This window comes from Apodemus sylvaticus, chromosome 5, assembly GCF_947179515.1.
Source record: "Apodemus sylvaticus chromosome 5, mApoSyl1.1, whole genome shotgun sequence".
In the NCBI taxonomy this organism is placed as follows: Eukaryota; Metazoa; Chordata; class Mammalia; order Rodentia; family Muridae; genus Apodemus; species Apodemus sylvaticus.
Window position 1 is genome coordinate 149,505,690 of NC_067476.1, and position 285,819 is coordinate 149,791,508.

General features: G+C 45.4%; 10 protein-coding genes, 1 long non-coding RNA gene and 1 pseudogene across 12 annotated transcripts; 4 read left to right on the top strand and 8 right to left on the bottom strand.

Moving 5' to 3' along the window:
- Positions 1 to 11,931: 11,931 nt before the first annotated feature.
- On the bottom strand, positions 11,932 to 30,624 carry LOC127686222 (uncharacterized). Its single transcript, XR_007978058.1, has 3 exons — positions 30,545 to 30,624; positions 16,350 to 16,501; positions 11,932 to 12,065 (listed from the first exon to the last, which is right to left on the bottom strand). It is a non-coding gene; the product is annotated as an uncharacterized LOC127686222 (long non-coding RNA).
- A 5-nt stretch (positions 30,625 to 30,629) lies between these two features.
- On the top strand, positions 30,630 to 52,379 carry Ywhab (tyrosine 3-monooxygenase/tryptophan 5-monooxygenase activation protein beta). The gene is made up of 6 exons (XM_052184228.1): positions 30,630 to 30,806; positions 45,148 to 45,450; positions 47,492 to 47,615; positions 48,955 to 49,118; positions 49,928 to 50,023; positions 50,494 to 52,379. Exons 2-6 carry the CDS (start codon positions 45,151 to 45,153, stop codon positions 50,548 to 50,550), a joined length of 741 nt encoding a protein of 246 aa, XP_052040188.1. The 5' UTR covers positions 30,630 to 30,806; positions 45,148 to 45,150; the 3' UTR covers positions 50,551 to 52,379.
- Positions 52,380 to 58,423: 6,044 nt separating this feature from the next.
- On the top strand, positions 58,424 to 85,557 carry Pabpc1l (poly(A) binding protein cytoplasmic 1 like). Its single transcript, XM_052184229.1, has 14 exons — positions 58,424 to 58,631; positions 60,479 to 60,672; positions 62,742 to 62,857; positions 65,165 to 65,304; positions 65,474 to 65,568; positions 68,471 to 68,608; positions 70,625 to 70,720; positions 76,763 to 77,011; positions 77,692 to 77,782; positions 78,759 to 78,872; positions 80,737 to 80,843; positions 82,117 to 82,210; positions 84,577 to 84,707; positions 85,059 to 85,557. The coding sequence occupies exons 1-14, from the start codon at positions 58,439 to 58,441 to the stop codon at positions 85,125 to 85,127; spliced, it is 1,827 nt and encodes a 608-aa protein (XP_052040189.1). The 5' UTR covers positions 58,424 to 58,438; the 3' UTR covers positions 85,128 to 85,557.
- Positions 85,558 to 88,467: 2,910 nt separating this feature from the next.
- On the bottom strand, positions 88,468 to 104,266 carry Tomm34 (translocase of outer mitochondrial membrane 34). Of its 2 annotated transcripts, XM_052184232.1 has the most exons (8): positions 104,022 to 104,097; positions 103,580 to 103,852; positions 99,876 to 99,975; positions 98,565 to 98,717; positions 94,993 to 95,162; positions 93,299 to 93,446; positions 89,673 to 89,799; positions 88,468 to 89,468 (listed from the first exon to the last, which is right to left on the bottom strand). In XM_052184232.1, the coding sequence occupies exons 2-8, from the start codon at positions 103,704 to 103,706 to the stop codon at positions 89,364 to 89,366; spliced, it is 930 nt and encodes a 309-aa protein (XP_052040192.1). In that variant the 5' UTR covers positions 103,707 to 103,852; positions 104,022 to 104,097; the 3' UTR covers positions 88,468 to 89,363. The 2 variants fall into 2 exon arrangements, with proteins under 2 accessions (XP_052040192.1, XP_052040191.1); XM_052184231.1 differs by lacking the exon at positions 103,580 to 103,852 and having other exon boundaries at positions 104,022 to 104,266.
- A 2,428-nt stretch (positions 104,267 to 106,694) lies between these two features.
- On the top strand, positions 106,695 to 188,532 carry Stk4 (serine/threonine kinase 4). The gene is made up of 11 exons (XM_052184233.1): positions 106,695 to 106,809; positions 112,375 to 112,455; positions 116,771 to 116,899; positions 120,030 to 120,144; positions 121,903 to 122,067; positions 129,975 to 130,142; positions 131,191 to 131,328; positions 132,687 to 132,815; positions 133,393 to 133,579; positions 154,425 to 154,582; positions 184,683 to 188,532. The coding sequence occupies exons 1-11, from the start codon at positions 106,775 to 106,777 to the stop codon at positions 184,839 to 184,841; spliced, it is 1,464 nt and encodes a 487-aa protein (XP_052040193.1). The 5' UTR covers positions 106,695 to 106,774; the 3' UTR covers positions 184,842 to 188,532.
- A 9,540-nt stretch (positions 188,533 to 198,072) lies between these two features.
- Kcns1 (potassium voltage-gated channel modifier subfamily S member 1) lies at positions 198,073 to 202,591 on the bottom strand. The gene is made up of 2 exons (XM_052181558.1): positions 201,566 to 202,591; positions 198,073 to 198,540 (listed from the first exon to the last, which is right to left on the bottom strand). The coding sequence occupies exons 1-2, from the start codon at positions 202,589 to 202,591 to the stop codon at positions 198,073 to 198,075; spliced, it is 1,494 nt and encodes a 497-aa protein (XP_052037518.1).
- Positions 202,592 to 203,719: 1,128 nt separating this feature from the next.
- Wfdc5 (WAP four-disulfide core domain 5) lies at positions 203,720 to 217,280 on the bottom strand. The gene is made up of 6 exons (XM_052181728.1): positions 217,196 to 217,280; positions 213,341 to 213,481; positions 213,075 to 213,249; positions 211,345 to 211,484; positions 204,786 to 205,001; positions 203,720 to 203,727 (listed from the first exon to the last, which is right to left on the bottom strand). Exons 1-6 carry the CDS (start codon positions 217,278 to 217,280, stop codon positions 203,720 to 203,722), a joined length of 765 nt encoding a protein of 254 aa, XP_052037688.1.
- A 6,907-nt stretch (positions 217,281 to 224,187) lies between these two features.
- Positions 224,188 to 224,979, bottom strand: Wfdc12 (WAP four-disulfide core domain 12). Its single transcript, XM_052181729.1, has 3 exons — positions 224,901 to 224,979; positions 224,652 to 224,807; positions 224,188 to 224,213 (listed from the first exon to the last, which is right to left on the bottom strand). The coding sequence occupies exons 1-3, from the start codon at positions 224,977 to 224,979 to the stop codon at positions 224,188 to 224,190; spliced, it is 261 nt and encodes an 86-aa protein (XP_052037689.1).
- Positions 224,980 to 234,440: 9,461 nt separating this feature from the next.
- On the bottom strand, positions 234,441 to 234,814 carry LOC127684686 (WAP four-disulfide core domain protein 15A). The gene is made up of 2 exons (XM_052181559.1): positions 234,739 to 234,814; positions 234,441 to 234,598 (listed from the first exon to the last, which is right to left on the bottom strand). Exons 1-2 carry the CDS (start codon positions 234,812 to 234,814, stop codon positions 234,441 to 234,443), a joined length of 234 nt encoding a protein of 77 aa, XP_052037519.1.
- Positions 234,815 to 242,328: 7,514 nt separating this feature from the next.
- On the top strand, positions 242,329 to 247,484 carry LOC127684984 (uncharacterized; annotated as a pseudogene).
- A 5,685-nt stretch (positions 247,485 to 253,169) lies between these two features.
- On the bottom strand, positions 253,170 to 253,550 carry LOC127684687 (WAP four-disulfide core domain protein 15B-like). The gene is made up of 2 exons (XM_052181561.1): positions 253,469 to 253,550; positions 253,170 to 253,327 (listed from the first exon to the last, which is right to left on the bottom strand). The coding sequence occupies exons 1-2, from the start codon at positions 253,548 to 253,550 to the stop codon at positions 253,170 to 253,172; spliced, it is 240 nt and encodes a 79-aa protein (XP_052037521.1).
- Positions 253,551 to 280,620: 27,070 nt separating this feature from the next.
- On the bottom strand, positions 280,621 to 282,122 carry LOC127684688 (seminal vesicle secretory protein 2-like). The gene is made up of 3 exons (XM_052181562.1): positions 282,050 to 282,122; positions 281,298 to 281,825; positions 280,621 to 281,123 (listed from the first exon to the last, which is right to left on the bottom strand). Exons 1-3 carry the CDS (start codon positions 282,120 to 282,122, stop codon positions 280,621 to 280,623), a joined length of 1,104 nt encoding a protein of 367 aa, XP_052037522.1.
- Between the last annotated feature and the right edge of the window lie 3,697 nt (positions 282,123 to 285,819).

Consider the following 285,819-nt stretch of genomic DNA (forward strand, 5'->3'; position numbering starts at 1 on the left):
GAAATTCCAGGAGAGAGTAACATCCAGTCTGTAGAATGGTCATTGCTTATTGTTCTTAGTTGTACCTGCAGTGAGAGTAGAAATGTTTAAAATGTGTGATTTGTATCCAGAGCACTATAGAAGGGGCTCCCCACTTGAAATCAATGCTATTTGAAAACAAGTATTTTCCCAGGTTCAGCCAGTGCAGCACCTGCGACGGTAGTGGCAGAAGGGAACCAAATCTTCTTTGGAGCTGACAGAGCTTGCATTGTCCATGTGGTATTAGTTTTGTAGGCATGTTGGATATAGCAACAATGCAGTCACAGAGGTCTTGGAAAGCCGCTGAGGCTACGCAATGTGTAGCTGGAGTATATCCCCTGAGCAAAGTCCCTGGGAGGCCACTGCATGAAGCTGTGAGGGTGAAGGCTAAGAGGCTCTGGCGTTTCCAGGATGGTGTAGCTGAAAGGACCATAGGATAGCCACTGAGGTAAGGTAGGCACAAAAAGGAGCCAACCCAGGAGAGAGGTAAAGCTACAGGCAGTGGAACTAAGGAGTACAGCTGTTTGTCTTAGTTACTTCTCTGTTGCTCTGGTAAGACACCATGACTGTCATGGCAGGGAGCATGGCAGAAGGCAGACATGGTGCTAGAGCATTAGCTGAGAGCTCACATCTTGAGATACAACCATAAGGCAGGAAGAGTTCATGAGAATGGTATGAACATCTGAAAGTCCACCCTCAGTGATGCACCGCCTCCAACAAGGCCACACCCACTTTAACAAGGCCACACCTTCTAATCCTTCCTGAATAGTTCCAATTGGGAGCCAAGCCTTCAAACTACCATACTATCCAGTTCTCATTCAAACCCTCCTGCCATCCAAGTCCTCTTAAGGCCAGAGGATGCTACCAAGAGCCTACAAGAGCTGAGAGTCTGTTGCTCTTGATTCATCTGATTTTCCTTGCTGGCTTCCGGCTTCTGCCTCTTAGAATTGGAATGTTTTCTCTGCGCCAGCCATGGTGGAAGCATGCAGCCTGTTTGTTATTGTATTAAGGCTCACAGATTGCCTTCAGTCCCAGGAGAGACGCTGGACATCTGAACAGTACTGGGACCACTTAAGGTGATGGACACTTTTAGAGCTGTCCTAAATGCATTTTGCATCACCAGATGAACAGAGAATTGTAGAGCTGAGGTCGAATGTTATGATTAAATGATATGTTTATTTCTCAAGTCAACAAAGGGGTAAACTGACATTTCACTTTGATTGTTGATTGGATGGGATTTAAATCACTTAGGAGACAAATGTCCCAGCTTATCTGTGGGGGTATTGACAGGTTTAACGGACGTGAGATGACCCATCCTGACTGTGGCTGGGGGAGCGGAATGGTGGTGGGGGGGCAGACAGGTGGGGGTGTGGGACACAGTAACGTTCCATGTGCTGGAGTCCTGACTGAATAGAAGTGAGGACGTGAGTAGAAGCGAGGCGTTTGCTCGTTCCTCTCTGCCCTCTTGGACTCTTCCCTTCCCTCTTCCCTTCCCCCTCTCTCTCCATGTGGTCATGGTCTGCCTCTACTTCTCTATCCTTCTCTCTGCCTTTCTCTGCCTCTACTGCCCCCTTAACTTCCCTCCCCATGCCCTAAATAAACTCTATTCAGTACTTAAAAAAAAAAAAAAGAACCGCATGTGACGGGAGCCCAGCACCATGACCCGCCCAGGGCAAGTGCTGGCGGGAGAGGGCTGGCCCGAGTCACGCTGTACAGCAGTGACCTTAGGTACTTGGAGCCCATCCGACCTTCTGCCTATGTGACAGCTGAGCTTGTGTGGCCTGGGCTTATGCCTGGCTGCAGGAGGGCTCGGCCTCCTGGGCTAGGCTTGGACTGGATTCCTGACTTCTAACCCAGGCCCTGCTGGCTGCTCCTGTCATCTCTGAGTCATCTCGAGTGTTTGGCTCAGGACAGGGAGTGGGGGGGGGGGGACGGGGCACATTCCCTCCTGCGCAAATTGCCTCTCTTTGTGCCTATAAGTGTGAGGTATTCAGATAAAGGTCAAGAGAGTGTTTTCTTTAGTATCCCTGGGAATGAAATGGGAGAAACCCAGGGTGGACTGAAGGAGGAAGGACTAGAGGGGAGAAAGACCCTAGGGAGTGGAGCGTTGTCAAGCTTCATGGCTGAAAGGCCTTCTGATTACAGGAAGTGGTCTGCGGAGGGCATAAATACAGCCTCTGCTTTTCTATCAAACCCAGCAGAAGTTATAATCAGGAAGAGTGAGAGTTGCAGGGCGGGCGGGCGGGTCAGGCACTCAAGGCCATGCTCTGTCTCTTCCTTCTTCTTCCTCATCTGAGCCTTGCCAGCCCCCTCCCTCCGGCCGTCCCCACTCACTGGCCTCTCTGCACCTCGCTTTGTGGCCTCCTGTAGGCTGCCTCTTGTTCTCTGGCAAGTCACATCATGTCTTCCTGAATTGCATTTAATGAACTGTGTCAGGATTGCTCTTTAGAGCCATCTGTTGGTCCCAGTAAGACTGAAGGTCATATCCTGGGCCTCTGGCTCAGGTCAAGAATTCATTAAAAATTATGCTTTTTTTTCTTTGCCTATGTGATTTTTTTTTTAATCGTCTTATAGTTACTGCCCCAAAGTAAGAGCAGGAGCTTTTGTATAAAAACCCCAATGTCTGGTTTTCCTGGACAAATTGAAAAACCAAGAAACATGGGCTCTTTTCTCTGCCCTTGGAGTAGTGCCCCCTTTGAAAAGGGTGTGGGTTTTTCACTTGTTCACAGACCCCGCCACACCCTACTGTCTCCCTGGCAAGAGACCCTTGTGTCAAAGACTGTGTGTGGCCACATGGGCACTAGTGGTTTCTCTCGCTCTGGTCCCTTTACCTGTTCAACTCTCTCACTATCTCACTTCTTAGATGTCAGTCACATCACCAGACTAAATCCTGCTGCCTGGGCTCCGCCCCCACAGCCCTGTTCTGGAAGCCAGAGTTTGGGCTTTATTCACATCTGGAAGTTCAGCCGCCTGCAGTGACCGCAGAAAGCATGGAGGCAACTGGCCACTGTCCCATCAGCTCTTTCTGGAGTCTCTCCTCCCCTTTCAACAAACTTATTCACTTGACAGGTATTTGCAAGACTGTGCAGTATCTCTGGTGAAGAGCCTACCTAGCTTGCCGAGGCCCTGGGTGCCACCCCTAAACTGAAGGGGGTGGGGGAAGAATCGCTGGACTGTGGACCCACTTCCAACCCAGGGTGCTCTGCTGTCTTTGGTATCCCAGATCCTCTGATGGGCCCCAAATGATGGAACCCCCATCTCTAGAAGCTATTCCAGGCACTTCTAACAAACCTGTCTCTTAGCAGTTTTGTGGGAGACCACGGAAAGAATCATTGACGAATCACTGCTGGTGTTAACAATAGCAATAGGTGGTTCCTGGAACCTGGGGTCTTATGGACCCGTACATCTCATTTCCCAGTCATGAAGCACCACCCACCCCAGCGGTGGCCATGGCTGTCAGTCCATGGCTGTCAGTCCCAAGTAGGAAAACCAACAGGATAACAGGGGGCTTCCCAATGGCTGAAGGGTATGAGCTTATGTAACTAAAAGCTGCAGGGGCCAACACAACCCTAAGGCTGTGCAGGTGTTCTTTTCTTTAGTCTTCCAGGCTGGGTTTTAAGAGAGGAAGCAACACCGATTCCATTTTGCAGAGAGGAAAACTTGAGTGCCAGGATTGCAACAATGTTACTGTCTTAGTCAGAGTTTCTATTCCTGCACAAACAGCATGACCAAGAAGCAAGTTGGGGAGGAAAGGGTTTATTCAGCTTACACTTCCACACTGCTGTTCATCACCAAAGGAAGTCAGGACTGGAACTCAAGCAGGTCAGGAAGCAGGAGCTGATGCAGAGGTCATGGAGGGATGTTCCTTACTGGCTTGCTTCCCCTGGCTTGCTCAGCTTGCTTTCTTATAGAGCCCAAGAATACCAGTACAGGGATGGCACCACCCACAATGGGCCCTCCTATCCTTGATCACTAATTGAGAAAATGCCTTACAGCTGGATCTCATGGAGGCATGTCCTCAAGGGAGGCTCCTTTCTCTGTGAGAACTCCAGCCTGTGTCAAGTTGACACATAAAACCAGCCAGTACAGTTACTGAGAGGGCCCAGCTAAATTGATGCTCTAAACTTCCTCACACCTCCACCCCTCTGCTGTACTGAAGAGAACTATCAACCTCACTGGATTCCTCAGGCCAAGAGCCCAGTTACCACCAAGCATGACAAAAAAATACTGTATGCCCAAAAAAATACTATATGCCCAGTGTGCCAGCATCCCGGCTTCCAGAATATGCACAGAGGACAGGCTCTGCTAACCTGCTGCATCAACCTCAGACTTGGATTTGAAAACCAAAGAGGGCCAGGCAGTGGTGGCACACGCCTTTAATCCCAGCACTTGGGAGGCAGAGGCAGGTGGATTTCTGAGTTCCAGGCCAGCCTGGTCTACAGAGTGAGTTCCAGGACAGCCTGGTCTACAGAGTGAGTTCCAGGACAGCCTGGTCTACAGAGTGAGTTCCAGGACAGCCAGGGCTACACAGAGAAACCCTGTCTCGAGGAGAAGAAAAGAAAAAGAAAAAGAAAAAGAAAAAGAAAAAGAAAGGAAAAAAAACCAAAGAGGAGGATGTTATCTGGCAGTTTCATCAGAGGCAGTGAAGGCTGGTTCTTATAATTTAGTGGCAGTCAGGTTTGGGGTAACGTGTCATCTGCAGCTGAGGGGTACCTGTATGACAGGGCTGGTGTAACTAAGGGTACCATTCTTGGTACCCTTACTTTAAAAGTAATTTTCCATACTTTTAAAACATTTGTATGGCTATTTTGTCTGTGCATATACTTGTGCACTGCACATATCTGTACACGCCTGGTCCCCACGGAGGCCAGGAAAGGGCACTGGAGCCTCTGGATTTGGAGTTACCAGTGGTTGTGAGTCATCACGTGGTTGCTGAGAATTGAACCGAGGGCCTCTGGAAGAGCAGCAAGCACTGTTAACTGTGGGGCCGTCTATGCAGCCTCAGCTCTCAAACCTACTCCACTTCTTATGACTCAAGATGACCCAATGTTGACAACTGAGGTACGTATGTGAAGGTTTGTCTCCACACCCCACACATAGACATCTATACATAAATTCTTCTCTTAATTCCTTCAATATTGCTGGACAGTGGTGGCACACACCTTTAATCCCAGCACTTGGGAGGCAGTGGTGGCAGGTGGATTTCTGAGTTCGAGGCCAGCCTGGTCTACAGAGTGAGTTCCAGGATACCCAGGGCTATACAGAGAAACCCTGTCTCGGAAAAAAAAAAAAATCCTTCAATATCTTATTTTTTCACATTTATTTATTTATTTTAACTTTTGTGTGAGCATGCATGTGTCCCTGTGCACATGCATATGTGTGTGTGCACACACATGTGCCATGGCATGCTTATGAAAATCAGGGGACAACCTTCAGGAATTGGTCCTCTCCTTCCACCACATAAGGCTTAGGGACAGAACTCAGGTCAGCAGGCCTAGTGGCAAGTGCCATGACTCACTGAGCCACCTCAATCCACATTTATTTATTTACTGGGGTTTTTGGGGTTTTTTTTGTTTGTTTTGTTTTGTTTTTTTCGAGACAGGGTTTCTCTGTACAGCCCTGGCTATACTGGAACTCACTCTGTAGACCAGGCTGGCCTCGAACTCAGAGATCCTGCCTGCCCAGAGTGCTAGGATTACAGGCATGTACTACTACCGCCCGGCCCATATTTATTTAATTGGGTTTTTTTTTTTTTTTGAGGCAGGGTCTTGCTATGTAACCCAGACTGGACGTGAACTCATGATCTCCCTAGTTCAGCCTCCCCAGTGCTGGGATCAGAGGTGTGTGTGACCATGCCCACTTACTGTAGTATTCATTTTAAAGGACATTAACAGCGGACATTAACACAGAAGAAAGGAAATTAACAGTGGGAGTTGGAGTTTCTAAAAGGGGGACCCTCATTCAGACAGGGAGTCTCTCTCTCTCTCTCTCTCTCTCTCTCTCTCTCTCTCTCTCTCTCTCTCTCTCTCTTTCTCTCTTCCAAACAGGATTTCATGTGGCCCAGGATACCTTTTAATTCACTGTGTAGAAAGCAAATCCTTAGACTTTTAAGCCTCCTGCCTCTACCTCCTCCTCAGTTCTGGGACTGTAGGCACGCAATACCACACCTGGTTTATATGAAGCTGGGGATTAAATCTGGGCCCCATGCGTGCTAAACAAGAACTCCACCACACCAGCTACAACCCTCTCCCCTGTGCCCCTGTGATGGTCCTAAACTGCTCTGTGCAGGTGACCTTCAGGCAAGCTCGTCCCACAGTGTTTGGGGTCGGGTGAGGGTAGGCACTTGTCCCCATCCAGGCCCCCCTGGCATTCGGGTGGGCATGCCGGCCTGTGTGCAGAAGTCAAGGACCTACAACGTTAATTCTTCAGCTGCAGAACTCGGGTCCCCTCCCCATCCCCCCACTCAGCCCCTCAGCTCCTCCTCTCCTTCCATTTATAGATTTTCTTCTTCTTTCTCCTAGTAGGCAATTTTATTAAGTCTCAGATCGATGGCCCTTAGGAGAAGCTGCAGATAGTCATCGGGATGTCCCCTCAGTGATTCCTGCAAAGGAATCGTTTGCTCTCTGACTCAGTTTCAACAGCCCAACTGGCTGCCAGGGGCTTTTTGATTTATGTTTTCCCTTTTGTTTTCTAGTCACCATGACACTTTAGATGGGATTTAAAGCTACTCTTTGGCTGCAGTCAATACTAGGTAAGCATTTGTCGAAGGAAAAGATGGAAGAATGAATGATGGGATAATCTGCGTTTGATGGATGGATGCCGGAGGAGAGGGGGGTGTGATAATGCGCCCCAAGAGCGAGAACTGTGGCCTAATGTGCAGGCGCCACCTGCTGGACATAAGTTAGTATAACAGGTCCATTTCTGCCGAAGGGATGGAAAAGGCAGGCCAATGAGTACAAAGAGAAAGAACAAAATTCATCAAAATCACCCCATCTCCTCCACTCCGGACCTCTTAGTTATACTGCCAATTTTATCAGTTATATCAAGCATGTCATTTTTTATCAAAATAGACATGTTATTGCTCATTCATAGCATCTGACATATTTAAGATACTGAGTTAAATAAAGTAACTGCAAAAGGCAGATACTGTAATTAGTGCGGCTTCCGATCAAAGTCCTGAGGTTCACGGTGCCTTATAATATTGAAGGTCTGTTTGGGAAATGAAAAGCTAGTTCCACCTCACTTCAGAAGATGATGGCGACGGGATTCCAGGAAGTCAGGCTCCAAGACCGGGCTCTCCAAGCAGGAAGCCTGCAGCCTCAGCAGGTGCCAGGTGACACTGGGCGTCATAGTTAGGGTTTCACTGCTGTGAACAGACACCATGACTAAGGCAACTTTTCTAAGGACAACATTTAATTGGGGCTGGCTTACAGCTTCAGAGGTTCTGTCCATTATCATCAAGGCGGGAGCATGGCAGCATCCAGGCAGGCATGGTGCAGGAGGAGCTGAGAGTTCTACATCTTCATCTGAAGGCCGTTAGGAGAAGACTGGCTTCCAGGCAGCTAGAGTGAGGGTCGTAAAGCCCACCCCCACAGAGACACACCTACTCCAACAAGGCCACACCTCCTAATGGTACCACTCCCTGAACCAAGCATGTACAAACCTTCACACCAGGTGTGGTGCAAACTGGGATGGCAAAGAGGCAGGACCTTGACTCGTACAATATTATCTGCCTCAGGAGAGCAGTGTGAATTTGGACCAGGTAGCTCTCCTCGTCGGTGACACAGTTCCACAGACAGACTCGGCTAAGAGCTGCCATCAGCCAAAGCCCCTGAGTCCTGGAGTAGGAGACTGGGTCAGTGTACCAGAGTGACCACGCTCCCAGCCTACCAACCTCACTGCATGGCTCCGTGTGACTTGGGTGGCCTGAGGGTCAAGACGACAGAGGTAGCTTTGGACTGTGGTTTTAAAGAATGAAAGTGGAGTTAGTAAGGTGGCTCAGTGGGGAAGGCACCTGCCAGGAAAATGTGAGGATCTGAGTTCAGTCCCGGGAACCCACTATGGAGGGAGAGAACACTGACTCCTGCAAGTTGTCCTCTGATTGCCACATAAGTAGGATGCACACATGCGCACACCACAAATAAAATAATGTTAATAAAATAATGAGTAACTTGTTAAAAACAGCCATGTTGTGGTTGTTGTTGTTGTTTTTTTTTTTCCTTTTCTTGAGACAGGGTCTCGTGTAATCCAGAATGGCCTTGGACTCCTAATCCTCGGGGATACACCTGCCACCTGCTGGGATTACAGGCATGTGCCGCCTGCTAAACTGTTTGAGAACATTTCACTCCACCCTGTCTTCTCGTTGCCAGCCGTCATCTTAGGGCCAAGCCCTGCCAAGCCTGTGAGGATTGGTCAGCTGGACCATATGTGAGAATCCATGGCTGTTAGTGCATGACCACTTGATGTGAGGTGACCTGTTACACAGCAGTAGCTGACGGGTATGGTTTATAAGATGTTAGAGGGCCACATAAGGCTGCATCAAAATATAACTGTGTTTGAATAGTTGTTTGTAAATATTACCTTTAGAATTTCATCTTCTGCCGGGCAGTGGTGGCGCATACCTTTAATCCCAGCACTCGGGAGGCAGAGTCGGGCAGATCTCTCTGAGTTCAAGGCCAGCCTGGTCTACAGTGCAAGTTCCAGGACAGTCACTGCTACACAGAGAAACCCTGTCTCTAAATAAATAAATAAATAAATAAATAAATAAATAACTTCTTCTGAACTGGAGAGATGCCTCAGTGGTTAAAAACACTGACTGCTCTTCCAGAGGTTCTGAGTTCAAATACCAGCAACTACTTGGTGGCTCACAACCATCTATAAAGAGATCTGATGTCTTCTTCTGGTATGCAGGTATACATGCAGACAGAGCACCCCTACATATACATGTGTGTGTGTGTGTGTGTGTGTGTGTATATATGAGAGAGAGAGAGAGAGAGAGAGAAAGAGAGAGAGAGAGAGGGAACTACTATATATGACGCCTATGCTTTTATGTAGCAAAAAAAGTGAGCCAGGAACGTTCCTTTCCTTTCTTAAAAAAAAATTAAGAATCTTTTTATTTGTTCTTTTATTATTTCATACATGTATACAATATATCTTAATCATAGTCACCTCCAACTCTCCTCTCTCACTGCCCCCAGACCCCTCACCTCCTCCTCCCCAACCTTCATACCCTCTGCCTTTGTGTTTGATAGCCCACTGAGTCTGGTGCGGCCTGAATGTGGGTGTATGTTGCACCAGCCACCAGAGCATGGGAGCCTACCAGCAGTCACACTCCTAAATAAAAACGACTCCTTCACATCTATTCTGTAGCCTCCTCTGCTGGGAATGGGGCCTTATGTGGACCTTTCTCCAACTCACGCCATGATATGGACTGACCTGTCTTCTGCAGGTCTTGTGCAGGTTAACCACCAGTGCATGAATACACAAATCCTGTCATGCCCAGAAGGTGACATCTCACAGCACTGGCATGGCCTTCCCACTCTCCCATTCTGTCTATCCCCTCTTACACCATGTCACCTGAGCCTTGGGACACTGATGTCCCTTTAAGGCTGAACACCCAGCCAGGCACTTTTCTTATATCTGTGGCAGACACTACAAAGTGTCCCCTAAGAAAGCTCTCCCTTTCTCCTTCACAAAGTGATGAGAAATCTACAGTTCCCCAAACCATTGAACAATGGAGCTGGGGCTGGAGAGTTGACTCAGCCATTTAGAGTACTTGTTGCTCTCCCAGAGGACCCCAGTTTGATTCCCAGTATCCACACAATGGCTCACACTAACCATAATTTTAGTTCCAGGGTATCTGGTATCCTCCTCTTTCCTCTATGGTTACCAGACATGAATATAGTGCGCGCACACAGACACAGACACACACAGACACACACACACACACACACACACACAGGCAAAGCATTCATATGGATTAAAAAGAGTTTAAGATATAAAAGGGAAGAAAGAAAAGAAAAGAAAGAAGGATGGCCCTGAGGATGCTGGGTAAAGAAGGGACTCCCAGAGGGTAGAGTCAAGATCACAGGGAACGGAGGGCAAGGGCTTCCCTCCTAGATAGCCAGACTAACTGCCAGAGAAGTATGTCTGTACAATCCCAAGCTTGGACAACTATTGATAAATCCTCTCTTGTATCTAGGAATGTGGGCCACACCTAAGAATGCATGGCAGATCTCCGAAATCCTCTATAGGCCACATATGCGGTATGAGACTGTCTTGTCCAACCAGGTGTAAATCAAATAGTCACATAGCAAGTTCTAGAACCTTCCTAGGAACATCAGGACAGCACACAGTACTCCCACCTTTGGTCCTTCTTTACATCTTGGGTACAGAGATAATGGCAGAAGCTGAAAGAACCATCTCAGCCACAGGAGGAGCAGAGAAAGGGCATCTATACGCAGCGAAGCGGCGGGACTAAAGGAGATTGCAGGAAATAAGCCACCAACTCGATTCTGAGCTTCCTGCCTCCAGCTCAGATGTGTGACTGTTACTGATTACTTTCCTTACTCACAGACACCCTAGCTCTAATGCAGTGCCTGAGTGGTGACGAGTCACAGTCCTCATGTCATGTAGAAAGGAAGAGGGCTCTTTCTGCGCGTTGCTGTAGGCGATCAATGGTGCTCGAGACTGCACGGTGGTGGCAGCATTCACGAGTTCCTCTCTACCTGCCCCAGAGTTCTGGATTCTTGAATGAAACACACACACACACATACACACACACACACACACACACACACACACACACACACACAGACACACACACAGAGCCTTATATTTAATATGCCTTAATCAGCTCAAAGACTGGGGCATTCCTAAACTTCCACATGGCTAACACCTCCCCTCCGATACTCCTGAGTTATTACTAAAATCTGCATTCCATCTTTGTTGCACTAGACCCAATGTGTGTGGGGGGATGGGGGCCATTCTTCCCTGACTCTTACATGTTGGCTGTCTTACATGTTCCCTCGGCGTAGCGGTTCTGTCCTTCTTCTTCTCTCTGTCCTCTTGCCTGCAAAACCTGAAGTCCCACCTCTGTCTTCTTGCCCAGCCATTGGTCGCTGGCAACTTTACCAATGGAAACCAAGTGAGGGCAGGGACCCTCAGTGTCTTACGCGTGGGATTCTCATTCTATTTAGGGAACCCAAATAATGTTAACACAAACTTTAGGCCAAATCCACAATGCTGCTGCTGTTGCTATTAACAGAAAAAGCACACACGTGAGTTCTAAACACAGTCCTCAGGAAAATATCACTTTGACCATCCACTCCTGGATGAGATAATGTTAGGAGTGAATGGTGGGACTCCTGCCCAAACCAACACTCTTCATCTACCACCAGTGCCAGAAAAATCTAACTCTCCACACATTGCTGCTTCTTGACACCACTCACCTCTCTAGCTATGTCTTGAGTGGAAACAACAACAACAACAACAACAACAAAAACAGATGAGTAGCAGATCACATACCTTAGCTGCAAGGGAGTCAGGAGAAATTAATTTTTTTCATTCTAACAAAAGCAAAATATAAAGAGTCAACATTAAAGTATCACTAAAAGATTTAAACTATTTGAGGGCTAAAACGTGAGAACTTTATTTTCTCACAGTTCTGGAGACTTGATGTCAGAGGTCAAAGGTCAGAGAACTAGTGAGGGCTCTCCTCCTCACTTCCAGACAGACGCATTCCTACTGCATCCTCACATGACAGGGGGGGGGGGGGGCAAGCGGGCATGCAAAAAAAAAAAAAAAAAAAAAAACCCACCAACAACAACACTGAAACCCATGCTAGTCAACTAATCACCGTGAACAGAGAGATACCAGCAGTTTGAACAAACACACTGTATTAGTTACCTTATACATTGCTGGGATAAAATGGCTGATGAAAACGACTTTGGAAAGGGCAAGTTTCCTTAGGCTCAAGTCTCAGAGGAGAGTCACTGTGGCAGGGAAGTCCCAGCTGCAAAGCCTTGGGGCAGCTGATTGCTCGCATCCTGCATCCAGTCAGGGAGAAGAAAGCAACGAATGCTAGTGCTCACTTTGCTTTCTCTCGTCCATGCAGCCCAGGACCCCCTCCCCCGCGGAACAATGCCACCCACACCCAGGGTCAATCTTCCTGCCTCAATGAACCTACCCAAGAGAATCCTCACAGGCATGGCCAGAGATTTGTGTCTAAGATGACTCTGGATGTTGTTAACAATCCGTATGACCCATCTCGTGTACAACAACCTAGATTGAGGATGTGTATGTGGTACACACCTGCAACCTTATCACAAAAGGCTAAGCAGGAGGGTGTCACAAGTTTGAGGCCAGCCTGGGCTACATAACTAGTGCCAGTGCAGCCAAGGATACACAGCAAGACCATCTCAAGACAAACAAATAAGCATTTTTAAGTCGTGGAACAGAATGTACCATTTTAAGTACCCACAAAATGGTGAAATGCCTAGGGACTTTAAAATGTGCCAGATCTTTAAAAACAAACACAAGTCTTTCCTGTGAGACCTCACCAGATGGTCTATATGATTATTACCTTCTGGATGCCAAAAAAATAGTACCAAAAGGCCATTGATTTCCTCACAGTGAATCTAGATATACAAAGCAATTCCAAGAAAATCCTCTAATATCGTTCAGACTACCTGGAGATCTGACTCAAAACCTGTGAAACAATAAATGTTCAGGCTGAGCAAAAGCAACTTTGAAAAACAGAAAAATAACAGTGAGATCTTGCCAGATATCACAGCTCATAAAACACTTTCAGGAATTAAACCAGTACCCAACTTTACAGACGCTTCCATAGACTGGAACCCAGAGTGCACACATGGGTTTTAGTTTATGCTACCCATTACTTCTGTTGAGGAAACAAAGGACTGTTCAACCAGTGTTGCTGTGACAAATAGACAGCTATTTGGAGGGAGAAAATTAATTTGATTATATCCCATACGGTTTCCAAATGTAAATCCAAAATATTTGATCAAAGCCCTAATTGTGTTAGAAGAAGAAATAAGGGAATGTATCGATCCTTTGTGAGCAGGAAGGACATGATGCAAGGCAACTATAAAGAAAGTATTAATTAGATTACTTCATGGGAGCTGCGGCTGCCCAGATACGATCTGTACAAGAACAAGCCAGTCAGTGGTCCTCATGCGTGGGAGAGGCACTCGTGAGGCTTCCACTCCTAGCACTTGATGGCTGATGGAGGAGGGAGAGCCAGTTTTCTCCAGGGTATGGCCTCTGGTAAGTCGACCACACCTCAGTAGTGGTCCTATACCTGAGTGTCAATGGACCACACTGATTAGATTTAGTGGGTTACTTTGAAAAATTAAAAATCAGCACTAAAGAACACTGACTATTCTTCCAGAAGTCCCGAGTTTAATTCCCAGCAACCACATGGTGGTTCACAACCATCTGTAATGGGATCTGATGCCCTCTTCTGGTAGGCAGGTGTACATGCAGATACAGCACTCATACACATTAAAATGAATAAATTAAGAACACATAGAATTGGGAAGGAGACCCTGGAGGAAATGGGAAGAGTCGAGGATGGACAGGGTCAAAATATATTGGATACAAGTATGACATTCCCAAACAGCCCATAAAAATATACTTTAAATTTAAATAAACAGATTTCTATTTAAATGTTTTAAGTGTTTCTATGCCAAAGCAAAAGTAAAATACATCTCACAGGATGATGTGAGACAGCCGGTCTGTACATGATTTCCATCCATCTTGTCATCAGAAGACAAAGTGTGTGCCCAGAAATCAGAGCAAGTACAGACTGCCAGCACAACAGGAAATTGCTAATAAATGTGAGAGGGTAATAGTTGCGTAAGAACAAGAGAATGCAACATGATGACAGACAGAACAACACATACTGGACTTTCAACGAACCTCCATTTTTCACCTATGATATTGACAAATGGTGGAACCCTTCCTCTGGAGGGTGGGAGAGGGCATGGGGTGCATACCTCCCAGCTGCCTCTCTGTATTTACTCTTGGTCTTCCTCATGCTCCCCTGTGTCCCATGAGACAGGCTTGCAATGACTACATCAACACATTCTGCTGCCATCTGGTTGAGGTCAGCCCAGTAGGAGACAGAGGAACAAGAGTGACCCAAGACATATATTCCCATAGCTCCGTAGCTCTTTCCCTGTGGGACCACACTGGACTGGTTTCTCCTCTCTCCCCCCCCCCTCTTTCTCTCTCTCTCTCTCTCTCTCTCTCTCTCTCATGTATTGGATTCTACTCTCTCCTCACCCCTGAAGCTTTGGGGGTGTAATAATGAACCCACTCTTACCTGCCCCCTCTCACGCTACCTTCAATGTTCTCCTAATGAAAGTATAATATTTGGTTTGGAGATAAGTGGGCCCAGAGCCAATGGGTACCTGTCCGTCAGCAATTCCACATCTCCTTACCCACATCAGAGACACATACCAACACTGCACAAAGGGCGAGTGGAAGGCTGTTTGCAACACCCTTGTTTACAAGAGTCAAAAATTAGAAATTGCTTAAATGCCTTAAAATAGAAAAACAGCTAAGCAAAGCTTTATATATGGAGTTAACTATACGGCGTACTCTATGAATATGGCTTGCTGATTAAAAGGGGGCTGGATCTATTGGTATGACATGAACTCAAACATGTTATTGTAGGAAGACACACCAGGGGCATAATAGATTACATGAGTGCTATAGTCTCCATAGCTTCATCTGTTCCACAAAAATATGGGAATCTTTCCTCCACTTCTCCACAAGGAAGGATTATACACCCCCACCCCACCCAAGGCAGGCAGGCATGGATATAGGGTTTGCTTTGGCCAAGGGATTGTGTATGGCAGTGACATGGAGAAGCTTACAGAGGCCACAGTGTTCTTCCTTTTCCCTGTGTCATGAAACCAGAGAGTACCAGCTGCTTCTCCACCCTGTGTCCAGAAACACAGCTGGAGCTAACTCATACGAACATGTGAAGAACACAGTGTAGATGGTCTGGGAGATTGCTCAGTGGATAACGCACTCCCTGTCCACGTCTGATGGCTGGAGTCCTGATCTCTGGCATCCACATAAATGCTGCACTGGTGCTGCAGCTGCCCGTTACCCCTGCCCTCTGGGGTAAGTGTCAGGGGAACCTGGGGAGAGTTAGCTACAGTAGCCAAATCAACCAGCTCTGGCTTTAAGTGAGGGACCCTGCCTCGGTGAATAGAATGGAAATCAATGAAGAGAGACATGACATCGACCTCTGGCCTCCACATGCACAGGCACCCTGTACAGATACACACCCTCCCCTGACACGCCGAGTTATAAATCTGTATCATTATGAAACACTGAGGTCTTGGAGATGTTTACTTCAGTGCAGTCTCACCTACAGTGGTTAAAAGGTCTGCTATACAAGAGATCTGCAGTTACTTCTGGGGGTTGGGGGGGTAAATAATATGGGAGGGGGAATCATATGGGGGGATGATGATCACAGGCGGCTTTTATGCTCAATTTTGATTTTCTTAAACTGAAAATATATTCATGCGTCACCATATAATAAAAATACATCACTTAAAAAGAATATAGCAGGTGTTTTCTTACTTAAAATGAAATGCTAAAAAATATCAGCCTTAAAATACACACATAAACACCCTATAAATTAATGGTTCTTCCTGCCCAGCTGGTGCTCTGAAGGTGGAGACTTGAGGCAGAGAGCTGGGGAAGTGCCAGGGCATGTCAGTGTCTCTTGTCAGTCTCTCTGCAGGTAGAAATCTACAGAGCCTACACTGGGAATCTTATTTCTAGTTTAGCTATCATGAAATTGAAACATGGAGTAGAATGCCTTTTTTAAAATGTGTTTTTAATTATGTATATGGGGGAGTGGTGCATTTGAGTGTAGGTGTAATGGAGACCAGGAGAGGGTGTTAGATCCTCTAGAGCTAGAGTTACAGGCAGCTGTGAGCCACCCAACATGGGAGCTGGGAACCAAACTTGGGCCCTCTGAAAGAACTGCAGGTGCAGCCGGGCGGTGGTGGCACACGCCTGTAATCCCAGCACTCTGGGAGGCAGAGGCAGGCGGATTTCTGAGTTTGAGGCCAGCCTGGTCTACAGAGTGAGTTCCAGGACAGCCAGGGCTATACAGAGAAACCCTGTCTCCAAAACAACAACAACAACAAAAAAAAAAAAAAAAGAAGAAGAAGAACTGCAGGTGCTTTCAACTATTGAGTCATCTTTTCAACAGAATGTGTGGTGGGTTTTTTTTGTTTTTGTTTTTTTGTTGGTTGGTTAGTTTTTACATTCATAATGCCTACCTTTCCAGTGACCTCATTTTTATGACCAGTTTACTTCAGGCAGTCTAGGAGAACACAAGTCTCTTTGGCACCGCATCCTCTTGTAATGTCAGTCAGAACTACAAAGCTGTCTCTGATGTCTCTTGTAGACTTTTCTGAATCAGACAGGATAGCTAAAAAAGATGGCATATAAATTGTTGTGACACGGGTTTGAAATGTTGGCTTTTCTCTCAAGCAAAGTCAAACTTCAGAGAGATCCTTGATCTGTTGTGCACCTCCATCCTCAGGTGTCAGGCAGTTACGGTGGCAGCCTCAGAAGAAGCAGAAGCAGCCTGACTGAGCAAAGGTTGGAGAAGAACGTCTAGAAGGCAAACCCAAAGATGAGAAGATAAAGCAGTAAGAGGGAAAGAAAATGATTAGAAAACTGTCCCATGGTGCCAGATAGCTCAACAGTTTGAGCCCCAGGAAGTGAAAATATGGAAACTAGAGAGGCAAAAAATAATTTCACAGCAGTGGTGGTATATGCCTTTAATCCCAGCACTTGGGAGGCAGAGGCAGGCAGATTTCTGAGTTTGAGGCCAGTCTTGTCTACAGAGTGAGTTCCAGGACAGCAAAGGCTACACAGGGAAACCTGTGTCATAAAACCAAAAAAGTAAAAAATTATAATATATATATATATTCTATATATAATATTATATTTTTTTCACACATGCAATCACAGAAGATGGATTTTCTCACTGGGCAAGCTCACTGGGGACCAATAGACCACACCATGCCTGTGATGGTGCAGTAAGAAGTCCGTGGTCCCACCCACGAGAGCATCTCAAACAGGGCTGGACTCTATCTAACTGGGTCTAGCGCTAGACTTATCCACTTACAACACAGTCAACAGTTGCTGCCATATTTTCCAATGTGTTGAGGACCTGAGGACTCAGCAGTCAGATCCAGATTGTACTTCAACAGTAAATCACAGGGAGAGGAGGCAGGACCTCGACTTAAGCAATCAGTGGGAAAGCCGTTTCTGAGATAAGCAGAGGAACTACGCCCAGCTTGTGTACAAACTATTGCTAGTTCCTTATGCGTTGCAGTGGGATAAATGGCTGCCTGCTTTTTTAAGTTGTTACCTGTACAGTGTATGAAAATTGCTATAAAATACTGCTAACTCGCCAGAAAAATAAAATGAAGCACGGAAACACATGGGTTTATTGTATTGGTGTTTACTTAGTTGTTTGGTGTTTACTTAGAATTACCATAATTTTTAAATGAAACCTGATGAAGTATGTGAGCCAAAAGGAGGCAGGTCCAGCTTGGCCCAGTGGTGTAGTGTTTATCTCTGCATAAGACCCTTAGTTCAGGCTGAGGGGGTGGCTGAGGACCTGAGATTGAATCCCCAGATCCCACCTAAAGCCAAATATGGTAGTGCATGTCTGTTATCCCAGCATTTCCACAGCAAGATAGGACACAGAGAAAAAAACTTCCTTGACATTCACCGATCCAATAGCCTGGCTTAAATGATGTGGTACAAGACATACTGACTTGCTCAGGCAAGGTGAAAGTTAAGGAACAACACCCAAGGCTGACCTCTGACCCCCCAAGGTGTGCGTGTGCGCACGCACAAACACACACACACATGTGCATATATGCATACACACATATACCATCCCTTGGTTTTAACCCAAACATATATGCACAAACACACACATACAGATGCACACACACAATACAGATGTATAAAACATACATACACATGCATACACGTACACACTTACATATACGCAGACCCTTCATCCTAATCTATACACATACACACAGATGCATGCATACACACACATACACATGCATGCACATACACATACACAAACATGCATACACACATACATACACATGCATTCACATACACACATACATATACCCAGACCCTTGGTTCTAATCTATACACATACACACATATGCACACACACACATACACACATGCATGCACACACACATTCACAAACATGCATATACACACACACATACACACACAGACCTTTGGTTCTAGTTCATGCATACACATACATGCACATACATAAATGTACATATACACATATATATACACATGTGCACACACATGCATACATACACACACACAAAATATGAAAACATCTTTAAAAGAATCATCAAGGTATCATAATTTGCCACAGCATACAGACTTAGAAAAGTAAGAACAGGGGCTGGAGAGATGGCTCAGAGGTTAAGAGCACCGACTGTTCTTCTGAAGGTCCTGAGTTCAAATCCCAGCAACCACATGGTGGCTCACAACCATCTGTAACAAGATCTGACACCCTCTTCTGGTGTGTGTAAAGACAGCTACAGTGTACTTACATATAATAAATAAATAAATCTTTAAAAAAAAAAAAAGAAAAGAAAAGTAAGAACAATGTCATCCCAGCGGGGTGTGGTGGCCCCACCCTTGTAATCCCAGCATTTGAGAAGGAGAGGACTGCAAGCCGAAGGCCAGCCTTGTCTACGTAGAGGCTTCCAGGGCAGCCTGAGCTATATAGCAAGACCTTGGCTCAAACCAACAACAACAACAAAAACCAACTAAACGAAAACCCCAAAACAAGCATGGCAGTGCTCCCTGTCATTCCAGCAAGGAGCAGGAGGACCCACAGTTACAGGTCATTAGCTACATAGGTCAGGTGGGCCTAAGGAATCTGTGAGACCTTGTCGTAAAATAAAAAGTAAACGTGGGCTGAGAACAGGGTAGAGTTCACCAGAAGACTTCATGCTCCAGGTTCTCACTGTCAGTGTACTACACTTGAAGGAAGGAAGGGAGGAAGGAAGAGGAGAAAAAGGAACAGAGGGGTAATAAATCTCCATTGAGTGGATTAATGTGGCAGAGAGAAAGCAGACAGTATGCAGGACAGGCCCTCAAAGATGCTCACGCCCCAGACTGCAATCTGTGAGTGTACCATGCCGCACGATAAAGGGTCTTTGTAGATGCTATTGAGGTGCAGGCCTTAAGGTAGGGAAACCACCCTAGATTAACTGAATGAGTGAAGTGGCATCAGAAGAGCAGTCTCCTGCAGGGAACTTTAAAGCTGGAAGGAGAGAGGTGGCAGGAGAGGAAAGCAGAAAGACGCAGAAAGTGAAGAGTGCAGATTCCTGGCGGCCATTGTTAGGGTGAGGTGAGCTGTGTGGAGGAGCAGATACAAAGGAAATCCAGGAGCAGAGAGCCTAGAGGGACATGGCTACCAGAATTAGCATTTCAGCCATAATCTCCTGACCCTGGAAATGGATTCAAATCCAAGGTCTAAATCAGCCTGGCTTGTCCCTCAGCTGACACACTTACTGGACAAGCCTCCAAGCTGGGGAGGGAGGAAATCTGTCTCATACTGGACTCATTCTTACTAAGCCATGAGAGAAGAGTCAAATGGCTTGGGAACTAAATATGTCAGTCAATGATACAGCACTTGTCTAGAATGCACAAGACCTTGTATTCAAATTCCTGAGACTTCCAAAAAACATAGGGAGAAGCAGGCGGATAAATAGGTGTTTCAGCATAGGAACCAAAGTTGTAAGCAATTATTGAAGCAGCCATAAGAAATGTCTTAGTTTCCTTTCCTGTGTCTGTGATAAAACATTCTGACAAAAGCAACTTAAGGGAGAAAGGTTTCATTCTGACTCACAATCAAGGTACAGTGAGGGCATCATGGTAGGGAAGTGAACAGTAGCTTAGGCAACTGACATCCACTGTCAGGAAGCAGAGAGCACACTGATGGCTCAGTTTTCCTCTGTGTGTACAGTCTAGGACCACACAGCAAGGGAATGGTGCTACCCACAGTGGGCATGTCCTCACACCTTGTGGTGGTTTGAATAGGTATGGCCCCCATAGACTCATGTGTTTAAATGCTTGGCCCATGGGGAGTGGCACTATTAGGATGGGTGGCCTTGTTGGAGTAGGAGTGGCCATGTTGGAGTAGGAGTGGCCATGTTAGAGGAAATGTACCAGTGTGGGGGCGCACTTTGAGGTCTCCTATGTTCAAGCACTGCCGGGAACACAGTCTCCATCTGCTACCTGAAGACCAAAATGCAGAACTCTCAGCTCCTTCTCCAGCACCGTGTATGTTTGCCTGATGCTGCCATGCTTCCAACAGGATATTAATGGACTAAACCTCTGAAACTGTAAGACGGCTCCAAATAAAATGTTTTCCTTTACAAGAGTTGCCTTGGTCATGGTGTCTCTTCACAGCAATGAAATCCTAACTAAGACACTCCTCAACTGACTTAATGGAGCTAACCCCACGGGCATGGCCAGAGGCTCATCTCCCAGGTCATTCTGGATTCTGTCAAGTTGAATATTAACAGTAACCATCACAGGACAGTAAAAAACAGGAAGTGACAAGTGAGGAGAGGGTGGAAAACTGAGAGATGAAACAAAGTTTTGCTTTTCTCTAGGACAAGGGGAATTTGAACAACAAGGAGAAGGCTCCTGAAGAAACACGGCTAGGCAACGTGCAGCAGGCTTGTTTTTCAGTTAAAAGAAAAATGTATAAACACTGAATATGGAGTTGACTAAAATTATGACAATTATTTTGAAAGGAAACGTGGAGGGGCAGAAATAGGTAATTTGGAAGATTTGGGGATTTTGGGGGGTTGTTGTTGCTGCTGCTGCTGGTGGTGCTGGTTTTTTGCCCCCCCCCCCATTTTCTTTTGTTTGTTTGTTTTTTCAAGACAGGGTTTCTCTGTGTAGTGCTGGCTTCCTGGAGGCCTCTCTTTGGAGGCCAATCTGGTCTTGAACTCACAGAGATCCACCTGCCTCTGCCTCCTGAGGCTGGGACTAAGGAAGTATACCACTTCTGGCTTGATTTTGTTTTTGTTTTTACGATTTATTTATTTATTTATTTTATGTATATGAGTACACTGCCGCTGTCTTCAGACACACCAGGAGAGGGCATCAGATCCCATTATAGATGGCTGTGAACCACCATGTGAATGCTAGGAATTGAACTCAGGACCTCTGGAAGAGCAGTCAGTGTTCTTAACTACTGAGCCATCTCTCCAGCCCATGATTTTGTTTGTTTGGTTGGTTTTTTAACCTGGGAAAATTGAAAGAATATTATGTGGGGCATACAGGAAAAATATTGAGCATTTATTTAACAAGAAGTACTCAATAGAAATTTCTAAAAATGTGAGTCATTGAGCTTGCACACAAAATGGATAGTTTTAGAATAGACTGCAGAAGGTCTATTGCTCCGAGAAGCAATATAAGGGTAGTAGTGACTTTTAAAAACACACATCATGAATCAGAATGCTATATGTATGTATATATATACATACATATATGTATATGCATATGTATATATACATCAGATGTAATAATAGTTCAATAGAATTGTTTTTCCTTGGGAGCCGGGGATATAGCTCAGTTGGTAGCACAAACTTTGAGTTGATTCCCAGAATGGCTTAGATCAGGCATGGTAGTATTTGCAATCCCAGTATTCAGGAGAGGGGCGGGCAAGAGGATCCGAAGCAAGGTCATTCTTGGCTAGATAACAAAATCCAAACCAGCCTGAAGGAGAGACCTTGCCTTGGAAACAGATTTAATAATCAATGTTTTAAAAGGGGTTGGAGTTGTGGGTGGTAGTGATGGTTTGTCAATTTGGGGTTTTTTGGTGATGAGGGCGGGTTTTGTTGCTGCCGTGGCCTACTAACCACATGGTTAGCTTTAACCATTTAGAGTGGTAAGATAGCTCAGCGGGTAGATATGCCCTCTGCCCAGACTGACAGACAACAGGGCAGAAAGAAAAGCAATTCCTGCAAGTTGTTCTCTGACAATCCCACGCCCCCCCCCCACACACACACACACGGAGTACCTCACATAAATGATTGTGATTAAAAAAAATTTAAAAATAAAAAAATATTTCATTGTTACAGAAGTTTGTTAAGGGGTTGGAAAGACGGCTTGGTGGTTAAAAGCAATGTCTGCCCTTATAGAGGATCCAGGTTCAATTCCTAGAACTCCTAGGCAACAACTGTCTATGACTACAGCTTTGGGGGATCTTATCCCCACTGCATGCACATGGTACATAGACATACATGCAGACAAAACATCCATATGTGTAGCATAAAAATAAATATTTAAAAATATACAAAGCAAATTGTTAACCCAGGGTAGGGGTATTCCAAGTTATATGATATAGACACAAAATGGAAAAAGGCACAGCTGTGGGTGCCTTAGAGTGGGGTGCACTAGAAGCCAGTGAAAATTATACAAGTTGAAGCTTCAGGAAACATTCAGGTATCTGGAAATTTGGGGCAAAGTAGCAGAACAAACAACTCCATAAGTTGCACATCACTGCTTCTGAGAAGTTATTAAAAGATCAGTAGACGATTGACTGCAACCACACTAGCTTTCAAAAGTATGTGTTACTTTGATAAAAATAAAATTTATTGCATTTCTACTTGACAGACTGCCAGCCAGCCTGAACTGCATAATGAGGCCCCACGACTTTGTCAGGGTTTCTGTTGTTGAGGTAAACACCATGACCAAAAGCAAGCTGAGGAAGAAGGGGTTTATTTCATCTTATAGTGCAGGTGACAACAGTTCATCACTAAGGGAACTTGGGGAGGGCCTCATCCTGGAGGCAGGAGCTGATGCAGAGGCCATGGACGGACAGGTCTGCTCACTGGCTTGTTCCTCGTGGGTTGTTCAGCCTGCTTTCTTATAGAACCCAGGACCACCAGCTCTGAATGGCACCACCCACGGTGAGCCGGGCCCTTCCACACTAGTTATCAATCAAGAAAATGTCCTAAAAGCTTGCCTGCAGGCCAATCTGGTGGGTTATTTTCTCAGTTTAGGTTCCTTCTTCTCAATGACCCTAGTTTGTGTCAAATTGACATAAAACTAGTCAGCACAGGCCCTAACCAATGTGTGTGTGTGTGTGTGTGTGTGTGTGTGTAAAATTAAAAGAACAAAACAAAACAGGAGACTAGAGAGATGGCTCAGCAGCTCAGAAGCTGATCTTAGAGGCCAGATTTTGATTCCCAGCACTCACATCGCATCTTACCACCTTCGCTGTAACTCTGGCCTCCAAAGGCACCACGCACACATGTGATACACAAACACAGGTGCAAGCCAACCCTCATATACATAAAGTAAAAATTATTAAATATCTTTAAAAAATAAAATAAGCTGGACATGGTGGTGCACACCTTTAACCCCAGCACTCAGGAGGCAGAGGCAGGAGGATCTCTTAGTCCGAGACCAGCTTGGTCTACAGAGTGAATTCCAGGATAGTCGGAGCTACACAAAGAAACCATGTCTCAAAACAAACAAACAAACAAAACAATAAAATAACATCAAAAACTATTGTTAGCTTTATAATTAAAATTGTAAAGTCAGGAAACTACACATACTTTAGAATCTATGAAAGATAGTAATGTAATCATACTGTCATAAAGCCACGTTTGGACACAGGTAAAGATAATGTTTCTGAACCTACTGTGTGAGGTTTAGAGCCTGTTGTTGGATACCAGCTGTGGGATGGAAGACAATGGGTAAAATAGCTGTGGTCCTTTGGCTGAAGCCTCCCCTGGGGTAGCCTTAGTTCCTGCTTTCTCCCAAATCCTTAGAATGTCACCTGATCAAATTTCTCAGGAAGTAAGGGGACGGCCTTGGAAGGTCTAGTTCTGATAGCCATTCCACAGTGAGACAGGGGCTCCTGCACCTGATTTCATTCACTAGGAGGCAGGCTCAGCATCCTCGGTAACCCGCATTGGCTCAGATGTGGAAATCGGTTCTGTTCTCAGAGAAGCCCCAGGCTACTTAATTACTTACAAACCCTAATTTGCAAAATCTAATGTGTAGCTATAGACAAACAGTTGTGCTTTTTTCCCTTTTTCATTCTCCTCTACATTAATGAAAAATTCACTAGGATGACTTTGCATTTCTGCTGAAATTATGTGCCAAGCTCAAAAGGCACGAACCCACTTCACCAGGGAAGCAGGAAACGAGGCGGCAGCTCTTCTCAGAGCCCTTAGAGAACAAGGGTTATGGGGAAATGGCAGAGGTTAGAGAGGGAGCAGAAACACAGCTCAGCAGGGCAGCCTCGGCTGGGCACAGCAACGTGTTTAAACACTGGGAACCACTAGGGGCGGGGTGCAGACTTCCCATTTCTGGACTACACTGAGCGCAAAGATCTAGGCAAGAGAAGAAATTTTTTTCTTCCTTTTCAGAGCACTGTGTTCTCTGTGGCAGAGGCCTCCCTTCAAAGGAAACTACATTTATCAGAACCTTATCTACCCAGGGGAAAGCCAATTAGACATCTTCAGGCTCCTTCAGTTTTGTGTCTCACAAAAGAGAAGGGGAAGAAGCTAAAATACATCTTGAAGGTTACAGTCTAGGGACTCGGGCCTACTAAAATATACACCCTAATACTACACAGAAGAGACTTAATTACAAGATTAACGAAAGCTTCTCATCACCAGAAGCTTACTGTAGCATCAACATGGCTTCTGTATAAAAACAGAGTATTACAAATGAGAAAGCTATAAGCTTTCATTCAAACGGGTTTCAAGGGAAACTTAGACAAGGGAAGCAACTTAAAGAGGGAACTGAAGCCTTTGACACAGTTACACTGTGTAAATGGTAGACACTGCCTAACTCCAGGCAGATACATACAGAATCACCACAGGATCACAGGCCTGTCTCCCTCAGTTTCTATTAGACAGCACATCATGCCTAACTACTAGAAATTATAGGGGCTTGGCTAAAGCAAGAAGAAAAAAAACCTGAAGACTGGGACCATGCAAAGCTCGATGGTAGAATCTTGCCTAGTATGTGTGAGGCCCTGAGTTAGTTTTTGGTTTTGGCCCTGAGTTTTATACATAGAACTGCACTCTGTGTGTGTGTGTGTGTGTGTGTGTGAGAGAGAGAGAGAGAGAGAGAGAGAGAGAGAGAGAGAGAGAATCATAACCACTTTCAGACATGGCAAAGCTGGCACTACTGAACTAGGAATTTAACACTACTGGGATGAGTATTCTAAGTGTTCTGGTGGGAAGAGGCGGCTACACAGAACCCCAGGGCTAGGGATGTCTGGAGAAGATGGTTGGCCCTTGAGTCTCACTGGTCAGCTAAGCTAGCTGACCAGTAAGCTCTAGATCAGCTAAGAGATCCTGTCTCAAAGACAAAGATGAAGATAGAGGAGACACATAACAATGACCTCTGACCTTCATTCACATGTGTAAACACATACACATACACCTGCACAAGCCTGTATACATGCATGCATACATTACACGGAGTCACACAAACACAAACACACACACACACACACACACACACATACACACTCCTTGTGTGGCTCACAACCATCTGTAATGGGATCTGATGCCCTCATCTGTTCATCTGTTATGTCTCACATACATTATACATATATACAGTGTATATATACTGTATACATATATACAGTGTACTCACATACATTAAATAAATGAATAAATCAATCAATCTTTAAAAAAGTCAGACATGACTTGGGGGCTAGGGAGCTGGCTTCATCTGTCAAGTGTCTGTAGTGTAGGCATGGTGACTTGAGTTCAGATAACCTAGGCACAGCAGTACACATCTTTCACCTATTGGTCAGCCAGCCTAGCTGAATCAGTGAGCAGAAGGTTCAGTGAGAGACTATGTCTCAAAAAATAAAACAAGATGAAGGGTTAAAAAGCCATGCAGGGGCTGGAGAGATGGCTCCACAGTCAGGAGCACAGGCCCCTTCTCCAGAGGACCCAGGTTTAATTCCTAGCACCCACAACTGTCTGTAATTCCAGTCCCAAGGGAGCCAACATCCTCTTCTGGCCTCAGAGGGCACAGATATATGTGCAGATCAAACACCTGTATGTACAAAATTTTTTAAAAAAATACTCTTTTATTTTAAAAAAAAGGAAGACACCCAATGTCAACCTACAGCCTGAGTGCATACATGCACACACATGTGTGTGCTTGTGCTCACATACATTAGACACATTTTAATATCAATCTAACAATCTTGCTCCTACATACTCACTTTCATAAACCAGAAACTGATGTCCACACCAAACCTGCATTTAAGCGTCCACAGCAGGGTTAGTCATCATTGTCCCATGCTGGATCAAGAGCTCCCTTGAAGCTTCCGTTAGTTCCCAGGGCTCTACAACCAAATGTTCTCAACAAGATGGCTTTGAAACACAAACATGTATTATCTCACAACTCACTGACTTCAGTCTAGAAGTCCAAAATAAGGTATCTATCGGTCATATTCTCGCTCAGACACTGGGCAGACTCTTCCAAGGTCTCTCTTTAGTTTCTAGTGTTGCTAATCCTCCTGGGTGCTTCCTGGCTTGTAGCTACATCACTCTAGCCCTTGCCTCTGTTGTCAAGAGTATTCTTTGTGTGTTTCTGTCTGTGTGGCATGCTCCTTTTTTTACAGAATCCTGTCCTGAATCAGGACCTACTCTAATGACCTCATCTCATTTGATTATATCTACAAAGAGCTTTTTCTAATGAGGTGGTGTTCACAGGTATCTAAGGTCTCAATTTCAACATACCTTTATGGAAGACACAAGTCATTCTTTAAGACTGGAAGCTGAGTGGGATGTTTCACACCTGTAATCTCTGCATGTGGAAAAACTGGGGCAGGAGAATGGCTGTGAGTTCAAAACCACTCTGGGCTGAAGGGTGAGAGACCCTGTCTGTTTTTTTTTAAGGTTTGTTTATTTATTAATATGAGTGTTCTTTCTGCATGTACCCCTGTATGCCAGAAAAGGGCATCAGATCCCATTACAGATAGTTGTGAGCCACCAAGTGGTTGCTGAGAATTAAACTCAGGACCTCTGGAAGAGCAGACAGAGCTCTTGACCTCTAAACCATCTCTCCAGCCCAAGAGACCCTATCTTAAAAAAAAAATAGGTTAACTAATAAATAATCTGTGGAATATTCATTTAATGGAATATTATTCAATGATGAAAAGAAATGAGATAACTAGCTATAAAAAGACATGAAGGAACTGTAGTGAGAATCTTGGTTTCTTTAAAAAAAAATACAGAAATAAGAAAGTGCCTTTGTTTCAGTTCTAGGTTGTGGGATACGGGGTTGCTTCACACTGTCCACAGCAGCTGACTATGATTTGCCTCATGCTCTAGCAGGGGCATGATTTTGCCTGCTGCAGATAGTTTCTGCAGTCATGTAACATTTAGAATTCTGGGGACTTTTCAGAGAGTATATACTAGGGCCCCTAGAGAGGGTGTGGGTTGTTGGTTGGTTGCTGCTGTTTGTTAAGTAGTTGTGGGCAAAGAAGGAATTAGATATCCTGATAGCAAAGATCAAACTTGCCCCAAGTAACTCAATACTTCCAAATTATCAAGAAGTAGTCTAACATTAACTTTGCCCCTGTTTCCCCTCTCTCATTCTTTAAAATCTCCTATCTAGTGTTAGGGTGTTGACAGGATTTGGGAGAAAAGGGGTGAATAAGGGTGGAAGAAAGATGAACACACAAAATAGCAAAAATACAGGTACAAGGAGCTTTAAACCATATTGCTAATTAGAAAATGCTACCTACTGCATGATCCGACTCTCTAGAAAAGGCAAAACTACAGTGTCAAATGTCAGCAGTTGCCAAAGGTTGAGGGTATGGAAGTAGAGGATGAATGAATGAAGCATAGGGGAATCTTGGGACAGTAAAACTTTTAGAAGACAGTGGTGGATACATTATCTGTAGTGGTTGTTAAGGTCTGTGGGAGTTTAAAATACAAAGAATGCAGTCCAATGTGAAACCCTTGCTGGCTAATGATAATGTATCAATACGGCTCATCAAATGTAACAAATGTATCACAGTAATGTAAATGTGTTATCAGCAAGAGAAATGCACAGTCAGGAATAGGGAGGTATTAGAATGATGTACTGGCCAGTCAGTCCATTCTTTCTTGTCCCAAGACTGGCCATGTGTCTGTCTTCCACACTACCATAATCGCTGGCTCATTAGGTTAGTCCTGAATCCACACTGTGCTGTTCAGTTTTTGTCAATTTGACATACACTAGAGTCACCTAGAAGAGAAAACCTCAACTGAAGAATCGCCTGCATCAGATTATCCTGTAAGCACATCTGGGGGCCATATTCTTGATTAATGATTAATGTGGAAGACCCCAGTCCACCATGGGCAGTGCCAACCCTCGGCAGGCGGTGCGTTGCTGAACAAGTGGTGGAAAGGAAGTCAATAAGCAGTGTTCCTCCCTCCAGCTTCCTGCCTTGGCTTTCTTTAGTGATGGGCTCTAGTGTGGAAATATAAGACCAATAAACCCTTTCCTCCCCAAATCGGTTTTTTTTTTTAATCTCAGCAACAGAGAAGCAAACTGGAATACACCTTTGAATCTGTCAGTTGATAGTTGAGGCTTGCTGACCCCTGGCCTGGAATGCAGAGAGGGTGAAAGGATTTAATCCATGCAACCCTGCAGCAGGCACCAGGGGAGGCCTGACAAAGAGCAATTCTGTCCACTCCATGTTCTGATGATGTAACTTGTGGTGTAATCATTATAAGCCTCTAACCCATTAGGCCGCTTTCTAGATGGGGGCAAAAGACTGTCCTGTCGTGTTAGAGCTACGCACTCTGAACAGACTCTGGATTTGTAACTGGTCTTTGGTCTACCAAAGACAAATCCCCATGAGGTACTTGTGGTATTAAGAAACCCATCCAGTGTTCTAGTTCAGTGGTTTTGATTAAAAATACATGTTTTTTTTTTAATATTACACAACACACTCTTAATCTCATTCAAGTTAAAAGTTGTTGTACTTAGTTCAGGACTGGTGTAGTCTCAAATGTCTGTACAACAGACAATATAAATGAAAAAGGCCCGTAGGCTTGAAAAGCACCTTTATACCCTAGAAAGTCTGTGCATACACACCCAGTCTGAAGTAAACAGCCACTCTAGGTCTCAGCTGCCATACAGAAGTGTAGGCAACATTACAAAACAAGGCAGAGACAGTTTTCAGTCCATAAAAATCTGATTTTTTTTTTAAGGCCGGTAACTGGACTGGGGCTATACCTTAATTGGTAGGGTCCAATTGCCCTACCGCTCCCTTACATATAAATATGCACACTATACACACGAGAAAGAAAAGATGTCAGCAACTGTTCTGGATAGCTTTATGTCAACTTCACACAAGCTCCAGTGGGGTGCTGATGATGGATAAGGACAGAGCTCTGATTGTCTCACTCTGGGAACTAATAAGTCTGAGCCATCGACAATGGACTTTAAGGTAATGGACACAGAACGACATTGAAAAGACCATTTGGTACTTGATGGGGGCAGGGCCAGAGAGTCCAGTGGTGAATTTGAAGTCTATCATTAAGCTAAGTGAGGGTAAAGGAGAAATGACAAAGGCCTATTACTTTGTTCTTTCTCTAAAGACTATAAGCTTCAAGACACAAGTCTTGCTGTATTCCCCAGCATTCAGAAAGCTGCTACACAGAATTTGTGGAAAATGAAGGAGTGGAATTTTGGTAGAGGTATTTTGAAGGACTAGGCTTAAGGGTCAACAGGTTTGAGTAAGTATTAATAAAATTTAGGTAATACTGAAAGCCATTTGGGAATCCCAGGGTTCTGTCTGACGATTTCCCTTTGAAGGACACTTGGGGTCCAGGGAATCTCAACGAAGACCTGATGTACACAGGTTGGTTTTGTTTTAAGACCTTGGGGATATTCTGTTCCTGACACTTCATGAAGCTTCCTTAGTCTAGGAAAAGAACAGTAAGTACCTTTTAGGACTGAATGGTGAATTAACTGAAAATGGAGGGCTGAGCCCTGTCTGTTCTCCTTTAGTTACAAGCATTCCCTTAACGCACAGCTAATAGGACTGGTAGGCTCTCCGACCCCGTGAGAATTATTTTCAAGGTTTGGTAGGGACAGATAAATGATCCTAGACTGGACCAAGACTGCTCCAAGCTTACGAATCCTCCCCTCCCGGAGCACGCCCTGTTCTCACACATCCCAGCCCCCGGTAGGCTACTGGCCCCGCCCTCTCTCCTTCCTCCTTTTCCTGCTCCCCCGCCCCACTTCCTTTCCCTGCGTCCGCCCCCTCCTCGTTCCCACCCAGGCCCTGCGCCCTCCCACGACCGCTCCCTCTTGGCCCTCCCCGACTTCCCCTCCTCCTGGCTGACACCGCCCTTTTCAGGAGGACGGAGCGACCCCGTGCCTCACTCACCCAATGAGGAGTCGACTCAGGGAGGGGCGGGACTTGGACTAGAGCGGAAGTGGTGGCCGGAGCGGAAGTGCAGCTGCCGCCGCCACCGCCGCCGCCGCGGATTCCGGAGCCGGGTAGCTGCCGCCGTCGCCGCCGCCGCTGCACCTACCGTCGCTGCCACCGCCGCTGCCGCCAGCACCGCCTGAGGAGTGAGCCCGGGAAGGACGCAGTCGCTGCCCTCCGATCTTCCCGGAAGCGCCTTTGCTCCCTACAGTCCTCCGCGGTGAGTGCGGCGTGGCTCCCAGGGGCCCCAGCGCGAAGCCCCTTCTCGGGCGGCGACTGCGGCCAGTCTCACTGCCGCCCCTCCCCGCTTCCGGCCCGGCCTGCGCCTCCGCGGGAAGCCCGGGTTTCTCTCGGCGCGCTGTTCGGGGTGCGGCCGGGCCTGCGCGGCTGGGCCGCGGGCTCCCCTCGGCACCACCTCTGCTCGGCGCCGCCCCTGCCTGCTCCCTTCGGGCCCTGAGCCATCCTTCTGGGCCTGTCAACCTCGCTCATTCTTTGTGGCTTTCAAAAATTGAAATGTAGTCGGAAGGCGGGCGAGTTCCCGAGCCGGGACGCCCCTGCCGCACTCCCCTGGATGAGTAAGGGTTTAACCTTGGCGACAGCTGGGGCGAATCCCTCTCCCACTTTGCAGTAAAACTGTTTCATCATCGCTGGTGTGGGAAACCCAGCTGGACCCGAGATTCCCTGACAGCAGGGTCGAGGTTTGAATTAAGAAATGGATTTGTCTGAACCTTTCACTGACTCAAACCGGATTCCCAATGGGGTGGGGGAAGACCAGGCTGAGAATTGATTCTTTTCTCTTATTTGTCGACATTTACTGCCAGAGTCTCGTGTGTCCGCGCCCCAAATTCATCCTTATACTTTTTGTGGCGTATATATTTTATATATTATATATTTTAAATTTGACTAGTAACCTCGGTGTTTAAGGAAGGAGTAGGCGAGATATGGACCCTTTTTTGCAAGATGAGCGAATCTGGGTCTGTTGCAAATGGAGAATGTGCGTGCATCGAGGATTTCAAAGGTGGCAGCGTTGGTGAGAATTTGCCAACCTCTGTAAAAATGCATGGCTCGTGTCCTTGCCTTCAGTACATTTTCTCTGGTGAGACTAGATAGCATTCGACTCTTGATTTTACTTGCCTGGTGTGGGAGGTGAATCTGGCAAGATGTTGCAAATCTGTAAAATCATGGGAGCCGGTGCAGAAAGGTGCAGCACTTAAGAGAATATGAAAATTACATTTCTCACTGTATCTTAGGTGTTCCTGTGAAACCATACCTACATATAGTTTATGGGACTGAACACATTCAGCATCTCATATCTAGCTGCTGGAAATTTATAAGAATGTTACTGGGTTCTTGGTGGATTTCTCTTGACTGCCTCCAATGCATTCCTTTGGGGGAGTCTTTTTTTTTTTTTTTAACTTATATTCTTAGCGTTATATAGCTGGAGAATACTGGTTTTTTTTTTCCCTTTCCCACCCAAGTTAAAATTTTAAGCATGAAATTTAGAAATGAAAGGCTGAAGATCCAGTACCAAATGCTAAATCGTTTTCTTAGCCTCTGCCTTCTAACTTTAAGAAACCATTCACCCATCTTACAGATGAAGTCTTTATAAGAAATGAGGTGAATTGGCCTAAACCACACACCTTTTTGCAAATTGAATGTCCTCTTTCACCGGTGGCAAGTATTATGGACTGTCAGCCCCTGGAGTATGGCTCCTACCCTGTTATCTTCCATTTCCCATCATGCAGTGCTTGGGTTATATTGAAGCCATTTTAGACTTGGAGCTGTATGAATCAGGGAGGCAGCCTGTGTGGAAAGCAGGCCGAGCATTTTCCCTTGATGCTCGTTCCCTAGGCAGAGTCCCCAGAGATTTGTGCTGCTGCAAAAAGGGCATTTTTCCCATTTGGCTGTGGATCTAAAAACAGCACTGGTTAGGTGAGTTTGATTCAGTTTTCCCTCTATTGTTTTCTAGCTGTGATCTTCAGGAGTTAATTCATCTTTGCTTCTTAGCCTCCCTGTCTCCACCATTGTCTGAGACCTTTTGTAAACTGTGTTAAGTACAAGCTTTTGGTTTTGTTGTATTTAAATCCTTGACTTCAGTCTCTTCTTTCTCCCTTTCTGATAAGATTCAATCTTTATTTTTTTTCCACTTGCTATGAAAAATGATATATAATGTTCCATGTAGCATATCCAGTATTTCTCATCTGGTCTGTACAAATGATAACTATTTTCCTCTTCCCCAACTCTTTTGTTGTGTAGCCTTGCCTAGGCTCAGACTCATTACCCCAGTCTTCTCCCCTCTGCCTCTTGGATGGTGTGCACCTCCGTGCTGGGCTAGTAATACAGTTTTTAATATATGCTGGCAGAAAATGTAATTAAACTTCTGGGATACCGATATTCTTAATACAAATAAAGTTAAACAAATTGAACATGCATGGATATACCCTGTGTGAAGTTTAAATATATGTCTATATTGTGTAATGCTTAAACAGCCTATCTCAGGCTCGATCTTTTTTCATGGTGAAAATAAAGTCTATTCTTCTAGCCCACTAAGAAATATAGAACAATGTTAGGTATAGTCAGGGTGAAGTACATAGCACTATTGAATTTGTAACTCCTTTGTAACTGTAACTTACATCCATTGATCAGCCTTCATTTTGTTTTTTACTACATGTACATGAGCTCACATTCTGATTAGGTCTAGCCTATGTGCCTATAGCATAGAAACATACAGAAGCTACCTGTGTGACTTAGTCATTAGCTAACGGGGTATTGTCAGGTCCTAGCCTGTGACCACACTACTCAGCACTTGAGGCACTTGGTATGTGCTACACTTCCTTGTAAGCACTGCAAGCATCAGTTCAGTCTGCAGCCAATGAAAGGTAAGTGCTGTTGGCCTCATCGCATAGATGAGGAAACTGAGGTGCCGAAATGAGAATTTTTCTAAAGATACACATCTATGTAACACAGAATTAAATGCTGAAATCAGGAGTCACACCCAGGTCATTTACTCTGGGTAATGATAGCTTTGACTTGTGGTTGAACATGTATTCCATGACTGCAATTACTTTCTTGTACATGCACCCTATGAATGTGTTCAGATTCCAATTTTAGCTGTTCTCAGAGTATACAGTGCTGTTCATTTGTAGGGTGATGTTACTGGTATATATCAGATAAAAACTGCTGAAAAGGCCAGGTTTTGTAGCACTTGCTTTATACTAGGAAGAAAGTCCATCAGGAAACTGCAGAACACCACCCTAGGTTATTGTTTACTATATTTTAGAGTAATCATCATTTGTGGTTGCTAACCATACTACTTTCTAGTATTTTAGGTTCCTGATTTTGTATGGGAGAAGGAAACAAGGGAGCTAATTCCCTCTATAAGTAGAGAAGTTACTACATCCTGTAAGAACTGTGCTCCTGCTTTGTCAGTGGCATCAGGCAAAAGCAGGTGTGTAAATGAGGGACTCTGGGAACGATAACTTCATTGTAAGTTGATGTTTAAAGATCCTTGGTTGTCTTTAATACCAGCACTTGAGGCAGAGACAGGCTAATCCTTGTGACAGCATTCTTCCTAGTTCCAGGAGAGCCAGAGCTACACAGTGAGACTCTGACTCAAAGACAAACAAAGCAGAAAAACCACTTGGTTTATACATTTACCTAAGGAGATAAGAATTCAGACTAGTTAGGGGCCAGGAGCATATAGTTACATAATGACTTTTTAACTTTAGATCTATCTTCATTACAGGAATAGGATTTTAATAGATCTGCATTTCGTAACAAGAAACAGTTGGAGCTGGACTCTGAAGAGGTTTTTCTAAGGAGAATGTTTTTCTATTCTGCGATATGTCTACTAAAAAACAACTTAGAGGCTGCTTTCAAGAGGCAGTTACATGTTTCTAATACTTGTAATGAGATGAAAGTGATCAGTGCCCTCACAAAAACAAGCTATTCTGGCAGATAGTAGGTAAACTTTTGCTTCAAGTTCTGCCCGGTTCTTGATTATGTAAGTTTCCTGTTCTGGTTGTTTATTTCATTGTTTTCCTTAAAGACTCAACTAAAAGAATTATTTCTGAATGGCCTTGACACACAGATGAAGAGCCAAATTAAAGTAGATGTGAGCCTGGGCTGTCATTGTTTGTCCTCATGGGAAGAGCCTTAAATTAAAGCTTGTGTAAGTATCGGGAGTCGTGGCTGATCTTAAAAGGATTGCTACATTGGGAAAAGAATTAATGCTGAGGGGCAGGTGAAGTGGCTTAGCTGGTAAAGGTGCTTGCCAACAACCCTGATATTTTAGATTCAGTTCCTGTTACCCACGGATGAAGGAGAGAACCAACTCCCTCAATTGTCTTCTGACTTCCATGTGCACCCAAAATTAATGTCAACTTTTTAAAATAAATACTGGGAGAATAGGAGATAGCTTCATGGTAAAATGCTTACTATATAAGCACAAGGACCTGTGTTTTATCTCTAGCAACCACATGGAAAAGCCAGGTGATATGTGCATATCTAATCTCAGTTCTGGGGATGTGGAGATGGGAAAATGCCTGGCGAGCTCTGGGTGGTCTCTGTAAAAGATCGGTCTCAAATTAAACAAAACAAAACCCAAGGACATTCCTGAGGAATGACACTCAAAAGCTGACCTGTGGTCTGAGTGTGCGTTCACTCTATCTCTTGAAATGGATTCCAGGTATCTGAATCAATACAAATTCCTAAGTGCTTTGCCCATTTCGGTAGACCATAAATGATAATAGTGTTGTTACTTATTAGCCTTTTAGCTGGGTTTTGTATGGGTACCTGATATATTTGGTATGGAGGATATTATTTGAAAATATTTAAACAGTTAAAATTTATAAATGACTACTATAGGCTAAAGAGTTTCTGAGTTCTCATGTGTAAGTCAACTGCTTGAACACAGTACAAAGTTCTACTAGTATCATACTGTGGTCTGATAAGGAGATTTCCCCCTCCCCACGGATGCGTGGATCATAAGATGACTTAACCAGTAGCTATGCCCCTGAAGCAAAATGAATCCCCACAGTAGCTAGGGGCGGGACCTCTAGAATGTTAGCCTGCTCCGTTTTGTGCAGGTAATCGTGGCTGAGTCACAAGTACAAAAGCAACAGCCACATGATGTCAGGACGACAGCCTTTCACAGTACTTGCGTCCTCTGACATCCTTTAGGTCTGTCTACAGCGTTCCCTGAGCTTTGGGCATGTGTCCCGGGCAAGCAGTAGTCACTTAACTTTCAGCACTTCAGCCAGTTGGAGTCTTTGCACTATCTACTCACTGCCCAAGAAGCATCTCTGATCAAGGTTGAGATGAATACTGATCTGTTGGAATAAGCCTAGAAATTTAAAAGGTGGCTTGACAACACGTTTGTTTAGTAAAACAACTGTAGTAGCTTTCCCCCAGGGCCTAGAATCTCTCTAGCAATGGGCTTTGATCAGGTTTACAGTTAGTTGCCTGTCACGAATTCATTCCTTCAGAGTGGGCTTCACCTCTAATCTCCTTGGTGTTCTGTTGTAGTTTTGTGGCTGTGATAAAGTACATGACATAAGTGATTTAGAGGAGGAGGAGGAAGTTTATTCAGCTGACAGTTCCCTCCCCATTCCTCCTAAACTTTTCTGCCCTGAGTAGTTCCTCCTTTATTTCCATATTGTCCCTTCCTCCCTTAGGGTCTCTTCCTCTCATGGGCCCTTTCTAAGCTTTCTGACCTCTACAGACACTTAAAAACACAAATCCAAAACTTCAAAACTAATATCTGGACCTGGATTACCTTACTTAGAATAGTATTTTCCTGTTTCATCCACCTTCGTGTGAATTTTGTAACTTTATTTTTCTTACAACAGAATAAAATTCATTTCAAGTATATATGCTCAATAGATGGACACCTAGTAGTGAATTTAGAGGTGTAGGTATCTCTGTAGTAAGATAAGATGGGTTGGGTGGCTTCATTATAATCTGGCCATCGGGTCAGTCTCTTGGGCTGCCTTTGTGGATCAGAATTAGCATATGTCTTTGGATTGATCACTTAGAACCAGCGGATCAGTTTATTGTGGTACATGTTATTTGTTCACACCTTAGACATACCACTTAATCCTGGTTTTACCTGTTGGTTCATCAGGCATAATCAGTCCTGATGCCCAAGACACTGATGTGAATGATGGGCAGGGCGTGTTTGACATCCCAGCAATCAGGAAGAGGAGGAGGGGGATCAGGAGTTCAATTCCAGGCCAGCCTGGGCTACATGAAACTGACTCAAAACATGGAATTCCACATCTGCTGTGGAAGAAGGAAAGGACTTGGGGTTTTCTTTATAATTTAGTGTTTGCTGGACATAGAACCATTGTAGTTCAGATACACTCTTTCTGTTTCCAGCAAAGAATCTATACATGTTGAATGAAATTGAAGTTTTACAAGGCTACATTTTGTGTGTGGAATGGTACTGAGTCAGTTTTAGAGTAGGTGTTTTTCAGTGAGTAGTTTTCTGAGAGCCAGGAGTGCTTCACTTGTTCAGGATAACACCCACCAACCAACTGGTCCCACTGCCTTTGCATTAGGAGGTGGGTAGCTTGGCTACTGTCTTCCTTCAGCTCCGATCTGCTGTGTGCTGCTGAAGATGCTCAGTGAGTGTGGTCAGCCCGCACCCATTTACACTTGGGAGCCTGCATTTATTGTCTGCCACTATAGCTTATTTCTCTCTTACCCTCTTACAAAGAAGCTGGGACACCTACCATCTTTCTTTTTTACATGTGTGTGAAACCAGAGGAGTCCCCTGGGTTGGACTAACGGGCAGAATTGTGAGCTCCAGAGCTGGGTTCTGGGAACCAGACTCTGGTTGTTTAGAGCAGTGTGTGCTTGTAACTGTGGAGCACTCAAGCGTCCCCAGAGCGCACATCCCGTAACCTCCCCTCTAAGTGTAGTTGGTGCTTTTCCAAGGAGACTTGTATAGCTTTAAATATGTGCTGCCTTCTTGTTTCCACACGAGAGAGAGAGAGAGAGAGAGAGAGAGAGAGAGAGAGAGAGAGAGAGAGAGAGTGAGAGAGTGAGAGAGTGAGAGTGTGTGTGTGTAGGGGGGGGCGTACACTGCTGGTAGTTCTTTTCAGCTCCTTCAAGTGAATAATCCTAAGAATTCTTGGACATATTTGTCATTTCTGCAGTTGTTTGAATGTTGGATTGAACGAGCATTTCCTTTTTGTGAAGTTCCTCAAGAGTCAGAATTCCTTGCCTGTGAGCCTTTCCTCGGAGCACTGAGCATTGGTGTGTGTTGTCTCACTCCACTGTTGTTTATGCTGCCTTTAACACCGCAGGCACAGGTGGTTATAATATAAGTGGGGGTGATGGCTTAATTGCATTATATGGTTTCCTGTTGATTCCTGAAAAGAGCACCATGTTTTCTGTGAAGTTGAGGGATTCTTGACATGTGTAGTTAATAGTACAACAAGTTACTGCACTCCAGCTTTCTCTTTCACAATTGAAAGTGGTCTTTTTCTTGGAAATACATAGTTCATGATTCTAAAAGCTAAAGTTATTCTCTTTCTCTCTCTAAAAGATTGACTTATTTATTTTATGTGTGTGCACTGTAGCAGTCTTCACACACACCAGAAGAGGGCATCTGATCTCATTACAGGTGGTTGTGAGCCACCATGTGGTTGCTGGGAATTGAACTCGGGACCTCTAGAAGAGCAGACAGTGCTCTTAACCGCTGAGCCATCTCTCCAGCTCACTTTGTTTATTTGCATTCCAAGTGGTGCACCCTTCCTAGTTCCCCCCTCCCTTCACGTTTTCTTCCGCACCATCCCCTCTGTCCTTTGCTTCTGAGAGGGTGCTCCCCCACCCACCTCCCACCTCACCCTGCTAGCGGCTCCCTTTCTTGGGCCATCAAGTTTCTACAGGATTAAGCACATCCTTTCCCACTGAAGCCAGAGAAGGCATCCTAAGTGGATCTGGACCCAAAAGGACACTCATGGTGTGGACTCACTGATAAGTGGATATTAGCCAAAAAATTCAGAATACCTATGATGCAACTCACATGAAGCTTAACACAAACCATATGAAGCTTAACAGGAAGGAAGGCCTAAGGGTGGATACTTCAATCCCACTTAGAATGGAGAACAAAATAATCTTAGGAGGCAGAGGGAAGGATAGATCTGGGTGGGAGAGAGGTGGGGAAAGGGGGGGACAGGATCAAGTGTGGAGAAGCCCAGAGGGCCAGGAGAATGAATAGAAATATGCAGCAATGTGGGGAGGGAGGTGGGGAGGAACCTGTAGAAAGTACAGGCAGCAGGGATGTGAGAGGCTCCCAGAACTTCATGGGGATAACCTTACAGAAATGCCCAACAGTGGGGAGATGGAACGATAAGAGACCACCTTCAGCAGATAGCTATGGCCCCCATTTGAGACATGGGCCACCTGCCCATTTCCAAAATTTTTGACCCAGAATTGTTCTTGTCTAAAGGAAGCGCAGTGACAAAAATGGAGCAGAGCCTGAAGGAAAGACCATCCAGAAACTGGCCCAACTTGGGAACCAACCCTTGCAGAGGCATCAAACCCAACACTTATTAATGCCATGTTGTGCTTGCAGATAGGAGCCTAGCATAGCTGGCTGTCCTGAGAGGCTCTACCAGCAGCTGACTGAGACAGATGCAGATATGTACAGTCAACCATCGGACTGAGCCTAGGGTCCCCTATGGAAGAGTTAGGGGAAGAACTGAAGGAGCTGAAGGGGACTGCAGCCCCATAGGAAGAACAACAGTATAGACTAACTCAGACTCCTCAGAGTTCCCAGAGACTAAGACCAACCAAAGAGCATACATGGGCTGATCTGTAGCCCCTGCTACACATGTAGCAGAGGACTGCCTTGTAAAGTTATCATTTTCAAATTTTCTTAATTTGAAATAAATTTTTAAAAGAATAGATAGAATATATAGATGAGTGGTAGTGATCTTCCGTTTGCTTGTCTACTCTGAAATGACTTCTCCAAATTTTGACTGCCCTCTAACTAGAGAATGAGGATGAAGTTGACTCACATTGTTTGGTTGAGTTAACACTACATTTGTAGTTGCTTTTAGGATTGTATTTTGAAATATTCTTGTGACCCCAGCACTGGGAAGATGAACAGGAGAAGGAAGAGTTTGAGGCTATCCTGGGGTTACATGTTGAGAGCCTGTCTCAAAACACCAGGGGCTGCAAATGTAGCTCAGTGGTAAAGCACTTAGCCAGAATGCCAAATCTCTGGTGGCGGGCTCCCCAGCACAGCTTCTTCCTCAGAGTCGGGGGCTTGCTTGTAGAGTTTAGAAGACAGGCTCTGATCCCCTGGGGCTGGAGTTCAAGGCAGTTGTGAGCTAGATTTGGGTGACCAAGCCTGGGTCCTCTGCAAGAGCAGCCAGTCTGTCAAACCATTAGCTTTCCCACTGCTATCACTCCCCTCTGCCCCCTGGCTGATTTCTAAAAAGCTTTTTTATTATGAGACTAAATAGTCTGTTCCTCTGGTGCTCGTCACGGGCTGTGTTCTTACACTGACTGTAGAAAGCAAACTCGCCCATATGCACCTCAGCACTGGGGAATGCACACGGCATTAGAGGTCCAGGCCCTGGGCTAAGATGATTTTAGAAGTAGTGGATTGTCAGGATTGTTTGTATACATTTGTAATTTGAGCACCTATGAGGGTTCCAGACCAGCCTGAACTACATAATGAGTGAGATCTTGTCTTCCAAATAGAAAAGTTATCTTTAAAAATAAGGATTATAAAAATATTAGATAACACTGAGATTCCTACCCTTACACATTTTGTATTGATGTCTAACCATGTTTGTATGCGCTTTAGGAACATCTTAGGAACACTGTGTATCCCTTTGTGCATAGCCCTGTACATCTTAAATGGATTTTTTGTTGTTGCAGTTGTTTTTCTTCGAGACAGGGTTTCTCTGTATAGCCCTGGCTGTCCTGGAACTCACTCTGTAGACCAGGCTGGCCTCGAACTCAGAAATCTGCCTGCCTCTGCCTCCCAGAGTGCTGGCATTACAGGCATGCGCCACCACCGCCTCGCTGAGTTCTGTAATTTCTACTGGCTGGACTCTAGGTATTAGAATTGTGTCCAGTACTTGACTAAGCATTTATTAGCAAATGTCTCCCAGTTCTGTGGCTTGCTGCTTCCAGTGGCTTAGAACAAACAGATTGATTGACAGCCATCATTACCATGTGGGTGCACATGAGAACTCTTGCTCTCAGACACATTGGTGCCTTTCTCCAGGCTCAGTGCTAGGCTAGTCTGTGTCCTCTGAGGAGTTCATCTGCCCTGGTAGAAAGCAAATAAGCTGTTTGGCGACTTTTTCTTGGTGGGACTCTCATTCTAAGTCTCAGAAGAAATGCATGCCGTTCTGTTAAATTGCCTACAAATGCCAGAAAAATCTGATTGGCAACTGCTAAAATGTCACTATTAACATGTATGTTCATGTTGAGTTCAGTGAGAAAATGAGTCTTGTGTTAACATATAACTAGGTCCTGTGTAAAGATCAATCTAGGCTCACCTCTCCTTACTGTTTTTTGTTGTTGTTGTTGTTTATTGTTCTGATACTGGGGATTGAACCCAAGGCTTTGCACACACAAAACAGGTGCTCCTTCAGTGAGCTGACATTTTTTGAAATTGTATATTTTTAAAAAGCTGACACTTTGGGTTAAAATAATAATATATAGGCACTTGGGGAGAACTAATGGTCTTCAGATTGTGTATTTTTAAGAAAGATTTTATTGGGGGCAGGGATTTGCAAGGGTGGAGAAGGGGGCTGCACTTGGGATGTCCTGTGAATAGAAAAATACATTATGAGAAAAAGGGATGGATGAGCTAAGCTGGGCGGTGGTGGCGCACGCCTTTAATCCCAGCACTCACTTGGGGGACAGAGATAGGCGGATTTCTGAGTTCGAAGCCAGCCTGGTCTACAGAGTGAGTTCCAGGACAGCCAGGGCTACACAGAGAAACTCTGTCTCGAAAAACCAGAGGGGGGGGGGGGGGGATGGATGGGTGGGTGGGTGGGTGGATGAATTAGTCAGTCCTGGGGTGCAGCCTGTGGGGAATCCTTTGCCAGGCCTGTCAGAGTGAAAGATCTTTAGTGGCCAAAGTGTTAGAGCCCTGTGAGTCTCTGAGGGGAAGCTTGAGCAGGGCAGGCTGCCGGGCCTCCTTTGCGGCCACTGCTGCCCTGGAGTCAAGTGGCAAGGAGCCTAAACAGGAAGTGGCTGTGGTCAGGCACCTGCGCCTGGCTATTTGGGCTGGGTCAAGGTTCAGTGACAAAAGCTTGGGGAGAGAATACTCTTCCTAGGAGTGTTAGATAGAGCTCAGTACAACAGATATTCTCAGACAATTCGTGCACTTTATTCCGTGTGGATAGGACCTTATAAACTTTTGGGGTTGGGGTGGGATCTAGAGGCAGATGTTTTTTATTGACTTGGTGTGAGATGTTAGGGATGCCTCATCTGCACGTGGAAGGACTTCAGGTGTTATCCCTAAGTGACTGATTGTCACAGTTCTTTCACTAGGGTGTTGTGGTCATGTGTTCAGGACAGGCAACCAGTTGGGAGTAGATTTAAATGCCTTCTGTCCTCAATTATGAGAATTGCTGGGGTTCCTGAATCTGCTCAACCTTACCATTTTTCTGTCTGGTCCACTGTCCCACAGATGGATGGATAAATGGATGGACGGAAGGACGGACGGATGGATGGATGACTGATTGATTTTATAACTGTTGTTCTTTAAGGCCCTGTTCCTGGTGGTCACAGCTACTCTGCTGAGGGAGATGCTGTTGTCTGCATTTGTAAACTGAAAATGTTGAGTTTAATGGGTTCCTTTCTGTGTAGTAGCAGATTGTGCTTTGACACATGGTGCTGTTGCCTTTCTGTGTGTTCTTTGTTCTCCCAGTCATGCGTGTTCAGAAACTTGACAGATGCTTATTTGAGCAGTTTGCAGCATTATGTCTCCTTCCTTTCAGAGGAGTGTGTTGGAAACTAGGTGGTAGAGCTTTCTCCGCTACCATAGACCAGCGAGAAGAAGCCCTAGACGGTGGTGCAGGTTTGTGAGTCCTGGATTGCAGATGGCTCTAGGCAGGTGGATACAGTTTGTATAGGCATGAAATAAAATATCCAGGAGAGCGTTCTAGATGAGGAGATCTGCATGTTTGTGGTATGAATGGGGCAAGTGGGAGTGTGTACCTGAGAAACTCACAGACTGAAGGGCTTTGAAAGCAACCCAGTATGGTTTCTTAAGTGACAAGCTAGTCCAGAGGGGGTGGCTTGAGGTTACTGAATATGGCTAAAGTAAAGTGGTCGTACGTCTGTTCAGTACAGGGACAGCATTTGAGGTGCAGGAGCTTTGGATTACAGCAGTTGAAGAAGGAGGAAATACTGCCAAATTGTGGGGGTAGGATGATTTGTTTTAGGACCTCATTTAGGAGCTGCTTGCTCGGACCAAGTAATGTATGGGATACTGGGAGAGAGTAAAATAGAATAAAAAAATTTGGTTGATTCATTACAAAAAAAACAAACAAACAAAAAGACAAAGTCCAGGGCTGTTACACAATGCTAGAGTGTAATATACATGAGGCCCTTAAAAAGTTGGTGGCGCATGCCTTTAATCCTAGCACTTGGGAGGCAGAGGCAGGTGGATTTCTGAGTTCAAGGCCAGCGTGGTCTACAGAGTGAGTTTCAGGACAATCAGGGCTATACAGAGAAACCCTGTCTTGAAAAACAAACAAACAAAAAGCAAAAAAAAAAAAAAAAAAAAAAAAAAAAAAAAAAAAAAAACAAAGAAGAAAGATACCACAATCAAAGACAAGCTAAATGAACATTTTTAAATATCCAAAATATTGTGGTTCAAAAGGTGGCATTAGTGACATTTTCTAGTGAATAGCCACATGTAGCTAGTGACTGTTGGTGTAGGGGTCATGTGAGGAAGAGCCATTGCCTAGTGAGTCAAGACAGAAAGTGGACTTGTGTGCAGACAGGTGTTTGGACAGCAGCTGTGAAAAGGGTTTGCTGTCTGTTGCTGTCTCCACAGTCTCTGAAGGCACTGTGGGAACTTAATCAGGTAGAGATGTGAGGTACTCAGGATGATGACCTGAAGCACCCGTTGGGTGTTACGTAGGTGAAGAAAGAGGAACTGTTTCATTTTTTTCCTTGTCTGTGCCTTCTTCCAAACTACTAGATGTTGTGTAACCCATTTCCTGTTGAAATTGGCCTAGCTGCTCCAAAATCCATGTTATATAAGTCTTAAGTTATGTAAGTAGTAGATATCAGAACCTTTAGTTAATGTTTTCTTGTTTCTTTGTGTGTGTGCGCGTGCCTACATACATACACACATTTATGTCTACAGTAACATGGTTTTTAATCTTCAAGAACTCTGTGACAATGTCAAACAATTTTGAAATAGTTATTTTGGATTTATTATTTATTTTGGTTTTTTTGAGAGAGAGTTTCTCTGTGTAGCTCTGGCTTACCTGGAATTCTCTCTAGACCAGACTGGCCTTGGAACTCACAGAGATCCACTTGCCTCTGCCTCCCAAGTGTTGGGATGAATTTATTTTTTATGTATATAGGTGTGTATATGTGTGTGCTTGTTGCTCACACAAGCCAAAAGAGAGCATTGTATCATTGGCTCTAGAGTCCTAGGTGGTTGTAAAACCATTCTTGAGCATGAAGGGATTTGAACCCAAGTCTTTTTGAAAGAGCAGCTCTTAGCTGCTGAGCCACCTCTCCAGCCCCTGAAGTTTCTCTTTTGGTGCTGCATGTCTAGTGTAGCATAGTCCCTCAGGAACTTGGGCTAGTTGAAGGTCACCATTGGAGGGATGCGCACATAGAATGCATGGACTCAGCTGCTGTGGGATGCTGTGAACTAGATAGTGAGAAAGGGCTTCTGTATGGGCAGGGTGTTGAGCTAAGGTGACTTTAAAAAAGAAACAACATTGTATGTGTGTTGTTATGGTGTCCACATGTATATCTGTGTACCACATGCATGCCTACTGGCTGCACTCAGAGGCCAAAAGTGTCAGAACCCCTGGAACCAGAGTTATGAACCTCCCTGTAGGTTTTTTAATCAAATGCAAATATCCTTGGAATAGCAGGCAGCATAAACTTAAAACAAGTTATTGGGTGGTTGTCAAGAGGGCTTAGCAGGAAAGGCAGATTGGAGCCAAACTTGATGACCCAAGTTCAATCCCTGGGACCCACATGGTGCAGGGTGAGAAGCAGCTCCCACACTTAGCCTCCTTTCCCCACACATGGTTATGTGTGTACTCTCCCTTGGGCATACACACATAAATGAATCACGTAAATCAAGTGTTTCTGAAAGCAGATTCTGTGTATTGGGAGGGAAGGATAGGGTAGTGGAACAAAAACACTCTAGAAGAAATAGGCAAGTTTAAAGGCCTTGTATTAAATAATAAGGTGCAAAAACATCCATATAATGTTTAAAGCCTTGGCTCTGTAGACATTCAGTAAATGATTCACATTCTTGATTTCATCCTGAGAATGTTGGAAGCCTGACATCTACTTTCTCTGTGCTCTTGCTGTTCTAGAAAATGACCATGGACAAAAGTGAGCTGGTACAGAAAGCCAAGCTCGCCGAGCAGGCCGAGCGCTATGATGACATGGCTGCAGCTATGAAGGCCGTGACAGAGCAGGGACACGAACTCTCCAATGAAGAGAGGAATCTGCTCTCTGTTGCCTACAAGAATGTGGTAGGTGCCCGTCGTTCTTCCTGGCGTGTCATCTCCAGCATCGAACAGAAAACAGAGAGAAATGAGAAGAAGCAGCAGATGGGCAAAGAGTACCGGGAGAAGATAGAGGCGGAGCTGCAGGACATCTGCAATGACGTGCTGGTGAGGGCGGCGCCTCTGCTGTAAACACCCTTGTCTAGGGGTCTCAGGTCCAGATGTAAGCTCTCAGACAGCTTAGGGAGAGTGGGGGTGCTCCACTGTCCGCAAGCTCAGAGCCACCTGGAACTTGTTCTAAAGCGTGGGATTTGGGTTTTGTCACTCTTTTTTGATCAGTTCATCTTCTCTAGGGTGGTTTCCTTCCCTCAAAAAGATCTGCAGCAAACAGGAACATTTCATTAACATTCCTCCAGTTTTCTTTAGAAATTGAAGCCAAATAAAGAGGATATTTAGGAAGATGTAGTCATTAGCAGACAGTTCTAGCAGTCTCAGTAGTGATTCGACCCTGGAGAGGAAGGAATGTAAAGGCCATCCAGCCTTTCCTTGGCCATGCCCTCACAAAGTGCAGAAATCTGATGGTGAAGCTTGGCATGTCTGTCAAGTGCAGTGTAGCTTTAAAAGCCAAGCAGAGGGGGAGTGGGGCTTCTCGCGGTAAGTACACTGTGGTCAGGTGGTAGATCCTCCTAGCTACATTTCAGGTTGGTTGAGAAGGTTACCTACCCTAGAACACTTCATGATTATATTCTTTTCCTCATACCTGGAGCCCACTAGGAAATTTTATTTTCTACGTGAAAGCAGGTAAAAAGTAACTATGAGGCTGCTTTAAAGGGAAAGGGACTTCTTTCCCCTGCAGTACCATCTGTCTCTCTAAAGTACTTCCCTTGACGGCTTCTTTTGAAAACCAGTCTAAAGCTTGTTGGGTCTAAGGCAGTGCTCCTCCCCCAACCCACAGAGTTATATCCCTCTCTGTGTACACAATACTTACAAACAACTATTGCCTCAAGCCTCTCTTTATCCGCTTCTTGATGTAGATAAGTTTCATGGCTAAACATGTTGCCTCTCGGTTGTTGGGGGTTTGTTAATGGTGCACTAATTCCTGAATGCTAGGTGCATCTGGTATGGCACGCATTCCAAAGGCAAGAGAGTTCCATAGTTCCTGAAGTGTAGACCAGCTTTTAAGAGCCTCTGAGGAGTGTGAAGAAGAGCATGGTACTTACTGCCTCTTACCCAGTGTCTCAGGATGCCACATCCTAAAACAGCTCTCCGAAAATAGTGCTCTGTATACGAAGCTTGGACTCCTTCAGAACTACTTTTGTTGTAAGCATAAATGTTTAAAGGAATTTATTACTAATAGTTCTAGACTGAGTGCTTACTGCGTATCAAGCAATGTGTTAAGCACTAGATAAAAATTCCCTTGCTTGTCCTTAGAACTGCCTTAGATGGTGGTCATGCTGGCCCCCTTCCCCAGTACAGCCAAGGGATCTGAGGATTAGGGTTCCAAGGCAGTCTCTCCAGGGTCATGTGGAAACACACAGTAAGCATCAGAAGAAGGTTTTCTTCCCAGGTCTCATGGAAGTCTAAACTTCTTGGCTGTTTTCTGTTGCTGCTTTTTTCCCCCACAATGGAAAGGCCCCACACACTCACAATTACAGAAGCAATACAAGTGTCATGGCCAGGGGGTGAGGGGGGTTGTTTGTTTTTAAGAGATGGACATAAGGGTTACAAAGTAAAAGTCACTTCTAAGCATTGTTAATATCAATCCTCAAAGGCTTTCCCCCATGTTTATGCAGGTCCCCACACTTCAATAGTAAAGTGAGATTCTCGTTGGTGGCCTTTTCCATTTGGATTTGTTTAACAGTGTAGTTCTGAGCCATCTTTTTTCCATTACATTCCACTGTGGTGGCTACAGTGTAAGGAGCCCTGTGGTGGTCTGAGGGACCTAGAACTACAGACACCTACCTGCTCTTAGAACTTGGCCAAACGGGATTTAGCACTTTGAATGGAAATTGGTTGGTTGGTTGGTATGGGGGTAGGGAGTTGGGGGGGTGTTGGGTTTGGGGGAGGTTGTTGTTTGGTGTCTGGGTTTTAGTCTTCAGAAAAATCAGTAGTAGTAGTAGTAGTAGAAGTAGTAGTAGATAACTTAAATCTCAAATGTAATTTTAACATCTCAAGCAATTCAAAATTCTTAATGTGAATCACTTTTTAGGAGCTGTTGGACAAATATCTCATTCTCAATGCTACACAGGCAGAAAGCAAAGTGTTCTACTTAAAAATGAAAGGAGACTATTTTAGGTATCTTTCTGAAGTTGCGTCTGGAGATAATAAACAAAGTAAGTAATGTTTGAAAAAAATCCGTCAATGGGATAGTTAATACTTCATAATGAAATCTGTTCTTTGTTTACTATAGACACTAAGTTCATGGTAATGAGAATTTCAGAGATCACAGCCTTGTCATGTGTGGGGTCATGGAATTAATAACTCTTTATCTAATGGATAAACTTGAAGGGTGTTAGAAGTTTGGTATATAATGTGTTTGGCAAACTCTTATCTAGGAATTGATAGTTCTTTTTTTTTTTTCTTTTGTTTTAAGATTTATTATTTTATGTGAGTACACTGTTGTGCTCTTCAGACACACCAGAAGAGAGCATTAGATCTTATTACAGATGGTTGTAAGCCACCATGTGGTTGCTGGGAATTGAACTCAGGACCTCTGGATGAGTAGTCAGTGCTCTTAACTGCTGAGCCATCTCTCCAGCCCCAGATAGGTCTTTTTTGCAGGTACAACTATAAAACAATAATTCACCTTAGCTATGATTTTACTTTACCCACTTTTACTTACTGCATCTGTAGTCTGAAATCTAAATGGAAAATTCCAGAGGTAAATGACTCTAAATTTTGACCCAAGTAATCCTGTATGCACTAGTCACCAGGTCATTACCTAGTTGCCATCCATATTGGTTACTTGATTGACTATTGGAGTATGGCACTCCTTGTGTTCAAGTGACTTGCTGGTTTCTGAAGTGCAAATCACATTACCGTATGTTGTTAAAGTGGTTGTGTTGGTTTCCTATAGTAAGCTACCTGAGCATGTGTGCTAGGCGTCAGTACTGTCTAGCTTCAGGCATCTGCAGATGAGAGACCCGTGTGAGACCACCACAGGGGAGAGCGCCTTTCTTTCAGCACATGGCTTACTGTGATGGGATCGTAGTTGTTTTATTCTGTGTTCACTGTGTGCTAAGTAATTGGGCTCACATTATCCTGTTAGCACTTGGAATTTAGGTGAGATTCATGGTTTCCAATAAAAGAAACCAGAGTTGGCATTCAGACGTTTTTACTTGCTCCAGGACACATGCAACTGAGTTGAGAATTTGAATTTGTTTATGCAGATCTTAAACCCCATCACTTTTTTTCACTAGATTATCCACATTTGTTCTTATGAGGGGCTGTCTGTATTTCTTGGATGCTTTAACAGACGTCATTATAATGGTCTGTTTTCTTCCAAAGCGTTTATACAGTACTTAGCATAAACATGTAGCAGATGTTTAGGTTGAATGTTGAAGACCTTTGTTTTGATGGCTTGCTCGATTTATAGCCTCTAAAGTGTCCTGATAACGATGCTCTGTGGAATGCAGCCTGTAGGAGACGCTAATGTTTGCATCTTCCTTCCAGCCACGGTGTCTAACTCCCAGCAGGCTTACCAAGAAGCATTTGAAATCAGCAAGAAAGAGATGCAGCCGACACACCCGATTCGCCTCGGCCTGGCACTGAATTTCTCAGTCTTTTACTATGAGATTCTAAACTCTCCCGAAAAGGCCTGCAGCCTGGCCAAAACGGTGAGGAGAGACCCTTTGCTAGTTCCAAGAACTTCCTTCTGTTTATGAGTAGTCCTCGCTGTCTTAGACTTGCAAGCATTTTCTAGGTAGTGGGATTTTAGAAAATCAATGCAGACCTGTTACTTGGTACTTTGCTCTGAATATATGCTGACTTTTTGCTTTGTTTGGTTGCTGTTGGAGTCCTTGGTAGAAACTTGCAGGTAAAAATTAGGAGTTCTCATCAGGCTTTGGACATTGGGTATTGTCATCTTTGTTCCAAGATAGGACTCCGTGAAAGAAGGAGCCCACACTCTGTCTGTGCTCTATTGCACCCTGTGTTCTTTGAGAAGCTTTTTTTCCCTGGTGTATACTGTTATTTGAAACTTTAATTTGAAATGAGTGCTTGAAGTTGATTCTACAACATGAACCCTCTGAAACAAATCAGGGTTAGTAAGGTGAGCTTTGCTGCTCTCCCCTTTGACCTGTGTCCAGACCTTTTTAGTTTAAACAAAAAATAGGAACCACTTTGATAATTAAAAACTTGAATGAATGGATTTTTAGACTAATAAATGTGCTACAGTTAACAGTAACACTGTTAATTCGGGATTTATCATTGCTGGTTGGTGTGGTGTGTGTGTGTGTGTGTGTGTGTGTGTGTGTGTGTGTGTGTGTGTGTGTGTGTGAGAGAGAGAGAGGGGGGGGGCGGTCATACATCTGACACAGGTGGCAGATAGTCAAGAGCAGACCAGTTCCCATCCTCTTACCAGCGGGATGGATAGAGCTAACACAGGGACCGTCGAGATCTTTGCTAATTTAGCCCTTTGTTTTAGGCATTTGATGAAGCGATTGCTGAGCTGGATACCCTGAATGAAGAGTCTTACAAAGACAGCACCCTGATCATGCAGCTGCTCAGGGACAATCTCACCGTAAGTACCTCCGGAGAGCGGACCCCTACTTAGTACACTGTTATCCAAGATTGAAGACGGCTCTGTGCTCTACCTAAAGTACGGTTACCTATAGCTTACTGCTGAACTGTGCCTTTTTAGTCATCATTATCTGTGGTAAGAGGGAGTTTTGAATAGCTGAGTGAGGGGCCTGGGAACACAGCTCAGTAGCTCTCAGCCTGCTCTTCCCCGGGGAGCCACACCCTCACATCATTGGCAACTTCAGTTCTAGGGGACATGGTGCCCTCTTAGGGCTCCTAGGACACTAGGCATGCAAAAGGCACACAAACAGGCGTGCAGGCACAATACTCATACATGAAAAACATTTTTGTTTTTTTCAAAATGGTAGTTAAGTGAGGTAAAATATACTGATTTATACTAGAATGCCTCTTGAAGAAAACTTTGAATGACTTTAATTTTATTACAACTTTTTGTTTCTTTTTTCTTTGCAGCTGTGGACGTCAGAAAATCAGGGGGATGAAGGAGATGCTGGAGAGGGAGAGAACTAATGTCTGGTGCGCTGTGCTCTGTGTGGTGTCACCTTGTACCCTCCACATTATGTCCCTCTGTGCGATAAACAAAAACAAAAAGATCGAATGCAGACTTTCGATTTTTCACAGCCTAAGCCTTGCAAAAATGGTCCCTGGGATGAACAGCTGGTATTTGTATCTAAAAACTCAGACTGGTCCCTTAAATGCCATGGTATTTTGAAGTCTTGATTTTGATCAACATTGACAAGGATTACTGTGTGTTTAATTTTTACAAACTGAACACTGTGATTATGGGGTTTTATAACTTAGCAGAACTCTTTCTGGTAGGAAAAATAGACCTGAATTATGTGTAACTTTTTGGAAAGTTTAATCTGATATCAAAATGGTCACTAAAATACAATTCTGTTGTAAAGTTATACAGAAAGTTTTAGAGATTCTGTTGTGATGCTGGGACTTGGGTGAGATGTTTACCATTGGCACCCTGAGTTTGGTAACTCACAGTAATTCTGCCCTGGTTGAGGGCTTACTGACCTTTGACCGTTTGGGGCTGTTGCCACTCAAAAGTTCATGACCACAAATATCTGCAGTGTCTTCTGAGGAAACTCAAAACCTGAAAGTGAACTTCTTTGGCTAATCATTGGGCTGTGTCACCACAAAAAACGGTCCCGTGCTCATACCACACGTGTGACTAAACCCCTTTTCTATAGCAGTGTGTTCCTGATTAGCAGTGCCTGAGAACAGGGCTGTTACCCCTAGCTAAAGGAGGGGGAGGAAGTAGTGTATCTTATAAATGGCCATACCAGTTTTCTGGATGATACTTTAAGAATAATGTGGTGTGGAGGCAGCCTCTCCCTCACCTGAGGAGCACCCATAGTCTGGGGTTCTTCCCGGCTTGGAGGGAGGAAGCTTTGAACTTTAACATTCTTTCGGCCCTGTCCTTCTGACTGTTGACTTCTTCCTCTTTAAATTTACAGCTTTCTGCTTCCTTGGTGGTTTTCTTTGGAAGCCTTTGTTAGTCAATACTGTGTGGACGGGGCGGGGTGTTGAGCACATGGTGAGCAAGCTTTGCTTTAAGGTGTTGAGGAAGAAGACCTTCCAGCACCACCCTACCTTCCTCCAGTTCTTAGCACAGTTGTTCTTCATAGTGTGACCCAAATCAAAAAAAAAAAAAAGAAAGAAAAGTATTTTTAAGTCTCCATGATTTCCCCCTATTGCACCCAGCCCTGATGATGCTTGTTAGTGCCTGTCACCAGACCCTCCAGTTACTCATCCAGCTTCGTTCTCAGACATGTTCAACAAGACCTTCTAACACAGGGAAGTTGCATGGACACTACAGTAGAGAGAACCAAGAACAGCCAGGCCTTCAGTCTCACAGGATCACCCTCTACCTTCACATTCCATGTAGCCGTAGCCACAGTCCATCTGTTTGTCCATCTGCTGAAATACGAAAAGAATTCATGCACTGATTTAAACCAAAAAAAAAAAAAAAAAACCCACAAAAAAAAAATCTCTTCTTTCTTGCTGAACAAAAAAAAATGTGCAGTTAATACTTGGCGCTTGACAAGGCAGTAGTGAGTGTGGAACAAGCCTGTCTGTATATCTGGTAGCTCTTTGCTCTGTTTTTTTCCCTTACCAGTATTCTGCCTAACGTTTGCTTCTGTGGTGGTTTATATTTGCCTAGCAAGCACACCCGTGATTGTGAAAATAGTGTAGCAAAAAGAAAAAGAAACCCCAGTTACTGATGTGCTAGATCCGTGTATGTCTTTTAAACATTCTAGTTTCACCTTACACAGAGTAATCAGGAAAATGTAAAAACTCAAAAGTGAAATAAAACATTTTATCAGTTAGTTGCCTGTGGATTGATGTGTCACCACCATCTCTCTCGCTCTCAGGACCATTCCAATCCCATCTAATTTGGGCTTTTTCTTTAAAGAGTAGTTTTACTTCACCCTTTAGAACCAGCCGTAGAGATGTCTCTGTTAAGTTGGAAGTGATCACTGCTGACTTGAACCAAAGCAGCCGCAAGATGCTCGCCTTTCTTTTAAAGGGGGTGGGGCGTATTCCACAAGATCACATGAGCACTTTGGCTGGATGGGCACAGATGGCGGCAGAGACCGCAGCATGCTGGGGGCGTATCCACTCTTAAGGTGCAGGGGACCTGACAGTGATGCAGCTGCCTTAGAACCGCCATGCTCCCTCCTATCAGTAACCCAATAAAACTCAACTGGTTTGCCAAACTGGCTGTGGATGAAATCCTGTCTTCAGTCTCTTAGTATCTTCCCTGTCTGGAGTGAGTAGATGTATCTGTATATCTCCCTAGAAAAGGCCCTGTGATGCTCCATTCACCAAAACGAGGAGGAGTCTGGAAGGAACAGTTAATGGCCCCAGCTCTGGGTGATAAGACATGAGCCAAGTGTCAGGGAATCCCCAAAGTGGCTGTTTGCCTCTGTAATAGGGTCTTCCAGGTAAGTGATATACTCCCTTACCCCAAGCGGCTGGTGGACAAGAAAGTATGTTAACAGTCTCTGAAGGTAGTTGTGGGTCGGGATTGTAAGGTAGTAGCGACAGTTGCATGGCCCATGCTGTAGGTAAAAAGACATGCGGCTGAGGCCACGCTGCCAGCCCAGAATTTCCCTTCCTAAAGGAGGAATTACAGCGGGAGGAATGGGTGTTACCTGCTGTTTGCATCTGTGTGTTAAGTGGGAGAAAGGGAGGGATGAGGTGGAGGGATTGGTTTGTACAGCTGATGGGGTAAGTACACTGAATGTGTTCTGGGATCCGAAACCATGGGAACCTGTGGAAAGAGCTGGTAGGACAGAGGAAGGGAAGGTCTGTGGCTCAGCATGCAGAGGTGGCCTTAGTGATGAAGGCCCTGACAGGAAACCGATAATCAGATCATTGTGCCTCTGAACGAACAACTTGAGTGGAGAGAGCCTTAGATGGCTGCATGGCCAAACCAAAATTACCTGCTGCTGCGTCAGAGGACCTGAGTTTGGTTCCCAGGACCCACATGGTAGGAGGAAAGAAGGGAAGATGTCCTCTGACCATACATGCATCCTGATGTGCATATACCCCAGCCCCCCCCCCCCAAAATGGGGATTATTATCTCTTCTTTCTTGAGAAAAAGGCTGTTGCCTGAGATAATGGGGAAATTAGTCCCTTTTGGACCATCGTCTCATGTGGACTATCAAGGACACTTGGTTATTTCTTGGGATTGCCACAAATATTTGGAACTGGAAGGCACTGAAAAGGGCAGTCATTGGGGCTGCAGAGTTGACTCAGTGGATAAGGGTTACTGCCTGCTCTTAGAGGACCCGCGTTGAATCTCCTTATTGCGACTGCCTGTAGAGGGGATCTGTTGCCCTCTTCTGGAGTCTACAGACCAGGCATGCACATGATTCACAGACATACATACAGGCAAAACACACATAAAGGAAGAAAAAGAAAAATCTTGCCTTAGGGGCTGGAGAGAGCTCAGGGGTCAAGAGCACTTCCTGATCTTGAAGATCCAGGTTCGATTCCCAGCACCCACATAGCAGCTCACAACTGTAAATCCAATTCCAAAGGATCTAACACACTCACACTAATGCATACAAGATTAAAATGAAAATGTTTTTCCTTGAGAAAGGATGTTACTGAGGACTTGTAGCAAAGGAATTGATTGGTGCATAATTCCCCACCTAGATCAGACAGCTGACAGAAGTTAACTTAGCAGTGACCCCCAGGACTGGCATGGGCCTTTAATGTGTTTGCTGGTACAAGAAGGGGGACATGACCTGTATAAGACAGAAGAGGCTAGCAGGTCTGAATGATGAGTAGCATTACTTACAGTAAGTGTTAAGGCGCCTGAGAGAGTCTGGGGGTGGGGGGAGGAAAGTCCAGGCATGGCTTTTGGTGGTTACTTAATAGGCAAATGTATTTGTATTGAGCTAGGGTGACGGGAAACTAAATTTGGTGCTTTTGAGCTTCTAAAACAGTGTTCTTAACCTGTAAGTCTGAGGGTTGAATGACCCTTTCACAGGAGTGGCATTTCAGATATTTATGTTATGATTTATAACAGTAATAACTACATTTATGAATAGCAATGAAGTAATTTTGTATGGTTGGGGGTCAGCACTACATGAGGAACTGCTTAAAGGGACACTTAGGAAGGCTGAGAGCCATTGCTCTGGAGGGAAGGCTTTCAAACCATTTCAAGTTCATTCAAGGGGTAAATAAATGGTGGCGGTGAGAGGGTTGGTGTAGCAGTGAAAGAGGTTTCAGGAATTTCTGACTACACCCGATTTTGGAAGAAGATCTGGACCACCTCAGCCCTTCCTCGGAAGTAGCCAAGATTTAAATGAGGAACATAACAGAATTGCACATTTATCTGCCCCCTATTAATGTGGTAGGTTCTGAAGCTAAATGGACCTTGGCAACCCTCAAAGGTGCCAAGAACAGTGAGCAGCGGTGGATGGGTGGGTGGGGGGGAGGGAGGGAGGGGTGGGTGGGTGGGTGGATGGATGGATGGATGGATGGTCGGTCCAGGTATTAAGTTGTTTGTGTGGGTGCCTACTCATCTGCCCTGGGCTTCTGTACACTTTTCCCCCGTATAACAGACAGGCTGCTGAGGCACACTCCACACATCACTTGGGAAAGCTGCCATTGGGTGTGAGTTTAAGGCAGGCTTGCCTGCTTGGGTGAGAGGAGAGCTGTATAATTTAATTCCCTGCCAAGGGTAAGAGATACCAAACAACGGGCTGTCCAGGGATGCGGGACAAAGCTACAAGACACAATGAAGAATTTTTTTTTTGTTTTGTTTTTTGGCTTTAGTTTTTTCAAGACAGGGTTTCTCTATATAGCCCTGGCTGTCCTGGAACTTACTCTGTAGACCAGGCTGGCCTAGAACTCAGAAATCGCCTGCCTCTGCCTCCCAGAGTGCTGGGATTACAGGTGTGCGCCACCACCCCACCCCACCCCACCCCCCCCCCCCCCCCCGGCTGAAGAATTTTTTAAAGGATTGATTTGTTCACCTGGCCCCAAACCCTTTCAAGAGCCCAGTAAAACCAGATGGAAGCCAGGCATGGTGGCACATCCTTTAATCCCCACCACTGGGAAGGTAGATACCTATATATTTGAAACCATGGTTGTCTACATAGTGAGCTCTGGAACTACATAGACTCTGGGAGGGACAGACGGGAGGAGGCAGGGAGGCGGGCAGTGGCAGCAGTAGCTATATGCAGCCATTGAGGTGGCTTTGTTGGTGGGGGCTCTTGCTGCCAGGCCTGAGGATCTGAGTTTGATCTACAAGGGTCACATGCCAGAAATCAGAACCAACTTCCATGTCCTTTGACCCGTACATCCATACCATTGTGCACACATACGTGTACGGGTGTGCACAGACACAGAATGAATAAATTAACAATAAGTAAATGTATATGTTACAAAGAACGAGCTCAACAGTTGGTGGAGAATGGCTGTATTATAGAGAGCTAAGTAGAACAGTGCTGCCCTCTCCAAGCTGTCCCCAACACTGCTCTTCTGCCAGTGCAGATGATGAGATCTGCCCTCCCCAGTGCTTGCACAACTACTTTCCCAACTGCAGGAACAATCTCTGAAGTGCTTCCTCAAGGTTTCCTCTATAGCCCCACTGTCATGGATTGTTAGCCAATAAGCAAGGCAGGAACCTTCAGGTCCCCCATTACTGTAACCTGAAGATGTTTATGGCCCGTTAAAATTTTATAGTGCAGGTTGACTATGCCCAGAGGCATTCCTGTCCATTGCTTTAATCTTTTTCTTTTTTCTTTTTTTAATGTATATGAGTACACCATTGCTCTCTTCAGACACACCAGAAGAGGGCATCAGATCCATTACAGATAGTTTCAAACCACCACGTGGTTGCTGGGAATTGGACTCAGGACCTCTGGAAGAGCAATCGGTGCTCTTAACTGCTGAGCCATCTCTCTAGCCCCCATTGTTTTAATCTTCAACATGCATCTTAAACTGAGTGTTCTAAGGAAAATACTCTACCTGAGTATACTTAGGAGGGAGCTACCAAGTCCAGTATATGTATAGTCTTGTATAAAATCCCCATACTTCCTTCATCCAAGGAGGGTACTGCTTTGAAACAAATCACTCTGCTACAGGCAGCCAAATTATTATTATTATTATTGGCTTTTCTCATCAGGATGCAAACCCATCCTGTTTAGTTACTTAATGATAGTCTGGGACCTTGCTGTACTGTAACAGTTTCATTAGACAGATGATATGATCACCTCAGGGTTTTAGATTTAGAGATACACCTTGAAGATATGCAAACCAAGTGTAAATAAAGGAAAGAACGGGAAGTTATTCCACAGGGTGCCAGACCCAGCTGAGAAATTCTTGAGTTTAGGTTGGGAAAGACGTGTATGACTTCTGACACAGGTATGGATCAAAGTTTGCAGTGTGACTGCTACGCTCATGAACTCCCAGCAGCTGTGGTTGCCTGCACAATTAACTAATGGCTGCGGAGAGGCAAGTCAGTGTTCTTTAGGGGTGTGGCCCTGGAAAGTTGACCATGGCTCCACACCCATGCATATATGGGTACCGCTATTGAACTCAGTGGACTATTAAAAAAAAAAAAGACACGGAGTCGGGGTGGGGGGAACAGGGAGGAGGTATTTGGAGGACGATGGAGAAGGGAGTGAGGGCAGACATGATTAACACACACTAGATCAGTATAGGAAATCCTCAATGAATTAAAACAAAAAGCTGGGAAGCTAGCTCAGTGGTTGAGTATATATTGCTCCTGGAGGGTGCCCAAGTTTGGTTCCCAGAATCTACATTTGGTGGTTCACAACCTCCTGTAACAACCCCAGTTCCGAGGGGGACCAACACCTCTGACCTCCATGGCTGTATGCACTCGTGCAAATATCCACACACATATACATAATTTTAAAAATCTTAAATGTGGTAGCACACACTTTTAATCCCAGCACGCTGGAGGGAGAGGCAGGAGGCTTTCCGTGAGTTCAGGGCCAGCCTGATCTTCAGAGTGAGTTCCAGGACAGACGGGGCTACATAAAGAAACCCTGTCTTGGGGGGAAAAAAAAAACAAAAAACAAAACAAAACAAAATCATAAAAAATAAAACAATAAAAAAATAGTTTAAAAAAAATTCTAAAAAAACAATAAAAAAAATTCTATAATATCCTGTGCTTAAGAATGCAAAACAGATGTAGGTGTTAGGAAGCTCCCGGGTAATGGTGCATTTTAATTTTATTTGTATTCATTAAGATTTCTTTTTATTTCAAGTGTATGAATGCTTTGCCGGCATGTATGGATTACATCATGGGCACTGTGAGCCCATGTCTCCATCTTCTCAGGGCTTACAGCCACAGGTGCCCTTACCATCATACTTAGCTTACACATGGGCGTTGGCGTCCTCACGCTTGCATGGAGGCCTTTTACCCATTGGGTCATCTTCCCAGTCTCAAAGCTCTTTAAAAACCTCGAGACAGGGTTTGGGCGAATTCTCTCGTTTGCACTAAACCACAAAAAGCCTTCTCCTTTAATCGTTCCTAAGAGGGAGCTGTCCCCATTTTCCGCAGAGAGAAAATGAGTGACCTGATGTTCCAACCTGCACTCTGCCTCTTCTAAAGGACTCCACCCCGATCTGCCTTGGTCCGCTGTGCCCCAGACCTCTGGCCTTCCTCCTAGGCACGGTGGGAGATGCCGGCCACCTGCGCCTTTCTCAGCCTGAGGACTCCCAGGTGGGCGGGGCTGGGCACCGGGATTGGCTTGCAAGGGTGGTAAAGGCAAGGGGTCAGCGCAGGCAAACAAGACGACTGGCAGAGCCCTGCTACAGCCACCACCACGATTGCCAGGCCCTGGCACCCTGTGAGCTGGGGCTGCTTGCGGGCCTGCTTCTGGGTGCCCTGCACACGATGGACACCGGTGCCCAGGGCTGCTCACTCTCCTCACTCTATGTGGGCGATCTGCACCCCGACGTGACCGAAGCTATGCTCTATGAGATGTTCTCCCCGATTGGTACTATTCTCTCCATCCGTGTGTGTCGGGACGTGGCCACCCGGCGCTCTCTGGGCTATGCCTACATCAATTTCCAGCAGCCTGCTGACGGTGAGCCCTAGAGAAGAGAAAACTTTGCTCTTAACATTCTTGGGCCAAATACTTTCCTTTAGATAACTACCGTCCTGAACTGGAAAGTTTTCTTTCAAATGAACTTCTATTAGCTCAGTAATAGTGATTTTCTATCTTATCTTTTAGGTAGAAATGGGCCTGTGGGTATTTTATATTACAGATCATAGCCAGGGAAGATTGGGCAGCCTGGGTTTCCATCATCTGTATCATAGTTAGGGAAAATGAGGCCCAGACACAGGAAGTTGGAAGGCAGGCATTCAGTCACTAAAGGGAGACTTGGCAGTTAGTGCCGGGCCTGCTTGGTTGTCGCTGAGTGGCGTTGGGATGAAGCAGAGCTGGGTTAGGAATCTGGAATCTGTGTGACATCAGGCAAGTGGCTCAACCACTCTGAGCTCAGTTGGCTGTGTAGAAGGAAACCAGGGTTCTGCCTCCCTTCAAGAGTGGTTCTGTATGAGATTGACAGCACCTGGGAGGAAGCTGCCCGAAGCCTTGCAGGTGGGGAGTGGGGAGGAGGCCTTGGGTTCCTGCCCTCCAGGGGAGCCTGACATGAGGTCTGCACCAGGTGCCTCACCTTTCTGATTCCGGAAGAGCTGCCTCCTGTAGGCTTTGCCAGCCACTGTCAGGGTGAAATCATTGATTAGCAATTGTCAGCCAAGCATGTCTGCTCCTCTGCTGGAAGTGGAGGACAAAGGTTAAGAACCCTGATTCCTGATTTGCCAAGGCTATGCCACTGGGCAGGATCACCCTTGGTGAGAGGTCAAGGCTTGTTTCTCTGCACTATGAAGAATGGGAAACCAGAGTGTGACGGACCATTAGGGACACTGGACGCACTCTCAAGTGACAGTGTATGAACCACTCCAGAAATGTAACTAAAGACTGTCCTCCCCCAGCTACTGGGAAAGCCATGGCAAGAACATGAATTTGAGGCCAGCATGGGCTACGTATTGAGATCCTGCCTCAAGGTGAAGTTGTTCAGGCCTCCTGTGTGACACAGGGGGTTCCCTGAATCCAGGATGTTCTTGCCCTCCACCACACCCCACTTCTGCTTATGCCTGTCTGCAAAGCTCCCGACTGAAACAGGGCCTCTCCATCAGGGCCCAGTCCATAGATGGGAGATCGGATCAGAACTGTGGAGATCCTGACTGGATCTGTTAGCAATGGATGGAAAGGACAGACTTCTGTAGCCTACGCCACTGCATTCTGCTTGCCTCTTCTGTGCCTCTGAAGCTAGCAGGGTCCCTGAAGCAGGCAGCCCATTATCTGCAGGGAATAGGTGGTCCAATAGAAGGGTGCTGAGCAGAGACCTCTGGTGGTGCTCGTGCCGCCATTTACCAAACACCTATCCCCTGCGTCGTGCAGAAACCAAGTACCGTTCATTGCATGGTTTTTTACTTATCCACATGCTTGCCGGCCTGGCAGTAGGGGATGTTGCTTCATTTAGGTGTGGGGAGGAAGGTTCCGTCGCCATGTCCTCACTTCACAGGTGGGGATGAGGGACTGGCAAAGGGGGTTCATTTCTTTTTCAGGATCATCCACTCTATGTGCATCCAAGGCTGGGCTAGCCTGGCTCTGCCTTTGTGAGCGTCAGCCTCCCCTTGTGTATGATGGGAATCCGTCCTCCTTGCTGAGAGCTGGTCTTTCTGCAATGTGTCAGGGGTACCATGTACAATCCCCTCAGCTTAATCCACCAGTCTCTCAGGCTTGTACCTCAAGAGAGACCCAGACGATGGCTTTCCTTTCCTTGATCCTAGAAGGACTTGAAGATTCAGGGTCACAGATGTCACCTAACTTGCCCCCCCTTCCCCGCTTCCTTGCCTCCCCTCCAGCGGAACGGGCCCTGGACACAATGAACTTTGAGATGATCAAAGGCCAACCCATCCGAATCATGTGGTCCCACCGAGACCCAGGCCTTCGAAAGTCTGGTATGGGCAACATCTTCATCAAAAACTTGGAGAATTCCATCGACAACAAGGCTCTGTATGACACCTTCTCCACCTTTGGAAGCATCCTCTCTTCTAAGGTGGGCACACCCTCTCTGGGGAAATCACTTGGTGTCAAATGCCTTTGTAAGGTAGAGGGATGTTAACCAGCCTCACAGCACAGGCTTTGGCACTTAGCCAGGAGCTAGTCATGGTTTTATCTTCTCAGAGCTGTTAGAGGTCACCCCTGCATCCAATAACCAGCTCATGGTGTGTCATCTCCCTACCTCGTGGCTGTCAGCAATACTGTTTGTTTTAGTTTGATTCTGAAATGGTGATTTGGGTTGAACTCAGTTGGACAGCATTTCTGGCCTTGACTGGGTTCCCTTGCATGCTACCTGAGCCTGGTGGGAACTCTCAGGAGGTCCAAGTGGGTCTGACCAGCTGTCAGTTAAAACATTTGGAATTTCCTCCGTGTGGTCTTCCATGCTCCTGCAGGATAGCCCAGGCTAGCTCAGGTCTTTCTTGCAGCTGTGGCAGGTCATCTTCCCTGCGGATAGGGCCTGTCTGTGCCACCCAAAGGAGTCCAGTGATACCTGAGGTGTATACTGAAACAGGCAGCGCCTTGCTTTGAGGGCCAGTGAAGGGAAGAAGCTTAGTTGTGGAATATGTTCTTTTTGTTTTTGTTTTTGTTTTGGGGGGTTTTGTTTGTTTGTTTTTTGAGATAGGGTTTCTCTGTATATCCCTGGCTGTCCTGGAACTCACTCTGTAGACCAGGCTGGCCTTGAACTAAGAAATACACCTGCCTCTGCCTCCCAAGTGCTGGGATTAAAGGTGTGCGCCACCACCGCCCGGCATGGAATACATTCTTACATGCTGTTAACACATGTTGTCTATGTCTTGAAGGGACCTAGTCACAATCACAGTTTCAGGAAGGGCATCTCAGCAATTGGCATGGGAATGGAGTGGTAGATAAGGCCACTGGGCAGAGCCAGGTGGTGGTTCTGTGATAACTGGGGTCAGAGCCACCTTAGAAATGGGGTTAAAAGCCTTCATTCAAGTTCACCAAGAGCCGAAAACTGAGGTATTTTTTTGTTCTCCACTTCTGACCTTTCAACTTGAGTCAGACCCATTACAGAACAGACGTGGAGTGTTCTGTATCAAAATTGAAGTGCATTTGTTGTTGGAATAATACATAAGATTGGCAAAATATAAGGAATATAGAAGAGAAGAAACTAAAAAACAAGGTTCTGTCCCTTCCAGCCCTGATCCCCAGGAATACTCATTGTCAGTAGTTCTGTGCAGTGGCTACAGGTGCACGCACTTGTCATCTTAGCATTTGTGAGACTGACGTAGGAGGATTTCAAGTTTGAAGCCAGTCTGGGCTACAGAGCAAGATCCTGTCTCAAAAATCCCCCAAACAAAAGCCAACTAAAACAGGTGTGTGTGTGTGTGCGTGAGTGTGCGTGCATGTGTGTGTGTGTATTTCAAAATTTTCTATGTGTAGATCCCCCTTTTTATTTTGGATTTTTTTTTTTTTTTTTTGAGACAGGGTTTCTCTGTATAGCCCTGGCTGTTCTGGAGCTCACGCTGTAGACCAGGCTGGCCTCGAACTCAGAAATCCACCTGCCTCTGCCTCCCAGAGTGCTGGGATTACAGGCGTACGCCACCACTGCCCGGCTTGTAGATCCTACTTTAATCCAAATGGGCATGATTTGGGCCTGCCCCTTAGTTATCCAATTCAAATAACTGGAAGCCACATTCTCTACCACACGCTTTTGTAAACCAGGCAATGGCACGACAGCTTCTATAACCAGTCTTCCCTGCGATGTTTACAGTATCACAGTATCTTCAGTTTGCTGTCAGAATCAGGAGACAGCTATGGGACTGAAATCCCAAGTCCATTCTTACATAGGCTGTCACCTCAAGCAAAGTGCTTTGGTCTTTTTAAACTTCCATTTCCCAGTTCTAAACTGGGGCTGTTGTGAGATTTGGGTCTCAGTCTCCCCCCAACCCACCAGATGAGACCCCAGGGTCTGAGCTCCATCCCTCCCCAGCCTCCACATATCCGTGCATATCCGTGACCATTCACGTCATTACCCCTTTGTCCTCCTTCTCCCCCTGAAGTCCCTGCTGGGTGGTGTCTCTGTCCTTCCTCCCTGTGACCCAGGTAGTATATAATGAGCATGGATCACGGGGTTTCGGCTTTGTGCATTTTGAGACCCACGAGGCTGCCCAGAAGGCCATCAACACCATGAATGGGATGTTGCTGAATGACCGGAAAGTGTGAGTTGGGGGGGGGGGGAGGGGCTGGGGGAGGGGAGAGGCTAAGGGGGTGGAGCCGTGAAATCAGGACTGTTGCTTCTGTGACTGTCTAGCGGGCACCAGGTGCTGCGCAGAGATCATCCTTGGCGTGTAACCTCAGGTGAGTCGCTCAGTCTCTCAAGGACTCTTTCCTTGGGTAAAATTGGAATTGATAGCTGTCTAAGAACTATTCTGAGCGAGGGCTGAGAATTCTAGAGGGAATAGCCAATGGCCCAATCGTGGATGGGCTGTCCTGTCCTCATTGTTATTCAGACTGCACAGCTGCAGCTCTTTCCTTGGCCTTGTGTGCTGCTATTCCGTGGGACCTGGGGGCGGATGGGAGAGCAGGCACATGTCTTGTCTGCCCAGGTTGGGAATCACCCCATTTCACAGATGGGAAAATTGTGCTGCAGATCTGGAAAGTACCTGTTGCAGGCTGGTCCTTTCCACATTTGGAATCTGCCTATCTGATGGTTCAGCCACATGCCCCCCTCCTCCCTGCACTGTGGGAGGGAAGGCAACATTTTTGTTCTGTGGGTTCCTTTTTGAGACAGGAGTAATAAGAATTATGAATTCTATCCAGCCTGTATAAAAGACACACAATCCAGGTATTTTATTTACAAGTTGTAAGCCTAGATTGGGCAGGATTTGAAGCTATTCCAACTCACATGCCAGGCATATGTCCCTAGTTACCTCCTGTTTCTCCTGGGCACATGCTCATGGTCCATCTCTTCTCATAGCTATTTCCTCCTTTCCCTCTCTTCCTCTTCTTTTTCTCTACCTAAGGCCCTCAGTCAGGTAACTGAAAACCTGCCCACCTCTATCTACTGCTCAATCACAGGCTTTAACCTTTTATTTAGCAATTCACTCGTGGAAACAAGGTTACATAGCATCACTTGGTATATGTGAGGATCTCCTTGTTAGGAGCAACCAGGTCTTGGGGACTATTATTTAGCATCTGAATACCTAGCAGATCAGACCAACCAACCCTTGGCTGATAGGGTCCCATACTACACAACTGGGATGATCTTGAATGCCCCATCCACCTGCCTCCACCTCCCAAGTAATAAAATTACACACGTGAGCTACTTGCCCGGCCTGAGTTGCCAGTGGCACTGAGTTCTTTGATCTGGATTTTCTCTGGGTCCTGTCTACTGCTCAGATTACTTGACTCTGAGGTTTCCCAGATTCACGGATATCACTAGCAAGCACTTCTCTGTGTTGTCTGCTGATGCTTGGTGTTCAACTCTTGGTGTCTGCTCCAACTTCCTTATGGTTTTTGTTTTTTGTTTTTTTGTTGTTTTTTCGAGACAGGGTTTCTCTGTGTAGCCCTGGCTGTCCTGGAACTCACTCTGTAGACCAGGCTGGTCTTGAACTCAGAAATCTGCCTGCCTCTGCCTCCCAAGTGCTGGGACTAAAGGAGTGTACCACCTTCGCCTGGCTCTTCAACTTCCTTATAACACATGCATTCCATAAACCATAAATTCCATAAAAAGTTGAAGCAGAACAATGAGTTGTGTTCAGGAGTTTCAGGGACTCCTGGACAACATAATAAGAGTCTTCTCTTTTCACACTCCCTCCTGAATGATTCTTAGATGTGTTTAACTTGAAAATTCTAGGTTTTTCCTTTCCTTTTTAGCTGTGCTTGGGATTGAACATGCTAGACAAGCAATTTACTACTGAGCTATAGCCATAGCCTAGAAGCCCCGGATTTTATAATAAATATTATATTTAAATGATGGTAGTCTACTCTCCTTTACCACCAGTGACCCTGACACTGACCTTGTCTGAAAAGCTCACCTCGCTTCCCTGGAACTCTCCATACTTATTAAATGGATAAACAAAGACCCATGGTGTGACCTGGACCCCACATTTCCAGGAATAAACCCTAAGGCTTGGAGAGCTTCAGTAACTGGGTTAGGATCCCACAGCCAGGCAGCTGTTAGTGAGGATCCAGCCTTGTGTTTGATTCCAAATCCACGCTCTCCTTTCTTGTGCCCTCAGGTACCTAATAGGAGCATTTATTCTGTGTGATTGTGTCACTAGAATGAAGTCCTTGTAACCTCATGTAAGGGTTAAGGTCCGGAATATAGCTTCTTGCCCATTGAAAACAACTGGGCTTTGGATACATTCAGTCCATGGAGTGTGGCCCTGCCAGGGTTCCCAACAGGAGACAGGAAGCTGAAAGACAGCAATTGGTCCAAGTGACCTAGGGGTGCCGGGGTCAGCCCAGACTGGGATAGAGGGACAATGAACCTGGTGGTTTCTACTCTGTTGATGTGTCCACAGCTTCGTAGGCCATTTCAAGTCCCGACAGAAGAGGGAGGCAGAGCTGGGGGCTCGGGCCCTAGGGTTCACCAACATCTATGTGAAGAACCTGCACGTGGACATGGATGAGCAGGGCCTCCAGGACCTCTTCTCCCAGTTTGGTGGGCTTGCTCCCCAAAGGAGGAGGGGGAACACTATTGCTCTGCTTCCATGCCCAGGTCTGGTGGGAGGAGGGCTTCCCCGGGGAATTCCTGGGGACTTACATAAGAAGGAAGGGACCATGCTGGTCCCTTCCCTAAGTCCCTGCTAAGCCGGTTTGGTCCTTCCTAGGAAAGATGCAGAGCGTGAAGGTGATGAAAGACAGCAATGGGCAGTCCCGGGGCTTTGGCTTCGTCAACTTTGAGAAGCATGAGGAAGCCCAAAAGGTAGGTGCCTCCGTGGTCCTGCTCCAGAAAGGCTCCCCAAAGCCAGGCGTAGGAAGTCAGAAGATCAGGGGCAGTGCAAAGGGCAAGAAAGCCCCGCCCCTGCCCAGCCCCAACTCTCCCCCTGTCCCGCACCCACGCTCCCCTCCCCACCCCACCCCCCACACCCCACACCCCTACACCCTGCCCAGAATGCTAGGATTTGACCTTATCCTTCCTTGTTGGTTTCTTTTTTTTCTTTTTTTTTTTCTTTTTTTTTTTCTTTTGATTTTTTGAATTTGGTTTTTTCGAGGCAGGGTTTCTCTGTATAGCCCTGGCTGTCCTGGAACTCACTCTGTAGACCAGGCTGGCCTCAAACTCAGAAATCCGCCTGCCTCTGCCTCCCAGAGTGCTGGGATTACAGGCGTGCGCCACTACCGCTCGGCTCCTTGTTGGTTTTTAAGCCTAGAAGTTCAAAGAATTGACCATTTAGGCACGGAAGCATTCCTCACTGTGTGCAAAAACTTACTAAAAATTGATCTCTTGGGTAGCCAGAGAACCCCCTTAAATATTTCTCCTACACCAGTAAAATATCCTAATCATGGAGTATCAGTGTACGCTTGGGTCTGTCTACCACGGTTTTCTGTGGATAAACCGATGGGAAATCAATTCTTCAAGTAGATGTTCTCTGGCAGAAGGGACAGGATTGTATGCTGTGTAACCTGGTCAGTGTTGCTTAAGAAAGGAAAACTCTACAGAGATGGCTCAGCGGTTAAGAACTCGCCACCGGAGTTTCCAGCACCAACATCAGTGGTCTCACAACTGGCTGTAACTCCAGGTCCAGGGATCTGCTGCCCTCTTCTGGCCCCTCCAACACCTGCCCACAGGCAGTATACTCAATACACATTCCTCCTCCTCCTCCTCTTCTTCTTCTTCTTCTTCTTCTTCTTCTTCTTCTTCTTCTTCTTCTTCTTCTTAAACATGAATTGTCATGTAATGTAAAAGATTGAGGTAGCTGGGAGATGGCAGAGTGGTTAAGAGCACTGACTGTTCTTACAGAGGACCCAGGTTCAATCCCCAGCTCTCCCACGGTGGTTCACGACCATCTGCAACTCCATGTCTGGAGAATCTGACTTCCTCTTTTGGCCTCCATGGAGAGAAAGAGGGGGAGAGGGAGGGAAGGAGAGAGGGAGGAAGAGGGAGGGAGGGAGGGAGGGAGGGAGGGATAGGGAGAGACAGGGAGAGACAGGGAGAAACAGGGAGAGAGAAAGAAAAAGAGAGAAAAGAAAAAGAGAGAAAGAAAGAGAGAGAGAGAAAGGGAAGGAGGAAAGGAAGAAGGAAAGGGAAGGAAAGGAAAAGAAAGAAAGCCAGGCAGTGACAGCACACGCCTATAATCCCAGCACTTGGGAGGCAGAGGCAGGCAGATTTCTGAGTTCGAGGCCAGCCTGGTCTACAGAGTGAGTTCCAGGACAGCCAGGGCTACACAGAGAAACCCTGTTCTGAAAAAACCAAACCAACAAGGAAGGAAGGAAGGAAAGAAAGAAAGAAAGAAAGAAAGAAAGAAAGAAAGAAAGAAAGAAAGAAAGAAAGAAAGAAAGAAAGAAAGAGGGGAGGAAGAGGGGAGAGGAAGGGAAGGAAGGGGAAGGAGGAAGGAAGAATAAAATCAGGACTGAAGTGCAATGTTTCTACAACTACTTATGAAAGCTCTCATGGTTAGCAAAAGGAATTGTTTTATGTTGTAAACTGTACCATGAAGGACTGTGATTAGACACTGAGTCATCTTGGAAGAAAGATGCTTGTTGCTTTGTTCTAATGAGCCCTAGGTGGGGGCAACAGAATACAAGTTTAACTTATTTTCTAGTAGATCTTCTAGAGCAGTGTAAAGTTCCTGGAAAAACTGGGTAGATTGCATAGGTGTCCCACAAGCCTCTACCACGCACAGCCTCTGCCATTCTCAGCATCACTAGCAGAGTGGCACATTTGTCACACTGGCGAATCTACTTTTGACACACACCCCATCATCAACTGGGGGGTCTCTGGTTTACTCTGGGGTTCATCCTTCGTGTTGTTCACTCTCTGGGTTTGGACAAACATCGAAGTGTATGCATCCACTGTGACCGTAGGATGGAGTGGTTTTAGCTCTCTGAAGCCTGTGCTCCGTCACTCCTTTCCGGTACACCAGCCTCCTGACACCCACCGAGCTTTACATCGGCCTCACAGCCCTGCCTTCTCCAGAATGTCATCTGGAGAGAGTCCGCTGTTAGTTAGAGTGAGAGTTAGTTGCATCCTTTACTGACTGGCTTCTTTCAATGAAATGCTCATTTAAATATTTGGGGCTAGAGAGGTGGCTCAGCAGTAAAGAGCACATCTTGTTCCCAGCACTCGCAGTAGGAGGCTCACAACCCCCTGTAGCTCCAACTCTCAGGGATCCGGGATTCTCTTCCGGCCTCTCTGGGCACTTGCACACAGGTGTTCACACCAACGAAGATATACATACTTATGCATACATACATTAAAGGTCTTTACATTTAAATATGGAAAACTTAACATTAATTTTGAGTTTTGTTTTTCTTTTTGTTTTGAGACAGGTCCTCAGCTTGTAGCCCCAGCTGGCCTGGTCAGAGAGGAGACCCTGTATTTATCACAATTCTATGTCCCACCTCCTGGATGCCACATTGTCGCCCCTCAGGCTTCTATTCCGTTTATTAAAATAAAACCTACATCAAAACATTTAAATCCATAATATACTCTAGAAGCTTTTTAAAAGTGGTTGTCCTGTAAGAGACCTTTCCATGGTATTAATTATTCTCAGCTAGGAAGGCTGGCCTAGTTGTAGGTGGCCTCCTCTGGCCCAGGAGTCGGGATTGGAGATGGCCACATCCCAATGGTTCACTGTGGGCTCTCCTCTCCTTCTCTTCCTCTCCAGGCTGTGGACCACATGAACGGGAAGGAGGTAAGGGGGCAGGTGCTGTACGTGGGCCGGGCCCAGAAGCGGGCTGAGCGGCAGAACGAGCTGAAGCGCAGGTTTGAACAAATGAAGCAGGAAAGGCAAAATCGCTATCAGGTGAGGCCAGGCTTCAGTGGAGGCTGCAAGGTGTGGGGGTGGGGGTGGGGGGCAGGGCTGTGCCGAGGGGATGCCCACTGTGATTTCTTCCTGTCACCACCCTGCTTCTAGAAACTTGGGTCAGGGCAGGGTTGCATGAGCACTAGGTTTGGCTTCCCTGCCTGGCTTGTGACAGAGGAGAAGTGATATTTAACTGGACCACAAAGGGCTGCTTGGAATGCTGTCAACGTCAAGCAGAGTAGTCCTTTGTGTGTCCAAAGGACACGCACTGTTTCCTCCAGTGAGGGACAGCAAGAATGCCCTACATATTCCCAATCACCTCCGGAGGACACCCTGCTCGAAGCTGAGAATAATTAGGCCAAACGTGATACGTCTAGAAGTTGGAATGTTGCTTAGCCATCAAGGTTACTTTAAGTTGGGGGCTCGGTCAGCAAAGTGCTTGCTGGGTAAACGTGAGAACTTGAGTTTGAGCCCCCTACCCCCCAGTATCCAGGTAAGAGCTGGGTATGTCAGTACACAACTTAGTACAAGCACTCGGAGAGATGGGTGGGTTCCAGGGACTTGCTGACCCACCAGCTTAGCCTAACGGGGGATTCTCAACTCACAGAGATCTAGGGTCAACAACCAAGGAATGACTGAGGGAGACACCCAAGGTCAACTATGGCCTCTGCGTATGCGCACACACATGCACACACAATTACAGTGATTTAACTGCTGTTTTTAATATTTATTGATTTTTATGAGTATGTTTGCATGAGTGGATGTATATCACTGTACATATGCCTGCTACCTGTAGAGGTCAGGAGAGGGCATCAGATCCTCTGGAACCAGAGTTCTAGATGGTTGTCGTCCATCATGTGGGCTCCAGAAACTGAATGTAGGTTCTCTTCTAGAGCAGCCGGCACTCTCACCTGCTGCTGTTTCTGAGACGGATTCTCACTATAAAGTTCTGGTTGGCCTGGAGCTCCCTACGTAGACCAGGCTGGCCACGTTCCTCCTGTGTCTCTCTCTCCCATGTGCTGGGATTATGATCAAAAACCACCATACCCTACAAAGTTAGCTAATTAAATTAGCTAACTACAACTAACTAATTAAAATTAGTTAATTAAAAAAATCAGTGTCGATCAATAACTAACTTCTTGGAGATGATAACCCCCCTACATTTTTTAATAGAAGTTTTAGGGTTTTGTTTGTTTGTTTGTTTGTTTTGTTTTGTTTTTTTCCAGATAGTGTTACTCTGTGTAGCCCTGGCTATCCAGGAACTCACTCTGTAGACCAGGCTGGCCTCGAATTCAGATATCCGCCTGCCTCTGCCTCCCAAGTGCTGGGATTAAAGGCGTTCGCCACCACCGCCCAGATTGAAGTTTTAGATTTTTATGGAGAATGTACATGGTTTATATCATGTGTACATACTTGTGTGTACACATTAGACAGCTTCATCCCCACTGCAGGGACCCTTGAGAATGTCTAGAACCTGCAGGTGTCACATTTGGGTGGTAGGGAACACCGGAGCACATCCTGTGGTGGGCAACACAGTCCATACAACACAGAGCTGGCACCAAAGATAGCGCTGCAGTTTTGACATCTCTAAGATGGGGATTAAAGTCTCCTCATCTTACGGTTCACGTGCAAAGGGCTGAGTGGTGTCCTGCACCATGTAAGATGATATGTCAAGCTGCCAGGTGGTGACTAAAGCAGAGGCGGCCTACCAGGAGGTCTGCAGACAGCTGTTCCATTCAGTTGTCCGGAGAGCCTCAACCTGCTTAGGTCTGAGACCTCCTTACATGGTCCTCCCATGTGAAAGGGGAGCCTAGGAATTGTGCAGGTGTGTGGGAGCAGATGTGAGCCTTAAAAGTCATGTGACCTGAAGCACCTGGGGACAGGCAGAGACCGAGTGGCTGCATGAGGCTGGGCTCTGCACGTATGTCCCTTGTGAGCTGGCCAGACACTGACCCACCACTTCCGGCAGACTGGGGCTCAAGGGGAAGGAGCACTGAGCAGTATCCCCTCTTTCAGGGTGTGAACCTTTATGTGAAGAACCTGGACGACTCCATTAACGATGAGAGGCTGAGGGAAGTGTTTTCTACCTATGGAGTGATCACCAGCGCTAAGGTGAGGGTTGCTGCACTCTTAGAGGACTCCTTGCCTTTGTGCCTCCCCCACCCGCCCAGCCTTTCACCCCTGCAGCCTCCCACTTCTACCCACCACACCCCCAGCTTCTGACCCCTACACACCCCAGCTTCTGACCCCTGCACACCCCCAGCTTCTGACCCCTGCACACCCCCAGCTTCTGACCCCTGCATACCCCCAGCTTCTGACCCCTGCACACCCCAGCTTCTGACCCCTGCACACCCCCAGCTTCTGACCCCTGCACAACCCCAGCTTCTGACCCCCCCACACACCCTCAGCTTTTGACCCCTGCACACCCCCAGCTTCTGACCCCCGCATACCCCAGCTTCTGACCCCTGCACACCCCCAGCTTCTGACCCCCGCACACCACCCAGTTTCTGACCCCCGCACACCACCCAGCTTCTGACTCCCGCACACCCCCAGCTTCTGACTCCCGCACACCCCCAGCTTCTGACCCCCGCACACCCCCAGCTTCTGACTCCCGCACACCCCCAGCTTCTGACCCCCGCACACCCCCAGCTTCTGACCCCCGCACACCCCAGTTTCTGACCCCACACACCCCCAGCTTCTGACCCCCGCACACCCCCAGCTTCTGACCACTGCACACCCCAGCTTCTGACCTCTGCACACCCCCAGCTTCTGACCTCTGTACACCCCAGCTTCTGACCCCTGCACACCCCCAGCTTCTGACCCCTGCACACCCCCAGCTTCTGACCCTTGTACACCCCCAGCTTCTGACCCCTGCACACCCCCAGCTGCTGACCCCTGCACACCCCCAGCTTCTGACCCCTGTATACCCACAGCCTCTTGGTTAGCTACCAGAGACTTTGAGCAGGGTCCCTCTTTCTGTTTCTGGCTAACACCTTTGGAGATCCATTGGCAGCTTTCTCTGGACTGGATGGGGAAAAAAATAAACATATAATGTAGGCATAGCACTGGGCTTGAAGTACTGTAACATTTGATTCAATAATCGCTCACAGATACCTACTCTATGCCAGATTCCAGAAATGTGTCCTCTGTCTGGACCTCAGTTTAGTCATCTAGAAAATGGGACAGCTTTACTCTTTCTAACCCATTTGTTGAGTACCAGCTGTGGGCCCAATCTTGTGACAAACTGCCATCTTCATTAGCAGTTCCATGACTATGAAGGAGGCTTAGGGCCCAGGTCTCTCTTGTAAGATGAAAGTGTGGCATGGGCTGTGTGGGCCTCAGCCCTGGCTTCTCATCTAGGTCAGACAGGCTGCATGTGGAATTCTGAGGGCATGACCTGAACATTTGACTTTTTATTTTAATTAAAGTTGTATTACATCTTGTGTATGTGTGTGCACACACACACACCTAGAGCTTAGAGGTCAACTTGTGTGTGTGTGTGGGGGGGGGGAGTCATTCTCTCTTTCCACTGTATGGGTCCCTAGGGATCTAACTCAAGTCATTGGGCTTGGCAACAGGTGTCTTTACCTGATGAGCCCCAAGCAGGCGTCTTTATCTGCTGATCTCCCTCTCCCACCCCAGGGATATTTGACTTTATAGAGCAGCCCAGATGGTTGTAAAATGACCCAAGACTTGTTCATTTCATACCAGGGTCTGCAGGAAGTATGTGCAAATGAGTAAGACACAGCCCATGCCTCTGAGGGCTTCATGATCTAGTGATATGGTCAGATGCATCACTATTGTGAGACGGGAGGTGGGGGCTGGGGAGAGCTCAGTTGGGAATGTGCTTGCCTTGCTAGCATGAGGACCTGAATTCTAGCCTAAGAAGGTGGGTAAAACTAAGAGCCAAGTCTGGTGATGTGTTCTGTGTGAAGTATGTGGTGGTATTTGAGGTGGTGCAGTGCTGTGTATTGTGTGTGGTGTTGTATAGTGCTATGTGCAATGGTGTAGTATTGTGTGCAGTGGTAGAACGCTGTGTGCTGTGTGTGGTGCTATATGCAGTGGTGCAGTGCTGTGTGCAGTGGTATAGTAAGTACTATGTGCAGTGGTACAGTGCTGTGTGCAGTGGTGCAATACTGTGTACAGTGGTACAAAACAAAGGTGGACGCTACTTAAAGAGTGATACCCATGGCCTCTGTAAACACATGTATGTTAACCTGCAGACACATGAATATGTGTCCTGCACATTAGCACATGCACACACATGAACATGCACATTAGTGCATACACACAGGCTGGGAGGCAGTGTTGGATACAGAGATGCCGGAGCTCAATGGGGCAGTAGGGGCTTCCTGGAAGAAATAGAAATGGCCTTTGACTTGGCTATGAAGAGATAGGGACCAGAGGCAGGAGTAGGTTATATGATAAGGATTTATCTAATTATATACTTTTTCTATTTTATGCAAAATGTGATAAAAATAAGTCATAAAGCCAGGCGGTGGTGGCAGTGCACGCTTTTAATCCCAGCACTTGGGAGGCAGAGGCATGTGGATTTCTGAGTTCGAGGCCAGCCTAGTCTACAGAGTGAGTTCCAGGACAGCCAGGGCTATACAGAGAAACCCTGTCTCAAAAAACCAAACCAAACAAACAAACAAAAAAACCAACCAAACAAAACAAAACAAAAGTGTATAAATTGCCTACTGGAAATAAGCCATTGCCAAGGTAACTGTAAATTCCACTTAAGTTTTAGCTTTAGTAACATTATTGTTCCCTTTTGTTATTTGTTTATTTATTTACTTATTTATTTAAGGTTTTTTTTTTGAGACAAGGTTTCTCTGTGCAGCCTTGGCTGTCCTAGAACTTACTCTGTAGACCAGACTGGCCACGAATTCTTAGAGATCCACCTGGCAGGCAGATAATTTTTTAAAAAAGAACAATAAAGTTGGGCAGTGGTAGCACACACCCAGCACTCAGGAGGCAGAGGCCTGTGGATCTCTGAGTTTGAGGGCAGCCTGGTCTAGAGAGTGAGTTCTAGGTCAGACAGGGCTACACAGAGAAACCCTGTTTTAAAAAACAAAACCAAAACAAACTAAAACAAAACAAAACAAAAACTACCTGCTAACCGAAACTCTTAACAATATCTCTGCATGGAGATATCTGGTCTCTGGGTTTGAGAGATGAGGCAGTGGTTAAGAAACCTAGCTCTTCTCATGCATGAGCTTGTAACCCCAGTGCTATGTTGGGTAGAGACAGGAGGATGCCATGGCCTTGCTGGCTGCCAGCCTGACTTCAGATACCGTGAGACTGTTTTCAGGGAATAAAGTGGTAGGTGATAGAAAAGGATGTCCAGCATCATACACACACACACATACACACACACACATACACACACTCACACACCACATACACACATCACACACACACTCAATGTACACACATCATACACATACACCACATATCACACACATTATACACATACAACACACTCATTCACACATCACACACATATACACACACATAGATACATCATACACACCACATATACACACACACATCACACATACACTCATACATATACATATATCACACATACACACACACCACACCAAACGCCACAAACCACAAATATACACACCACACATATACACATCACACACACACACACACACCACATATCATATATACATACATCATACACATACACACACACCATATGTCACACACACACTGTACACATCAATACACACACCACACATCATACATACATATATCATATGCATACACACACACCATATGTCACACACACACACCGTACACATCACACACACACACACTCACACATTACACACATCACATACATACACCACATATGACACATATCACACACATACAACACACACATTCACACATCACACACATACACCACATATGACACATATCACACACATACAACACACTCACACATTCACACATCACACACATACACCACATATGACACATATCACACACATACAACACACTCACACATTCACACATCACACACATACACCACATATGACACATATAACACACATACAACACACTCACACATCACACACATACACCACATATGACACATATCACACACATACAACACTCACACATTCACACATCACACACATACACCACATATGACACATATAACACACATACAACACACTCACACATCACACACATACACCACATATGACACATATCACACACATACAACACTCACACATTCACACATCACACACATACACCACATATGACACATATCACACACATACAACACACTCACACATTCACACATCACACATTTATACACACTCACACATACATACATCACACACATATACACACATTCACACATACATACATCACATACATATACACACACTCACACATACATCATACACACCACATATATACACACATCACACATACACTCACATGTATACTCATATGACACATACACACCATACCAAACACCACACACCACAAATATATACACCACACACATACACATCACACACACACATACCATATATCATACACATCATACACACACCACACATCACACACATACACACACATGCCATACATCACACACACATGCCATACATCTCACACACACACATACACCACACACCACACATCACACATACATTACACACACACACACACACACACACACACACAGGCCATATATCACATACACACACAATGACATCTGCTCTGATGAGCTTGTGGATCTCTTCTAAGAATATTTTTAAATGTAAAAAATAAAATTCATAGAATCATCAGGAAGCCAGTTGTATTAAAATCCAATTACCAAAATACAAAGGCAACAGGCTGTGTGCTGTGTTGTTAATGCAGTAAAGCTAAGGGTCACCACAATGATGGTAAAAATAGCTAGCACGTTGAGGTCACCATTAGGATGACATAAAAATATTTGATTTCACAAGCACGTCCCAGGCATGGCCAATACTGCTATGCTTCCTTTTTGTAGCTCATTTCTGTAATTGAAATAAATAAAGACACTTTCACACAGTTCCATCAGTGCCCCTCCCTTCGGGCCTACAGTCCAGAGGTGTGGCAGTTTGAGAGTCACTGTCACAGCATGAGCTCTGCTGGAGTGGTGCTTTAAGGGGCTCTGGCCTCTCGGGCCTGAAAGGGTTAAGAATGTCCCCGGCCTCTCACCTGTGGAAAGATGAGGATGATTACTTCAAAAGCTCAGATCCCAGCAAAGCCTGGAAGAGGACCAGCAGCTGGTTGGCAAGAACTAACAGTAACTCAGTCAACAGCCATGAGGGAACTCTGGGTCTCAGACACACAGCAATCTCTGGCTTGCTTCTTTTCTTTTCTTTTCTTTTCTTTTCTTTTCTTTTCTTTTCTTTTCTTTTCTTTTCTTTTCTTTTCTTTTCTTTTCTTTTCTTCCTTCCTTTTCTTTCTTTTCTTCTCTTTGTTTCTTTGTTTCTTTCTTTCTTTCTTTCTTCCTTCCTTCCTTCTTTCCTTCTTTTCTTTTTTTTTTATTGGGGGCTGTTGGGTTGGAGACAAGGTCTCATTGTGTAACTAGGATGTCTTTGAACTAACTAGGTAGCGCAGGCTGGCTTTGAACTCTCAACGATCCTCTTGCTTTGGCCTCCTCAGTGCTGGAGTAACAGGTGGGCACCACCACACATTGCTCTCTGTAATGCTCTTTAAGCTTTTCTGGAAGTCTAAAGTGATAAAGTCTAAAGTCCAAAAGTATAAGGTAAGAAGGCAGCTGAGAAAGTCTGTTGCAAACTTCTGAAGAACCCAGCCTCATGCCTTGAGGAAGAGTAGAAACCACCAGAGTGTCTTGAGTCCTGGTTGGACTTGAACCACCAGGTTGGTGGCCTTGGACAAGTCACTCTTGAGTCACCAGGGAAGCCATGGCAACTCCATCATCAGGAGGCTGGGTGTGAGCCACCAAGGCTTGTGACGTGTGTGGCACAGGGTAGGCCTCAGTAAATGAGGGGTGTGTGGTTCGTCCCATCCTCACAGTATGTCTCAGGGTCTGCTGAGTGGCGGATGTGTTCCCAGGGAAGAAGCGTGTATCCCAGGAGTCTTGCTTCCCTGTGCCCAGCAACCCTTGTCTCGTCTTGCTTTTAGGTGATGACAGAAAGTAGCCACAGCAAGGGCTTTGGCTTTGTGTGCTTTTCCTCTCCAGAAGAGGCAACGAAGGCCGTGACAGAGATGAATGGGCGCATTGTGGGTACGAAACCACTGTATGTGGCCCTGGCACAGCGCAAGGAGGAGCGGAAGGCCATCTTGACCAGCCAGTATAGGCGACGCCTCTCTCGTCCTGTCTTCAGTTCCTTCCAGCAGCCTACCAGCTACCTGCTACCGGCTGTACCCCAGGTGACAGCAGCTGGGGACAGAACTCCACAGACAGAGGCTCTGTCGAAAAGACCTTGGACAGCTGCTCCAACCCCTTAACGCCTCAGTCGCTCCATCTTTAAAGGGGCCTCCGTGAGATCTTGTCTTCCAGTCTGTGTGAGATTCCTGAATATTGCCCTGCAGGGATTCTGTGGTTAAATGAGTTTTGGAGATCTTGAATTAAGTAGCAAAGCCTGAATGTCTTTATTGTATCTATTCTCTTCCCAGTTATGTCGGCATCCATCGGCCCTCCCTAAGCAGCCACAGTGCCTGTAGTGTTTTCCCCACTCAGGCGGTCACACAGCTCAGCTGCCCTGGCTGTTCCCCTTCTGAGGATCATGGCTAGGGAAATGATGTCATAGAACTCAGAGCAGTAGAAAGATATGACTGAGGACCAGTTGCTAACATCCTTTAGCAATTGCTTGAGCTGGGACAAATTGGAGTGACATACTTTATCTAGGTCACTGGGCCAGAGTATGGAACAACGGTTGACATAAATCTGAGCTCTTGCTCTGAGGGGTTCAGGGATAAGGGGAGATGAGGTGAGAGGGTGGAACCACCTTGGAGGCCTGAGCTGTTTCCTGCGGGGGATAGTGTGGTTCTCACAGTGGTATCCTGGAGAAGATGCGAAGCCCTTCACCTCCGATCCTCTCCTTCCACAGTCTACAGCCCAGGCTATGTACTACAGTTCTGGCTCCATAGCTCCAGTGCAGCCTGACCCCAGGTGGACAGCCCAGCCACATGGACCTCCGTGTAAGTGACCCAGCCCTTTCCTTCTTCCGCCTGGCTTATGAATGTGAGCCTCAGGAGAAGAGACAGTTTAAAACTATGGGATCGAGCGTGGCTTTGTATTACTCAGAACTAGTTACCTTACCCCCCCCTGCCCCGAGCCTCAGTTTCCCCTCCCAGACTTGGGACTAAATGTTCATGAAGCAGCAAGCACTATGGATGGCAACCCTGGCAAAGACACATAGTGTGCCCATTATCACTTCTCTCCAAAGGCTACTCTGATTTGGAGCTGAAAATTCTTGCAAAGCAGAGAATAGAAAAATGAAACTCTTTTGGCTAAATTGCTAACGAATGACTTTTCTAAGAGCCAAGCTTACACGCAGTTCTCTTGGAACTAAAATGAATGAAGAAGGTACTTGAGAAATTCAGGGCCTGGGGAGATATGAGCTGGTTTTTTCATTGCAAATCTGAAAATCTCTGTACACTCCATAGAGTTCATGGTCTAGGTAAATCTCTCTCTCTCTCTCTCTCTCTCTCTCTCTCTCTCTCTCTCCCTCTCTCCCCTCCCCCTCCCTTTCCCCCTCCCTTCCCCCTTCCCCCTTCCCCTCACTTTCCCTTTCCCCTCTTCTCCCCCTCTATTCCCTCTCCTTCTCCCCCCTCTCCCCCTCCCCTCCTTCCCCTTCTTCTCCCCCTCTCTCCCCCTTCCCCTCTCTCCCCCTTCCCCTCCTTCCCCCTTCCCTCCTCCTCCCCCTTCTTCTCTCTCTCTCCCCCTTCCCCTCCCTCCCCCTTCCCTCCTCCTCCCCCTTCTTCTCTCTCTCCCCCTTCCCCTCCCTCCCCCTTCCCTCCTCCTCCCCCTTCTTCTCTCTCTCTCCCCCTTTCCCTCCCCCCCCTCTCTCTCTCTCTCTGAATTTCTAGCTCCTCTCCAGCCCTGGGAACTTAGGGCACAGTGTGGTACTTTGATGATCACCCCAAACCTCTCTCTCTTTTTCTCTGTTATAAGCTTCGTGCCCTCCAGCTGCCTCAGTGGTCCAGCCTCTAAGCACGACACAGCACCCCTGTATCCACCTCCAGGCCAGCCAGGCCTCCAGCCAGGTGCCTCACACACAGAGAGTAGGTGAGTGTGTGTGAGCGAAGTCAGGATTCAGAACGGAAGGGTATCAAGGAGTGAGAAACCTGAGGGTTGGCAGTGGAGGTAAGTTTTGACCAGGATCCATAGAGACCTTGCTTCCATGGTGAGCCAGGCCGGCTTTGAAGTGTATCCATAATATAAATGTTAGCATGGCATCCAGCCCTTGAGTATCACGTTGGGACCCTTGCTGATTGCTGTCTCTGCCAACTTAATCTTTAAAATAGGGATAAAAATAGTGTGCCCAAGCTGGGCAGTGGTGGCGCATGCCTTTAATCCCAGCACTTGGGAGGCAGAGGCAGGAGGATTTCTGAGTTCGAGGCCAGCCTGGTCTACAAAGTGAGTTCCAGGACAGCCAGGGCTACACAGAGAAACCCTATCTCGAAAAAAACAAAAAACAAACAAACAAACACAAATAATGTGCCCATTTTGTTGGGAGGATTGGTGAGTTCACAAACGGAAGGACTTACATCTTAGCAAGTATGGAAAGTGCTATGGCTTGGAGACAGGTGTGTCTGTTGGCTAATAGCCTCATATCTCTGTGCTGACTCTGTGCTCAGCACGGGGGTCAGGTGTTCTTTGGGGATTCTGCATAATGAGTCAAATGAAATCCCATGGTCTTCTGTCACTGCCAGGTTCCAACACCCATGGTCGTTGCCATAGTCTTCATTTGAGACACAATGTATAGTTGACTGCTTTACTATTTTTTAAAGGTTTATTTATTTTCATTTTATGTGCATGAATGTTAGCCTCCACAAATGTATGTAGCACTGCAGTGCCCGTGGAGGTCAGAGGAGGGTGTTGGATACCATGGAACTAGAGTCACGGACAGTTGTGCATTGCTGTATGGGTGCTGGGAAGTGAACTGTGGTACCACTCAAGAACAGTGAGACCTCGATTATTTCTAAGCCTGCAGTTTAGTGGCAGCCAGTAAGTTCACGGTGCTAAGTACAAACTGCAGCCATGGCCACCACTGTCGTGAAAACAAAACTTTCCATCAGCCACAGTCCTTCATTCATAATTCTTTCTAGCCTCTGAAAATCAAACCCATCCTCCTTTTTGCTTCTTTGAGTTTGCACTTGATCTTAGCCAAAAGGCTGAAAAGCAATTGCCCCTCTCACTGAGTGTGGTTACTTTATGTAAATGGCATTGGCCCCGCAGTGCTTCATGACTAGCTGTCACCTTAGCTCGCAGTCCTCAAGATTCAGTGGTGTTCCCGCAAGATGCAATGTCCTGCACATGACGATTCTGTGTCTTTTGGCTATGCGTTCATTCACCTGTTGAATTCCCCTGTGGGTTCTGGTACATAGATATTGCTACCATGTACACAGGCTTGCAGATTATCTTCTTGAGACTTTGCTTCCAATCCTTTTTTTTGTTTTGTTTTGTTTTTTTTGTTTTGTTGTTGTTGTTGTTTTTGTTTTTTTTTTTGGATTTGTTTTTTTCGAGACAGGGTTTCTCTGTATAGCCCTGGCTGTCCTGGAACTCACTCTGAAGACCAGGCTGGTCTCGAACTCAGAAATCTGCCTGCCTCTGCCTCCCAGAATGGTGGGATTACAGGCGTGAGCCACCACTGTCCGGCTGCTTCCAATCCTTTTGAGTACACATCCAGAGCTGAGATTGCTGGATGTGTTGATCCTGTGTTTAATTCTTTGATAAACCCCTGAATTATATTTCTATAGTTGCTGAATACCCAATGCTCCTGACAACAGTGCCCGTCTGCCTGCATATCCCAATTTCTTTACTGATTCACCAAAATTTGCTATGTATTTTTTCTAAATGGCCATTTGAAACCTGCTTTTTTCTCTTTTTTTTCTTTCTTTCTTTCTTTCTTTTTTTTTTTTTTTTACAGTCAATATTGGTACCCAGACTACAGGACCAGGTGGGGAGGGATCCTCTATCCCAGGCCAGCCTCTCATGCCACATAGAGGATCCTCAGCTGCACACAGTGCCCATGGGGTAAGGCTGTCTGCTCACTGTGGGCTCTGGGTACCCTGGCTCATAAGTTTGGCTAAGGCATTTTCCCTCTCTCTGGTCCTTGCTTTTCTTCATTTACACAATTTCATTTACTAATGTGTGCAAATCAGTCAACGATCATTCCTACTAACAGGGGAAAGAGAGGACCATGGTCATGTTCCGTTTACTGGTTACAAACTTTTTGTCTACGTTATTACCAAAATGAATTTGAACTTGCTGTTGAGTGCAGGAGAAAGATTCTAAGACCATGTTGAGCCCTGAAGGAATAAGATTAACCTTCAAAATGGGACTAAAAATTTTTTTTATTATAATTAAAAGGCTATGTATCTTCTGCCACCACAAAGGTTTTAAATTTAGTATTACTGAAATATGTCTAGAATTTCAATGTCTTGTTTGGATGACTTCAAAAAGTTGAAAAAAAATGGTAAAAAGAACAATTATCTTTAAATAGCAACAGTACTTTTAAAATTAGCACAATATAAGGGGGCGGTGGATGGGCTGTAGAGATGGCTCAGTGGTTAAGAGCACTGACTGTTTTTCCAGAGGTCCTGAGTTCAGTTCCCTGAGTTCAATTGTGGTGGCTCACAAACCATCTATAATGAGATCCGGTGCCTTCTTCTGGCACACAGATATACAAGTAGATATAGCACTCATATACATAAAATAAATACATGAATCTTGTTTTTTTTTTAAAAAAGCAAGCCTAAAAAAATTCAAGGGAAATCAAGAATAGCCCACTTAACACATGCACACACCTCATTAAGATGTTTGCTGTTGCTGTGTTCATAAAACTTGCTGAGAAAAGTGCTTTATCAGATGCAAAGTGATTATTAAGTGTGACTTTCATGTGATACATGTGCATGAGTGTTAGCCCCCACATATGTATGTAGCATGTGTGCAGTGCCCACAGAGGTCAGAGGAAGGTGCTGGATACTGTGGAACAGGAGTCACAGGAAGTTGTGTGTTACTGTATGGGTGCTGGGAAGTGAACTGTGAGAACTTGACTGTTTTTAAGCCTTCTTGTGACACATGGATTTTGAAGGGCCTTCATTGCTTCACCACATCTCTGGGAATAACTTTGTCTTCCAGTCCACACTCTTCTTAGGGACTCTCTGTGCCCCCACCCCTGACTGTGTAGACCTTGCTTCCCTCTTCCAGAGCCTTTCCTGGCTGCTTGTGTTTATCCAATAGGGTAAGTGTATGAGGCCTTTCCTATCCATGTGGTTAAGGGATGTGTTCCTGGCACCATGTGCAGGTCCAGGAATCGGCCGTGTATGTCCCTGGCCACCAGCCTCTGACTGTGTCCATGCTGGCTGCTGCACCTCTCCACGAGCAAAAGCAGATGATTGGTGAGTTGCTGTCTCTCCCGCACTGGGGCAGGTAGGAGGGCTGTGAGCTGGCTAGCCTGCCGAGAGCACCTTGAGTGAGGAGGATGTGGGAACAAGGTCTCCTTCCATCACTGTGAGACAAGGTAGCTTCACCCAAGCTGCCTCTTTCTAAGCCTCTGTCCTTGTGTCTTGAAAAGCCAGTGGGATGATGCTCCCAAGGCTTTTTCCTGCTTGCTATCTGGTCCTGACTTTAGGTGGGAAATATCTGGACATGGATGGGATCCGGGCCAAGAAGCAGGATAGGAGAATACCCTTGGGTTTCTACTGGTCCAGGATGGTCATTAGATGTGTCTTCATGTCTCTTCCAAAGTGCAGGAGTTCTGGCCAAAATTTACCTGTCTCTTGGTACTCACTGTGGGAGGCAGGAAATTCCTGTGTGCTGGGAAAATACGGGATTCCCTCTGGACTCTCAGCTCCAAGAATACTTCCTCTCTAGCTAGTTTCTGACAAGCTCTAATAAAAGACAACTTTAGTGGAGGCAGGGGGATGTCTTAGCAGGTAAGAGGGCTTCCTGTGTAACCTCGAGGACTTGAGTTTGAATCCCTAGCATCTGTCCACATAAAAGCTGGCCACAGCTATGTGTGCCCTAACTTCAGAGTTGGGGGACAGAGATGGGAAGAGAGCAGGAACTTGTGGGCTAGCCATCTAGCTGAACAGCCAGCTTCAGGGTCAGTGAGAGAAACTCTCTTCAGGGGATAAGGTGGAAGCTGATAGAGGACACCTCATGTCCTCCTCTGGCCTCTCTGTGCACACACACCTGCGCGCACACCCCCCTGCACACATACATACACCTGTACGCACATACACCTGCATGCACACGTACCTGCATACACACACCTGCACACACCCACACCCTGCACACACCCACGCCTGTACACACACCCACACCCACACTGCACACACACACACACACACACACACACACACACACACAGACACCTGCACACACATAGCTGTACACACACCTGCACACATACACACCTGCGCACACACCTGCACACATACACACCTGCGCACACACCTGCACACACACACACACACACACACACACACACACACACACCTGCACACACAGGTGTGTACACACACACACACACACACACACACAGATGCTATTAATGTTGGAATTAATGAGCAGCTCGTTGCTGGTCGGCACGATCTTCATCCCCACAGATCTCAAGTCCCTTCACTGCAGGCCTCATTGCTCTGTTGCCTCCTTAGCTTGCTTACTAGGGTTTGCTGCTTCATGCCCTCCTCACCCCCACACAGAAGAAAATTACAAATGCCTAATATAGGTTCCATTGGCCATTGTCTGTAAACTGTCACTGCTTTATGGGAAGACCTTTCTAACCCCACTCAAGTCTCCCCACCCTGTAGCATTCCTTCATGCCTTGTCAAGATGGCCAGACACCAAAACTAGGTTGTACAGCATGGAAGTACCAGGTGGTGGAAGGTAAATTTATGCTGTGTGTTTGCCTCCCACACCTCAAAGTCCCAAGTTGAGCATTACATCCTGTCTGGAATCTCAATGTCTCCGGTCAGAAACGCTTCTCATAAAACAAACAAATGGAGTCTTGAAACTCAACTGACTTAGCTGTAGATTCCTTTATATAGTATTGTTTATATTTATATATTATTATTGTTTATATTATCTATATCACTATATTTATCACTATATATTTAAAATATATTAAATGTATATACTTATATATAATATTCAACCTGACCCATCAGATTGTCCATTAAGGTGGTGTTGCTGTGTGTTGCTACTTTGTTTCCAACCCAGTTCCCGGTAAAAGACAGCTCAACTCAATCAGTTAACAAAACAAGCTATAAGTCTAGACTGGGCAGATCTCCCACTATACTACTCTATTCCATCTATATTATCCTATCAAACTTGCGGTTTCTCCAGGCTTCTCTCTCCCTGCCACCTCTCTGCGCCCCGCCCCCCTTCCCCTCCTGTTTATTCCCATAGCTCCTCCCCTAGACTCTCAGCTCCTCCCACTTCCTCCTGCCCAATCATTGGCTCAAGCCTTTATTTGAAAAGTTAAGGTAGGGAGAAGGTTCACAAGGCAACTCCTCTTCTGCAGCCCCTCTGAGGAGTGGAATTAGCATCAAAATACAAGCCCAGGGCTATCCACAACAGCTGTGTCCACTTTATAAAGTTGGAAAGAAGAGTTTCCAGTAATGTTACATGCTATAGCTTGGGGGGACAGGTTCTAGGGCAAGACCCCAGACACCCTCATTGCTCCACTCCATGATGCCTCTCATGGAATACTGGGCTCGGAGGCAGGTGTGTGTATAAGCTATCAGGTTGTTCTACACAGGGGAGCGTCTCTACTCCCTCATCCATGATGCCTGCGCCCCACTGACTGGCAAGATCACGGGCATGCTGCTGGAGATGGACAACCTGGAGCTTCTGTTATTGCTGGAGTCCCCAGAGTCCCTCCATGCCAAGGCAGGTGGAGACTGGGTGGCCACACAGCGAAGACCAAGGGCTGTCCTAGAGGAGTTAGGGCAGCTGACATCTATCTGCTGGGTCTTAGTTGAGGGTTCACAACTTCAGTCCCTCCACGGATGAGCTCTGTGGAGGTTCCTGGTAAAGCTTCAGTGCTATGTTCTGACAGTACAGAGTCATGTCCAGCAGTGTTACCTCTTATTTTAAGAAGGTGGCAGTGGGCTGGGATCCTGTGAGCAGCCGGGTATGAGAGCTCCATGCATCCTTTATTATACAAGTGAAGTCATGGCCCCTCTGGGGCCAGGTGTACGGGGGCAGCTGCACTAAGTTTCTCTGTCTTCTGTCCCATAGATAGAAGAGGCGGTGGCAGTACTGCAGGCGCATCGGGAAATGGAGGCAGCAGAAGGCTCCAGGAACTGAACTCTGTGGGTCCCTGGGGATGGAAGGACCGACAGAGCAGCTGAGCTGCTCTCTAGAGACTCTGGAGAGAACCCAGCAGACTTGACAATCAAAAAAGTCACTGTGATGTGTTGGTGGCTTTGTCTGAAGCATCAGGGAGTTTGGTAAAGTTCAAGGAGTCACAGGAGCCATGCCCAGTGGCTGGACATTCTCATGCCAGCTGCTAGACCTGTTTCCTGCCAGGCTCCAGTTGCCTGTTGGAGGCCTGGTCTGCTGGAGGCCATTCTACCTTCTTGACTGAAGATCAGACATCTTCCATATTCTGGGAATATTTTTTCCTTCCACTCCCCACCCCCCACCGAAAGTGGAATCCTCACCCCCTTGACTACTGATAACTGCCTTTCTGCTCTTGGTTCTAAGGCTGTGTGAACTCTAACTTCTTTCCTGATGGTCTCTCTGTTCTTGAGCTTTGGATATGTAATGAAGGCTGGACACACACAGTCCACTGCTGATCTTTTTGCTTTATATATTAAAAAATGCTGCAAAAGTCTGTCTTGCCACCCAGGAGGCTTTCTTGTGTTGGAAGGAGGGTGAGGTAGACTTCACTGTAGTGGGACTTTGGCTCTAAGGAGCAGAACCAGATCGCCAAACAGGTGGTGAAGTACACAGAAAGTGTGCATGTGACAGGGACGGTAACAGGGTGAGAGCTGAACTTAGGTATGAAACAGCTCCAAACTACAAACTGGCCATCAACAGCAGATGGTTAAATGGGTCCCATCATGCAATGAACTGAGAAAACAGACTAAAGCTCAAGGCAGCCACATAGGAAGTACGTGGTATTTCTGCAGGTCAGGTGAGTACCACAGAGGGCAGCAATTGTATGTGGGTCCCAGTGGACCAAATGTTGTTTAACACAGTTAAGAGCTCTGTAGAAATATACTGGAGTAGCTTCCCTGGTAAGGGTCTCTCTCCATCCCTAAATAGGGAGCTCGCAAGGTTCTTCGCGTAGTCAGTGTTCACCTCAAGGAGTACAGACCTCAGCTCCTTGCCTACCCCATACCCATGTGACCAAAGAACAGTGAAGATACACTTGCACACTGTCACTGTCACAAGTCCATTGGAACAAATCCAACAGGGTCCCATCATTCTGTCTCATGGTCCACCCCCAGCCCCCATGAAGGCCATTTTGAATTCCCCTTATCTTCCAGCCTCCAAGTCTCTTCCCCTAGATGTCCTCTAGATGCTCAATGCTGGGCACCTCTTTAGGCCTGAGCCTCGTTCCTCTTTTTTCTCTCCACGCTCTGCTCCTCCACGTTGTCACAATCCCATTTTCAGCTGTGCTTCCTTGTAGACTGGTTTCCCTGTTCTTCAGCTCTGTCCATTGTGGAGGCTCCACAGACCTTACACACCCTACTTACCCTGAGTTCTTGGACTATCAGTACCAAGTCCAATCCACAACACAAGATAAGTTTATGGCTCAGAGCTCCCTGCCCCTCTGGTTTTGTCTTGAGTATTCTCAGGAAAGTCTCCTACCCACATTCTATCCCAAGGCCAAGGTCTCCCCTCGTGTGTTCCCTTCACTTCCCCTCATCTTCCACAAGCAATCTATCAATTGTTTGACTCTGCAAATCCTCCATTGCCATCCTGGCCTGAGCTCAGCTGGACTCTGGCAATGGCTTCACTGTATTAGTATTTCTTTCCTCCGAGAAATCAGAAGGAAAATAATCTGCTCTTACATAAGACTGCTACCCCACTTTTTCCTTAAGGTTTAAACAATGTAACTTGAAGCCTTATCCAGTGTTGTTGAGAACTGTACACATCTTCATTAGTCCTCCCTTAGTGAATACTGCCAGCTAGGGAGCGCATGGCCTGCTCGTCCGACCTCCCACCTTTCACCTATTAATATTACCTTTAGATTATTTTTCTCAGCCTGGCAGTGGTGGCACATGTCTTTAATCCCAGCACTTGGGAGGCAGAGGCAGGAGGATTTCTGAGTTTGAGGCCAGCCTGGTCTATAGAGTGAGTTCCAGGACAGCAAGGGCTACACAGAGAAACCCTGTCTCGAAAAACAAAAACAAAAAAATCTCGTTATTATATGTATTTATCATGCAAAATGTCTCATTGTATTTTTGTACAGCATGCACTTTGCTCTAACTTGTTACCCTTATTATGCCCTTCTGCCTCTTTCTCTTCCCAAATGTTCTCAAGACATACATACATACATACATACATACATACATACACACACACACACACAAATCTAGATTCTACATATAAGAAAATATGAAGTCTGTGAATCTGGCTTAATTGCTTAACACCACCTCTAGTTCCATCAATTTTCCTGCAAAGAACTTCATTCTTTATGGCTGAATAAAACTCATCTACTGTATGGGCCAGAGATAATCTACCAAGTGATGTTGTTTACCACAGAAACCTGGTGACCTGAATTTGATCCTTGGAATTCATGTAAAGATGGAGAGAAACAATTCCACAACAGTGTTCTCTCCCACCCACTCGAGTACTATAGTGCATACATGCTACTAAAAGAGACTCACTGTATGTATACATCTTTGCCATCAGATTACTGATGGTTATTTATGCCGACTCCTGACCTTGGCTTAGGAATGCTGCCTGAATAAGTCTCTAGCACATGCTTCCTGGAGAGCCTCCCGGTTAGGTAGCTAAGGAGAGGTAACTCATGGTTACCAGATGGATATGGGTTTTGAGACAGTTTCTATGTAGCTCAAGAACTATGGGTACCTTTGGACCCTCTATACTGATTGCATAGTTGGCAGCTTTTGCCGTTATATTTTTGTGGTGCAGGGGCTTGAACCCAGGGCCTTGTGCATGCTAGGCAAATGCTCTACCAGTGAGCTACATCTCAAGCTCTTAGGTTTCCTCTTCTGAATTCAGTTCAACCTCTCCCTTCCATTGTGCAAACTTCACGGAGGCAGACATCTGACTGCTGACTATTCCTTCACTATGCCTAAACCAGCTACTGTACACTGAATTATCTGACTGACCTCTTGTCTTCTCATAGGGCCACTTCTCAGAGAGCAGGGACTGTAGTTATCCCGCTTCCCTTGAACTATACACAATGCTTGGGCTGTTCAAAAAGTTCATTTAATAAATAGATCAATGTCTAAGAACCAGTAGCTTTTTCTTTCATAGATCATTCCTTTTCTTATTCAGGAAATATTTAAAATTTTAACATTTCTTTTACAGGGATGAAATTCAGTAGTACAAAAATGTGTAAGATCTAACTTGCCTTTGCTTTCTGTCTTGTGTGTTACAGTCAGTTGTTACCAGGATCAAGTTACAGGTGCAAACCCAAGAAAAATAAATGCACAAGAGCCAGCTGTACAGAAGAAAACCTTTTAATGCAACAGCAATGCACACTTGAATAAAATCAGTTTAATTAACTTCAACATATTAACAAAACAAAGAAGCCTGAGGGGCTACTATTGGAGGGAAAGGCTAAGTTCCTGCTCAGACTGGAGGGACACTAATCTCAAGGAGGCCTCTCTCCCCATCCCAGGAGGAACATGGGCTCTGTGAACCTCATAGGTAGCTCATACATACAGAAGGCAACAGGACAGAGCCCCCGAGGGTTAGGCTCTGCCTTCCCACAAAGGGCCTGGACTAAAGGCACTGGGGCTCAACACAGGACACTGTGCCAAGGACAGGGTGCAGATAGCAGCTGTACCCTCCGGGAGATGGCAGCCTTGGAGAACCAGCTCAACAGGCCGCTGTGGGTGTAGATAAGCAAGCACTTTTAGCCTGTCAACGCTACTCTGTCAGTTCAGGGGAACTGCAGAGGCATGGTGTCTGAGGAAGCCGCAGGGCACCCAGTCTGTGCGTATCTGGGTCAGGGACGGTCGCCAAGTACTTTGTTGACAAGGGCCAGGCAGAAGCAAGCGGATGAGGCCAGGGCTGTGGCTTCACACTTAAAAAAAAAAAAAACAAAAAAACAAAACAAAAAAAAAACCAAAACCAAACCAAACCAAAAAACTCTAGTGGGGACCTTTCTGAGAAAAAAAAAGGAAAAGGAAAATAAAAAGAGTCCTGTGCTTGTCTGTAATGGACTTAATCTGAATAAGCAAAACTTCTCAGGTGAAAGGCTACTACCTCTCCAAGGGGTCAAAGTGGGGTTGATTTTACACTCCCTTGGCGGCATGCTGGGAACTGGGGCAGATGCAGGGAGGCCCTAGCTCTCTGGGAAGGTCAAGTACAGGGTTCCTGTTGCCCTATTCTGGTTTAGTTCATGTTCTGGTTAACTTCCTGCCGTAACTTCTGTGCAGGGCCATTCCTGGGTTCAATTTGTAGGAGGCTGCTAATATCCGCAAGGCTGGATTTATAGTCCTAGAAAAGAAAAAAAAGAGTTGGGGAGGGGACCTAGAGGACAGGAGAATCAGGTGGGTGGGTGACAGCTGCCGACACAGGAGATCCCGGCTTTCCCAGGGCTTGGGAGAAGGAATACAGAAGCGCTGCTTCACTTCCTAAACCAAGAGCCAGCACCCGCATAAAGCTCTAGCTAGGCCTGGGTGTCATGGTGGGAATCTTTACCTTGAGTGCCTTGTAGGCTTGAGCCCTTCTGTAATACGCCTTTACATTCTTCCCATCCAGCTTGAGGGCTTCTGTGCAGTCCTTTACTGCCTCCTTGTACTGCTTCAGGACCAGATGACAGAGCGCTCTGATGCAGAAAGACCATCACAGAAGTTCAGTCACTTGTGGGTCACCCCCTCCACCCCCACAAGCTGGAGGCGGCTGGGGAATGACCTGATTTGCTGAACACCTGCTCTGTGCTGCAGCTCTCTACCTTCAATCAGGAGTTCCAGCCTCGCCTCTCAACAATACGCTTGTGCGCATGTGACACTATGTGTTCTGGCGGTCATGGAGGACAGAAGGCGTTGGAGCCTCTGGAGCGGGAGGTGGCTGGCCACCGTGTCAGTATGGAGAACTGGAAGCTAGGAGAAGCTTTCCACAGCTGGCTCTGGAGTAGAGGGACTGGCCCCAGGCAATGGTACCAGCGAGGGGCAGTCTGCACAGACCTAGACCTAACCCTGCACGAAACTGCCACTTGCCATTCTGCATCAGGTTCCTAAAACCTTCCCCTCAACAGATGGAAAAAAATGCACGAATATTAAATACTAATTAGCACTGTTGCCATTTCAGGGGCAGAGTGCAAAGATGTAAGCAATTCCTTTGGAACATATCAACAATAAGATGGAGGCCTATGCTAAGCACTGGATAGGGTCTCCAGCATCATCCCGGCGAATTTAGATGGTGGATGGATGGGTGTTCAACGTACTTTGAAATTCCTTATAATAAAATGTGGAAAATACCCTGTGTATTTATATCATTCAAGTCTGAAGACCAGAGGGAAGCCTTTCAGCTCTGCCCACTCATCTGCTTTCACTGCTGAGTGGATGAGAAAAGAGAGAGCACCGCTGGCTGGACACGGCATTGTTTTAGCAATTCTCACCCTGCATGTATTTTCAGTTTCCAGCAAGTGAGCGAGTGCAGTACAGGCGCTGCAGTGAGGATCAAGCGATCCTGACAGCTCAAATTCTGACAGGTATTGCCAGGCACGCTGAAGAACTCACCAAGAGTTTCTAATCCTGGATCTCAAATTTTAATTTTGGTTAAGATGGAAGAAAATGGTAGCTAGTGTACTTTAGGTTTTTCCTCTGGTCCTTAGTTTCCAAAAACATGAAAAGCTGAACATCTTTCACAAGGCCTTTCAATATTATAAAAGCAAAATTATCCAGTTTATCCTTAATAACTTCTGTAGGGTTCTCCTTCCACTGTATGGCAATCAGCTCACATGTTCTGCAATTGTTTTGGTTTTTACATTTGAAATTGTACTCTTCTAAGAGTTTATTTTAGAATAGAGAGAGGAAGAATTTGTATTTAACTTTCACCCCACAACTCAATGTTATCTATTGAATGATATCTTTTCTCCCCATACTTTATTATAAATTAAATGCTGTGCTGTCTTAATGTTTTTCCTGACAAACTCTGGAATCATCATAGTGACTTAAAAACAAACACAAGGCACAAATCTAAGTCAGGCTGGGTGTGTGTGCACACGAGGCCCTCAGAGTAACACCCAATACGGCACCTCCCCAATGCCCCCATGCCGCCCCAGGGGAAGGGATGTTTAAACAAGCAGTAAGGGAGGGTAAATGAGCAAGGGAGAATAGCCCTGTGTGGCCCAGATATATCTGCTTAAAAACAGTTTAGACAAAAACTCTTTCAAGATAAGGTAAAATTCTTAGCAGTGGGGTAGTGGGTGCAGCACCAAGGTCAAGGAGCTTAAGGACAGGAGGGGGTGGGCCACAGGCTTCCTTTACAAGTTAGCCTAACAAAAGGAGGTATCCGGGTCCAATTAGCTCGGAAAACCACAGTTCCAAGTTCTCTCTCTCTTGGTTTTTCGAGACAGGGTTTCTCTGTGTAGCCCTGGCTGTCCTGGAACTCACTCTGTAGACCAGGCTGGCCTCAAACTCAGAAATCCTCCTGCCTCTGCCTCCCAAGTGCTGGGATTAAAGGCGTGCGCCACCACCACCTGCCAAATTCTCTTAACTTTTAAGAAGCAAAACCAAACCCATGTGAGCAGAATGTCCTTGTACCACCGCCTGTGAACAGGGCTCCTGGGGCTCTCTGAAGGGCGTCGCCTTAGGCCCCGCAAGAGGACTTCCATCTCAGTACATTGGAGGAAACAGGCTTTACTTTTACAATTTCTTCAATTAAAAAAAAAATACTATGTGTGTGCATGATAATGTTCATGTGTCTATGTGTGTGCATGAAATATTCATGTGTCTATGTGTGTGTATGACATTTTCATGTGGGTGCATGTGCCACTGCACACAGGTGAAGGCAAGTGGATAGCCTGTGCAGTCAGGTTTTTCTTCCCACCTTTATTAAATGTGGGCTCTGGGAATCAGAACTCAGGTTGCCAGACTTGAGTGGCCAGCAACTTTCCCTGGTAAGCCACCCCGCTGGTAAGCCACCCCGCTGGTAAGCCACCCCGCTGGTAAGCCACCCCGCTGGTAAGCCACCCCGCTGGTAAGCCACCCCGCTGGTAAGCCACCCCGCTGGTAAGCCACCCTGCTGGCCTGAAGCACATCGTATCTGAAAAGTTTTTATGAAGGAACAATGAACTTCTTCTATCAGATCAAAGAGTTTTTGAAAAGATTTATTGTTTACGTGTGCCTGTGTGTGTTTACATGTACTACGTGTGTACAGGCAGGTGTCTGGAGAGACCAGAAGAGGGCACTGGATCCTCAGGAATGGAAGATACAGGTGTGAACTGCTTAATACAGTGCTGGGAATCGAACCTGGGTTCTCACATGAGTGGCAAATGCTCTTCACTTCTCAGTCCTCTCTGTAGCTCCCAGAGCAGAGCCGTCCTAAGCAGGGAGCTAAGCGCATGTGGGTAGCAAGTGTGTGGATTGGACACAGTCTCTTGTTGACTAGATCAAGCTTCTGACAATAAATAACTTGATTTCACAGGAACAGATCCTAGTTGTTAGCACCATTTTAATGGCTGGTCAGAGCTCAGACAGTACTTTGATTTTCTCAACTTGAAGAACCAATAATGCCCGCTCTCTGTCACCCACACTTCTGAGAGTCACTGTAGAGCAGAGGGTTCCCCACACCAGGGATGGTGCCCTGGCTCCTGAGCCTTTCTCCTCAGAGCTTCCCAACAGCAGTTCCTGATGCAGAGCTGGTTGCAGGCCCACAGGTCTGTGCTCAGACAGACTGCATTCTTCCCTCCCGTTCCAGTCTGACAGCCAGACCTGTTCCTAACCTTAACTCTACTCACTGGCTAGAAATGTCAGAAACAGGGGCGGTAAAGCAGCCACAGGATGGACAAAGTTTATGCTGACCCTGCAAGCTTAAACTTCTGGGATAAAATTCTAGGACAGCAAAAGACTATCCTTTAGCATCTCTCTAAGTCCCTATACCTTTAAACCTTGTTTGTTTGCAGATCTGAGGTAGGAGGGAATACACACGACTACCTGGAAAGGACCGAACCCCTTGATAATCTGGAGTCTGTGTAGGCAAGGATGCACACTGCGCTCCACCCCAGCCCCAGGGCCGTGGCAGTGAGTTTCCCACTGAGCTCCATCCCAGCCTTCAGAGCCAACCGTTCTGAAGTCCCCAAGCCAGCAGCTGTGCAGAGGTACCTGTTGCTGTATGTGGCAGACTCCAGGCTACTACACAGGAGGCTCTCACTGTACTTCTCAATGGCTTTCTTATGGTTACCCTTCTTTACAAGCTCATTGCCTTCCTCCTTCAGAACCTTGGCTCTCTCCGCATCCCCAGCAGAAGGCACTAGACACAAATTCAAAAGAGGAAAAAGCCATGCGTCAGGTGCTCACACGAGATCAGTCAGGGACTGCCCGGGGGGGCTGTGGGCATTCTTCCTGCTACGGAGTCCCCTCATTAATGGCTTCTAGTCAACTAAAATTTTTCATTAGCAGAGGATGAAACACTCACACATGCATATTACATACATGATAAAAAGCAAGCCAGGTTTCCTCATGGTACTGCCACCGGATAGCTGGAATGACCTAATTAACTTCAGTAACTTGGTTTTCTCCCCAGTGCAAAGGGTTAAGTTAGGGTCAGAGTTGAGAGAAATACACAAATGGAGAGAGAGCGGCCTACAAACTTCCTGAGGAGAGGCTTAGTACAGAAGGCTTAGCTTCTGGGTTTCAGGAAAGGGCTGAAGAGGGCTTGCTCTGTTTTGTGCTTAGCCTGTGAGTATCTACTGTTACCTGCCACATGCAGTGCCACTCCAGCCCTTAAGGGGAGAGAGCAGAGAAGAAGGGGAACCAAGCTGCCTCACCAAAGCACTTTACAAAGGTCCTTCAATGTGGGGCTCCAATTAACTGCCCCATCTTGGTGCCGCAGCACCACTTTCTAATCTTTAAAAACCATCATGGTAAAACACTCAATGTTTACAGCCAGGGTAAGGTTGCAGGAATAAACTCATGCCAGCTTAGGATCCTCCCTAGCCTAGCCCACCCACTCTTGAAAGAAACTAGACTTTCTCAATCTGTGTTTCCCTGTCCTTAAGTTAGCTCCCTCACTCGGTCTACCTAATCTATGGATACAAGAGCATCTATAAGCCACTTGCCATGGAGTCTCAGTTAAAGAAACAGGTTCTGATCTCGACTTTCATAGCTTCGTTACTTTCCCCTCAATGCTCTGCTTCTGAGATTTGTCTGTGTGGTTATGTGGAGCTGTAGTGATTCATTTTCACTTCCATAATCCCAGGAAAGATTTGTCTCATCCTGTTCGTGGTGCCCTGGGTAATTTCTAGTTTGGTTTTGCTATTATACAACACTCTGCAGCAAGCACTCCTGCGCTGAACACAAGAGTCCTTGGAAGCGGCCCAGTAGGTGATGCCTGCACTCGGCTCTCCCTGGCTCTGTCCCTCTCTGTAGGCCTCTTTACCCATGCAGCTCCTGCTCCAGAGCATTCCTACTGTCTCTGCCTCCGATTTCCCTCCCTAATGACCTCATCCTTTATGGTCCAGTCACGACATCACCTTTATCACCTGCCCCGTGTTTATACTTCCCAAACACTAACCAGTCCGTGGCACCTGCTTTTCCTCCATACACTTTACTCTAAACCACTGTCTCCATGATCCAGTTGCTCACTAGGCCAGGAACTCCCTCAGTGTCCAGTTCTTTTGTCTGTGCTCTACTGGTCAGCACAGAGCCTGTTAACACACGGCTCAGTGACTTCAAAGAAAAAAAGAAAAGTCAGGTACCTTGATTCATCTAGTTTATTAGCATGCTGCAATCTCCTTCTAAGGAAGAATGGAAAATGACAACCAGGCTCACACAAAAGGGACCCAGCCCCAGCTCACCTCTGTTCTTTGTAGCTGTGGTTTCTTTGGCTTTAGTTTTAGCTGTCTCTTTGTGGTTCTCTGAAGGCAAGGAATTCCATCTCTTCTGGGCTGAAACAGGCACCACAGGGATAGGGGGCAGCTTCTGGCGCCACTCAGGTCCAAGGGAGTCCATGAGAGCTCTGGTTATTCTAGAAGGCAAGGATGAACTACAGGTGTCTGGCTAGGTCAAGCTGTTCCTCTTTCCCATCCAAGGAGTGGAGAGGAGGCCCTTTTACAAGGTCAGAACACCCCCCACCCCAAGCCCCAAGCTCTAACAGAGGCACGTGAAGGAATCTGCTGTCTCTCAATTCTTTCTCAGATCCAAGATCATGGGGCACTCTCTCTTACCATGGTTGCTACATGTGAATTTTAAGGTGTTCTGCTACTAGTTAAGGATAAACTTTGCACCCTCAAGAAGAAATCCCATTTTCAAAAATGTATTTTCTCAATAAAACTAGTACAAAGCATGCAAATGCTTGTCACTTGCTTACTGTTCATTTTAAGTGCCAATCTTAGCCCATTTAGCAATCTTTAACACCTTAGTAGCTCTAACTTGCAGGCTAAAGTAGCCTGTGATTTCTGGTAGTCTCCCTCCTCTGCATTTTAATTTATTTCATGCCACATCCACTTCTGATCCTTGGAGTGGCTGTGTGGCTCAGTGATGGTGTTTGCCTAGCACGTGCAGTGCGTTGATGGTTTGATGGAAATCAATGGTTTGATTCCCCAGCATTGCAACAACAGAGCAAGCACGCTCCTTCCCTGCCAACCCTTACGTCCGCATCCTTCCTCCGTGTTACTCCATGGCTTCCATTTTCCATTCCTGCCCTGTAGATCCCGCCTACTCTTCTTTATTCTCTTCTCAGCTTAAACTGCTCTCAGACCGTGGGGCCATGCTGTTAACGGCATTCCGACACCTAGCTCATCACCTGGCGCCGACAGGCAGGCATGTGCTACGCAGGTGAATGAGGCTCCTACTGCTACACTCCTACGTTACAAGAATAAAAACCACGAGACAGAAACCACAACACATTCACAGCCTTTCACTCGGCTTTGGAGAGGCTTGCCTGCATGGCCCAGCTATTCCAATTCTCCTTAAACCAAATCCCTAATGTTCTTTTAAAGCATTCTTCCTTATACCCCAAAGAAAAACTCACCTGTCTGTGTGCTTGATGATTAAACTTAATGACTGGGCTTGGGAGATAGTGTCTAAGAAGACCTTGTTATTCCTTCAGGGGACATGGGTTTGGTTCCCAGTATGCACATGGTGGCTCTAAACCATCTCCGTTGACCTCTAAGGGCACCAGGAATGCATATAGCACACATGCACACAGGCAGACAAAACACTCATAAAATCCCAAACAAACCCCTTAACTGTTGACTTGATGAGATGCAGAACTACCAAAGAAACAGTGGTCTGAGGAAGCCATGAGGGATTATCTTGATGGGTTAAGTGGGGCAGGAAGACCCATTCACTCCCTGAGCTTAGGTCCTGGACCACATACAATGGAGAAATCACTGAGCATCAGCACTGACCCTCCTGATTCCTGAATGCAGATGTGATGTAGACAGCTGCTCAAGCTCCTGGTGCCTGCCATGACAGACTGCATCCTGTAACCATGGGCCCACACAAACCCGTGTCCTTTAAGCTGTGCCCTGTCATCCCTGCATCTCTCCCGTCAGAGAACACAGAGCTCTGCAGCCTAGCTCTTTCAGGGGCCTCACCTGAGCAGTCTTTTTCCTAAGTGACTCAGACTGAAATCCCTTCAACTCTGCTCACTTATTAAACGCCCATGGGTACCCCTTACCTCATGGCAGCTACACTCCTGCCTCCCTTCCTAACCACAGAACTAGTTTTTGAACTGCCACTTGCTTCTGACCTCACTGAATTGCTTTTCAGCTTCCCCTGTGACTTCACGAAGAAACACTGTATGACCCCCGTCCCCCCAGCCAGGCAGGCGAGCGCCTTTTCTATCCTGGAACAACTTGTGCTGGCCTCTCCCGTGTAATACTTAACACGCACTGACCACCCTGAACCTGTGAACACTGACTACGCCTCCCCCCCAGCTGAGAGTGGTGCAGGGACAGAGCTAACCTCACTCTTCAGCCCAGGTCCTTGGATAAAGCCTGGCACACAACTGATGGCTGTTGGTGAACGACAAAAAGACTCAAAGAGAAAACTGGATATTAAAAGTCAACCAAGAAGCTAAACCCAGGCCATGTTACGCTATTAGCTAGGCTATTCCCTTTTAGCAGCTCGCATGAAAAGGAATCAAGATCAATTACCCAAAGGGGGGTTATTTATGAGAGAAAAACCAGCTGTGGCTCAAGAGACCAGACAGGTGTTTTTACACTTGAGTGTGTCCACCTGCGTGCAGTGCCTATGGATGAATGAGATCACTTTAGAGCTAGAGTTACAGGTGGTTGAGCTGCCCGATGGAGACTGGGAATCCTGAACTCAGGTTCCTGCAACAGCTGTAAGCGTTCCTAACTGCTGCACCGTCTCTTCTGCTCTAGGAACATATTACACAATCTGCCAAACACAGCAGCAGATTCTCCTTATACTCTGTTGAACATATTCTTTGCGAGTTTCCAAGTGGACCCATGATCTTTGTCCCACTGACTGTGAAGAGCAAGGTGGCTACTTCTGCTGTGCTATCAGTGACCGCACAGTTGAGGGAGACAAAAGGCTTCTGTGACAACTCCTACCCACCTCCCCAAAAAGAGCTCTTAAAAAGCGTGATAAGAATGCGGAAGTGTAGCTCTGGGAGGGGCGTGGGAGGAGGAGGACTCAGTTCCATCCCAGGGACAGGCCACCAGACTCTGACCACGCTCCAGTGAGTATATAGATAACACAAACTGGATTTTCTTTTTTCTATTTTTTTTTTAAATTCTTACTTTCACTTGCTTTTTTGGGTGGGGTGGTCACAGAGGTAGGGGACACACAGGAAGGCCGAGGAAGCAAGTGTGATCTGGGTGCATGATGTAAAATTCTCAGAAAATCAAAAAAAAGAAAAATGTTAGGTTGGAAAAAATAAAAGTCTTCCAAATCTCTGTGGCCGGCCTGCTCTACAGAGTGAGTTCCAGGACAGCCAGAGATACATAGTGAGAGCCTGGTCACAAACAAAAAAACAAACAAACCTTTCCCAAGTCAACAGAGCCAAGAGATGCTTGCCATGTAAGTATCAGGGGCCGATTCTGAATATCAAACACTTGGCTAAAAAGCCGAGCATGGTTACACGCTGACAGTAATGTGCGCCTGTGATAACCTGGAAAGGCAGACGGGAGGGTCTCTGGAGGTTGCTGGCCAGTTAGTTTAGCCAAACTAATGTACTTTGTGTTCAAAGAGAGATGGTCAAAAAATGAGGCTGGGAGTGACAAAGGAAGATACCTAACGTCAGCCTATGGCTTCTGCGTGTGTACAGGAACTCACACACACAGAGATTTTCAAGAACAGTCAAAGGGACTACATTTGGAAAATAACCAAAGCAATGGGCCAACGACAATCAACAGTACTGGTGCCATGAGGGAGTTCTGCAGCACACTGGGTTTACCTGTTGATGCCTTCCAGGGCTGATGCCACACTGTTATCAATCTGCAGCACAGTCTTATAGTCGACATAGGCCAGGGAGTACTTCTCCAGGGCTTCATATGCAGATGCTCTTCGAAGCAAGGGCTTGATACTGAAGGGAACTAAGGCCAGTGCTCTAGAACAGGAGGTTAAAAAAAAATGTCATCTGTCTGCTAAGCCAACAGACTTCCCCAACAGTACAGTGATTCAGTCATCTGGAGTAGTCAGCATATCAGAATTACTTTCTGGTAAAAAGACAGCACCTCTAGAACAGTTGGAAATTCTCAACTTAGACTAAACTGGGAAAGAAAGAAGACAGAGAGGACCACTAATGAAATGTCTATGCCTGTGTATCTATTTTTATACCCTCTACCCCTGCCCAAGCGAGGACCAGGTGCCTCCCAGTTTCATGGTCTACGTGTCCACACTGTGGTCTAGCAGAAGCAAGAACCAAGCCCAGGGCTGAGTCTGCATCCTATCCATGTTACCACCAGCCACGGGACCCCAGGCAGACACTTTTATCATCCCAGTCCTTGTCACCTCAGTTCTGTCCTGGGAAGAAGGGTAAACTTACCACCATAGTAAGCACCCTGTGAAAGAGAAAAGGAAGCAGAACAGGCTCCATGACCATGCCTGTCTCCCTGCTCCTCCCATGCATGTAAAACAGCATCAGATTTACCATTAGCCAAAAGAACCCTGGTAGCAGCTGTGGCTAGCTTAGCCACGATGAGCAAAGGCTGGCCGGAAGGACGAGACAGGAGAGACCACTCAATGCCCTGCACAACTCATTACTGACAGACTGTGGTTTTTCCTTTCCTGTTGCCCCTGACCCCCTTTTTTTGAGACAGGGTCTCATGATGTAGCGCTGGCTGGTCTGGAACTCACTATACAGCACAGGCTAGCCTTGATCTCACAAGGATCTGCCTGCCTCTGGGATTAAAGGTGCGCCCCACCATCTCTTTACTTCTTCAGGCAACCTCAACATCTATTATCCCTTTTGCTTTTCTTTATCCTCACTTCTCACACCATCCCAGGAAAACACCCGAGCATGTCAGTCACCATGACTGTCTCACCTCATGTGCCAAGTCACAGAGATGTTACAGTCTAGTTCTAACTCTCATCATACACCATTACAACAGCAGGGAGCCCAGATTCCAAAGACAAGGACCCAGTAGAGCCTGCCATTCTAGGTGACCTATCTGTAAAAAGAGAGAAAGGAGGGATTCTCCCAGGAGAAACCTGGCTTGCTCCTCGGTAATCCTCGGGTATTCCAGAGACTCCCTGGGCCACTTACGAAGTGCAATCTTTGATGCAGTCTGTGCAGTTCCCATCCTTCAAGTAGCACGCTGCACGGTTGGAGTACAGAACACTTTCTTCTTCTGGGTCTGCAGAACCTGCCCAGACGGAGGCAGGAAGAGCAAGATCATGAGTTGGGAAACAGACGCCAGAGGCGCAGGGATGCACCTCATACTTGGACCTTTCTAGGCTTTGGGAAAAGGCAGCAGAGTCTTGTAGCCTAACCAGGCGGATATATCATGTAGGATATATCATGTAGGATACATAAGCACAGTTACTATTTACCATTCTTATCAGGACAGTGGGGAAATCCAGATTTCTGCCATTCACAGGAAGTAAGCATTCATCCTCACTTACTCATTTTAGCACTGAACACCGTACCAGATAAAAAGGATATACATAAGGCACTGCCTTCTGCCTGAGAGAGAACCATGTCTAATTACTTGGGTGTGCAGCTAACTTATTACAGAAAGCTTGGGGACTCAATGGGGAAAGGAAAAGGACAAAAATAAATGCCTCAACGAGGGGGTAACTCAGAGTTGGAGGGAAATGCAAGCTAGAGAGCTGTTAAGTCAGAAAAGCCTTTACCAGAAAAGTGTAACCGAGCCAGGTCTGCCAGGACAGGACTATGGGCACCTCAATCGAGAAATGCGAACAACCCCAAAAGGTACTTTTGCTCATTTCTCTGAAGTCAGTGCTCTTACCCAGTCACAGAAGCTCACACCTCTCACTGTTACAGTAATCACTTTCATTTCTTAAAATTTACTGTGTGAGCGAGTGTGCGTGCGTGAACAAGCTCACATGCACAAGAAGGAATGCGTGTGAAGATAAGACAGCTGAGGTCTCTCCTTCCACTGCGTGGGGCCTAGGAACTCGGCAAGTGCGTTTACCTGCTCAGCAGACCCGATTTTCTCTTTGAGAATTTCATTAAATGTATTCTGATCATATTAACTCCTCCTCCTCACCCTAGATTCACTTCCACCTCCACACTCTCCAACTCTGTACTTTCGTTTAACCTGTGATTTTCATTTTAAAGATATTTTCAACTACCTTTTACTTACTAGCATAGGTCATAAAATACAACCAAACAGCAAAACACAAAACATAGGAAAACAGTGTGGACCAAGTAACTCTTAGGTATATAGCCCAAAGGTCTTACTGAAATATTTGATTTAGACATTAAACTATATGACATCCAGCATCCACCATTTTATCAAAATCAGTTGTTCCCACCTCCAACCTCTTCTTTGAGTGAGGCCTCACTATCTTTTCTAGTTGGCCTTGAACTAGTAATTTTCCAGCCTCAGTCTCCCCAAGTACTGGAGCTATAGGACTCATTCCATCATCGTCTCCCTGCCCCCATTTTTTTAAAAACTTAAAACAAATTGTGGTATGGTGGCATGTCTCTAGCCTCAGCAGTCCTGAGGCGGGGGCAGGCAGAGTTCCACCTTATGTGGAGAAAGCTAGCCTTGACCTTCTGACAACCTTCCTGTGGGCGTCTGTCTGCACACCCTCACCCATCATTCCTTTACCAGGGAGAAGGTTTCACCAGGAGCCCTAAGGGGCCTGGAAGCCAATACTACATCAGACTGGTCTCCATTTCGCTTCTGAAATGGCTAAAGCTCTATCCATCCTCATTTTTGTCCCTGTCTCCTTTTCCCTGGAGACCAGCACAATGCTCAGGCTGGTGTGTGAGTTTTCAAGCCTTGTCCATTTTAGCACACATCATTAACACATAAGGCACTGTACCACTAAAGTGCTTCCCAAGGGGCATCACCAAGCTTATCCTTCTGCACTTGCTGCAGGAAGTGTGATACCATGCTGACATGTGATATCATTCATTCAATACTAACAATGAATAATAAACACAATAAATTTATACTTCTTTCATTCTTCTCTTGGGCCAGAAAATATAGAAGTAAGTTGAATAATAATATAGATGTAAGTTGTGCCAAAAGGTACAAGTATGGAAATGTTCCAGAGCTGATGGATGGTCCTACGCAATCCACTCAACCCTTCTGAATACTTGAGTGCATTTACAGTAGAAGGTTTCGAGTCTCAGACCTGCTACAAGGCTTTCCTGTGCTCCTTCTAAGGCCAAAAAAACTGATCTGAGAAGTCAAGAGAATTATCCACACTATCACACAGAAAATCAGTAGTAGGGATAGAAATAAAATCTGGTAAATTTAAACAGCAGGGCAACTATTCTAGTGGTCTCAGAATAAACCCACACAAAAGCACAGCTTCTAGTCTTTCACTCAGTGAAGGGGGTTGAGAAGGAGAAACAGCTACCTCAGTGTCCTCAGCAACTTCAAGATGTAGGACTGGCAGAGGGGGAGGAGCCTAACAGGGTTTCCAGAGAAAACAATGGGGTGTCCATGTACCCAAGCATAGCTTCAACCCGTAAAAGCTCTAAAAAGGAAGATTTATGAATTAGTCTAGCTAATGACTAAAAATTTGGACTCAGGGAGCTGGAGAGCTAGGGGTTTAAAGCATGTACTGAACTTGCAGAAGATCAGAGCTTAGTTCCCAGCACCCACATGAGGCAGTGCCTAACACCTGTAACTCCAGCTCCAGGGAGATGCCACCTTTCACACATTGCCCCCATCCCAGGATCACAAGTAAAACTGGACTCAGAAGTCAGACAAATCTATATTCAAATTGTGGGTCTAACATCTTCATTGTGTAATCCTAGTAAGGCAATTAATTCTTTGGGATTCCTCATCTACAGGTGTCGAGTTGGTTGGGTCAAGGTGAAGATACACAAAGATAAAACATCTAGCACACAGGAAAACATGCAACAAATGCTGGTCAAGAAGATGAGAATGAGGACTTATAGAAAATGGGATTCAAGGCTGTCCTCAAGTCAAAGGTTCTGGAGCTTTGGGCAAAGGTTAGGAGCTTTGTTACTATGTTGTTCTTTTGTTTACAACTCTTCCAATTTGGGAATAAGATCCCAACTCTTTGCAGGGTTTAAAGCACCAACACAAGTGTTGAGAGGTAGCAGCCCTCTGGAGCCGGAGTTACAGGTGTTAGGCACTGCCTCATGTGGGTGCTGGGAACTAAACTCTGGTCTTCTGCAAGTTCAGTACATGCTTTAAAGTTTTGTCTACTTCATGTCTTAAATATTCTCATTAATAGCTTATGCTGCTTAGTCTGTCCGATGGTTCTCTATACCTGGATGCATTAGACACCGAGCTTCTCATGGAGATCTCAAATATCTCTTTGAGAAGTCGTCCGTGACTTCTTTTCTAAAGGATCCAACTCTATCACATTACTTTGTATGAATAGTTCTAATCTCAGAGGTCTCGTTTACTTACTCACAAACATAAGACCACCACTGCCCCTAGGAAGTTCTATTCTTGAAAGGACCCCTGTCCCCCATCTCGCCAGCCACATTCAGTGATATACAAAATGTGCTCAACTGAATTGTAAAATGCATACATGACGGATGGACAGGTATCTCGAGGGTCAGAGGGAGGCCTGAGTAATTTAGGATACAAGCCAATAGGGCAGCTAAAAAGCAGGCGTGAAGAGCCAACGAAGTTTCTCATAGGATGCTAAAGTCGGGAAGATGCGGGGGCGTGGTGGGAGTGGCTGGTGCTGCAGATGGACTGGGAAAAGAAAGACCCAGAAGACTGGATCAACACAAAGTCCAGGGCGCCTGCAGGCCCGGAGGGGAGACAAGGGGCGGGTTCCTACCTCGCGCCTGCAGCAGTCGCAGCGCGCGCTCGTACAGCGCCGAAGCCTCGGCGTACTGGCCGTTGCGGAAACTCTGGTTGCCGGCAGCGCGGAGCTCTTCCACAGAGTCTGAGAGTTTGGGGGCCATCCCGGGAGGCCGACAAACAGGGACCACCTCCGTTCCCCGCTGAGTAGTGCGCAACAGCTTCCGGGTGGAAGCAGCGGATGCGTGCCCTTAAGGCCCGCAGCCGACTGGCCTGGGGATGGTGGTGGTGATGATAGACGGGGTCGCGGCTAGGCGGCCAGGGACGGAAAGAAGCGCGGCATCAAGCCCTGGGAGGGCTTGGTGCGGCGGTTGGACGCGGGGAAGGGAAAACCGGGAAGGCTGGGCCAACGTGAGGCCCGGTGCGGGGATGCGGGTAGAGGACGCAGGCCCGTAGGGAAACGTGGGGCGGGTTCCTACCTCGCGCCTGCAGCAGCCGCAGTGCGCGCTCGTACAGCGCCGAGGCCTCGCCGTACTGGCCATTGCGGAAGTTCTGGTTGCCGGCAGCGCGGAGTTGTTCCACAGAGTCCGAGACTTTGGGGGCCATTCCGGGTGGGCTGGTAAACAGGGACCAACGCGTTTCCTAAGTAGTGCGCAACAGCTTCCACCCGGAAGCTACAGCGGCGTGCCTTTAAGGCCCACTGTTGACCGGCCTTGAGGGGCGGGGCCAGAAGGGGCGGGGCTAGGTGGCTAAGGGCGGGCGGAAGGGTGGGCTCAAGCCCTTAGCTAGGGTCCGGCCGCTCTTCGTTGTCCAGGGGCGGGGAGAGGGGGCGGGGCTAAGAGGGCTGGGAGCGGGGACTTTGAGAAACTAGGCCCTTTGCGTGTGCTCAGTCTGGAACTCGTGGTCTACAAGCTTGAAGACGGTGGTGCTCCGCTCCGGTGCTGAGGCGACACTGGCTGATTCACCCGAAGGAGGCAGATTATCATCCCTCGTGGAGCTCACAGCCCGTTGGGCTTGGGAAGCAATTAATCCACGACCAAAAGAAGACGTACTTTTCGTCAAGATCTTAATACTATTAAAGAAGCAAAGAGCGGGGTGATGCAAACGTGTGGAGGACTGTATGGGATAGAGTGAGAATGGTGAAAATTTATCATACACACAATACAATGCACTTAAAAAAAGAAATAGAAGCAGCAAAATCCAAAATGCGGGTCTGCATTTCTACCACTTGGGAGGCTGAGGCCAGTATAACTGAGATCCTTTTTTGACACAATGAGGTGTCAAAACATAATGAGGTTATAGGTGATAGGTTATTTCTTCGTTGCCGGTGAAATGAGCCAATTTAGGACAGATTATATTAAAGGCAGGGTTATTGGGAAGCTGCTATCGGGCAAGTCCACTGGCCCCAAAAGAGGAGGTCAGGGAAGGCGCCGTGGGGACTGTGCAGGGGAAGAAAAAAGAAGAGCAAACCAAACAAACAGTCTGGATTATATAGGGAGGAGTCTCAGGGGGAGGGGGCAGCACAGCCCCTGGGCTGAAAAGTTCAGGTGTGGGAGCAGAGTATGGCAGAGTAGGAGGCTGAGGGATGCTGGGAGAACCTGGAGATGCCAGGAAACCAAACAATAGGAAATTACCAAGTGGGGGTGGTTAAACGTGAGTAGGCCACGGGAAAGCCTCCGATGGTAAGGACTGAGCTGAAACCTGAGATGTAGGGGGACAGGATTCCAGAGAGCTGGAAAGCACCTGACATCTTGTGGGCCATAAAACGTATTTAGTGGGTGAATACAGATGAATCACGATCTTCCATTGGGCCTGATGGTGTATGTTTTAATCTCAGCACTTAGGAGGTAGAGGCAGGTTGGTTTCTGAATTTGAGGCCAATCTGGTCTACATAGCATGTTCCAGGCCAGCCAGGGATATACAGATGCTGCCTCAAATCCCTACAAACAACCTCAAACTAAAAATATACTCACCACACCCCTAAAAACAGAACTGTGAGGGCTCAGCGAAGGAAGTTCAGAAATCTGTGATTTTTTTTTTTTTTTAAGATTTATTGATTCTATGTGAGTACACAATCACTATCTTCAGACACTCCAGAAGAAGGCATCGGATCCCATTACAGATGTTTGTGAGCCACCATGTGGTTGCTGGGAATTGAACTCAGGACCTCTGGAAGAGCAGTCCGTGCTCTTAACTGCTGAGCCATCTCTCCAGTCCCGTGAGCTTTATTTTTATTTGCCAATAACCCTATAGTTCAGCTTGAGCTGAGTCTAGGTTGTCATTTTGGACTAAATTAGTGGGGTCTGCCCATTTTTGGGGTGTGCCAGGTTCAAAGGGAATCCCCAATTCCTTCCTAAAAAGGGAAGGCTTATGCTGAATATTGAGAGGGTAAACGGAAGGATTGCTGGTGGATAGACCGGAGCCTGTAACCTATTATCTTCCTTGCATTTGGCAAGGGAGACTTATGGCTGTCTAGTGAGACATAGTTGTGTGATTATGTATCAAAGCCCACGCTAACCTGCAGGCTTGTTGGGTCCCTAGTAACAAGCATCTGTTATGAGTATCAAAGCCTCCACGCTAGCGTCCTGGCCCTCCTTACCTCCTCCACCGTGCTCCCAGGCTGTTCCAGATTACAGTACAGCTCCCTTACTCCCCTCCGCAGCAGTTACGCTACAGCAAGGTCCTGACCCGCTATTCTCCCTCTTCGCTATTTTCTCTGCCCAGGAGATACAGACAGCCCTGGCCTTGGCCGGTCTGCTTTTTCTCTCTGCTCAGGAGTCTTCCACATGCTGTTCTCATCTACAATAAAACCTCCCCAGCTGTGGAGCAGACATTTCGGTGGTTTCTTTACTGCGCCCTAGCTTACAGAATGCTTGGGGCTTTTCCCCTTGGCCTTCCTAACAAGAATTCAATTCTTATCAAGCCCTTGCTTGGCTAACAGCCTCACCTCCCGAGAAACTGGAGAACTCGAGGAAGTCAGGCTGGAAAGTATTCAGTCTAAAGTCAAGGGGAGGGTGTCGCTAACACTTGAGCCACTAGAGGGAGCCCGAGAGGCACCTCTTTGGTTTCTGACTTCTGTATCCGCCCGCCACTGTACCACTTGACGCACGCCGATCAGCCCGGCCTCCTCTCGCTTCCGGTAGGGGCGGAAAGCGGAAGTGTGGGAGGGTTTGTGGGGCGGGCTCAGGGAGGATGGAGCATTGAGGCAGTCTGGGCGGCTGCCGGCAGCGCCATGGAGACCGTGCAGTTGAGGAACCCACCGCGCAGGTGAGGGGCCGTAAGGCTGAGAAGAAGAGAGTTGGGTGAGGAGGGAGGGCGCGAACTTGCTGAGGGTAGACCCCGGTGTGCAAGCTCCGGCCGGGACCCGCGAGGCTAGCGACACCGGGCTGCAGGAGCACCTGCCGAGTGAGGGAGCATCCGCTGGCCGGGACAGAAGTGGCTTTGGTTAGAGAGAGCACTCTCTGGGCAGCGTGCGGACAAGTTAGGGAGACACCAGCAGAGGCCGGGGAAAGGCGCCCCGAGAAGGGACTCGAGGGTGTAGGGGCGAATGCTGAGGCCGGGTGAGAGCGAGGACTGAGGACCACAGACCGTGCAGTGGAAAAGGTCTGTTGTTTTGCTTCTGAGGCAGAAGTCGTTAGGAAAATTGATTGGAGGTCCCATGGCTAAGTGGGAGGTGGAGCGGGGATTTTGTGTCCTGGTGGTCCTGTCCAGAGTCATTGCTCCTAACTGCCTTAGTGTGGAAGTATCAATGCTTCGTGCTAATGGAGTAATGGAGAGAGGGTTATGGGGAGTAGAGTTGCCAAGGGTTTTCAGGGTGTCAGCCCCATGTAGGATGTCGTAGTAGTGGCGGTGGTAAGGGCTTTTGTTACTGATGTCCTGAGTCTCTGCTTAATTTTCTTCAAATCCTCCCCAGCCTTCCAACACCCAAAGTTGGGACGTCGATAAGGAAAAAAAAAAAAATACCTGGGGCTGGGTAAACTGAGGTCCAATAAATAGAGTTTAGACACAGTAGATTAAGCCAGACTTTGCCCTTTTCAAATTCGATACTCTCAGCTCCGGATTCTAGAAGTATCTAGAATTGTTTTGGGTCCAGATGAAGGCGACTCACTTTATGAAGTCTCAACTCCTGACCTGGCTGCTGATGTGTTGGATGGCTCCCCTCACCTGGAGACAAGCGAAGAGCCTGAGGGAGGCAATCTTCTTCTCTCAGATACAGCTAAAAACTTGGGTTTCACAGAGAAGACATTTGACTTCCTGCAGCAGAACGAGCACTAAAATAGGAAGTGTTCAGAGTAAGGGAGTGCCCAGCACCCTAGAGGTGGAGGGAGGGGATTGAAAAAGCCCGGGCTGCACTCTAGGGGGGAAGCAGGGATTGTTGGAAGTACACAAACATGGAATCAAACTTGTTGAGATGGGCTCAGGTTTGACCTAGTGTGGTGTGCCGAGGCTCTAAAAGCAATAATTATTAATTACAGCAGAGAGTGCTTACCGGTTGGCAGGCACTGTTTGAGTTGCTTTTCAGCTCGCCTGTTCAGCCATTGCTGGCGTCTGACCACTTTTGAACTGGTGAAAATGGTGCTTTGAAATGGTACACCTGACTGACTCAACTGGCCTCACAACTATCATATAAGGAGGCTATCCTTGTATCCTTACTTTACAGATGATAAAGCCAGGGCACAGAGAGGCAGCCTCCACAGTTAAAGGCACAGTTGGGATGTTAATGTCTGGTGATCTAGTCAGAAAACCCTGCTCTTAGCCTCCTTCCTCACTGTGATGCCTCTCTGGAAGTTACCTGTTAACGTTGGGTCTTTGTGTATACGCATCTTAGCAGATTGTTACTGTATGTATGCAGTCAGTACCAATAGTTCTTTCTCTTTGGTTCCTTTCCCCCGAAACCTTCATTTAATTAAAAGTCTTGGTTTTTTCCCCCCTCTGTTGCTGGTGATTGTGGGTAAGGTAAATTTTCTGTTTTGTTTTGTTTTGACTTTGCTCATTATTTGTTGTCTGCCTTTCTTTCTTTCTTCTTTCTTTCTTTCTTTCTTTCTTTCTTTCTTTCTTTCTTTCTTTCTTTCTTTCTTTCTTTCTTTCTTTCTTTCTTTCCCTTCCTTCTTCCCTCCCTCCCTCCCTCCCTCCCTCTCTTTCTTTTTTTCTTGAGACAGGGTTTCTCCGTGTAAATGTTCTGGTTGTCCTGGAATGCACTCTGTAGACCAGGCTGGCCTCGAACTCACAGAGATCTGCCTGCCTCTGCTTCCTGATTGCACCACCATAGCCTGGTGACTTTGCTCATTCCTACGCCTTTTTTTTTTTCTTTCTGAGACAGGGTTTCTCTGTGTAGCCCTGGCTGTCCTGGAACTCACTCTGTAGACCAGGCTGGCCTTGAACTCAGAAATCTGCCTGCCTCTGCCTCCTGAGTACTGGGATTAATAAAGCACAAGAGAAGAGTACTACAGGATGGAGTCCTTGGATTGGTGCTGTCTTGTTCAGTGTAACTTTTGGACTGCTGCATTTTATTATCAGAGTGAAGCCGTGCAGATTACTGTAACAAGCAGCATGCCTGGATGCTTTAAGCAACAGAAATTAATTTTTTTATTTAGTTGCTATTCTGGAGGCTGGAAGTTTAAAATCAGATGTCTTGGGCTTAAAACGACCACTTTCCCCCACCTCTTCATGTGGTCTTCCGTCGTGCACATCTGTCTGTGCCCTCATCTTTTCCACTTTCAAAGTCACCTCTCCAGATACAATCTCATAGTCTGAGGTTCTCTGAGTTAGAATCTTAATATTCACATGAAGAGGCACAGTTAATTAGTTACCTTTTTGTTTATTTCGAGACAGGGCCTTACATGGTAGCTCAGGCTGTCCTCAACTGCTCTACAGTCCCGCAGCATCTGGCTGCCTGCCGCAGCCTCCCGAGTGCTGAGATTACAGGCAGAAACCTGGACTTGACAACTTTGTCATTAAAATGTTTCAGTTATCTTTTGTAGTGGTTGTAATCTGTAAAATTCTGTTAGAGGGATAAATATGCATAAATGAATTGAGCCTCTTTAGAGTTGGGATAGTTGATTGAGAATTAGTCATCTGAGAGATCACTTCATAACACCTTGTGTTTGGGAAAATACAGATGTCTTCTTGAGTGGTTCAGATGGTGTGCGTCCCAGCAGTCTCAGTGCAGGAAATGCCCTCTGTAGTCATGAGCATGACATTTGTGTGTGACTCAGTGGCTAATGATGGATCAGTGTCTTGCAAGACTTAGTGATTTTAAAATGTAAGTTGCTGTTGGCTAATGGTGTAGTGGAAGGCTTAGGATGCATTCTTGGGATGCTAGCCATTCCTATGTCGGCTGACATAGGAGAGGAACGTCACCAGTATTTGGTGTGTGTTGATAACCTACTAGTTAGCATCTCAGAAGAAATTTTATATCCATGAGCCAGGTGTGGTGGTGCACACATTTAATCCCAGCATTCTTCTGAAAGGCAGAAGCAGATGAAACTCTGAGCTTGAAACCAACCTGTCTATAGAGAGGGTTCTAGGACAGCCAGTGCTACAGAGAGAAACCCTGTCTTAAAAAAAGAAAGAATGAAATTGTATTTTGATAACATGGAGAACACAGATTGCTATTCAAGGTTTTGTGATTGCTACCCTTACAAGGGTTTATCTGTTTAGCAAATATTTTTCTGATCATCTCTTGTTTTTTTGGTACCAGAGATAATAAAACTTCTCTAAGTTTGAAGTATTTTAAAAACTCCAGGTGCGGGGCTGGAGAGATGGCTCAGCGGTTAAGAGCACCAACTGTTCTTCCGAAGGTCCTGAGTTCAAATCCCAGCAACCATATGATGGCTCACAACCATCCATGATGAGATCTGATGCCCTCTTCTGGAGTGTCTGAAGACAGCTACAGTGTACTTACATATAAAAAAAAAAAAATAAACTTAAAAAAAAAAAAAAAAAAAAAAAACTCCAGGTGCAAAACAAAACTCTCATGAAGGTTGTTTAAAGTTTGTCCGTCAGAGTGTTATGGAGTCTCACAACTGTCTCTTAGGGGCCAGGCAGTTTCCTTTGTTATTCTGTGGTCTCTGACTTTTGCTTTTGTTAAACTATAAGAGTCAACACTTGAAAGGGAATCAGATCTCCCTTTATATAAGCTGTTTATAAGAGTTTATTCTCGATGAATGAGGCATTGTCCATTGTTTATACAGCTATGGTTGGGGGTTTTACCAAAAACTCCCAGCATATGAGCTGTTGGTTTTAACTTCTGAGTTTGTAGAAATACCACTTCTGAAGCTTGAGAGGAGTTTCACTTCGGCCCTTTTGTTTTGAAGTTGGGAGTTTTTATGAAGTCATTGGGATTTTAGTTTTAGGATCTTTTGAATCTCCAAATGTCAGTGTGTTGGTTGATCTTCAGGTCGAGGCATTACACTCTCTGAGGTTCTCCGTTTCTTTGTAAAACGCTGCAGGCTCGTCCCTGCAGGAATTGTTGTTAGTTACAGTTCATGTGGTCAGCCTTTTTAAATTTTTTTTTTTTATTTTTAACTTTATATCCTTCTGATGTTTCTATTTATATTTAAAGTTTTTTTTTGTTTTTTAAAGAATTGGTATTGTTTGGATAGTTCAAGCCTTTTTTTGCACAAGGAATGTATAGTGTGACTGCTTCCATATTTTACCGTTTCCTGAGCTGTCTTTTCTTTGTTGTCTTTTGTAGTTTCAGGAAACCATTATGTAGAAGACACACACACACACACACACACACACACAATCTTTCACTTGCATACTCTCTCACAGCAAACTTTTTAAGTCTGTTAATATGTTTTATTAGAGGCCTCAGAGTTTTAAATTTGAAATGTTGCTCTATCACTTCTCCAGTTTATTATGAGTGACTAGCATTGTGGCAAAGTTTGAGCTGTGTTGAAGTAGTGAGTGGCCTATTTGGTTTTTGGCACTTGTGAAGAAAGGTCCATGGCTGAGGGTCTTAGTGAGATTGTTCAAACTCCCTGCTGCCAAGTTAGTCTGCACTTTTGCTTCTGTATAAATGTCTGCTTTCTACTTCCTGTTTCTGTGTTACCTATGGAACTGAATTGGGTAGACAAGATGACCAAAACTTTCCCAATAGAGGGAAAGGTCAACTAGTCCAGTTCAGGCTTAAATATACAGCCTTACTTACACCCCCCCCCCCTTTTTTTCACTCAAGACAGGGTTTCTCCGTGTAGCCCTGGCTGTCCTGGAACTCACTCTGTAGACCAGGCTGGCCTCGAACTCAGAAATCCGTCTGCTTCTGCCTCCCAAGTGCTGGGATTAAAGTCATGCACCACCGCCATAGAATTAATTTATGTAATCTTTGATTGTGCTATAGCATTTCAGTCACATGATACTTTATTGTCCATAAGTTTTCCAACTGTACAGAACTTGGCCTTCTCAAGGCAGTCTATATCACTCTAGGGCAGACAGCTCATCTTATTAGAAAACTCATACGGATGTTGAACTGAAATTTGATTGGTTATGTTCTGGTCCAGAATGTGCTCATTGGTGACCCAGCAAAAGTATTCTTCCCACAGAGCAGTCTGTTAATGTCCTTTAAAGGAGCCAGGAATGATGGTATACACTTATAATCTTACCACATGAAGCTGAGGCAGGGGGATTCTGAGTTTGATGCTAATCTGAATTACAATCTGAGTCTGTCTTAAGCAAACAAACAAACAAAAACCTCTTAGCTTGCCTAAACTACTAGTTACTAGTAGAGAAATTAAACTTCATAGAGCAATTCCTAGTAATTGTAAAATGCAGTGTTATTTTCTAGTTTCAAGTAAGACTCATTTTGTGTTTATATCTTTTTATCCACAGGCAGCTGAAGAAGTTGGATGAAGATAGTTTAACTAAACAGCCAGAAGAAGTGTTTGATGTCTTAGAGAAGCTAGGAGAAGGGTGAGTATAGATGAACTACATCTGACCCGCGGGGGCCTGGCAGCTGAAGGATGCAAACCTCTCGTGGAGTGACACTCAAGCCTGCACTAAAGAGAGAACGTCCCGGGTCAGCATGGCTCTAGGTGCTGGGGAGGTGCGTCTGCTACTTGCAGTGCCTTAGCCTTCTTCACCCTTGTCACTAAACAGATTCAGTGAACTCCAGGCTTTTTAATAGTACATCATTTGTTGTTTTCTCTTATGGAATCTGTGATGCATATGGTTTTATATCGTCAACAGGAAACACTAAATAGATTATAATTTAGAAAATCAGCCAGGATGGAGACACTCGCCTTTAGTTCCAGCATTTAGGAGGTAGAAGCAGGCAGATCTTTGTGAGTTTGAGGCAGGTCTGCCCTTCATAGCAGGTTCCAGGCCAGCTATACAGTGAGACCCTGTTTCCCAAACAAAACAAAACAAGACAGCACAAAACAAAAAAAGTTAGACTTAGTCACTTTTGTATGCTGTTGTGGAAGTTACCATTTCTGTTGCAGCTTTGTGAAAAAGAGCTGATAAACTAAGAACTGTTTGCACCTTCTCAGGAGAGCCGGCATCCCAGTGGGAACCCGTGGGCTTCTTAATGCACTGGGTTCTGGTGGAGGGTCTGAAATGCACCTCGGTGACGTCAGTACGAGACGATGGGCGGGACTGACTTTCACTGACACAGTAGGGCGTTATGTCCAAGTCTCTTACACTTCTACCTATCATTGTAATTTAATTCTGTGTACTCATGCCTTCTGTAACAAATGCCAGGGATACCTTAAGTGTTTAACCTTTGAATACGTAATAAGTTCATATGATTCAGACATTAGTTGATGCTTAAGTAAACAAGTATTTGCCATATGTGAGATTTCAGTCTCTCCGGAACACCTTTGACTGATGACCCACTTGACCATATATGCCTTTTTTCTTTCTTAGTGGTGCTGGGGATTGAACCCAGGGTCACGCACATGCTAGGCGGAGCTCTGCTGGGCAAAGCCTCCCCTTCCCCGACTGTTGAGGGAGTTTAGTATTATTTATGTTTGACACAGATCTCTGGCAGTAACAAATGCAAGTTTCGATTACACTGATTTTCATGGATTACCTCCTTGTTAAAGACATGAGTCCTCAACTTTCTGTGAGTTGCAAAAGCACTCTTTAGGCTCCATCAGAAAACCAGGCAGGGGAAGGAAGGAAGGAAGAGAACATGAGCTGTGGTGCCTGTGAGAAGAAGCCCAAGATGGTGGAAGACTGTCAGCTGAACGACCTTGGGAAAGGTGAGGTGGCGGAAGTCACTGTAGCTTCGCCTGCTATCTGTAGCTTTAGCTTGGCACTCTTGATACTCTCCTGTAGGTAATTAGTCCATGCGCTTTCATTGAACAGTATCTGCATGTTATTTTTGGAATAGGATATAAATTTGTAGACATAATTGTACGTGTAACTAACTGGGTTTTTTTTTTTTTTAATTTTTAATAAAAGCATGTTAGAGTAATGAAGTCACACAGACCTGGGTTAAAAGTCTTGGTGTTCAGTTGATTAGTCATAGCAGATGAGCTTATATGTCTTGGAGCCTCATAACCTTTGTCTATAAAGCGGGGATAACAACAGTATCTAAATATATCGTGTCATTGAAGAAGTGAATGAAGTAATAGAGAAGCACTGGGTCTGGTGATTGTCAGCACTGAGTGCTCAGGAAGTCACAGCTCTTGTTTCTGAGTAGATTAGCTGAAACACTTTTCAGACCTTATGTCAAATCAAAGTTAATTTGTTTTTAAAGATTTACTTATTATGTGTAAGTACACTGTCGCTGTCTTCAGACACCAGAAGAGGCCATCAGATCCCATATGGTTGTGAGCCACTGTGCGGTTGCTGGGATCTGAACTCAAAACCTTCCGAAGAACAGTCAGTGCTCTTAACCGCTGAGCCATCTCTCCAGCCTCAAAGCTAAATCTTAAACTCTTTAAGTACAATTAGGTATTCTTAGCAGGAATATTGCTTGGGGTGCTTAATTTAGGAACTATCACAGTTATAGAGACAGAAAATGTCAGAAATACCATGTTAGGAAAAAAACAAGCTGATTTTTTTTTTTTTTTAAATTGTGTTTAGATATGGACATCTTCAGCAAAGAACTTGGGGATTTCCCTCTAAATATCCTTTCTCGTGCTATTCGTGAACTTTTAAATGGCACCATAGACGCGTGGACTTTTGTCATCCTGATGTAATGAATCTGAGCATGGAACCAGCATGATCCTGAAGGAAGAAGACTTACCCGTGCTTCTCCTCTGATGTGGATGCCACAGCGCCTTCAGGGGAAGGTTGCGAGTTCCAGTGGCTTGTGGCCTGTTCTCATAGTGAGCATGCGCTGAAGAGCCTCATTGAGTTCTGGAGCTGTGGCCATGCTCTTTTGAAGAAGTCATGTGGCTCTAGGGCAGAGAAAAGTCACAGCTTGAGCCTTGCTGAGCAGTGAGCACCTGGAGGGATCAGAACGGAGCCCCGCCTCCTTCCTCCCACTTCTGCCATTTCAAATTTCACACGGTGGCTCACTTAAGATTCTCCTTTTTTCCCTTCAGTCTTAGAGCCTCATGTATGTTAGGCACGTGCCCGGTCACCGAGCTATATCCTATTATTATTATTAGATAATAACAAATGGTTCCCATAGTCTCATGGCTAACGAATGCTAAAGCATGGAGCGCTGTGGAGAGCCTACTGTGAGGAGTGACAGCAGACTTCCTGAAGCAGTAGGCGTGGGGACCGCAGTACACCTGCTGAGGGAGAGCCCTGCAGCCAGCAAAGCTCACTCCAGCGTGAAGGCGACATGAAGAGATCCTTGCACAGATGCTTGGTTTAAGTGTTTCAAAAAGGCCTGTGGATGTCAGTAATAGTACCTGCTAACAGCGACTAACTACAGAAGCACGCACTGACAGACTAATAAATCTTCTCCAAGTGGAGAGCTGACAGCGGTTGGTCTGGGCAGTTCCTATTGTCATTAGATGGTTATGTTAGTTTCAAGTGTCATTCCAAAGCAGGGCAGGAAGTGACAAGTGAAAATGGACAGCCTTATTTGTTTGTCTTACCTGGGAAGAAAGTCCTGAGAGCTCTAGCCATACACTGGCCAGATCAGGGTTAGATTCTGGCTACTGGTTCATTCACCAGGAAGAGAAATGGCACAGCCTGTCTTGATTAGTTCTAATTGAGGCTTATTTCAGCAAGAAAGAGGGGTCACTGGCTGGGACTTTCACACATGTTCAACAGTTGTTTTCTGTGATAAAACAGTGTTTGAAGCTCCCTTGAGTCAGTTTAAGGGATTCAGATAGAACCTTTTATGTGCTCTGCATTTGTAGATATTTCTTTCTTTTTTTAAAGAAGTTTTTACAATCTGTTTTGACATTGAGACAATTTCTTCTTGGCAGTGACAAAGCTCTCTTATTTTGACATCTTAGGCCACGTTCTTTATTTTGATTTTCTCTTCACCAAGACAGTGTGTAGAAACAGGTGTGTTTGTGAAATTTATTTATTCTTTTTGGTTTTTCAGTTTTTTGAGACAAGGTTTCTCCTTGTAGCCCTAGCTGTCCTGGAACTCCCTCTGTAGATCAGGCTGGCCTGGATCTTACAGAGATCTGCCATGCTCGGCCTCTGGAGTGCTGGGACTTAAAGTTGTGTGTCACCACCATCCAGCATGTTTGGGAAATTTAAAAGATGATTTTTCTCCTATCACCGAATGCTGCTCAGGGTATTAATAAAAAAAAAATGTCCATAAAGTTCTATCGTGTTTCGAGTGAGCACCATCACTGTCTGATAAGGAAGTTTGCATATTATTGTCATCTTGTGAAGAAGACAGTTGAGGCACAAGGAGCTAACTCAGGTTATAATAGTGTGTTTCGGCAGTGGGTTGAGTCTTGATCTTCAGTTCTAAACCTTGTTCTTGTAGTACCTAGATTGAATGAACACGGAACCTTGGTTTGATAAACAGCTCTTTGGGGAAGATAAAGCACAAGGCAAAAAGATTGGAATGTGTACTGTTGTTCTGAGTCTGGCAGGAAAGAGTTGGGTTTTCATGAGTGTCTATGCTTTAAGCCTTGCAGCACATGAGAGGAATAAAGACAGAGAGACTGGTGATAGAGTGCCCATAGGAAAACACACATGTATCGCATTGCTGTGAAGAGAAAACCAGCATGGCAGTCAGACTGCATGGGCTCAGATCATAAGCTTATCACTGGTGTGAGCTTGGGGAATTCATATGATTGTGCCACGTCTGGTCCACGTCTTGGTGCTTTATGAATGTTTCCTTCCCCGCATGCAGGTCTTATGGCAGTGTGTACAAGGCTATCCATAAAGAGACTGGCCAGATCGTTGCTATCAAGCAAGTGCCGGTGGAATCAGACCTGCAGGAGATAATCAAAGAAATCTCCATAATGCAGCAGTGTGACAGGTAAAGCACGAGGGGTCCTTTGAGAGAACCAACCCCTGTATCTGCTGGGCACGCAGCTTGACACCTGCCGATTGTTCTGCCGATGTTCTCAGGAGGGCGGGGTCAGGAACCACCATGCATGTTCTTTCTGAAAAATATGAGAAAGCGTGTATGTTTTTGTAGATAATTCAGCTTCCATTTTTTTATGTTTTCCTTCATCAGTCAGACCTTTTAGAGGTCTCTCTTATTTCCTGTTGCTCAGGAAGCTAAGATAATTCAAACACTCTTAAGCTCCAGAAACCATGGAGTAGCAGATTGGTGTATAAAAAGAAAATATTTGCTTAGGTACTAACCTTTTTTTTTTTTTTCTGTTAAGAATAATTTGAGTCAAGAGTACTTAAGTGTTTTATTTTTTGAGGAACTAAGGTTTGTCAAGCTCTAAGCAGGAAGTTGGCCCCAAAGTCAACCACAGAAGAGCACGTGATCTGCCCTGAAGTTCCATGACAGCGTGCTGCTTGCTGGAGCAGGCTAGGCCAGCCCTGTTAGGTGGGCAGGTGCGGGGATGGGCCGTGCCTGGGCCAGGGATTTTGCGAGGAGGTTTTGCACCAGAGGCCTCGTCTGTTGCTTGGAGGCCCCTCTGGTCAGATGAGTCTGATACCTCCTGTTGGTCAGGCTTTAGTGCTAGGCTGTGTGGGAGTGCATCTTGTCATTTTGCAGTAGCCTCAGGTCTCCCTGACTCTGAAGCCCAGCTGCTGCTCACCTGCCTCCTGCTTTCCGTATTTTTGTCTTTGTGGTTACTGTCTGCCATACAGACGCCTCCACCCCAGCCCACAGCTGAAGTGGGAGAATTAAGTTAGCAAGTCGTCTTCTCCACGGGATTCACTTATTCAACCTCTCTTTAGTTGTCGAATGGGGACTGTATCTAGACAGAGTATGGAAATGTTTCTAACTAAAGATTTGATTTTTAAGGACTTATTTATGTTTGCTTTTTTATGTGTATGCCTGCATGTATGTATGTGGCCCACATGTGAGCCTGAAGACTGGAGGCTAGAAGATGGTATTGAGTCCCCTAGAATTGAGTTATGGACATTTGTGAGCTGCCATGTGGGTGCTGGGATTTGAACCTGGGTCCTCCACAAGAGCATCATGTACTAAGAAATGTTTTGAAGAGCCCCTGTGTTAACTGGATTGAAAAAAAAAATCAGGGCAGAATCCTTGTGTCCTAGGAGTTTTGTCTGTTTGCTTCTTTGTTTTATTTTTAAGTCACTGTCTTTTGAGTAAAGGGAAGGTTTAGGAGACATTTGCCTGGCTTACTAGAAAAAGTGACCAGTAAGACTGTCAGTAGGTTTCCTCTATTTCCAGGAGTTCACAGCCCAGGCATCACCAGTGCAGGAAATCTTAGCCTGCAGTCCAAGGCTGCACACATCTTATCCCAAAAGTGTGTTTGCACAATAAAGTGCCTCCCAGAGGGGAGAGAGCAGAGCACCCTGGGATTGTGAGCCGCAGGCACTCAGTTACCTGTGCTTTCATGAGCACGCATGTGCCGTGTTTTCTTTGCCATTGGCATAGGTCCCAAGGATGAAGGTGCGGTGTTTTAAAAAGCTAAAGAGAGGGGGATATGTTCTATGGAGGTGTAGTGAGGTGTGGGGGAAGGGGTGCCTCGGCGGGCGTGCTGAGGTATCCCTTCCCCCTGAGGGACCAGTCACACGATGGTATAGCATAGAACAGAGTTTATTAAGGGCATGGGGAGGGGAGTTAAGAGGGTGGTAGAGGCAGAGGAAGGCGGGAGTGGGGGTGGGTGGGGGTGGGGAGAGGAGAGAAGTAGAGGAGTAAAGGGCAGCCATGAGCACTTGGAGAGGGGGCAGGAAGGGAGGAGCAGGAGAGGAGCAGGAGCAAGAGAGCGAGGGGCTGCCACCTTTACAGTGAGTCAGGGGAGCCTGGCCGCTGCCAGGGACCTGGGGTGGAGCTTAGACAGAATGCTGACAGTAGGGGTGTTTGAAGTTAAGAGGTTAAGAACACTGACTGCTCTTCTAGAGGTCCTGAGTTCAATTCCCAGCAACCACATGGTGGCTCACGACCATCTGTAATGGGATGTGATGCCCTCTTCTGGTGTGTGTGTGTGTGTGTGTATACACATATATACATATATAATATATGTAAATAAATCTTAAAAGAAATCAAAAGTCAAGGAAGCCAGGGTAGTTTTAGCATCTTGTTGCTATGCAACCTGGCTTTCAACTGTAGTCCCTCTGTTAATGGCACAGTTGTTGAGCCAGATTGTTTTCCTGAGATGCTTGACTTCTCTCGTATTTCTTACTTGGTGTCTCATCCAATTTAGGACCTAGGGTCCAGATTTGATGCTAAGTAGTCTTTATGCTATGTAGTGATGATTTTGTTACTCCCAATTATATGATGACTTTTGGAAAAAAAGAGAAAGAAAACAGATTAGTTTACATCATTGTTACATATCCCTTGATGTATCCATCTGTCCCTGTCTCATTGGGAGTTTAACTGTGTTTGCTTTACTGTTTTATAGCTTACCTCCTCCTCTCTTATGCTGTTTGTTTTTAAATTTAAATTTCATGTCTGTGTATCACTTACATGCCTGGTGCCGGAGGACGAAAGAGGGCATTAGGTCCCTGGAACTGGAGTTACAGACAGTTATTAGCCACCATGTGGTGTTGGGAACCAAAACCAAGGCCTCTAGAAGATCAGCAAGTGGTCTTAACAGCTGATCCACGTCTCTAACCCCAGGATATATTAACACTGTATTAGCCATTCCTGTCACATGTTCATGGACTTGTGGTATTAAGCATGTGGTAGGCTGTTATTTCTTAGGTTCCCTCATGTTGGCTGGTCATGTACCCCGTGTCTCTTTTATCAGTTATTTGTTCATGGCTAATTTTTTTGAGAATCAGTGATTCTTTTCTGAAGATAAGTTATACACTTAGAAATCCTGTTTCCTTGGTTTGAATTTGTATATTCCTCTTATGAAAAGCTATCCCTTATTTTCTTCTCAAGACATTGCTTTGTTAGTCCTAATAGGAATAATTCATTTTTATGAAATGAGAAATTGCTTTCCATGCATAGGACAGAGTGAATTACAATGTTTGACGATCACTCCACTAAATTGTATCGTGTCTCTTTGCAGCCCTCATGTAGTCAAATATTATGGCAGCTACTTTAAGAACACAGACCTGTGGATTGTTATGGAGTTCTGTGGGGCTGGCTCAGTATCTGATATCATTCGGCTACGGAACAAGACGGTAAGCTCGCCTCCTGGGGTGTGCTGCGAGAGGGCGCTTAGCCAGCTTTCTCTGCCCTTTTATTTGTGTGTCTGTACACGCAGAAATGACTGTCGTTCCCCTTTTCCTTGGGTCTCTGCTCTCTTTTACGCATCTCCCCATGGTCCTCCTACCTTTGAGCCTTCTGGCCCAGCCTGAGTGCTGGGTCACAGGGTTGGCCACCTTGCTCAGTTCCCCTCTAAATGTGGCAGCTTGACACTGACTTATTCCAGTGATTTTTGCTTATTTCTTATTAGGCAAAACAGTTATCAAATCATGGTTTGGGGATGAATTTTCATTTTTTAGTACAGGATTTCATAGGGAAGAGTAAGTAACCTGGAGCAGACAGTGTGGTCCAGGCTGGCCTTGAACTCACAGCCTGGCTTCTGGAGAGTGACTTTTAAAAACATTTGATCTTTTAAAGGTTACGTGATGGCAATTTCTGAATTTAATGATAGCTTAATACTAGTTTATTAGTCTACATGACTTAATTATTTTCTTGCTGTCTGTTATATAAAAACCCTTTAATGTGACCACTGCCAGCCCCAGATGACTAGAAGTATTGTTTACATTTGAAGAAATATGACCACAGAAAGATATAAAAAGTTAATATTTCTCATGATAGAATTGGTCTTCAAAAAAAGAAATAGATGATCATGGTAGACTGGTGGTACTATCGCGCTAAGTGAGGTTGCCCGGCCTGAAACCACAGATACTGCTTTCTCTCCTAGCCGTGGTCTGTGCTGATGTGAATCTCAGCCTCTCATGTTTTATAAATGCTCTACGAGGGGGCGAGGAGGGCAGGTGCCGGGAAACTAGAAAGGGTCCTCATGAGGCGTGAAAATTTTTACTTTGAGCAGAAAACTGCCCTAAAATTAATTCTAAGTAGATGGCAGCTATATTTAAAACCCTAAGTCATGATTGGTTGGATTAAGATCTGACCACCCGTGAGATATTTTAAATTCCTGGTTGTGTTCCTTTAGGAATTGCTGTTCAGGTTCACTTGCAGGTGCATTTCCTCTTCTGATCATTAACGCTGCTGATAATGTGGTCGGTTTTTGTGCATTGCTACACATTTGACTGTTTGCTATGAGTTTCATTTTTGTCCTTGTTTTGATGATTTCTCTCCTTACTAGACCTCATTCAGCCATTTCAAATCTTAGAATAAAAGAAAGTAGTGCTAGAAGTGCAGGCTGGGTCCTTTGTGCACAGCTTCCTCATGTCACACGGAAGCTGTGTGAGGGTTTGATGGGATCTGTTTAGGACTTGGCTCTGCTCCGAGGCCTGTGCCAGCCCCCAGGACTGGCATTCTAGAGCGATTTCAGTTCCCACTCCTGATACCAGGGCTACAAGGGTAAGCAATAAGGACAGTTTTTAATGGAGTGTGTACCTGTAATGAGGAAGGCTGCACTATAGGGCAGGTTGTCCCCGAGTTGGCAAGGTAAGAGAAGGGAACAGAATGAACCCTGGAGTGGAGAAGGAAAGGCCTCTGCTCTTCTGATGGGTGACATTGGGCAGACTGAGGAAGGCCTACGGTACAAATGTAGGGAGGAAGAGCCTTACAGGTAGATAACTGGTTCGAGGAACCAGAGGACTGGAGCTTGGAGTTCACAGGACCCAGAGAACAGGCAGGATGCAGCAAGGCTGAAGCAGCTGTGTGTGAGTTTGGATGTAACGTCTCCCTTTTCTCCTGTGTGAGGTTAACAGGCTTGAGACCTCTTACTGTTTTTTGTTTTTCAGTTAACAGAAGATGAAATAGCTACAATATTGCAGTCAACTCTTAAGGGACTAGAATACCTTCATTTTATGAGAAAAATACACCGAGATATCAAGGCGGGGAATATTTTGTTAAACACAGAAGGCCATGCAAAGCTTGCAGACTTCGGAGTTGCTGGTCAGCTTACAGTAAGTGGGAATGGGGACTGCTCCTAGGACTTCAGCTACTGGCACTTAGTGTCCTGAGAAGCCAAGTCCAATAAGGGTCCGTCCGTCCATCCGTCTGTCCGTCCGTCCGCCCTTCCTTCCTTTCTTTCTTCCTTCCTATTTGTGTGTGTGTGTGTGTGTGTGTGTGTGTGTGTTTATGTGCATGCCTGTTGGCTTATGTGCCTGTTTGTGTGCTGTGGAAGCCAGAGTTTATGTTGATTGTGGTAGTTGTTTTCCACCTTTCTGAGACACAGTCCTCCACTGACCCGGAGGTTGTTGATTCAGATGGGCTGACTGGCTAGTGAGCTCCCGGAGTCCATCTGTCTCTGCCCACCTGTTGGGTTACAGGCATGTGCTATAGCATCCTGCGTTGTGTGGAGCTGGAGAACCGTACTCAGCTTCTCAGGGATACATGGCGAATGCTTTACTGATAGAGACATCAGTCCCTACTTTCTCACTTTTTAAAAATATAATACATGATTTAATTGTGTTAGTAGAAATTTGTAGAATTTACTCACAAGTATATTATCATAGAGCTAGAAGGAGTTTTAGATCTTTTCTGGGATTCAGGTTCCGTGTTTCAATCCTCCTGTAGAAGTGAAAACTCTGTAAGAGATGAGCCTTAGTTTAAATCTGATACATCAGGTACATGAAAGCTTCATTAAACCAGGCTACTTTCTGCCAACAAGGCAGAGGAGACTCCTCTGTCAGCTTCCAAGCAACTGAGCTGCTGCGCTGGAAGAGCACCTGCCTGCTTCAGTGTTTGCCAGTGAGAAAGAAAACTGTTCAAAGTGGGGGGGGGGGAGAGTTCGGCTGCCCACAGGACGGAGCTGCATGGCTACTCAGCGGGCAGGACCATTTGCAGGCCCCAGATCCCTGTTAGAGGACGCTGCTTGGCTGTGAGGCTGCTGGTCGTTTCACATGGCGCCTGGAGACTTCGAGGCTTGCTCTGTGCTCTTATGCAATGGGTTAATAAAAGAGACAATTCATAGTTTTATGCTTTATTATTAAAAGAATTATTAGAGAGAGAAAAGGAGAAAGAAAAAAAAGACAAGATTTAGAGAGATGAGGGATGGCTGTGACCACGTGGAAGAGAGAGAAAGAAGAGAGATAGAGGATTAAGGGAGCAGGATGAGATCGAGGAGGGCGGGAAGCCTCCACTTATAGTAAGCTGGGTCACCTGGCAACAGTAACCGAGGAACAGGGAAAGCCTGGCTCTAGCCAGGTGACAGTAGAGGTGGACTCCAGCCAGAACCCTAGGGCGTGGCGCATGGCACACATGACTGAGGGCCACAGGTTATGGAGTCTAGTGTCCAGAGTGGCCTTGCCCAACCAAGCTACACACACCAAGGTCCCACGGGGTGGGCTAGAGTTATCTGGTTTTATAAAGTAACCACTGAATGTGAAAGTTTATTTAGGAAAATGGAAACAGTTCTACAATTAAGCCAACGGTTTTCCTGGGCAGTACAGGGAACACTCGGTTTCACCCCCCCCCCCCCCACTTCCCTTCTCCCCTGCTACTGAGCTTTTGTTTTGTTTAGAGACAAAGTTTTACTCTGTAGCCCCAGCTGGTCTAGAACTCTATATGTAGACCAGACTGGCCTTGATAGAAATCCACCTGCCTCTACCTCCCAAGTGCTGGGATTAAAGGCCTGCGCCACTATGCCTATCTGTGCCACCATGCCTATGTGTGCTACCATGCCTATCTGTGTAACCATCCATATCTGTGCCACCATCCCTATCTGTACCACCATCCCTATCTGTACCACCATCCAAATGTGTGCCACCATCCTATGTGTGCCACCATGCCTATCTGACTTTTTGGCTTAAGGCACCATTCAGTTTCTTGTTTCTTTGGCCGCTTATGCTTCTGGTGCTTTATGTAACTAAGAAATCATGACCTTGTGTGAGATCTTTTATGTGTTTAATGGTCTCAGCTCTAACATTTGCTTTGAGATCTGAGTTAATTTTCATGCTGTGAAGTAGGTATCCAGATACATTCTTTTGTGTATTGGTAAGTGGCCATTGTTTTTTTTTTTTTTTTTTTTAAGATTTACCTTATGTGTGTGAGTACACTGTAACTGTCTTCGGATACACCAGAAGAGGGCATCAGATCCCATTACAGAAAGTTGTGAGCTACCATGTGGTTGCTGGGAATTGAACTCAAGACCTCTAGAAGAGCAGTCAGTGCTCTTAACCATTGAGCCATCTCTCCAGACCTCACTGATCATTTTTTTCAATGATTTGTTGATAAGCCTTTAGCTTTCTTCTGTTGAGTTATGTATTGGTACTTGTTGAAAATTAAGTATGGTGTATCTCTGGGACTTGGCTTGTATTCTATTGGCCTGCATGAAGGTCATTGTGTTGCTGTTCCACTGTTGAATTTTACACTGGTTAGCTACGAGACCTCTCATTTGTTCTCATCTTTCAAGATTGGTTTGGCTCTCCTGGGACCCTGCTTTTCCCCTGAGTTTTGGAATAGTGGGTTAGTTTTGCAAAAAGAGATCGTTGGCATTTTGGTAGACAGTGCATTGAGTCGTGGGTCAGCCTTGAAGTATCACCATGTGATTAAGGATTAGGATTAAGCCCTGTAAGCCATGGACCCAGGATGAATTTTTTGGTACTTAGATCTTTTATTTTTCCCCGATGTTATAGCACTTGCACAATGCATATTTGCATTACTGTGGTTCGTTCTTTAGTAGTTTCCTTTTGATGCTGTTTTAAGCAGAACACAATTTGTTTTCAAATTGTTAGTGTACAGGAGTACGGCTGAGTTTGATGTATTGTGTCCTATGGTGTCACTGAGCTTGTTGTTTATCACTAGTATTAATTTGTACAAAGTGTGTGTGTATGGGCTGGAGAGATGGCTCAGTGGTTAAGAGCACTGACTGCTCTTCCAGAGGTCCTGAGTTCAATTCCCAGCAACCACATGGTAGCTCACAACCATCTGTAACAGGATCTGATGCTCTCTTCTGGTGTGTCTGAAGACAGCTACAGTGTACTCATAAACATAAATAATATAATAAATTTGTAAAAAAAAAAAAAAAAAACCTTTACAAAAAGCATGTGAAGAGTGTATGTGTGTGCGTGCTTGTGGTGTGGCTGCCTGCATACCATGGTGAGGAACACATTTGGGTTCCACTGTGTCTGATGTTTGAGAGAGGGCATTTTGTTATTCGTGGTGCAGATTCCACAAGTTCTCCTCTCTCTACCTCCCATCACCTCGGAGGTCCATAGGCTTACAGATGGGCTTTCAAGCCTGTCGTGATTTCACCAAGTTAGATGTCAGCTTTAGCGATGTCAGATCCAGGTGGGGTTGGAGTTACAGGCATTTGTGGACACCTGATGTGGGTATTGGGAACTAAACTCAGGTCCTGTGATAGAGTAAGACATGCTCTGAGTCACCAAGCACTCCTCTGGCCATCCTTACTGTACAGACATTTCTTTATTTTTGCGAGAGAGTTTTGCAGTATAAGTTTAGCTGCCCTGGAACTCCTGGTCCCCTTGCTTCAGAAGGCTGGGATTCGATGCCTGTGCCAAGGCCTGCTTTCTAAACCCTTCTGTAGTGTCTTTGAAGCCAGCATTGTTGTTCTGATTTCCACCTGGGCCATCCTCTTTGCCAGCAGTCTCTAAGCCGTTTGGAAGGGTTCGTGTTGCAGTTAGGTTGTTCTTCAGTTTCCCCGTGACCTGCCATCTGCTTCCCAGATGACAGAACTTTTTGGCTCTGCTTTGCATTGTTAGATTGTTTGGGGAAGAAGTGACAATAAGATGCATTTGTCCAGTCTTTAGCAGAAATCTGCAATTTTTCTGTTTTTGAGACAGTCTTCTGTAGCCCAGGGTGGTGTTAGACTCCATCCCTCTGCCTCAGCCTTTTGGGTTAGCAGCACAGGACTGTCTGTCAGGCTCAGTGTTTGATGAAGCTTGGGTTTTGCTGTGTGAATGTGCTGTTGCACACTGGGTGCTTGCTGACTTTGTTTTGAAGTTCCTACTGCCACAGTGTGGTGGCAGGAGGCCGCAGATTGTTAAGTGTGTATTTGATTTTTGTCCTTAGGACAGTGCCCACTCCCTCCCCCTTTTAATTTTTAAAGGATATGTTCTTATTGTGCAGCCTTCTCTGGCCTCTGTAAAACAGGCTGACCACCAACTCGGGGCGACCCGGCTTCTGCCTCCCGAGGGCAGTGAGTGCCTGCTTCATCACTCCAGGCTTCCTTCCCTCCCCTTTAGGCACAGCCTCATCCTGTAGCTGAGACTGGCCTGGGATTCACTGTGTGGCCTGGTCTTGAAGCCTCCGTCTGCCGAGGGTGCTGGGAGTACAAGTGTGAACTGAGGACTGGCTGGGCAGGCTCAGATTCATCCTCTGTTCTCCCCCATCCCTCCCCAGCACACTTCTCTCAAAGTATTGGGTGCAATGCCTTTGGAAGCCAGAAGAGGGTGTTGGATCTTTTGGAGCTGGAGTTATAGGTGGTTGTGAGCCACTCCACATGGGTGTTGGGAAACAAATTCAGGTCTTCCAGAAGACTAGGGAGTGCTCTTAACCACTGAGCTGTTTTGCCTGCCCTTTAGTTTCCAAATTTTATTTAGGAAAATTTCCCTCCCTTCCTCCTTCCCTCCCTCCCTCTCTCTGGATTTTTATCTTTGGTGTTCTGTTCCAGCATCACATATCAGTTCCTCTATACTTCAGTGTTCTTCTGGGTTTTGTTTTTTATATCTGAGAATTACCTTATTTGAACTTATTTTGGTAAAAGTAAGTTCCTCCTCCTCCTCCTCCTTCTCCTCTTCCTCCTCCTCCTTTTCTTCCTCCTCCTCCTCCTTCTCCACCTCTTCCACCTCCACTACAGGGTATCATTACACAATACTGGCTGGTCTAGAACTTTGATGTAGACCAGGTTGGCCTTGAACTCAGAGATCTGCCTGCCTTTAGCTCCAAATACTGGGGTTAAAGGTATGTGCCACCACCCTTGGCCAGTGCTTTGTAGTTTGGGGATATTCTGTTCTTAGCATGCTATTTTGAACACTTTAAATTGTCTGTGTGGGATAGAGAGCTGGCTTTTGATTGTGTACATTTGTAGTTCTATGAGCCAGTTTCTGGCTTTAACGCTTTCTGTTGCTCTGTTGTACTTAGTAACTCTGTAACTAATTGGAGTTTAGGAAACTCTGGTTACTTATTCTCAAAACGCTTTCCTTTATGTGAGTATCCCTTTCTGGTTTAAATAATCTAGTAAAAACAACTTTGAAAGCATGCTGGCAAGTTTGAGGTTTCAGCTAAGGAAATGATGAAGCCCAAGTTGTTTCCTTTGTTGTTGTTGTTGTTGTTGTTTAAATTTGGTGGACAGTGTGAGGTTAGTTCAGAAGTGCCACCTGCCGTAGCTCCTAACAGACATAACCGAAGTCACAGGCACTTCAGCAGTATGGGAACAGGGATGGGACATTTCCTGTGTTTGGAAGCCCTTTCCCTAACTGCTCATCAGTTGTAGCAAGATTCTGGGAAAGTGTTAACCTGCTTATTAGTGTAGTAAGTGCTGTATAGCCTTCCTCAAACCACAGGTGAGACTGGGGACTGGTTTTTATATCTCAGCTTTAAGACAATTTTTCTAATGGCACATCTAAACTAGGGAGTGTCACCTGAATCTGTAAGATGGAAAACAAATGGGTTCTGCCTCCCAGCTGTGTGCTTCCTAACTGCTCGTCACCCCGGCTGTGCCCTTCCTAACTGCTCGTCACCCCGGCTGTGCCCTTCCTAACTGCTCGTCACTCCGGCTGTGGCCCTTCTGCTGCACTGGCCTTTCTGTTGACTGGTCATTGCATTGTCTTGACTATTGTTTTCACAGAAATAAAGCTGTATTCTTCATTATTTTGTAAACCTTTTTTTTGGTGTTGCAGTAGCTTACACATTTTCCATACCTGTTTCCAAACCTTCATTTATTTTTGTTTTCACAGAAATAAAGCTGTATTCTTCATTATTTTGTAAACCTTTTTTTTGGTGTTGCAGTAGCTTACACATTTTCCATACCTGTTTTCATTTGCTATTTAGTTCTGTCTAGCCTCAAAATTAAGATCCTTTTGCTGTGTCTTTCATGTGCATAGGCTGTGTTCACTCTGCTCGCCTCTTTGGAGAATTTTTAATGTGGTATTTCAGTATATACGTGTAGATGTTATAATACTTCTTTTTCTTTTTGAGCAGGGTCTTATTAGGTATCCCAGGCTGGCCTGGAACTTGCTATGTGGACCAGAATGGCCTAGAAAGTATGCACAAAGATCCATTGCCTCTGCCTCTTGGGTGCTGGGATTAAAGGGCACGTATTTATTTATTTATTTATTTATTTATTTATTTATTTATTTATTTATTTTTGGTGTTTTGGAGTTTTGGTTTTCCCTGAGACAGGGTTTCTCTGTATAGCCCTGGCTGTCCTGGAACTCACTCTGTAGACCAGGCTGGCCTCCAACTCAGAAATCCGCCTCCCAGAGTGCTGGGATTACAGGCGTGCCTGCCTGGCTGCTCTTAACTTGTTTATGCTTTTGAGACTTAAGTTTCATTCTAGGTTCCCTGCCATTCTGGAACTCACTGTGCAGCCCAGGCTGGCCTTGGTTCTCTGTGATCTTACCTCAGCTCCCCGAGGACTCAGGTTTCAAGTGTTAGGCACCTGTGTGGTGATTTTTTTTAATTATCATTATTATTATTATTATTATGTAACTCAGGTTATAAGTGTTAGGTGCTTAAACAATTATTTACTGAGATGGAGTACCACAGCACTGTCTACCTGCTTTTGAGCTCCGTTGTTCAGGTGGCCTCCCAAGTAGCTGAGGTGTGGATCCCTGGCTTGGTGGTCCCTGATCACGAACATTCTAGTCTTGTGTTTTGGGGTACTTATGTGTAAGGTAAATGTCTAGAAAGATGCGTGGATAGAGAGATACAGATATTTTAAAGTTTACTAAATATTGCCAGTTGGTGAGGTTGTACTACCTCATATTCCAGTGATCTTAGGTTTCAGTTGTTTTTTATCAGTACTGGCTTAAATTTTTAAAACTGTAATAATTTTGTATTTTAATAATTGAAAATTTGTACGGTCCTTGGCCATTTGAATTTCTTAGTGACTTGTCTCATTATGCGTCGAGCATTGTTTTTAGATCTGTTCCAAGTACAAGGCATTGTTTTTCTTTTTTAAATGTTTTTTATTCTTTGAGAATTTTATACAATATATTTTAATCATATTTTTCCCCTCTCCAGATCCTCTCTACCACCTCCTGCCCATCCGTTCTGGATGGCTCCTGAACATAGGAATTTTTGTTGTTGTTATTTAATTTTTTTGTTTTTGTTTTTAAGAAAGCAAACAAAGAAAAGATAACAGGGAGTCCAGCTTCTGTTGGCCAGCTCCTTCTGAGCATGAGGCCTGTCCTGGAGCAGGGGTGGTGGTCTCAGGGCACTCTGAAGAAAACAGATGTTCCTTCTCCCAGCAGCTGTCAGTTGCAAATAGCTTCTTGGTTGCGGGTGGGACTTTGTCTCACCTCCCTGCACACTGTCCAGTTGTGGAGGGCCTCTGTGACCTGCAGAAACTTCTCTGGTAACGGTTGAGTGATGCTGATGTTTGGGTGTAGCAGCGTGTCTTGAGGAGTTGTTTTATTGCTGTGTCATTTAGCAGAGTAAAAGAAGCAAGTGTCCCTTAGAGCTGGTGACCTAGTCTCAGGTTCTTGGACTCATTAACAGCGTCAGCTGGGCTCCATCCCGCGGAGGGAGCCCTAATGAAATCTAAGCAAAAAGCAATTGGTCAGTCTCCGACCGACATCACGCCACCATCTACCACTGGGTGTGAACAAAGCAGTTTTCAATTGTTCAAACCGTTTCTGTTCTCGGCAGTTTTCACTTCATGTTGGTCTCCCCCTTTCCCTTTTAGGATACCATGGCAAAGAGGAACACGGTGATAGGAACACCGTTCTGGATGGCTCCTGAAGTTATTCAGGAGATTGGGTACAACTGCGTGGCAGACATCTGGTCTCTGGGAATAACGGCCATCGAAATGGCTGAAGGGAAGCCGCCCTACGCGGATATCCACCCCATGAGGGTAAGCACAGAGAGCCAGTCGGGCGGGCAGCTGCCACATCAGTAGAAAGTTAGGTGGCAGCTTCCTCGGCTGCATGCTAAACAAGAATTGAATATAGTCCTTTCTCCATTCCAGAGCCTGTGGCTGCTTGGCAGTCTCCTTGAAGGATATAGGCTGTAGGGTATGGAAATGTGTACGTTGACTTACAAATTATATACATTATGTTTTCTTCAGGGTGGTTTTGCACTTGCATCACTGTCCACCATTTTGGTTCATATATTGTCTTTTTCATGCTTTCTTTGGTTCATGAATCCTCAGACTCAAAGGCAACGCCTAGTCTATAAACTTTCTTTAGTCTATAGACTATAAACTAGTCTATAAAAGAAAACTTTCTAAAGGAATTTTCAGGATAGCTAGGATTATACAGAGAAAAAAACCCCTGTCTTGGAACACCCCCCCCCCCAACCCCCCAATAATTTAAATTTTTTTTAATTTTAATTTTAATTTTTTTTATTTTTTTATTTTTTTTAGATTTGGTTTTTTTCAAGACAGGGTTTCTCTGTGTAGCCCTGGCTGTCCTGGAACTCAGAAATCCGCCTGCTTCTGCCTCCCAGAGTGCTGGGATTACAGGCGTGTGCCACCACCACCCGGCTTATTTTTATTTTTTTGCAGAGAGATGACTTGAGGGTATGGAAAAACAGCTTAGTAGCAGAGCTCCTGCTTGGCCTCCACAGGCCTCGTGTTCAGTCCCTAGTGCCACAGCCTCTCTTTAGCTGCCCCTCCCCTCTCTCATACACACACACACACACACACACACACACACACACACACACACACGAAAGTATTTTTTATTGTTTTTGACCTTTTACGGTTTAGAGCAGAACTGCTTGTGAGCAGAGGGAAGGAAGGAGCCCAGTTCCGCTGCTCTCCGGTGCCGTGCTCTGTGTGCACAACTTCCTGGGTTATTATTATGGTGTTTGGATAAGTAAAGGCTTTTACTAAGCAGATGTAGTTGTTTGTATTGAAGTGTCATCTTTATTTTACCTGATCTATTTTTGTTTTAAACTAGGCAATATTCATGATTCCTACAAACCCTCCTCCCACATTCCGTAAGCCAGAGTTGTGGTCGGATAACTTCATGGATTTTGTGAAGCAGTGTCTGGTAAAAAGCCCGGAGCAGAGAGCCACGGCCACTCAGCTCCTACAGGTAGAGGCTGCATCTCTAAGCCACTTATACACTGCTAAGTTGCTTGCTTGGAAGCAGTGACGAGGAATGAGACATTCCTTGCTGGGAGAGAGGGTTAAAGCTGCTGGGATGGAAGGTCATAGAAGATACCTAACCTGCAAAACAGAGCGGTGACGGAAGGAAGTGCATCACCCGTGAGTTTAGATTTAAGGGCAGTAAAAAGCTCAGAAACAACTTCTGTCACCAGGCAGAGGAGTGGGTGGGAATGGCTCAAGACCAATGTCAGGCCGTGTGTGTGTGTGTGTGTGTGTGTGTGTCTGTGTGTCTGTGTGTCTGGTAAGAGTGGAAGGAAACGTGCAAGTGCAGAGGACAAGGGGATGTGTTAGTGTTGCCAACAGCCCCGTTCTTCATAGTGTATTGTCAAATGTGCCTGGAGGAAGTGATGCTGAGGCTCATGGAAGAGTCTTCTGCTCTGCAGTCTCCCCTCATGCTGAGGCACCCTTTCATTTTAGAGTACCTAACAAAGGCTTGGTGGCATCTACCTTGATGGTGATGGGGGCAGGGATGTACTATCCCTGCAAGGAGGAAATATGGGGCGCTGTCAGAATAAGTTTGGATATATAGGTAAACTCCTGCAAAGAATCCCTGCATGTAACTCTAACAACCAGGGATTGTTGTCTGCCAAGGCAGGAGGACATAAGATGGAGCAGGTAAGATGTCTTGGAGGGCAAAGGTGTCCCCCTCCGGCCTGGAACCCGAATTCAAACCCTGGGACTGAGGGAGTGGAGATGGACGCTCTCAATAAAATAAAGACAAAAAAACCTCTAGATGAGATAGAAATGGCATAGGTCCAAATGGTCATCTGTCTTCTTAGAATCATGAAATAAGCATGGCTTTGTGCCATGGGTTTGAAGAGAAAAATTAGACCCACTGATTTTTTTTTAAAGATTTATTTATTTTATGTGTATCTGAGTACACTGTAGCTGTCTTCAGACACATCAGAAGAGGGCATTACATCTCATTACAGATGGTTGTGAGCCACCATGTGGGTGCTGGGAATTGAACTCAGGACCTCTAGAAGAGCAGCAAGTGCTCTTAACTGCTGAGTCATCTCTCCAGCCCGATCCACTGACTTATATGACAGATATTGCCAGATTTCTATTACGTGCCATGTACTATTATAAAGTAAAAATATGTCTGGGCAGTGGTGGTACGGTGCATGCCTTTAATTCCAGCACTCGGGAGGCAGGTGGGTCTCCAAGTTCGCGGCTAGCCTGGTCTGCAGAGTGAGTTCCAGGACAGCCAGAGCTACTCCGAGAAGCCCTGTGTCCAGAAACCAAAGCAAACCGTGTCCATTGTTCTCCCCTTTCTTCTTTCAGCACCCATTTGTTAAGAGTGCCAAAGGAGTGTCAATACTGCGAGACTTAATTAACGAAGCCATGGATGTGAAACTGAAGCGCCAGGAAGCCCAGCATCGGGAAGTAGACCAGGGTGATGACGAGAACTCAGTGAGTGGCGGCTCCATGATGGGTCCGGGGTGCGTGCTGCTTAGTCTCCCTGCCACAGAAGCCTGGCAGGTCGCTGCTGTGGTCAGCTCTTTGTCCCGCTGGACGCCGCTCAGTGCTGCTGGACGCTGTGGCTGGGTCTGTGCTTGCCCTTTGCTCAGTGTTTTCTTAAGACACATTTTGTCATTCGCCCCCTGTGTCATTTATCCAGTTTATCTATTTATTAAAAAGACAGTGAGAGAGACAGAGGCAGAGACATCTCCTAGTTTGCAGACTTGGTCTATCCAAGCTCTTCTAAAGTTCTCCTACTGTGTTCGGGAGTCACCTGCAACATTGAGATTCCAAGGGTGCTTTTGTCCAGACCTGTGCTGGACGAGGAGGACAGTTGTCACATAGGTGACTTTGTGATCATCCCTGGTTAAACAAGTGCTTTTCAGTTTCTAAGGTGCATGTGCAACCTGGAGAGGTGTCAGATCCAGGTCTGTTTGCACCAAGATGAACACCAAGATGAGTAACAGTAATTCAGAAAATTCAGTCTTTGATGACATTAGCTCCAGTTTAAGGCTCTGCTCCTTCACAGGAGGAGGATGAAATGGATTCTGGCACGATGGTTCGAGCCGCCAGTGATGAGATGGGCACTGTCCGAGTAGCCAGCACGATGAGCGGTGGAGCCGATACCATGATCGAGCACGGTGACACGTTGCCGTCCCAGCTGGGCACCATGGTGATCAACGCAGAGGACGAGGAAGAGGAAGGAACCATGAAAAGTGAGGCTCTGACAAGACACTGACTGATCCAGAGATCTCACAGGGTCTCACAGCCTGCTCTCTCAGTCGGGGATCTTGGTTCTGCTGCTTTAGCTGAGTTCCTCAGAGGAAGAGAGACACTCAGTAGGAGCTTTGGTTGGAGGGCTGTGAGGAGCAGGAGGCAGGGGAGGAAGAAGCTGGCAGTAGGCTGTGGGAGGGAGTTGGCCTTTGAAGCCCAGTGGTTCTCCTCTCCTCTCCTCTCCTCTCCTCTCCTCTCCTCTCCTCTCCTCTCCTCTCCTCTCCTCTCCTCTCCTCTCCTCTCCTCCCCTCCCCTCCCCTCCCCTCCCCCTCCCCTCCCCTCCCCTCCCCTCCCCTCCCCTCCCCTCCCCTCCCCCCTCCTCTCCCCCTCCCCTCCCCTCCCCCTTCCTCTCACCCTCCCCTCCCTTCCCCTCCCCCTTCCTCTCCTCTCCCCTCCTCTCCCCTCCCCTTCCTCGCCCCTCCCCTCCCCCTCCCCCCTCCCCCTCCCCTCCCCTCCCCTCCCTTCCTTGTCCTCATGCTCTCACTGGAGGCTTCTCCTGGAGGAGAGCACATTTACTGTTGTGATGCAGATCTTCAGTGTTCAGTTAATCATAGCTCACTGACAGCCAGTCAGAGATAATCTGTTCTGTTAAGTCTTCAGGAGATCCCTTCTTTTTCCTCTCTCTCTCTCCTAGTCTTCCCTTCCTGCTGTGTTTTTTCTTCTCCCTCCTTTCTTTCCTCCCCTCACTCTCCCTCACTCTCTTTGCTGGGGATTAAATGCCTGAGCCTCAACAGTGCTCGGTAAGCCTGTACCAGTGAGCTCCACCCCAGCCAGCGCTCCTGCCTTTTGAGACAGATTCTTTTCATGTTGCCCAGGCTTATTGCTAACTTATAGGCTCAAGCTGTTGCCTGTGGTCAGAGTCTAGGCCTGGTGTTTCCAGGTTTTGTCATTGTTTTTGAGGAAAGAAAGAAAAGTGCACATTGTGTGTAGAGTAGCAAGACAATTTTCTTTAGGCAAAGCCCAGGTCAGAATACCGAGAAGAGAGCAGTAGGCCACAGGAAGGCACAGTTACTGCCTGAGGCTTCTTTTTGTGAGCATCTAGTTGAGGGAGGGACTGGTTTAAGGGAAGTGGTTTGGGTGGTTCTCTATGTTGCTTGATAGATTAGTTTATATGATCACTTCCCCCTCTGTACATGTCTCTTTTTATAATGCAGCTGACTTACTTAGGGGAGTTCTGCTTTCCTAAAAGTTCACTTGAGAACACACTTCTAGTTCCTGCCAGATCTACCTTTCCTGTCTTTTGCCTGGACATGAAAAGAATCTGACTGCTTAGTGTTTGCCTAAGTTTGATGGTTGTCAAGGGTCAGGAAAAGCCTGTTCCATTCTTCATAGTAGGGTGCATGTGTACCCTGGTCAGATGTCGGTCCTAAATTGCTAACAGGTTGCTAGGTGCAACAGAGGGGTGGGTGCCTGTGACTAGTAGGGATGGAAAAGGACCTACCTAGGTCTTCAAGTGACGCTTAGTGGACTCCCTGGTTGTTCAACTATTCCTACTGCTTGCTGCCTCAGTGGGTCCCCGTGCCTCAGGCTCCAGTCATCCGCGTCGAGGTGTGTGCCACAGACCTGGGTTCTTTCCCTCTGTCCTGGCTGTCCTGTGACTGCCTTCTTTCCTCTGAGTTGGCGTAGAGTACCACACTCTTTAGTGATCTCCTTTCCTCTTGACCTGAGGTACAGCTGACTCACAGAGGGAATAATTAGAGGTTACAAAGTAATAACTGTGGTGTAGAGCTTCAGTTTAGCTTAAACTTTGCATACTTTTAAAGGCCTGGGCTTCCTTGGTCATCAGGTTTTCCCCTTAACTCCCTACCCCCATGCTAGGGATCACACGTGCTCGTCTACTGCTGAGCTGGACCTATCATTTACGGCTTTTCTTCTAATCCAGGGATCAACAAACCAGTGTCTAGGCCAAGCTAGACTGCCGCCCACCTTGGGCAGTAAGGCTCAACTGGAACATAGCCATAACCATTTCTTTGTTGCCTTTGGCTACCTCTGTACTGAAAAGACTGAGTTGAGAACCTGTTAAAAACTGTTGCCTCTAAGGCCTAAAGAATCTGCTGCCTGTTCCTTTACAGACAGAAAGTTTGTTGTCTGGTAGAACACTTGACTAGCATGTGTGAGGGGCCAGGTTTGATCCCAGGGAGGGGCACAACTAAAGGGAAGGGAAGAAAGGTGATCAAGGGGCCTGGCACTTCAAACCTAAGGAAAGGGGTCTCACTGGAAGGACTTACACATAGGGTCTGGAGAGTCCATTAGTGGCTGGCTGCAGGCTGGAGAGGCTGAGAACCTGCAAGCTGCTCAGTCCACAGAACTGGATATCTTCAGCAGTCTCAGTCTGGCTCTGAGGGCCTGCAAGATTCCCAGAGTCACGATAGACGACCAAGAATCTGGAGTATAATGCCAGTGGTGGATGGCAGTGATAGTGTCTGTAGCAGCAACAGGGATGGCTGTGCCAGCAAGAAGCAGAGTCAGGCTGGCAAGCAAGACTTGTTTTTTTACCTCAGAGCTTTCTGTATTTGTTATCTGTCAGATAACAAAGTGCCATCCACTCTCGGGGAGAGAGAGAGAGACTTCTCCATCGGTCCTTCCCGGTAAATGCCCTCACAGCTTGACATCAGTTGTATCTCTAAGTTGGTCCCTGGTGTCATCAAGTACAGGGAAGGACATGAGTTCTAATATTAGGTGTAGGCCAAGGGTGTTGCCAAAGGATGGTAGAAGGGTATTTACCACGTGCTGGGGCTTCTTATAGAAAGGCAGCAAGCTTGGCAGCACGCAGGCAGGTGGACGTGCCCAGCAGAGGACTTCTTGTGTCTCAGACACTGGCAGGGCAGTGTTCTCCTGTGTCTCTGCTCTTCACCTTCCAGATGGTGGCTTACATGGTGATCACTAACCTCTTGTTTTCAAAGGCAAAATAGTTCCCTTTTGGGGGGGGGGCTCAGATTAATTATCTCTGAGACTGAAAGGAATTGGTCGATTCATAAAGTGATAAAACTTCTGGAATGAGTTCTTTATCAGGCATTTAAAAAGTTCAGATCTGGGGCTGAAGAGATCACCCCACAGTTCAGAACATTGCCCTTATTCCAGAGGACCTGAGTTCGCTTCCCAGCACCTGCAGCAGGTGCTTCATAACCACTTGGAACTCCAGCCTCATGAGATCCAGTACCCTCTTGAGACTTTGAAGACACTTCCTCTCACACATGAAGAGACTTCTTGCCGTAAATACATAATTAAAAACAAATCTTAAAATAAAAGGTCAAACCTGTGACTTGGCAAATTCCTCTACTAGGAATCTACTAGGCCCAAGGAAACAAAGATATCATTTATGAATTTTTCCCAGACATACTATTGTAGATTATTGTATATATAAAAATATCAGGTACAGTCCAGCCTTAGCTGAGATCTAAAGGAGAATGGACATTAACCAGTCATTACTTGTGTAAAAACACATTGGTAATTCTTGTTGTTTGTAGAATACGTGCAGGGCAGACTCTCTGTTATCTTTGAATGAGTGCTCTGAAAGAACTGGTCTCAGTAATGAAGATGAAATTCCTGAGTGAGTTGTCAGTATTGGGCTTGTTGTACTTCCACTGTGCCAGCAGAGGGAGCTCTGTGATAGGCAATGGACTGAAATTGTGTTCCTGGTCAAGCTCTTTGATAGCCTTTCCATGATAACATTTATTTTGGATCAAGACTATTATTTATTTATATTTAAGATTTTATTTTATGTGTTTGAATGTTTTGCCCATATGTATGTCTATGCACACATGTGGCTAGTGCCTGCAGGGACCAAAAGAGGTTATTGAATCTCTTGGAACCAGAGTTACTGTGAGCTGTAGGTGCTGAGAGTTGGGCCTGGGTCCTCAGGAAGGGCAGCCGGTGCTGCTAGCTGCTCAGACGTCTCTCCACCCTCACCTGTAAAGCTGTCGTGAGTTACCACAGCAACCCTGGGGCATGGCCTTCCTTTCCTTGAGTTAGGAGGTTGGATACTTGGCTGAGTTGCAGCACTTCAGCCCAGCCTCTTCCTCTCAGGTTGCTAGGAGACTTTAGTTGGAGTTGGTTTTGTCGTTCGTAAGCACAGTGCCACACATAGCTTTTTAAATGTCATCAGTTAAGTGGTCCCAACCAAATAATAGAATAGGACTTCAAAACTGAACAACTCAGTGCAGAACTTATTTTGGGGAAAGGCTATACTATGTAGGAAAACAAGTGTTAAAGATGCTTTATAACCGATTATTGCTTGGTATATCCCGATTTTGGTTTTGGAAGTGCAGGAACTGGAACCTTGGGGTTCCTGCATGGTGGGTATGCACTGCTGAGCTATATGGCACCTCGTTTTAAAAAAGTAATCTGAACAGCCTTTTACTGATCTGCAGAATCTGTGTGTTTTTGGTCCTGACTTTTTGGTGTGCAGTTTGTGCTTTGCAGGTGTTTTGCCCTAGCTTATGATGTGCTGCTGTTGCAGTCATTCTTAGCAGCAGCCTTTTCCTGACATTAGACTGTTCCAGGTCTTCTTACACAGTATTATTTTTGTGTTCTTCAAGAAATTTTGCTGGGTGGTGATGGTGTACCCGTTCAATCCCAGCACTAGGGAGGCAGAGGCAGGTGGATTTCTGTGAGTTCAAGGCCAGCCTGGTCTACAGAACAGGTTCCAGGACAGGCAGGGCAACATAGAGAGGCTGTTTTGAAAAACCAAAAGAAAAAAGAAGTTTCTTTTTACCTAGATACCTTGAAAGTAGTAAATGTTTAAAGGGTTGTAAAGTCTTGCTGTTCACAGATGTTCTTTAATCATGAATTTCTTCTTGTTTGTACTATGAGTTGTAGTCATATTCAAATGTATGGTCCAGTCACCTTTGCATGTATTTTGTGACCATTTATCTAAAATAGATTCCTTGCCCCCTCCCCTTTCTTTCCAATACAGATTGCTGTTTGAAATTTCTGTTACAATGATCTCATATCAGTTTCAGGACCAGTGTACCCACTTTTGTATTATACCACTGGGATTTTAGTTGATTGCTTTAAGTACATAACAAACAGTTCCAGGGTTTACACAGCATATCTCTAGAAAACTGTAGTTCATTTACAGACATGCTCTGTATATTTGTGTATGTGTATATTTGTCTGTCTGTTTGTCTATGTTTTTGTGGGAGAGGTTTCTCTCTGTAGCACTGAAACTCAGTCTTCAGACCAGGCTGGCCTCAAACTCACAGAGATCCACCTGTCTCTTGTCTCCTGAGTGCTGGGATTAAAGGCGTGTACCACTGCCTGGGATATCTATCTTGATGAGGCCTTTTTATATAGCTCAAGCTGGTATCAACTTCTGATCCCTCTGCCTAAGTTTTATGAGTATTGCAACTTCAGGTATGCATGACCACCCTTGCATGTGTGTGCATGTACACGTGTGTGTGCTCATGTGTAGGGCAGAGGTCAACTTTGGGTGTTGTTCCTCAGGAGCTGTTCAACTTGATATTTTGTTTTAATTTTGTTTTTTAAAATATTTTGTTTTTAGTATTTAAAATTGTGTGCACTTTAGTGCAGATACCTCAGGAAGCCTGTGACTTGTATCCCCTGGAGCTGGGTTCCAGGTGCTGGGGAGTCACTGGATACAAGTGCCAGGAAGCGAGTGAACCCTCTGGAGAGCAGCACACCGCACCCTCTTCATGCTGAGTGTCTCTCCAGCCTCCTGCTTAGTTTTAGGATCAGTTCCAAGTTTTTTGTTTTTATGTTGGTTTTTGTTTTTGTTTTATCTTTATAGCTGGTTGTGTTGATGTTTTCAGTGGATTGTTGTATTCATTATCCTACGAGATTCCTAATCTGTAAATTCCCTTTTTATTTTTTATGAAGAAGACCACATCTGTGGATTATGACCTCAGTGTTCCCCCTTTGATCCATACGCCTTTTTTCCCTGGTTCACTCAGATCTTGAATACAGTTGAATAGTGGTGCCTGTTCTTGTCTCGTTGCTCACCTCAGGGAATTAGTTCCTCTAATATCGTAATACTGAGTCTGACTGTGCAGCAGAATCATAGCAATTCTTTTTTAGACTATAGAGTCTTCACCTCTAGCTTTAAAGGTCCTGGAATCAGAACTGGTGTAACCTTGTTTACCAGTTATGCCTTGTTTGATTTTTCTTGCATACTAGTCCGATTACCTGTAGCTTTCCCCCAACTCTAGTTCAGCCTCACTCCACCGTTGATGTGGTACATGTGCTCTTGGTTTTCTTCCCTTCCAGCCTCGGGCACCAGGTGTTGAACCCAGGCACACTGCTCAGGCATCCTGCGGAGCTGCATACAAGCTCTGGGAAGTGTCTTGTTTATTAGAAGCAGGGTTTTGTTCAGTGCGTATCACTGCCAGCCTGGGAGTTGCTGTGTATCCCAGACTGGCCTCAAATTCAAAATTCTCCTGCCTCTGTTTCCTGAATTCTGAAAGTATAGGAATGTGAATTATTCAGAAGAACTTTTTTTCAAACCTACGTGTGTGAAATTTTAAAACTGGGTATGGGTTAGAGAATTGTGCTTAAAGAACGAGGCTTATGTGGTAACAGTTTTTTGGTACTTTTTGAGACATTTGTGGCTTGGCATGTTTGTTGTGAATTTTTGTCAAAGGAGTCTGTGCGTGCTTTAGCAAGATTATGTTTTCTTCTTTTGAAAATATTTAAAAATTGTGCATGTGTGTGCCATGAAGCCATGCTGTGGAAATTAGAGGACAACTTTTGTGGGTTCTGAGAATTCAGCTTAGGTTAGGTCCACAGGCTCAGGTAGCAAGTACTTTATCCAGTGGGCCATCTTGCCAACTTAAGAATGTGTGTCTTCTAGTTGTTTGGTACAGGAATTTATATCTTGTAAACTTAATTTGGTGATTGCCTTTAAATTGGCTATTTTCTACCAATTTTTGATACTTGGTTTTTCAGAGACAAACCCAGCAAAATATGGAAGGAAGGGAGCAGGCTGGTTTGCACAAGTTGTACCTCAGCAGTCCTTTCCTGAGGAGGGCTGACAGGACTAAACATAGCACCTCAGCAGTGTTTCCCTGAGGGGGGCCGACAGGACTAAACAGAGCAGTTCTGACAGGGAACAGACACCTATCAGCTGAAAATTTGATGTCAGGGGCTCTCCCTCTCACTGCTTGCCCGCGCTGTGATGGTGTGGCCTTGTCCTCCCAGCATGTCCAGGTCATGCGCATCAGCTGGCTCTTCCTCCTTCCCAGGCTTGCTGCCAGTCCAGGTAGAAGGAGCGATTGTGTTTGCAGTATTCCAGCCCTTGACTCAGGCCTTTCCAGTTAGACTGTGAACGGAGGGGAGTGAGATGATTTCTTTTTAGGATCTATACTGAGTTCCCAGCATTCTAATTTGCTCCCTAGAGCAGCACACTAATCTGTTGGAAGTAGAATTTTAAAGCATGGTGCTGTAGTTGAGTTTGGGAAGCTCGGGCAGGTGCTGAGGGCATCTACTGTTGTTGTGTTTCCTCCTTTAAGACCGGCGTCCAGGCTCTTGTTGGACTGTCTGTCAGATATGCATTCATCAGAGCAGAGTAAGCGAGAAAATCTTGACTCTTAGCTCGTTTCTTTCCACCTGCAGCTATCTGAAGGATGTTGTTAAAATACAGTCCACGTGCTGACGTCGTCAGTCCCTGAGGCAGAGGATAGAGTTTTCAAGCATGGTGATGAGGATGTGAGTCTTGTTGTGCAGTGTCTGATTGCTTCCATGTACCTGCCACTCTGAATTGACACCGTAGGAAGGTTCTGGATAGGCTGGGGTTGTTTCCTGCCCTGGAGGGAAAAGCAACATTTAATTTTGTTGCAGTTGTCTTGCTGAAGGAAGGCAAGAGTAGAAAGAACATTACTGGAAAGCTTTTTAGAATCAGTCTTTGGCTTGGAGTGTATTTTTGGGTCTGATAGTGAAATCTCCTTAGGGAAGTTATTCCCCCTTTGACCTTCAGTTTTTATGTTTTGTTTTGTCAAACTAATATAGGGTGCTACATATAAAATACTTAGTGTCAAAATGCTCAAAAATGAAAGTGTTATAATAAGCATTTATTCAGAGAGAGAGAGAGAGAGAGAGAGAGAGAGAGAGAGAGAGAGAGAGAGAGAGAGAGTTAAATTTCCTAGCAATAAGAGGATAGCTATTTTAAGAACCAGTTAAACAGCTCAGTATACACGGTGGCAGATTTACAGTTGGCCAGACTGTGGGTCCCTTTGAACCTTCATAGGCCTCAAACTCTTATCTTAACACTGTGGCATTTATTACTGACTGCCTTTATTTCCATCCCTGAAAGGAAATCTCCCTGGCAGACTGCATTTATGAGAAGTTCCCTCCTGGGTGAGCTTTACAATGGAAAAGCAGACTTGGTGCTGAAACTTTTCTCGGACTTTCACAAATAGCTCAAGGTCATCCTTCGAGAACGGAGACCAACTCCATAGCTGTGCAGTCTGTCTTATTGTCTCCACATGTTGGGCTCACTTTTATCTTTAGAAACCATTAACATTCTTGATTTCTTTGGGATGAGCCAAAAAGCGCAGAGCTTGGTGCCTGAATATTCATTCAAGAGCCCAGCCAGACCACAGACCAGGAGTGACAGTCCCAGATCTCCGTGTGACCTGGGTGACGGGCTCAAGGCCTGTGCTTTTGGAATGTAAGGCCCTCCAGTGTGGTCATGCCAGTCAAAGGAGCGGCAAGAGTAGCCATGAGACCTTGCGTTTCCCAGAGGACAGTAGTGCAGTGGCAGGGAGAAGAAAGCAGTGAGCCCAGTGAAGCCTTGGCTGCAGTGTGAGGGCCCGAGGGGTGGGTTTTGTCCACTCGTGTTCTAGCTCCAGAGCCTCCCACTTCTCTGCTGAGGGAGAAGCGGAGGTGTACTCCCTAATATCATCTAAACGGATCTCTAAGAAAAGGAAGCTGGTTTTCTGTAGGAATGTCTACTCTAAAAAATGTCAAGTTTAGTATTTGTTGAAAACATCTACTCAGTACAATCCCTGAGCTATTTCGTAGGATGTACTTTATGCGTGTCACGGCACGTACAGGGACTGCTGACAAGGAACTTAAAGGTTAGAAACGTAAGATGGCGCCCCTTGTCCCTGTCTAGTGCTGTATGCACGCGCCTCACTTTCCGGTCCTACGTGTGAGTGGAACGCCCCCAGATTGTGGCCTCTGGTAGTGATTTGATTAGCTGAGGAGAGGGGCCGGCCCTCCACATATGAAGATAACGAAGGACTTGATGAAAGCCCAGGTGAGTTACAGAAAAAGGATAAGGAGCTTGTGAGAAGGATCTTGTGAGAAGGATTGTCAAGAGTCAGAAAGTAGACAGGGTGCGTTGAGTATTGACATTGGCTGAAGCACATGTGGGCATGGTCAGCTTTTAAATGGAATTGAGTGCCCAGATAAGGAGTTTGAACTTGATACTGTTGTTAGGGGGTGTGCCAAGACACTCTGGCCAAAAAAGCTGACCCAGTCTCAGGAGATTGATGCAGTACCAGGGATGGATCATCCTTACTAGTGACTGTTGCATCTTCAGATGGCTCTCCCCAGTGCTTTAGCTGGGAGCCCTTGAAAACGCTGAGCTAGACTTCTCTTGTAATCCATATGCAGCTCATTAGCATTAAGATGGCTTGTGAGCCACTGTCTAGAAAACAAGTCAGTTCATACAGATGCAGTTGCCCGGTTACCAGGAAGAGAGTCTTTCTGAGCTCTAGGGCATCTTACCCTCAATTCTTAGTGGTTTCAAGAACATCCAAACATTTGTGGTTACATAGACTTGGATAATGACTTTATGTAAATGAATGACTAGATACATCTGAAACCCATAACTGCTCCTTAACAAAAACAAAACCAGAAACCACATATACCATAAATGCTAGATTCCAAAAACAAACCTTCTATGATGCATTTACATTATATTATAGCTCATTGTTTTAAAATAGAGGGAAACATTGAGATATTGCTGGAGTTTTTGTTTTGCAAATGTTTTTGCATGGAGCCCAGAAGAAATTGTAGGCTTGTGCCCACTTTGATACTTTGAACAGAATTACTACTTAGATTAAAAACAAGTTATGGTGAGAATTAAGAAAAGGCTAGGTTGACAGTTGTGGTTCAGTTAGTGACAGTTCGAAAGTGAAGGTTTGGGATGAAAGAGCTGTCACGTTTGCCGTCTGATAGATGGACATGCCAGAGGAGATATGCGCTCCAGCGTTTGGTCAAGCTCCCCTGGAGTGTGCCTGTCCTGACGTTATTTTACACTTCTCAGAAGCATATTGTAGAGGCAGGGGTCTTGTCTCTTTATTTCAAGATGGAGTTATTAGTACAATTTACGTACCATGGAGTTTCCTTATTTAGAGTATACAGTATGCATGAATAACACCAGTATTTAATTTTTAAAGTTTTACTATTTTAAACTGGGATATAATTTATATAAAGTTTACTGTTTTAAAGCATGCAGGTTCATAGATTCTAGTATGTTTACAATATCTTATGAGATAGTGACTATTAAATCCCAGGTATTTGATTCATTCATTCATTCTTTCTTTCTTTCTTTCTTTGTTTCTTTATTTCTTTTTTAAGATTTATTTATTATGTTAGTACACTGTAGCTGTCTTCAGACACCCCAGAAGAGGGCATCAGAACCCATGGTGGGTTGTGAGCCACCATGTGGTTACTGGGATTTGAACTCAGGACCTCAGAAGAACAGTTATTGCTCTTATCTGCAGAGCCATCTCTCCAGCCACTATCTGATACTTGCAAAGCAACTCTTACTCTGTTGTCAGCTACTTTCCTACTCTTCTTCTTCTGTGCATTTGCTTCTTCTCAATATTTAATATAAATAGACTTAGACAGTATGTTTCTCTTTGGGTCTGACACTTTTGTATAATTCTTCCAAGGTTTACCTAAGGTGTATCAGTGTTTAAATCATTTTTTATTGGTGTATGTAAACATGTGTGCATGAATATGTATATGTGTGCATGGTATGTGTGCATGGTATGTGTGCATGTGTGTATATATGGTATGGGTGGGGTGCGCAGGCCAGAGGTCAACACCTGGACTCCACTTTGTTTATTGGGTTGGTGGATGTGGTGAGGCTGGCTGGCTCGTGGGCTCCTGGGATCTGCCTGTCTCCTCCTCCCCAGAGCTGAGATGCAGATTAGTGCTGCTGCACCCATCTCTTTTACTGGGGTGCTGAGGATCTGAACTCATTCCTGCCTTCATGCCTTTGGGGTAAGGACTTTACAACTGAGCCATCTCCCCAGCCCATCTTTCAAGTTTTTTTGCTGAATAATTTTCCAGTGTATAGATATACTATATACCTGTTCCTCAGTTGGTAGACATTTGCATCTTGTCTTTCTGCTTTTTTAAAAAAAATTTATTTTATGTATATGAGTACACTGTTGCTATCTTCAGACACACCAGAAGAGGGCATCGGATCCCATTACAGATGGTTGTGAACCACCATGTGGTTGTTGGTTATTGGAATTTGAACTCAGGACCTCTGGAAGAGCAGTCAGTACTCTTAACTTGAAGCCATCTTTCCAGCCCGTTTTTCTGTTTACGTAACATTTTTCAAAGAAAGGTTGAGACAAGGACAAGTGCTCATCATTCCTTCCTTTGCCCCGCAGGTTTAGACAAATCGTCCATTCAGTTGAGACGTGGGCTTACAGAGAAGTGGGCCACAGAATGTAGGAGCACATTTATTTCCTGCATCAGATAAAAAGAATCAAAGCAACATGTGGCTGTTTTCATGGTTTGCCCAATCCATTCTCCCTCTGGCTTCAGGTTTCCTGTACATTCAGCTGAATGTGTTCATTTCCTTTGATACATGCATCTGAAAAACTATTCTAGTTCAAGTTGAAACAAACCACTCCCTGCCAGCTGAAGCCGGAGGCTGGAGAGGACAGAGCAGCCTGTCTGCAGTCAGCTTGGAGTGGTTTACCTCCCAGCTCTGTCAGGCTGCTGCTCAGTGCTTGACCGTCCAGCTCAAGGCTGCTAAAGAATGGTTCAAAGATAAGGTTCTTGGGAAAATTCCACTCGCTCACCCCTTCTGTACTCAACGATGCTAACATGTTAAGAATCTTCATTTTGGTTTTAGAGAATTCACCAGATGACGTACAGCTCAGGAGGCTTAAAACCTGACAGCTGACATTCACAGTGGTTTTTGTCATAGCTATAAAATCTTAGGCAAACATCTCATCCATAAAACAGGAGTCATAATATCCTTCAAAAGACTGCAAGGAGTTAGTGAAGACCCATTGTGCTAAGCGCGGCACTGGGTAGGTCCTAGTCTGTACAAGTCTCTATACCTGTGGTAGTCAGGAAGTTGGGATAAGTCACAGAAAAGCATCAAACACCTAGTGTTGGTTAAGTTTGCACCTGGGTTTCTAAGGGAAATGCATTTTGTGGATGTAAACATATGAGTGATCACACTCGGGGAACAAGAGAAGATTGTTAAAAATCATTTAGCTTTTGCTGCATAAAAAAGCAGTCCAAAATTTGCTGAATTAAAAAAGCAGCCATATTATTTAAAGCATGATCAGGTAGATTGGAAACCATCTGCACTTGGGTCTTTTTCTGGTCTGGTTGGCTCAGATCGGTGGGCAGCTGGTACAGTAGCGGCTGGGCTGGCTGTTGTGAAGGCCCCGGCTAGGACATCTGGTCATTAGCGCCTCTGTGGCGTTTTACTAGTAGGAGGCTCAGTGGGACTTCTTAGTACTGACATTGATTAGAAGATGTTGAAAGCCTCTGCTGGCTCTGTACATCAAGACCAGAAGTTTAAATCATTGCACCTTCTGGGCTAGGGACTATCTCTTTCAATTTGGAAAAAAAATCATAGTAAAATGTGTACAGTATAAAACTCCAAGCTAGGAATTAGTCTGCTGTGTTATTTCCAAAATTGTCTTTGGCGGCTAAAGATATAGTTCAGTTGCTGGGTTTGATTCCCAGATACAGTACACCCCCAGATGACCTCCCTCCCAAACTGAAATCATATTTACCTCTTTGGTAATTTGATGTATGTAAACTTTGATTGTTTAGTTACAATTAAATTCCCCAAAACAGCATGACTTTCATTCCCAGTTTATGTCTGTATATGTGATTAGATGAAAAAGTTATCTAATCATAAAACATAGTTTGGGGTGGGTGTCTTTGAATCCTAATTCACGTGAGGGATAGCCAAGACTTTAGAGTGGACAGCTCAAGGTGAAAGCCAGCCATTGAGAGGATTTCGTATTTGTGATTCTTAGTTGCTGAAAGAAAAAGAGAATGGTTTCATTTATTTATTTATTCCTCCAAAAATATTAGGAATTTTTTAGGGCTTGGGGATGGCTGTTGTTGTAAAGTAAGTGAAATACGAGGAGAGCAAATGCCACTTATCATCTAAGCAGTGGTAGAAAGAGGTATGTTATATCTCCTAGTAGTCGTCATTCTTGTAATTTTTTTAATGGAATGATTTAGAATTAAGCTACAAAACTGTGACTTAGTCTCATTCCTGACTTAAAGATTTGATTTATATATAACCATTTTATATTACACTTAATTTGTTTTGAGACAGAATGTCATTGTCTCGCACAGTTTGGTCTGGAGGTCACTGTGCAGCTCATGCTGTGGATGTGTTCCTTGGGTGTTCATAGTGTTTCCGAATTGGTAGTGGTGCTTCTCCCCAAGGTGCCTTTTTTTTTTTTTTTTTTTGGTTTTTTGAGACAGGATTTCCTCTGTGTAGCCCTGGCTGTCCTGGAACTCACTCTGTAGACCAGGCTGGCCTCAAACTCAGAAATCCGCCTGCCTCTGCCTCCCAAAATGCTGGGATTGAAGGCGTGCGCCACCACTGCCGGGCCCCCAAGGTGCCTCTTAAATGCCCATTACTTTTAAAAAAGTGAGTATTTAGTTGGCTAAAGTAATCTTGGGTTAATGCATTAGTAATTTTTTTAGACCTCAAAATATACATGGTTTGAGGCTTAACAGAAATACATAAAATTTAGAAATAGCCCCGTTTCGTAAGTGTTTGACATGTATGAAAAGTCACACAAGTCCTCTTAGCATTTATAAAATTGCAGGGAACGTGCTACAGACACTTCACTGGATGGAATTTCCCTAGTTATTAGGGCACCAGATCCTGTTTTTCTCAAAGAGGAGTGGGTGTGGAGGAGCCAGTTTGGAGACTATTGGTTGCTTCTAAGAAAATCCCACACCAATGTCCACACTGGGAGCCACAGAAGTCTTAGGAACATTTAGTGGAGGAATTTATTTTGGGGTCTCCAGGACTTAGCTCTAGATGTTGATGGTCGTGGCTTGTATGGGCTACTGATCAAAGTCCAATCTGTCTGCTTTTGTCCTTGGTGGGAGAATTGGGTCCACTGAGGCTATGCAGGGAGCCTTGAGGAACAAGGGAGCAGCGTGGCCGCTGGGCTCTCACAGGTGCTCTGCTGCTGCTGAGGTGGTGCAATGCGGAGGGCTTCAGAAGGGTGGAGGCTAGCCTGGGGCCTGCTGGGGAGGGCTTCGCCTGCTGTGTTCTTTCTGCTGCTGTAGGAATGCTGGAACCATTGCTTTAGCAGGGACCTCCTGTTTTCTCTGCCGCACAAGGAGACTGCCAACTGTAGGGCCATGATGAGGCCGCAAAGCCAAGCGTTTGCTCCCAGCTAAGCCCTTCTCCAGCACACAGTTCTACTTTCTATAGCTCTTGTCAATCTTTTTTTCTTTTTAATTTTTACAGACAATACTTTGATCATATTCTTTCTCCTTCCCCAACTTAATGTTCTTTTGTACTTTTATTTTCAAGATTATAATATTTTTACATTCTTCCCTTCCCTTTCCTCCCTCCAAGCCTTCCCATAAACTTTCCATGCTCCCCTTCAGTTTCATGGTCTCTTATCTTGTGAATTGTTATTAAACATGTATGTTCCTAAATATACAACCTGCTCAGCCTGTATAATACCACTTGCATGTATGCCCAGGGACAACTCTTGGATACTAGATAACCAGTTGTACTCTTCCCTGAAGAGACTATTTCTCCCATTCTTAGGATGCCTGGGTTCCCTATAGTTCTCTGTGTATGGTGGAGGCCTTCTGATTGAACACCTGTTTATTGGTTTAAAGTTCGAAAAAGCCGGGCGGTGGTGGCGCACGCCTGTAATTCCAGCACTCTGGGAGGCAGAGGCAGGCGGATTTCTGAGTTCGAGGCCAGCCTGGTCTACAGAGTGAGTTCCAGGACAGCCAGGGCTACACAGAGAAACCTTGTCTCGAAAAAACCAAATCCAAAAAAACAAAAATAAAGTTCGAAAAAACATGCAGGTGTGACATGCCCTTGAAATATGTATGTGCGTGCATGCACACACCACTCACATACACACACACACACACACACACACACACACCAGCCTACCATGGAGTCCATTTTGTGTTGGCCAGCTACTCCTGAGCATGAGCAGCAAGCTGCCTGAGTGTAGAAGCAGAGGCACTACACTGAAGGACACAGACTTCCCCTTTCCTAGGACTGTCAGTTGCAGTGGCATCAAGGTTACCAGTGAGACACTGTGCCAGCTCCCTTTGCTGTGCTGGTGTTCTGAGGGTTTGAAGCAGTGAGGCCTTGTGCATGCTGTGAGAGCCTGTGAGTCACATGTGCCTCAGCCCTGCTGTGTCGAAGGTGCTTGTTGTCCGGTTTGTGTGACTCACCATCTGCTGCAAGAAGCAGCTCCTGAGACACGGCCTGGGATGTACTGGTCGGTTCTCATGGGCCTAAAAAGATGGAGGCTCACTTCATGATTTGTTTTCTTAGTCCTGGAATTGGCTGTTGTCCTTTTTTCAGTAGAGGAGTTTGGTTTGTTTGCTTGTTTTCTTTTCAAACTTTAGATCTGCACTGGGAGTGCTCATTGGTGTTGAGGTACTGTGGTTTTGGTGGTCTTGAATCAAAAGTACTTGGCAGGATCTTTTTTAAAAACCACCAGTTCATGTTCAAAACTCTAGTTGAGACTCCTCAGTGCAGACTGCTGATGCGTGCTTCCGGTCCGTGGTTTCATACTTCCTCAGCCCATCCCGTTGGCAGCAGCTGCAGGTTGTACAGGTGACTCTTCCACTGCCTTGCCCAGGGTGCATTATTGGGTTTGAAGTTTTGCTGTTGAAGTGTTAAGCAGTGGTACCTTATGTGACTTTAAGATTCTCTTGTAAGTGAATGCAAGCCTTTCTCTTTACCTTTATAAGGACCATTGGGTAGTTTTGTGTGTGCTACCAATCTTTATCTCACTGTTCTCCAAATTCACAAAGTATTCTTAGTCTTTAAAGTGAAGTTCTTTAAAACATTTTATGGTATTTGTTGCAAATACTTTTCATAATTTATCTTTTAGTTCAGTTTATAAAGTATTTTGTTACAGACTGAAGTCTGCCACGGGACAACCAGGATTCTTTTGGTCCAGGAAGGCACAGGTCCGGCTGAGATGACAGACAGAAGCAACCACACACACACACACACACACACACACACACACACACACAGAGTGGAGGTTTGAATCTGAATGTATTCTGGAGCTCTAAGGCAAGGATTTTTATATGGGAAGGGTTGGTATTACCATTTCAAAAGATGTAGCCAGTGAGGCAGGCACAATTATCATAGCCATTTGGTACAAGGACATGCAATATCAATCAGGTACAAAGTTTCTCAAGTAACAGATACAGAAGATCAATTTACAGATGCCATCAGACTTCCTGATTAGAATACAGAGTCACTCATAGTTTACAGTAAACCTTCAAAGAGTTTGAAGTTTCTTATACCACCTGGGTCTTTAAAGTTCTTGTGAGAAATCCTTATCTAACATTTAGCCTTCTACCTTGTAAAACAAAACTTCCTGACTTAATCAATGCTTTCAGTACCAGAGTGCCAGAGCCATCCTCATACACATATGCACAGCCATAAAAACCTACATGTGGTTGGAAGGTTGTAATTATGTAAACAACTATGAGGCAAAGCATTGCAATTCTTAAAAGGGAGTTTGGCGGTTAGTGAATCGACTTCAAAGACCGGATTATCAGCCAGGCCATAGGAATCCCCGTGAAGAGAGAAAAGGAGGAAGTCAGAGCAAACTGCTACTTGAGAACTATGGGCCCATCTTAAATAGCTAGGAAGTAAGAGAATATAGCAAATTGCCAGGTGAGATTTCTGCTTTTAAATTTACAGAGAGTTCCGTTATTCCCAGGAGACATTTCTTTTTTCTGCCTCTGTCTGTAAAATATCAACTTTACAGATTTCACTTGGCTACCACGGCAGTATTTAATAATTTTAAAATTGGTGCTGCTTCCTTCACAGACATGAAATAGCCTCTCTCCATCCACCCAACCCTCTCTCCATCCACCCAACCCTCTCTCCATCCACCCAACCCTCTCTCCATCCACCTCCCTCCCTCCCTCCCTCCCTCCCTCCCTCCCTCCCTCCCTCCCTCCCTCCCTCCCTCCCTCCCTCCCTTCCTTCCTTCCTTCCTTCCTTCCTTCCTTCCTTCCTTCCTTCCTTCCTGTCTGTCTGTCACTGTTGGAAAGCCTTCCCCAGAACTGGGCTTTGAGTACATTCTCATTTTTTCCTCTAGAGTTTATAGTTTCTGTTTTTGCAGTTACTGTTATCAGTTTGGAAATTTCTTGTTTTGGGTGTGGATGCATATCCACTGTCACCTTTTCCCAAACAGCTGTGTGGTAATTTGGACTTGATAGTGCTCAGCTGCCCAGGGAACCTAGGGTGTTTTATCTAGTTACCATGTTCTGTGTCAGCTCAGCAGGCTCAAGCTGGTTGGCACTGGGTTCTGATGCTCCATTTCCACGTGTAGGATCAGGTGAGGGTCTGATGCTCTGTGTACACGTGTAGGATCAGGTGAGGGTCTGATGCTCCGTGTACGTGTAGGATCAGGTGAGGGTCTGATGCTCTGTATACATGTGTAGGATCCGGTGAGGGTCTGATGCTCTGTGTATACGTGTAGGATCAGGTGAGGGTCTGATGCTCTGTATACATGTGTAGGATCAGGTGAGGGTCTGATGCTCTGTATACATGTGTAGGATCCGGTGAGGGTCTGATGCTCTGTGTACACGTGTAGGATCAGGTGAGGGTCTGATGCTCCGTGTACGTGTAGGATCAGGTGAGGGTCTGATGCTCTGTGTATACGTGTAGGATCAGGTGAGGGTCTGATGCTCTGTATACATGTGTAGGATCCGGTGAGGGTCTGATGCTCTGTGTATACGTGTAGGATCAGGTGAGGGTCTGATGCTCTGTATACATGTGTAGGATCCGGTGAGGGTCTGATGCTCTGTGTATACGTGTAGGATCAGGTGAGGGTCTGATGCTCTGTATACATGTGTAGGATCAGGTGAGGGTCTGATGCTCTGTGTACGTGTAGGATCAGGTGAGGGTCTGATGCTCTGTGTACGTGTAGGATCAGGTGAGGGTCTGATGCTCTGTATACATGTGTAGGATCAGGTGAGGGTCTGATGCTCTGTGTACGTGTAGGATCAGGTGAGGGTCTGATGCTCTGTATACATGTGTAGGATCAGGTGAGGGTCTGATGCTCTGTGTACGTGTAGGATCAGGTGAGGGTCTGATGCTCTGTATACATGTGTAGGATCAGGTGAGGGTCTGATGCTCTGTGTACGTGTAGGATCAGGTGAGGGTCTGATGCTCTGTGTACACGTGTAGGATCAGGTGAGGGTCTGATGCTCTGTGTACATGTAGGATCAGGTGAGGGTCTGATGCTCTGTGTACGTGTAGGATCAGGTGAGGGTCTGATGCTCCGTGTACGTGTAGGATCAGGTGAGGGTCTGATGCTCTGTGTACATGTAGGATCAGGTGAGGGTCTGATGCTCCGTGTACGTGTAGGATCAGGTGAGGGTCTGATGCTCTGTGTACATGTAGGATCAGGTGAGGGTCTGATGCTCCGTGTACGTGTAGGATCAGGTGAGGGTCTGATGCTCTGTGTACATGTAGGATCAGGTGAGGGTCTGATGCTCCGTGTACGTGTAGGATCAGGTGAGGGTCTGATGCTCTGTGTACATGTAGGATCAGGTGAGGGTCTGATGCTCCGTGTACGTGTAGGATCAGGTGAGGGTCTGATGCTCTGTGTACATGTAGGATCAGGTGAGGGTCTGATGCTCTGTGTACATGTAGGATCAGGTGAGGGTTGCTGTGCAACTGTTTCACAGCCCATCCTTCCTCTTGACTTCCTAGACAAAGGAACTGAGCACAGAACATGGCTTCTTGTCTCCTCAGCAAATCCCATGTCACAGTTTTACAAGCTTGTTTGATTGTAGCTCTCGTAGTACTTCAATGTGCAATCATAGTGAAGCTTGAAAACTAACAACTATATAACTAATATAGCAGAAGCACCTTGTGTTTTCTATAGAATACACAAGATAGTAGTACATCATGTCTTCTTGTGTGATTGGTAGGTCTTAGCAAATCCTGTATGAAATCCCCTGTAAGAAGGAATCAGCATGGACTGGAGAGACGGCACAGCAGTTAAGAGCCCTGGCTGCTCTTCCAGAGGTCCTGAGTTCAATTCCCAGCAACCACATGGTGGCTCACAACCATCTGTAATTGGATCTAATGCCCTCTTTTGGTGTGTGTGAAGACAGTGGCAGTGTACTCATATACATGAAATAAATAAATAAATTTTAAAAAGAAGGACGCAGCAGCATAGCAGTGGTAGTACCTCGCAGTGTGCAGGTCTGGGATTGCTTGGCATGGCTGATAGAGAGAGAGCACAAATGTCTGAGAGTCATTTAACAGTTTGCTATAGTTTTCTCCTGTGTATATGATTTTACAGAGTTCAGCTCATGCTATACATATGATATTATATCCCATATAAATCATTTGTAAATAATATTTTAAAATTATTTATGAGCCAAGCATGGCTTTAATTCCAGCTCTTGAAAGACAGAGGCAGGGGGATCTCTGAGTTTGTGGCCAGCCTAGTCAGCATAGTAAATTCAAGGTCAGCCAGGGTTGCAAAGTAAGACCCTGCCTCAAGTAAGTAAATAAACAAATAAATACAAATGAAAAGAAATAGAAAAAGTTATATAAGGCTAGGGGTATATATATATATGTGTGTGTGTGTGTGTGTGTGTGTGTTATATAAAAGTTATGTAAAAAGAAGGTTATATAAGGCTAGAGTTCAGTGGGAGAACATTTGCCTGGAATGCACAAGGCTCTGCTTTTGATCCTTAGCAGCAGAAGAAGGTTACATAATATTTCACAAGTGGAAGGGTTGTCCTTAAGGTGTGTGTGTGTGTGTGTGTGTGTACATACATATGTCTATATATATATGACTATCTGTTTCCTCTTTTCAGCTTATTAAGGAGCAGTTGCTTCCCATGACATCATCTGTCTGCTGTAATGCTTATAGGGAACAGTGACTGTGATGGATACAAATAGTTTTGTTTTTGAAATATCTTTTAATATCTCAAGAATTATTTTCTGTAGAAAACCAATAATAATAAGGTGAACAGTAATAATATAATTATTACTTGAAGCTTTCTCAGAATCATTGAAGTGCCCAAATCTTTCTGTTTAGAAATAATAACTCTGGGAAAAACATATATATTCTTACAGGGGACACTGGGAAAAACATATATATTTTTACAGGGGAACGTCACAATCTATTTCCATAAGAAGTATTTTGAGTGAGAATTTGTGTGGTTGTTTTTTTTTTGTTTTTTTTTTTTTTTTAGCTTTATCAGGGTCTTTCATAAAGAGATCTTTATCCAGCAGACAGAGACCCAGAGACTGTAGGCCTTGTCGGCATCCTCACCATACAGTGTATCTGTGTTCCTTCTCACTATCTGTTTCTTGGTTTTCAGGAAGAGATGAGACCATGCAGCCTGCAAAACCGTCTTTCCTTGAATACTTTGAACAAAAAGAAAAGGAAAATCAGATCAACAGCTTTGGCAAAAATGTATCTGGTTCTCTGAAGAATTCTTCAGATTGGAAAATACCTCAGGATGGAGACTATGAGTTTGTGAGTAGAGCCGAGACTGAACTGTGGTGCTCCCGGGAGGGAGGGGTCTGCAGTGTGCTCATCCTGTCCAGTCAGCTCACAGGGCCCGAGCCTTGAGCATTTTCTTACAAAGTTTGAGTCTCTGTAACTGCCCTTGGTGGAAGCCCCAGGGCCAAGAGCCTCCCTCACTAGTTTGAGACAACACTTTCACTGCCATGAGAAGAGTTCTGGGATCCCTGACTAATAACATTTTTTTTTCCATATAAAGATCCTTCATCCACTTTCTATTTCCTGCTTTGTCCAGGTTGGAATGATTAGTGATAAAATAAATACTTGATAACCCAATGAAGAAGCAGCTGCCTTTAGTAGTTCATTTGGGATTGTGATCTTTTACTTAGGAGTTGAGTACTGAAGGGAAATAGGGTATAGGTAAGAGAGTGGGGATGGGAACTCCGCAGGCCTCCCGAGCAATGCTTGTCAGGCAGATGCAAAGACCCCGCAGTGGAGACTTTCCTCTGGGGGGCACGGGAACCCCTGGCCTGGAAGTGACTTGATATGCTTTATAATTTGAAACTTGTATACTGGTGCCTCTGTTAACATGTAGCAGAAAGAACCTGGCTGCAGTGTCTTTCCTGTACAAAGGAGGCCACAGTAGGGGACCCCTGTTGCCTTCCTCTCCGGGTTCTTGGCATTTTCTGAATTGATGCTGAGCGCCTTCCAGCGTCCTGCCTGCTGTTTTGAGGCAGCATAGACTCACAAGCTTCTTTGTGCCTCTTGCTCCTTCATGTTGCCTGTGGAGTTGTCTTCAGTGTATTTGTAAAGATTGATTTTCTTAGTTTACTGGTTCTTTAAGCAAGTCTGTTTGAATTTCATATTGTTAGTGCCACACAGTCCTAAGAGCTCTTAGATCTGCCTCTCGCCTCCTTCTTCACTTTCAGATGCCTTAGAGCTAGTAATCTTGAGATTCCAGTCACTGCGATGCTGGCCCCGTTCTTAGGTCAGTAGTTAGTGTTTGAAGAGCTCCTTTATCTCCTCCCTGGTTTTCTCAAGGTGAATTATTGGTTGAGAGCTTGGTGTGGCAAGCAGGCTGCTCTTACAGAGAGGCTTGGTCTTCAGAGTGTGTTGGTGGAAGAAGGTGACAGCTAGGTTGTGGGGACGTTGGCTCATGAGTGAGCAGGTTAGTAGCTGTCTAGTCTGTACTGCATGAAGACTGCTAATCCAAAGACTGGAGCTGCATCCGGCCCACACAGCCTGCTCTGAGTCTGTATAATACTACAGAATTTAAGTCCAGTTGCCTGTGTTTAAAACTTGAGATATTTTACATGAAATGCTATTTTTTCAGCCTGTCCCAGAAACATGGGAGATCTGACTGCATGCCTTATTACTGTTGGATGAAGGTTATTTGGGTTTAGTAGCAGCTGCCCTGTTGGAGCATAGCTTCTCCAATCCCCACCTTGTTTGGCCAGCTTCACTCTTCTCTACTTATAGTCTGACCTCTCTCACACTTAGAGATATTTTGCTGAGGCAGTCAGTGTGCATGGTACCACAAGGTATACATGTGGGGGTCAGGACAGTGTGTGGGTTTGTGTCCTCTCCTTCCACTGTGTAGGTCCCGGAGACCTAATACAAGTGCAGACCTAATTCAAGTGCATAGGCTTGTTGGCAACAACTGCCTTTGCCTACTGAGTCATCTTGCCAGCCTAAGAATTCTATTTTTAGAAAAGATATTTTTTATGTATGGCTCTGTGTGAGAGTATGTGCCCATGAATACAGTGTCTGCAGCAACCAGAACATGAGATGTCCTGGAATTGGAATTCCAGGCAGTTGTGAGCTAAGTGATTTGGGTGCTGAGAGATTGTCTGCAAGGGCAGGACACACTATTTTTCCTAACTGCTAAGCTATTTTTCCAGTCCCTTGAGAATTTGTTCTTTAAAATTCTCTTTTAAGGGCACTTCATATTTGAGAAATGAAAGAGGGTGGGTAGGAGTAGGATGTACATGAACTAATAGATCGAGGGAAAACTGTCTGTAAGACCTCCGTATTGTAGCCCTCACCACAATCCTGAAGCAAAGATTTGGAATGGTAGTCTAAAAGGTGGCTCACAGTACAGAGTGGTCCCTACACTAGCAATCAACCAGGAGACACTGAACTAGAATCTGAGGACAGCACCAGGTGGTGCCTCAACCTGCCCCCCTGGTGACACTAAGCCATGAAGTCTGACCTAAAAGATTCTCAGAGTATAGTATATCACTATATGAGTTTCTCTTTTTCTTACTACTTATCAGAGTGGCAGAGGCACATTGCATTGTGGGAAGAATCCCTGGGCAATCTTATTGCAAACTTAGAAGATATATCTGTGTGGCTAACTAACATGTTTACCTCAGTAGCCTCAGAGAGAGGCTTTCTAATTGTAGACAAGCAGAATTTAATTATGAAAATGATACCCTCTTTTCTCTTGGGAAGGGCATTGCTTTTTTCAAAATGAACTTTTTGTACAAAATGGAAAATAGGAAATAATTTAATCAGGAGTGGCAGAACTTGATATTAAAAAAAACCTTCATATTTTCATCTGAAATTGAATACTTATCCCATTTCTAATATTGAATTGCCTTATTTACCAAGCTGAAAGAAATCTTCAGTGATTCCCTGTAGAGTTTAAGATATGTAGCGATTACTAAAAAACGGTGCTTAGAAATTCAGTAGTCTTTCTATAAACAGATCACAGTTTTGGAGAGAAAATTCCTTTTTTTGAGAACTCACACGTTTTCATTTTGCTATTCCTAATTCCACAAAAAGCTTTAGGTTTGAATCCAGTTTGGCTCATGAATCTTCAAAAACAAAACCCTACTCTACAATACTTTAAAATGACTTGTCAGCTCAGAGTAGATGCACAAGGCTGAGCCTGTTTTTCATTGAGTTCATAATGAGAGACAAACGTAAATCTAGTCAATTCAATAAATAAAATCAGTAAAGATACAACAGTGGCTAGTTTTGTAAAGCATGGTAGAGAGAAAACATGGAGGAGGCCTTGTGTAGACAGAATATTCAACAAAACAGGAAGAACAACAAGCTGTTGGCAGGAAAGGAGGGTCTTCATAGACTGAGCGGTGCAGACACGCCTGGGTGTATAGGGAAGGAATGAAGTCAGTGTCTGGAGCTGAGTGACAGACAAGAAATTCAGACACACCAGAAATCACAGTAACTGTGATTAAAAGTACCTGTGTTCTTAGAGTATATAAAAGGTAAATCTAAATACAGTGTTATCAAAAAGCTCAAGTAGAGAAATGGGAAAGGATATACCATGAAAACACTCACACTGAGGTAGAAATTGGTTGTGTGGTGTGCCTCTGTAGGCTTTGCTGCTTGGAAGGCTAAGGTGACGGGTCCAGCCGGGCCAGCGTAGCAAGACTGCATCTCAAAACAGCAATACTGAAACAGAATTGAAGACAAGAGAGCATTGTATGGGAAGACATCTGCCTTATATACCACAGGGTGTGGGTGAGCTGTAGAGGGTGAGAGTCGTGAATCTACGTGAAGTAGATATATGTACTGATGGATGGGTAGACACAGCTCGCTATCCGGTTATGGTGGGTACTAGAAATACAAAGAACAGTGTTAAAACTGAAAGCATAATAATGGTATAAATATCATTCTCTCAAGTATTGACACTTCAGGAGCTAGAGACATAGCTCATTTAGCAATGTTCTGGAGGACCTAAGTCCAATCCCCAGAACCACATTAAAAACAAACAAACCAAAACAAAAATACCAAAATATCCAGGGGTTGTGATGTTTGCTTGTAATCTAGCCTTAGGGAGACAGAGACAGAGAGATAGATTCCTGTGCTTACTGACCAGCCAGCCTAGCTTACATAACACTATACAGCCAATGAATGACTGTCTCGGGAAGAGAGAGAGAGAGAGAGAGAGAGAGAGAGAGAGAGAGAGAGAGAGAGAGAGAGAGAGAGAAGTTGTTTGCTGGCCAGTTTATTGTAGTGAGAGTGTAGCAGGGCTGGGGAAATCTCTGTCTTTATAAAGAGAACAAATGGGCTGGCTGGCGTGGACTTTGGAATGGGTAAGTAAGTACTCATGACTAGAGACTGAGGGAGCATGGAGGCCAGGGTGGGCTCTGATATGCAACCAGACTTCTGTGTCTGGAGTTCTATGATAGAGCTCTTTGTCCCTTCCTCCCTCAGGGGTAAGGGAAATGGAAACTGGTTTCACTAGTTCCTAAGGAATGCTGGCTTTTATCTAAATACCAGGCTCCCCCCACCCCCCTCATAGTTTAGGTCAAGCTAGGCCTAGATTCAGCTTTGGGCCTGCTCTTTTTGTGGGGCATGGGGTGCCCTTTAGACCTGACAGGAACACAGAGAATACAACAACAAAAAGTGGTACTCTGGGAGAAGAATAATTTTAAATCCCAAGAAAGACTGTAGCTAAAGCTAGCTACCTACTGGATTTAATAGGACAAAAACAAGAGCAGAATTCAGTGAAATGGTAACAATATTAATCCATAAAACAGGTCAGTTTGTGTGAGGGACTTGGCTTTGATTGAGTTTAAAAGGGTTTTATAATGGTCCATCCTAACCATCTTACCTGCATGACTTCTCTCTAGACTTTTCTAATACAAAGTGGTGATAAAGTTCTTATAAAACATCCTGTATGGGCTGGGGGTTGTGGCTTAGTGTTAGTTTACTTACTATAGCCTCAGTCCGTCTAGCTAGCAGGAAGCTCTGGCTTCAATCCCTACCTCTACATACAAAACAAAACAAAAATTAGGGGGAAAAAGCTGCTATAAGAAACACCATAATGACCCATGGGAAACTGGCAGGTGGAGACCCAGTTTGAGGCTACATGGCAAGCTCCTCTTAGAAAAGCGGGAAACATGGCGGGCTGGTAGCTCAGAAGAAAGCAAAAATCCCAGCAAGAACCTAGGGAAGGTGCCCAAAGTTCCTAGTTCCTAAGGAATGCTGGCTTTTATCTAAATACCAGACCCCTTCCCCCATACTCACTTGAAGAGTCTTACTTCTTTTAAATTAAAGATTTATTTTTATTTTATTTTATATGTATGGTTGTTTTGACTACATGTGTGTCTAAGCACCACATGTGTTCAGTGCCTGAAGAGGTCAGAAGAGTCAGACCCTGTAGAGCTGTAGTTACTGACTGTTGTGACCTGCATGTGTGTCCTGGGAACTGAACCTGGGTGCTCTGGAAGAACAGCCAGTACTCTGAACCACTGAGTCACCTTGCCAGCCCCTTCTTAGTTTCTTGAGATAAGTTCTGGCTTAATGTATAGCCATGGCTGACCTTGTGGTCATAATCCGGCCTTAGCATCCAGTATGCTGGGATTATAGACATGCTGACCATATCTGGCTGGAAGAGCACTTTGAAAGGTGATTGGCCTTCTGTCTAGAGGAGGACTGCAGAGGTGTGTGAGCTGAGACAGGCAGCTGAGGGTAGAGTGGAGTATGAGCAACCAGGAGACAGCCTTAAGGAGAGATGTCAGGTGAAATCAGCGAGTACACAGTGTGCCATTCTCCCCACAAAAAATTTCCTTATCTTGGATTCTCTCTGGGTGTTTGGAGAAATTAAAAATAGACTCACTCCTAAAGCAGCCCAAGGCTGATCTCCCTGAAGTCATGTGATAACTGGTTCACTAGGTTGTTAAAACCAACTGTTAATTCAAAATTAATTTAATGAAAGTACCAGAACCTGAGCATTGATGGTTCAGAGTTTCTAGATACTTAGAAGCCAATAATTGGCTGTTTGTGGGATGGAAAGATAATTTTAGTTCTGAGTTTTTCCCAATGATTTTTTTGAAACTTTATCTTAGCCATTTTTATCTAGATCAGGGCACTGACCTTGATCATGAGTTGAGATTTCCTTGGGGTTTTATGAAGAGGCCTTCCAGGATCGTGGCTCACTCAGTATTCATCAAGTTTCACAGTTTGCTTTTAACTTTTTATATGGCTAAGAAATCAGACACTGGCTGGGCGTGAGACTTACCATTGTCTCAGTGACTTTGTGGCAGGGATGCTTTGGGTATCTGTACTTAATACTTTCAAAAGCACATTGTTGTGTTTTCTGGGAACCCAGATAATCTGCAATTTAAGCCTTTATCTGCTATTTTATGGAAACCAAAGAATAGTCTAAAACGTTGTGTTTGAGCTTATTTTCTACCTTATTCAGAATGAATTTTAAAAGTTAGCTCATTTTCTTAAACACACCAGCCTCTGTGGTAAGATAAAAATCGAGTGAGTACTGTCATGATCTAGTTACAGCGGCCAGTATTCACTCTTGTGGAGTCCTCTGTCCCCCATTCTCCACCCCTCATCCTTGGCTTGTTAAATCAAGGCAGGTATATATTATATTATCTCTGAATATTTTGTAGATGTATGTGTAACTATAAGAATATAAAATCTTTGTATAATACAATAACTCAATGTACCTTTAAAATTAAAAATAATATTTATTTAATGTCATAAAGTACTTGTTACTGTTTAGTTTTCTACAATCATGCCTTTAAAAGTTTGCTTTACAACTCTAACAAGATTATTATGTGGCATTTGGTTACTGTATTAATTAGGGTTCTCTAAATGAATAGATTTGATAGAATGATCACACACACACACACACACACACACACACACACACACACACATGGAATTAACTAAAACCAGGCAGCTGGGTATACCTGTAAGGAATTTTCCTTGGTTAGAATATATATATACTTACTATATAATATATGTATACATGCACATATAGTTATTTTTTAAGTTAGAGTGGCTTATAGGCATTGGTCTGAGTAGTGCATCAATGGCTGTCTGCTGATGGAAAGGCCAGGTGTCCAGTTACTTTCACTTTGGATATCTTGGCAGTCCCAATCTGGAGCTGGAGCCCCAGGAAGTGTTTTGAGGGCTACAGTTTTCAGTCTATGTCAGAATCTCAAAAAAGTAGATCATAAGACCAGTAGAGGGGTATAGCATAGCATAGATGAATTTCCCAGGGCAAACAGCAAAAAGCAAAAGCTTCCTTCCACCCCCTCTTCTGGGCTGAAAGTGTGGCCCAGGTTAAGGGTGGTCTTCCACCTCAGATAGTCCAACCAAGGAAAGACCTCACAGGTGTGCCGGGTGGGGGTTGGAAAAACCAGATGTAGTCAGGCTGACCATCAGGAGTGATTGTCGCTCTTGCTGCCTGTACCATCACTTCGTTCATAGTCCCTCGTTCCCATATATTTTATGAGTGTGGGGATGACCAGTATTTGTTCCTTATAGTCTGTCTGCCAGTTTCTGAATATTGCTGTCACATGTAAGTGATCCTTTTAGTATGTTCTAAATTTCTTATATGCAGGTATTTCAATGTATAGCAGGAGTTTTGAGGAGTTCTTCTTTATTCTCTGAATTATTGAGGTCCTCAGAGAGCTTTGATTTGTGTGGGTTTATTTTATTTATGTTTCTCTTGTCCTTTATATCCTGACTACAGTTTTTCCTTCCTCCCTCCCTCCCTCCCTCCCCAACTGCCCACTTCCCAGCTCTCCTTGGATCCACCCCACCTTCCGCTCCCCTCAGAAGGAGCAGGCCCTTCCAGGGACATCAACCAATAAGACCAGGCACAGATTCTCAAGTCAAAGCTGGATGAGGCAACCCAGTAGAAAGCAAAGGGTCCCAAAGGCCGTCAGGAGAGTCAGAGGCAGCCCAGCTCCCACTGTTAGGAGCCCCACAAGAACGCCAAGCTACACTCTGTGTGCAGAGCACCAAGGTCAGATTGGAACAGGCTCCCTGGTGTCTGTGAGCCCACCTGAGTCCCTCTCAGTTGGTTCTCTGGTTCTCAGTTGTTACGGTGTCCTTGATCCCTCTGGCTCCTCCAATCCCCCCTCCCTCCCCAGGACTTCCCAAGTTCCGTCTAATTTATGGCTGTGGGACCCTGCATCTGCTCTCATCAGTTGCTGGATAGTTTCTGGTTTCATTGATGATGATTATGCTAGGCTCCTGTCCCAGCACATCCTGCAGGCATGACAAACTGTAGGTTGGTGTCCCAGCTCCTCCACTGAGACCTTGCGAGGTAGCCCAGGATGGCCGGTCTGCTCCATGTCCCCCATCACTAGGAGTTTTCTCTGGTGTCACCTTCATAGATTTCATGGAATTTCCAATGCACTAGGCTTCTACCTTGCTCCTGAAATGTTGTGTGGGTTGTATCTGTTGATGCTTCACAGAATTTGAAGCTAAAACAAATAGGATTAAACCTCAGTTTTAGGACCCTCGCTTAGCATAAACAAGGCCCTAATTTGAAATACCCTCTACCCCCCAAAAGCCCAATTTTAAGAATCTCCTTCTTCTAAAGCAGAATAAAATGACTCATTGGTTCATTTAAAATAGAAGTAAACCTAGTATGCACTAATAAAGTATTTTTGTGAAAAAGTGATATTCCATTCTATAACAGAAATGTGTGCCAGTGACAGTGAGAGCTTGTTTTCAAATCTGTGTGAGTGGGAGACAGCTAGATTATTGTTTGAGCGTTGGCATTCAGTCTGTCAGATGCTGTTTTGTGTGAAGAATGTTAGGCCAAACAAAGCTGTGTCATTGGAAGGTAGAGATGGATCTTAATAGCTTGTTCAGATGTTTTCTGCTTTAATAGTTTGCAGGTATTTTTCTTCAACTGTATATGAAGGATTTTTTTCCTTTTGAAAAAGATTTTATTTTTAGTTCCAGGGATACGTGTATGTCTGTTGTGTGTGGGGGATTGAGGGTACAGGTGTATGCAGAGGTCAGGAGAGGGTGTTGGATCTTCTGTACCTGGAATTACAGGTGATTGTAAGCTGCTTGACTTGGGTGCTAGGACTTAAACTTGGGTCCTCTGAAAGACACTCAGGTGCTCTTCACTGCTGAGCCAACTCTTGAGCCCCAACAGTGGTGGTTACTTAAAGGTTAGTGATATAAAATAGAGACTGTCAACTGCCTATGGGAATCATCGGTGTTTGAATAGAAGGTTTACTGGCACATGGTTTTGTAACACCATGGTTTGGTCATCTGGAAAACATTGGTTCAGTGAGTTACGGGGACCTGCCAAAGCGTTGGCATTTTATTATACAACATAAGAAGATTGTGCTCCTTGACATTATAACCAGTCTCATCCGTGGAGTGTCTATGTAGGGAAGCTGTCAGACTCACTGCGGCATAATCAAGTTTTCTGAAAGTCTAAGTTTTGCTTGAAAGTTGGAATTTTATCATTGGCAGCAAACACTGTCAGCTGTTTTAAGCGCCAGACTTACTTTTTCATTTTTAAAGGAAATGTCTGCCAGTGCCCAAGTCTGCATAACCACAGTTTGTTAATGTTTCTTTCAAGTGCAATTGATGTTCCATGGAAAAAGCAGCTGATCGAGCTCACTGGATTGTGCAAGTGTTTTGCTTAAGACAGCCATTGATTTCAGTTAGAAAAATCTTCCATTTCATCATGGGTACCACTTTACTGTAATTAAATTAATACTTTCCCTACTTCATCTGAGAATATCCTAAAGGAATGGGTTTAATTATTTTTGAGGCATGTTATTTTATATTTTAACTGTAGTTTGTAGCCATGAAGAACCAAATAACTGCCAATGCCTGCTTGGTCCTGTTTCTTGACGTACAATAAAATTCACACTAATACTTCCAGTCCTTGGTTTGTGCCCCCAGTTCAAGTATCAGCACAGTGGAGGCAAGTAAGGCCTTATGACCATAGACATGGTTTGGTCTTACAGAGCTGCTGAGAGGCAGCACCATGGCCAGAACTGAGGAACTGCTGAGGGTGGGAGGCTCTCAAGCCTTCAGCATTTGGCAGACATCTCATAGTTCATGTGTTGTGTTCTTCCTCTGGGGGTTGGCAGTGTCTCTCTTTCATTTTGGTGACAGCTTCTGAAGGCAGTTACCTAAGTGCCATTTAACTCAAAGAGACAAGATGACCTCCCTGACCTCTTTGCTATCATATGTAGGCCCTCAAACAGTAAGCACTTCACTAACGATGTAGAAGAGACAGAATTTATGCCAGACTTTCCCTTTTATTTGCTTTATTTATCCCCTTTATTTTCTATTGGTTCCCTGCCTTTCTCCAAACACGACCAGTGATTGTTTTTTGTTTTTTTTTTTTTTTGCTTTAAAAATTAATTTTTGTTTAGTATACAAAGAAATGCATTCTGTGATATTTTCTCTTTTAAAAAATTGTGTTTATGTGTGTATGCATGCACTTGTGCAGAGTCAGAGGACAAATTAAGGGAGGGAGTGGTCTCTCTTCTACTACGTGTGCTCCGGGATGGAACTCAGGTCTCCAGGCGTGGCGGCCAGCACCTCTGCTCACTGCACACTCCTGAGGGTCCTAGTGTGACATTGTCACACGTGTGCCTTCTCCTTGGTTCTGTCCTCTCCTTTTTCCCCTTCCACCCTGGGTGCTCCCCTTTCCCACCATCCAGTCACGCTGTCTAGGTTACACTCTTGCTCTCCAGTCCTTCCTGTCTTCATGCCCTTCCTAAATCTCTGTATCTTTCTGAGGACAACTCACTTGCCTGACAGTCTGTCCCCACAAATGCCTAGCTTCATTCCTCCTTCTAGCAGGAGAAAGTTCTCTTGTGTCTCTGTATCACGTTGTTCTGTATCTATGCTTCTGTTGATGGGTGCCTGGCTGGTTCCTGTCTGGGCTGGCATGGATGGTGCAGCAGTGTTGATGTACAGATATTTCTGTGATATACTCATGCGCCTCCTAGGTATATACCCTGAAGTAGATCCAGGCTGGATCAGGTGATAGTTCTGGCTTTACTTTTTAGGGGTGTTTGTTTGTTTGCTTGCTTCTGCATTTCTGAGACCTTCCTCCTCTCTGATTTCCACAGGACTGATCCTTGGTAAGCAGATGGATCTTTGTTTTAACATTGCTTTCTGCTTTTAGGTTTTACTTTTTAGGTTTCTCTGTGATTCTGTAGACTACATAGTTCCAAGTGGAAATCCATAAAACAAGGTTACTCAGCTATTAGCTCATGACTCTACCCCCTACACCTCTTTCGTCTCCTTTTTTGCTATGTTCACAGATGAGGGCTGAGGAGACACCACATTTCATTTCCCTGTTGTCCCCCACTCTGTCTCTCTCTCATTTTGGGGTAGCTGTAATGGATGGCACACTTTTCTCTGCCTTTGTTTACATTATGTGACTAATCTATAGCAGTCTGTATGAAGAACTGTGAGCCAGCTCTTCCTTATCTGTGGTGTCTTGTTGGGCAGATTGCTGCAGTTACTACAGCCTCTCTGCGGCCACATGCTCAGCTTGCTGGCAGAAGCTTTAAAGTTAATTAAATCATAGCCTAATCATAAATTAGGAATTGTATACATACGCATGCATATTACAAATTTTGTCTTTGTTTTTAATGTCTTTTCCTGTTTTGAGCAGCACTGTACACTAGTTACCTATCTAGGTTTCTGTTTTTCCAGAAAGGAAAAGAATTTCTTAGAGGAATTCCTTCTGCTAACATGTTGCTCTTTGTATAATAAAGTATTTAACCCATATGACTAATTTAATCATAATACTGTGTGCCACAGCAGAGTGAGCTAGCCAGACATGGTTAGCTTGCCCCAGACATCAGTCAGCATGTTGCCATGTTGGTGCTAACATGACAGGGGCCTTGCAGGCCTGGATTCCTGCGTCATTAGAGCCTGGCATTTCAGAGTTTGAATTTCCTGGCAACAGAGACAGATTGGTTCAGTTACCTTACTGCTGTAATGTGAAGTCCGAAAAGAAAAAGAAAAACAACTAAATTCAGTGTTGTTTTTTATTCAAGAAGTCTCCAAAGGCTGAAATATGTTTTGAGTGTAAATTAGCTAGCTATTTATCTGGATTTAATTATTTATTACTGGACTTGTAGCCATGAGTTTGCATTGTGATCTTGTTTACCTCCATGCAGGCTTTTGTATTTTTCCTTCAGCGTGTGGGAAATACCTTTTCTCAACTTTGCATCTTTACATCTGTTTCTTCTCTCATGTGGGCTCCTGGCTCTTCACCTCAGAAGTCCATCTATGTTCCCAGGGCATGAGGTGTTGAGTAAAACTAAAGGAGAGGTTTAGGACAGCTTTCTCACTACTATCCAAGGCTAAGAGTCTATTAAGAACTCTGCCAAGTAGGGATGGAGGCAGGAGGATGGAGCACAAGGCTGGCCTAGACCCACACAGATGGAGGAGTCAGCTCTTCTTCTCTGCCTTATTTGTATCCCCAGGGCCTCTGTGTGGAACTTTTTTCATATCTAAGATATCCACTGCATGTCAGCTTCCCTGTCCAGTGATCATTGTGCTTAAAACAGAGCAGTTACAGTGGGCGGCCTGTCTCTGGCAGGCATCAGTTGACTCTGCTGGTAACTCTGGGATGAAGACACGTCTGTGTTCCTTGCTTCCCTTCACTGCACCTTTTGATCATGGAGATCTCAAGCTGGCAGAGTGGAACAATTGGCATTAAGTTGATGCAAAAAGGAATGAGTTCCCTGATGGTTCTTTTTTCATTACATCCAAGAGAAGGAACAAGCACTGGTGTTGGTGGGTTCAGGCATCCAAGTCTGCGGGGTTTTGACTCAAAAATGTTAGATTAACATTTACTAGGACAGCTGGGACTACATGGAGAAACTCTGTCCCAAAAAAACAAAACAAAACAAAAAGATTGTACTGTATAAAATTGCACTGGGCCCTCTGCATGGAAGAGGATTATGTCTACACGCACCAAAGTGTAGTTCCAGGGCTAGGAGCTGATCGAGGTCACTAGAGTTGGGCTTTTATGTCATCAGGTTCTGACTTGACTGTGTGATGAGTATCCTTAGCCTGGTCTCTTGCCTGTAAAACGGAGAGGATACTGGCTAGAGCCTGTGGGAAAGACTGTGCTGCTGTAAATAAGGCAGTGCCTCTGATGTCCCTGCAGTGTGACAGGCTTCGGAAATGCCAGCTCCCTCTGTTTCTTTCTACTTTCTCTTCCTTTCTTGAAACACTAGCCACAGAGTAAGCCTTAGTTCCTAAATCTTTAATGCAGTGTTTGGCTGTTCAATTCCCTTATGAAAGTAGAGATGCGTTTCCCAAAGAACACTTGCCCTCAAATGGGCTGATTTACAAAACAAAAGAATTAAACTCTTGCCAACAGGAAATACTGGTGGGTATTGTGGTTAGATTGTCCAGTCTGTCCTCTTCTCCACTCCGCCCTTCCCTTCTTTTCTCTTACTTATTTAGTCTGTGCTTTTCCACTTTCCCCTCATTTTATGAACTCTTGGTGTTTAGGGAAGTTTCTCACATCCCAAAGTTCTAAGCACTTCCTGTGACAGCACGCTTTGGCCAGCAGATGCCACCCTTTTGCCTCTCATGTGCTCTGTGTAGTCTTGAAGCAGAGGCTGCCAGCTGTGGGTGCTGCATGACAAAATAGTTTACCAGTCTTGACGTTTGACTTTATAAAAAGTAACATTTCTTGAAAATGCATCCTCATCATACAGACCTTGCTTGAGAAGAGAGATGAGTGAGCTTTCAGATCCAGAGAGCCTTAGTTCTCCTCTGACCTTGATCATGCCACCTGCTCCTTTGTTTTTTGTTTCTTTCTGGTTAGAGAAAAAAAAAATCAGTGGAAATGTAAATTGAACTTGTGAACCAAATTTAAGATCCATGGTAACATTATGTTAGTGTAGAATTTTATGGCTGCTTATGTTTGAGTTGCATATTATTTTATTTCTGTCTCACACTACATTTTTGTAAAAGGTATTATTAGCTCTTTGAATGATGAGGGATAATCCAGGGACAACAGAAGCCCAAAGCATTGGTAAGCCAGATGTGTGGGGTATGCCGGTGATTGTAATGTTACCATCATTTCATACAAAGTCTAATGCACAGAGGAACGTCATATCCTTTTATTTGATGATGTTTGTTTTTGTGAGAGAATAGATGAGGTGTTTTGTTTTGTTTTGTTTTTTAATAGTTTGAGAAATGGAAGCCCCGAGATCTTTATATAAACAAGCCAGTTTTCTCACTCCCATCAGAATCAGGTCCCAGGCCATTTTCTGGTCCTCTGAACTTTTGGATGTTTCGTTTTACTGAGACAGCCAGGGCTGTGAGTCCATGTCAGATACTTAAGTTTGTTTTACAAGCCAGGACAAGAATCATTTTTAATATGTAATGGGTACTGACATCGGGATGGGGCGGTGTTGGGGGGAACTTGACTTAGTGTGCTCTCAAGCTTATTCAGAACAGAGACAGTTGACAGACTTCATTTTATTGTTCATCTAGGTCAGTAATTTCCAGGCTAAAGCAGTCTTGTAACTCTGTATTACATAACCACGGACTTGACAGTAAGTGTGTTGTCAGAAAATGTCATGCTAACTAAAAAGACATTTTTTTAGGCATCCTTTTGGCTTTGACCAAATGTAATCTCTGTCAGAACAAAGATGCCCATTGTAGAAGAGTCTTAATGACTGCAGCCAAGAGTCTGATGACTTTTCTGCAGGTACCTCTGTCACTATGTACCTATTAGTCTGCTTCAGGAATTTGCTCCTGAATTTTTCTTTCATGCTCTTCTCTCCTGATAATGTGGGCTTTCTGCTAGTTTCCCCTCCCCTCAGCAGTAATAGATACTGAATATTTCTGACAGTCTGTGTATGTGTTATTTTCTTGTCTTATTTCCTGTTTGCAAGAATACTTGCCTCTTTACGACTAGGTTGAAGGGACTGCAAAAGTGGATCAGGAGTCAAGATTACTTGCTGTTCTTGCAGATGACACAGGTTCAATTCCCAACAACCTTATGATGGCTCACAAACATCTGTAATTTCAGTTCCATGGGCATTGATACCCTCTTCTGGCAGGCAAACATGTTATGCAGACAAGATACCCATACACATAAAATAAACATTAAGAAAAAAAAGACAAGGTTGTAGAGTTTGGAGTAAAAATAACATTCAAGTGCATATTGTGTGTGGGCCCTGTAAACATTCTGTCCCGTTCGTTTCTCACACTGTCTTCTCAGGGTAGATCTTAGCCCCACTCATTGGGCAACAAGGCTTAGAAACACTAGGTGGTGTGTGTGGCCCATCCAGAGCACGTGATTAATAAGTGATGAGTGCAGGCTTTCAGTTTGATGTGGGTGGAGCCTGTCATCCTCCAGATAAAATATTTTTCTGCCTGGGAAATGTGTCCTGCTCCTGAACCTTTGTTTAATTCAGGTGCTGTGCATTTCTTTCTCTAATGTGCTTTGGCAAATAGCCACAGCACATGAGTGTTCAGATTGTGGTTTTTAATACTGTTATTCTAGCCCATTTATACATTCTTTGTAGAACTGTATATTTATTTGAGATTTTCATTCTGTAATAGCTTTTCTCCTATGTTTATAGGACAGTGTTAATTAGAGTATAAATATGAAATGTGGAACAGGATTTTTCCCCCCTCCTTTTTGGTAAACCTTAGCCAAACACATTGATTGGAGTTGCAGTGCTGGGAATCCCCTAGATCGAAGTTGGATAAAGCAGATTAAGCATTTAGGAAGTACCCAGTATTCTCTTGTATTATTAATATGTGGGTTTGTCTTTGCAGGTCAGGCTTATAAGGAGGGCAGTGGGCTAGGGGTCGGGTGAGGGCAGACCTGGCTGGCAGGCCTTTCTAGTTCTGGAGGTTCTTGAAGGACTCTCAGATTCCCTTGCTCTTTGCCCATCTTTGGAATGGAGCTACTGTGTATTTCTCATAGCAGCCATATGAGCCCAGAAGAACGAGCTGTGGAGATGCTTAGGGCTCGTGGGTTCTTGTGGTACTGTGGACTCTCAGAAGATTGAAATGGACAGCAGAGTCAGGATAACTGAGCAAAAGCAGGTAGATCTGCTCGCCCCTCTCAAGAACTCTTAACTGCGGCCAGCTGCTTATTGTGGAATGAGTGCCCTGGCTGTGTTTGCCTCGGGGTTATTGAGAATATTAAACTTAAACCTGCCTTTAAAGTACTTAGCAGAGTGATCATTTAGTAAATGTTATGTTTAATACTTAAGGTAGGGAAGATAAATGAACTAGTGAAAAGGGGAAAAGAGTAAAAATTAGGTGAGCTGCCCCCAAAGAAGGGTAGAAGGAAGCTCTACTATGCCTTTCCCATGCTGTTGGGAGTCTTTGGGAGAGCTCAGACTCCCTCTGAAGCACATTTAAGGACTCACACAGCTGAGCTCTGCCACTCGTGTTCTCAGGGTTAAGTGTCAGTCATGCTGGCTCGCACACTGGCAACCTGTTTTTTTTTTCTGACCAGAATGCTTTCCTGCTGTGCTTCCTCCTGGACACCAGAGAGCCAGTGGGGCAGGGCCATAGAACGGCCATGTTTGTTGTGTCTAGGCTCTTGTACAGCCTGGGATCCTGAGCGGCTGGTTACTGAGGAAGAGCAGACTCATGTCCTCTTCACAGGCTCACCACACTCTCCCAATTGTCTTTATTTAGAAAAATTGTGGCAGAAACTATTCTAGGATTTTATGGCCTTCACACATGGCTGTGTGTAGTTTGAGTTTAAAATATCTTATGGGGAGTAGTGTTTAAAATAAGTGCAGTTGGGAAATTTGTTACCCCTCCCAAGTGTTCCCTCTTCCCAGATGCATCAAGGAACAAAGGCTGTTTTCACACATTGTGGAGAAAAGCTCCATTCCAGACTCAGTGGAGATTTTCCACTTTTGGAAGAGCTGCCGAGGCTCTAATCACAAACTACAGCCATTCTAGGATTAATTTAAAATAGTTCCTGGGATGAATTAACATCTTGCAGTAAAAATACCATACACAATCTGTCACAATATCTGTGGCATCCTTCTCTGAGCCAGCCCAGTTACTGAGAAAATCAGGTGTCCAGAGTTTATTGCTGAAAGAATGTTTAATAAGGGAGCCATGAATGGTGTTTAGGTGAGCTGGTTCGTGGTGTTTGCTCAGTGTGTGAGTTGTGTATGGAGGTGTGTGGAAGCTGCGGGAGACACAGGAATTTACCTTATTGTAATCTTACTGCCTCTCCTCCTGCCTCACAGGGGTTTTCCTATGGAAAAATGAAACCCAAACAGGTCTACTCCCCATTCCCTGACTTGTAACTTTCTGGTCCAGTCCTAGGGGTCTGTAATACCATGTTAATAAGCGCTTGTGGCCATGCAACCATGGTAGAACAGATAGGTGGGCATTCAGCATCCAGAGTAAGGTCCCTCAAGGCTGGAACAGAGCAGGCAGCCTTGGCCCAATGCGTGGGAATTGGGAAGGAAGCTAGTTCGGCCATTGCACATAGGATATGTGTAGCTTGAAATACTAAAATGAGCTCTGTTATACCATAAACATTCTGCCTGTGTGTCTCTTAAAAGTGTTTGTCAGACTTATTCCTATAAGGCTGACACCCCTGTCCAGCTTGTGCCAGATGCCAAAAACATCTGTGTTTGTGACCCATGATTCAGTGAAGCCCCAAGTTAGGAGTGTATTGGGTGGCTTCTATATTTTAAATATTAATTTTTTCTTTTATTAATTCTCATATAGTACATCCTACCATAGTTTCCCTTCCCTCTACTCCTCCCAGTGTCCTCCCCATCTCTGTCCTTCCCGGAATCCACTGGGGAGATCTAGGAGACGCCATGGTTGTCTCTGAGCCCTGGTGAGCCCTGCTTAGGTGATTCTGGAGGCCGTGTTTTCCTGGTGTCCTTGACCCTCTGGTTCCTGTAATTCTTCTCCCTTCCCCTTTTCTGTGGGGTTCCACTGAACTAGCGCTCCAGCCCTCTTTGCAGTTTTAAAAGCTTTATTTACATATAGTATCTAAGTATTCAGATATTTTAAATTTATATATTTTGATTTATTAACTTCTGTTTATAGAATGCCATCTCATTTACAAAAATAATTTATATTCTAAGACTATAAAAATATTAATCGCCAGGCGGTGGTGGCGCACGCCTGTAATCCCAGCACTCTGGGAGGCAGAGGCAGGCGGATTTCTGAGTTCGAGGCCAGCCTGGTCTACAGAGTGAGTTCCAGGACAGCCAGGGCTATACAGAGAAACCCTGTCTCGAAAAAAACAAAAACAAAAAAAAAAAAACCAAAAAATACAAAACCAAAAAAAACCCAAAATTAATCTCTGTTTTAGTTTTTTTTCTCCCAGTACGTAATCCATTTGCAATTTGACTTGGTGTAAAGCGTAAGGTAGCCACCCAGATTCAAATCTTTCTTAGCTTCTTTTGCTGACTGCCAAGGATTTTCAGAATGAGTGGTTAGTTTAGAGGTATCTGCATTTAAACGTGGCTTAGAGAAAGTTTCTACTTGAGACTTAGAGTTTCAGTATTCCTGTCTTCAAAAGCCTTCAGAATGGAACACATATTGATTTTGGCGTTGACTTCAGTGCATTTCAAACAGGCTGATTCTACAGAACTTGATACAAAGCATTTCTTCTATGTCTTGATGCCTTTTGCCAAGCAGAATTGATCATTTCTGACTAGAAGGGTCTGAGCTAAAAGAAGGCGAGGAGGCTCCCTGGCCGTTGCAGGCCGCGCTTTGACTTTGGGTGTGGTGCTTTTAATTTTTCTCTTAAGCTCTACTAGTCAGCCATGCTGTGTGTCCTGTTGTTGGGGACTGTCTGGAAGGTACATTTGGTGCAATCTCTTTGGTGTCTGTTTCCTTGGCATTCTGATGAGTAGATACCTGGGGTCTTCCCTGACTGTCGGTTCCTGTTTTTTCTTGTATCGTGACATTTGCTGTGGTTGAGTTTGTTGTGCTGGTGTGTTTTCACCAGCAGTACTTGCCTGGTCTGGTTGGTTGTTTGATAAGAAGAATGTTTAGTTCCAATCTGACAGCTTCCCTGAGTATCTAGGACAGTAGTTCTCAACCCATGGGTCATAACTTCTCTCTGTGTGTGTGTGGATCACACATCAGATATCCTGCTTATCAGATACTTACATTACGATGTATAAAAGTAGCAAAATTATAGTTAGGAAGTAGCAACAGAATAATTTTATGGTTGGGGTTACTGCAACATGAGGAGCTGAATTAAGGGCCACAGCATTAGGAAGGTTGAAAACCACTGCTCTAGACTTTTGCAGATTTGTCCCTTGTACCTAGACTCCTGACTTATAGCACCATTCAAAATCAGTTTTACCAGTAAAGGAACTGTGTTGTGCCAGTGAGGTCAAAGGTCACTACATGCAGTAGTGAGAGCCATGGGAGTCTTTCTGTCAGCCGTTCATCCATCTTTACCAGATGTCCTCATCTGCTGAACATGGATAAAAGTCACACTTGCTGGGAGTAGGAAGATGGCTCAGTGGGTGGGAACTCTTGCTGCTCTTCTGGCCTGAGATTGATTGCCAGCTCACATCAGGCAGCTCACAACTGCCCTCGACCCCAAGGGCATCTGCTGCTCTCTTCTGTCTTCTGTGGCCACACACCCACACCCACCCTTTTTAAATACTGCACTTTTCTCAAGGAGTTGGTGAGTATCATGTGATGTAATGTGTATAAAATATATAGGCGCCCCTGCCTATATTAAGCATTTAATAAATGTTATTTTTTTTCTTGGCTTCTGGTGTTGGTTTGGTCTTCTAGGGTATTATATAACCTCTACTCCAGCTGTAGAAAGAATGTTTTATGCACATTTCAGAAAGTTTGAAGGAACTTAGGATTGAAGGAAAACTTAAAGATGTCTTGCTATTTTCACTTTGAAGCAGCAGTTGCAGTTTATTTTGATGTGCTTCCTTCCAGTGTTCTATGCTTACGTGCGACTTTCAGTCTTACACAGCTGAAATCTTTCTGCTATAGTTTTAATTTTTTCATCTAACATAACCTGTTTCATTGTATAATTAAAAGTATTTGCAGAGCCATCTTTAGTCAGTTATTGTTTTTAGTTATGTATGTAGGTGTGAGCGTGAGTGCAGGTACCAGCGGAGGCCAGAGGTGGTGAGCCTCTCTGGAACTGGAGCTCGCGACACTCGGGAGCCACCTGCTGTGGGTGTGTGGGACTGAGCTCAGGTCCGCTGAAGAACAGTACTCCTGAGCCTCTGCAACCCCCTTGTCAGACCTTTTTAAAAATATATTTTGAGATAAAGATTAGCAGTATAGCCTAGGCTGACTTCAAATTCATGATCCTCCTGCCTTAACTTTCCTTTTATTGTTGTTGTTATAGGTACCTACTACCATTCCTGGCTTAAAATGCTTGCTTATGGGCATTTAATAGCCATTACAGTGTGTAATTTAATTGACCTAATAAGTCAATTTATTTGGCATTTAGTATTTCAGGCTTTTTGGCTTAGTTTAGATCATTCCAATTTATCAAGCCAGGAATTCTTGGCTACAGAAGAGCTGCCGCGGGTTGGGTCTTTGTAGTTTTATTTGTGGGACACCTCCTCCCCCAGTTCCATATGTGAAGTAGCCAGGATATTCTTCCTACCAGCTCTCTGGTCGTCTAGTGTTTATTTAGGTTTTAATCATTTTCAGGAGAGGTTTCTTTTCCTCACACCCCTGGACTAGAGGGAAGGGGAAGGAGACTGAGGTGTATGGTTGAATGAGTCTCTGGCCTGGTGGTGCCAGGTAAGTGCCCAGGAGCTGGCCTGGGTAAGTGCTGCATGCCAGCCTGTCCTCACAGGGAGGTGACCATGCTGAGCAGTGGGAAGATGCTTCTGAATGGTTCCTCACAGGGCACGCTGTTTTGCTTCAACTTCGTGTCCTTTTTCTGTGAAGCCAATTTTAAGTATGCTGAGACTGACCTCATTGGACTGTGGAGTATAGTGGGGTCTTGTGTGCCTTACTTTCAGAAACGGGGCCAGAAATAGCAATCTGAAAAAGCTGCGTGTCAGGCTCGCCAGAGGAAGCTGCTGTGATATACACTCTGTGAGACTGCACAGCCAGAGAAGGTCGCCTTTGTCTCAGGACCCACAGCTGCCTGCTTCTGCTGTGATTGCAGTGTCGGATCTGAGCTTGACTTGTAACAGTTACTGAGGTGGCATTGAAAACAGAACTTAAATGCTTGTGGTTTGTGTCCCCCAAGGATTACTTGAAACACACAACAAAAATAAAGCATACACTAAACAGAAAGCGCTAAACACCATTGCTCCAGCTCGGCTGTTCTCATTTGCTTTGCTGGGGTCTGAGAGCCTGATCCCAGGCTGCCTGCCTGGCTCTTATTGGCTTTTATTCTTTGATGTTAAAGGATAGTCTTAATCTCAAACACATAGTCAGCTAGATATCTGAGTCCAGACTCGCTCAGAAACCAGTCCTAAGAACTGCAGACAGGTCTGTGTGGTGGCCCTACAAGGCCCTCTGAAGGCCACTTCCCTATCACCCTGTGACAGCCGAGGCTGGCAGCTCGTGTGCACTCTCGGGTTCCAGTGCTGCTCAGACCGTGGCTGTTACTGGTTCTGAGGTGATGAGGGTAAAGTCCCAGGAGACGTTGGGTTATGATTTCATTGAAAGTACAGACTTAGCCAGAAGCATCTTTGCTGATGCTTGCTCATTGTAACCTTGAAAGAGAGGATTAATTATGTGATTCTTGACACCTCAGGTTCCCCATCTGTAGTCACATTACACGTTAGCTGTAAGTGATCATCGAATGAAAGGAACATGTGTGCAGAAGCATGCTACAGGCCAGCCTGCGGACAGGTGATGGATGTTAAGATGGCTCCTGTCGTTACTCTACAGCAGCTGGCTGCCCAGCTCTGAGCCTAGCACTTCGGGAGACTGACAGAGGGGAGGGGTGCTGGAAGGCTAGCCTAGGCTACCTGACCTTGTCTTAAAAAAATTACCATCTAGCTAGATCCTTGAGTCTCACTTCCTCATCAGAGGAATGCCGGTTCCTACTTGAAGTTGAGATGCTTTCTCTTTTGTGTGTCTTGGTTTTTATGTCTGTAGGTCTGCTCTGGTCATTTTGCTTGATTTGCTGAGAATCACAGCATTAGCACCATGACACAAGCTGGGGCACGTGGTGGCTCTTGGCTCCTCTCGGCGCCTCTCATGGTCAGTTAGTAGCCGTATCGCCAGTACTGGAAGTTAGGGCTTAACATTTCCTGTGTACAGAGAAAACACCTTGCTCTCTGATGCTGCAACTGTCTGTCCTGGACGCCTATAGCTCCCATTTGAGGGCGTTTTGAAGTCTAGCCCCTCAGTGTTGTCAGACTTTCAGTCTTTAATCTTGTTTCATTCTGGGTGAATTTGGGTTTTGTCCCTATGAAATGTTGGTTTTGTCTTAAGTTTTTAATGCATTGGCATCAGTTTGGGGCTTTCAGCTCTGTGGTAGAACCCTCGCTGAGCCAATGCGAGGCTCTGCATTCAGGCCTGGCAACTGCAGAAATGATATAGACAACCACAGAGTCACTCTTTCCTTTTTAGTACACACATGCAAGGCTGTAAAATGTCTTTACATTACCTTACAACTGGCAACTTTTGAGATGTAGGTGTTTGTCTTCTAAAGTCAGGTTTATTGAGATTTAATTTACATAATATAAAATTTGTTTCTGATATGTATGGTTTGGTGAGCTTTGACTGATATGTACAGTTTTATAAATAACCATACTTTGGTCACCCTGAAGTTTCCTATGACTTAGCTTTTGCCTTTCCTAAGGTGTGTGAATAGAATCATATCTTTGGCCTCATGTATGTGACTTATTTAACTCTTCTGAAATACCCTACATGCTTGTCTGAAGCCCAGTCTGATGGCGTATTTTCTCATTTGAGGTACCCTCCTCACAGAAGACTCCAGCTTTGTTGAGTTACACAGAACTGTGAATTCAGATTCTTGGCTCTTGAGGATTTAAGATCATGTTGGCAGTTTCCCGGCTTACATTTATATCTGGGGTTTGGCATCTTGGAATGTTTTCCTGAGCCTACACGTGTTCAGCTGCATTCTTCCTCCATAGAGTAGTTCACAGCTGTACAGGAGACACAAATCACAGACTAGGCTGCATAGGCGAAAGATTGGTTTCCTGGGATGAGAGACTGTCACAGAGCACATGGAGGAGGGATCCACAGTCCCTGTGCTCAGCAGAAAAAGTGCTGAGTCACAGGCAGTGACAACAACACGTGAGTGCAGTCTGCAGTCAGACCACTCACGGGAGGGCAGCAGCATTGGAACACGGAGCATGGAGCCTCAGGTCGCCGAGGACACAGTTACAGATCACAGGCTGCAGCGCAAGCTGCCTTTTGTTTTGTTTTTCCCTTTTACTAGTTTTCTGCAAGCAATTTTTATTCTTTGTGGGTAAAGTTGGATCTTACTTTGTTTTTTAAAAACTAATTTGGGGTGTGTGGTGTATGGTGTGTGTTTTAATAGTGGCTTTGAGTTTTTGAGAGAGTGTGTGTGCCCAGGCTTACCTAGAACTTTAATCCTCCTGCCTCAGCCTCTCAAGCGCTTCTGACTATAGGTGTGTGCCGCCACTTCACAGCCTCAGTTTGCTGTTAGCACTCTGACTTTGCAGGGGATGTCCTGGCTTCTTTTATGTGACAGGAAGAGAGAAGAAAGTCTGACCTTCCTACTCTCGGAAATTTCCAGCTCAAGAAAGTGCACAGAAGCCACAGCACGCAGGATTTTTTATGTGATTAGCCAGCTCTTTTCTTAAATTATTAAGCTGCATTAAAACAGCAGCTCAGTGGACTTGGTGTTTTAGGTCTTCCTGTCTTCTGAAAGATTAATATCGCTGCAAGAATGACTCTAGTCTCAGTGTCTCCCTTAGTTCCAAATGTCAGGAGCAGCTCGTCCTGTGCCGTTCTTGCCCTCTGCCCTTTAGGCATTTACCGTCACTCCAAGGGCTCAGTGTGCTTATCTGACCTTAATATGAGATTTGTACACCAGTTTAGAGCTTCTCTTAAATTAGAGTTTTTCTTACAGAGCAATGCTAGCAAATAGGACTGGAGCCATCTTGTCTTTGTGGTGCTAGGAGTCAAAGCAGGGTCTGCAGATGGTGAACACGTGCGCGCCCACGGAGACAAAGCTCAGTCCAGGGGGGTTTCCCTTGCAGTGTCGTTAGAAACAGGGCACTGGATGAGCTGTTTGTTCTGGTTTTAGAACACACGGGCCCATTTGGAGTAATTGATATAATGTTATTTAATGAACTTATATTGTCCTCTTAGGCTTATGTATTTATTGATTAGATACTTTTAAAACCTCTGTGAACTGCCCTGTGTCCGAGAGAACCCAGTAAGACATGAGTGTTATTTTCACATAGAGATTTAAAATGTAAGGACAGATTTCCTAATTAAATTTTTATTAAAAACTCTTTTTCTGGTGGCTTGAGAATACCTTAGGTCTACTAACTCTCAGATAGTTTTCAAGTTAGCAAAGAAGAGTATTAGGGGATGGAGTGAAGTTGGAGCCAGGGCTGGAAGGCTGGGTGGACAACCCTCTACAGAGGGCCGAGTTAGGTTAAGTATTTGGGTGCAGAGGCCAGTGTTGTCATAGACTTTGGAAGTCCCCAAGTCTTTTCATTTCTTTAGTCATTTTTATTTATATATTTTCTCTGAGAGAAGATCGGTGTATAAGTCAGGTTGACCTCAAACTCCAATCCTCCTGCCTCTGCCTCCTAAGTGCTGGAAGCATAAGTGTGTTCTACCGTGCTCAACCCCTCCCACCCCATCCTTATGATAGTCTTGCTGAGTAGTCCAAGCTGCTCTCCACTTTTATATTCTTCTGCCTTGTGCTACCAAGAATTAGAATTGTGAGCACACTTGGTATTAGGGAGATTTTCTAGGACTTGATTTTCCAGAACTGTTACTTGAATCAGAGAAATCTTTCATTAAAGTTCTTACATTTCATTGTAAGGAGCAAGTTCTGTTGGAATGCTCGGGCATGGTGTGTATGAAATACACATCTCTTGACATAGCTTGCAGTGCACCATCAAGGCAGGGTATAATGCAGCCTTGGTCCGCATCTTCTTGTCTGTGGATATGTTTGCACACTGGGGCTTGCTGTGGAGGCAGGCTGAAGCTCTTCTGTGCATTCTTAGCTGTCTAGTTTACATTGTTTGTGTTAACTTGCTGTAGGCTAGTTGTAATTCTCATACATTCTTTATTGGGATGAAGTGTCTCTGGAGTTTTTGTTGATGGACTGGGTGGTGCATTGACAGTGCCGTGGTATGCTTCAGAGCAGTAGTGAGAGTTACTAAGGTTGAGAGCAAATCAGTTCTGTATTCCTCCTCACACTGGAATCTGAGGGTTTCACTGTGGTTTCCCCTAGAGGAAATGAGCCAGATCCATCAGGGTCTGCTAGAGACACCTACAGCTGTGTGTGGTGAAAATGACCTCCGTGGTCACCTTAGGTGGCTGTGGCCACTGTTTCTATTACCTACTTCCTCCTTCCCCAAGGAGCTCAAGGCAGTAGCTTCTGCCTGTACGCCTGTTCTGGTGTGTTCTCAGCTTTTCTGTGTGTACTTTGCCAATACTTATCCAGTGCTCGTGTAGAACACACACGGTCATCCTCTGGTGCACACAGCAGATGGCATGGCCATTACTCTAGAGCTACAGAGTTCAAAGCCACTAACCACTCCTCTGGTGGGCGTCCCACTCGTCATTCACCTTGGCAGAGTGTAATGTCCATTCCATTCAGAACTCTACTATTAGATGGACTTGAAGGTTCAACCAGTTGTATTTTGTCACTTCAGTACATCACACAGTAAGCACCTCTTGTTTTCCAAAGGAGAAAGACATGAAAGAATGAAGCACAGTTTTGTAGATGGGAAAGTAATTCAGAGAGGCGGAGTCACTTGCCTATAGCCCCATGACAACCCGAGGAGCAGCGTTTTCAGCCTGAGGGCCTTGTGAGGTATTTAACTAACGTCCATTCCATTCAGAACTCTTGCTTTCTCTCAGAAACTGTATCATCACGGGCAAGTTACCTGCCAGCTCTTTTAGTTTTTAAGGCTAAATTTTAAAAGCATTGTCTATGTGTGTGGCTGTGCACATGTGAGGGAGCTGTTCTCAGAGGCAGGGGTGTCCCATCTCTTTAGAGCTGGTGTGTGACAGGTGCGTGCGAGAGCTAAGCTCAGGTCCCCTGCAAGAACAGTGTGCACTCTCAGCCACTCAGCCGTCATTCCTGCTCCCTGCTTCCCCACTCTTACCCACATAGACCTCTTCTGTAAGGGAGAGCAGTCCTAGGACCTGCTCCTTAAGATCGATTGGCTAAATGAAGTGTGCAGGGATGGTACAATGCTTAATGCTAAAGGTAATTAGCATATTTTACATGCATACCGTGGAGTCCAGTAATATGTTGACATTATATCTTGTTGAAAGGGCGTAAGACTAAGCTTTAGACTGAAAACAGATTTAAGACACTCTTCAGAGACCCGTTGTCAAGATAAACAGTATCTGTCCATAGGTTGTTGAAGGTGCTTGCTCAGAGATCCTGAACAGACAGCATACACCACTAGCCTAGATGAAGGCGGTGGCTGGTGACCTTGGGCGTTTGTTAGGCTGCAGAGAGCACAGTCTTTTCTGTCAGCCCAGGACTGGTGTGCTGAGAAGCTTTCAGGTGGCCCCAGAAATTCTAGATGCCCTTGGTCCAGAGTGTTTCTGTGTTTCCCATCTAAAGTGAGAGCTGTCAGCACAGGAGCCTGTTTGTGTGTAGGCTGTTCGCACCTCCGGTAATGAGCCCACGCTTATTTACTTCTCGTTCAGAAGGTGACCTGAGCACCAGCCACTGAGACAAAGGGCTGTGTGAAGACTCCCAAGTGACGCCCCGTAGACCGAGCAAAGGTGGAGTTGTAAGGAGTGAGGCTGGAGTGGATGGTGAGGCCTTCATAGGGAATTGGGTTAAAGATAGTAAGACCTGATTTCTTTCTGGTTTTAGTTGTGCTTTTGCTGTGGGTTGGTGGTGGTGTGGACTAGGGGATGGAGGCAGAAACAGACACTGATGAACTTTGAATCACACCAGCACACCGGATGAGCCCCATAGGGCTGCTGAAGGTGACTGGGGGGGGGGGTGAGGGAAAGGAAGGGCAGGCTGGGTCTGAGCTCCTGAGATAAGGGCGGTCCGTTCCTGAGGTGGGGAGGAAGGCAGGTAGAACACCACAGTTCGCTGTTGTGACGCTGCAGGCTCCTGAAGCATGCCAGGGGTCCACAGCCAGTGGGACTGAAGCCAGTTCCTTCTGCTGGAGTTCAGAAGTGGATTTTGGGCTCTTGATATGAGTGGGAGTCACAGCGTAGAGAACATATGTAAACCTAGAAGGATAGTCATGTTGAGTTCCTCTGTCTGATGAAAACCATTCAGACTTCCTATATTGCTCGTTTGAGAATCTGATCCTTTGGATGCTGGGTTTAGCAAAACTGTACAGATAATTTACTGCAAGATACCCATTTGAAATGTATTTATGTCACCAAGGACCAGGAAGGTGAAATGCTATACCTGCCTCCATAACCATTGTCTGCGCTTGCTTGTCAGAAAACTCTATGTGGATGGTGTGGGCAGCTCCTCAGCCCCGCCCCCTGGATGTGTCCTAATGGGGCAGGCATAAAACCCCAGAGGGCTAAGGGCAATCATGGTTCATGGTTCAGATTTAAGGTGGCAGAGTTAAAACAAGGATATCTGTTACCCCAGGCTAGAATCAAGGACAACAGAGCTGCTTAGGAACCCTAAGAAGCTTTAGACCAGGCAGCTGTTGGTGAGGATTTTGTTAACATTAGATGAGGAGTCATGCTTAGCACTTTGACGACATGTAAGAAATACTTGAGTGCCATCTCTAAGCTGCCGGACCTCCCATGGAGTCTGTGAAGTAGCTCAGGGCTGTTATTTTCACAAGCGATTCTGATGCTGTGTCCACAGACATCCTGAGCATGCGAGGTTGTCTAAGAACTGCACACAGCCTTCTGTCACAGTGGGGATAGAGGCCTTTAGGGAGAAGGGCTTGCCTGCAGCCACAGAGCAGTCCGGGGTGTACCCTCTGTCCTCATGCAAGGGAGTCTGTTTCCCAGGTCCTTTTCTCTGTCTTTTCTCAAAGCACACATCCTCTTTACAGGGCTGTTTGCTGACTTACTGTGCTTGTCACTACCTGTGCCGCCTCACTAGAACACGAACCTCACCAGGGCCGTGACTTCTGTTGTTTTATTCACTTAAGTGTCTTATGAATTCTTAATAGTGATTGACCTATTATAGTCCAAGTTCAGTGAATATTTCAAAATGTATAGATGAAACATTTTGTCAAATAACACCAAGTTACCGGACCTGAGAGAACTGCCAGGTTTTAGGGATTATGGCACAGATGAGTGAGCTAGGTGTTGTGTTGCTTCTCACTTGTGTGATCCTATGTAAAGCATCAGACTCACGAACAGAACAGCTTGGTTATGGAAGATTATCAATAACAATGGCCATGATCACCAGCATTTCTCTAATCAGGGCTCATTATCTGTCAGACAGGCACTGTAGGAAGTCCTGAGCTAACACTGCTTCATGGCACCCATGGCCTCCTGAGTCTTCTCAGTTCTGGCTGGGAGGAAGAACCAGACCGTCTGTGGGTTCAGGGAGACTGAGGCGTGAGAGGGAAGTTACTTCTTCAGAGTTGCCCAGCCTGTACAGACAGCAATCTAAGGATTAAGTCCTTAGCTACCTGTAACATTCAGTATTGGGTTTAGGGTGTTTCCTCTTGGCAGAGGAATTGAAAACACAGAAGACTAGGCAAGCGTCAGTCTCCAGAGTGTCTCAGGGCCAAACCATCAACCTCCAAGGTGGTATAAACCACAGGCTGGAAAAAAGACACAGTTTTTTCAGCTCAACTTTCCAGCATTTCCCCATACTTTCAAGTCTTTCCATTCTCCCATTACAAAGACCCTTTCATCTTAAACTGGTAGGCCTTTTTGCTTCTTGGAAAACTTCCCTGAAACCAGCCAAAGAAAATTCCTGTGGTGACAGGTCACACTAAACCATTTCTAGAAAGGCCACTGTAGCACTCATTCACACCCTGCCTCCTGAGGAAGGTGGGTGGAAAGGAACTCCTTCGCCCACCTTCTGTACACGGCCCTGTGGAGGCCCCAGGAAGGGGCTGACTGAGGGATATGATAGGTTTATAAATGTGAGCACAACAGATCCCTTGTGAGACTGGGCGAGCTTGTGAGTTCTAGCAACACTACTTCCTAGGAGCAACAGTGACTCTCACCACCCAGTGTGCACAAAGCTGGCACTCACTCACAGCTCTGCAAGTGAGGCTGCCCTCGTAAAGTCAGCGATGCCACACATGGGGCGCAGATTCCATTTAATTCTTAGAGTATTCCTGAGGAACCTTCACTGCTCTCTTCCCTAGATCCAAACAGCTTATGGGGATTGCCTTCACTTCCCGAATGTTGGGGTTGCAGCAGTGCGCTCCCAAGTGCTGGGCTTATAGCTATGTGCCACCACTCTAGCCTGAGGCCACAATTGGCCAGTCTCCTGACATTTTAAGAGTCCTATTTGCACCTTGAGTTGTTGCAAAGGGCTGTGCTGTGCTGGCCTGCCTTTCTGCAGAGCTGGCTCACATGGGCTGTGGGGCCATCCTGCTGGTTACACTGTGATGCTGCCACAGGCTTGCTGGGAGATACCAGGCAGGTTATCCAGTCACTGCCCTGGCTTGTGCCCCCTGTAGCACGGGGACACCAAAACACTCCTGTCCTTTCTCAAGAATATTAAAGGAGTCAATCTGTCTCACTCCTAGAGCTCAGTATTAGCCATATTTTTAGTGTATATGTTGTCCTTTTCTCTCTGTGTATAAAGTTAGTTGGAAATTTCAAGGATTTGCCAGCCAAAGGTTGTACCCATATGTTCAGGAGCCACATGTAGATGACCCACACAGAATGCTTGGCTTCAGTCTAGTGAATCTTGTGGGGCTTAGTATGGCTGTGTGGGTGTGACACTGGGGTTGGGGGAGGATCCCCTGCATGGAGCAGTGGCCACTAAGGTAAGTTCCAGACACCAGCATGAGCACTGGCTCTGGACTTGTCTGGAGGCAGCCATTAGCTTTCATGCACTGAACTACAGTGTGTGAAGAATATGTACTTCAAAGTTTTTCAGGGATGCATGGTCTCAACAGCTCTGTGGTTGTGGTCATTGGAATTAGTCAGCTCTCGCTAGCTGCCGCTGCACCTGGATTCTGACTGATCACAGTAGCCTCCTGCCCACTTTCCTTCTGAGTGCTGGAGAAGGCTGGGTTTCTCAGCTCAGGCCTTGTGGTGACATTTCTCACTTCTCTTCTAGCTTAAGAGCTGGACTGTGGAGGACCTTCAGAAGAGGCTGTTGGCCCTTGACCCCATGATGGAACAGGAAATGGAAGAGATCCGGCAGAAATACCGGTCCAAGCGGCAGCCAATCCTGGATGCCATTGAAGCCAAGAAGAGGAGGCAACAGAACTTCTGATAACACCAGCCCAGCCTTTGGTGGCTTATGGGTTGCTAGACTCACGTCTTTTAGCCAGCACTTCTGCTCTGTCATTTCTCCACAGCACCTTTGTGAACTCAGGAATGTGCTCCGGGGACAGGCCACTTGACAGCCATGGTGCCATTTGCTGTGTGCATTTACACCACAGGGTGTATCTTGAAGGGTTTGTATTGGTGCTTCTAACTCAGAATTTTAGACCCCATGAGCAGAGACTCCTAGTTCAGTGATAGCTGGGAAATTTTTTACATTGTTTCTTTTTGTTTTCCTCCTAGTAATAGCTTTTGGTTGCTTGCCCTGGAAGACTTTTTAAAAAATCTATAAATATGCATATATTATATATATATATATATATATAAATTATAAATAGATTCCCCACTCCGTGTGGTGGTGTCTCTGTACAGGTACAGTTTCAAACACTTTGCCTCTTTCCTGTGAGATTATGGTACTGTGCAGCAAGAGAGCAGAAGACACTGGGAGCCTCTCAGGTGGTCACTGAACCCCAGCCGTCAGCCTCACCTGTTGCAGGGCTGCATGGAAAAGTTAGTCTTGGCATGGTTGTGCCACTACAGTGACGAGCCTCGCGTGGTCACCACTGGCCTTGGAAGCTGTCGGTGATGCCAGGAAAAAACCTGGAGAACTTGAGTTTGCTCTTTTCCCAGGAGAAGCCTGGCGCCCTCTTTGTAAAGTAGCCTTTGCTGTCTCGATGCCTTTCATCTATGTCCACCCTCCCAGCTGCCTAAAGTCACATCCCAGATACTGCCTAGTGCCTTAAGAGGAGTCACATCTGTGAAAGGACAGGCTACTAAGAACTTTCCAGCAAACCGGCCCTATCCAGTCCAGAAAAATCTCACTGTTTATGGGAAATCACACAATTCTGCTCGTCATTCTTAGATACAGGGTAAAGGGCATTGCTTCCATGTCCACATCCAAATACGTGATTGTTTATTCTTTTCACTCACTGTAGAGGCTCTGGCAAGGGTAAATTAATGCCTGACTGAGGCTCCCAGAGGCTTAGTTGGACTCAGAATGGCAGGGCTGTCACAGTCTGACCATGTATTGTCCAGGTGGGAAAATGAGGCTCAGAGGAGAGGTGACATTCCCAATGCCACAAATCCGGGTAGACTAGAAGCAGGGATTGGAATTCAGAGCCTTTGTCCTGGACCACTGGACCAAGAGCCTCTTCACTGAGAGAATGAAGCTACCAGTGTACATCAGGTTAGCCCAGGAGCCCCTGCTCTTCCCTTGCCTCTTTGGTACCCGAGGTGCCATGGAAAGACTCTCCAGAGGAGCCATGTCATGCAGTCTCAGCATACTAGTGGGTTCCTTACAGTGTCGCCCAGATACAGACAGGAACTCACAGAGGGCCTGCGGTGAGGTAGAGAGGGCTTGGCAAAAGACAGTTAGAGTCATCCCCACACCTTTGGCTCAAAACTGAAGGAACAGGGAAGCCAGTTGCCCTATTATTTCTTCTCATCTCACCCCTCCGATGGGAGCCCGGATGGGGTTGCACCTGAGTATACTGAAATTTGACTCCGTAATTGCTTTTGCTCCCTAACCTGAGAATCGATAAAAAAGGCAGAGGATGCTCTCTTCTGTGACCAGATTCTGTTCTTTGCAGTTAAAGCAAGCTTTAAAAAATGCAAGAGGCAACTGCTCTGCAGGACTTGGCCAGCAAAGTAACTATGTGACAGAGAGAATTAGAGGACAGTCCGGGCTCTTGCTACAATGACAAATGGCTGCTAGCATTTCCTGGGTGGCACATGTCAGGCACTGAGCTAGGTGTGCTACAGGTTTCATCGTAATCCCCTGGGCTTATTAAGTTATTTCATATATGATGAAATTGAGTTTGGAAGATTCCTTCCCACGACACTGGATCTGGATGCATGACATCACCCTACAGGGCTAGTAGTCACAGAAACAGGAAAGTCCTCAATGCTTAGAATGAAGTGACCATGGCTTCTCACGGAGACTTAAGTCTAAGTGACATTTTTCTTTTTAAAGTTAGAAACCAGGTGAATTAATAGTCAAGTCCCAAGTCAAGAAAGTTTTTAAAAACCTAGAACACAGAGCATGTATTTGCTGTGCTACTTAATAGCCCAGCCTCGAGCTCTTTCCTCTTGAAGGAAAATGCTTTGGGCTTTGCCAGACAGAAGGAAAAAGCCCATGGCCCCTTCTGAAGAAAGATGGGAGTATAGGAAAATAGTTTTTCCTGTGACTCTTCTGCAGCTGTGAACCTAGATCTGAAGTCTATTTGGTTGCAAACACGTCTGCGCCACACAGCTTGGTCCACAGTCAGGCGCTGGGCAGTCCACTCAGCAGCTGTTTGCCAGAAGCCAGTTGTCTTAGATTCCTGGCGAGGCGTATGTGCTCAGTGACAGGCAGGGGAGCACACCATCCTTCCCTGAGGACCAGATCCAAGGACTCCTGTCTCAGTTCTCTGGGGCTTGAGCATGTGTGACTCAGGCTTGCAGTAGACTCTGGCCGGGCTCTCTGCTGCCGAGAGGCCGAGGCCTACACCTACATTTTCTTTTCAACAATCATACAAAACCTCATACTCTTTAAAAATATTGTAGTTCTGCTCCCATTCAAAAATTTGAAGCACATTTTCATTCTTATTTCCTTTATATATTATTTTATTTTATATAAGATTTTTATATAAGATTTTATATTCCCTAGTAGATTTGACAAGAATTGGGCTGGGAGTGAGAAAGGTGGTTGGGTGTGTGGATAAACAGGAGCCTCCGGAGGCGAGTCTGGAGCCCCTTACACTGTATAGAGTAGCACCTGACAATGCCAGAAACTTATTTTACCATTTAAAACTCTGTCAGGAATGAGAGAGATGACATCAGTGTAGACCCTGCAGATACTCAGAGACTAATAGCAGAATATTATGAACAGCTTCATGCTAATAAATTCACCAGCTTAAGTGAAATGGACAGATACTCAGAAAATTACAAAGGAACCAGGCTTACTCAGAGATGCAATGGGCAATCGCAACCGCCCCCAGCCCCTTTTCTACCAGAAGTTGGAAGCTCTGAGAGACATGGATAGCTCTTCCTTTAAAGGATCAGGCACCCGACGCTCTGGTGACAACTGTCCATCCCTCAAGGTCATGCCAGCAGTGTGACAGAGTCCTGTTCTTATGCCACTGTCCTTCCCAACATACCTTTTGGTCTCTAAAGATTGCTGTCCTTTATTTTGGGGGAGGTTTTTCCCATTCAAACCCCACCCCTTACCCTTCTCACCCGTTTTAAAGTACTGTGTTTGTATTTTTATTAGAATTACATGCATTGTCTGTGGAATCCATGTTCTTTGTGTTTAAGGGAGAGGTCTTTTCCACCAGCCTGCACTCAGACCAACTTGGAGAGAAAAAAAAAAAACTTAAATGCTGTTGCCGATGTACAATTTAAAAAAATGTGAAGTTTGTAGCTTTAATCTTTTGTAAGAAAAACTAACACTGGTGTAAGTGCTGACTCGAAATGCTATTTTCTAAGGTTTGGATGTAAATAATAGAGGTCAGCTGTCTGTATATGTGTGAGACATAGCTTCTTCCACTGCCGTGTGTTGTTAACTTGAGGTACTTCCTGTGTGCTTTTATGTTAGAGTTATCCCCTCGTTTCTCCCCCACCACCTGTCACCCTTGTGGTAATAAACTGTCCTTTAGACCACAGACTGTCCACTTTTTAACATGAGGTTTCCCATACATGTCAGTGCTGTGCGATGTTGTGATTGTTGATGCTACTGGGTGTGTATTCTGGGATCCAGAGCCAGGAGAGAGCTGAGCGCATTGATACTTGATGAGAGTCAGCCCGCAGGCAATGCCATTGCAATGGACATTGTGTGTGTGTGTGTGTGTGTGTGTTTTATTTTTTTATATACATATTATATTTACTATATATCATCTCCACACACACACATACACACATGCATCTCCCCATCCTTGCCTCGTTCATTCTTTCCCGTCCTCCTCTTCTGAGATGTCCCCTGAGCTTTGGAGGGGTCCTCACATCCCACCTGAGGCCAGGCATTCCACCAGCACTCAACGCTTCAAACCGACAGTTGTAGGTTTCTGCATTACCCACTGCCAGCCGCAGTAAGGCGCTCTCCTGATGAAAGCAGGACACAACACTAAACCCTGGGCTTGTGCATTTAGAAGGCTGTTTGACAATGCCCCTGTTGAGCAAGATGGTAGCAGTCGGTTTCTTCCTGGGTCAGCCCCTGGACACACCTGAGGAGTAGCTTGGCCCAGAAGCACAATAGGAGAGACTGAGGAAGAGTCCAACCTGTGTATGCTGGAGGGAGTGACCGTGCTGCTGAGGCATCAGGGAAGCATCCAGAAACGTGAAAAGTGCTGGAAGAAGCCAGGCTAGCAGAGGGTGGGGAGGGAGGGAATGAATACGTGGAAAGAGGCTGGGGCAGGAGCCTGATGGACGGCCACTTTGGAATCCATGCGCAGAGCCAGGCTGACATGGGCCAGCATTCAAGATGAAGCCGTAGGACCGGGCCCTTGGGTGGTGCATCTTCATCCAGGGTTATCCAGCCTGAATGTCCCGGGGTTCTCTTTAGTCATAAAGAGCTCACCAGTAGCAGGGCGGGGGCAGAGGGTGTGGAAGGGCAAGAGTGGCTGGTCTGCTGCTCTGTAGCATTTATGACTGTCATTCTGTGCTCTCCTCTCGGAGTGGGGCCATGGCGTCTCATTGCCTAATGCGTTCACTCTCTGAAACACTAGGCATACCTTTCGGACTCCTGCCACGGTTGACAAATACTCCTATTCTCAGTCTGAGCAGAGACAGGAACGATGCTGTAGGTTTCTTCTAAGCAACTGGCACACGGCAGACAGTGCAGGGCCTTACAGGTATTCTGTGCTCCCTCTCAGTGGCTGTAATGCTGTCAGACCCACTGAGCTGCCCACTGGGGTGGCATCGTGGACGCCATGGCAGTGTCTCAAGCAAGGATGGATGCGCTGGTTCTTCTGTACAATGTTCAAATGTTTTTTTTAATATATATATTTATTTATTTTTATGCTTATGAATGACCTGTTTTCACACATTCCAGAAGAGGACATCGGGCTACATTACAGATGGTTGTAAGCTACCATGTGGTTGCTGGGAACTGAACTCAGGACCTCTGGAAGAGCAGCCGGTACTCTTAACCACTGAGCTATCTCTCCAGACCCCCAAATGTTTTTTAAAAAATAGATTGTTTATAAATAGCCAAGAGTGAACCACATCTTATTGCACCTAAGCATGAAGCACTCTGTACCGTTTACTGTTCGTTTTAGGAGAGAGGACTGTGGAAATGCACAGTTCCTTGTTGGAGCTTTGCCAAGAGATGCCCTCCATTTCAGAAAAGCCGTGCCCTCCAAGGCAGCAGCGCTCGTGAGTTTTGAGTCATTAGTGCAGAACAACTTACTGGCTGGTTTAATTTGTAATCCATATCCATAGCAAGTCTGTGTGACACGTAAACAAATGATCATTTTCGGAAGAGGATGATGTGCTCCTGAGAAATCAACAAAACCGGAAGTGGTACTGAGAGGGGCGTGTATGAAGCTCCAGGAGAACGGGAGGCAGGCACCTGCTGGAGTGAGTGTGTGTGTGTGTGTGTGTGTGTGTGTGTGTGAGAGAGAGAGAGAGAGAGAGAGAGAGAGAGAGAGAGAGAGAGAGAGAGAGTATGCACATGCATATGTGCATGCGAGAGAACGTGTGAGTATGTGCACGTTTCCATGCATGCATGTGAGAGAATGTGTGTGAGAGAATGTGTGTATGTGTGCATGCAAGTGACAGAATGGATGTGTGTGTGTGTGAGAGTGTGTGTGTGTGTGTGTGTGAGAGAGAGAGAGAGAGAGAGAGATTCCCATCAGGAAATTTTGCCTAAGGGTCTGTATTTTAAGATGCACGTGTTTGCAGTGCCATCTTGAGAGAGTACTCAACTTTAATCGAGAAGATATGTAAACAAGTTTGCAGGTGCTACACACCCACAGTTTAAACAGTGGAATTGTTGAAGGTAGCTAGGTGTGGAGCAGTGGAATTCTTGAATACTGGTGAGCCTACCTGAGTTCAGGGTAATTCCTCAATGGAACTATGCACATATTTCTTCTACAAGAAATACATGCGTATGTATGGCATTGCTTATTATAACCATCCTGTGCTGCTGAGTCCAGAGCTTCATACATTCTGGGGTCTCATGCATGATGGGTAAGCACTCTCCCACTGAGCCCTAGCTCTCTGTTTTTGACAGCTAAGTTGTCCAAGCTGTATTCAGGCAGGCTTTAAATTAGCATCTCCTGCCTCATCCCCATGAGTAGCTGAAATTATAGCCCTGTACTGTAAGCCCAGTAACACTGGTATTCCCAGGTGATCTCCATCAAGAATTAACCTGGCACATTCATGCTTACCCTCTGAGATCGGAAGAGGTCAGGTACATTCATGGTCATATGGTGGTAGTCCTTCATTTTGTAAAAGGAAGCCATCCCGATACCCAGTGACAGCTGAATGGATAAGTGATGTAAGTCACTGGAGTGCACAGCACTGCAAATGAATCATAGCTGTTGTGGAAGAAAGCAGAGGCTGAGCAAATGAGAAAGGCACAGGTGGTTCATTTAGAGCTCGCTCCGTCACACTTAAACTTGTGCAGACTCAAAGGCAGAGAGGAAGAGTGGGAACCTTACTCTACGGTGGAAAGACAGGAAGGCTTCAGCCTTGAGTGGAGGCGATGGGGTGGGATGCCCTAGGCAAGCTAATGACATTTTTGTGCTGCTAGTTGGTCCTCATTGGAGATGAAAGACGTTATGGGAGCCTGCTACTCTAATCAAGCCTGTTAGACTGGTTGCAACAGAAGTTATGGCTCGGCCTCTTGAACTGCCACTAGAGGTAGCCGCAAGCTGGCTGCCTGCGAAGGCTAGGCAGTGGCAGGCTGGCTTCCTGGGCTGTTGGCTGTAAGAATGAAGTTGGTTTTCTGGGTAGTTTGTGGTAGGTGGAAAGTCAAAGCTCTCCGTGTGAATGCTCTGCCCCTTGTCTGCTTGTGTGTTCGGTTTCTCACTAACCACAAAAGCCTGGCTGATCTCTCTGATACTAGAATAAAGTGAGACATGTCCGTTGTTGGATGAATGGACAGATATGATTTATATTCATAATGGACATTACTTCATTCTTTAAAAAAAAGAGGTATTAACACACATTACAACAGTACGATAAAAGAATGTATCAATTATCTTGCTTACGAGGTCCTAGAGTACCCAGAAAGTCAATTAAGCAAGCTCAGATAATGTTTTGGTTGTTTTTGTTTGTTTGATACTTTGTTTTTTTGTTTTGCCAAGGCACAAGATAAAGAGCATTTCTGTCCTACAGTTAAGAATCTCTGAATCCTTGGAGTAGAGCTAAGTTCGAATTCCAAAGTTGGTAACTGGTTGTTGCCAAATTCGCACCTTTATGGAGTTTGGCATTTGTCAAGCGAGATTGCAAGAGGAGTGGCCGCACTGAGAGTGGGGAGGAGCCCAGAGCCTCATAAAACTGACCCCAACAGTTCACGACCTTTCTCGGTGTAGGAAAGCTCCCAGATTCCTTCTTGCTCAAGGTTGCTTAGCTAGAAGGTGGAACCAATTTAGCCTGGAAAGCTAAAGTAAACCAGGCAGGAAAGAATCTAGGGCATACAGAATTGCCAACACTCGTTAATTGATACCATGGACTGGCGGAAGTGTGTGTGTGTGTGTGTGTGTGTGTGACTGGCGGAAGTGTGTGTGTGTGTGTGTGTGTGTGTGTGTGTATTTGATTCAGTGGGGAAAATGTGATTTGGGGCCATCTTACCAGGGATTTGGCCTTCTCCATGCTCGCCCCAGGATCTGGCGGCCTCTAGCAACCAAATAAGTTGGCTAATAAAATCTGGACCAAATACTAGCCCACATGAATTGGGCCTTACAGAATCCAAATCCACTGGCATTCTGTAGAGGAAGGGAATAAAATTTCTGAAGACAGTATGCTAGGCTGGACTTATTTGTGGTTTCTTCCCATAAATCCCACTAAGTATGACCTGCAGTGAACCCAGCATGTGTTTGCCCTTGCTCGGAGGAATGTCTAGGTCAGGAGTACTGGGCCTGTCTCAAAATACAAAGTGGAAAACAATCAAGGAAGACATAAGACATCCATATGCACACACACACATGTACATGCATACACATGCACATATGCACACACACGTGTGTTACACACACACCTGCACCAGAAAGAAGTCGGAAAAAAGGGGAGAAGAGGGAAAAAGAACAGAGGGAGAGAAAGTGATAGAATTTCACTGATCTCCGCTGGGTTTACCTCCCTCTTTGTAAAAGGCACATCTTCTCATGCAACAGGATCTGCTGCTGGTTCCTGCCTTGCTGTTGGGCTTTGAGAATGAATTTCCGGCTAACTGTGGACATCAAGTAATTTTGTATCCAAAACTGCATGTTGGGAACTGGGTACTGTGTCCTCCTCCTAGATAGTAAGTCAGGTATGACTGGTAAGGGTAGCCATGGACTCAGGAGGCTGGGCTCAAGTGGATCCTTCGGGTATGCTGTTTCATGAGGAGGTAGGGGAATTGTGTCTGTCTTCTAGTGAAGTGCAGGCATCCACTTGCACATAGATCCATTGCCTCCCGTTTTCTATTGAGTTTTGTAAGCTTCAAGGTTTTGGTGCCCATGGCAGAATGTTCCCCTAAGGGACACGTTAGTGAGTTCTTGGGATTGGGGAATGGGTCTGTCACTTGGGCATTTCTTATCTTAACCCCTGGAATACAAATATAAAGGGAGTTATGGTGCTGTCCTAGGTAATCAACTGTGCCATCAAGGAGAAATTCCATTACTGCTTCACAGAAGACGGAAGGAGTTTGTGTGAGGCCAGGGAGTTCCACGAAGCGTCTTAGTGCCCCCAGCGCTTTCAGAGGTTTAGATTCCCTAGGAATAAAGGGTCGGACTACCTTATCCAATAGTGAAGTCCCAACCAAAGACAGGGTGAACATGACATGGCAAATAGAACATATTATCTGTGCCAGCAGCAGCCTCTGCACGCCACAGCAAAGGGAGGAAGCCATGATGTCTTCCTCACGACTATGTCTTTCATCGCTGTCCCTCCAGTCTCATTCACAGAGCATGCTGCAACAGTTCACTTGCTCTTTAGAGAATACTGACGCGGGGTAAGTGGTACCAGTGGGAGAAACTGTTACCAGTGAAGAGCTGGATCCATCCAACAGGACGTGGGATGGAGGTATCGTTGGAGAGGGAATTATGTGACCATTTCTTTATGTTAGAAATGTGTGTGTTAGAAATATGCATGTATGTCCGCGTGTGTGTGTGTGTGTGTTGATGCCCTAGAGCTGGAGTTATAGGCACTTGTGAACTGTTTAGCATGGGTGCTGGGAACCGAATTTGGGTCCTCTGGAAGAACAGTAAGTGCTCTTAAACACTGAAGCATCCCCAGACCTATTCTCCTGCATCACTTTGCTTACAGATCCAGTTTCCCTCCAGGAAGGATGGTGGTTTGGCTGAGTCATTTGCTTTTCTCTTTGTGGGGCTAGAGGACAGAATTCTGGGTTTATAAATGTAGCAAATGGAACAAAATCAGTAATTTAAAGACACAGCCATGTCTTCTTAAAGAAGACACAAAAATAACAGGTATCCACTACATTGCAACCCTGGGTTTCTCAACACCACACACACACACACACACACACACACACACACACACACACACACACACAGAACATAATTAGAAGTGAATGTTTGGAAAGCAATATCCCTTAAACAGAAAGGATTCTGGGCTGCTTGCTACTGAAGTCCCCAAAATTCTCCTTATTGCTCTGTTGCTTCAGACCTTGTCAGTTTTCTTTTCTTTGACTGGGGGGAACTTGATTACTCTTCTTTATGGTGCTGGGTGGTGGCCTCCAATGTTACCTTATTCAGTATGTAGCTCTTTGAAATTGCGATGGAAAGGCTCTTGAGATGACATCATCTTGGATTACCCCCATGGACCCTAAATGCCATCACAAGTATCTTTATAGGAGAAAGGTTTGGGGAAATTTAGTACACAGTGGAAAATCTGATGGCATGCCAGGGGCAGAGACCGCAGTGGTGCCAGGGGCTGGGGAGGTGTGAGTGGGGCTGGCGCTCTCCTCTTGCAGTTCCCAGAAGCAGAGCCCTGCTACCACCTTGACTGTGGACTGTCGGCTCCGAGAACTGTGTAAGAATAAGTGTTAGTTTAAGCCATGGAGTTTGTGGTCATTTGTCACAGAACCACTGAAAATCAGCACCCCTTCCAATTCATCCGTTAAGGTAGTTGCCAGTTTCTAATGTTTGCAAACACTCACACTTGCTCTCGCTTATTGTTTTCACTGACTAGTTAACTTGTGTTCCTTTTTTGGGTTGCTGGGAACTGAACCCAGGGTCTCAGGTACACTAGCTAAGTGCCCTCTCACTGAACGACAATCTCAGCCCTTTTTATTTTGAAACAGGATCTCACTAAGCTCCCCAGGCTGACCTTGAACTCACTCTGTAGCCTGAGCTGACTCAGATCTTTCTCAGCCTCCCTCGTCACTGGGGTTATAGGCCTGTGCCACAAAGCCTGGTGAATTATACTTTCTGATGATAACTCCAACTGGATTCTTGCCACATGCACACTGTTCTGGCGGGTGCTGCCACAGACAAAGCCTCTGAGGACATGGACTATGAAGGGCTCCTTTTTATTGATTGCCCTCCTTCTCCAGTCTCCCAGAACAAACCTGGTGACCAGTTCCAGGCTGGCTGAGGCAGGGGCTTGGGCGTGGGTCTCTATTTGTGAACTCTCCCCCGCAATCCTCTGGAGAGAGGGAGCCAGGACATTGCTGCTCCGAGAGTACAAAACCTGTAGCAGACAGGTCTCCCTAATCTGTCCCCACTCCATGTTTAGTCTTGTTTGAAGGAGCAAAAGTCTAGATGTTTGTTAGGTTAGGCCAGAGGAGGGTTGGGGGAGCTCTCCAGTCTGTCCCTCACTGGGACACAGCTGGACACAGATGTTAGGAGGTGAGTATGCAGGAGAGGTGAGGCGTGGGTGAGCTCCCAAGAGGCCCTTTGGCTTAGCTCCCTGTCTCTGCTGCAATCTGGAGATGTTGGGCACCTGTTGTGGACTTTGACTGGAACACTCTTACCTGGAAACCTTTTTTTTTGCCTAAATAAAGCTTATCCTTATTATAACAGGTCAGACTGTCACCCACTCAGGAAAGCATTCTTGGATTGCCTCTGGTTACAGATTCTGGAGGAAAACGTGCGCTCAGGGTTTCCTCCCGTGTAAAGTTAACTGTCACGAATGTTCCTATCACATTTCAGTCTGTCTCTCCGACTAGCTCCCTTGTTAGCATAGGGACATGTGTGATCTCTACCATGACAACCTTTAAACCTGGTAAGCAACCAGAGGCCCAACAGCCAAGGCAAACCTGACGGAAGGGTGGGATGGAACATGATGCTTGTATGGGAGGGGATGGAAGAGAAGTTATGGAAACCTGGAGACTATATGCCTCCTCCTGAGGCTTTGAAAATAGTCTACGTACACTAAGATTACCATGCATCTGAAGGAAACACTGTCTGCAGGACACACGGGAAGCCTTCACTGAGACTCTCTCAATAAAGGTCTGTTAGTGAGGGAGTGAAGAAGCTTGAAGTTGTTGTTAGAAGTTCCCAGACGAAGCAGGGCTACGGATGGCCTGCCCAGTGGGTATCCTTTTCGATGCTGTTCATACCCTTCTGAGAGCAAGGTCTCTATCTCCGTCCTCTGTCCTCCCAGTGCCTGGTACCCAGCAGGCTGTAGCAATTGCTGAGTCTAGGCACTCTGTGCTAAATAGCCACCTTGCCTGGGATGACCCAGAATGATACTTTCTTGAGACTTGGGTGTGATGGAGCAGATAGGGCCCCAGGGAGACCCTAACGATGTCGAAAGGGGTACTCACTCAGCCGCTGCATATAAAGGGCAAGACCCCTTCACAACCCAAGGGACAGAAGATTTGGCAGGAGAGTATAAAAGATTGTTCAGCCCAAGGGACAGAAGATTTGGCAGGAGAGTATAAAAGATATACCTCCATCAAAGATGACTGGGCCAGCCCTGTTCAAAAGGGATGGGAGACTTCAAGGCAGGGTTGGAGTTCTATGGAGTTCTATGTGATAGACTGGGGACTTCCCAGGTTAGAATGGGGGCCATGGTAGTCTGCTTTATATTACTGTGATAAAGATCACGACCAAAAAACTTGAAGAGGAAAGGGTTTAATTGGTGTACGTATCCCAGGTCATAGTTCACTGAGGGATGCCAAGGTAGGAGCACAAGGCAGGAACCCGGAAGCAGAAGCTAGAGCAGAGACCACGGAGGGACACTGCTTACTGACTCGCTCCTGTGGCCTCTTCAGTCTGCTTTCTTATATACCTCAGGATCATTTGCTTAGGAATGGAGCCACCCGTAGTGGGCGGGATCCTCCCACATTAATCATTAATCAAGACACTATCCCACAGGCTTGCCCACAGGCCATCTGATGGAGGTGTTCCCTCCATTGAGGTTCCTCTTCCCAGATAACTAGCTTGTGTCAAGTTGAAGAAAGCCAAGCAGGACAGAAGCATGCATGGTACCCCTCTGCCACCAACAGTTCAGAGGTGAGCGGGGTGCAGGTCAGTGCCTTCTCGGTAATCTCTCTGGGTCACACGATGTGACGGAGCGACTAGAATCTAGTTCTTGTGACAGGCATTGGCCACCTTTCCTGTGGGCAGGTGTAGAGCCAGGTCTGGGTCCCAGAAGGATCTTTTCAGGCTTTCTCTGTAAGTCAGCCCTAGGAAGTAGGTGTGGTGAATGGTTGTGCTATTGATCCTATAGATTCCAAAGACTCAGCCCCCAGCTCCTCCCGGAGACTTTTCCTTAAAAGCTGACTCCTCTGCGGCATTCAGCTGAGCCTCAGTTCCCTCCTCTGTGAAATGGGGATAATCATCTGCCAGCACAGAGAGCTAAAGGCTCAGATGGAGGCTGTCCTCTTCCTCCTACTTCAGAGGAGGCCTTTCTGTGGGCTCGTGGAACGCAGGGCGGTACTACCCTGCCCTGGGCTCTTCGAGAAAGATCTGTGGCCCCTTTGTCTGAATGCTCAGGTGATGGCCCCCACACAGAACCTAAGCAGGGGAGGACTCTCTGCTCTACGTTAGCTGGTTCCCGAGCTGTGGGGAGGGAATGCAGAGCCCCGATTTTTAATAACTGTGAGATTTTGCAGGCTCGCTGGGTGCTTGGGTCTCTAGGTCTGTAGAGCGCCCCTCCTGAGAAGTCTCCCGGGATGTTTCCAGAGACACGTCCGATACCCCATCAACACTGCTTAGCAAGTCCTCAAACTCGCGCTGGCCGCTGCTCCGCACAGCTGCCTCCAGGGCCTTCTGGCGCCGGTAGAAGTGGGAAAACTTGTTGAAGATGATGGTGATGGGGAGGGCGACCACCAAGATGCCCCCAAGGATGCAGCCCGAGGCCGCCAGCTTGCCAGCCACGGTCTCTGGTACCACATCCCCGTAGCCCACAGTGGTCATGCTCACAGTGCCCCACCACCAGCAGGCAGGGATTGTGTCAAAGCCCACGTTTTCTTCTTCAGCTGTGTAGGCCACACCGGAGAACACCGACACACCCACGGCCAGATACAGCAGCAAGATGCCCACCTCACGGTAGCTGTGCTGAAAAAAAAAAAAAAAAAAAAACCCAAGTCAGATCTCTCTGGCCTTACAGACCTAGTGTCAGGAGAAACCAAGGTTTGCAGAGTATAAGGGAAGATCCAAGGTTGAATGGTAGAACTGGAGCCACATCCCTGACTCGGAAGGACACACTCGTCCATCTCCATGAAGCAACAAAATTCCCTACCACAGATGGCAGGCCTCATCTCTGTGTACACGGAGTGCGCTTGGCCACACTAACTCAGATCCTGATGGGTTTTATGCTTTTATAGAACCAAGACTACCACAGTTGATATTTCATAATGCAAAGAGTTGGCTTCACGCTTTGAATGACTCTACAACATTTCTGACAAGTACAGAAATATCATCTGCCCCTCAAGGTAACTGAGAGGATATGAGTTCCCTAGATCATCTAAAGAATATTTGTGTACGGGTGTGGGGGGTGGTGGGGGGTGTGTGGGGGGGCTAGTTCTCAAAACAAGGACATTCCCTTGCCTACCCGGGGCAGCTGGAGATACTTGGGCACATGTTTGGCTGTTGCGATGGGGACAGCTGGTAATGCTTTTATACAGGCCAGGGATAAGGCTCGCTATCTCACAGAACAAAACATCAACTGTCCTCAAATGACATCGATGCGGAGAGCCCCTCGTCTACAGCAGGGCCTCTCAAACTGTAATTGTATAGGGGGTCTGTTTAAAAAGCCAGAACTCGATTAAGTAAGTCTGGGGTGAGAGCCGGAGATTCTGCCTTCCCAGCAAACTTCTGGGTGCTGAGGAGGCTGTTGATGGTCTGGGACCTCACTTTAGTAGCAAGTCCCCGCCCCCACCCCCACCCCCACACATACTAGGCAATTCCTGTGTCTTGATTCAAACAGCTTTGGTTATTACTCTTCTCTCTCCTTGTAGGCAAAGCTAGGCGCACCAAGCTCTGGTTCTCTGCAAAGTAGCAAGGTTTGGGGAGCAGAAGGCTCTTCTCTAAGGTGAAGAATTAAACGGTCTGGCTAACATATTTCCCTGTGCCTGCCTAGTAGCCAGGGGTCTTCCCAGGTCTCACAGGCTAGTGCCTAGTGTCCTGGCTGCCCTGCATGAGGACTCGCACACTGCTATGCCTGCAATGGTTGGAGGGACTTTCGAGCACCTTCTGGGGATTCTTCCCAGGGTTGCCTAGGGCTCAGAAGAGCACAAAAGGCTGGAACTGGGCACAGCTGAGCTGTTCCCTGGGGTCTGCCACTTACTAAGGAGCCTCCCAGAAACCCTGTCAATTCTGAGAACCTCAGTTTCCACATCTGTAAAGTGGGGATAATAAAACCCCTTCACAAGCTCTGCAATGCCCTTGGAACAAAGAAGACAAGGAATGGGGCCAGAGTTCATATTTTCATCACCTGAACCTGCACATCTCTTCCCCGTGTCCCCTCTGCTGATGGCATCCACTCTGTTCCATTATCAGACTCTGGTACAAGTTGTTCACATTGCCTCCTTCCCCGTGTGGGGTCCGTGGTCAATAAACCACAACTAAGCTTATAAAACTCAGCCTAGCCACCCTAAGATCTTCGTTTACGGGAAGAAAATAAATTATAGCATCTTCCGGAGGAAGTCGTCCTAAGGGCTAATCAATAATGGATGTGCCGCAGCAGGCACGGAACACTCGTTCTGTGTCCGGTGAGTGGGAGCGCTAGGCTGGTGCAAGGCTGAGTGACCCGTGCCCACCTGTGCCTCCCTATGACATGATGCTGGGAGCAAGGCACTGCGAGAGAAGCCAGCTAGCACCCTGCTTGGCATCTTTCTTTGCACTATGTTTTCTTTGATATTTCACAGGTACATCAAAAGCCTTTCCCTCTCTCTTCTTTCTCTTTCCTTCCTCCCTTTTCTTTCTTTTCTCTTTTTGGGTGGTGGTGGTGGTGGACAATAGTGGTTCACGTTAATTTTTAAGATTTATTTAAAATTATGTGCCTAGGTATACTTGTGGCTATATGCATGTGTGTCTGGGTGCCCACAGAAGTGCTGGCGTCCACTAGAGTCGCAATCAGAAGTGATTGCCAGCCATCTAATGTGGGCGCTGGAAACCAAACTTGGGTCTTCGGTAAAGGCAATATCCACTCCTAACCACTGAGCCATCTCTCCAGCCCTGTGGTTCACTCCAGTTTGTTTTCTATATTTACTTATTTTTTTTTTTAAATTTATTTATTATATGTAAGTACACTGTAGCTATCTTCAGACACCCCAGAAGAGGCCATTGGATCTCATTACGGATGGTGGTGAGCCACCATGTGGTTGCTGGGATTTGAACTCAGAACCTTCCCAAGAGCCGTCAGTGCTCTTAACCACTGAGCCATCTCTCCAGCCCCTATATTTACTTATTTTTATATGCTAAATTTCCTTTATTCTTCTCGGGGAAAGGTTGGTACTAAGCCAGTGGTTCTCAACCTGTGGGTCACGACCCCTTCAGCAACCCTCTAGCTCCAAAAGTATTTATGATTCATAACAGTAGCAAAATTACAGTTATAAAGTAGCAAGGAAGACAATTTCTGGTTACTTTTTTAGTTGGGGGGAGTGTCACCACAACATGAGGCACTCTATGAAAGGGTCACAGCATTAGGATGGAGGAGAGCCACTGTGCTAGGCACTTCTTTTAGTATGTATATTTGTGTGTGTGTGTGTGTATTTGGGCACTATGTGTGTGCAGTGCCTGTGGAAGCCAAAAGAGGGCATCGCCTAGAACTGAAGTTACAGATGATTGTGAGCCAACATGTGGGTGCCAGAGACAAAACCTGGATCCTTTAGAAGATCAGTTAGGACTCTTGACTGAGTCGTCATTCTAGGTCCCGTAAGGCCTTCCTTACAGAGAGAGCTGTGGGGTTGTACATGATGATTATGAACGTATTATCTGGCCTCTGGCCTTATTCCTGGCCCAATAGATGTGTATGTCATCTCTGTCCATGGGCACCCGGATGTGGCCAGACTATAAATGCAGCCGTTAACGTTACACCGTTATTTCTCCCTCTGCCCCAATCCGGCCTCAGCGGTCCTACCTTGAGCGTGGCGCCCAGCGAGCGCAGCCCAGTGGAGTGGCGTGCCAGCTTGAGCACGCGGAAGATGCGCATGAGGCGGAACACTTGCACCACCTTGCCCAGGTCACCGAGCTCCTCCCCGCTGGCTCCGCGCCGGTCACCAAGCGCCGCGCCAGCCAGCAGTGTGAGATAGAAGGGCAGAACCGACACGATGTCGATGAGGTTGAGCGGGTGGCAGAAGAAGTTGCGCGTGCTGGGAGCCAGCAGCAGGCGCGACGACACCTCGAAGCTGAACCAGGCGATGCAGAAGTACTCCAGGCGGCGCAGCACCGGGTCGTCGCGCACGTCCTCTGCGCTGCGACCCGCGGCCACTGCTGCCACCGCCGCCGCTGCCTCCCGGGCTTGGTACTCCGGCAGGCTGTGGATGCACATGGCTGCGATGGAGGCGAGCACCACGCCGATGGACACGCAGCTGAAGAGCTTGCTGGGCAGCGAGTAGCCGGGGTTCTCCATGGTGAGCCAGAGGCGACGGCGCAAGCGGCCACAACGGGCCGCACCGTAGCGCGCCAGCTCCCGCTGTACGTCGGAGATCTCGTCGGGACACGGGTCCACGCTGCTCGGCGCGTCGCTGTCCTCGTCCCAGGCTCGAGGCCGCGCCACACGCCGCTCCAGGTAGCGCGCGCGGCAGCACGTGGCCAGCGCGTTCTCGCCCAGGCCCCAGTAGTCAGCCTCCTGGCCGAAGGCGAAGACGCATAACTCGTCCAGGACGTGCAGGTGCCCGGTGCGGTAGAAGTGCAGCAGGCCGAGGAAGAAGCCCGGGTGCCGATCGAAGTAGAACTCGCGCAACGCTGAGTCGTAGTCGTCGCACAGGCGCCGTGCCTGCTCCTCGGACGCCGCCGCCTGTAGGCGGCCCAGGCGCGTGCCCGGGAAGCGCGCGAGGGCGCGCGCGCTCAGCAGCCGCCGCACTCCGCCCACGTTGACGCGCAGTGCCTCTTCTCTTGGCCGCCAGGGGACCCGAGAGCCCGGACCCGGAAACTCGCTCACCATGGCTACACAGTGGGCCTCCCTGTTGGTTAAAATCCCCAGTTCTAGCCACAGTGCTGGAGACTATGTGAAGTGCCAGGCATGCAGTAGATGCCCAGATATTGAATACTCCCTGGACTCAAATCAGGCCTGGGTCTGAATATACTTCACCCACGAGACTGGGTAATTTCACTAAATCACCTATCTTCCCCACTTCCAGTTTGTCTCCTCCAGGGCACAATAAATAGGAAGGCCTACCTTGCAGAGCTATTGAAGTGATCGGGCGGCAGGATGGTCTGGCATCTACTAGGGACGCATATGGGGCATCTCTCTTTTTCCTGGACAAGCTTGGATTTAGGAAGTCAAATGTTCACGGTGACTCTTCTGATCCTCAGTATCCTCCTCCGTAGATGGGAATAGTTAAGGTTATTACCCATGACTATTAAGCAAGTCAGTTGAGACTCTAGATTCTCACTCAGATGTGTTCCCTGTACTCGGAAAATCCTCATCACAGGATACTCCAGAAATCCTGCATCACAGGATGCAGAGTCTCTGTCTGTCTTGATTTTTATGATTCGGAACCTCTGACGTAGGAACCTGCACTCTGGGTTTTAATATTTGTCTGCCTATCTGTCTGTCTGTCAGTCCATCCGTCCATCTATCCATCCATCTATCATATCTATCTATCTATCTATCTATCTATCTATCTATCTATCTGATCTATCTAAATATTTATTTTGGTGACAGGATATCACATGCAGCTCAATGAAGCTAAGACCAAACTCTTGATCCTGGTACCCCAGTCTTCCTGAGGTGAGATTCTAGACACACACCAGTGGACCTGACTGGTCTATTTTTAAGAAGCCTGGAGGGTGATTCTAACACATGGTCAAGTTTGAGAGCTACTTGGATAGACTATGTAATAATACGCCTGTGGTGTCCTTCAGACCTGACTTAAACCTTGGTTCTGTGTTACCTTAGTAGCCACATATTTCCCATTAGCCTTCCCAGCAGTGATCAGAATATAGACTTGAAAGTGTGGGTCCCTTTGTTAAATGATCCACCTATGTCACTGTCTATTCGAGTCAAACTGGAATTGAACTTTATCCTTAACGGGCCTGGCCCATGACTAAAATGCTTATTCTCCAGATCTTAGGTTCCTGCAGAATACACATGCAGACAATAGCACATATTCCAGAGATAGAAAGGGTTTTAAATGGTTTGTAGAAACGGTGTAGCTTCAGCGAATACTCCAGAAATGCAAAGTTTTCCCACGGACCCCTGATTCTTTAACTTAGGGCTGCTGGCATACTCCTGCTCCGTGAAACCATGTAATCTCATCTGTAATTAAGAGTCAGTATTGTCTTCTCCCAGGGCTTGGGGATGGAGGGCACACGTCCAGGGTGCCCTTCACTAACGCTGTGGTTTGGGATTCCATCCTGTGCTACCCCAGGATAGTCTCTTGACTCTGGGCATTGACTCTCTCACCGAGAATGGGGGACACAGCTCTGGATGTTAGGAGAACACACACAACGTCCCTGGCACTCAGTGGGTGCTCAGTAAGCATCAAGCTCTTAGCCATTCTTTTTCAGAGTCTGAATTTGCCACTTGCTAGCTGTTGACCTGAGCAGATCCATCACCCTCTCTGAGGGGCTGGTTCCCTCCTCTGCAGTCTAGACTGCACTCGAGAGACTGAGGATTTAACAAGCCTGGTGTTTCCTTCTGGGTAGCGCAGTCCCTGGCCCATAAGGGGCACACCGTTTGCATCCTCTGTTGGCTTTGGCATCAACACATACAGTTTCTAATACACTTCTATCGTCCATTTAAAGCCCTGTTTGGGTCAGCTCCCCCATCTGCCACGCACTTCCCTGCTCTATGAATTAGGATAATTAATTCAACAAACATTTCTGGTTAAGAATCCCGGTCAGTCTGTCCGTGGGCCTCTCAGGGGACCCGTTCAGCACTCTTGATACTTTTTGTGAGCACCCTCTACGTGTTCGGCGGCTTCCCTGAGCTCCTCACACACCGAGTCCTCAGTTTTATCCTAACACCGCCCAGGTTTTCTAAATCCCATCTTAACGAATGTGTAAGCAAGACTAGTTCTGTCACGCTGTCCCTCCTTGGGGGATCCCCTAAAAGAGAATTCGCAGGGCACCCCACCCTACCCCCCCGCATCCCACGCGCCCAGCCACGCCCCTCCCCGCGGGAGGCTCCTTACCTGTCTTGGCCTCCTGGGATTCCAGCGCGCCTGTACCCCAAGTCGCCGCCCGGGCTGTTTTCTGCCCTGAGGCCCCGCTGCGCCTCACTACTGCGGAGGCCCGGCGGCCCCCTCCTTTCCTGTGCTCCCGTCCCCCGCGGCTGAGGCCGCATCGATCGCTGCCGGGGGGAGGGAGGGAGGCCGCGGGCGGCCGGAGGCGGTGGTTTCTATTCTTGCCTGGGATGGATGGGGCCCTAACAGCTGGGAGCATCTTTCAAAGTCAGGGACGGTTAGGGGATGGGGACACCTTTGGAGAAAGGTTTTTAGCCTCTGTTCCAGGAACGGCAGCGACCAGGATTTACTTAATTTAGTAATTAATATGTGCCAGGCACTGTTTCAAGGGACTTTGTCCAGTCATGTTTGACACAAACTTGGCAGGGACGAGCTCTTCAGCTTCTGATTTTATAGGTGCCACCCAGGTACTTGTTCTTGTGGAGGTCTGAGTTAGGAGGTGGGGGGAGGGTGCTTTATCACCTTGGAGCCCTGGGCTCTGTCTGTCCCAGCGCTGTTCTAGGCTCTGGGACGAGGCTTTGGTACACTCTTCTTTCAAGAGAGTTGTAAAGCTGGAAACCTGTACTTCTGTCCTGGTGGCTCAGAACTTACTAGACAGTCCTGATTACTTCCTACTAGGAAGAGGGCTGCGGGCCTGACAGCCATGTTGCAAACTTAAGAGTTCCCATCACCCTCCAGCATTCCTTTGGGCAGCTGCTGTGTGAGCTCCTTCAATCTTAACAATAATCACCAATATTGATTGAGCATCTCTTTTGGGCCCACACAGGCCCCCATCCCATCTCACTCAACACGTGAATGTACCTGTTGGGTGGGTATGATGTTAATCCTCAACTGGCCTTATAAGGCTTGAGAAGCCTCTGGGTCATGTGACTGAAGTTTATGCCAAGTGAACACCAGAGGCACGCGCCATTTACAAGCTCTGAACTGGGAATGAGGCTCAGTTGGCAGAGTGCTCGCCTGTTGGGGATGAAGCCCCCCGGGGGGGTTACTGTGTAAACCAAGCACTGTGGTTTATAGCTGTAATCCCAGCAGCCAGAGGGTGAAAGTGGGGGGGGGGGTTCCCAGAAGCCAGAGGAGGAGGGTGGGGAAATCAGAAGTTCAATCCTTGGTTGAATGAGTTCCACGTAAGCTGGATTACATGAGACACTATCTCAATTGTTTTGTTTGTTTGTTTGCTTTTTAAGATTTATTTATTTATTTAATATATGTGAATACACTGTTGCTGTCCTCAGACACACCAGAAGAGGGCATCGGATCCCATTACAGATGGTTGTGAGTCACCATGTGATTTCTGGGATTTGACCTCAGGCCCTCTGGAAGAGCAGTCAGTGCTCCTAACCGCCAGTCCTCAGTTGTTTTTTCTTTTCTTTTTTACTTTTATTTATCTTTATTTATTTATATATTTTTTGGGGTTTTTTTCAAGGCAGGGTTTCTCTGCGTAGCCCTGGCTGTCCTGGAACTCACTCTGTAGACCAGGCTGGCCTCAAACTCAGAAATCCGTCTTCCTCTGCCTCCCAAGTGCTGGGATTAAAGGCATGTGCCACCACCGCCCAGCTTTCAATTGTTTTTTCTAATAACAGAATTAAAAATATAAAAAGAGGGCTGGCGAGATGGCTCAGCAATTAAGAGCACTGTCTCCTGCCAGGTGGTGGTGGCGCACGCCTGTAATCCCAGGACTCTGGGAGGCAGAGGCAGGTGGATTTCTGAGTTCGAGACCAGCCTGGTCTACAGAGTGAGTCCAGGGCTACACTGAGAAACCCTGTCTCTAACCCCCCCCCCCCCCACACACACACACAAAAGAGCACTGTCTCCTCTTCCAGAGAACCTAGAATTCTCTGGTTCAATTTCCAGCACCCACATGACAGCTCACAACTGTCTCTAACTATAGTCTCATGGGAGCTGATGCCCTCTTCTGGTGTGTAGACAAACATGCAGACAAAACACCCATATACATAAAGCAACTAGCTTTTGATAAAGGAAACAGATGAGTTTTAAAAAATAATGTCTTTTATTTAACCTAGTTGGTTCCAGATATAATTTTAGCATGATATCAATAAAGAAATTAACAGTGGGATATTTTCTCTATTCACTTTTGGCCTAAGTCTTCAAAAAGTATTATACTTATTTTGTTGTTGTTTGTAGTGTTACAAATTACCATAACCTCAGCAGCTTCCAACCTTACGAACATGTCTGTGAGGGACATAGCTAGACTCTGTACTCATTCGTGTGTGTGTGTGTGTGTGTACGTGTGTTTGTGTGTGTACGTGTGTGTGTGTGCACATATGTATGTTAGTATATATGCACGTGTGTATTCTGTTAGTGTATGTGTGCATATGTGTATGTGTGTTAATAATATATGTGTGTGTTAGAACATGTGAGTGTGTATACTTGATTGTGTTAATATACATGTGTGTATATGTGTTAGCATAAGTGTATGCTTGAATGTGTGTGATTTACTGATTTGCTTCTAGGGTGTGATGAGGATCTGTTCCTTCTGTGATTAGACTATGTAAGGTTATGACTCTTGCCGGCTTTCATGAAGTTACCATACTGGAAGGGCAAGGAACCGAGGGTGACTTCTGGCCACTGCCACCTTAGTATTTAGTTCTTTCACCCTCCCAAGCTGAATGCTGCCGGCAAATGCTCGCCAGCGGAGCCTTCCCTAGCTGAGGCTCAGACAAGACTCCCACCCGGGGAAGACATGTGGCTGCAGCCTCTGGAAACATGGGGCCTGTGCTAGGTTTCTTCACTCAGGGAAACTAGAGCCTAATACAATAAGTGTGTATTGATTAATCCACTTCATTTGTGGCAAATTGTTACCCAGAAATAGATGTCTTTGCCACTGGATTCCTGTGTAACCTTGAGCCAAGTGTTTCTTCTTGACCTTTTCTCTTTCTTATGTGTAATACGGGAAGAGCACCTCCTTCCAGATTTCGGAGTGGGTTAGCACAACAGGAAGAGCGTCTCCTTCCAGATTCCGGAGTGGGTTAGCACAACAGGAAGAGTGCCTCCTTCCAGATTTCGGAGTGGGTTAGCACAACAGGAAGAGCGCCTCCTTCCAGATTTCGGAATGGGTTAGCACAATAGGAAGAGCACCTCCTTCCAGATTTCGGAGTGGGTTAGCACAGCAGGAAGAGCGCCTCCTTCCAGATTTCGGAGTGGGTTAGCACAACAGGAAGAGCATCTCCTTCCAGATTTCGGAGTGGGTTAGCACAACAGGAAGGAGCATCTCCTTCCAGATTCCGGAGTGGGTTAGCACATGCTCGTCATCCCCACAAATAGCTCTTCCTGCCTTTTCCTTTCCCAGGCTAAGTTAGCTACAGGAACAGAAATGGATTCCCCGTGGCTTCACTAGAGAGAAGAGCCTGTCTTACTGCAGCAGACACAGCTGCCCGTGAGCAGCACTGAAGGTCAACTCCTTGTGACTCTTTCTTCCACTCTCTGGTGAGGCCCTCATCCCAGCAGGGAAGGCTGCCGGTGCTCTATGCACAGCCCCTTGAAGATCCATTAGCCCTTTGTGCACACTGGCTGCTGGGATGTTTTCCCTTTGGACAAGCTACAGTCTGTGGCTGTTTGTTAAACCTTCCCACGGCTGCTGAAGCCTCTCCCCAAGGGGACAGCGGAAGTCAGAACATCACTTGTTTCTGCAGTTGCCCTGTGGGCTTTGCCCGCTGTCATGTTCCCATGAGGCTCTTCTCTTTCTGACAGACACACACACACACACACACACACACACACACACACACACACGGCTCTGGGAACACTTTTAAACCAGCACCATCAAATGAATCTTTATTGCAAGATTCTTCCTAGGGGAACCCAACCAAGACATCTCCTGAGGTTGTAGGTGTAGAAGCCACCTTTCAGGACCTGTGAAGTGTTCATGGGAAAGAAGCAAAAGATTGGCTCTGTCTTATTAGTGGGATCAACAATGGCTTCCTAGGAAAGCCTGCCCAGCGGACTGATTGCTACTTCTGATTGGCCTGTCTTGAGCTACATGGACATTTCCTGCTGAAAGGAAGCCAAGAGGGGGGAAAATAAGTTATTTTACCTTTTTCAAAACCATGATAAAATGATATTAAAATGCACTGATATATAGTCATGGCTGAACTAATGTTTCCCGTTTCTGCCTCTGTGTTGCCCTGGAAAATATGTAGCCTTATGGACAATATTTCTAATTGGAGACACTAACTGCTGGAAAGGAAGGAGGGAGGATATTTTCTCACTCCTACTAAAACTCAGGGCTTGGGCTTAGAGAGCTTCCAGGATGAATTAGGTCTCTCATGGCCTCCAGTAGCCGCGTGGGCCTTTGCAGACTGATGTATATCGTGTAGATGCTAGCTGGGCCTTTATCTCATCCACTGGAGAGTGTGAGGCACTATTGAACAAATAAGGAAGGAAAGAAAGCAAGGTTGGCCTTGGTGAAGGAACCAGGTTCTTGCATGTCAGGACAATTTCCACGAGGGCAGGAGGAAGGCACTGGGTTTGCAGCAGGGGTTTGGCGACTGAGAACTGAGGAGATACTGCATAGACAAGGCTAGTCTCCAAGGAGCAGATGGTGTGTGGGCCAGGAATTGGAGTAGAGGGACTGTATGGAGATTCCCCCTATAGTTAGAAAAGCCACAGCCTGTGATTCAGCACCTTCTGTCACTCCAGGGAACACAGCTCAGAGTCTGGATCCCCCCAGGGAGCCACGGGACTGCTGGTCTCCGAATTTTGATTGGTTTTATGGGAGCTTCTTTCCTGAGTCTGAGTTTTCACTCCCTTCTCCCTCAAGGATGAAACCCAGGACAATCAGATGTGAACCAACAGGGTTCCGATGTCTATGACTGAGCTTGTTCACACAGACTTCTTGGAACTGTTCAGCCTCTTTTTTCATCTGTGTCCACTGTTGTTAAAAGGGTGGATGGAGTCTTCTCAAACCTACTATAATTATTTAATAGGGATGTAGAGAACTGGGTTGCAACTGTTACAGGTTGGTCCTAGCTCTGGTATGTGTGACTCCTTTGACTAATTAAATTTGCCTCTTTAAACTGCAGTTCTCATCATCTGTGAAACAGGACCCAGTAGGGCTGTGAGGTTTCAGTGGGATTTGTCCATATGAATGAAAGGATGTGGGGGTCCAGGGCGGGAACTCCATAGTGCTCAGCTCCGGTCTGGATTCATTGTTATCGAAAGAAGAGAAAGTCATAGTTAAATTCTGGCTACATTCCCAACGGAGAGCTGAGGCAAGTGTTTGTCTAAAAGCTGCTGCTTCTCCACTGTCAAATGGGAGCACCAGGTTCTCTTTCTGTAGGTGACAGAATAAATACTGTGACAGTGGTTTAAAGTGGGAAGCACAAGGTAGGCACTTCCTCTAGACAAACAGTTTCTAGCAGGCCTTTGCTGTGTCACCAACATCCTCATATCCTATTTCCTTCCACAAAATATTAGGTGCCCCCACCCTCAAGTGTGAGGCCTGGCTGAAATAGCTCAGCTTTAGACCAGTGGCTTCTAGGTGATCTCTTTTTGTGGCAGAGGCTGGAAGCTTCTGGAAGAATGGCACCTTGTGGCTGTCATTTCTACCTAAAGAGGTTCCCAAGCTAGGCTCCAAGCTAGGAGGGCTGCTGTCTTCTCTTTTTGGTGCTGTGATTAAACACTGACAAATGCAATGAAAGGTAGAAAGGGTTTGTTTTAGCTCACAGTTCAAGATACAGTCCTTTACAGAGGGGAGGTCAAGGCAGAGGGAGCTGGAAGCAGCTGTTTACAGTACGATTGCATTCAGAAGGGAGTGATGCATGCATGCATGTTGTGCCCGGCTCAGAAGGGAGTGATGCATGCAGTGCCTGGCTCAGAAGGGAGTGATGCATGCGTGCATGCATGCATGCTGTGCCCAGCTCAGGAAAAAGTGATGCATGCATGCATGCAGTACCTGGTTCAGAAGGGAGTGATGCATGCATGCAAGCAGTGCCCGGCTCAGAAGGGAGTGATGCACGCATGCATGCAGTGCCTGGCTCAGAAGGGAGTGATGCATGCATGCATGCATGCTGTGCCCAGCTCAGAAGAGAGAGATGCATGCATGCATGCAGTGCCTGGCTCAGAAGGGAGCGATGCATGCATGCATGCAGTGCCTGACTCAGAAGGGAGCGATGCATGCATGCATGTCATGCCCAGCTCAGAAGGGAGTGATGCATGCATGCATGCATGCAGTGCCTGACTCAGAAGGGAGCGATGCATGCATGCATGTCATGCCCAGCTCAGAAGGGAGTCATGCATGCATGCATGCATGCTGTGCCCGGCTTGTCTCTCCAGTAATTCTAGACTCTGCCAAGTTGGCAATTTATAAATGACAGGTGGGAACATACACTAGGGACTCTGTGGATGAGAAGGGACAGGGTGGGCAGGGACTATGATCCCCAATATTATCTGTGTTCATGTGATGGGTGGAGAAACCAAGGCCCAGAAAGAGGCTCAGAAGTACCCAGGAGCTCACAGATTCCGTGACACCAGAGAGCTTTCTTTTTCCTACGTGTCACCTTGGATCCGTGTTGTTGGCATCTGTGACTATGAGTCAACAGCTCAGACATTCGAATCTGGTGAGAAGGGCTGCAGCAGTCATAGAGAGAAGGCTGCGGCAGCCAGAGAGCGGCACTCCTGCCATCTTCCGGGCTGCAAAGGGAAGTGGTGAAGGACCCGCCTGGGTTACACTGCCAGGCCGAACAGGACAGAAGAGACACAGTGCCTTAAGTGCGCCTCTGTAGTAGCCTGCCCCAAGTCTAGCAGACAAAAGGATGCTCAGCAAAGAAAGGGGTGGGAGTGCCTCCTTTCTCAGCTGGGTTCAAGGAATCGATGGACCCCTGCTGAGTCCTCTCAAGAAGCCCTTATTTGGCCCTGACTGTGGGCTGGGCCTCTGGGAAATCAAGGCGAGTGAGGCATAGCCCAAGAGTGGAGATGGACACACTCTACACATGACTCCCCAACTGCTGGAGCACCTTCTCCTGGATATGGGACAATCCAAATGGTCTTAGCAAGCACTTGGCTACGACGCAAAACAGCATTGACTCCCTGGGTGAGAGGCTTTCTTTTTGTCCCAACTCTGCCAGGAAGCTGTCTCAGTCAGAACTCTACATCTCTTGACATCTCTTTAACCCTTGTTAATCTCCATTTATTAAAACAGAGTCAGGCTCCGCCTTGGCGGGTGGCCACATCTAGCTAGAGTTTAATTGTATTATTTAAATCAAGCACGAATTAACTCAATGGAATTACTGTTTTCATTACCCTCGGCTTTGAAGTTCTATGCTATCTTTGGCCATTGATTGATCTTGCAGATCGTATTTACCTGAGTGACACCGAACCTCCTCTGCCCTCCCCTCCCCCACACCATCTCTTGGAAATGAATTGTTACATCCAAAAGTGAGCCATTTAAATGAAGACCTTGAGTGAGCAGATGTTCAGAGGCACTTCCCACGACTTTACACATTACGGGGTGGCTCTGCAGGGATGATGGGAACTGAAGCAGCAGCATGTGTGGATGGACTGATGTCTGGAAAATTCTTGCTGGACACGTATTTTGGGGGGAGTATTGTCTGAAGGTGGGTTTGGGGCTCGGGAGAGAAGGGGCTGTCTGACTTGTTATTTTAAGTGGAGGAAACAATGTACAGAGACATAAAAATGCTTCTGAGGTAGGGTGGGAAGTCCAGCATGACAGTGGGGTGGGATGCTGGAGACGAATGGTGAGCTATGCCTTTGAGGGAGGCCTGGTGTGGACCTTGGCACGCAGAGGAGAACGCAGGAGGCGTGAGTTGTAGGGGAGCTGACAACAGACCAGTGTTTGTCAGAAGGTTACAACTGTCTCTGGAGAGATGATCTGGGTTGAAGGATCCCCACCTCATGATCTCTTCCTGGTGGGAACCAAGCCTGGGGTGCAGAGCCATAGATCCTAAGCCAGAATTAGCCTAAAGAAAAGGAAAAAGAAAGGGTTAACCCCTCTTTTGTAACAGGACTCTGAGGCTGACTCCTCTATTTAGATCCTATCAATCCAACTCAGATGCGAAGACAGGCCTCTCCAACCTCCTTCAGAAGGGCAGCCTGTTGTCTAGGGTGGCACAGCACACTCAGTAAGAGACCTGAAGACCCCAGTTTCTCTGCCTTGCTAATGGGAGCCCTTGCACCCTCCTTCTCCAGCTCGGGCCATATGGGGGCGGGGCCTCACTTCTAAGGAAGGTATCCTGCTGCGATTATTGACAAGGAAGGACAAACCAAGGTTGGGCAGGAGGGGAAGCAGAAATGGCACCTTTGCTGGGGTCTCGGCAGTCCCGGCCGCAGGCACTGACACAGCACCGTTTGTTGCCCGAGCAGTCCAAGTCTTTGTTACACGTGTGCTTTGTGGGACTGAGGCAGCGAAGTTGATCCACCGGGCATTTGCCCGGCTTTACTGCAATACAGGGGCTTGGGTGAGTCTGGCTTGTGCCCACCAGTTCTGGGGCTTGGGGTCAGGGTGTTGGCACAGTGGGGAGGGCACTTACCAAAGACTCTAGGGATACACTGGCGGAAGCAGGCTCGGGGACAGCACTTCCAAGAAGAGGGACACTGTCTGTCATTCGCGCACTGATCAGGAACCACCTGGCGGCAGGGCCCGTCGTCTGGTGGGCAGCCCCCAAATTTGTCTGAACGAGAACCCTCATATCACTTTTCCAGACGCAGCTCAGGGTTGTGTTGGGAACTGAAGGATCGAATATCTCAGTCTCTCATTTCTTGCTTGCCACCAGGATGAGTTTTATAGATTTTCTACTATCTAGGGCTAATTTGACATTCAGGTGGCATAATGGAGAGGAAAAATGAAATTAAAACCCTCGGGCTGTGGAGATCAATCAGCTAAGATTAGGACCAGCGCTTGATCCTCAAGACCCAGGTTAAAAAAACAAACAAAACTAAACAAACAAACCAACAGAAAAGAGTTTGGGGTAGGCACTTTAACCCCAGCCCCAGGAAGTGGGTTGATCTCTGAAGTTTGCTGGCCCACCAGCCTGGCCTACTAGATGAATTCAAGGTTAACGAGACGCTGTCTCCACAAGGTGGTTGGCACCTGAGAAATGACACCCTAGATTGTTGTCCTCTGGTCTCCATACCTCCACATGTGTATGTGCCTGTGTGCTCATATAGACACATACCTACATGTATATACACATATGCACAGGCCCAGAAATTCTCCACCTCAGACAAGACGGTGGTAGTTTGCCCCTGCCCACCGGTACCTCCCTGGCCTGGCTCTCCATGGCTCCTGTGTTCTGCCTCCTGAGCTGCTCTGAGCCAGCTCTCTCTGCAAGGCATTGCCTGGCACCCGCTTCCACTCTGGCTGCTTGAAATGTCACCTCTTCTTAAGCCCTGCTTCTCTGAGCCCATGGAGCTGGGTCAGCACTGGGGTGTGTGCGCCTACCGCTAGCTGTTCCTCTCCCTGGCTAGAGGCTGAGCTTTGTTGCCTGCTTGCCCTGTTCGTCACGAGCACAGCACAGTGCAGGGCACTAGGGACTTAATGACTGTTGGAAAGAGAGGGATTTGAAGGGAGGCCCAGTGTGACATGTGCTCTCTGCTGCCACCCTGCCACATCTACGCAGCTGTGCTCACCTCCGTTGGCAGTGGGCATAGCTTAGATTCAAGAATCAACTCTGTCTCTGAACCTCTCTCCCAGAAGAGCTCTGGAATGCCCTGACCTGGAGTTGACCTAACCTGTCTTCTTGCTGAGGTTTCATACACGAGTTGGAAGTCCTCTATGGAAGAAGAAATTAAGGCCTGTAAATGACCGTGACCAGCCTAGCCGACCCTGGCCTGGGCTAGGATCCTCAGGCTCTCTTTAGTCAGGATGAGGCTGGCCCTAGGAATTCAGCTCACTCTAGCAACACAGATGCTTCCGTTGGATCCTGGACCATGAGTGTAATCCCCTGGGGTCCTCTTCCAGAAGTTCTCCCTGACTCTCTCCTGGAACCTATCTGGCACCAGATCTCCCAGCCCAGTGAGAGCTCCCACTTTCTTGCTTAGAGTCCCGATAGCTCCATTTGCCTCATGTCACCTTGCTCCTCACTCTGTCCCTGCCTGGGTACTGGTTGTGCACATAGTAGGTGGGTCCTTTGCTCCTAAACTGGTGGTTTAAGTTGAACTGCTGCCCCCTGCTGGAAAGTGAGCAGCTTAGCCTGGGAGGGAGCACACATTCTGAGGAATATGCTTCTAGAAAGAGAGGGAAGTGGGGTTCTGTGGGGGGTGGGAGTGAGGGAGGAGAGCTTTTGGAGACTGTCTACAGACCAAGATTTAGTACCAAGCTCACAGCCCAGCACAGAGGTGCTCAGGCCTCAGAGAGTGGGCCGAGTGGAGCTGTCTGAATTCCAATCTATGAAGTTGAATCTCTAGTGTGTGTTCTGTGTGTAGTGTGTGTGTGTGGGGGCGGGGGGAGTGCAGCAGAGAGGAAGGGGAACTACTGCCGGAGGACCCTGGTGTTGGGCTTCAAGGATTAGACTGATAGGGAGCAGGCAGAAGGTTGGCATTTTGAGGGAGACAAATTGTTGGTGCCATAGCGTGGAGACATAAAAGGCTGGGCTGCACAGAGAAGTGTGCAGGGGTCTGAGTGGGCACACTGCCACGGTCACTCTCTTAATCTTCCCTCCACACCCAGGTTTCCTACTTGTGACACATTCTCTGTGACACACACACACACACACACACACACACACACACGCACGCACATGCATGCACACACACCACAGCTGATGTGTAGATTCCATACCTGTGTAGCAGCCATACATGGGCATGGTTAAACTATGAAGTCAGGTTTCATGAGCAAGCCTCGCCCTGAATACATATCCAGCTCTCCAAATAGAATTACAAAACTGCCAACACTCTGACCTTTGAAATGAGGGGCATGAGATCTTATAAACAGAAGTGGCTGAGTTTCCACCCAGACGAGCTAATGCTCTCCTTCCCTCAGCCCTGTTGCCTTCTGCCAACGTCTGAGGTTCTACAGAGAGCCAGACAGATGCCTCATGGGAGAGAAACCAGGAAAGGATAGAATGACGTGAACGGGTGTTGGTAAGGATGTCACACCTGGCCAGGGAGAGCTGGCTCAGGCTCTGGTGGAACCAGGCCTCACCCTGGGTGTGGTGTCAGGACTGTCCTCCTAGAAACCCTCAGTTGCTGCCCCCAAATCACCACATCTGCTACGCTTATGGCTGCACCTGACCTTTATCTTTCAAGGCCCCATTTACTCCTGAAAGGAAGGCGTGGACCCCATTTCATGGGAGTGTGTTGGTGAAGGGAGGAGCCTTTCTGAGCCACAAGAGCTGCCGTCATACACCACGTCTGCTACCGTCTCCATCTTTGGCACTGGCAATTGGTTAAGCAGTATGCCTTGGTTTTCTTACTAGTAGAATGGGGGTAAAAACAGCTTTGGTTCACCACACCGCAGTGAAGACTTGTATGTGATGTCTGCATGGGTTACAGTCCACACAAGGTCTGACCTCAGAACCTACTAGCATCTTCTCATCCTCAGCGTGGGATCTCCAAGCCTCCTCCTCATCTGTGCCTCTGAGGAAGGCACAATCCAGGCAGAGGGGACCTGGAGCCATGTAAATCCTGCTGTCTCCATCTACCTGCACTGCACAGGCTTCCCAGCCTTGGAGGACAGGTTTCTGTCCCCAGGTGTATACTTTTCCCCTAAAGCAGGGCTAACTCTCCAGGAGTGAATGTAGGTCAGAGCACACCAGCCTCAGAGGAGGATGGAGGAACGGCCTCGCCCAGACAGGGAGGCACCTGGGGATGAACCCCTATGCCTCCCTCTCTGTCAACATACCAACCCGAGCTTCACCAGGGATGGGAATGGACTGAAGCTGGAGAAAGGAAGACGAGAGACAAAGGCAGAGATTCCACCTGTCAGACCCCAGAGCCCAGCAGCCACAGGCCTTACTTAGCTCCCAAGTCCCTTCTACAACCCCCATTTGGTGGAATCGTATAATGTTCTCCCCATGCAGAGAGGCACGCTGACATATGGTGACACATGCATTGTGCCCATGAGCTTGGGAACAATGACTACATGTATATAGAGACCTGCTCAGACAGGAACCGAAGGGACATACGTGTGTACACAGAAATGGCTGTGTGTCCTTAACATTCAGATGTGCATGCAGGCACAGGCAAGTTGACAGGTAAAGACACAAGCACGAACAAGTCTGATACAAAAATGCAGGCTCCTGGGAGCACTGAGGCAGGTAGGCAGGCAGACAGACAGACAGACAGATGCACACCTCACTCATCACTGGCTTTCCTCCATTCTCCTCACCCCCCAACCTCCCTCCATAGAAAGGCAGAAAACACCTGGCGGGAACACAGGGACTCACCTCCTTTCTTTCTACACAAGGCAGCATGCCACTGAGTCTCCAAAGCCAGGAGGACTACCAGGAGGAGGGAGCTCTGGACTCTCATGTTTCTTCTTGTGGCACCCAATAGGACCAGGGCTCAGGGGCCCCCACATTAACACTTCCAGCCACAGAGATGCCAGAGCAGGTGAGTCAGTGGAAGAGGACTGGAGGATGACCGGGGTGGCTTGTACTTCCCTGATCTGGGCCCCACCCTCCCACCGCTGCCTGATGTCATTGGGGCAAGGGGTGCTTGTGCAAGAGCAGGGAGCAAGGGTTCCTTGTGTTAGGGACTTGGATCTAGTTCTGCCTGTACTGCTGACTTGGTCTCTGAGTGCTGGGCAAGTCTTACCTGTTTTGGGGGGTCTCAGTCTTCTCATCTGTATTGTGGGGAGAGGAAGAGGAGCGGTCATAATGAAAGCCTCACTAGAGACTTTTTCCTTTAATGCAATTTACTCACAAGGCCGGCTCTGCCTGGGACTGTGACTCTCAGCCTCCTCCACCCTCCGGCTGACTTCAGGCATCTGGAACATCTGGTATAACCAGCCCAGTTTGTTGTGCCTGGAGACTGAAGATACACTAGGAGATGACACCGAATTCTTGTTTTGTGTACATGCTTACTAAGAACGTAACTCTTCCATTGATTTCCTTTGGCCACTACCCCTGTTCGTCCCCACTACCTACCCAAGCCCTGTACTGGGGATTAAACCCAGGGCCTCTCTTGTGCTAGGCAAGTGTTCTACCATGGAGTTATATTCCTGACCTCCTTAACTTTTTAAGTTTCGAGACCATCCATGCCTTGCTCAGATTCCTAGGCTGATAAACTTGCTGCTCTGTAGCTCAGTCAGTCCCCTGAGTTGTGATGTTCCTGCCTCAGTTTCCTCGAGTAGTTGGGCATGTATCATTCATTAGGCCCAGCCTGGCCCCTTGCCCCTCTTTAACATTCAATGTAATTTTCCTATGAAAGGAATTTGACTGCTTTGTAGCAAGTGAGCGCCGCTTGCCAGGTCTCCTCTGCCTTCTTCAGACCACTAAACTTATGTCTCCACGATCTCCCTTCCAAAGACTCAAAGTCCCTTTTGCTTTTCCACTCTCTGTGTTTGGCTTGATTGATGGCCTACAGGGTGATGTTTGAGTGAGGTATTTGCTTTCCCAACTCTCTAAGGTCTTGAAGCTCCCACGGTGTCTTAGAGGAGGGGCGGGAATCAGCTTGATTGGCAAGGAATGATGCCAACAAATGGGGACTGTAAAGTGCCAGGGTTGGGGTTTCTTTCTAGAGAAGTTGGCTCGGGTTGGCGGTGAACAAGGCCAGGCTTATCTTGGGGTCTCATCTTGGGACCCTGTGGATGGAAGAGAAATCCTTGGGGAGAGCACTTCCTAAGGTACCTAGTGACACTGCCCTTTGCCTGGGCTGTCATGGCTCTGGTTTGGCTAAATTCTCTAGCTAGAGTCAATACAGGAGTTACTGAGACTCCCTTTCTTGGTCTCTTTCACCCAGACACCCACTTGTAGGGCTGTGTCTGCCTCTGCCACAGGGCATGGCCTCTTGGCATGGAGAGGGAGAACTCAGGGAGTTTGACCCACGTGTTTATTCCACAAAGCCACCAGGGTGGGTGCTGGGCTGTAGGGAAGTGCGGAGGCTCTGCTCCCGGGGTGGGAAAGCACCGACTCTCAGTTTTACATCTGTGCTGTTGGCTCCAGGAATGGTGGAAGAGAGTAGCTGAGGCTTAGCTTCCCATGGGGACCCAAATGGAAGCTTTTCAGAGCACAGTGCTCCGTCAGCACTAGGCCTGTCAAGGCCTTGCCCCAAGCTCCCTCATTCAAAAGGTGAGCAACCTGTAAGCCAGAGATGGGAGTGGACAGCTCCATCAGCACACAGCTAATTCCTTCCTTGGTACTGAAAGCAGGAATACACCATGATCCTGAGAAAGGATCAGAGCTTGCTTCACTTACCCCTCCCAGTCTTCGACAGCCAAGCAGGAAGGGCGTGGCTTCAACTTGAATCCTTTATACTGTCTTCTAAGTCCCTAGGAAAAGGGGAGGTTACGGAGGGGCTGTTGATATTTTGGGATTCTGGCACATTCTTGGTAGGTTCATTTTGGTGGGAAATTTTTATGGGCTACATTTCCCCCAGTTACAAACTGTACACATCCATTGACGACCTGCTAGTCCAGTGAAGATTATTTCATAGACATCTCCTGTGTGGTGAAGTGTTTCTAAATGCCACGTCTTCTGATGCCAAATCCATGTGATCTACTCTTTACTGGAAGAAGTCCAGGTTTCTAAACTTTCATTTTCCCGAATAAAGACATGATAATAATTTCACTATATAGTTTTAGAGTCACATCTCAGACACTTTTTCAAATTTTGTTTACATGGAAATACTGAGTGAACGAACATAATACATTTCTTCAGGCTGCAGATATATCTGGTCAATATTCATTTCAGAAGTCAAAAAGAACATGAGAACCTCCACCTGTCAGATACTGACATCTGCCCATTCTGTCTGCTCAGCATATCCGTCCTTGGTAGATCCTAAGCATCCTGCCCCAGGTCTTCAATTCCAGTCAGCTGCCACAATGTATTTCTCCCGACACAGGTGAAGGTGCTGGACCCAATTGAAACCCACAAGATCCCTTTCTTGCCCCTCACCCACCCATCCTCCACCTGAGTCCTAGGCAGAGAAAGCCCTGCTCACAAGAACACACCCCGGAGTTCTATCTCTGCTACTCATGGCCAGATTCTTCCTGGAAAGCACCCAACACAGGATATTAAAAAAAAAAAAAACTAAATAAAATTCCCACGAATGGAAAGTTTCTCATCTTAATTGGCCTTCCTCGGAATATTGCTGGGGATAGATACTTCTCATATGTTTCCATGGGCTGTATTTTCCCCCTTTGTGAATGGCTTGTTTTTTATATTTTATTAAGTTTTGTTGGATGTCTTCTTATTTTCATTTTTGAGCTACATTGTTGCTATAAATATGTAAGAGTGGAGAGGGGAGAGAGCAGCTTATTGGATCTGAGCTGGGGCACACAGACCTGCTTTTCAACTTTGATAAATCCCAGTTTTTCTTCTGTAAGAAAAACAGAGATGATATGTATCTTTTTTTTAAAAATATTTATTTATTATTATATCTAAGTACACTGTAGCTGTCTTCAGACACTCCAGAAGAGGGCATCAGATCTCTTTACGGATGGTTGTGAGCCACCATGTGGTTGCTGGGATCTGAACTCAGGACCTTCGGAAGAGCAGTCAGTGCTCTTACCTGCCGAGCCATCTCTCCAGCCCCCAATGATATGTATCTTATAAGCTAGTTTTGAGAATGGAATTCATTTGCTAAATGATCATGATTATTTTAATTTTCTATTTCAAGTGAATCTTTTTTGGGGGGGGGTTTAGAGGACTTGACCAAAGATTTAATTTTAGGAAAATCAAATCACCAGTTCCACTTATATCTGCTTCCTTTATTTGAATATTATATGAAGTTATACAAATGAAAAGATTTCACTATGAGCGTTCCATACATGCATATAATGTACTTTGATAATGTGTTGACCTTTCTTTCTTAAAAAAAGGTTTATTTTTATTTTATGCAGATGCATGTTTTGTTGGCATAAATGTATGAACTTCCGCATGAACGCAATACCTTAGGAGGTCAGAGCGGGCACAGGATTCCCTGGAACTAGAGCTATAGGAGGTTGTGATCCACTACATAGGAGCTGGAAATTGACTTGAACCTGGGTCTTCTGTATGAACAAGTGCTCTAACTGCTGACCCATCTCTTCAGACCAGTAATTCATTTCTGGTATTAATTAGCAATCATAACCTTGTTAAAAAAACTTCAAGTCATATATGTCACAGGGTCTTCTATCACCATTTCTGTAGATGTGATAAAATATCCTGACACAAAGCAGCCTAGGGGAGAAACACTCGGGTTTTAGCTCACAGTTCCAGTCTACAGTCCATCGTGGGGCAGTCCAGGCAGCCAGGAGGAAGTCAGGAGAGAAGGTTACATCACATTTGCAGTCATCACAGAGGGAGGCACATAAGTGCTTGCTTCCCTGTGCTCAACTTTATTTCTCCATTCCTACACAGTCCAGGATTCACTGCATAAGGAATAGTGCTGCCCATAGAGGGCTGGGTCTTTCCATACCAATAATGTAAGTAAGACAACCGGCCATAGACATGTCCATGTGTCAGCCTTACATAGATAATCAGTCCATCATTGAGACGTGTCAGGTGATTCTAGGTTGTGTCAGGTTGACAAGTGAAGCTTACTGTTACATCATCCATGCTGTTGCTGGGAATTTTTTATTCTTTTTAAAAATTATCTCTTCTTCTTCTTCTTCTTCTTCTTCTTCTTCTTCTTCTTCTTCTTCTTCTTCTTCTTCTTCTTCTTCTTCTTCTTCTTCTTCTTCTTCTTCCTTCTTCTCCTCTTCCTCCTCCTCCTTTTTTCTTCTTCTTCCTTCCTCCTTTTTCTCTTCTTCTTCCCCTTTCTCTTCCTCTTCCTCCTCCTCTTCCTCCTCCCCTTCCTCCTTCTCTTCCTCCTCCCCTTCCTATTCTTCTTTCCCTTCCTCTTCCCCTCCTTCCTCCTCCTCTTTATTTTTGATCCAGTGTTTCTGTTGTAAGAGTTACAGCTTCATGATGTTTAAGTGACTTTTGGTATCCATGAATTTTACTAATTTACGTTGTGACCTTTTACATCACAGTCTTTCACTGCCCCATGTGAACTTGATGATTGTTTTGTTAAGTTGAGAAAAAAACCCAAACTCATCATTTGCTTTAACAATTTTTACCACCATTTCAAAAACACACCAGAGAACAGTAACCCATTTTATGAAATTATACGCATTCTAAACTCAACAGGAGCATTTTACATTTCTTCTTGTATACATCCAAATTTTTTTTTTAATTTTAAGAATTTCCAAGTCAACCCAACACATCATATAGTCTACCTTTAGATATTTCAGTATGGATCTCTAAGAAATATGATCATTTACGTTGAGTGTGGTGTTGTGTTCTTACATTCCCAGCACCCAGTGTGTGCAGCTAGCAGGATCTGAGTTCCAGGTTAGCCTAGGCTATATAGCAAAACCCTCTATCAACTCTGAGAGAAAGGGAATAACTGAATTTGTCATTGCCACACCTAATCATCTGCCTGCGTGTTTGCTTTCTATTTTCCTTATTTTAAAAATGACTTTGTGGGGCTGGAGTGATGGCTCAGCCGCTAAGAGCTCACACTGCCCTTGAAGAGGACCCAACTTTGAACACCATCCTCCATGCTGGGTGGTTTATAACCTCTCTCTAACTCCAGACCCAGAAGATCTGATGCCTTTGTCCATCCCTCATGGGTATCTGAACTTACACGCATTCACCTCTACACAGACACATAGACATGCACATGATTAAAGATACATCTTTTTTTTTTTTTAAATAATGGGTTCGTGCATTTGTTGGAACCAAATCCATATGTGGGCACTCGCTGCTTGGTTGTGACTTCCTTGGGCTCCTTTATTCTAGAATAAACATTTTAGCCCATTTCTGCCCACCTCAATCACCCCTTTTGATACACCTACTTGAGCAAGAGGATGAATGTCTACTTAGTGTGACCGATAGCCCTTCCTTGAGGTATCTTTCAGCCTCCTGCATCACTAAAGGAGGAATCTACGCCTGGCTTACCCATTATTAATGTTGTTCAGACAGACTGAAGTATTTCAGCCAGGACACCTCAATCCTCTCATTGAAAAACCGTGTTTCCCCACACAAGGACACATTGTATAGCATGGAATGATGAAACGGCACCCTGCAAACAGCAGCAAGCTGTGGATGACCAGTGCCTGTGGCGACAACTTAAGACGGCAGATTCCATAGGGTTTAGGTTTTAGTTATGCATGAACCGTGTTGATCAGGATGGACATCCTTGCCTTGGGAACCCTTGATGTCTGCAGAAAAGCAGGCATATAGATGCGTTGTATTGTATGTACAATATATAAGAAATTATACTCACACACATATATTTTATATATTCTCTGGTACTTTCACCTCTCTCTCACTTCTCCCTCCAACTCCTCCAGATTCCCTCCCACATTTCCCTCCCAATCCACCTGTCTCCGTCTCTGTCTCCCTCCCCCCCCTCTCTCTCTCTCACACACACACACACACAAATAGCCCACTGAATCCAATTAGCGTGCCCATATACCCATGGGTATGGGGTACCATCCACTGGGCCACCATGGGCCACACCACTGAGGAAAGCTGACTCTGCTCCCTCTAGTGGCCGTCAACAGACATGGCTCTTCAACGAAGGGTGACTGGTCTGATTTGTGCAGGTCTTGTGCTGGCTACAACAGTTGTGTGTTCCTGAGTACAGCGGCCCTGTCATGTGCACAAGATATTATTTGCGGCAATCTTCCAGAGTCTCTGGCTTTTCTCAATGTTCTCTGAGCTTTGTGGTAGTGGTGGTGAGTGTCATGTGATACAATTGTCTCATTTAGGAATAAACAATTCACAACTCCACAGTTACTTTGTTCTATGCCCTTTGGCCAACTATAAGAGCATATCTTTTTAAAAAAATCGTATTATAGACAATTTCATCTCATTTATTCAGATCTTTTAAAATGTCACCTAATAACATTTCGTAGTATTTTCCAAAAAAATTATATATATATTTCCAGAAGTGTTTGTTTATGTGTGTGTGTACACATACACATACACACACACACATATAATGTTGAACAAGGATTTCTAAACTATTAAGTTGTTAGTCTATTTGGATCAGTGTAACAAATTACCATAGACTGAGTGGCCTACAAACAACATTTATTTCTCAGAGTCCTGGAGGCTGGGAAGTCCAAGATCAAGGTGCCCGGGGATTCAGTATCTGGAAAGGCCTGGCTTCTGGTCTTTGTGCCTTCTTGCTGTGTCCTTACATGGTGGGAGCAGTCCTCTGAGCCTTTTTTATGAGGTATCTATCACACCTTACTCCCGAGGGCTCCATCTATGAAAGAGGAAGAGAACCTGCTGAAGAGGTACGCTCATGCTGGGGCCAGGCTGGATGCGAAGGCTGCTCCTTGTTTTGCACACAAGGACTCAGGTTTCCCATGGGGTGCCCGTTTCTCCCATATTTTAAGCCTGTGGACCCCCAGGGGCAGGTGCTAGGTGACAGCAAGTTCTAGAGGAGGAAAGGGTGGAGTGAGACTTCTGAGAGTAGTCCAGAGGAAGGAAAGCCCAGGCTTTCTCCTGGCTCTGCTTGGTGGCCATCTCTGTCACGCTTTCCCCGTTGTACAAATAAGTTCAAGGCCTCTGATCTCTGAGGTCCCGCAAGCTCATGCCCGTCTCTCTCTGCCCCTCTGCTCCAAGAACTGCTCCCCCTTGTTTTCAGGAGACAGAGACAGGGGAGGTGGGAAGGCCATGCATAGCCGTGGGGGCCACTTACTGCTCTCCATGTCTTTCACGGGCTGCACACATTTGAAGCCACAGTGCCAGAAGCAGCATATCTGCTGATCGTCACAGTTGCTGTCACTGTAACACTGGGGGTCCTCTTGCCTGATGCAGCGGACATTGTCCGGTGGGCAAACTCCTTTCTCTTTATCTGGGGGAAGAAGGCACAAGGTGAGGGGGTGGGGACACTCTAGCCAGAATCTGGGAGTTCCAAATCCAGCTCTAGCCGGCTATACCCACTTACCGCCTTTGACTCCGCCTCCAGTTACCAGAGTAGAGGAAATGAGGAACACGGTGAGGACCAAGATACTGTTTGGCCACATGCTGCGGTGAGACTGAGGCTTAGGCTGAGGCTGGTGCTGGTGTTGGTGCTGGTGCTGAGGTTGGGGCTGAGGCAGGCTTTGTATTGTTTCTGCTGGGTGTGGCAATGGGCAGGGCTGAAAGTTTGCTGATGACAGGGAAGCCTGGGCTTTCCAAGCCCTGTCAGAAATGTCCACCATATTGAGGGAGGGACTTGGGGTCCCTCCAAGATCTCCTAACTGTGAGATCCTCTGATTGCACAAGAAGTCTCTACTGAGGCCAAGTTGCCATTAAGACTGTATTATCTTACGGAAGGAGGAAGGCAGCACAGCACAAAGCCCAGCAGCAAGAGGCAGGGTCCATTTTCTTCAAATCTGATGTTCACTATTGAGCACTTTCTTTCTGTGTGGGCCACTCTAGACAGAGGCCTTGTCTTCCTCCTGTCATATCTGGACTGCTCCCCAGTTTTCTTCTCACCCCAAGGAAGACTCTGTTGCACCCAGTTTAAACACTGTCATTATGTGCTCCAAACCATGCCACCATGTTACTTTAATTTTTTTTAAGTCTACTTTTAATGATGGTTCTTAAACATTTTAACCTTCCTTCAGGCCCACCACCAACCAGAGGTAGAAAAGAAAGGATATGGGGGATGTGAACGTTCTTAGAAATGGTTCATTGGAGAAAATCCTATCTTCATTGTCAGGAAATCAGCAGTTCAGCCCACAGGAGTCACCAGCAACAGCTCGATCCACTCCCAAACACTTCATGGATACACCGGCATTCACGTTCAGAAGAGTAGGGATAGCTAACACAAATCAGTAGTGGTAGTACTACCTTGCAGAGATAGCCAGGCCTTAGCCTCTGCACAAGTCAGCAGGCGGGACTGGGAGGAACACCAGGAGAAGTTCTCAGCTCAAAGCAAAGATTAGTGATGATCAACAAAGGCACAAGGCTACCAAGCGCTTGACTATTCAAGCAAGCCAAGCTCCCTCCCATTGCCGGTCGAGTCCATTTTATACTCCCTCTAAACAGCATGTGCCCTCCACCAGTCTGGCCTCAGCACTTGTGTCTGTCTTAGCACATGCGTCTGTCCCAGCTGACATCACTCTGCCAATCAGCCAGAGTCCACAGAAGTGCAAGAAGAGGAAACAAGCCACAGCACGCCACCACAAGGTTTCTGGTGCGTTTCTATGGAGTCCCGACAACTGCAGCTCAATTACGCAGTGTAAGACAGACCAATACCCATGTTTCATTAGCGAAGAATCCGTCGTCATGTACCCTTTCACAGGCTTGCTTTAGCAGAATATCCTTTCTCCCATGTCTGCTCCAGTAAAATGTTTCTACATGAGTCTGCCTTAGCCTTTCACCTGTGGCCACTTCTGGAAAACACTCCTTCATGTGTTTGCCCCAGCAAAACACCATCCAACACAACTGACTCCCCAAAGAATCCTTAAGTTTCCACTTCACCACTGTCACACGACAGGTAGAAGCAGGCCTTGGCCCTGTCAACTAGTTGTGTGACTGAAGGCTTTTCCTTTCCAAAATTCACTTTTTTAAAAAAAATTCATAAAATGGATCGCCTGGTTTTATCTCATTCATAGGAATTATGTTTTATTTCCTAAAATGCACCCCATCCTCCAAGCCACTTAGCATCTCCACTTTTCAGATCTTGGACTCTGGGTTGCCTCCCTTCAGAAATAGGAATCCATTATGGACTCCTGGACTGGGGAGTACATTAGGGAAGGATGCCTATGGGCAGAGTGGTGCTTGTGTATATGATGCAAGATAGTTCTACAGATGGGAAAAAAATCCCACACAAGCCTGGAAACTGGAGAAAATAAATAAATAAATAAATAAATAAATAAATAAATAAATAAATGTTAACAAAAAGAAAAGATGAGAAGAGAGAGTGCTTTTGAGGAACTCCTTTCCCCCACCAGCATTTCCCCAAGGTCAGCCTGGGTTGCCTTACTCCTGCTTAGCTTACCACGCATAAAATCTACCTTTTTGCCTAAGCTGGTGTTTTCCCTGAATTTGCTACCTGGCATTTTGAGTAAGGTTTGTATTTGAGAATGGGGTGTGTCTACTTCCTGGAGTATAAAAGACGCTTGATTTGAAATCAAGTAAGAGAGGGAGGATCCTTCCACCTGGTTCCCTATTGGAGCTTGAATCTTGGCTCCCTAGTCTGTTTGTCCTGGAGCTGAGGTTGGGGACTTGCTGGGCAAATACGTGAATGTTGGTGTATGCTGGCTGCTCCCCACCTCCTTCTTATTATTACTAACTATGGTGGTTTGGATACGCTTGGCTCAGAGAGTGGCACTATTAGGAGGTGTGGCCTTGTTGGAGGAAGTGTGTCACTGTAGGGGTGGGCTTCAAGACCCTTCTCCGAGGCTCCTGGAAGACAAGTCTCTCCTGGCTGCAGTGGGATGGGATGAAGAACTCTTGGCTCCTCCAGCACCGTGTCTGCCCGCAGGCTGCCGTGTTTCCTGCCATGATGATAATGGACTGAACCTCTGAGAGTATAAGACAGCTCCAATTAAGTTGTCCTTTACAAGAGCTGCCTTGGTCATGGTGTCTCTTCACAGCAGTGGAAACCATAAGACACTAACTTTCAAATATGCAGAAAATATTAAAAAACAGGTCGGTGATACTTATATATATTCATATACCTATATTGGAATGAACAATTAATAACAGTTTGGGGCATCTAGATCAATGGTTGTTGAAACATTTAAAACTGAACTGCAGAAGGTATTTCCTCCAGGCTCAACAGTATATGCTATGAAAATCTAATAATCAAAGTCCCCAATATACAAAATGGTGATATCTTAGGAAACTGATGATAAATGCAATGTGGGACCAAAACTATATATTTGCTTTTCTATCTCCAAAGTAAATTTGTAGCTAACTTTTGATGCAATTTCTTAAAAACAAACAAACAGACAAACAAATAAATACCAGCCCAACTTTACTATAGAGTGAGCTCTACAGATGAAGGCATTCAGACAATGTTTTTACCCTTTGAAAACTGCAGTTTTAAGTCTATATTTTATAAAGGCATTTTATTTTGTAGTTGTTTTTGTTTTCTTGAGACAGGGTTTCTCTACAGAGCTCCGGATCTCCCAGGGAACTTACTATGTAGAGCAGGCTGGCCTTAAAGTCATAGAGATTCCCCTGCTTCTGCCTCCCAAGTGCTGAAATTAAAGGACCATGCCTCTATGCCCAGCAACTTATAATAACTTAATAGAGCAGAACAGATTAGAACCAACAGGTCTCTGCTGTTCTAAGAGGTTGCCCTCTGCCCCAGACTTTCTGTTACCCATTCTTATGTTTTACTTCCTTATGTTTACGTCTGTGGTGGGCATGGATGTTGTCAAGCCCTGTGTCTTCTGAGGTATGGACGGATAGTCACAAGGTGGAGTGAAGGCACTCTCGGGACTAAATGTTGCATCAGAGGTCATTTTCCTCTCTTCAGGTAACTTTGGTCTTGGTTTAAAAGAGCAATCTGCTTTTGTTACTCCGACCGTTCCATTTGTGTAGAAGTGAGGTGACTCTTAATGGAATAGGAGAGCAGGGTACGGAGGTGGGGGCCTGACATCCCTGCACTCGGGAGGTGGAGGCAGGAAGCTCAGTGGTTAGAGACTAGCCGGGACTACATACCGAGACCCCTCTCATCTAACACATAACAGAAACAACAATGCTCCTTGAACCCCACAAAAGGAGCATATTCTGTGTGCATGGCCCTCCCAATCCAGCCTAGCATATTCTCTATGCATGAAACACATTTTTTTTTGGTAACTACAGCTAAGTAGTTTTGTGTGTAGCATTCTGGAAAAAGCAAAGTGACCAGAACAGAGACAGTGTTTATGTAACTAGTGGAGCCCAGGGGATGAGAGTGCAATGCTGCTATAATGGAAAACAAAACCCCAAAAGTCCAAAAAGGTGGTGATGTCTTAGAGATAAAAACGTACTGTATCTGATTGTGCTTCTCACTACACAAATCTTACTTGTTAAAATTTATACCACTAGAGACAAAATAGGTTCTCCAGAGGTGCAAACAAAACCAGCAGATTTTAGGGTAGGGCTTTAAGGAGGTGGCTCATGTGACTGTAGGTGGGAGTGCCGAGTGCAGGGGTTGTGGGGTCAGGATGGCAGGAGAACAGTTCAGCTAAGATCAGATGTCACACTGTTGGATTAGAAGCGTGCGGGGCTGGAAACCCAGGCAGGAATTATGTCTTGAGAATTCTTTGTTTTTCCAAACCCTCCATCTTGCTCTTCATGTTCTTAATTGGTTGGATGAGGCCACTCACACTGTAGCTGAGGGTTGCCTTTCTGGGTCTTTACAGTTTCTGACCCAACTCAGGCTCTGGACTGTCTCACACACAAAGGCTTGTGTATATGTGATGCGGTGTTGTGTCTCTCTCTCTCTCTGTGTGTGTGTGTGTGTGTGTGTGTGTGACACAGAGTAGACATAAAGTGTTAGGGAGGAAAGAAAGGGACATCAGCCTTCAGAAGACACTTTGGGACAGCTCCTCCAGACCACTGCTGGTACTCCAGTGTCCACTGAACTCTCTCTCACATACACCTTGAGCTTGCTGGAACTTTCTGCAAGGCTTTCAAGTGTTCTGAGAGCCTGTGAGAAAGACTAGCGGAAGGTGTTGAAGAGAACCTGGGAGACACTGAGGAGTTGAGACTGAAGATTTCCAGGTCGTGTTAGGAAAATGGGTTATAATGGGCTAAGCCTACTCCAGGTATCCAGGTCAGATTTTCCTTCAGCCGAGGGACTGACTGGTTTCAAAATGACAGGACCAACCCCTCCCTCTAGTCTTCATAAGGGTGTGACATTATTTACAGTAATTACTTCAACTCAGGCATATAAAGGAATTGTGTATATATTTGGGACAAGGCTGAATTCTATGTCATTTTAGTTGAAGAGAGGATAATTCTTAATAATTATATCTACTGCCAACTCCTAGAGTTGGCTTCACCAGCTCAGGTATAGGTTTGCTGTGTGCCAAGCGGACCAGTAGGAAGGATTTTTATCCTGGAAGTTAGGAAGGCTGCCCAGTTTGCTGAAGTAAGCAGAAAGCCTTGCACAAGATGGTATAAATCGTCCCTGTTTAACAGTAATTATTTATTGGCTCACAGTGTCACTGTATTAGTAACTACAGCAGCCATAGTTCAACAACGAAAGTAGTCCTGCCATGCTGTTGTGTGGCTGCACAATAAAAATACACGATTATTGCTATGGAGTTTAAAGTGCCCATGTCTTATCAGAGAGGACAAAGAATTGCTCTTTGGATAGCATCCTTTCCCCAGAGAAGAAGAAAGTTGACATGTGGCAGAGGACTCATGGCTGCTGGGATTTATTTATTTATTTATTTAAAGTATTATTTTATTCATGTGTTTTGCCAGTATCTATTTCTTTCTTTAAATTTATTTATTTATTTATTTATTTATTTATTTATTTAATGTATGTAAATACAATGTCATTCTTGAGGAGAACATTGCATCCCATTATAGATGGTTGTGATTCACCAAGTGGTTGCTGGGAATTGAACTCAGTACCTCTGAAAGAGCAGCCAGTGCTCTTAACTGCTGAGCCCTCTCTCCAGCCCCTGCCAGTATCTATCTCTTTATACCATGTGCATGCCTGGTGCCTGAGGGATCCAGAAGAGGGCATTGTATACGCTGGAACTGGAGTGACAGATCACTGTGAGCCACCATGTGGGTGCAGGGAATAGAACCTGAGTCCTCTGGAGGAGCAGCCACCGCTCTTAACCATTGTTCTATTTCTGCAGATCCTCTTTTATCTTTCTTTGTTAATCAACGTCACCATCAAACGAAGATGCAGTTTAGTTTCACTAAGTGCTGTGCACCCACTTGATGTGAATGATGCTACTAAACCTGTACATAACACTTTACACCTTGTGACTGTTAGATCACAAAGCAGGCCCCTAAGATGGCGGTGCAGCTGCCATACTCTAAGATGGCTCCCTGAGCTTACCTGGGGCACATGGCCACGAGTAAATAGAAACCTAATCCCTAGAGTTGCTCAGAAACCCTGTGACCCAGGGACCTTATCAGATAATTGTGATTTCATGGTTCCCCCTAAATGGCCACCTACCACAGGCGAAAGGACATTTGATACTCATAAACTGGCCTCAGTGCATCAGGCACAAACCCTTTCCGGTAGTCTTGCCCTGAGGATTCTGTTCTACCCAAGACAGAAAAAAAAAAAAAAAAAAACTCCTGAGAGGAAAGGATCTGCTCTTCAGCATTCAGAACTTTGCAAAGCCCACTTACTCCTCTGGCCAGGCTGCTGTTCACTACCCTTGTGAGACAGCTCTTGTGAGAAAAGGAAAATAAACTTTTTCCTTGCACAGAGTGGTCTTGCTACACTTGCTTACAGTGACTATGCAAACATTATAAAAATATTAAAAGGCAACTGAAAACATGGCATTGAGTAGATGGTTTCCCTCAAACTTTTTCCCCCTTGTATTTGTTAACAAATATTTAGTAGGCTGCAGGAAACCGTGGAGTTGGCTTGGCCTAGCAGCCTGAGAGGCATGTGTCATGGGTTTTTCGGGTTAGAGCCTGTGGCTCTTGGGACACAGTGTGCCTTCCCCTTTCTGAGAGACTGATGCGCTCCCTCAGGCAGTACAGCGTCCAGGCCTTTTTGTGCTTTACCATCTGTTCTCTTGGAAGTCAGGGAAGAACGGAGCTTGATGGGACAGTTGGTCTTAGATATGAATCTGTGTACCCTGTATAACTTGCAAAATTACTGTCTCCTGGGAGCATGACAACTGTATTGATCCTTGTGATTTCCATTCTAGTGTCTAGAAAGTCTGATTGCTCTCAATAAAACTGCCTCAGCTGTGCTGTGGTCCCTCTAACCAGGCCTGATTTGATTCTTTGTGGCCATATTGGGTGATCTTGTCCAGTAAGCACAGGTGCTTACAGGTGGTGCCAAAAACAGGGGCCTGAAATATACGGATTTAAAAAAGGAGAAGAAATAAAAAAAGGTGGAGGAGGTTAAAAGGAGAGGGACCCCTGGGAATGTGTACACACAAGTATAGTGAGGCAGAAGCAGCCATTGGAGGGTCGAAGAAACAGCAAAGTTGGTGGGGGAAAGAGGCAACGCAGGCTCCATCCATTGATGACATCCCTGGAGTTCATTAGCGAACTTCAGCTTCTTTCCCTGAGGAGGGATCTCTGGATCCCAGAACTTGGTCTGGATTGGGAAGAACAAATCACGGAGAATTAGATGCAAGGGGGACCAGGAAAAAAATTCCTAATGATGCTTCCTAGCTTTGAAAAGCAATAAAAACAGTGATAGATAAAAGGGTCCATAAAACTAAAAATAAAAGTGATCAAAGACAAGCAGAAAAAAATACTGGAAATAAAAAACAAACAAAAAACAGAAGCTAAAGATGCACTACCTGGTGCCTCTCTCTCTGTGTGAAGAGGCCGAGGGTTGGCTTTCTTGTTGTCGCTCTTGCTTCCGCAACCCCAGCTCCAATCCCCTTTGCTCCCAACCCTGCCCGCCAAGTGCAGGTCCCTGACAACATGGAATCTTTTTGTTGTTGTTGTTACTTTGCTTCATTTTTTTTCTGAGGCTGTTTGGGAGGTTTCTCACACTCCAAGACAGAATTAATTCCTTTTAACTCAGGGTACAGGTCACCCAGCCAGGGGACTTTGTATGGAGCCCCAGAGGTGGGAAAAGATGTGGAAGGATTTTCTCTTTTATCGTTGAGTATGATGCTTGATCCTAATCACCCCAGGCAAAGAGTTAGAAATTATATACCCATTTCTTTAAGACTAAGGATCTTAAGCAGGCTTGTACTCAGTATCTAGCACTTGTTCCTTCATTTCACAATGTCTATTTTGGGGGGAAGATTTCCTTCCCTCTGACTGGAGGACTTTAGGAAAAAAAAAAGATCTTACTTGTAGTGACTATTTACTATGGAAGACTGATTATTCAGAAAGATGTCAGGACCAAGCTATCAGAAATCAACAAAATAAGGTGTTCACAACTTTTCAGAATGTTACCAGAAGAAGGCATGTAAAGTGATGCTCTATGAGAGATCACATATCCTGCTGAGGCTTATGGGAAAATCAATGCTTTGACTTCATAAGCACAGCATTAGTTACTAGGTTCTGAAAAAAGAAAAAGACAGTGGACCTTTCTAAAATTAGGCAGGGGCTGGATGAGTTGTGTTTTGCTCTTGTAGGAAGTCAATCGCCTGAGGGTGGACAGAGAGGCAGGAATAACTGTTGTTAAACAGCTCTTTTAGGAACAAAAAGGTGAGATTAAATGATTATATCTGCCTCTATGATGCTATACACAAATGTCTTCCCAAGTTGGACATATTCTGAGGGAGGGATCCTTTAAGTGGTATGGCCAAGTGACAGTTGATTAGGTCATGTGACTAACACCTTCAGAAACAATCAATGTGTATCTAACTGGAATCACTCTTTTGGGATAAGCTGGTGTTGCCTTTTTTTGTTTTGTTTTGTTTTGAGTTTCACACATGTTGCTACCACTGTGTGATGTCATTCACCTAGGGGCTCTAAGTCGATTTGAAAATGATTGACAAGCACATTCCTGAGCCTCCAGAACTGTAAGAGAGATAGACCTCTTTTCTATATAAAGTCTCTAGCTTCAGGCAGTTGGCTATGATACCAGAAAACAGTTATTACACAGGGATGCATTTTTTTTGTTTTGCTTTAATATGAATACACATTTAATTCACTAATAAGAGGAGTCTATGAGACAGAAGAACTCAAGGTCGGCCATCCAAGTTGGAGTCAATGTCATCATATTTTCCCAGACTTGGTTAAGAAAGGTTTCCATCTAGGAAGAGAAGAATCAGAGATAGGAACCGTTGCAAGCTGTTCTGGGCACATGGTTTGGCACCCCACTGCCACCACAGCCTGAATCCTACTACGATTTAGTTCTCCAGGAGAACTGAGTTATGCTGTCTATCAAAAAGTTAGGGACCTAAGGCTGGAGGATTCTAGGCAATTCAATCATGAAATTATGATCTCGTAACCCCTTCCTTTTCAACTGAAATGTTAAGTTCAATAAACTGAGAAAAGGGTCAGTTAAAAATAATCATGACAAAAAAAATTAGTAATAGTTGGGTGGCTTAGCAATAATGCTGTCCAAATGGTCCCATTATATGGGGAAGGCCCATCTCAAGCAGGGTGTTATGTACCCCAGGCTGAACTCAAACTTCCTACGTGGCCAGGGATGACACAGGATTCATAATCCTTCGGTCTCAATCTCTCAAATTCTAGGATTACAGGTGCGGGCCTCCACTTCTTGCTTGAGCGTTCATAGGCCATCCCCAACTTAAAAGCTCTGCCTACGGTGTTTTCCACGGGTACTGGGCACTCAGCTCCTCTAAACAGACAAGATGGCTCCAAAGGCAGGTTTCTGGGTCAGCACGGAGTACAGTGGGTCTGGGGGGCACTCACTTCAAGTCAAGGTTGTCCAGGGGTCCACACACCGCATCTGACAGTAGTAGAAACAGCACTTTTTGGAGCCCTTGCACCCTTTATCACGTTTGCATACGGGTAACAGGACAAACGGGCAGTCAAGAAGAAACTCCGGGCAGTACCCCTGTTTCGATGTAACTGCAGAAAAAATGCCCCCGAGTGACTAGGAAGCACTGGTGGGACCACTCCAAGGACCCGGTAGCTGGTTCCACGGAAACCTCAGAGGAAAACGCTCCCCCCGACCCAGTACCCCCCCCCCCGGGACCATTCTCTATCACCTCCTTTCCTAGGCTGCACCTCGCTAAGGCAAAGGAAGACGGTTGTTGTGAACAGTAGGAGGCTGCTTGTCTTCATCTCCTGAGAGGATTGATTGCCCTGTGAACATGAAGAGAGGATGTTTGAATCCGCACTGGGCCGTGAATAATCAGCAAGGGAAGCTGAGGTCACAGGTCAGGAAACCGGAAGTGCATCATCCCGACCAGGAAGGACTTAGCTGGTTCCTTTCAAGCCCCACCCCTACCCCTTTTTATAAGACAAAGGAAGAGAAGGTCATCTTGTTAGGGTCTAGCAGGGCTACCCTGGCACCTCCTAATATGTAAATTATGTTGTAGGTTCAGGCGTCAAGAGAATTGTTGTCCAGAGACCGTGTGTCTAGGCTTGCCAACCCACTTTTCTCATGTAGTCAGAAAAAAATTGAAACACCACTTCTCCAAATACTGCTCAGGTATGGGTGCACAGGAGGCTTAACTTTTGGCCCATTAATGTTTAAATAAAGATGCTTTAGGACAAAGAGATTCCCCACGCTTGCAAAAGTGAAAATGGTCTGTCCAAAACACTGGACAAAGCCACTTCCTAGTTCTGGACTCCAAAGTGACCACTGGACACAAGACCATCTTATAGGGTCCTAAACACTCACTGAATAAGGCTATAACCTTAGTACCCTACCACCATGTCACCACCCCTCCCCGTCCCTTAAAAGAGTCCCTAATCCAGACCAGCCTTGAGTGATCTGCTGTGAGGTGGATCAACTCCCCCTCACCCCAGAGTTATTGCCAACAAACCTGCATTTGTATTTATAATTCAGCTCTCTGGTGGAGAAGTCATTCATCTGGTTCAGAGATGAATCTAAAAGGGGATGAGCCCCAATCTGGTGGGTCCCAGAAGCCAGTAGCAGGGCCCTCTCTTTTCTGCCCTGGCTTTCTGCTTGACCAGATCGACTTTAGTTTATGGGTACATTGCCTTTCTTGTTAGCTGTGGCTTCCTAGGCACCAGGTGCCTATGAGGGCTTATTCTACCGAGAGTCGTAGCTGCACCACAAAAAGACAGGGGAAATCTTGGCAGCCTGAGGGACTCCTCTTCCCAGAATTTCTCCACCCCCATAATAGGACCTTGCCCCTGAACTAACCTTGGGTCCACACTGCAGCTTTAGGAGATGGGTAGCTCTGGATCGAACCCTACTTCCCAGTCACCGCTGGGGTGTCTAATGATAATTGTCTCAGGCTGTAGGACTAAATCACATGGTTTTTCTTTGTTCTGTGGCCTGACCAAAGTACACCTTGGACACTGAGACACCAGAAGGGCAACTTTGACTTTTCTATTCTTTGTGACTTACAAAATTTTTACAAGTAAACTTGTAAAGTGGTAACTAGGTCTGTGATTTAACCAGGCATGGTTCTGAGTTATCCGGGCCTCCACGCTTACACATGAGGAGTACAAAATTAGCTCAGGTGTCAGCCAGTCAATACACAGGCCAGACTCCATGGGTAATGACTTTGACAGACTCCTTGAGGTTACACAACAAACAGATGAGAATTCGGTGGTTTTTCTTAACAGATTACAAGGAGCCATAAATCAGTATGAAGCCTCTCCAGCAGGAGCTGCAGTACCTGCCTCTCATTTTATTTCTCAACTGACTTCAGACTTTAGAAGAAAAAAAAAACAAAACAGCTCAAAAAGGCTGTTGGATGGTCCCCAAACCCCTATAAAATGGCTTCGAAGGTCTTTAAACACCCAAAAGGAGGTGGCCAAGATAAATATTGGCTTCCCAACAGGGTTGGCTACAGCAGAAGGCTATGCTCCAGGCCCAAGCCTTGACAGCTGTTGTGTAGGCTTAGATTTTTTTCAAAACCTCCAGCAACCACATGGTGGCTCACAACCATCCGTAATGAGATCTGACGCCCTCTTCTGGTGTGTCTAAAGACAGCTACAGTGTACTTACATATAATAATAAACAAATCTTTTTAAAAAAAAGGACTGCATACTTTTTTTTTTAAAAAATAAGGGTTCTTAAACACTTAATTTCCCTTCTAGCCCACCACCTGCCAGAGGTAGTGGAAAGGAAAGGCTAATGGGGGAAAGGAGGGTGTGGACCTGTTTAGAAATAGTTCTTTGAAGCAAATCCGATCTGCATTGTCAGGATATCAGCAGTTCAGTTTACATGAATCAGCAGTGGTAGCTCAATCCATGATCCAGAAGAAACCCCGAGGCTCTGCCAATTGACCCAAATCTGAGGAAACAGCAAAAAGCCACAGGAACACCGCCAGAATTGTTCTTTGTGCTTTCCTTTCTATGAAGTCCCAATGAAAGTTGACCAGCAAAGTATGGTAAGATGTACCAATACCATCCAGCATTGTCCACTATTTCCACTGTCTGTTGGATTATATTTATATTCTTTCTAAACATTTCCTGTTCTCTCAAGCATCTGCTCTAGCAAAACATCTGTCCCTTTTCCAGGCTGCTTCCAGAAAAACACCATGTGTCTGTTTTTAGCAAAACATCCTCTCATAGACAAGATTCCAGAAAAATATCACATGTCACAACTGAGTCTCCACCAGAAATTTCCACTTCACTGCCCCAAGGCCATCGGCATTCCTGTAGAGGGAGAGAGGCCAAGCCCCACCCCACTGTGATTCAGACTAAGTCAATTCTGTCTTTGCTGTGGCCAGGAGGGCCATTGGTCCCTCATCTGTCCTAATCCCTGTCTGCCAAGGGAGCCATGCCCTGCTTGCAGGCAACCTGGCCATGGGAGTCAGAATTCCCCTATGTGCGCTCATCTTCTGTGCCAAACCGCTAAGCCAGGCAACGCGGACTCTGCCAGCCTTCTCTGTTTCAGCATCTCACTGGGGTTCCAGGGCCCCACTGATAATTTCTGTGACAGGAGTGGGCCAGACCCCCCTCCTCTCCACCTAAGGCCCTGCCGCCTCTCTGCTTTCTTGTAGGATGATTCTTCTCACAGTTTTCTGGTCATGCCTGTCTGTCTGGTGCCTTTACTTGGCCATGATAGTCTCAAGATTATGCTGTAAACTTTTATCTAAGGATTTGTAAGTTGTTCATTGGGCATATTTTAAAATCTATATAATCTGCCATAATACTTGACTTTAAACTTAAAAGAAAAGGTTTATAATTAAAAATCTAAGCCAGGCGGTGGTGGCACACGCCTGTAATCCCAGCACTCTGGGAGGCAGAGGCAGGTGGATTTCTGAGTTCGAGGCCAGCCTGGTCTACAGAGTGAGTTCCAGGACAGCCAGGGATATACAGAGAAACCCTGTCTCGAAAAAACCAAATTTAAAAAAAAACAAAAAAAAATCTATACATGAATATATATGTGCATGTATATGTATGTAAACGGAATTTAACTCTATACATGTGCATATAACTTGGATTAAACTCACTAAATATATATAGAGATAAATATATTTACTAGGAAAATAAATGTTTTTAAATAACAACCATATGGCTCTCCTTCATCTTGATTGGCAACCTCAAGAGACCTCAAGGCTTGCAACCTCTTGTGTAATTTCACCATCTTAAGATGACCACATAGTATAAAGCAATAATTGTAAAACTTCTTAGTTCTAATGAACTCCCTGCTTATTACTGTCTTTCCCTCAGACTAAGAAAGCAACAAGAAGTCTTTTTTATTTTAGATTGGAATAGATTTTTGTAAGATGATGGTAAAAATTCAAGGTTATATTTGCTACAAGATACTGTATGTGAGGATGAAAATTTAAGGTTATAAAGGTCTATTCAAATTAACAACTAATTTAAGGTATATATACATATACTTATGTATATATACTATTTATATATGTATGTATATACTTATGCATATATAATATTTAAGTATGTATATTATATATATCCTTCTGTCTTTGCTAGTTGTTCAATACTGAGCTGCTAGAAAATACAATTACGTAGTAACATGTATTTAATGAATTAGGTATATTTAATAATCAAGATCTATAAACTCCTAAGATCTAATGAGGTTCACAATAATATCTGTCTAGTTTTTTGTCTTTTAAACTTTAGCTGTTTAGATAAACTAAACTACACACAAAGCTACAATGCCATATAATGGTGCAATACAAAAGGATCAGTAAAGTTGCCAGTTTCTCTATGGACTGTATCTATGATTAAATGTTTTATTTAATACTAGAAGAGCTTCAGTTCAAAAATCCTGATTTTTAAGGTTCAAACCTAACAGGACTAAACCTACAGTCCTTGTCTTACGAAAGCTTCTAAAATATTGTAGATTGTTAAGGATAATTAAGAAGTGCAAGTTAATGGTCAATAGCCTTATAAATGATCAAACCCTTTTAATATGTTCAAAACTATATTTGTAGTCCTGCTAAGAACTGATGCAATTAATTACAGGAATAGGCTTTATTTAACCTCCTATACATGTTTTCAAAGTCAAGCAAAAATAAGTAACTATAACAAGCAAAGTGTGTCTATTTAGATATACTATAGATAAACATGTAGTCCTTAAACACTTCAGAGATCTGCAGAATGTGGCATTTAAAATGTTTAATACAAACACTTTTTGTAATAGATATGCAAGCTCCCCATATCATGCCCGATCTCCCCCAAAGAAGATGGGAGCAGAAGAACCTCCACAGGAAGCTTGCTTTACACGGAGAAAAGCTGACCATTGGGCTTGTAGACTGCCCTTTGCCTCAACAGCTGACAGCGCACAGTTCAAACTGTGGACGGGAAGGACACTGGAGAGTTGACTCCCTCGCTTTGTCTAGACAAAAGTAGGACAGTCCTTCCGAAAATCCTGCTTCTCTGTCAACTCCTCTGGGCCTGGCCGTCGAAGAAAGGTGCGGTGCCAAGCACAGAGGAGCATTGCCTGCCTGACTGTCCAGGTAATTTTTAATAAACCCAGAAGCTGCTTGGTTTGCACTTTCTGCCTATTCAGGTGAAATTCATCCTTCTCAGGTCTCTGATGGGTGTGAAGATGAGACTAATGAAAGATTTATCAATTTAACAGCAGAACCCAAGGTTTCAGATGCCTCCTCCTCTGCTTCTTGTATGATCGCATCTGCAAGGTCTCCAGAGTAGGCATTGACCAGATGCTCCTGAGCCCCTATATCCCTGTGCCCACAGCACCACCTACTCCTGATGCCCCCCTCCCTTTGACATTCTGGCTTAGCTGGAAATAGTCAGATTTGACTCTGTGCCCCTATACCCAAAGTGGTTGGGATGTTAGACCAAAGATTTGGAGACCAGAAACCAGCACTTGCAGCTTTGCACAAAAATAGTCTGTGCAAAACACTGGATAAAGCCAGCTCCTAGTTCCAGATTCCGAAGTGACTACCAGATATAAGACCACCCAATAGGTGGTCTCATAGAATAAGGCCATAACCTTAGTACCCTACCACCATATCACTACTCTCTCTCCTCTCCTCTTTAAGAAGCCCCTAGTCCAGCCCAGTCTTGAGACTTGACTGGTCTCCTGCTGTGAGATAGGTCAACTTGCCCTGATAGCTACTCCTAATAAACCTGCTTTTATATTTATAATTCACCTCAATTCATGTACTGCATTTATGGAGAAACAACTCACTACCCGGCACCATTGCAATGACAAAGCAAGATAGTGTCATGGGCTAGATTTGTGGAGAATTAGATGTTAATTGCTTACCCCCAAGATCTGCTTACTGTCCAACAAGCAGATTCTCATGCCCCCAAAATGATGTGTAAACTCTGCCTTCCAAGTTATCCCCGGTGGTTTAATAAACTTGCTGACAGCCAGGACTAGACAAGGCAGGCAGGGTGAAGGTTCTCAGGCTGGGGGTCAGAGAAAGACCACGAGGAGAGGAGAGAGAGCTAGGGAGGAGGAAGAGGAGTTGCTATCGGGTAGTATGGATCATGAGCATGCGGCTATGAGGGCTAACCTGATGAAGCAGGAGCAGTACAAATAAACGGATGCAATCATTTATTGGGATTTTTGTCAGAAAAGCAGATAAGATAGCTTAGAGGGTTGTTGTCTGCTTGGACTATAGTGCTATAAAGTTTGTTAAAAATCCAAAAGTATTTGTGACTTAAATGGTCTGAAGTGGGGTAGAAACTGTTGGGCATCGGTGAGCTTAGCTCAACACCCCCAGCTGAGCTGTTTGCACAGGTTTCCTGAGAGCGGAACATCCTGGGGTAGAGGGCCCAGAGAGTAGACATGTTTGTACTGGCTGGTTTTGTGTGTCAACTTGACACAAACTGGAGTTACCACAGAGAAAGGAGCTTTAGTTGAGGAAATGCCTCCAAGAGATCTAGCTGTAAGGCATTTTCTCAATTAGTGATCAAGGGGGAGGGCCACTTGTGGGTGGTGTCATCTCTGGGCTGGTGGTCTTGGGTTCTATAAGAGAGCAAGCTGAGCAAGCCAGGGGGAGCAAGCCAGTAAATAACATCCCTCCATGGCCTCTGCATCAGCTCCTGCTTCCTGACCTGCTTGAGTTCCAGTCCTGACTTCCTCTGGTGATGAACAGCAATGTGGAAGTGTAAGCTCAATAAACCCTTTCCTCCCTAACTTGCTTCTCGGTCATGCTGTTTGTGGGGGAATAGTTATGGAAGTTAGAAACAAAACGAAGTTAAGACCTCACAGAATCCACGGACCAGGCATAAGGCAGGCCAGGAGCAAGCCCAGACAAGCTGGGGCCTTCTCAAGGTTGTTAGAATAGCAGGATGATCCACCCAAGGTCGTTAAGACATTCCAGAAACTAGCGGCCATAAAGATAAGAAAGTAGCCTAAACAACCTCCGCTGAGTCATGGGACATCTGCACTCCCTCCCCTCACCCTCTCTTCTCTTGTGTAGTTTAATGTTAACCAGGCCCTCTGCTAACAAAAGATAAACCTCCCACTCTCCTACATTGCTGATGTGCCGTCCTGCACATACTACCCACTGATGTAATTGTGTGCCAATTCTTCCCCCAATGTACGAATTGACCAATCATGTAAAAGCGCTCGAACCCCCCCTGCCTTTTCCCACATAAACCCCTAGCTTTTGAGCTTCAGGGCCGACTCCTCTGTCTCTTGCATGAGACACGTGTTGGCCAGGAGCTCTGCCATTAAATTGCCTTGTGTTCTTGCATCAAGCCGGTCTCTCATGTTTCCTTGGTTATGAGCCGACCTGAGACTCCAGTGGTGTCTCCCCGTTCGGGGGTCCTACATTGTGGGGGCTCATCGTCTGGGATCCCCGTAACACCCAGGAACCCCGAAGACCCCTTGGAGGTACGTTTGTATGAGTTTGAGTGTCTGAGTGCGGCGCCGCTGTGTCTGTGTTCTGGTTTCGATTCGTAGCTGGACAGAGCAGATGTGGAATCCTGCTCTCTCAGCTGCTGCTGTGGGCCGTAAGGACCCAGTGGCTGCGGAGGGGGACACCCCAGAACTGCAGGCTACGAACCTGGAGGACGCTCCAAGGGTGAGAGACGGTCAGGAGAGCCTGACCGTGTGGAGTGCTCCTTCTCCCGGAGAGAGTACAGAACCCTGCTCCATCAGAAGTTGCATTTGGTTGTTTGTTCAATACCAGACATGGGCGAGTGTGTTTGGATGTACTAGTGTTTGTGTTCTGTTTTTGTGTTTTTTGTTTCTTGCCATGGGACAGACAGTGATGACCCCTTTGTCCTTGACTAAGGTTCACTGGATGGACATTAGGGCAAGAGGATGGAATTTGTCAGTGGAAGTTAAGAAAAAACCCTGGCAGACCTTCAGTACCTCAGAATGGCCTACTTTCGGAGTAGGCTGGCCACCTATAGGGACTTTTGATTTGCCCACCAGGATTGCACCCGGACCAACAGCTGTACATCATGGTATGGGAGGATCTGGCACGGTCTCCACCCGAATGGGTCCGGCCATTCCTTCCTCCTCACCATCCCGGCCCCAAGATCCTGGCTGTCCGGGAAGGTGCTGCAGATGAGAAACCAAAACCACAGCCGAAAGAAGATAGAGGATGCAGTGTTTCACCGGCACCCATCCCAAAGATTTACCCTGAGATAGAAGGACCCCCTGAGTGGCCTACTCCCCCACCCCTACCTTATCCTCAAGTCCTGCAACCAGAACCCCAACCCTCAGCTCTGCCAGCCCCCCCTCCATCTCCGGCCCCTGAAACCAGAGAAAGGGAGGACCCTTTCGCAGGAACAAGAAGTCGGCGAGGAGCCACCCCTGAGGGACCAGCTGACTCCACGGTGGCACTTCCCCTTAGGGCTGTCGGTGCACCCCCAAACCCAAATGACCAGAACGGCTTGCAGCCTTTACAGTACTGGCCTTTCTCTTCCTCTGACCTTTATAACTGGAAAATTAATCACACACACACCCCCTTTTTCAGATAATCCAGCAGGGCTTACAGGTCTAGTAGAGTCTCTGAGGTATTCACATCAGCCCACCTGGAATGATTGCCAGCAGCTTTTACAGACCCTGTTCACCACCGAGGAGAAGGAGAGGATCCTTCTTGAGGCCTGGAAGAATGTCCGAGACCATGCCGGACACCCTGTCCAGACCCCTGAGGGGATAGATGAAGGATTCCCCTTGTTGCGCCCTCAATGGGATTATAACACGGTGCAAGGTAGGGAACGGCTGTCCAATTACATTCGGGCTCTAGTGGCGGATCTCAGAGGTGCTGCACGAAGGCCCACAAATTTGGCTAAGGTAAGAGAGGTCATGCAGGGCCCGACTGAACCCCCTTCAGTTTTTTTGGAGAGGCTCATGGAGGCATACAGAAGATATACCCTCTTCGACCCTACGTCTGAAGGGCAGAGAGCTTCCGTAATTATAGCTTTTATTGGACAGTCGGCTCCTGACATTAGAAAGAAATTGCAACGGATTGAGGGACTGCAGGATTATACAATAAGGGATGTGGTTAGAGAGGCTGAGAAAGTGTATCACAAAAGGGAGACAGAGGAAGAGAAGCAAGAACGAGAAAAGAGAGAGAGGAGAGAGGATGAGGATAGGAGAGAGAAAAAGCAAGAGAAGACTCTGACTAGGATACTGGCCACAGTAGTAGACAGGAATAGGAGAGACAGGAACAGACAGCTAGGGAATCTGGGATGCGGGAGATGGCAGGAGCCAAGGAGACCCAGAAGAGACCATCCCCCCCCTTGGAGAAAGATCAATGTGCACACTGTAGAGGAAAAGGACACTGGGCCTGTGAGCACCCCAAGAAGAAGCAGGGGACAAAGGTATTGTCCCTTGGGAATGATGAAGACTAGGGGAGATAGGGCTTGGCTCCCCTCCCCGAGCCTAGGGTAACCCTACAAGTGGAGGGGATTCCCATAAGTTTCTTGATCGATACAGGTGCAGAATACTCGGTACTGAAAACTCCTTTTGGGTAAGGTCAAAAATGAAAAGACACTGGTAATCGGGGCCACAGGACAGAAACCCTACCCGTGGACCACCTCTTAGATGGTAGACTTAGGGAAGAATGTAGTAAACCACTCATTTCTAGTCATTCCTGAGTGCCCTACACCCCTACTAGGAAGGGATTTGCTGACTAAATTAAAGACACAAATAACTTTTACCCCCTCCAAACCAGAATTGTCCTGGGGAGCTGCACCTCCCCAGGCTCTGGGACTATCTTTGCAATTAGGAGAAGAATACCAGATTTATCAGAAAAAGACTGCCACCCCTGAGGGGCTGAAAGATTGGCTCACCCAGTTTCCCCTGGCTTGGGCTGAAACAGGAGGAATGGGAATGGCAAAACAGGCCCCTCCAGTAGTAGTAGAGCTTAAGTCTGGAGCCACCCCCATTAGGATCTGACAGTACCCTATGGGGAAGGAAGCTCGAGAAGGGATACGCCCGCACACTGACCGGCTAATCCAAGAGGGAATCCTGGTCCCCTGTCAATCTGCATGGAATCCCCCCCCCCCTCCAGTAAAGAAGCCAGGGATGGGTGATTATCGTCCTGTGCAAGACCTTAGAGAGGTTAACAAAAGGATACAGGGCATACACCCCACCGTTCCAAACCCCTATAATCTGCTCAGCATGCTGCTGCCTGAACGAATCTGGTATACACTGTTAGATCTTAAAGATGCCTTCTTTTGTCTGAGATTGCACCCTAACAGTCAGCCCCTGTTCGCCTTTGAATGGCGGGATCCTGAGAGTGGCAGGATGGGGCAGCTCACCTGGACCAGGTTACCTCAAGGGTTCAAAAATTCTCCAACCCTGTTTGACGAGGCCTTACATCAGGACTTGGCTCCTTTTTGAGCCAGCAATCCACAGGTGACACTCTTGCAATTCGTAGATGATCTTCTCCTTGCAACAGAGACACTCGAGGAATGCAAGCGTGGGACACAGAATCTCCTGGCTGAGCTAGGTGAGTTGGGGTATGGGGTCCTGGCTAAAAAGGCACAGCTGTGCTAGACTGAGGTGACCTACTTGGGATATACCCTGAAGAATGGACAGCGATGGCTCACGGAAGCCAGAAAACGGACAGTGACGCAGATCCTGACCCCAACCCCCTCTTGCCAGGTAAGAGAATTCCTGGGAACAGCAGGGTTCTGCAGACTCTGGATCCCAGGGTTTGTCACCCTGGCGGCCCCTTTATACCCCTTGACAAGAGAAAAAGGGGAATTTATTTGGACTAGGGAACACCAATTGGCTTTTGAAACCCTCAAAAAGGCGCTGCTACAGGCCCCCGCCCTAGCACTACCTGACCTGAAGAAACCCTTTACCCTGTACATTGATGAGAGAAATGGAGTGGCAAGGGGTGTCCTTACCCAGACATTGGGACCTTGGAAGCACCCTGTAGCCTACATGTCAAAGAAATTAGATCCAGTAGCCAGAGGATGGCCCTCGTGTCTACGGGCAATAGCAGCTACTGCTGTGTTAGTGAAAGACGCTGATAAACTGACCATGGGCCTGAATGTGACCATAGTGGCCCCGCATGCCCTCGAGAGCATCATCCGGCAGCTCCCAGACCGCTGGATGACTAATGCCAGGATGACCCACTACCAGAGTTTATTGCTGACTGAGTGGGTGACCTTTGCTCCACCTGCTATTCTCAACCCTGCCACCTTACTGCCTGAAGCTGACAAAGTCCCTGTACATCACTGTGGGGATATGCTGGCTGAGGAAGCCGGGACCCGGGATCTGGTCAGATTTAACTGATCAATCCTGGCCTGGAGCAATGACTTGGTTCACCGATGGAAGCAGCTTCGTGGTAGAAAGTAAGCACAGGGCTGGAGCAGCGGTAGTGGATGGGAAATCTGTCATATGGGCAGTAGCTTGCCAGAAGGAACATCAGCCCAAAAAGCAGAGCTCATTGCCCTAACCCAGGCTTTGAGGCTGGCAGAAGGAAAAGCTGTCAATATCTACACTGACAGCTGATATGCCTTTGCAACCGCTCACACTCATGGGGTAATATACCGACAGCGCGGATTATTAACTTCCGCTAGAAAAGAGATCAAAAATAAAGACAAAATTCTCAGTCTGCTAGAAGCTGTTCATTTGCCCCGCAAGGTGGCAATCATTCACTGTCCAGGACATCAGAGGGGAACTGGGCCAATAGATAGTGGAAATCAAATGGCAGACCAGGTGGCAAAAGATGCAGCACAGGGACCACAAATATTGACAATTAGAGCCTCATCACAACCAGCCGAGGAGACCTTAGAAAAACGGACTCTCACAAGAGAAGAGGGGCTAGAATATTTGACTAACATACACCGTCTCACCCACCTGGGAGAGAAAAAAATGATAAAACTGATTGGTAAGTCCCCTTATCATGATAGAAGACCTAGTAAAGAATTGTCAAGCTCGCGCACTCACTAACGCAGTGCCAAATAAGACTCATAGTGGAAAACATTTAAGGGGGGATAGACCAGGGACCTTTTGGGAAGTTGATTTTACTGAGGTAAAACCGGCAAGATATGGAAATAAATACCTTCTAGTTTTTATAGACACTTTCTCAGGGTGGGCAGAAGCATTTCCCACCGAGAGAGACAGCTAACATGGTGGCCAAGAAGATACTTGAAGAAATCTTTCCCCGTTTTGGAATACCTAAGGTAATTGGGTCAGACAACGGGCCTGCCTTTGTCGCCCAGGTAAGTCAGGGATTGGCCAGACAACTGGGGATAAATTGGAAGTTACATTGTGCCTATAGACCCCAGAGTTCATGACAGGTAGAAAGGATGAATAGAACTCTAAAAGAGACCTTAACTAAATTGACCTTAGAAACCGACGGGAACGACTGGACAGTCCTTCTCCTCTATGCCCTGTTTCGGGTTCGAAATACTCCCGGAGCTTCAGGTCTAACACCCTTCGAACTGATGTTTGGCGCACCCCCACCCATTCACATAACCGCTGAAAGTGGAGCTTGCCCTGATGCGCTCCCCTCCCCCGTTCCTTCATCTCGCCTTCTAGCTTGTTTAAAGGCTCTCGAGATCGTAAGAAAGGAAATCTGGGAACAACTGAAAGAAACCTAAACCACGAGCGACTTGCAGGTGCCACACCAATTCGAAGTAGGAGATACGGTCCTGGTGAGGAGACACCGAGAAGGGAACCTTGAACCTCGATGGAAAGGACCCTACCTAGTAGTACCTAGTACTACTGACCACACTGACCGCTGTAAAGGTAGAAGGAATCCCCACCTAGGTCCATGCCTCACATGCTAAGAAGGTTCCCCCAGGAACTGATCAAGATGAATGGACTCTGGAAAAGACTGGTAATCCTCTTAAGTTGCATCTGCGTCACCAGAATAACTCGGAGTGGAGACTTCAACCCCCACACACCGATTCGGCAAACTTGGGAGGTACTCAATGAGGAGGGGAACACTGTCTGGTCGACCGCTGAAATGCACCCTCCATGGACTTGGTGGCCAGATCTCACGCCCGATATTTGTAAATTAGCAGCAGGATCACTTTCTTGGGATATCCCTGATCACACTGATCTACTTAAACCACCAGCTGAAAAGCAGTGTGTCTCAAGTGGGATTGGGAGTACATATGGGTGCTCGGGACAGTTTTACCGAGCGAACCTCCAGTCTGTGGCCTTTTATGTATGCCCTGCCTAAGGACGAGTCCGGAATCTCCGGCATAAGTGTGGAGGGGCATCAGATTTCTATTGTGCTACATGGAGTTGTGAGACTACGGGAGACATTTATTGGAATCCCTCTTCTTCTTGGGACCTGATCACTGTGAAAAGAAACAGTAGCTATGACAGACCAAACCAAGGTGAGAGAGACGGTTCTAAATACCCTGAAAATGGATGTGCCCATAACAGTAGCCCAAATGGGGCCTGCAAAGGTAACTACAATAACCCGATCCTTATAAAATTCACTGATAAAGGGAAGCAAGAGCATCAGAGCTGGTTCAGGGGAAACAGTTGGGGTTTGCGGGTGCATGCCTCTGGAGCAGATCCTGGTTTTATTTTCAAAATTAAGTTGACCATAGAAAAACCTCCCACGGTACCCATTGGACCTAACAAGATCCTCCCAGAACAAGGCCCACCCGCCAAGCCCAAACCCCCGACCCCTATAACTGTCCCCTCTGCTCCCGTAAAGTCCCTTAATATAGCCACCCCTCGTGGACCCCCGACCATAATCCCCACGTACCCTTCAATGGGACAAAGACTATTTAATCTGGTCAAGGGAGCTTTTTATGCCCTAAACAGCACTGATCCTGAGGCTACTACAAACTGCTGGTTATGCTTATCCTCAGGTCCCCCTTACTATGAGGGGATTGCTTACAGTGGAGATTTCAATAAAACTAGTAGTCATGCTTCCTGCTCATGGGGAACAGGGAAAAAGTTAACCCTGACTGATGTGACAGCATCAGGGGGAAACGCCGGTCTGTGCATAGGGACTCTACCTCCCTCCCACTGCCATCTGTGTGACCGGATCCACTCCGTAGATAAGACAGACTCCAGTTACTACCTTGTACCTACTCCGGTTGGATGGTGGGCCTTTAACACCAGACTTACCCCTTGTGTATCTACTAGTGTCTTCGACCCCTCTCGGGACTTTTGTGTCATGGTTCAGCTTTTACCCCAAGTGTATTATCACCCTGCTTCCTACCTAGAAGATAGAGATACCGGCAGAAGAGATAAAAGAGAGCCAGTTTCTCTAACTCTAGCAATGATGTTAGGGGCCAGTCTTGCAGTGGGAGCAGGGATGGGTGTGACAGCCCTGGTAGAAGGAAGACAAGGAGCTCAGTCCTTCCAGTCTCTTAAAGAAGCTATAAATGAAGATCTAGAAATGTTAGAAAACTCCATCAATGCCTTAGAAAAATCTTTGACCTCCTTATCTGAAGTAGTGCTACAGAATAGAAGAGGATTAGACTTGTTGTTTTTAAAGGAAGGAGGACTATGCGCAGCTTTAAAGGAAGAGTGTTGTTTTTACGCGGACCACACAGGAGTAGTCAGAGATTCCATGCAGAAATTAAGAGAAAGGCTTGAAAAGAGAAAGCGGGAACGAGAAGAACAGCAGGGATGGTTCGAATCCTGGTACTCCAAATCCCCATGGATGACCACCTTATTCTCTGCCCTTGCAGGACCTATAACTTATTATATGTCTGGTTCTAATCTTTGGCCCTTGTCTAGTAAATAAAGGCCTTGCTTTTGTTAGAAATACAATAAATGCCATACAGCTTATGGTTCTGCAACAACAGTATCAACCCATAGCTAAAATAGAAGATGAATATGATTACCATCTTTCTAACAGAGATACTGAGTTCTAGAATTCTAAGATTAGAATTATGAAACAAGAGAAGAGGGGAATGATGGAAGTTAGAAACAAAACAAAAGTTAAGACCTCACAGAATCCATGGCCCAGGCATAAGGCAGGCCAGGGGCAAGCCCAGACAAGCTGGGGCCTTCTCAAGGTTGTTAGAATAGCAGAATGATCCACCCAAGGTCGTTAAGACATTCCAGAAACTAGCCGGCCATAAAGATAAGAAAGTAGCCTAAACAACCTCCGCTGAGTCATGGGCCATCTGCACTCCCACCCCTCACCCTCTCTTCTCTTGTGTAGTTTAATGTTAACCAGGCCCTCTGCTAACAAAAGATAAGCCTCCCACTCTCCTATATTCCACTCTCCTACATTGCTGATGTGCCATCCTTCACGTACTACCTGCTGATGTAATTGTGTGCCAATTCCTCCCCCAATGTATGAATTGACCAATCATGTAAAAGCGCGTGAAACTCCCTTGCCTTTTCCCACATAAACCCCTAGCTTTTGAGCTTCAGGGCCGACTCCTCTGTCTCTTGCATGAGACACGTGTTGGCCCAGAGCTCTGCCATTAAACTGCCTTGTGTTCTTGCATCAAGCCGGTCTATTGCGTTTCCTTGGGTGTGCGCCGACCTGAGACTCGAGTGGGGTCTCCCCGTTCGGGGTTTCTACAATAGAAACCCTGATTAAGACAATGCTCTATGATCATGAATGTGGCAAGCAGCTCTACAACACAATTTAACAATTTACATAGAACAGATGCATGAGAGATCTGTTGCTCCCCTTTAGGGGAGTATTTCTTTTCAGAGTCTATACATAGAAACTGTGGTCCTGTTGTTGATAGCCAAACTTGGTACTGTGCAAGGGTTTCCCAGGTGGTGGTGGTTTTGAAGGAATAAGGGGGTCATGGAGGACAGTTAAGGCCTGACACTGAGTGGCGAGGTCAGAGTCTCCATGAAGATAGGCTGGAAGAGGTTACTGGGGAAGGTACAGCCTCACTGCAGTGAAGACACTGGACTGAAAATGTCATGAGGAAGATCTGAGGCTTGGCACCACCAGGCAGGGTCAGAGTCCCCAGGAGGCCAGGAGGCTATTGGTGAGGGTGGAGCCTCAGTATCAGTGAAGATCCCAGGATATTGGAGATGCCAGATCTGTGGGGCCACCATTAAGGACAAGTAGCAGCTCTGGAGTGAAGCTGGCCTGAGTCTACAAGACAAACTGTACTGTGCTGTGGATGGCAGAGCTGGAGGAGTGGGTTTTGGTGCCTTCGGGGATACTCAGATGGCTGTATCTCCACAGGTTTATTTTGGTTCCTCTGGTTCCTCCCATTGGTCTGGATGGCTGTTTTTGTGCCAGTACCATGTCCTGATTCTATGGCTCTGCAGTTGCTTTTCTTTTAGTCTCTAATGTATTTCCTTGTTGCAGGATTTTCCATGTCCAATCATATTAGGGCAGTGGAAGGCCTGTGATCGGACAGGAAAAGGGAGGCGGAGCTAGGAGTTGGGGCGGGGACAAAGGCCACAGGAAGAAAAGGGAGGAGAATCGAGATGGCTTCGGACGTGGACCTGCATGGCATTTACTAACCACAAATAGCTATATTTTAATAAGGTTTGAAATATTGGGCTAAAGCTTTTGTCATTATCAATTGGTTCTAAATTATTATATTAACATCTTGTAAATTGTAAATTATTTATACATAAATCTGATTGGTTAATTAAGCTTTAAGAGTTTTGACTTACTTGGTTACTGGAATGCATCTATGACTCCTGATCTCTTTCTTAGGTTTTCTAGCTCCACGGTTGTCTCACTTTGTGATTTCTTTATTTTTTCTAGTTCCAGTTTTAGATCCTGGATGGTTTTGTTCATTTGCTTCACCTGTTTGATTGTGCTTTCCTGTAATTCTTTAAGGGGTTTTTGTGTTTCATCTTTAAGGGCTTCTAGTTGTTTATCTGTGTTTTCCTATATCCCTTTAAGGGAGTTATTTATGCCCTTCTTAAAGTCCTCTATCATCATCATGAGAAGTGATTTTTTAAATCCAAAAATCTAAAAATGGTGTGATGGTGTATCTGGGACTTGCTATGGTGGAAGAATTGGATTCTGATGATGCTAAGTAACCTTGGTTTCTGTTGCTTCTGTTCTTATGCTTGCCTTCTGCCATCTGGTTATTTGTAGTGCTACCTGCCTTCACTAATCTTACTGGAGCCTGTCTTTCCTGTTACCTTGGTTGTGTCAGAACTCCTCAGAGTCCAGCTATCTCTGTGATCCTGTGATTCTGGGATTCTGGGATCCTGAGATCACGGGTGTGTCTGAGCTCCTAGGAGTCAAGCTGCCTCTGGGGCCCTGAGATCCTGGTGTGACCAAGCTCCTGGGATCCCAGGATCCTGGCATGTAAAAGCGCCTGGGAGTGGAGCTTCCTCTGGGTGTTGTGGGACTGTTTTCAGAGTTTGCGACCAAGGTTTGCTCAGGGTACCGGCCCAGACAGACCAGAAGGGGTAGATTGCCCTTTTATTTTCTCTTATTTGAAATTGGGTGTCTGAGTGTTTTGACAGTTGTCATGACAGTTGTTATATCTTAATGATTTTTTCTCTTTATTAATATGTAGAGGCCCTCTTTATCTCTTTGAAGTCTCATTTGTCAGATATCCGATATCTACTGTGCCATCTTCATTGTGGTGGACAGCATCTTCAAACTATGATCCAAAACACACCTTTCCTTCCCTACAGTCATGCATCTTGTCAAATCAGTGAAAAGTATCCAATAATTAACATATTCTTCTCATGAAATTAATCCTTCCTTGTGTTCTCCATAATAGAACTTCCTTTCCTTTTTTGTGGGCATTCTTTCAATTATATTTTGCAGCGCTGGGTTGTAAAACTTCCCGATTTGTAAAATCCCAGCCTAAGGCAGTTTTTTAAAATTACAGCAGAAAATAGACAAATACATGACACTTTATTCCTTTATTTTGTACTCATGTTAACAAGCACTAAATTTTTAGTTTGAGGATGGGCCTATCCGAGGAGGAAACAGAGGCCGGCTATCGACTGAAACTATATCACATGTGTCTTCTCAGCTTTACCTAGAAAGAACAGAGATAAAGACACATGTAAGCCGTGCTGGGAACATGGCTCGGGGTCACCTGGTCACCATGCTCTGGATCCTGCTGTGTGCTCTCTTCCCATGAACATTGAGATGTGCTGTCAGCGAATTAAGGGCTAAGAGTAAGTGGTTCTGTAAGTGCCAAGTAAGAAATTACAATTTCAAACTCCCTTTATAATTTAAGGCATAGTGTGAAATGCTTCGTTGCTATAAGATGTGAAAGGAGGCCTCTGAAAATAAGCGTAAGAAACATCCAGTAGCCATTGAGGAGCTTAGAGATTATCCTATGCAGAGACATTATGCGGGAATGGGTGATACCTACCACGCAATGAGGGATGCCTTTTCTGGGGAAGGGGACAAGCTCTGGATAATCCTAATTAATTTAGATGCTCTGATTGTCGTGCTGTCTAGAGATGCAGACAGATTGCAGCTCCCTACAAGGCGAGTGAGTCCACAGAAGGAGCGTGGAGAACAGTGTCCATAGGGAGGCGTGGAGAACAGTGTCTCGGGGGCGTGGAGAACAGTGTCTCGGGGGCGTGGAGAACAGTGTCTCAGGGGCGTGGAGAACAGTGTCCATAGGGAGGTGTGGAGAACAGTGTCTCAGGGGCGTGGAGAACAGTGTCCATAGGGGGGCGTGGAGAACAGTGTCTTGGGGGCGTGGAAAACAGTGTCTCGGGGCTGCTCACCTAATCCTTGCTCTCCCATGCCTCCACACAGCGCATCTGGCAGTAGTAGAAGCAACACTTTAGCGACCCCTTGCAGGCTTTATCACGCCTGCATCTGGGAATAAGGATTAAGGGGCAGGGAAGATGAAACTCCGGGCAATACCCAGGTTTGGTGAAAGCTGCAGAAAAATATCACAAGGTGAGTCTTGGGGGCCGACGGACTGAACCTCTGCGTTGAGCCTCAAGCACCAAGTGTTTCCTTGGACTTCTCAGAGGGAAGGTTTCCCTACCCCAGCCACCCCAGGACCACTGTGCCTCACCGTTCTTCCTTAATGCAGGCTGAGCCATGTTACAGCAAAGAAGAATGGTCACTGTGAGTAGAGAGAGGCTAAGCAGCTTCATCTCCCAAGAGAACTGTGCAGGTGAGCGCGGAGGCCAGGTGTGCTTATGTCAGTGTCATGGGAGGGCCACCCTCAGAAGGACCTGCGGTTCACAGAGTAGGACAGCAGAATTAACAGCAGGATGCAAGGTTCTAGGACCTGGGTGGGCTGTCCTCTTCTTTGGGTTTGCTTCATTCAGGACACTAGGAATCAGTAAGAGTAAAAGATTTTTTTCCAGACTGTGCATCGAGACTGGCCAACCCTTGGAACAATGGCTCTGCAGGTAAGAGCACTGGCTGCTCTTTCAGAGGCCTTGAGTTCGATTCCCAGTAACCACATGGTGGCTCACAACTATCTACAGTGGGATCTGATGTCCTCTTTTGGCCTGCAGATATAAGTGCTGAGAAGACACTCATATATTAAAAGCAAAACAAAACAAAAGCATAAATAAATAAATCCTAAAAAGACTGGCTAACCCTCTCTTCTTACTGAACATGCAGGGAAACCAGGTCCCCACCCCTCTCCACAGCCTTGTCTTGGGTACATTCAAAAGTTTACTTCCCACCCATCAGCCTTTAAACACCAGCCATGATGTCACAGAAACTAGGGAGAATGGCCTTCTAGCTAATACAATATTTAGATTAATCAAAAATGTCCTATGGGGGCTGGAGAGATGGCTCAGTGGTTAAGAGCACTGATTGCTCTTCTGAAGGTCCTGAGTTCAAGCCCCAGAAACCACATGGTGGCTCTCAACCATCTGTAACGAGATCTGATTCCCTCTTCTGGAGGGTCCGAAGAAAGCTACAGTGTACTTATAATAAATAAATAAATAAATAAATCTTTTTAAAAGTCTTATTTATAAGGAACATGATTCTTAACTAATATTTTATTTCTTAATTTATTTTTAAAATGTCTTCATTTACATGTAAAAGCTTCAGTTGTTAATAAAGTTTAAAAGAAATCTAACTTGAGGTCATTCTGGACCGGTGGGTATAAAGACAAACAATGTTTGGGTCCTTTCTGCATGCCTATAAAACTGTGAAGTTTTTGTTAATTTTTAAATTGGGAATTGACTCATGTAGACAGTGACCAAAATACAGCTTTTAAAAACAACAACCAACAGACAAACAAACACACAAAAACAAACAAAATCCAGCTTTGTTTCTGTATCCAGGAGACTTGGAAGCAAAACCTAATCTTTTCATTTCATGGATTGTATGTGTCTGTGGTGTGTGCATGTGAGTCCGGATGAACCACGGAGGTGGGAAGAGGGCATCGCATCCTCCTGGAGCTATGGTCATAGGCAGCTGTGAGCTTCCCTTCCTGTGTGCCTGGAATGGAGCTCAGATCCTCTGCCAGGGCAGTGTGACCTCTTAACTCCTGAGCTGTCTGCTGACTATACATCGTTCAGCTGTAATTTGTGCTGCTACTTTTCATCTCTGGATTGCCTTGACATCGGTGACTTGTAGACTTCAATTTAAAGAAAATTTCTTTCTAGCTGGTTTAGGCTGCCAAAAGTTGTAAAATGGATCCACTTTTCCTTTCAATGCCACTCTGGCCCAGAAGGCTTAGTTTTCACAACTTTGCTATTCACAGCAATTTTAGGATGCTCAAATATGAAAAAAAAAAAGACCCATGAAAGGGAACTATGTTGCAACCTTGCTTTAAATTTAAAGTAAAAAATTCTACACAAAATGAATCCAGTGAATTTTGTCGTACTTAAAAATAGTGACAGATTGTGAGCAAATAGGTTCCCTCACCCCTCAGAAACACGTGGTTGGTTGAAACACTCAAATTAAGTCAATGGGATGTTTCTTGTTAATAGAGAAGTTAGGAAATCATGATTATTTCCATGTGAACTGTAGAATATATGAAGTATCTGTGATGCCACCAGTTAATTCAAGGATTATAGCTTGATGGTTTCTACAATAACCCCACAACACAGAACAGCACTGGAGGTCTGGGAATTTGGAAGCCATTCTCTCGTCAGAACTATGAAAATCCTGACAACACACTGGGAAACCAAAACAAATAAACAAATAAACGCCATATTGGAAGTGGGGAATTAAAGTTTTGTAAGGATGCAGGAAGCAAACCAGAATGTGTGACTCTCACCAAGAAAAGGAAGCCCTGTAGCAATTTGCTTGTTATTTGTCTAGCTGTAATTGCCATTAAAGCTTGGGCAGCAAGAGGACTCAGAACAAAAGGAGGCTTGTGGTCAAATCTCACGATCTGAGAAGGAAGCCCCAGAGCACACACACTGTAGAAGGAGAGAATCGACTCCCACAGTTGTCCCCTGACCTCCACAGCTGTGTGTATGCACCACCTATACCCCCACATCCCCCCAAACGTAAGCCAAGAACCGAAAACTGCAGCTGCCTCTGTAGTGGCTTTGAAGACCAGGAACCTGCAGCCTCTCCAGGGGACGATTTTCTCCTTGATGTCGTCACTATTTTTTTTTAAAGATTTATTTATTATATGTAAGTACATTGTGGCTGTCTTCAGATGCTCCAGAAGAGGGCATCAGATCTCATTACAGATGGTTGTGAGCCACCATGTGGTTCTGGGACTCAGGACCTTCAGAAGAGCAGTCAGTGCTCTTAACCACTGAGCAACTCTCCAGCCTGTCGTCACCATTTTTTTAACTACACAGCAGCACCATCAGAGCCCGCATTCAGATCTTTTGACTCCATTGTGGGTATGTGAAGGGAACAGTATTCCAAGAATACACCTTTTACCTCACAGGTATTTCAGGCAGTGAGCCCAGATGGAACCACAAAATTGAAGGAGAGAATGAGATGCTTTGGAGTTATATCTGCTATGTGTGTGCACGCCATCCGTGTGTCATGCATCTGTCTGTACCTATGTGCATGCTAAGGATAGACCAGAGAAAACTGAATGCTAGCTTATTCATAACTGAACTTAGCTGCTGTGCAGCATGACCATGGTATAAGGCTTGAAAACATGAGTGTAAACACCACAGCTGGAGGAATAGGCAGGCACTTTCTGCAAAAGACTAGATAGCTCAGGAAGTTACAGCAAGTGTTGGCAGCTAGGAGGAGTCAGAGTAGTTCACAGAGAAACAAGACTGCCTACAGAATGGGAGGAAGGTTTTGCCAAGTACACACCTGTCAAAGGATTAATACCAGAACATAAAAATATGTAGAATAAATTAAACATAAAAAAATCCATGCTGGGCATGGTGATATACACCTTTAATCCCAACACTGGGGAGGCTGAGGCAGGAGTTCTTTCTGAATTTCAGGCCCATCTGGTCTACATAGAGAGTTCTAAGCCAGTTAGAGCTACATGGCAAGACCCAATCTAAAAAAATAAAACAAAACAAACAACAAAACCTCCAGGAAAACTGCCCATTCAGCTGTTGTCAAAAGAAGGACAAATCACCAATCAATGTATGGGAAACGTTCAACATCTTTAGCTACTCAGGGACATACAGATCAAAATGACACTGAGATTCCATCTTGGCCATAAGAATGATTCTCCTCAGAACAACAGGGACTAGGAAATGCTGGTGTCTGGTGAGGTGACCCTCTTGCACTGCTGATGGGGATGAAAATGAAACCAGCCACCTTGAGAATGGGTGCATGCTTCCTCAAAAGCTAAAAGAGCAGAACTACCTTACAGTCCAGCCACACGGCTCTCCCTGAGGTCCATGCTAAGCAATCCCAATCAGCATATCACAGCCACCTGCACTCTGTTTATCGAAGAACCATCCAGAAAAGCTGAAGGATAGAGTCAGCCTGGGGATCTGTGGACAGGTTGTGGCAGGATTGCTCAAAGTGGTTTTATTCATGCTCTAAAAATAAATGGGATTGTGTCATTTGCAGAGAATTGAAGCCAAATGGTTAGACAGGAGGATGGTGGGACACGGAAAGAAAAAGTACGCCTCATTGGAGTCCGGTTGAGGCCTGTTATCAGCTGAAGATCATGAGTCCTAGCACGGTGATGAACAACCCTTCTGGGAAGGTTGCCAGCACGGAGGCAATGAGCCATTCATACAAATATATTTTATATTAAAACAGTAATGAGCCATGCTTAAGGCCCAAGACTGTGTAATTGATACGGCTTTATCCCTTTTGTGAACATTTTCTGGGATCCTTACAGGACTGTTAAGTTTGCTCACAATGAAACTATCCTAAGGTCCACTGTCCCAGTGAAATGAAAGCTACTTTTGCATTTGTAATCCTGACAGTTATGCTCAGCGACCACCTGTGATTTCATGGAAACCCTTGGAAGACTGTAACTTCAAAACCTACAGAGTCGTGCATATGGCTGTTGTAAAGATTCTTGAGGAACCCCGCCTATACCTTTGGGCATGTCTTTCTTTCTGAGAGATGGTCTTTCTCTTAACTCTTAAAAATTAAGGCTAAAAAGTCTCCTTGAAAAAAATGTTCATTTGTTTGTTTTTTTGTTTTTGTTTTCTGTGTAGGTACTTGATCCTGGGTGTATGTATGCACATCACAGACCTGTAATACTCAAGGGAACAACAGACACATTAAATCCCCTGGAACTGGAGTTACGGATGGCTGTGCGCCACCATGTTGGGGATAGGAAACAAGCCTGGGACTTCTGTAAGAACAGTAAGAGCCCTTAAGCACTGACACATTTCTCCAGTCTCTTGGGGGAAAATATCTTTTAATAAACTCTAACTGTGCTTCATACGAGCTCATCCTGAAATTCTGTTCTGAGGCAAGGCCAAGGGTTCAGCTTAAAGATCCCTCAAAGACTGAAGGATCTCCTCAGCCAGTGAAAGTGACAGCATGGACTGTGTCCATGTCCCTGCTGTTGCTGCCGCTGCCAGGAACTATGTGGCCCCACAGAACCCAATCCAGACTCAAAAAGGAAAATACTGTGTTTTTGTTTGTGTTTTTGTTTGTTTCTCAACAGTGTCAGTGGGAGAATTTATCAAATAGAAGAAAAGAGTATATGAACCTTGAGACAGGTCACGTGGAATTGAGGCTCTAAAAATATACATGACATAAAAGCAGATGTGGGGCAAGATGGAACCAGTGAGGACCTCACAAGGTCAGGGATGACTATGAGAAAGCACAATAATGTACGTGCATGGGGAGGCAAAATTAAACTTGCTGTTTTAGGAGAGAATCCGTCATGGAGGTAGGAAGGACAGTCTGCCATTTCTTGTATAGCCTTCCCCCACTTTCATGAGCATAACATGCATAGGTAACAACTGGGAATGTGGGAGCCATATTCAAATAACTCTAAGACCCTAGCACTGGATGCATAGCCAGCACTAGGCACATCCTCACATATCTGTCTCCTGGCCAACACACACAATATAAGCATCTATCAGATGGATGCGTGGGATCCCTGCCCCAGTACCAGCTTGTGTCACAGCTGGGCCATGGCGGCTTTGGTTCTGAAAAGCCTCAGGAGCAGAAAGGTCTCAGGAACTTGGGGATTCTAGATCAGGGTCAGTCTTGAGAGCCACAAAATTCCAGTATGCTACTAAGCCAAGTTCGAAGCTCATTAGATTCCTTCTCTTTGATCCCACAGAATGTGCTGCCCTTAGGATGTCCCCAGGACCACAATGGCAATAGAAGTCACAAACATAGGGATCATTGCTCAAAGTCTGCAGTGAACTGTTGAACAAACTTCCTGTGGAAAGACATTCTCAGATACTGCCAGAATGCAAAGACTGGAATACACACTTCATCACTTCAAGGCATGGATGCAAGATAAAGATCAATAGCAATCAGGAAAACATGGCATTGCCTACTGGAGAAGATAAAATGCCCAAGACTGAACATAAATATATATATTAACCCCATGGTAACTGAAAATATCTTAGTTTGGAAGAGGCAAAATGAATTTTGAAAAAAATGAAGGAAAATAATTTCAAATTTGATTGAAGAAATTTGTCAAAGAGATTCATGATTTAAAAATTCATACAGAATTGCCTAAGTCATGTGAAATGATGTGTGTGCTACTGTGAGCATTGTTAGCGAACAAAAGAGTCTCAGAGCTCACAGACTGCTTGGACATGCACTCACTGTGGAAGAGCAAAGAGGAAGAGGGGTGATGCCCTGGACAGCAGTGGTGGTCAAAAGAAAGTAGAGAAAATCATTTACATTTTAAATCTTTCAAGGAAACAATCCCAGGAAACTTTGCAAACCCAAGGAAAGTTGTAAATACCCAGATTCAAGAGGCCAACTTTTTTCTATCAGGATCAGTTTGACACTGGGACTTAACTCTGATCAAAGCTCCAAAGATCAAATCAAAGAGAGGTTCGGAAGGCAGGGAGAGAAAAGAACACATAAGGAGACTCCAGTAGGAGTGGCAGGAGACTTCCTAGGGACATTGTTGCTGACAGGATGAGATACTTAATGTTTCTAAAGGGAGAAACATGCAAATCAAAAAATACTCACCCAGCTGAACTGTCCTCAGTTAAATGGAAGAAAGATAAAGCTTTCACGTAGAAATAAAAACGGAGGGAGGTTGTCTCCACAAAACCTGTTTTTCAAGGAGTGCTAAAAGTGGTTCTGAAGCTGAGCAAAAAGGAAGTTAATCAGTAATCAAAGTTATCCAGTGTTTAGATGTGAACAAGTGGAAAGACAGCAACAGAAAAGAGAGAAAGGAGGTGGTATCAGATAAAACAGACTAGTCCACCAGGGCCATGAGACAATTAGAACGTTGGGTATCCATGATGTCCTAATACCTTGAAGAGCTTTGGCAATCCTCTGAGAACCTGAATGGAAATAAGCAGAGGGGATTAAAGGCATCCTTGGCCCATCTGCTCATCACACTGGGACGTTGGCCTTCTTGTACCTTTGCATAGGATTTACCCATGAGGAAGATGTAAGTATTCAGAACATGTGCATAGAATGACGTCCAGAGACCCAGCCGAAGATGCAAACATCTGAATTGAAGGAAATCGAGTTACTGGATGAGACGTGCACCAGGAGACAGGACTTGAGTAACCTATGGATAAATTACATCTGAATCATGTATAAAGTGCTCACCTGCAAAAAACCATTGCAATGTATCAATACATTTCTCTCAAGTCACCATGAAGCAGTCTCCAGAGAGGCCACAACAAGCACCCAAAAATGTTCAGTGTGTTCACAGATTAAAATTACAAAGGTGTCAGCAAGAAAAGGAAGAGAAGAAAATAAATAGAAAGAATTCACATAGGTTCAAACAGTAAATGCTCGCAAACACAACTAAAAAGAGAGAACAATTTGTGACTAGTGGAAGAGACTAATAATGTAGCTTTAAAACCAAGGACAACATGTGCCTGTGAGATGGCCCACTGGTTAGGAGTGCTTGCTGTGCAAACTGATGGCATGAGTTTGATCTCCACATTCCATGATGGAAGCATTGTACACACACACACACACACACACACACACACACACACACACGCACGCACACTAAAAATAAAACATTTGAACATAGTGGAACATGTGTCCTTATTACATGTTGTAGCATCTTCTGGGTATATGCTCAGGAGTGGTATAGCTGGGTCGTCAGGTAGTTCTATGTCCAATTTTCTGAGGAACCGCCAAACTGATTTCCAGAGTGGTTGTACCAGCTTGCAATCCCACCAGGAATGGAGGAGTGTTCCTCTTTCTCCACATCCTCACCAACATCTGCTGTCACCTGAGTTTTTGATTTTAGCCATTCTGACTGGTGTGAGATAGAATCTCAGGGTTGTTTTGATTTGCATTTCCCTGTTGACTACGAATGTTGAACATTACTTTAATTTCTTTTCAGTCATTTAGTATTCCTCAGTTTAGAATATTTTGTTTAGCTCTATACCCCATTTTAATAGGGTTATTTGGTTCTCTGGAGTCTAACTTCTTGGGTTCTTTGTATATATTGGATATTAGTCATCTATCGGATGTAGGATTGGAAAAGATCTTTTCCCAATCTGTTTGTTGCCATTTTGTCCTATTGACAGTGTTCTTTGCCTTACAGAAAGCTTTGCAATTTTATGAGGTCCCATTTGTCAATTCTTGATCTTAGAACACAAGCTATTATTGTTCTGTTCAGTAAAATTTCCCCTGTGACCACGTGCTTGAGGCTCTTTCCACTTTCTTTTCTATTAGTTTCAGTGTATCTGGTCTTATGTGGAGGTCCTTGATCCACTTGGACTTGAGCTTTGTACAAGGAGATAAGAATGGATCGATTTGCATTCTTCTACATGCTAACTGCCAGTTGAACCAGCACCATTTGTTGAAAATGTTGTCTTTTTTCCCCACTGGATGGTTTTAACTGCTTTGTCAAAAATCAAGTGACCATAGGTGTGTAGGTTCATTTCTGGCTCTTCAGTTTTATCCCATTGATCTACCTGCCCGTCACTAAACCACCAACCAAAAAGTACACATGGAGGAACCCATGGCTCCAGTCACATATGTAGCAGAGGATGGCCTTGTCAGACATCAGTGAGAGGAGAGGCACTTGGTCCTGTGAAGGCTTGATGCCCCAGTGTAGGGGAATGCCAGGACAGGGAAGTGGGGGTGGGTGGGTTGGTGAGCAGGGGGATGGGATAGGGGAAAAGAGGAAAATGGATAACATTCAAAATGTAAATAAGGAAAATATCTAATTAAAAAAAAGAAAAAGAAAACATTTAACACACACTAAGGAAAATAACAGAGCCCAAAGCTGGCAGTGGGGAGAAATAAGGCTAAAGATGAAAGAGAGAGAAAGAAAGAGAGAGAGAGAGAGAGAGAGAGAGAGAGAGAGAGAGAGAGAGAGAACAGATAATTTTGTTTCTTTCTGCCTTTTCTAAGTCTACTGTTTTTCTTACTGTTTTCTTACCCTGTTGTTCTGTGTATAACTTCATTAAAGGCTTCCCTTGCAGCTAGCTGTGATCTTAAAGTCAAAGGTCCTTTCACCCCTTTCTCTTTTATTGGCTGTGATGTAGATGCAAAGGTCAGCATCTGGAGTGTAAAGGTGAGGGCAGTGTCCTTCAATGTTAAAGGGCAGGACAGTGGGAAATCAAGGAGCGTCAAGATGGAGAGGTCTTGAGTTGTTGGACTACCTTACTAGCTGGGGATGGCTCACACTCACTGCCTCCGTAGAGAAAGAAGGTCATTAGAGACACTGCAGTTTAAAAAGATTTTTTAGGGCTGGTGAGATGGCTCAGCAGTTAACACTGAGTTCTTTCCCAAAGGTCCTGAGTTCAAATCCAGCAACCACATGGTGACTCACAACCATCTGTATTGAGATCTGATGCCCTCTTCCGGTGTGTATGCAGTATACTTACATATAGTAATAAATACATCTTTTAAAAAGTGATTAGTCTGTGAATTATCAATTAATTATTGTGTAGCCATCTTGTATGATGTATGTGGAGGGCACAGATGCATGTGCTATAGCATGCACGTGGGGGATCCAAGAGCAAGTCTATGGAGCTGTTTCTCTCCCTCCATGTTTATCTGGGAACTGAACTCAGGTCATCAAGCTTATGTAGCATGTTATCACCAGTTCCAAAGTTATTTTTTAAAGTTAGTAAACACAGCGATGGGCTTTATTTTGGTATTTTGTTTTCATTCATTCCTCCCCTGCCTGTGCTCTTCTAGCCTTCCTTTAGCTAGTCCTTTCCTCTGTCTGATTAATCCTCTTTCCTGTATCCAAATAGTCTTCCCTCTTCTTACACTGCATGTTAACCCCATTGGCCCTTTTCCTCCTCTCTCCTCCCAGTCCCTTCCTAGGCTCATGCTCTGTACTCTGTACAATAAAACCTAGGTCCCACCCGTGATGGAGAACAGGGTGAGATTGTCTGAGTCTTACTCTGTTTAGAACAGTTATCTCTAGGTCCACCCATTTCCCTGGTAATGTCTGAGAAACTTGATTATGCCTCTGTTCTTCATGTGTTGATGGACATTTCTCTGTTGTGTAATGCCAAGTACATTAACAAACACAAATGTTCTTGTACATACTTGGAAGGCTGTCCTTCAGGTATGTAGTCAGGTATGTAGTCAGGAGAACAGTTGGGTCAAACAGTGCTTCCATTTGTAGTTTTTGAGGAAGCCCCACAGCGGCTCCCCCAGTGGCTTCCAGTTTGTGTTCCCATCACCAGGGTGTGAGGGCTCCCTGTCTCCACATTCTCCTTGGCATTTATAGTGTTTTGCTTTTAAAATTTTAGTTATCTTACAGGAATGAGGTGTGTCTTAGTTAGAGTTTTCTTTTCTTTTTGTGAAGAGACACCATGACTAAGGTGACTATTATAAGGGACACCATTTAATGGGGTCTGGCATGCAGGCTCCTGAGGTCAGTCCATTACCATCATAGCAGGAAGCATGGCAGTGTCCAGGCAGACACGGTGCTGGAGAAGGAGCCAAGAGCTCTACATCATGTTCCAAAGGCAAACAGGAGAAGACCACTGTCTCCAGGTAGCTAGGAGGAGGGTCTCAAAGCCACCACCACAGTGACACACTTCCTCCAATAAGACCATACCTCCTAATTGTGACACTCCCTGGGTCAAGCAGATTCAAATCACCACAAGGTGGAATTTCGGGGTAGTTTTAATTTGCATTTCCCCAATGGCTAAGGAAGTTGAACACTTTTTCAGATATCTCTTCTTTTGGTAACTGTCTATTTAGTTCACTGGCATATTTGATTTTTGCAGTTTCTTATATACATTCTAGGAATTAATTTCCTGTTAGTTATATTGTTGGTGAAGATTCTTCCTTTTCTGTAAGCCATCTTTTCATTCTATATACTTTCCTGTCCTGTAAATACAGAATTTTAGAAACATTTCTTTTAGATTATTATAGTGTATGAGTGTCTTGCCCATGTGTGTATGTGTGTGTGTGTGTGTGTGTGTGTGCACTGTGTGCATGCCTAGTGACTTCAGAGGTCAGGTGAGGGCCTCAGATCTCCTGGAACTGCAGTTATACATAGCTGTGAGTCACCTGGGAACTAATCTGGTTCTTTTAACCATGAAACCATTTCTCCATATCTCCATGCAGAAGCTTTCGCAAATTCCATGTAATCCCATTTATTAATTCTTGTGATTGCTTCCTATTGGAACTTCTTTTTAAAGTTTTATTGTCTGTGCCCATATATGGAAATGGCTTTATTTTTCCTTTAGCTGTTTCAAAGTTTTTAGGTCTTGAATAAGATCTCTGGCCCTCCTTCCCCGCCACTGCCCCGTTCCATCAGATGTGGTAGACTTGTACCACTTCTGACACGGGGAGGGTCCTACTTTCTGATACTCTCTAGAGAACTGGCAGGAGCAGTCCATTCAAGAACTGGCACCAGAATGGCATTCAAGAACCAGCATCAGCAGGGCATTCAAGATCTGGCAGCAGCAGAACATTTGAAAACTAGCAGCCTGCAGGGCATTTGACCTTTGCCAAGTCTGCCACAGGGGAGACCCCATCACCTGATACTTCCTGGAGAACCAGCTGTTTGCAGGGCATTGGAGAGAAAGGGAATCCCAGGAGTACAGAAACACAGGCTTGCAGGACAGAGAAGATAGAGACAGCAAGACCAGTTAACACCAGAGATAACAAGATGGCCAAAGGCAAATGCAAGATCATTACCAACAGAAACCAAGGCAACATGGCATCATCAGAACCCAGTTCTCCCACAACATCAAATCCTGGATACTCCATCACATCAGAAAAGCAAGAGCTAGATTTTGAATCACATCTCATATTGCTGATGGAGGACTTCAAGAAGGACATAAATAACTCCCTTAAAGAAATACAGGAGAGCTCCCTCCTCCCCCGTCACCACTCCTTGCTGTCAGATATGGGAGACCTGTGCCACATCTAGTACGGAGAGGACACCACTTCCTGATACTCTCTAGAGAACCGACAGGAGCAGGGTATTAGAGAACTGACAGGAGCAGGTTATTAGATAACCTACAGGAGCAGGGAATTAGAGAACCGACAGGAGCAGGGCATTCGAGAATTGGCAGGAGCAGGGCATTCAATCCTTGCCAAGTCTGCCAAAGGGGAGAACCCATTGCCTGATACTTCCTGGAGAATCAGCTGTTTGCAGGGCATTGGACAGAAACAGAATCCCAGGAATACAGAAACACAGGCCTGCAGGATAGAGAAGATAGTGTCAGCAAGACCAGCTAACACCAGTGAGATCAAGATGGCAAGAGGCAAACGTAGAAACGTTACTAACAGAAATCAAGGCAATATGGCAGCATCTGAACCCAATTCTCCATTAACAGCAAGTCCTGGATACCCCAACACATCAAAAAACCAAGAATTTGGATTTAAAATCACTGGTCATGATGCTGTTACAGGAACACATGAAGGACATAAATAAATCTCTTAGAGAAATTCAGGAGAAAATGGATAAAAAGTTAGAAGCCCTTACAAGGGAAACACAAAAATCATTAAAAGAAATTCAGGAGAATATGGGTCAAAAGATAGAAACCAATAAGGAGGAAATGCAAAAACCACTTAAAGAAATACAGGAGAACTTTGGTCAACAGGCTGAGGTCATGAAAGAGGAAACACAAAAATCTCTTAAAGAATTACAGGAAAACACAACAAGCAAGTGAAGGAGCTGAGCAAAATCATCCAGGATCTAAAAATAGAAGTAGAAACAACTAAGAAATCACAAAGGGAGACAACTTTGGAGATAGAAAACCCTGGGAAGAAATCAGGGGCCATAGATACAAATATCAACAACAGAATACAAGAGATAGAAGAAAGAATCTCAGATGCCGAAGATACCATAGAAACCATGGACTCAACTGAAAATGCAAAGAAAATGCAAAATGCAAAAAGCGTGTAACCCAAAACATCCAGGAAATCCAGGATATAATGAGAAGGCCAAACCTAAGGATTATAGGCATAGATGAGAGTGAAGATTTACAACAAAAAGGGCCAGCAAATATCTTCAATAAAATTATGGAAGAAAACTTCCTTAACCTAAAGAGAGAGATGCCCATGAATATACAAGAAACCTACAGAACTCCAAACAGACTGGACCAGAACAGAAATATGTCCCGTCACATAATAATCAAAATCCCAAATGTACTAAACAAAGAAAGAATATTAAAGGCAGTAAGAGAAAAAAGGCCAAATAACATATAAAGGAAGACCTATCAGAATCACACAACACTTCTCACCAGAAACTATGAAAGCTAGAAGATCCTGGGCAGATCTCATGCAGACTCTAAGAGAACACAAATGCCAGCTAAAACTACTATACACAGCAAAACTCTCAATCACCATAGATGGAGAAACCAAGATATTCCATGACAAAACCAAATTTACCCAATATCTTTCCACAAACCCAATCCTACAAAGGATAATAGGAACAAAACACCAATACAAGGAGGGAAACTTCACCCTGGAAAAAGCAAGATAGTAACCTTCTTTCATCAAACCCCAAAGAAGATAACCAATCAAATATAAAAAATAACATCAAAAATGACAGGAAGTAATAACCACTATTCCTTAATATTTCTTAACATCAATGGACTCAATTCCCCTATTAAAAAACATAGACTAACAGACTGGATACGTAAACAGGACCCTACATTTTGCTGCACACAGGAAACACACCTCAGTGTCAAAGACAAACACTACCTTAGAGTAAAAGGCTGGAAGACAATTTTACGAGCAAATGGTCTCAGGAAACAAGTCGGAATAGCCACTCTATTATCAGATAAAATTGACTTTCAACCCAAAGTCATCAAAAGAGACACCAAGGGATACTTCTTGCTGGTCAAAGGAAAAATACACTAAGAAGAACTCTCAATACTGAACATCTATGCTCCAAATGCAAGGGCACCCTCATTCGTAAAAGAAACTTTACTAAAGCTCAAAGCACACATTGCTTTGTGTTTTACCTAACACAATAATTGTGGGTGACTTCAACACTCCATGCTCCTCAATGGACTGATCAGGAAAACAGAAACTAAACAAGGACACACTGAAACTAACTGAAGCTTTGGAACAATTAGAGTTTATATATATATATATATATATATATATATATATATATATAAACATTTTATCCTAAAGCAAAAGAATATACCTTTTTCTCAGCACCTCATGGTACCTTCTCCAAAATCGATCATATAATTGGTCACAATACAGACCTCAACAAATATAAGAAGATCAAAATAATCCCATGCCTCCTATCATCACTATGGAGTAAAAGTGGTCTTCAATAGCAACAAAAACAACAGAAAGCCCACATACACATGGAAACTGAACAATACTCTACTCAATGATACCTTGGTTAAGGAAGAAATACAGAAAGAAATCAAAGACGTTTTAGAATTTAATGAAAACGAAAACACAACATACCCAAATCTATGGAACGCAATGAAAGTACTGCTAAGAGGAAAACTCATAGCCCTGAATGCCTCCAAAAAGAAAATGGTGAGAGCATACACTAGCAGGTTAATGATACACCTGAAAGCCCTGGAACAAAAAGAAGCTATTTCACCCAGGAAGAGTAAAAGACAGGAAATCATCAAACTCATGGCTGAAATCAATCAAGTAGAAACAAAGAGAACCATACCAGGAGCTGGTTCTTTGAGAAAATCAATAAGATAGATAAACCCTTAGCCAGACTAACCAAAGGGCACAGAGACAGTATCCAGATTAACAAAATTAGAAATGCAAAGGGAGATATAACAACAGAAACTGAGGAAATTCAATAAATCATCAGATCCTACTACAAAAGCCTATGCTCAATACAACTGGAGAATCTGGAGGAAATGGACAGTTTCCTAGACAGATATCAAACACCAAAATTAAATCAGGATCAAATAGATCATCTAAACAGTCCCATAACTCCTAAAGAAATGAAAGGGGTCATAGAAAGTCTCCCAACCCAAAAAAGCATGGGACCAGATGGTTTTAGTGCAGAATTCTATCAGACCTTCAGAGAAGACCTAACGCTAATACTCTTCAAACTATAGAAACAGAAGGAACACTACCCAACTCATTCTACAAAGCCACAATTACGCTGATACCAAAACCACACAAAGATCCAACAAAGAAAGAGAACTTCAGGCCAATTTCCCTTATGAATATCGATGCAAAAATACTAAATAAAATTCTTGCCAACCAAATCCAAGAACACATCAAAACAATCATCCACCATGATCAAGTAGGTGTCATCCCAGGAATGCAGGGATGGTTCAATATAAGGAAATCCATCAATGCAATCCACTACATAAACAAACTCAAAGAAAAAAAACACATGATCATTTCATTAGATGCTGAAAAAGCATTTGATAAAATTCAGCATCCTTTCATGCTAAAAGTCTTGGAAAGAACAGGAATTCAAGACCCATACCTAAACATAGTTAAAGCAATATACAGCAAACCGGTAGCCAACATCAAACTAAATGAAGAGAAACTTGAAGCAATCCCACTAAAATCAGGGACTAGACAAGGCTGCCCTCTGTCTCCATATCTTTTCAATATAGTACTTGAAGTTCTAGGTAGAGCAATTAGACAACATACGGAGGTCAAAGGGATACAAATTGGAAAGGAAGAAATCAGATTATCTCTATTTGCAGATGATATGATAGTATACTTAAGTGACCCAAAAAACTCCACCAGAGAACTCCTACAGCTGATAAACAACTTCAGCAAAGTGGCTGGTTATAAAATCGACTCAAGCAAATCAGTAGCCTTCCTATACTCAAAGGATAAACAGTCTGAGAAAGAAGTTAGGGAAATGACACCCTTCACAATAGCCACAAAAAATATAAAGTATCTTGGTGTGACTCTAACCAAATAAATAAAAGATCTGTACGAGAAGAACTTCAGCTCTCTGAAGAAGGAAATCGAAGAAGATCTCAGAAAATGGAAAAATCTTCCATGCTCTTGAATTGGCAGGATTAATATAGTCAAAATTGCCATCTTGCCAAAAGCATCATACAAATTCAACGCAATCCCCATCAAAATCCCAAATCAGTTCTTCATAGAGTTAGAAAAAGCAATTCTCAAATTCATCTGGAATAACAAAAAACCCAGGATAGCTAAAACTATTCTCAATAGTAAAAGAACTTGCCAGACCTCAAGCAATACTACAGAGCAATGGTGTTAAAAACTGCATGGTATTGGCACAGCGACAGGCAAGTGGACCAATGGAATAGAATTGAAGACCCAGAAATGAATCCACAACCCTATGGTCACTTGATCTTCGACAAAGGAGCAGAAAACATCCAGTGGAAAAAAGATAGCCTTTTCAACAAATGGTGCTGGTTCAACTGGAGGTCAGCATGCAGAAGATTGTGAATTGATCCATTCTTATCTCCTTGTACTAAGCTCAACTGCAAGTGCATCAAGGACCTCCATGTAAAACCAGACACACTGAAACTAATAGAAAGGAAACTGGGGAAAACCCTTTTCCCCATGGGCACAGGGGAAAAGTTCCTGAACAGAACACCAATAGCTTATGCTCTAAGATCAAGAATTGACAAATGGGACCTCATAAAATTACAAAGTTTCTGTAAGGCAAAGAACACTGTCAAAAGGACAAAACTGCAACCAACAAATTGGGAAAAGATCTTCACCAACCCTACATGTGATAGAGGGCTAATATCCAATATATACAAAGAACTCAAGAAGTTAGACCCCAGGGAACCAAATAACCCTATTAAAAGTGGGTACAGATCTAAACAAAGAATTTTCATCTGAAGAAATCTGGATGGCTGAGAAGCACCTTAAGAAATGCTCAACAACATTAGTTATTAGGGAAATGCAAGTCAAAACAACCCTGAGATTTCACCTCACACCAGTCAGAATGGCTAAGTTTAAAAACTCAGGAGACAGCAGGTGTTGGCGAGGATGTGGAGAAAGAGGAACACTCCTCCACTGCATGTGGGATTGCAAGATGGTACAACCACTTTGGAAATCAGTCTGGTGGTTCCTCAGAAAACTGAACATGACACTTCCAGAGGACCCTGCTATACCACTCCTGGACATATACCCAGAGGATTCCCCATCATGCAATAAGGACACATGCTCCACTATGATCATAGAAGCTTTATTTATAATAGCCAAAGCTGGAAAGAACCCAGATGTCCCTCAATGGAGGAATGGGTACAGAAAATGTGGTATATTTGCACAATGGAATACTACTCAGCAATTAAAAACATTGAATTCATGAAATTTTTAGGCAAATGGTTGAAACTGGAAAATATCACCCTAAGTGAGGTAACCCAATCACTAAAGAACACACATGGAATGCAATCACTGATAAGTGGATATTAATTAGTTCAGAAGCTCTGAATATCCAAGACATATGTAGCATATCAAATGACTCCCATGAAGAAGTAAGGAGAGGGCCCTGATCCTGGAAAGGCCTGATCCAGCATTGTAGGTGAGTACCAAGACAGAGAAAAAGAGAGAGGTGATTGGAGAATGGGTGGAGAGAAGGATTATGGGACATATGGGGAGGGGGGAACTGGGAAAGGGGAAAGCATTGGGAATGTAAACAAAGAATTTAGAAAAAACAAACAAACAAACAAAAATACAATAGCCAGAAGCTGGAAAGAACCCCAGATGTCCCTCAACAGAGGAATGGATACAGAAACTGTGGTATATATGCACAAGGGAGTACTATTCAGCTATTAAAAACAATGAATTGATGAAATTTTTAGGCAAATGGATGGAACTAGAAAGTGTCATCCTGAGCGAGGTAACCCAGACACAAAAGAATGCACATGGTATGCACTCACTAATAAGCGGATGCTAGTCCAAAATCTAAAAATAAACAATTTACAATTCAGTCAGCACAGGAAGCTCAAGAAGAAGGAGGACTTAATTAAGGGTGCTATGGTTCCTCTGAGAAAGGGAACAAAATACTCACAGGAGCAATAAGGGAGACAATATGTGGAACAGAGTCTGAAGTAAAGGCCACCCAGAGACTGCCCTACCTGGGGATTCATCCTATAAACAGTCACCAAACCCCGACACTACGACAAGAAGCGTGGACCAAAAGGAGCGTGCCATGGCTATCTCCAGAGGGGCCCTGCCAGAGCTCTACAAATACAGAGGCAGAAACTAGCAACCAACTATTGGACTGAGCTTGGGGTCCTCAACGGAGGATCTGGAGGGTGGTCTGGAGGAGCTGAAGGGGTTTACAGCCCCATAGGAAGAACAATGATTTCGGCCACCCAGACACCCCAAGACTCCCCAGGGACTGAACCATCAACCAAGGGGTACACATGGTTCCAGCCAAAAATGTGGCAGAGAAATTCCTTGTTGGGTATCAGTGGGAGGAGTGATCTTTGGTCAGGTAAAGGCTCAATAGAGGCCCCAACAAAGGGAAACAGACGGGGGTGGGGTGGGGGGAGGTGGGAGTGTGTCCGGTAGAGGGGCATATACAAGGAGGCAGGGGGTGGGAGGAGGGGTAGGGAATCTTTGGGGAGGGGGCTTTTGGAAGGGGGAAATTGGGAAAGGTTTTACCATTGGCAATGTAAATGAAGAAGATACTCAATAAAAAAAATTAAAAAAAAAAAAAGAAATACAGGAGAATATGGGTCAACAGGTAGTAGTCGTTAAAGAGGAAGTACAAAAATCCCTAAAAGAAACACAGGAGAACATGGGTCAACAGGTAGAAGCCCTTAAAGAGGAAACACAAAAATTCCTTAAGGAATTTCAGGAAAAAACAAACAAACAAACAAGTGAAGGAACTGAACAAAACTATCCAGGATCTAAAAAATAGAAATAGAAACAAAAAGGAAATCGCAAAGTGAGACAACTCTGAAGACAGAAAACCTTGGAAAGAATTCAGGAGTCATAGATGCAAGCATCAACAACAGAATACAAGAGATAGAAGAAAGAATCTCAGATGCTGAAGATTCCATAGAAAACATTGACTCAACAGTCAAAGAAAATGCAAAATGCAAAAAGCTTGTAACCCAAAACATCCAGGAAATCCAGGAAATGAGAAGCCAAAACTCAGGATTATAGGTATAGACGAGAGCGAAGATTTCCAACTTAAAGGGCCAGTAACTATCTTCAACAAAATTATAGAAGAAAACTTGGCTAGCCTAGAGAAGGAGATGCCCATGAACATACAAGAAGCCTTCAGAACTCCAAACAGACTGTACCAGAACAGAAACTCCTCCCATCACATAATAATCAAAACACCAAATGCACTAAACAAAGAAAGAATATTAAAAACAGTAAGAGAAAAATGTCACATAACATATAAAGGCAGACCTATCAGAACTACACCAGACTTCTCACCAGAGACTATGAAAACCAGAAGATCCTGGGCAGATTATCATACAGACCCTAAGAGAACACAAATGCCAGCCCAGTCTACTATACCCAGCAAAACTCTCAATCACCATAGATGGAGAAACCAAGATATTCCATGATAAAACCAAATTTACACAATATCTTTCCACAAATCCAGCCCTGCAAAGGATAATAGATTGTAAACACCAATACACCCTAGAAAAAGCAAGAATGTAATCTTCCAACAAACCCAAAAGAAAGTAACCACACAAACATAAAAATAGCAGCAGAAATGACAGGAAGCAACAATCACAATTCCTTAATATCTCGTAACCTCAATGGACTCAATTCCCCAATAAAAAGGCATAGACTAACAAATATTTTTCATGTAAATCTTCAATTTTATCAAAAAAAAAGTTTGTAATTCTTCCAATTAATTTAGTAATGCTTTTATGTCTACCATTTTATCTGTATTATTTTCCACGATAATCTTCAATTTTAACATGTTTTTTATATATTTCTTCAATTTATCAAAAATATTTTCCATGTAAATCTTCAATTTTATCAGAAAAAGTTTATAATTCCACTTTCAGTCAATTTAAAAATATTTTTATGCCTACCATTTTATCTGTAATATTTTCCATGATAATCTTCAATTTTACCATGTTTTTCTACATATTTCTTCAATTTTATCAGAAATATTTTCCATGTAAATCTACAAGTTTATCAGAAAATGTTTTTAATTCCACTTTCAATCAACTTAGAAATATTTTTATGCCTACCATTCTGTCTACATAATTTTCCATGGTAATCTTCAATTTTAACATGTTTTTCTATATATTTCTTCAATTTTATCAGAAATATTTTCCATGTAGACTTCAATTTTATCAGAAAATGTTTTTAATTCCACTTTCAATCAACTTAGAAATATTTTATGCCTACTATTTTATCTGTGTAATTTTCCATGAATTAGTCAATTTTAACATGTTTTATATATATTTCTTCAGTCTTATCAGAGATATTTTCCATGTAAATCTTCACTTATAGCAGAAAAAGTTTGTAATTCAACTTTCAATCAACTTGGAAATATTTTTATGCCTACCATTTTATCTGTGTAATTTTCCATGATAATCCTCAATTTTAACATGTTATTCTATATTTTTCTACAATTTCATCAGGAATATTTTCCATGTAAATCTTCAATTCTATCATAAAATGTTTCTACTTCCTTTTTCAGTTAATTTAGCAATGTTCTTTATGCCTACCATTTTAATTTTCCATGAAAATTGTCCATTTTAATGTGTTTTTCTTCATATTTTTTTCAATTTTGTCAGAAATGTTTTCCATATAAATCTTCAATTTTATCATAAAATGTTTTACTTCCTTTTTCAATAAAAAAGAAAAAAAAACCACCGCCACCACCACCACCACCAACAAAACCAAAAAAAGAACCCATCGCAAAATGATTAAATGAGAGCTTTCAAAAGAAAAAACACAGATAACCAACGAATATATGGACATGTTTTAAAAGCAATGGTTCAGTATATCTTAAAATCATGGAAACGTTTACATAAATTATTTCACTTTCCCTCTCTCCACTGTCACAATAGCTGTTACAGATTAAACAGCTGAGATGGGTTGCTAGTGTGGCTCCAAGGGAAGAGAATCCCTACACACTGTTGGCATGAGTGCAAACTAGTACAGCCCCTGCAGAGATTAGTATAAAGGGGCCTCGAAGTGCCAAAAGTTGAACTTATTATATATTGACCCAGGTATGTCATACCTGGGCATGCACACGAAGAAACCAAATCATTCATAACACAGAGATACCTGCACACCCCTATTACTGCTTCAGTATTTGTAATCACGGTAGCTAAGGTATAGAAGAAGTCCCAATGCCCCCTGCCATCAGATTAAGAAATAAAGAAATTCAGGTACATTTATCCATAATGAGATTTTATTTGGATGTAAAGAATGAAAGTTTGTCCTTTGCTGCAAATAAATGGAAACTACATGGAAATATTACATGAACCAAACTGGATCCAGAAAGACTATTTAAATGTCCTGTTTCTGCCTGTCCTCTGTGCAAGGATCCTTGGTATTATATCTCTCAGGGCCTGCTTTCTTCATGCACAGTTGTAAGGTTTATGCACACGCGAGCGGCTGCTTCTGTATGTATGCATGTGGAAGACGGAGGGCAGGCTCATCTGTCATTCAGAAAGGCCATCTGCTTACCAACTAGCTTAGCTCCTCAGGGGTCTGTCTGCCTGCTTTAGTCTCCACAGCACTGTGATTACAAAGAACCACCAACATGCTTGAGAGATTTACACGGATGCTGGGGGCCATGCTTGTGAGGTTTCTCAACCCTCAAAGAATCCTTTTCAAAACAATACCAGTCTGTTGGGTTTGGTTGTCCATACTTGTCATCCCAAGCACTAATGAGGGACAGGAGGCGCCACAAGTTCAAGGCTGGCCTAGGCAACACAGTAAGACCCAATTTCAAGAAAAGTAGGTACCATCAGTCAATAAAGCGGAAGGTCGGGCTGGCCCTGTGTGATTTTGTCTTCGATGGATTTATTTGTTTATTTATAGCTAACTTTTTCATACAATATATTTTGATTGTTTCTCCCTCCCCCGATTCCTCCTAGATCCTCCCCATCTCCCTGCCCACCCACCGTTACATTCTTTTTTTTTTTTTTTGGTTTGGTTTTTTGAGACAGGGTTTCTCTGTGTAGCCCTGGCTGTCCTGGAACTCACTCTGTAGATCAGGCTGGACTTGAACTCAGAAATCCGTCTGCCTCTGCCTCTCAGAGTGATGGGATTACAGGCGTGCGCCACCACAGCCCAGCCTTCCACCTTTACATTCTTACTAAGGATTGTTTTTGCAAATATTGTCACTGGCAATTAAGATTAAACATATGTTATTGGGGGACAGCTAATTAAAACTGTTATAATCTAACCTTGGCTCCTGCTAACACATGTATATGTATGCAAACACACACACATGCACACACACACATGAACACACACACATGCACACGTGCACACATGCATGCACATGCACACATGCATACACATGCATATGTACACACAGGCACACGTACACACACATGTGCACACACACTCATGCACACACACACATGAACACACACATGTGCACACATGCACACAGACACATACACACATGCACACACGCACACATGCACACACACCCTTCTTGTTTCTGAGTGTGATGGCTAATCTTGGATGTCCAATATGATCACATCTGGAATCAACTAAATCTCAAGCAGCTGGCATGCGTCTGATGGTCGCACCCTTTACTGGCATTAGAATGCACTTTTTCGGGATTTCAATACAGACTGAAGATCAGCAGCTCTTTGGTAATCCTCTCAGACTGTAGCACCTTATCAGGAGTGAGTCTTTGTTAGAGTATGAAGATCACAGCCTAGAAGCCACCCCCTCTGCTGCTCCCACCATGTTCATTATCCCCAGTCTGTTTGAGAACCCTGACTAATACATTGGCCTGTCTCAAACTTGCTACACAGCTCCGGTGAAGGTGACTTTGAACTTGAGGTCAGCTTGCCTCTGCCTCCTGAATGTTGGCACTGCGCGCGCGCGCGCGTGTGTGTGTGTGTGTGTGTGTGTGTGTGTGTGTGTGTACCCGGCTGCAAACTGAACCCCAGGCCTAGTTCACGACTAGTAAGCATTTTATCAGCTGAGTTAGTCACAACACTAGCACTGGTTATGGGGTTTTGTTTTTGTTTTTGTTTTGTTTTCCCTGAGACAGGGTTTCTCTGTGTAGCCCTGGCTGTCCTGGAACTCACTCTGTAGACCAGGCTGGCTTCGTATTCAGAAATCCAGCTGCCTCGGTTTCCCAAGTGCTGGGATTAAAGGCGTGTGCCACCACTGCCTGCTGGTCATGATTTGTTCTTCCCACATGTGAAGATGTATTTATTTTACCCCCTACTCTCAACTAAAAATATTTATTTACTATCATTTAAAGAGTCTATGGTAATTATGATATGTCGATTCCGGGCAAAATTATTTTCCATCTACAGATTGTAAAAATATGTAAGTAACGGCCTTTCAGGATAAAATTATGGGACAAATGCAGTGTAGTTATATACATTCCAAAGGGGGGGGGAAGACAAGGAAATAGGGTTCCATGTCCCCCAAACTTTCAAGTTAAGAAGCACATGCCAGGTCCAGCACCTCTCTGTGCCTGCTGCCTGTTTTATCAGGATGTAAATTCTGTCCTGTTATATTGTTTAAGATATGTGAGTTAATATTCACATATTATATATGTGATATAAGGTGTTTTAAAATTAAACCTACCCCTCATTCCCTCCCTTCAATTCTTCCCCTGTTTCCAATACCACTTTTCTTTTCCAACTACATGTTCTTTCTACATGAGGCCCCTTTCTACTATTAAGCCCTTTCTGTGCTCCTGATATATGCTTGGGTATCAGGGGGAGGAGTTGTGTGAGGAAGGGACTGGGAAGAGAGGGGGCTTCGATAGGGATGTAAAATAAACAAATAAATAAATAAATAAATAAATAAATACATGGAAGAAAAAAAGCATTTAAATGGGGGCATGCTTACGTTTTAGAGGGTTAGTCCATGATTGTCATGGCGGGAAGCAGGCAGGCATGGTGTTGGAGCAGTAGCTGTGAGCTTTCCATCCTGATCCACAGGCAGCAGGCACAGAGAGGTGCTGGACCTGGCATGGGCTTCTGAAACATCAAAGCCCATCCCTAGTGATACACTTCCTCTAACAAGGCCACACTGCCTAATCCTTCCAAACACGGGGACCAAGCACGCAAATAGATGAGCCTATCTGAGGGAGGGGCATTCTCATTCTAACCACCACATCCCCTACCCCACAAGCACCCATCAGTTGAGCGTAGCTCCTCAGTTGAGAGGTGAGACATCAAGAGACCCTATACTGAGATGTGGGCTGACTTGGTTTTGCACAAGCCTGCATGCAGTCCAAGATGCCCCAAGAGTTTACATATGCAACTGTGCTGCCATTCTGGTAGACGTTGTCTTATTCAGGCATCTACTCCTTTTGGCTCTTGTAATTTTCCTGCCTCCTAGCCCACAATGACTACTGAAGACTTCTCTCTTTGATTCTCAGCATGTTGACCAGATGTAGATCTCTTTAATGATTACCATCTACTGAAGAAAGAAGTTTCTCAGGCAAGAGTTGAGACATGCACCAATTTATGGATATAAAGATAAGAACTTTGGGAGTAGCTTATTACTGGGTCCATTTAACAGAATAATAGTAGTAGGCTCTTCCCCATGGCCTATGACCTAGCCAGCCACAGCTTTTGGGTGCAGTTAATTGTAGCAGGCATTGGTTCCAACTTGTGGAGTAGGACTTGAGTCCAATCTGAAAGTGGTTGGTTAGTCACTCCCATAATATCAATTCCACTATAGCTCTAATGGATATACATCACCAGGTCAGCTGTGCTATTCTAGTTCATAGGGTTCACAGATGGGCAGCAGTGTTGATGACTTTTCTTCCCTAGTAAGCATGCATAGTACCTTTCAACACTGAAAATGAGCCAGTAGTGTGAAGCTTCCAAGTCAGTACACAGATTGATTTCTGTGTCCTGGTGCTTAGAGATGTGTTGTCTTCAGATATGTGATAGAGTCTTACCATTAAGTTGTAGAAGGTAACTAGGAGCATCGGCAATAGTATTGGTGTGTGTGTGTGTGTGTGTGACTCAAAAAGAGGTAACCTATACTTGGTATGGGTCTTTTTGTTTGATAGCCTATGGTGTCTGAGTGAGATATTGTTCCTCTATTACATGTTAACTCCCTCTGTCCATTCTGCTATACGACTGCAGAAGAATTCTTGTATTTCTATCCAGAGGTGGTACCCAAACCTTTTGAATCTGTAGCAAAGGAAAACTTCCTCTTTGTACCTAATGAAGTGACTAAACTTTCCAGAGTAAAAGTAGCAGTAGCTCTGGGACCCGTACCTTCTTCTCTGTGTCTATGGTACCACGGCAAGTCTTATTAAACAACTCTCTTCCTTTTCCACAAGTATCAAATGAGTTAGTTAGCAACTTGTCAGCCCAATTCCTAGGCTGTGGAATCACAGAGGTATGATAGCCTTACTTGATTTCACAAAGTTAAAGACCATTGGAGGAAACTTTCCCACATGTAAATGGTGGGCTTATGCTCAGAAAGAAAAACAAATTTAATAGAAAATTGTTTCTTATATTTTTGGTTGTGAGTCCAGTCTTTAGTGGCCATTTCTCCAGCTTGAAAATTGATGTTTCTATGATGGTGTTGGAACTGGAAACTAACCCCCTTGGGCCTGTGATCTTTTGACTCTGATTGTCAGTTACTAAAGACCCACTAGAAAAAGAGTTGTAAGATATTTTAAGGTTGGCTTTAGTTGTCTCACAGGGCATCTGGCATTGTTCTAGCAACTTTTTTATAACCAAGAAATCTACAAATGTGGATTTCATTGCTATTTTCCCCAAATGTCACACAACTGTCTCTTCCTTTTGGAACTGCCCATGGGGAATGCTCCCCAACCCAGACATCTGTAGGAATCAGATCTCAGTGAACAAGAGCAAGTGATGCAGAAAGTTATCTTTTTATTGGAAAGCAAGTGTTTGAGGAAGCTCCAGGGTCAGAAGTCCTACAGAGAAGCAAATGTGATAGAGGGTTGTCCATGAACCAGCGATCTGGGACGACACTGCAGTCTGCATCTTGAAGGTATCACAGACTTGACTCTGGTGAGGTGGATCCTAGAACGAGAAGGGGTGTCAGTGATATGAGGGTAGTCAGAAGGTGAGATGTAGATGAGCAGATTTCTGCCCCTTTCAAGTTTACCAGAACCAGGTTCTACAAACTGGGGTGCTCAGCCACTAACAACTCCAATCAACGGACCCCAAGTGCGTCCCTGGTTTCTGTTGCTCTCCCTTTCTTAATGCAAACAAGGCAGTGAACATTGTCTTTCTTCTGGGGCTCAGATTTCACTCCCTGTATCACGGATGTCCAGCAGCAACCTATGGACCCTTAACACCCTGTGCTTACTTTCAGAGTCTTCCTGCCTCACAAGCATGGCTTTAAAACCACACAACCCAAAGCCCTTTTACTTTGTACTCTGAGAATCTCATATACATACACAGTGTGCTCTGATTACCACCAGTCTCGTCATCTCCTGTATCTTTCTCATCCTGATCACTGCCACTCCCCCTTACAAGTCCCTTTCTCACACAATCATACCTTTTTGTTTTGTTTTGTAACCAACTGAGTTTAACCAGGGCTACTAACATGACTACTAGTCTGGACTGTCCATTGGAATTTAACAGGCTCACCACTGGGCACACAAATGAATGTAGTGTCTGCTCCAAACAGAGAGCTTTGTAATCCTATCTTCCATCTAATGGAAAAAGCAGCTAATCCTTAAGCCCATGGCTTGTGCTAGAAAACAGAGGTCACAGGGACTCAAGAGAACTCATTGGTGTGGAGAAAGAACTCATCTGCAATAATACCTTATACCAATATAAGCAAGAAACCAATTTTAAGAACAAACAAGATAATATCATTAAATGTTAAATATGATTGCATAGGTGGTATACATTTAGTAATATAAACTGTGTTCAGAAAAGCACTGAAAAGTGCTCCCGTAATGTAGTGATTCAGGACTGATTGTTAACCCAGTTTGCCTACTCTCCCTTTACTAAGTAAGTGTTCATTTTACCAGGGGTTTCTCTTCATCTTTCTAAAAGTTTGTAACAATAATACTTCAAATGGGTATCATTTCCATAGTGGACCCAAGGCTTCCTTATATATCACAAATAAAAATTTGGGATAAATATCTTTCCCACTTGGTAGAAACATACCTTGATCTTGATCTTGGTCTTTAGTTTGTCAGTGTATATGTTATCCCTTAAGTTGAGCTTGATATAGGCCTGCCCCTCCCTTTGTAAAATAGTTATCATGATTAAAATTTTTTTGTTGTTGTTCTTGTAATTTCTTTCTGTATTGTGCAAGATATCCTTGATAGGATTGGGAGCGCTCTTGTCCAAATTGTCGCTGTTGTCCAAACTGGGATAAGTCTTCCTCTGTTTTCATCTGTTGGGTAGATTTCTGTTGCACAGAGAGGTCATCGTCTGAGAATTGTTTCCCCACTTGCGACATGCCTTCATCCATGGCAAATCCTTTGTGTTGAGCTTGTTGAGAAAAGCCTTTGAGGGATTTTTGTTGGCCATAGGACTTTAGTTGGGAACTTTGAGATTTTACTTGGCTAAAGGAGGATTGTTTTTGGGATTTTTGTTGACCATAGGATTTTAGTTGGGCATCTTGGGATTTTAGTTGGCTGAAAGAGTTCAGTTGAGCTTCTTCACCATAAGATTTTCTTTGACCAAAGGATTTTATTTGGCCACCTTGGGATTTTACTTGTCCATAGGATTTCAGTCGGGCATTTTGGGCCTTCACTTGTCCGAAGGATTTGACCTGGGATTCTTGGGATTTCGTCTGTCCGTAGGCTTTCACTTGCCCAAAGGATTTCACCTGGGATCCACTGGATTTCAGTTGCCCATAGGATTTTAGTTGACCACCTTGGGATTTTGTCTGTCCAAAGGATTTTATTTGGGATCCACTAGATTTCAGCTGTCCAAAGGATTTTACTTGGGACCCACTGGATTTCAGTTGTCCAAAGGATTTTACTTGGGACGAACTGGATTTCACTTGTCCAAAGGATGATCCTCCAGATTTCAGTTGTCCAAAGGATTTTACTTGGGACGAACTAGATTTCACTTGTCCAAAGGATGCTCCTCCGGATTTCAGTTGTCCACCAGATTTCACTTGTCCAAAGGATTTTATTTGGGATTCCTGGGATTTCAGTTGGGATATTTGTCCTTTACGACAAAGAGCTCCCCCTTTTACACTTGTTTGCTCCTGTGAAACCCGTGTCTGTGTCTCTGTCATGTCACCACCATCCTGGCCGAACACCTGGTGTTGTGATTGCATGAAAACACTTTCTTCAGCTGCTTCCTCACTTCCACCTTTGATCCCGAAATTGAGATGGCCTTTCTGACCAAGCATGAATCCCGAGGAGCTGCTCTGGAAATGACCTTTTGTCCCACCTGGTAATTGATATAAGAATGTTTAAGTTACACAATCTGTACAGTCCTTCCAAGTCTTATTTCCAAAATTTCCCCATAAAATGATTGATGTTCCCGCAAGGGTTTTGGGCTTTGGTAGAGAAGAATTAGGTCTCAAAAAAAAAATCACCTTATGAAAGGATATGCTTACTCCCAGAGCACTCCCTGAGTGATGTTCCCTCTGTCCACCATCCCCATATACTCACCATATTGTCCAACCACAGGTGCTTGCCTTTCCAGAATGAGGAGCAGAGAAAGGATGAACACAGAGGACTTCATCTTGTCAAGAAGGACCTTCACTGAGAGCTGAGCTGACTTGCATATTTATATCTTCTCTGGCTGGATATACCATGGATATGGCTGAAGCTACAAAAGGCACTACCCCCTCCTTTTTTTAAAAAAAATTATCTCTAAATGTCAACTTCCTCCCCTCTGCGCAGTTGGGGACATTGGTAATGTTCCCAGGTAATGTGCACAGGGACACAATGTCAGAGACCTTTTTCTATGTCATAAACCTCAGTAAATATTTATCAATCCTCTGACTTTATCACATACCCTTTGCAAACAAAGTGTGTTTTCTAGTATATTTATTTTATGCATTTTCTTTTTATAAGGACATGATTGGACTTTTTATTTTCAAACAAAATCCAGAGTAGAGTGGGGGAGGTTTTTTTTTTTTTTTAATGCTCTGAGAGTAACCAGGGCCTGATCAAATTTTCCTAATCACACTGTAGTGGGGCTGACACCGCCTAGCATGACACCTCACAGAAACCCATGAAATTGCTTGTTTTACATTGAATTTGACTTAGCTTGTCATTTACATGCAAAGGCACAGGAGACGAATGAACACAAGGAAGCTCTGAATAGAATGCAAAGAACCAATGGAGATGAAGATGTAGCCATGTTGTAGACCACTAGCCTAGCAATCATGAGGCTCTTGAGTCAAACCTCAGTCCTGGAAAAATAATAATTGGGGTGCTTTAATGTCCAAAAGTAACTGTGAGTCATAGAACTATGGACATTGATGTGCCAGTGTCTGCATTTTTCTAACAGAGACTCGGGTGCTTGCTTTTATGAAATATTGACGAGAGAAGATGGTGGAAGCTGTACTCTCTTAGCTTCAGTGTTTCAAGTAGTCTGTGTGCAGTGAAATGAATTTGGGAGTACATCTGGAAGGCCAGGTGAGGTGCAGAGGCATTTTAAAGCATGGGGGCAATGCAATGGTTAAATGCTGATAGGGATCACTGTTGAAAGAACAAGAGATAGTGTTGGTTTCCTTGCTGAATGCATGTCATGGAATCCAATGTAAAATTCAACCTAGTATATTTTAATGCAGGAAACTGACAGCATTCACCATAGTCATGGGCTGTGGTGAATGCTTCCTGCTGCTGGTGACATCATTACTATCCTGAGACAAGATGGAAGAACTGCCTTCTTGTTTGGAAACACAGCTTTGTGCGACTGTGAAAATAAGAGAAAGGCCTCATTATGGCATTCGTGATTCAGACATAAGACTCAAAAGGGCGATGCCTTGGCCAAGTTCTTAGGAGAAGAGAAAACCCCTGCAGTGTTCCACTTTGCGTTCAGAACCGTATGAAGGTAGTTCCGAAGGAAAGTCTACTTGAAACTGTATTTCCAATCATCCCACCCCAATATTCTGGGTATTGATGTGTGGAAGGGGTGAAAGAAAGTCAACTCATGTCCTTATAAAAAGAAAATGCATAAAATAAATATACCATACAACACATGGGCTATATGCTTGCACTCTAATCTCTTACTAAGCTGCTTTCCATCCTGGAATGGTGATTATTTCTCTCAGGAGACCAGTGCATCACACTGAATCGATTCAGACATAAAATTGCTTACTGTGCCTGCTCAACCCTATACCCCTGTCCCAGGTGTCTTTTCTGTGTTTCAGAAAAATCCAGGAATTGTTACAATCAGAGGCAATAAACCAAAGGATCTGACAACTTTGATCCCATTTCTGAATTAAGAATACATGTCTTGATAATCTCTTTCTAAAACTGCGCTAAATCTCCGGGCTAAGATGCGCGAACAAATCACGAAGCTAAAGATCACAAATGGCACGCAATCACACTGCGCAGGCCAGAAGAGAATGCGGCTGAGATGAAAATTTAAGTTTAACTATTCGGTACGCTGGCAAGAAATGAAAATAGAAATGAATGATTGAAAGAAAGAAAGAAAGAAAGAAAGAAAGAAAGAAAGAAAGAAAGAAAGAAAGAAAGAAAGAAAGAAAGAAAGGAAGGAAGGAAGGAAGGAAGGAAGGAAGGAAGGAAGGAAGGAAGGAAGGAAGGAAGGAAGGAAGGAAGGAAGACACATGATAAATAATCCATACATCCTGATCCCTGGTGGATGGCAGCAAAACTCTTGCTGAAACATTTTTTAAAAATATGGGGCAGTTTCCTTTTGAAACCATGCCATTATTAACAAAGGTGGCAAGATTTGACTCAGAAGTTGTAAAATACTATGCTCAGGGAATAGTAATTTTCTTGTAGGGGATTAAGCAACTTGGAAAATGTGAGTTAAGTCATCCTAAGAATAGGCAGAAAACATAGTGTATGAGTGTCATGGGATTCCAGACCAGCTGCCCAAGATTATTTTTCCCAAGCTCACCACCTGTGCGGAGTGTACAAAGTCCTGAGTGTCTTTTTTTGACATGTGTGTGGCCACGTCAAGGATGCCAATACCTCAAGGTCATGAGAAGGCCTTCACTTGGCCCAAGTTTGGATGATCAGGCAAGGTTGACCTTTAGAGGAAACAATGGTGTACAGAAAATACCCATCACAGCTTCCCTACCCAGGGCAGGGCAGCCCCAGACTGCTCCCCTACAGAGACCTCCCACTGAGAGGAGCGCACCCACCTCTTCGTTTGTGCTCTGTAGAATCAATACACTGAGTTTCTGGGCAGCTGCTGGTGAGTCTTCATCAGACTGTATGACCCACCTGATCCCAGCTTTTCTAGACACGTCTCTGTCCTTTGACCCTTTCCAATAATGGCCCCAGTCACGTCAGTTCTAAATCTGTGCAGGTTACACAACCGTCTATACCTGGGTATACAGAATCAGTGTACTAGTATAGGAATGAAAAGCTTACTTTTTAATATGTGTGACATAAAATTTACCATATAAATATTCTTTTATTTTTCAGCTTCATGCTATTAAGTATATGCACATTGCTAGTATCTGTCTCCAGATGTTTTATTCATATTAAAACCCAAGTCTGTGACATTATGGCAACTTATTTCTTTCTCATCTTATGCCACCACAATCTACTAATTCATTGCGTGTCTCTATGAATTTCATCAACTGGATACTTACATAAATGAAATGATGCAATATTCTTTATTTATTTGCTCATATCTGCTGCTTCTAATTTAATGTCTTAAAATCTCATTTTTTCTGTCTTATTTTATTTTTAAATTTTTATTAATCATTTTATTCATTTACATTTCAAATGATATCCCCCCTTCCCAGTTACCCCCACCACCACAAACTCTCCATCTCATCTCCCCTCTCTCTCCCCCCTCCCCCTTGCCTCTATGAGGGTGCTCCTCCACCCACTCCCCCACTCCCACCTCACCGCCCTAGCATGGCCCTATGCTGGGGCATCAAGCCTCCACAGGACCAAGGGCCTCCCCTATCACTGATACCAGATAAGGCCATCCTCTGTTGCATATGCATCTGGAGCCATGGCTCTCTCCATGTGTACTCTTTGGTTGGTGGTTTAGTCTCTGGGAGCTCTGGGTGGTCCAGTTAGTTGATATTGTTCTTCCTATGGGGTTGCAATCCCCTTCAGCTCCTTCAGCCCTTCCTCTAGCTCTTCCATTGGGGTCCCTGGGTGCAGTCCAATGGTTGACTGTGAGTATCTGCATCTGTACTGATCAGGTGCTGGTAGAACTTCTCAGGGAACAGCCATACCAGGCTCCTGTCAGCAAGCACTTCTTGGCATCAGCAATA

Bases quoted from the DNA above. Each gene is read 5' to 3' on its own strand.
- Ywhab (XM_052184228.1), top strand. From the start codon at position 45,151: ATGACCATGGACAAAAGTGAGCTGGTACAGAAAGCCAAGCTCGCCGAG. The intron at 47,616-48,954 runs GTAAGTAATGTT...TCTTCCTTCCAG, and splicing joins GTCTGGAGATAATAAACAAA to CCACGGTGTCTAACTCCCAG. The intron at 49,119-49,927 runs GTGAGGAGAGAC...CCTTTGTTTTAG, and splicing joins CCTGCAGCCTGGCCAAAACG to GCATTTGATGAAGCGATTGC.
- Pabpc1l (XM_052184229.1), top strand. From the start codon at position 58,439: ATGGACACCGGTGCCCAGGGCTGCTCACTCTCCTCACTCTATGTGGGC. The intron at 65,305-65,473 runs GTGGGCTTGCTC...GGTCCTTCCTAG, and splicing joins GGACCTCTTCTCCCAGTTTG to GAAAGATGCAGAGCGTGAAG. The intron at 77,012-77,691 runs GTGACAGCAGCT...CTCCTTCCACAG, and splicing joins TGCTACCGGCTGTACCCCAG to TCTACAGCCCAGGCTATGTA.
- Tomm34 (XM_052184231.1), bottom strand. From the start codon at position 104,148: ATGGCCCCCAAAGTCTCGGACTCTGTGGAACAACTCCGCGCTGCCGGC. The intron at 93,447-94,992 runs GTGAGCTGGGGC...ATTTGTGTCTAG, and splicing joins CACAGCTACAAAGAACAGAG to TGCCTTCTGCTGGGGATGCG. The intron at 89,469-89,672 runs GTAAAGATTCCC...TTTCTTTTCTAG, and splicing joins AAGCCTACAAGGCACTCAAG to GACTATAAATCCAGCCTTGC.
- Stk4 (XM_052184233.1), top strand. From the start codon at position 106,775: ATGGAGACCGTGCAGTTGAGGAACCCACCGCGCAG. The intron at 122,068-129,974 runs GTAAGTGGGAAT...TTTCCCTTTTAG, and splicing joins GAGTTGCTGGTCAGCTTACA to GATACCATGGCAAAGAGGAA. The intron at 132,816-133,392 runs GTGAGTGGCGGC...GCTCCTTCACAG, and splicing joins AGGGTGATGACGAGAACTCA to GAGGAGGATGAAATGGATTC.
- Kcns1 (XM_052181558.1), bottom strand. From the start codon at position 202,591: ATGGTGAGCGAGTTTCCGGGTCCGGGCTCTCGGGTCCCCTGGCGGCCA. The intron at 198,541-201,565 runs GTAGGACCGCTG...TTTTTTTTTCAG, and splicing joins CGCTGGGCGCCACGCTCAAG to CACAGCTACCGTGAGGTGGG.
- Wfdc5 (XM_052181728.1), bottom strand. From the start codon at position 217,280: ATGAGAGTCCAGAGCTCCCTCCTCCTGGTAGTCCTCCTGGCTTTGGAG. The intron at 213,250-213,340 runs GTAAGTGCCCTC...CCTGTATTGCAG, and splicing joins GTGTATCCCTAGAGTCTTTG to TAAAGCCGGGCAAATGCCCG. The intron at 205,002-211,344 runs GTAGGAAAAAGA...CATCCATCCCAG, and splicing joins ACACGGATCCAAGGTGACAC to GCAAGAATAGAAACCACCGC.
- Wfdc12 (XM_052181729.1), bottom strand. From the start codon at position 224,979: ATGTGGCCAAACAGTATCTTGGTCCTCACCGTGTTCCTCATTTCCTCT. The intron at 224,808-224,900 runs GTAAGTGGGTAT...TTCTTCCCCCAG, and splicing joins TGGAGGCGGAGTCAAAGGCG to ATAAAGAGAAAGGAGTTTGC. The intron at 224,214-224,651 runs GTAAGTGGCCCC...CCTCTTTCATAG, and splicing joins CGTGAAAGACATGGAGAGCA to ATGGAGCCCTCGGGAGTAAG.
- LOC127684686 (XM_052181559.1), bottom strand. From the start codon at position 234,814: ATGAAGACAAGCAGCCTCCTACTGTTCACAACAACCGTCTTCCTTTGC. The intron at 234,599-234,738 runs GTGATAGAGAAT...TTTTTTCTGCAG, and splicing joins GGTGCAGCCTAGGAAAGGAG to TTACATCGAAACAGGGGTAC.
- LOC127684687 (XM_052181561.1), bottom strand. From the start codon at position 253,550: ATGAAGCTGCTTAGCCTCTCTCTACTCACAGTGACCATTCTTCTTTGC. The intron at 253,328-253,468 runs GTGAGGCACAGT...ATTTTTCTGCAG, and splicing joins GCCTGCATTAAGGAAGAACG to CTTTCACCAAACCTGGGTAT.
- LOC127684688 (XM_052181562.1), bottom strand. From the start codon at position 282,122: ATGAAGTCCTCTGTGTTCATCCTTTCTCTGCTCCTCATTCTGGAAAGG. The intron at 281,826-282,049 runs GTGAGTATATGG...ATCAATTACCAG, and splicing joins ACCTGTGGTTGGACAATATG to GTGGGACAAAAGGTCATTTC. The intron at 281,124-281,297 runs GTGGTCAACTAA...TAAAATCCCAAG, and splicing joins TGGACAGACAAAATCCCAAG to GTGGCCAAATAAAATCCTTT.